This window comes from Furipterus horrens, unplaced genomic scaffold (assembly GCF_987537825.1).
Source record: "Furipterus horrens unplaced genomic scaffold, mFurHor1.1.pri manual_scaffold_2, whole genome shotgun sequence".
Taxonomy (NCBI): Eukaryota; Metazoa; Chordata; class Mammalia; order Chiroptera; family Furipteridae; genus Furipterus; species Furipterus horrens.
Genome location: NW_028327172.1, coordinates 87,982,617 through 88,235,483, shown reverse-complemented (window position 1 = coordinate 88,235,483; position 252,867 = coordinate 87,982,617). Strand labels below are relative to the sequence as shown.

Below are 252,867 nucleotides of genomic sequence, written 5' to 3'. Positions count from 1 at the left end.
TAGGGCTTAGGCCATTCCTGTTCCTTTCTCCTTAAAAACCGCACCCTTTCTCTCCTCTCTCAGGTTTCGTGGGGCAGGGATTGATATGCAGGGGTGCAGAAGCATATGTTTTGGAAGAGAGGTAAGGTAGAGAAAAAGCAGTGTCTGGATAGGAAGAAAAAAACATATTTCTTAGGCCCAGGACATCTGTGGAAACTGTGAAAATCCTCCAACCTCTCTTTCTTCATGTGTAAAGTGGGTGTATCTGTCTCCCACGTTGTGGCAGGATTAAATGGGATAATATAGGTAAACATGCAGGAAGGTGAGTGATGAGACTTCCCAAATTGGTCCAGAATCTCCAGGAACATTTGTGTGAGTTGGTGGGGGAGGTATTACTAGTGATGCTATGCTATGGTCCCTGGATCCCAGGTGCCAAACTCTCTAGCTTTGTCAACACTGTTGACTGCTGAATTTCCCTGGTGAGGAAAGGAAAGGCAGCTGAGTGTGTTGGGGTGGGGCAGATGATGGCTCTTTGGAGAAAGAGCCAGTTACAGCCTAGTTGCCCATCCAGCTGCCTCTGGAGTTTGGTTAGAGTCCCAAGACTATTGTTTCCCATAATTGTTCAGCTGACATCCCAATGCAGTTGGGAGGACATTGGGAGATGTGCAAGGAGAGCTCCTTGTAATCATAATGAAGTAGATAATGATGATAATAGCTAGCATTTGCTGAATGGTTGCTCTGTGCCAGATGCTGTGCTAAACACCTGATGTGTACTGTCTTCTATGAGGACAAAGTAAGCATTGTTGTTACTGCTATCTTATGGATGAAGAAACAAAGGCCCAAGGAAATAAAATAAGCTTCCCTCAAACTACACAGCTATACTAAGTACTGACATTGGGCTTTAAATCCTGGCTGTCCGGTTTTAAAAGCTGCTTTTCAAAATCAGGTGGGATCCATCTATCTGTGACCTCATAGGCTCTGCCACCTGGGTCTGTGGATCTTTCTGTTCTCCACTGGGCCTCTGATGTGGGAGGGGCGGGGTGGGTCAACTTCCCAGAGAAGGCTGGGCACATCCCTCAGAGGGTCCCATGACCAGAGGCTTAGACCAAACAGTTTCCAGGAGCTGGGACTAGTGCACTATGAGTGGGAGGAGACCCCCTGGCACCTCCTCCACCCTTGTCTCAAGGGGATGGTTTCTGGAAGGCTCTCCTATGCCATGACAAGCTGTCACCCAGGACACCTCCATGTCTCATTGATGTGTGTGGGTGGCTCTGAGAGGCACACACCACTCATTCTCTGCCTACTCTATACCAGTCTATGCTTCCTGTTCCTTGGAAGTCTACCACCTAGCCCAGGCAGCAAGCTCCATACTGTCTTACAATGGGCCCACTCAGAAAGCATGGGGGACCATGCTCTGGAGACAATCAGCCTGGACTGTCCAGGCAGGAGGCTTTATCAGATGAATCCTCCAAGAAGGGGAGGCCATAGCCTGGTCATTTGTCCTCCACAGCTTTTATCCTGCCTGCAGGACAGAAGGAAATAACAAGATGTCTCCTTTTTCAAGCCCTGAGTTCTTCACTTTTCATACAGGGAGGGTGCAGGAATCTTCTTTGAATAATTCTGTCTAATTATACCATGTTGTAGTGGGGAGAGCACTGAAATTGGAGTAGAAGTACCTGGAGGTACAAATTCCAGCTCTACCACTTAAATAGCTATGTGATTTTGGACAAGCCAACCTCTGTTTCTTCATGTGTAAAATGGGTGTATCTATCTCCCATGTTGTTGCAGAATTAAATAGGATGACACAGGTAAATGTACGGGGCAATGTTATTGGCATCTTGTGATCTCTCAATAACTGTTTAATTTGCAGCAAGAGGGGAAAATCCTTTATCTCCATATCCCTGTATGAACAAATGATATAGGAGAGGAAAATTTGGATAAACTTTCAGGTCTTAAGACATTTGCCATTTCTCTGCATAAACTTTCCTCTTTATCTTATTATAGTAGTGGGCTGATCTTCCATGGAGGCGGCATGGGCAGATGAACATCTCTGTTGGTGGTTTCATTAGCTTTGCTGAGTTGAGCTCACCCTGGTCTCTCTTTGTCACTGATGGGCCCAGAATGGCTACCTGGCCCTGGCCCTGCTCTGGTGCTGTCTGACTGCATAGTCAATGGAGCTGACATTCAGGGCTGTGAGGGGGCACACATTCTCATCCCCATGGACACCTCAATCCAAAACCATGTAGCTCCTGCCCCATCACATCAATGAATCATCATGTTGCCAAGTCTGGTGGACACTCTTTAGTCCTCATCTTACCGGAACTTTCTGCAGCATTTAACTGTTGAGTACTGTCTACTTTGTGAAATTGCCATGGCTTCTTTGGCTTCAGCTTCTCTCAGTTCTCCTTCTGGTCCTCTGGCTTGTCCTCCTGTCTCCTACAAGCTCCGTACATGGTGTTCCCTGGGAGACCATCCCCAGCTCTCTTTTCATGGTAAATGCTCACTCGGGATTATCTCATCCATTCCTGGGTTTCCAACTAACATCTGTGGAGCCAGCAGGAATTTGCTCCATATCACTAAGGTACAAGAAATGCCACCTTTCTTTTCAAAAGCAGATTAAGATCTGAACAACTACAGCAGCCTGGCTAGAAAACATCTCTCATCATGTTCTCCCCCAGGACATGCAGCTTTGGGAGAACCTGCCCGTTGCTGTCCAGGCTGGGTGTGCAGCCTTCACAGGCACCCTCAGAGGATTTTACAGGCAAAGGGAATAGCTAATATACCTACTGTTCTCAGAACCCCTCATCTCAGAAATTCACTCTCTCTGGGTCAGGCTCAGTCTTCTCCTCTCTTCAACCCCCAAAGCCCTTCTTGCTCAGGCCTGTCTCTCTTATGAACATTACACAGAGGGCTATAAATTCTCTTTTGGAACAAAGTGCTTTCTTCCTGATGAGATCATGATAGAAACCAAGATGAGCATAGATATCAGTAATCATGTACAGATTCTCATGTAACCTAATTTTTCATTCCTCTAGAATAAATTACTATAGGTGGAATTGTTGGTCAGATGGTAATCATATGTTTAACTATAAGAAACTACTGGCAGGTTGTTTTCAGAGGGATGTATTGTACCAATTTGCATTTCCACCAACAATATAAGAGTTCCAGTTACTCCACACTCTCACCTGTAATTAGCAATTTTTATTGTAGCCATTCTAATAGATGAGTAGTAGTATTTCACTGTGGTACTAATGTGCATTTCTCTCATGAATGGACATTAGTCTTTTTTTAAAAGACTTTATTTATTTATTTTAAGTATATTTTATTAATTATACTATTACAGTTGTCCCAATTTCCCCCTTTGCCCCCCTCTGCCCTGTACTCCCCTTCCCTCCAGCAATCACTTCCCCCCAAATTAGTTCATGACCATGACTAATACATATAAGTTTTTTGACTTCACCCTTACCTATACTATTCTTACCATCTCCCTGTCTATTTTGTTCTTTCCAATTATGCTTCTTGATCCCCGAACCATTTCCCCCTTTCTACCTCTTCCTCCTCACTGCTGATAACCCTCCAAATGATCTCCATACCTATGCTTCTGTTCCTATTCTGGTTTTCTTAGTTTGTTTTTGTTTTTATTTTTTAGATTCAGTTGTTGATAGTTGTGAGCTTGTTGTCATTTTAATATTCATAATTTTGATCTTCTTCTTTCTCTTAAATAAGTCCCTTTAACATTTTGTATAATAATGAGTTGATGATGATGAACTCCTTTGGCTTTACCTTGTCTGGGGAGCACTTTATCTGCCCTTCCATTCTAAATGATAACTTTGCTGGATAGAGTAATCTTGGTTACAGGTCCTTGCTTTTCATCACTTTGAATACTTCTTGCCAGTCCCTTCTTGCCTGCAACGTTTCTTTTGAGAAATCAGCTGGCTGTCTTATGGGAACTCCTTTGTAGGTAACTCTCTCTAATTTTTTCTTGCTGCTTTTAAGATTCTCTCTTTATCTTTAGCCTTTGGCATTTTAATTATGATGCGTCTTGGTGCAGTCCTCTTTGGGTCCATTGTGTTTAGGACTCTCTGTGCTTCCTGGACTTGTATGTCTATTTTCTTCATCAAAGTGGGGAAGTTTTCTTTCAGTATTTTTTCAAATAAGTTTTCAATTTCTTGCTCTTCCTCTTGCCTTCTGGCATCCCTATAATTCAGATGTTGACTCTTTTGGAGATGTCCCAGAGTCTTCTTAAAATCTCCTCACTTTTTTGGATTCTTCTTTCTTCATTTTGTTCTGGTTGAATGCTTATTTCTTCTTTATGTTCCAGATCATTGATTTGAATCCCTGCTTTTCTCCCCACCACTGTCAGTCCCCTGTATATTTTTCTTTATTTTACTTTGTATAACCTTCTCATTTTCCTTTATTTTGTGGCTGTACTCAATCATTTCTCTAATCATCCTTATTACCAGTGTTTTAAACTCTGCATCTGATAGGTTGACTATTTCCTTTTCATTTCGTTCTTTTTCTGGAGTTTTGATTTGTTCTTTCATTTGGGCTATACTTCCCTGTCTCAACTTGGCAGCCTTCCTGTATTTGCCTCTGTGTATTAGGTAGAGCTACCACACCTATTACATTGTAAGGGGCAGAACCTTAGGTATTCGTCATGCGGTTGACCCGTTTCAACGTTTTGTGAGACTGTATGTGGGGGAGGGATCAGAGAGGGAACAATGCTGCTTGCTCAGCACTTGCCCTATTTCCATTTACTTCACCCACTTCCTGTATGTGACTGGCACCCCTCTAGCTGTTGCCCTGGGGATGGTTCCCAGATTAGGTGAGTTTGCCTACATTCTAGGACTGTGGGGGCCCTCTAAACAGACTCTTCTGAGAGACGGGCAGTTTTTTCTGCCACCCCACCCCCTAACCCCCCCGCTCTGGTTTTCACAGCCAGAAGCTATGAGGCTTTATTTTCCCGGTGCTGGTACCATGAGCTGTGAGGTCTGGCCTGGGAATGGAATAACTCCCCACGTGTCCCTCAAGGCTTTTATAATGTGGGACTGCTCATTCCACCAGCTAAGGCCACTGCCTTGCCACTGCCGCCACCATTCCACATTCTCTTCACCCTGGCTCTCTGGCTCTGCCTTTCCTACCCATCTAGATGAACACTTACCCTTTAATTCTTTGGTCATTGCGCTTCCATACAGTTAGAGTTTCTGGGAGTTCTGGTTATTTTCTTTGTTTTAAGGTAGTTGTAATCCTTCATGGTTGTGCAAGGAAGGCATGGCCACCTATGCCTCCATCTTGACTGGAAGTAATCTTTTTTTTTTTTAATCTTGACCCAAGGACATGCTAGAGAGAGGGGAAGGGATGGAGAAAGAGAGGGAGGGAACATAGATCAGTTGCCTGCGCCCTGACTGGGACTGCTCTTCTATGTGTCCTGGGGATGAATCCACAACCTAAGCATATGTCCCAACCAGGAATGGAACCTACAAACTTTCAGTTCATGGAACAATGCCCAAGCAACTGAGCCACATTAACCAGGGCATGTACGTCTTTGTTGGATATGTGATTTGTAAATATTTTCTCCCCATGTGGCTTATCTTTTTATTCTCTTAATTTTGTCCTTATGGAGAAAAAAATTTTAATTTGACAAATTCCAATATATCACTTGTTCCTTTTTGAATTGTGCTAAGAACTCTTTGCCAAATCCAAGCTCATGAAGATTTTCTCTTAAGAAATATATTGTTTTATGTTTTACATTAGGACCTATGATCCATTTTGAGTTAATTTTTAGGTACTCTTGAGGTAGAGATTGAAGTTCATTTTTTGTTTGTTTTTAAATGGATGCCCAGTTGTTCCAGCACCATTTGCTGAAGAGACTGTACTTTCCCATTTGTGTGGGCATATTTCTTAGCTCTTCATGTTGTCCCATTGATCTATGTGTCTATCATTTCACCATGCCACCCTGCTTTTTACTATAGCTTTATATAGGTATTAAAGGTGGGTAGGCTGAATCCTCCAAATTCATTATTTTATTTTTTTTCCATCACCATTTATCCCCCATACCCTCTTTCACCTCCGCTCCCCCTCCCAATTACCACACTGTTGTCTCTGTCCACAGTTCTTTCTCTCTCTCTCTTTTTTGCTCAATCTCTTCATCTCCCACCCCCAGAGCTGTCAGACTGCTCTCTTATTTTTCTATTCTAGTTTGTTACATTTCCATATAAGTTTCAGGACCAGGTTGTCTCTATCTACAAAGAATCCTGTTGGAATTTTAAGATTGCATTAAATCTATAATCAATTTAGAGAGTTAACGTGTCAACTATTGAGTCTTCCAAACCATGAATACAGTATATCTCTCCAGTTCTTTTTTAGTTTTTCCTTGATTCTTTGAAATCTAGCATTTCATCATACTGAAATGTACTTATTTCATTATAACTAAGTACTTAACTATGTTAACATAAATGCTATTTTTATTAAAATAACTATATTCTTCAAAACCAAATAAGAAGAGTGGCATTGTTTTACATTTTTGCAAATCTCTTTAATGTTTGGCTTAATAAAATAGCTAGATTCTCATACTTGTTTCAGTATGCAATCTGTTATGATATGTTGTTTTAGTTGAAATATATGAAAAAAATTTAGTTTCACACAGATACAGAACTGGAAAGTGGAAGATTATTTTAATAGTCTTTTCAGATCATTGTGGAAACTTTTCTTTGATACTACACTCAAACTTGACTAGTTATAGTTTCTTAAAGGTTAGTTTCAAAGCCAGGCAGGTGTGGCTCAGTGCAGGTTAGTTTCAATGTGGAATCTGGAACTTGTCAATAAATTTTTTGTACTTGGTCACACTGAAATCTCCTGGTCTCTGTTGAAGTCTAAATGGGTCCTTTACCATGTCTAATTTTGTAACATCATGTATTTGGAAATATTGGTTCTAGGTTATGAACATCTTCCAAATTTTGACAACTTCATTATATTAGACCAAAACCAATATGTATTAATATCACTGCTGACCTCATCAGAAAAGTCTTTAAGGATTTAACTGTCAAGCTCATGGTGAAGGATGCAAATTTCTCAAAATTCTAATTTTTAGTTGAAAGTTTAAGTTCTATCATTAGCAATAAATATTGTCAGATGTTTTCCTTGAGGTAACAGCTCATTTTATTTTTTATTTTAGAAAAAAATCATTGCCAGCTATTGAGTCTGGATAATCATAGTTTGTCAATATTCATTCAACTAAATATGGTGTTTCATGAAAAGAAAAGTGGCTCGTTTAGCTTGTGGCTCAAAAATACAAACTCTTTTCACCTAGAAAACCTTAGTATTTTATTGTAGTATGCAGCAGAAGTGCTATGTGCATACTTTTCACTTCACCCTGAAAATTAAAACACATATATTCAGGACTGATTTATTATTAATAAAATAATACTTTTTAATAATGAATAATTTCTACTGTTTCACCAAGGGTGTTCTTAAGTAAAACTAGCAACTGTGTGGTGGTTAAGGACACAATGATAATGAGTCTAATTTGGTGCAATTGCCTTGATTCATATTAAGGAAAAAGCAGTTTTGTCCACTTTTGCTTTTGTACCTGCAATGTTAACAAAGTAAAAAAGGCAAATTACATCATAGCATTATTATTTTAAAAGTTTTGACCTTGCTGATCCCCTGAAAATGTCTCGAGCAGACCCAGGGATTCTCATTCCACATTTTGAGGACTGCTGCATTAGCCCACACAACAAGACAAAAGGGAATCTGCATGTATTGATGTGGGATGGGAACTTCCTGTAAATTCTATTGAAACCCTACCTTTATCTTACCCTCATTGACCACTCTCAGGAAAAAGTGAACAATCTCTCATCTTAAAGAGGTCTAAGGCTAGTCCGCTTTATGCAATGATGTTGGCCTTGTTGAAGAAAAGGGATGTTAATTTAATTGCAGTTTAATGAAATTAGTGGTTAGAAGAAAGAAGAGTGATTGAAATTTTTCATCAATTAACTTCTTGGCTTGATGAACCTCAAGTGACTATACTAATTCCAGTCAGAAACACTTCAATTATTCTGCCCATGATTGGGGAAGCATAACTGATGCCTTCAATATCCCAAATGAGGTTTGAGTGGGGCCTGCTTTGTGGTTGGGACTAGAGATCAGGAACCCATCAGGTTCTTCTCTGATAATCCCTCTAACTGGACTAATAGATCACTCAAATTTGGTTGAATTCTACAAATTGTACGAGTACTTACAAGTGCTGAGGATGGTATTAAATGCTGGAGCATGGGTAGACACTGGGGTGAAGGACACATATCTGTGGATAATTTATCATGATGTTCCCTCCTTGGCCCTTTCTACTCTGGCCTCTTATTTTAAGCTTCTTCTTTTTCTTCTTCTTCCTCTTCTTCCTCTTCTTCCTCTTCTTCTTCTTCTTCTTCTTTAGTAATTTTGTAAGTTAACTCTCATACAGGAGCATTAAAAAAATCCAAACAATCCTGGAAACCATAAAAATAATATAAAGGATACCATGTGTTTGGGCTAAGCACTGTGCTATAAACTCTCCACATCATAAATACTGTATGTCGCTTAATCTCTCAATGACATCTGAAGCACATACTCTTGCAAAGAAGACAGTAAAAATCATTTTAAATCCCACCACCCAGAAATAAATATTATTATCATTTTGGTAAATTCTAGAACTCCCTATGCATCCAAAGAGAGAGGTCTATAATACAAGTATGATCAATTGCTACAAATTATTTGTATCTCGATTTCTTTTTCTCAATGATATGAGGTAAACACCTTCCCCAAGGGGATGAATATTACCATTTTCTTTAATAGTTATAGAATATTTCATTGTATAGATGTATCGATTTACTCTATCTGTAAGTGGACATCTAAAAGTAGGGTAGCTAGTTTCCAGACCTTTAGGATATGAACACTGCTTCGTGAATTTCTTTGTGCTTGCTCATTCTGAAGCAATGATCTCCTAAAGGTCAGTTACTGTAAGTAGGGTTGTTTACATTTTTATCCAACTCTACTTTCAGAAGAGTTGAATTAACTTCTACTTTTCTAACAGTGTCCAAGAATGCCAGAGGCAGACAAAAAAAAGCACATGTGAAAGTGTTCTTTTCTGAATACCATACACTAAAACAAAACTGCCATAAGTGCATGAAGACAATTTATAATAAAATATGACCACACATAACTATGCTCTGCTCTGTTCTGGGTATGATGGTCTGGGTAACAGGGGAATCAGGGAAAGCTTTCTTGAAAAAGAGAAGGGCAAGGACACATTAACTAGATTAAGAGTAGGATGAAGCATGTTTGAGACAGAATTTTTTGCTCTTATTTTGCCATCAGTGGGAACCATCTTGCTAGGAGAATCTACTGCTATTCCCCACCTGTTTTTCCTCCTGAGGCAGGAACATGGCTTGAAAAATGCAAAGACTGGAGATGCTGGATCCCAAAGAATGAGGGGTAGAAGGGGGCAAGAGGATGCTGAAGTGAGGCAGGATGTTGTGTCTGGTCACATATGTCTGAGCATGTACCTGCATTTGAGCACATGTCTGAAACTCTAAGTGCTATAAGTTGATGTGCTAGTACTTTGTTTCTCAAAGTGTGGTCCCCTGACCAGGGCATCAACATCTTTTGGGGGTGAGCCTAGCATCTATTTTAACAATTCCATGGTTGTAGTGTGTCTAAATGCACCTGTGTTGCTCCAGGCTTTGGCATATTTGACTTACAGATGGAGATTTGCATCTAGGAATCCTCAAGGCAGAAAGATCACTCCATCTTTCCTGACTTTGTCCTCTCAGAGCACTGCCAACTCTAGGTCAGGCACTCTGTGACTCTTAACAGATATTAAATCATGACTATAATGGTGATAGTCAGATTTGTCTCCAGCTGAGCTCCTATTTCTACCAGTCCCTGGGTAGAGCTGCCACAAGTCACCCTACTTTAATCACAGACAGAAATATAATCTCACCAATGCACAAAGAGGGAAGTTCACAATGGGAGGGTAAGAGAAATGGCCTATTCAGAATGGAAAAACACCTCTCTGCACTTCCCCTAAACAGATTGCTGGGATACAGTAAAGAACTTCCTGTCTATCCTGGCTAATGGTGCTAAGTGTGCAGAGAGAGAAAGAGAAAACAGGGGTGGGTGCCAGGGCCATAGCCCCAAACCCCACGCAGGGCATGGGTGAGGTTGGCTGGTGGCTGTGGAGGTTGTCCTTGCATCACAGGATCATGCATGATGGGAATCCCCTGGAGCAGGATCTCCTCATGGGAAGAAGGGGCCCAGATGCAGAATACCTGCAAGCCCTGAGCCAAGGTTGCATCTTCACCAAACAGAACTCCAAACAAGTAAGTACCTCTTTTGCACCCAGATTTGAGTCCTGGTTCTGCTACTTATCAACTGAGCAACTTTGGGAAAGTGCTTCAATTCTTTCAGGCTCGGTTACCTTGTCTCTGAAATAGGGATAATAATAGGATCTACAGCACAGAGCTGTGGTGCAAGTTGAAAGAGGTGGCTTACATGAACTCATTAGCACTGTGCCAGGCAGATGGTAAATGCTCAGAGTTTCTCTTGTGTTCATGGTATGTTCCTAAAGCCTCTCCTCACCAGAGAATTGTACCAAGTTCTGTTGCTCTATCTCCTGAGCCTGCTTAATGAGTTAAATCGAATTGATCAGGTCCCCCAGACATGGGGCAAGACCAATGGTGCTCTCACCCCTGCTGGAGCACTCCCTCTCCTAGCAATTCACAGTTGCATACAGGTCAGAAGCAGTGGGTGTGTTCTTCCAGCCCCATGAGTGCTGCTGTCTTGCATCTTTGTATCACTATGACTTTTGTCACGGGGATCTGCTACAGGGTGGGTTTCACCATAAAAAGAGTCACAAGAAAGTTGGGATAAGTAATACCTAGCATTCAAGGCTGTTGTGTCAGAAGGGGTGCTACACACCTAGTTCTGTTCCTGGTACATGAAAGACACATAATAGATGACAGTTAAAAATGAAATTTTACCTTGGGGCTGGTGAGAGTGGATTTAATTAGTGTAGAAAAGTTAAGAAATGAATATTTGTTGAGCAATTGCTATTGCCAGGCACTGTGGCAAGTATTTTTCATGTGTTATCTCAATCAGTCCTCACAACAACCCTGTGTAACAGAGAGTATTATTAATACCATCTGCACAAACAAGGAAACTGATGCCCAGAGAAGTTGGGTGACTTGTTCAAGACCAACAGTATTGGATTCTAATTAGTGACTTTTGGGGACCCCTGACCTTCAGAGATCCCCTGGTGTTGCGGGTGAAATGAAGACTTCACAGGCAGCTTGTGCTAGAGGGAAGAATGCGGGCAAATGTCAGAGACAAAGGCCTCGACTGCCTTCCTCCAAGGTCTTACTGAGTGCAGTAAACTTAAGGGCATATCACATGCACGTAAAGCTCATCAACCAATGTTAAACAGTGCCGATTAGAGAAAACACATATTGTTCAGGGATAACAATTGAAGGAACATTGAGATCTCCCTCAGCTCAGGGTGTGTTGGACACAAAGACTTCAGATGGCCATAAAATAGGGAAGGTGAGTTCATTTTGAGTTAAAGTTAAAACCTCTACTGCTGGTATGATAAAGCGATCAAGCGAGGTAAAAGAACAGGGCAAGCTTCAAAGGACATAAAGCATTTTCTCATGGCCCGATTCCCACCGGGGCCCACTGGCTATAGCATCGAGGCACATATGCACCCAGCTTTCCCAGTTTTCCAGTCAGGTCTTACAGGCTTCGTTTCTTTCACCTGACCTATGCGGGGCTCCAAGTCTCGACACTTCCCCAGGGGGACCCCAACAAGTGATTATCTATGTTTATTCTAGCTCCCTCCTCCTACCTTCCCAAAGAAACTATTTTTGGTATAGAAACTGCAGACAGCATTGTTATCTCTCAACTGAGCAACAATTATTTGCCAAGGAAATCAATTTGCCAACTTTGCTCATTTTTCCTACTCTTGCCACAGGGAGTTCTTCCCTCTACCTGGTCTTGACCTTTCCAACTACAAGCAAAACCCCTTCTGTCTTGTTTAGTCCTCAGCTAAAGGTAGCTGATAACATTTACAGTGTCTGCCCCATGTACAGTGATCCTTAGGAAAGAATGGGAAACTAAAAATAAACTCAGTTGGGTGGGGTATCTGATCTAATGATGGGGGTACTGGACTTTGAGGGGAGACAGGGACTGAGAGTGGACTCCTGGTGCCATGCTCAGAAGCCCTCCACCTTACTAATTCAGTTCCTGGGTCTGGCCCTCTCCCAGTCTCCTGTCAGCTTTCTAAGCACAGTAGGGCCAGGGGTGGGGACTTGGGAAGTCTGTGTCATAGGCCCTTCCACTTGGGCACCAGCCAGTCCTCTCTCCCCTCTGCTGGTGGAAGAACCAGATAAGAAAAGTGAACTCTAAATGGAAAATTCTAATTCCCTGCTCCTTCCCAGCAAGGTTTTCTAAAACTACCAACTATATCAGCCTGTACCTTGAGTACATCACACTCCAAACTCCGCACCCCCACTCCAAGCCCCTGTCCTCCTCTTTCAAAGGCCGTTTCCAGGAAGATGCTCTTGATTAGTCCATCTCTTGTTCTGATCCTTCTCTTACCTTGAATGCTTTTGCTATTTTCAGCTAAATTGGCTTATTAATAATCAATACTCACAAGTACTCAGCTTAGTTAATGTTTTTAAATATTTTTCATGCATTTAGAAAATTGTGTGTTTTTTCACTCCTCAGTTAGGAGACAGAAATTCCGAGAAATGGATGGGGCAGGTGAGAGAGGACTAGTTCATTTCTCAGAAGACCTCATTCTGGTCTTGACTGGACACTCATGGGCTATGTGACTTTGAGCCAGTCAATACCCCTCTCTGGGCCTTTGGCTCTCAGTTTGCAAAATGTTCTCAAGATTTCGTTCAGCTCAAATACTCCATGGCTCTGTTTCCTTTGACTTTCTTCACCGTGTCTGTGTCACACAGAATCTCTTACATTCTGTTTCTTCCAAGATTCTGCCTTTCTGAGGCTGTCTCATCTCTTTGACTGTGTGTGTCCTTGCATCTGAGACTCGCTGTATGGTCCAAGACCTCAGACCCACTGCATCTGAGAGTCACAAATAAAGCAGTCAGTGGGAGTAGTCAGCAGGAGACTGGATGCTATTTCTCAACTTCAGGGAGGGACTGTTAAAATGCTGGTGCCCAGGTTCCATCTCTGGAGAATCTGGTTCATTGGCCTGGGGTGGGGCTCAGTCACCTTGTTTTAGTCATTTATTCTTGCAAAACAAAATACTTCCAAACTTCATGTGTAAAACATCATCGTTTTATTTACTCATGATCTGAGAAGCAGGAATTTAGGCAGGGCCCTGCTGAGTAGTTTGTGCTCAGGGTCACCCAAGGGGCTTCCTTCAGTTGGGAGCTCAGCTGGGATGGGAACACCCAAGGTGGCTTCAGGATTCGCCCCATGTGGTCTCTCTCCAGCAGCGTCCTCTGACTTACAAAGCAACTGGTTTCCAAGAGGTGACACTGTAAACATCGAAGGCAAAAGTCGCAGACCTCTTAAGGCGCGGCCTAGAAAGTTATTCCGTGATAGTTCTGCCTCTTTATTACTCAAAATAAGTTCACAGAACCAGCCCAGACTAAAGGGAGAGCAAGTAGATTCCACCTCTCAGTGGGAAGAGTGGTCAAGTGTCACTGCAGGAGAGCCCATGGGATGGGAGATATTACTGACGCCACCTTTGTAAATACAATGTACCATAATTTAAAAACAGACTTTAGATGAGTGTGCTGTGCCCAAGATCTGTGAACTGTGTCTCAGGAAAACTGCTTCCCATCTCTCCCTATCTCCTTCTCGTCAGATACGGCACACATCAGACTGCCTTGGTGCGCTGATATGGAGGTTTAATTAATATGTATTGGTTTTTTCCATCAATATCATTCCTATCTTTTGCACTCAGCAAATACCAATTATATACCAATTAAATTGGCAAGTGGGGGAAAGGGGAGAAGAGAGTTAAAAACATAAACAGGACATCCTTCCTGTCTTTAAGTCATTCATCATTTAAGCCTAAACAATTTAAGTAGTTGATCCCCTGGGCTAAATCAATGCATCCCTTCTCCTGATTCTGAAGCAGAAAGTCGTGAGTTAAACTTAAGAAGACAATTAAGTTTAACAATGTGCCAGGAAGTGGTTTTATTCCAAGAACTATATAAATGTTTACTCTTAGAGTGAGTGGCCAGAATGGTGGGAGCTTTATACCCATCAGCTCCCACCAGCCACATCTAAGTTGTGATACAAACCCTGAAAATTGAAAATCAATAGAGATAATGCTTTAAATGGTGAACATCAACTATGCCTCTGGTTTGAGAGGCAATGACATGAACGGCATTATCACAGAGATGACTGAATCCCAGGAGGGCTGAGCGGAATGGGGAAGTCAAAGGACTTAAGGGTCTGTGATCAACAGACAAGTGAGGCAGGGCCTCTATGGCCACAATGATCTGCAGACCTGCCCAGCACCCTTCTTGGGTGCCCACTATCATCAGAATTGAGCATCCTTCTCAAGAAAGACCAAGCACAGACCCAGGATGGCAGACCTCTGGCTGCTGCTGTGCCCTCCTTGGGAGAAATGCGAATTTGTCTGCAGGCTTCGAGTTTTCCCTGTAGGGAAGTTTCTCTCCTCTTGTGACAGTCTGCAGGCTTCACATGACTTCCTGATAAAGAAATTTAATAATTTCCTTTTTACTGTTTTCTTAAACTGCAGCTCAGGCTTTGAGGTGGGGGTGTTGAGTACGCAAAAGAGAATAAATGGGTTCAAATCAGTCTTACTGGCCTTGTAAGCATGACTGCATTAGTGGGTTATTATCTACCTGCAAAGCCAGTTTATAGACTGAATGGAGGTGCCTCCTGGGTCTCTACAATTCTTTGTGGCTCAAATACTCAGCTACAGCCTCTGTTCTGAGCCTGATCCAATGGGTTAGAAAAAACTGTATGACGATAAACAGGTGACTCTCTCCATGAATGCTGGCTCCAGGCACTCAGGGAGGGGTAGGGAGTTCAGACGCCTGCTAATGCCAACAGACTGCCAACTTCTCTGAGCACCAGGAAAGCAGAAACACGAAGCTATACTGGTCTTGTCTAGGGAGCCATTATGTATTGAATTTCCAATGTCATTATCTCTAAAGGGCAACATTGCTTGGTTTTCTCGCATTAGCATTCACTGGGAAAAGACAAATGTGTGCACATTTCCAGAATGGAAAGGCTCGGGGGAGGAGGTGTCATGTGCTCCAATTTGGATAACCAACAGCTTTGGAAGATGTGAGCTCCTAATTACAGATCAGCACCTTGAGGTGACAGTTCACAGTTTAAGTTATTCAGGCAGCAACTGGTTTTCCAAACTAATGGGACTGGTGTGGATTTTTTTCACTTAAAAATAAATCACATCCATGCTTTGTCATGCCTTGTTTCCTGACATATGTTAAAATCTACCTGTGGGAATATAGGGTGAGATTTTATTTCACACTCTCCCACTATGACTTCCTTTGCTTTCTTCCCTCCCCCCAAATCAATACCTTGATATAAAGGTAGCTAAGGAAAGGAACCATATATGACACACCCCAAGAAGAGAGATGGTAGTGTTTGTGTTCTCAGTATGCTGGCATGTGTCAGATGTGTGCTAATGGGGCTATACGTGGCAAGTAGAGGTCTTCTAGAAGGCAGGGGCAAGGCTTTCTCAAGAGGAAAAACTGTCCTCCCAGGGGTACCACCTCCCTTATATCAGGTAGGATTGTGCTAACTGCATGGAAGAGATAACCAGCTATTGTAAATGTTACGTAACAGGAGCTGAATTTTCTCATAAAACAAGAACTCTGGGATGAAACCATTCCAATGTTGTTGATGGTTTCTTGTCCTACCATCCTTAGTAGGAGGCTTCTTACTTCATGGTTGCAAGATGGCTGCTTCACGTCCAGGCATCACATCCATGTTTCTGAGAAAAAAAGAAAAGAATGAGAAGGAGGAGAGAGAGGAAAAGAAAGAGGACAAAGGAAAAGGGCAAATAGCCCTTTCTTAGAATTATGTGTCTTTCTTAGAATTCTTACTCAGTATAATTCTGTTCCCAACTCCTTGGTCAGAACTGGATCATATGGATACCTCTAGTTGCAAAGAACTCTGGAAAATCAGTAGTTTAAACTGTAAACATTGAAGTTCAGTTATAAAACAGTTCTTATAGAAAGGAAAAGGAAGAGAATGAGTCTTGTCTAGGGAACCAAAAGTGTCAGCCATCCTACGCAGTCCCTACAGCTCTACACATAGTCAGAGACATTCTGCTTTTCAACCCCCAATGTCAGTGTCAGGGTTCCCTGCTCTTCCTCTCAGAGAGTCTTGCCTAGGAGACCTGTGAGACTCACCACCTGTTTTCTTCTTTCTTTGGCCTCACTAGCACAAGTTATTTCACCTATGCATCTTGGTAAGAGAGAACAAAGCAAATGCATTTGACATGCACGGTTTAGGCCCAAGGTACCAGGGTTCAGACAACCAGGTCTGAAGACCCTTCAGTTAAGCTGAGAGATTGCTGACTGTACAGAGAGCAAGCAAGAAAGTGTTCCATATAAATCTGGAGAGGCTAGCTGGGGCGAGATCATGTCGGTCTTGTGAGCTGCAGTTATTATAGTTGGGTTACCAAGCAAGACCCTATGGTCTATAAATGCAGTAAGATGCTCAGCTAACCCCAAGGTGTTTCCATTCTATTAGGGCAGCACACACATGGGATTAGACATAAGAAAATTCAGATTCTGATATGTACAAAGACAGATGTAGAGACACAACACTGTTAATGATAGCATGGAAAAGATAGCTTCAGTTTCAATAAGGTGATATTTAAAGTTAGCTTTGCATAGTAGGTAGGATTCTCATAAGGTAGAGAAATGAGAGACAGGATATTTTAAGCAGAGAAAATTATCTGAGTAATAGTTTGGGGGCAGTGACTGGCCCTCGGATTGAGAGACAGTGTTTGCAAGGGTTGGGGTGCCCAGAGTGATGGGAAGGGGAGACCAGGTAAAGAATATCTCAGGAGATGAAGCAGAAAAGATAGTTGGGCTATAAAGCCTGAACATCATTTTAAGAAGTTGAGTTTTATGTCCATACTACCCAAAGCAATCTACAGATTCAATGCAATCCCTGTCAAAATACCAATGGTATGTTTTTTTCCATGAACTAGAAGAAATAATTCTAATATTTATATGGAACCACAAAAGACCCTTAGTAGCCATAACAATCTCGAGAAAAAAGAACAAACTTGAAGATATCACGATACCTGATATCAAACTACACTAGGAGGCTTTGTAATCAAAACAGCATGGTACTGCCATAAAACAGACACATAGCTCGATGGAGCAGAAGAGAGAGCCCAGAAATAAACCCCACGCCTATATGGTCGAGTAAACTATGACAAAGGAGTCAAGAATGTGCCACGAGGATAAAGACAGTGTCTTTAATAAATGGTGTTGAAAAAAAACTGGACAGATACATGCAGAAAAGTGAAACTAGATCACCTTCTTATACCTTATGCAAGAATAAACTCAAAATGGATTAAAGACTTAAATGTAAGATCTGAAACCATAAAACTCCTAAAAGAAAACAGAGGCAGTAAACTCTTTGACATCACTCTTAGTAATATTTTTTGGATATGTCTTCTGGAGCAAGGGAAACAAACAAAAAACAATGGGACTACATCAAACTAAAAAGTTTTGCACAACAAAGGAACCATCAACAAAACAAAAAAACAATCTACTAAATTGAAGAAGTTATTTGCCAATAATACATCTAATAAGGAGTTAATTACAAAATATAGAAGAAAGTTGCACAACTTAACACCAAAAAACTCCAAATAAAAAATGAGAAGCCCCTTCAAAGAGGACATACAGATGGCTAATAGACATATGAAAAGATGCTCAATGCCACTAATTATCATAGCAATGCAAGTTAAAACCACAGTGAAATATCACCTCATACCTGTCAGATGGCTACCATCAACAAATCAATGAACAAATGTTGGCAAGGATGTGGAGAAAAGGGAATCCTAATACACTTTTAGCAGGTTTGCAAATTGATGCAGCCACTATGAAAAACAGTACAGCGTTTCCTCAGAAAATTAAAAAACAGAACTACCATATGACCCAGCAATCCAACTTCTGGGTATTTATTTGAAGAAATCAAAAAGTTATATGCATCCCTACGTTCACTTGAGCATTATTTACAATAGCCAAGATATGGAATCAACCTAAGTGTCCATCAAAAGAAGATTGGATAAAGAAAAAGTGGTACATATAGACAATGGTATGGTATATTACTCAGCCATAAAAAAGAATGAAATCTTACCAATGTTCAACAGCACGGATGGACCTAGAGGGAAATGTCAGACAGAGAAAGGCAAAGACTATGTGATTTCACTTATATGTGGAATCTAAAAAACAAAATCAGTGGACAAATAAAACAGAAACACACTCATAGCTATAAAGAATGAACTGATGGTTGCCAGAAGGGAGAGGGATTGGGGAGGTAAAAAAGGGAAAGAGATCAAGAAGTACAAATTGGCAATTAAAAAATAGTCACAGGGATGTAAAGTACAACATAGAAAATATAGTCAATAATATTGTAATAACTATGTGTGGTGTCAGGTGGGTACTAGAATTATTGAGGGAATCACCATGTAAGTTATTTAAGTGTCTAACTACTATGCTATCAGAGAAGGAAAACTCTGACTCCAAAAAACCTCCGCTGCCTTGCGGCATACCTCTTCAGGGGAAAGGCTAAGGGAGTAAACCCCGACAGAAAATCCGGAGCCGGAGTCCCTAAGGCGGTTCGACGTTGTAGTCAACACCGGCAACTCCTGCGGCGCACCTGAAGCCAAGCTGTATTGACTCCGTCTTTCCCTTGGGCCCTTCAGCTGCGAAGAGAGGGGGGGTCTGCTGCATGGGCAACAGCAGACCCTCCATATCACCCTGCCCAGGCTCTGTAGCTTCAGCTTCACTGGAGAGGACACTCCAGCGTCATCACAAGATGTCGATTCAACACGGGAGGAGACAGATACCGTGTCACTCCCGAGTCGGACTGCACAGCCATTCTCGGCGGTGCAGATAGACTCTTAAGAAGCTACACCATCGTCTCTCGAGACGGACGGCTGCCGACGACGACTATGCTATACACTTGAAACTAATATAATGTTGAATGTCAACTGCAGCTGAAAAAAAAATTAAATTTAAAGAAAACTTACATTTTAACATCTCTGGCTAATTCAAAGTTCTAATATAGACAAAAGTTATAAGGGATGATTCGATGTAACCCATGATTTTGAAGGAGCAATTTATACCTGAAGAGTTTATGATATAAATAATTTTGTATTTTAATTTTTTTTTAAGTTGGATTTTAACTACTAGTAACTAGGGAGCCACTGAAGGTTTGAACCATATCTGTGTTTTGGAAAATAACTCCATCAAACAAGAGTTAATAGCCTGGGGGTGGGGAGACAGAGTCAGTCAGCAGCAGGAGGCTGGTCCCACAGAGGCCTGACCTAGAACCGTAGCAGTCGGAGAGGAGCTAGGAAGAGTAAATGGGTTGGGACAGTGCCATTTATGAATTGAGGAAGACATGGTGGGTCAGAAGATGAATTCAGTGTGAGTAGCTCTGATTCCCCCAGGGCTTCTTTGGCTGGATGTCTGAGGTGATGACCAGGATGGAGACTGTGGGGTCACCAGCCCTCAGTGAGGCACAGAACCATGGTTGTGGATAGGATTGTTCATGAGTCACATAAAGCAGAGTAACACAAGCCTGACAGAGCAACTTAGTGTTTTTTCTGAATTTTATTTTTCAATTACAGTTGACACTGAACACTATTTTATATTAGTTTCAGATGTAAAGCACAGTGGCGAGACAACGATATAACTTACAGTGATTCCCGCCATCCACCCATACTTCAGTACCCACGTGCATCATACAATTATTAGAATATTGTTGGCTTTATTCCCTATGCTGTACTTCATATCCCCATGACTATTCTGTAACCTCCAATTTGTACTTATTAATCCCTTCTCTTTTTTCACTTATCCTCTAATCCTCACCCCTTCTGGCAACCATCAGTTTGTTCTCTACCTATGAGTCTATTTTTGTATTGTTTGTTCATTGATTTCATTCTTGAGATTCCACATATAAGTGAAACCACATGGTATTTGTCTTTTTCTGCCTGACTTATTTCACTCTAGTCCATCCATGTTGTCACAAATAGTAAGATTTCGTTTTTATGGCTGAGTAGTACTCCATTGTGTAAATGTATCACAGCTTTTTTATCCACTCATCTATTGATGGGCACTTGGGCTGTTTCCAGATCTTGGCTATCGTAAATAACACTGCAATGAACATAGGGGTGCGTATATCCTGTCAAATTAGGGTTTTGTATTTCTTTGGATACATATCAGAAGTGGAATCACTGGATCATAAGGCAGTTCCATTTTTAATTTTCTAAGGTATCTCCATACTGCTTTCCACAGTGGCTGCACCAATCTGCATTTCTACCAACAGTGCAAAAGGGTTCTCTTTTCTCCACATCCTTACCAACATTGCTTATAGATTTATTGATAGCTGTTCTGACAGGTGTGTGATTTTAATTTGCATTTCTCTGATGATTAGTGACATTGAGCATCTTTTCATGTGCCTATTGGCCATCTGTGTCCTCTTTGGAGAAGTATCTATTCAGGCCCTCTGCCTGTTTTTCTAATTGGATTGTTTTTTTTTTTGGTGTTGAATTATATGAATTCCTTATAAATTTTGTATATTAACCCCTTATCTGATGTAGCACTGGCAAATATCTTCTCCCATTTAGTAGGTTATATTTTTGTTTGGTTGATTGTTTCCTTCGCTGTGCAAACCCTTTTTAGTTTGATGTATTTCCATTTGTTTACTTATTTATTTTTGTTTCCCTTGCCTGAGGAGATATATCAGAAAAAATATTGCTAAGAGAAATCTCAGCATTTACTGCCTGTGTTTTCTTTTAGTTTTCTGGTTTTGAGTCTTACATTTAAGTCTTTAATCCATTTTTAGTTTATTCTTGCATATAGTATAAGAAGGTGGTCTAGTTTCATTTTTCATATTTTTTGCATGTATCTGCCCAATTTTTCCAACACCATTTATTGAAGACACTGTCTTTATCCCACTGCACGTTGTTCTCTGGCACAGATACTCAAGGGAGAAGCCAGAAGAGGGTGAGAAAGGACAGTTAGGGAGGGAGGAAGGGATCAGGATCAAGGAGTGGTTTGGAAGTGAGCAAGCTCTTCTTGCCAAGGAGTTAGGAAATAATGTTGTCCCAGGGGGCTGGGGGCTTAGCATTTGGCTGGGGTGTGGGATGGGGAGAATTCCCACCCCCATTTTTTAGTTCTTGTGTTTGGACAAGTAATACAATAGTAAAATAGACACAAGTCGAGAATTCACAGAATAAAAACAATTTAACATGTACTTGCAGAAGAATCACAATATGATGCTCAGATCGTAAAATGAGGTGCAAAGAAATGACAGAACCAGGCAATGTTTTATACTTTTTAGACAAAGAAACAAATAAATTGTGAAAAATTTAGAGGACAAAGAAAGTTAGTGCTCATTGGAAAGGAATCTAAGTCAAGTTTGGATGTTCCTCAGTGAGGAATCTGAGCGAAGTTTGGACTTGGGTAGTAAATTAGTAAAGGTATCAATAGGCTTCTTTACACAAGATTTCCACTCTGGATTTGTCTAACTCTTGTGATAACTCTCAGCCCTCAGGAGCAGGGAGGGCACCTACTACATGGGAGATTCCTCTCCTGCTTTTCATAGAACAGAGAAGTCAGTTTTCTTCTTGCACCACAGTTTCTCAAGTAACTTTAATTCCAAATAATTAATATGTCATTGTGGGATATCTTGGGGGTAGCCTTCCCTGAACCTTGAGAGTGGGCAGGATCTGCTCTGGCTTTTCACTCTGCACCCCAAGAAGAAATGGCAACTCAGAAGCTTCCTTAGTCCATCTTAGAGGATTACCAACTAGAAAGGACAGGAGTCTTCCTTCCGAGACTCCTCGTCTTGCCCCTTTAATATTCCCTGTGGCTGGGTGACCCGGGCATTGACACAATGAAGTGCTGTTTTGTGCCACAGTATAAGGGAGCTGGGGCAAGCGCTATCCAGAAGGGGTTTTAGCTGCACAGTTGTAAGTTACCTAGTCAGTCTGAGCACATGCTTTGCAGCTTGAAGCAGTCAGCCTTTTATGCTCCCAAAAGCTATGTTGTCCTCCCAAATCCTAGGTCTCCCATGGCTCCAATTCTGGGAGTGGGGCAGAGGAGGAGTATTTCAGAAATGGTTTCTTACCCTACTTCCTCCGTGGCTGTGCACCCCTGCCCCATCTCTCTCTCTCTCTTTGCTCCTCAGGCATCTAGGGAAGCAGGGATCTCTGCAGTTGGGATTCAGGCCCATTCCTTAACTTCACATTAGCACTACCCTCCTCACAGCCCCTGACACTATTAATGAGTCTATTTGATAAGTATCTCACCTATTAGCATGTCTTTCCTTTCAGCACTGTACCCCAGAGCTTGGCCCAGAGGTCAGTGAGGAGTAGCTCCTTGTATCAGTACATGTGTGGTACAAATGGAGCAGTTGGTGACCTTTTGTTACCCACGCCCATATGTTTCACAGGGTAGGGACCAGATGTGTTTCTTCTCCCACTAGAAGAGACATGACTCTCTCTAGAAGAAGCTTATGTGTGTTTTCCCAAACTACTTCAGCAGTGCCCCTGGATGGATTAGGAAAAAACACGATTTGAGAGGCAAATCATTGCCCTTTCTTGTGAATGTTGCTTCTGATATCCATCTGCTGCCTATCGCTGTTCAGCAGTGTCAGACACGGGCACCTGGGAAGTAAAGCGGCCAAACACCTTGGAATTTTCTGATAGGAAAGGGGTTGGAGTTCTGACCCCTGGCCTTTTCTTCCCCTAAAAGGCTTGCAAATCCTCGATTTGATGTGTCCTTGCCAGTAGAAACTTAAAAAAGCAACACAAAGAGTTAGCCAACAGGCAGCATTCAAGGGCATCTGGGAGAGATTAACCTACTTGCCCAAGGACCCAGGCCTAGCAAGTGGCATGGTTGGATCTCTCTCACCTAGAGCAAATTGTAACCAAGTTGTCAGCTTATAGAGGAAATGACAGGGATACAAAGATTACTCAGTCTATGAAAAGTCACACAGATCAGAGCCATCCTCCCCAGGGCTTCACGGTCTCAGTAGCCATTTATGGCTTCCAAATCTGTGTAAAGTTTTCTTGGATTTATGTATATTTCCTGCCTTGAGGTTTTGAGACCTGACCATTTATTCAAACAATTAAGTCATCTAAGATTCCACCTGTAAGGGGCCTCAGGATGATCTAGTCCATCTCCTTCATCGTGCAAATGAGAAACTGGAGGCCCAGGGCTGCGGTGTTAGAGGTAGGGCTGGAACTCTTTCTAGCAGTACCCATTCTCCCAGGGTTTGGGGTCTGTGGCGAAGTCCCTGGTGCCCCGCCCAGGCTTGGACACTGCAGCCTCTCTCAGGAGCCACCCCTCATCCTGTTGGCCCCATCTGGCTCAGGTTGGGCAGTCTCATGGCAGGCATCATGGTCTCCTGGCTCCCAACTGAGTGGCCAGCCCTTGCTGTGTTCTGTGGTTTCTGCCAGTGCCTGGCCTCTTCCCTTTCTATAAGCCTGCTTTTCTTGGTCACAACCGCTTCACTGAGCACTCACTGCAAACGCTAGGCTAAGCCTCCCAGGTCAGTGGTTTCAGAGACGTTTTCTCATGTACTCTAGATCAAGTCACAGGTTAAGTTGTGTAGAACTAGGATATAAATCTTCAAATGCAGTTTTCCATCTTGACTTTGGATCCTGAGGAGTGGGCTGAGGAGGGAGGAGTACTATGACCTGGCAGGGCCGGGATGGGAGGTCTTGGAAAGGGGGCTCTGGGCAGCAAATCTGTGGTTGGGGTTGAGCACCCCATCCCCAGCACCACACCTGGCTCTACCTGAAATGACAGCTGACAACTACAACTACAACCAGAGCTGACTGGCGTGCGCCACGACACAGCTATTCATGCACATGAATGGTGCACATTTGGTGCACATCCCCCTTAACTGCCAAAGCTCCAATTAACGTGGGCTGCTGTGTCTGGCGCTGGGTTATTTTATCTGATTTTTCCGGTCACCTCAGCTTTCTAGTTCAGAGTGACACTCGCTCTGTCATTGTGTTTGTCTCTCTCTCTTCCCACCCTCACCAGAGGAAAATCAAAGGCGGCTTCGTGGCAAACCCGCGCTGGCCCGCCCCGCGCGGCAGGCTCCTGTTGCTTCTTGGAGGTGGCCGCCCCGTGAAAGCATCCCTTCCTGCCGGTGGGCGAGGCGGCGAGCCGGGCGCGGGAGGGCAGCGCGGGGCCAGGGCGGGAGGGGTCTGCTTGGCCACCACCCACAAGCCGGCGGAAGGCGACTGGGCGGCGGCGGTCCCCTGGGCAGCGCGCGGAGCCCCGCCCACCGCTCCCACCCCCGCAGGACGAGCCTCGCCCCTGGCGGAGGGGAGGCGGGAAAACAGAGAAAGCCTCTCCCGCCATCGCGCGCCAGGCCCTTCACTTCTAGCTCCTCCGGACTCCGCGCGTCGCCCCGGGATCCGCTCGGAGTGAGCCGCGCTGTGTAGGTAAGCGGCCTCGGAAGTGACAAAGTTGGGTTCTTCTTCCAGGAGGGAGAGGCTCGGGTGGGGATGGATCGCGGGCGCCGGGGAGCTGCCGGGTTGGTTTGTTTCGTGGGTGTCAGCCGTCTTTCTGGACACCTGCCCCTTGGGCAGTGGAAACCGGGTTGGGATGCAAAAAAGGAGGTTGGCATCGAGAGGGGAGAGGGACCTCTGAGGGTAGGCAGGCCGTGGCGGTGGGATAAAGCTGGTGGCTGGAAGATCGCTTGCTGCCCCCTGGAGCTTGGGGCTCTGGTTTTTAGGAGAAGGGGAAAAGGCTGCACCACCCTATACCCAGGGGGAGTCTTCCCTTTGCTACTTGGAAGCTGCTGACACTGGAGCAGAGAGTGAGAAGGTGACTGCTTTGAGTGTGGACACACGAGCAATACAAAATGGAACGTGCTGTTTTGGGGAGTGGCAGGCCTGTCGGGGGATGTAAAGGGCTGGGGTTCCAAGGCATGGGGATTCATGAGAACGTCTGCATCAATTTTTTCTTCTCCTTATGTATACAGAACCGATTTCTTCTAGTGGGCCCTGATTCCTAACCCCCACCCCCATCCCCCCATTCCTTTTTTTCCTCCTGCCCAGCCCCTTTCCTGGAAGGGCTGACCCTGGCAGAACCTCCCCCATTGTGTCACGCTGAGCTTCTGTGGAGAGTTGGAAGAGCAGCCCGCAGCTTCTGGCGCTTACTTCTGGCTCTTACAAGTGGTGGCTGATAGAGAAAGCACCGAAGGGTGGGGCAGGGAGCAGCTGTGCTGGAGAAATGGGCCTGCCCAGACCCCTGCTACCAACCTCCAGATGTGAACGGCTGAAGCTGCTGAGGCATCTTCCCACCCATGTGGCCTCTGTCTCCACTTCCTTTGTCTCCTTGGCTGGTGCTTTCTGGCTGGGCTGGATTTCCAGTTTCGAGATGGATTAGTGGGCAGTCGGTTCCGGTGAATGGACCCCCACTTTGAAGGCCTAGTGCCCTCATATTGTGTATATGTGGATGTGTATATCTGTTTCTGCAACTTAGCCTTTTGCATGTGACCTCCCTAGTGCCTGGTAGTTGCCATGGAAACTCCTTTTTAATTCTCAGCCTCCCTCCTTTTCCTGCTCATTCCTCACCTCCATATCTCCTCCCCTCCCCCCAACATGGCTGCCTAGACACTGGTTATCCGGCTTCTCTGGGAGGGGACCCTGCATAGCTGTCTCCCACCCAAACTGACATGGCCACTCATCTCCCCACACTATGTATCACAAACACACCCAAACACATACATACATACCATACTACACACACACACCACCACTTATATACATATATCACATCACATACACACCAAATACACCATACATAGACCTCACTACAACACACTGCCCACAATGCTACCCATACACCCTGCCATCACATCGTGCATGGTCACACACACACACACACACACACACACACACACACACGGTACTTCTGTATAGATCTCAGCTGGAATAACGGGCCTTTCCTGCCTTATCAGCTCTATGCCAAAGCATATAGGGGAAGGCCTAGAAGGAAACATTTCCCCAGGAACCCTGAGAAGAAGATAAAGAGAAATGCACTTCGAGATCCCCAAGGGGAGATCCTCCCCTTGGTGCTAGACTCCAGAGGTGGGTCTCAGATCAGAGTTTAAATCTCTTCACTGTTGCATTCCCCATGTTCTGCTCCTGAGTAAACCTGAGGCTCCTGGACCATCCTAGAAGTCTCTGCTCAAAGCCAGCCCACCTACATCCCCCATAAATCAGAGCACATGCTTCCCTGCCCCACAGCCCTGTTGTATTTAGGTGTCTGCCATCTGGATGGCAGGCAGACTATGCCAGGCAGCTCCAGGACTTACTGTCTAACAAATCACTCACCAGCTTCTGCCAGAGTGCTCCGGAGGAAATAAAGCAGTCATGACAGCCCCATCCCCAGGAGGCAGAGAGCCTATAACGTACAGGCTATGTATGTCTGGAGCCACAGACCCAGGTTCTACTCCAGGCTCTGCCCCAAGGGTAAGTGCATTTATTACACAGATACTCTTGGATGCAAACTGGGTTTTGGTGAAAACCAGAAATGACTTAGACTGATCTGAAGTGACTGAAAGTCTCCGAGGTTTTAAAGATCTATTTGCATATCTGTCTATTTCCATGTCTGTCAATATTGCCTTCTTTTGGGGGGTGGAGGTGGGGGAGTAGATTACATGATTTCCAAGGCATTTCTTCCTCTAAAATTTTGTAGATTCTGTGATCTGAAAGAGATCCCTTTTCTCTCTAGATGCCTAAACATCATTATATCATAAAACAGGGTGGCAGCTGAGCTGAGCAGGAAAGGGGCTTCCCCGTACACCTAGTAGGAAAGGAGGCACCCAAGAAACTGAGACCAAGTTTTGTTCTCTTGGGCTGTGGGAGCCAGCCCCTCCTAGACACTGGTCTACTTGGTTTTTTCTGCTAGGATGAAAACTGGGGCTGGGTGGAGTCTTGAAAGAAGTGTCCTCTGGAAACGATGAGATCCAGGGCCATCCTTTCTTTGGTGGGCCTGTGAAATTCTCTGGAGGGGGAGCCTTTTGTCAGCTCGAGAGTGGGACAGGAAGAGCTGATCAGTTCTCTCTGCTCCTGATGAGAAACAGTATATTATCAGCTCAGACAAGTTTGGAGCCAATTTGTCAGTATCTTTGCTCTTGAACAGGAGGGAGGAAGGGACAACTTGACCTGGGAAAATATGAAGTCAGCTTGGAGTCTGCTAGAAAGATATGCAAGGGAGCACAGGGCCCAGGAAGAGGGCCGGGGCTCTGGAAGCGTGGCTTCTCCTGCTCAAAATCTTATCTGGGGTGGAGGGGACCATGGATGAGGGAGGGTCTAGTTGGAATGACAGTGACCCCTCCACACAGCTGAAGGGCAAAGACAGACCTGAGAAGAGACCTGAGGCCGAGATCTTAGATGCATTCTTAACATCATTTTAACAAATGTTAATTGAGTTCCTCTGATATGCCAGGCTCTGTGGACTTCTCAGGGCCCACAGAGCTGTGAGATGATGGTTTCTCATTGACCAGAGCCCTCTGCCTCAGACCAATTGATTTGTCATGTCCCTTCCTCTCTCCCCCTGCTTACCTGACCCCACCTCCCATCAGGAAGCCTCTGCAACCTTCTTCTTCAACAAGAAGGCCCCCGACACTCACATGCACACTCACACTTCATACACTTCCCCTTTTAAACATGTACATAATCTAGCAGCCCTAACGCATAGACAGGCACATGCTCACAGGTTCTCAAACATCCTCTCCTCACCAAGCTGCAGTCTGTCGCCCAGACCATTGCGATGGACTTCTTTTCTATTTGCTCCATCCCAGTCCATTTTCCCACTGATCTGCTGATCAGGTCCAGTTATGTGAGACCTCCTGTGGTTCTCCATGGCCTCTTAATAAGGACAGGTGCCTGGCACTGGCACTCAAGGCTCTCTGGAACCTGCCTGCAGCTACTTCTCTGATCATCATCCCATGTCTGTATTTCCTCCCCTCTGCCTGTGTTCAGGACCTATCTGGAATAAGCTCTCTCATGCCAGCCTGCTGACTACGGGGTGGTAGCCTTCGGAGACACACACACTTGGGCTCTAATTTGGGTTCTTATGCTTAACTTTTCTAAGCCTCGGTTTTCTTATCTATCAAATGAGCGTGAGGGTTGAGCAGGGTAAGCTAAATGAAATGCTTCATGTGCCCAGCACATAGCAAACACTCAGTAGACATTAGCTGATATGATAATAATGATAGCAGCAGTAACATTATCAGAGTGACATTTTGTTGTTATTACATCATCCTTCGAGGCACTTCTCAACTGCTCATCCTTTCAAATAGCTTTTTCTAATTCCTGGGAAACAGACATGGTTTCCTAATTCCCTGTACCACTGGATGCTCTACAGTCCACTGTACTTTCATTTTAGCTACTTATGTCCATGCCTTCTCCCTTCCACCCCCACTTACCTCTTCAACAACAAAGTCAACGTATCCCCTAGACAATGCCTGGCTTGGTGTCGGACACTGGAGAAAACCAGTGAGCATCTGTGAGCTGAGCATAGGCAAGAAAAAGTCCTCACCCACCAGGAGGTGTTGAAAGCCCACTTGTCCTTCAAAGCTGTCTTCTGCCTGTCACTCATACCCAGGTGTAAACCACACATTCCTGAGGTGTAGATTCCTTCATTCCCATACCTGGTTCCTTTGGTAGAGTCTAAAACTAAGAATTTGACTCCATCTTAGGTCTGGGATGATGCTTAAGGACTGAAGTCAATGGAGGGAGCTGATTCATCATAGCATTTTGGTGATTGGGATTTGACTGAGATCTAGAGAGCAGACGAAAGTGGGGGGTGGGAGGTGCCACTGAGAAAGTTTTAAAATTCCTTAGAAATTCGATACAGATCCTTAGGTGGTTCTGAGTTGAGACTGGATTATGACTTAAAGGGATAATGATGCTGAAGCACCCATTCAGTCAATCATCAACATTTATTGAGCAGCTACTCTGCTAAGTTCTGGAGATTCAGACATGCCTAGAATGTAGCTGTGCCCCTAAGAAGTTCATAGTCTGATGGGAGAGACACACACACTAGTGATGATGGCAGTATGTGGAAGGAGGTGTGGGCCTTGGTTCTGTAGGAATAGGGGAAATGAGGGCATGTGTCAGGAAGGAGGGGACAGTGTGTTTTCTGAAGCAGAGATAAACAAGATTGCTCCATGCATGCATGCACCTACCCTCACCACCCAGAGGTAGGACAGATTTTTAAGTATGCAGGCCCTAAGGGTCAGGATTTATCCCTATGCCACACCAACCCCCAAACAAGGCAATGTGAGCATATTGCAAAGTACTGTATTCTTCAGGCTCAAACACAGAGGTCTGAGCTGTGATTTCAAGGAGGTGGATTGTTGGGCAGAGGTTGTATAAGGGGCCGGCTAAGTCGCCAGGTTACTGTGGTGTGGCTGTGGATGGGGTTAGTGGGCTTGGCCCCTGAGCCTCTGGCCTGGCATCAGCACCGAATTTCTGTTTCTGCCACTGGGACTGCTTGTCTGGCCTCTCTTGAATGGTCCTTTGTTAGCAGATGTGTGGAGGAGGTGATCCCATCACTGGCCTCACTTGCTCATGCCTGTGGGCCCTGGCTTGGGGCTTCTGTGCAACGCTGCCTGCCAACCAGACTCCCCTCAAGGACAGGGCCTGGGCCCCTGTGCTTGCTTCTGACTCATTCTGGGCCTATGCTGAAGTCGGCCTCACAGCATTGCGCTTGCTCCTGCCTCTGAAGGTTATTATGGGAAGCCCACGGGATAATGGCTGAGATGTCAGCAGTGATGGCGGGGTGGCAGCAAGGCATTGTGCCCACTCTAGCTTGAGGTCTCCAGAGAGACTTCTAGAAACCAGGCTTGTGTTTGTGATTTGTAAATTCTGTGTTTTCTTTTCTGAGAAAGGGGACTTATTTTCACGGTCAGTTATTTTCTTCCCCTGACTATGTTTCTTTTCCTGAGAAGTCATCTCATATTAAAGGTAAAGGTGCCTCCTGGTTAAAATAATAAGTCCTCTGCTATGTAACAAAGGAGTTTTGTCCCTCCCACTTCCCCTGGGCAGCCAAGCCTGGGTGGGTTCTGGGCTCTAGAGAAACAGCTTTGAGTCATGGGGACCTGTTGGCTCAGGGTGCCCCCTTTATGGGGGAAGAGTAGTGGGACAGGCCCAGCTGTGGGACAGGCCCCAGTGGGTGGTGTCAAGCAGTGAAGATCTGGACCAGAGGCTCCCTGCCCTGCTCCCTTGCTGTCTAGCAGCCGTCGGGAGAGTATGGGGAATTCGGTGAAGGGTCCAGCACTGTGAGTCCCTTAGCCTGCTGAATGTCACTGCCCTCTACTCTCTCCTCGGTCTCAGGCTTTTTGAGTCCTGTTGGCTCATCAACCCCTCTCTAGAACTTTGTAGGGAGGCCAGTCATTTTAAGTGAGGCTATTAAACAGAATAATTGAGGTTCAATTGTTTATTTGATGGGCCTTTAAAATGGAAATCTAGGGAACTGGTTGCATTTCCTCTGGAGGGCAAAGATTCATTTGTGACCTGTGTTTGGAACCAAAGCACTTGTTTTAAAAGGCAGCTTTAAAAGCCTTTACTGGCTTTGGCTCTGTGCTTCTGAACCACAGAAGCATCAGGCACTGTGAGCAGGGCACAGGGCTTCATACTGCATTCCAGGAAGGTTAGGGGATTGTTTTTGTTTTTAACTGAATTTAAAATTTTTAACTATTTTTAATAGCCTTTTAAAAAACAATTTTAGATTTACAAGTAATTGAGCAGATAGTACAGGGGTCCAATATACCCCCACCACAGTTTCCCCTATTATTAATATCTTACATAAGTGTTACAAATGTTGACCTAAAAATATATAAGGTCAAACAGGCTTTTATTTGAGATCCAAAAGAATAGCTATTTGGGAAACACTGATTCAGACAGAAAACCAGGGTTCCAATTAGGGGTGAAGTCAAGGTTTTTTATAAGAATAAGAGGGAACAGAAGGAAGGACTTTCTGTAGGGGCAGATAAGCTAGTTATTCTTTAGGCTATACCCGGTGATGCTAATCCTAAAGAATGTCTTTAATTTTCAATCTGGTAGTCAGAATGTCTGCTTTCCTGTTCGCTTTGCAAACAGTTGTTTGGAAACAATGCTGCTTTGGCCCAGTGGGAGGGTTACGTTGCCCAGTCTAAACATTCCAAAGGTCTGAGGAGTAAGAGGATGTGCAAGGCAGTTCCTCTCAGGTGGCAGCTCTGACTCCATTTGGAAGTGGCTTCATTTGTATTATCTTTCACACAGATAATGAATGAATACTGACACATTATTATTAACTAAAGTCCAAAGTTTATTCTCATTTCCTTAGTTTTTACCTAATGTCCCTTTTCTGTTCCAGGATCCCATCTAGGCTACCACATTGATCACAGTTGCCATGTCCCCTTAGGTTCCTCCTGGCTGTAATAGTTTCTCAGACTGGTGCTTTTTTAAAAAAAATTTTCAGTTTTGAGGAGGACTGGTCAGATGAAGTGTAAGGTACCTCATTTGGGACTTGTCTGATGTGTTTCTTGTGATTAGACTGGGCTGACGGGTTTGGGGGACGACGATCTCAAAGGCAAAGTGCGGTTTTTGTCACCTCACACCAAGAGAACTATTAGCGGGATTCATAATTGTTGCGTTGCAGATCTGGGCTTTCAGTCCCTTTCAGTGCCTCCTCCAGCATGATTCCAGGATCTGGTGATGGGAGCTGTGCTCTTTCCAGTCCCTGAGGCAAGCCTATCAGTCTGTTAACAAGCACTCACTGGGTTCGACCGGTTTGACCGTAAGCTCCATGAAGCAGGGACTGTGCAATTGGAGCACCCTCAGTGATGAGCCAAATTTCTGGACAACAGTAGGCCATTAATAAATAGTTGTTAATTTGGTTACTGGAAAGATAATGGTGCCTTTTTTCCAAAATTATACCTTGTTCTAAAATGTCCCTCTTTCTCCACCTAAATGCAGGCAGATTTCAGTTGTTTGGAAAGCAATCTGATTAAAATAATTTAGGCCAAGATATAAATGATTGTTAGCTTTGGAAGTATTTACCTTGTAAAAGAAGCATTTGGTGAAATTAAAAAATCTCTCCTTGGGAGAATATGTGGGTATGGATATATTTTCGAGTAGGGGTTGTCTTTATTTCGATTCTACACCCTAATCTAATTCTGAGCCACACCAGAGGAAAAGGGGATCGGCATCCTGCCAGCCCATCCAGAAAGGCTGCCAGTTGCTAAATGAATAGTTCTGTTGGCATCCCCTGTCGGCTGAGTTCCAGTGGACAGATCACCTACAACTGACCTGGGACACTGTCCGGCTCCTAGCATAAATGCACTGATGTTCTGCTGTGCAGAGAGCAGCAGGAAACCCAGCAGCTGCTGTGAGGTGGGCAGAGGTGGAGGAGACAGACAAGAGCACCTGCTGATGCTGAGGCTCAGCTGGGAGTGATGGGGCAGAATTGTGAGGAGCTGGGGTCCAGCAGTGGCTGATGGATAGGCCTGCCGAGGGGCTCCAGGGTCCCAGTCTTACCCTAACATCAGTTATAGTGACAGAGCAGAGTTGCGCAAGAAACTGGGAAAGGAAAAACATGTCATAGTGCATGCTAAAGTTCAACAGAGCTATTTAACTTTACATGGATTATTCTCACCCTGGTTTCTCTTCGCTGGCCTGGGTAAGAGCACTCCCATCCAAAGAGGCCAACTTGGTCTTGAGTCAGGTTAGCATTTTCATCTCTCTTAATTCCCACACATTGCCACACTTGCCAGGGAGGCAGCAAGAAAGAGTGGAAAGAGCATAGCATTTGATCCCTGTAGAATTAAGAGCTGATGCCAGCCATTCCGTTATTAGCTATGGGACCCTGGGCGAGTAACATAACTCTGAACTTCACATTTTCTAATCTGTGGAATGGCAATGATACCCATCATCATCCCCTTGTGGTGACACAGGCTATTTTTTTGAGGCAGGAGAAGGCTGTGGCTGGGGAGCCTTTTGAGTCTGTCAGGCCCTCTTTGCTTGTCTGCCATGGGCCTTGCTCCTCTCAGGCCCATGTCAGGAGAACAGGGACCTTCCTGTGGTTAGAGAACAAATAAAGGAAGAAGGAAGAGAGAGGAGGGGACTGGGGCCCTTTTCTTGCTCAGTTTTTTGTTTCGCTTTCCTATTTCCCAAGAGAAGGTAGACATTGAAGGGGAAAGCTGATGAAAGAGTTGGGGGATGATGGCAGTAAGAATATCAACAGTTGATGCTTAAAGAGCGTTGCTGTTTGCTAGGTGCAGTGCTCAGTCCTGACTTGGTAACCCTTTTCATTGCAAACTACAGAAACTGAACTCCATCTAGTTTAGTCAAGACAGGGGTTCTCCATTCACAGAGACAAGCAGCAGGGTGGACAGTGCAGTGCTGGTTTGGGACAGAAAGGCTAGGAGCACACCCAGGCAGGACTCTGTTCCTGTCCCTTCTCCTAGTTTCCCTCCTGTCAGTTCTCCCTCCGCTGCTGACCTACTTTTCCCCTTCCCCACATTTCACAGTTGGGCTACTTTCACCCTTTCTCCCTTGGTTCCAACGTGACAGCCCCTGGGGAACACTGAATCTCATACTCATTCCTTCCAGCTGCAAGGGAGGGGCTGCCAATCACAGTAGACTTACAGGGTTGGAGTGGGAAAGAGCCATCTCCCCTCCAAAAGAAGATACCCTTCTTAGAAGGAATGGGTATGGGCAGAGAATAATTGCCCATGCACAAAGGCTATTTCATGTAATCCTTACAGCTCCTGAAGTGCACATTATTATTCCCATCTTACTGTTTCAGAAGGAAAGGGTCTGGGAAGTAGAATAACTTGCTCAAGTACACAAAGCCACTCAGTGTAGAGGCAGGATAGCAAAGTGGTTCAGAGGAAGGACTCTGGAACTAGATTGCTTGGGTTCTAATCTAGGCTCTGCCACTTTCTCTGGTTCTGGGACTCTAGGCAAGTTTCTTAACCTTCCTGGTCTCAGTTTCTCCATGTGTAAAATGGGAATGATCATAATCATAGCCGCTTCCTAGAACTGCTATAAGGATTAAATGTACTTGACATGAATGTCTAATAAATGTTAGGTATTGTTATCACAGTGCTTTACAGGTTACAAAGAACCTTCCAATATATTATCTCATTTGACCTTCATAATAACCTTTATAATAGGAACATAGGGGAATGGATTGGCTAATCCCCCACAGCCCCCACCCTGTGCTCTCACTAACCAACCCCCACCCCAATCAGCTGTACAATTCTGTAATCAGTTAAAACAAACAAACAAATCGCCCGTCTGAGTAAACAGCTCTCTATCCAACAAGGAAATATATTTTCTCTCTGGCTGAGCTGGCAGTCACTGTGTATTCTGCTATCTTTCATAGATATGTGTGAAACTAGAGATGGGGGGTGGGGCTTGGTGGGTAAGAGTTCGCCCCAAGGCTGGTGCCCCTTTCACCGTGGTCCTCTTTGCAGAGCTGATCTGACTTGCTTGAGTACCTGAGCCCTGCAGCCTCAGCCCACTGGACTGGTGCAGGAATAAGAAAAAGGTGGCAGTGACCTGGGAGGTGAGCCCCCTGGGGAGCCACAGTGCAGGTGTCTCATCATGGCCCTCCTCTGGGATGAGGGGCCCAGGGTCTGGAATTAGGAGCTCACAGCAGGAAGACTACCCTTCCTTTACCAGCAGGGAGGCAAACTGAGCTGGGCTAAAGTTTGGAATCCATCTTTTACTCACCAGGTGACCTCTGTTTGCCTCAGTTTCTTTCCCTGTAAAATGGGTTTGAATGGCAACATATACTTCATAGGTTATTTTTAAGGATTGAATGAGCATAAATATTCAAAGTATGAAGAATACTGCCTTACCTGTATTGTTTGTTGTGATAATTATTATTTCCTCAAATATCCAACCCAGACCCCTAGACTGGGTCCATATGTAGGCTTTCCATCTTAGACTTTTCACTTCCTCTCATTTATTTCCATGCAATCCATAGAAGGACTCCTATGCTTCAGGCCGACCTTTACCCACCTACCCACACCTTCAAACTCCCAATCTTCAGCAGCTTGCTTATTCCCACTGACAAACTCACTGTTTATACCATCTAGAGGACTCACCAGTCTTTCCTGCACTTTCTCTTTCAGACTCCAGTCAAGGGTGCTGCCCTAGAAAGTATGCAGTGTGAGTGGGGCTGGGCTTTGTGTTGCTCCAAGGAGCTCCAGACAATCATCCCTCCTCAGAAGGTTGATTGTCTCTAGCCTTTGGTTCCAGAGTACCTGCCTTGTGTGCATGGACCAGGGGTCGGGGGCACACTGACCTGGGGGACATTTTAGCTCTATGAGGAAAGGGAGTTCCGAGCAGCCTTCCAGAAGGGGCCAAAGGTGAAGAAGAATCCACCCTTCATTTTACAAAAACAAATGAAACTTGATCATGGCTCTGGGTCACTGTGACTGGGGAACGTCAAGGTCAAAGTGTTTAAGGGCACAAATTTGGGGGTTTGAGGTCACAGTGTGGTCTTTAACTATTCCCAGGCCATTGTCACATGGAAAATGAGGTGAAGGGAGAACACCTCCCATCACTGAAAGCAGCTCTGATACAGAGAAGGAGGGAGGAGTACCTGGCTTAGCCGGAAAGGACCCCAGAAAGCTGCCTGTGGAGCTCTTGCAGACACAGAGCTGTCAAGTAGATAATGACAGTCCTTTTGTTCTTTTCTTTTTACTCTGGTACATAAAACCCCAAGAGAACTGTGGGCCAAAGGATCTAAGATGGAAAGCAGGGAAGTGCTGAGCAGTTTAGAGAGGAAGGTATGGCTGTGTGTGAGTGCCAAGAATGCCTGGGTGCCCCAGTGCAGATAGGGGTCAGGAAGTCATTGGGGGCTGGAAGGGGTGCCAGTGAATATCAAGAACATTGCAGCCATTACAGCACTCAGGCATTATGTCTAAATTCTCATGAAAGTAAGACACCTTCCAAAGCCACAGGCTGGGCATTATCTGCTGGTCTGTGTTGACCGCTTTCCTAAGCTCCAATCATTAGCAGATGTAGTAGAGAACTGATGGTACCACTCAGACTGTACATGTGCTGCTTTCATCAAATACAAGGCTGTGGGGGCCAGTCCCTGTCTCCACACAGACCTTGCTTAACACAATTAGATCAGTCTACCCTCCTCTTTTCCTCCCAAACAATAAGACTAACATCTTAGTAATATAAAGACTCCATCTCTTTCCCAGTACATCAGGACAATTTGTCCATGATAATTTTGAGTCCTGGGCCTTCTCTGTTTTCAGTCCTTAGCTTGGCCTTAGACTGTTCAGATCTCTGTTAAGAGTAGCTGTCACCTGCACCACACTCACTCACACAGCACAGCCAGGATAATCAGCCTTTCTGATCATCCCCTTGCCGCCTCTTGAGAGTGAGGACCTTTTTAGACATAATTTCACCACTGCCCCCTGACATCTTCAAACAAAGGTGGTTTTCTAATGGAGAGCCAAAGGAACCTGTCAAGTACTTCTCTCTTGCTGCTTCTCATTGCCCTGGTCACCTTCATTTCTGTAGGTGCCTTGCTGGGCTGTCCAAGTACTCAGGCATGGCTCAGCCTTCCCTGCTGCGCCTCCTACTTTGGCCTGTCCACCTCCCAATCTTAGCATAGCACAGCGAGTGGACAGGGGTTGGAGGCATGAGTCCTGAGCCTGGCTCTGCACCTGACTAACTGGCTACATCATTTCACTGTTGGGGCCTCAGTTTCCTTGAGTAGAAAGTAAGAGCTTTCATCTCAGTCATTCTAATGCTGGTATTCTGAGATTCTAAATCCATCTGGCAAACCGTATATCTTGGTTATATACTGTTTATACACAATGGGATTTTCTTTTCACCAGCTTCTTTTGGCAAAGATTTGGATACATCATAAGCTAAGTCATGCCCCCTGGCATATGATAATAGTCTAAGGTAACCAGAAAACCTAAATAATGGGGATCAGGCATTCTGTGACCCCATAAAAGGGTCAAAAGGTCACTTTGGGCATGTCCTGTCTGTAGTGAGGGACCTCATCTTTATTTGGGAATCCTGCCAGGATCTAGGCGTTGGTGAGCCCCCTGGGTGTGTTTTCAGTGGGCTGACCCAGAAGGGAAGCAAGCAGGTGGATGCAAGGGAGGTGGGGTAAGGCTTTGCGGGCTGAGGAATGGAGGAATAAGGGCAAGATTATGAAGTTCCACTGTAATTTGAATCCTTTGCATTTTAAAAGGGTGGTTGTATCTGAATTATTTTTCACAATAGAACTGGGTATTCTCATCTACCTCACTGCTCCATGGAATCAAAAATAATATAGCATGTTGCTATATCATCAACTAGTAGCTCCTCTTTCCAAGGAGCTTTTATCCAGCAATTATGTGAAATTATATGACTCAGTATGGAAAGATAATTGCCAGAGAAACTCTTCTGATTGCTTTCTCCTGCACATGCAGAAAGCAACCGCGCCAAAGGTAGGAAGATCAGGGAGGAAAATTAACATGGAAGCGCTGCTGCCACCCTAAATCTCAGCAGTTTACCAATGTAGAAATGAACGAGAACATGCGAAGTATAAGAAAAGTGGGAACGGAATTCTTTCTCATAAGTTAATATGGAGGAAGCAAAATGTCTCTGGTCCCATTTTCCAGAAGGGGTCCGTGGTCTAAATGCTTCAAGAGTTGGTAAGTGGCAGAGTGAGGAGGCTCCCGAGCCTGCCCAAGGAAGCCAGGTCCTTAGGCATCCCAGGCAGGAGTCCTGGGTCTCAGAATGAGGGCCTTCCCCCAACATGGACATTGAGAGGAATATAATGTCCCTGAACCCTCTCTCCCAGCTCCACTTAAATCTACTTTGCTTTCCCCTCTCCCCAAAATCTCTGCCTCCTCTCTTTCTTCTGAAAATGAGATTTATCAGTTCTATCATTTCTTAACCGGACCATTTGCCCTCCCCAGGCAGCCCAGCTTCCTTTTTGGGGAGAAAGGAATGTGTGGTAACTCGGAAGGGCTGTGTAGGAGGGAGTGGAGGCCTAGATAGAGTTTCTTGGTGCAGCAGTGAGAGAAAGGAATTTTATGTTCCTTCAGAGGCTCTGTACTTGGCCACTTGACTCAGGGCCAATGCCAGTGGTACCAATGACATTTTAACAAATGGGTATAGTGGTCAAGGGGCACTGTGAGGAGGCCTGTGCTGAGGTGTGGCTGGTGTAGCCCAGGTCTGGGAAGCTTCTTGAAGGAGCAGGGAGTTGGTTGCTTTCCAAATCTATAACAATATTTTTTTTCAGCACACCGTAACTTGATCAGAAATGTTTTCTTTAGAATACAAAGACAGGTCTTTATTCTTTAACATGGCATTTGAGATCCTCCATAATCTGACTCCAACTCTCTTATCAGAATTCTCACCACCCACCCCCTCATGGTTTACTCAACTGGACTATTTATTCACTGTTTTGGAAGAAATGGCAAATACTTGGCAGACTGCTGTCACAACCCCATCTTGTGTTATGCAGACACCACCAATGAGTGAAGGCCCTTTCTCCTGCTGGACTTCATTCAGAAGTCTAAGGAAATCAATTTAGGCAGCCACTGTTGAATGAGATGCCTAGAGGTTCAACTTGAACTGAACTTGAACTGAACACTTCTGTAACCCCCTACTTTCCATTTTCCCTTCTTGCTGCCTTTCCTCATGCTGTTTTCTTTGTAAAATGCCTTTCCTTTTCTCTCTTTGTACCCCTTTTCATCAAAGTCCCATCCTACTTTCAAGGTTTGGCTGAAATGTCAACTCCTCCATGGAGCGTACCAGGTTCCCTGTTGCAATCCCTGCTCCCACTTCCCTTGCCCTGATGGACTCTCCTTGCATGTTGTCTCTATTGCTTGTGAAGCTCTCTTCATATTTGCTGATATATCAGAGCCCTTTGCTTCTAAAACCCTGCCTTTCCTTGGAAACTGAGGCTTTATCTGGTGCTCTTGTTGATCCCTTGCAGAACCCAAAATAGTATGGCGCTTTCTAGGAATTCAGAATGAGTGTGGGATTGACTTAAACCTGAGCATCTATGGAGGTGATTGGAGTGGGGGGAGTTGAGGAGAAGGCACAGCACGGACTAATGGCCTGGAGCCCTTGACATGTGTCTTCTCTACTGCCAGGAGCAGCCCTACTCACCTGATAGCCCCTCTCCCAGCCAGACCTGTCAAGGAACCACTGTGGGAAGCCTGGTGTATTTGTCCTTCCTTCTGTCACCTCAGATCCATCAGTTTGTTTTTCAACTTTTTTATGCATTCCTTGATTGATTTTTGTGTGAGCCCTGACCAGGGATTGAACCTACAGCCTTGGCATATTGGAACAATGCCTGGCTACCTGGCCAGGGCCAAGAGTGAGTTTTATATAACATAACACCATCATGTGAGTGACAGCCCAATATCTTTGCCATATTCTTTTAATTAGGAGCAAGTCCCAGCTCCTGCTCCCATCAAGGGAAGGGGATTACAACCAAAGGCTTGAATACTAGAAGGATGGAATTATTGGGGATCACCTTACAGTCTGTCCTTCACAAGGGCGAAATGAAAATATATTCAGATAAACAACAACTGAGGTTATAACCAATAGATCTTCATTAAATAAAATTCTAAAAGATGCTCTTTGGGAATAAAGAACCTGGCTTGAAGGCTGAGATTCAAAAAGGATTGCGAACAGTTTATAGATATATGTATTTGTTATCTATTGCTGCATAACAAATTACCCCCAAACCCAATGGCTTACAACAACATACATTATTACCTCCCAAAGTTTCTGAGGGTCTGGAGTCAGGGAGCTGGGTGGTTCTGTTCAGGGTCTTCAATGAGACAGCAGTCAGGCTGTCAGCCAAGGTGGCAACCATGTGAGTGACAGGATCTGCTCCGACGCTCACTGATATACTTTGGGACAGGCCTTATTTTCTAGCGGTCTTTGTTAGTCATACAGGCTAACCCCCGTGAAAGGATTACACAAGGCACCTGGTGTGTAAATACCAGGAGGTATTAAGGAGTTTCTTGTAGGCCAGCTACTACATCTGTATAATAATAGCATATATATCAGGAAGGGGGTGATTTGTATTTTTCAGTCTTTGGTAAATTGAATATGAAGTTCAGGCTGCAGAGTACCACAGACTGGGTGGCTTATAAACAACAGAAATTTATTTTTCACAGTTCAAGGGGCTGGAAGTCCAAGATCAGAATACCATCGGATTCAGTGTTCAACGAAGTTCTATTTACCAGTTCCTAGACAGTTGTATTCTTGTTGAACCCTCATATGGTGGAAGGGGCTAGAGAGCTCTCTGAAATGTCTTTTATAAGAGTACTAATTCCAATCCTGAGGGCTCCACCCTCATGGCATAATCAGCTCCCAAAGGCTCCACCTCCTAAAGACCATCACACTGAAGATTAGGTTTCAACATGTGAATTTTGGAGGACAGCAACATTTAGTCCAGAGCAGATATATGCAGTAAAATTCCAAAAGCAAACACTAAAACACCAGAAATAGCTTGTGTAATTTCTCAGTCAGTAGAGGGAGAAAGTGAATAAGAAAAGAATAAGAGAGAAAGAAATACAAAAAAAGTAAGGGGAAAATAGTAGAAATCAGACCAAATACATCATCACAATAAAGTTGACTAGGCTTAACAGTAGAGATTATCAAGTTAAAAAAAAATTTTTTTAATCTAGCTCTTTGCTATTTATAAGATACACAAAATGCATAAGGACACAAAAAAGCAGAAAATAAAGTAGAATTTAAAATAGAAAGGATCACTATATAATCCTAAGAGACCCAACTCAGGACAATACAGGGCTGGCAAAAGTAGGTTTACAGTTACATTGTGACATTCATTAGAGTAATAAACCTATTGTAATAATCATAACCTGCATGTCTTTTTTCATATGAACAACTGTAAACTTAATTTTGCCAATGTCATATAACAATTTTAAACTTTCTGCTAGAATATTGTAAGAAACAGGGATATATTTATAAATCCTTTCTCATAGTGTAGATTTTAAAGCACCTATCTTGATTTTTTGATAGATCAAAAAATAAGAGAGAAATATATTAAAATTTAACAGTTGATAATTATGATATAATGGCATATAGTACTTTCTTCCCAACAATGAGGGAATTCACAATCATTAAATACATTAAATATAATTTTTAAAATAACTAAATCATAAAGTCTCAATAAATTTCAAGGTGTCTATATTCTACAGACCATGTTGTATGACCACAGTGAACTTAAGTTAGAAATCAATAAGCAAAGTAAATTGAAAGTCACTATACATTTGGACATTTTAAAAACACTCTTCTTAACAATTCATGGGTCAAGTAAGAGATTATAATGCCAGTTTAAAGTACTAAGAACTAAATTATCACACACAAAAAAACACATTTCAAAACTTCTATGTTGGAGTGAAAATGACACTTTAGAGCAGTGGTTCTCAACCTTCCTAATGCCACGACCCTTTAATACAGTTCCTCATGTTGTGGTGACCCCCAACCATAAAATTATTTTCGTTGCTACTTCATAACTGTAATTTTGCTACTGTTATGAATCATAATGTAAATATCTGATATGCAGGATGTATTTTCATTGTTACAAATTGAACATAATTAAAGCATAGTGATAAATCACAAAAACAATATGTAATTATATGTGTGTTTTCTGATGGTCTTAGGTGACCCTTGTGAAAGGGTCGTTCAACCCCCAAAGGGGTTGCGACCCACAGGTTGACAACTGCTGCTTTAGAGAGTTATAATCTTAAATGATTATATTAGAAAGTAAGAAAGGTTAAATATTAATGAATTAGATATCCAACATAAGAAGATAAATATAAATAAAGAAAAAGAGAATAAACCTAAGAATGTATAAGAAGAGAATAAGAAAGATTTAAAACACACTTTATAGAAGAATAACAAAATCAAGAGTTGTTTCTTTGAAAAGTTGAATAAAATAGTTAAACCTCTGATGAGGTTGATTGAGAAAAAAGAGTATTCATACATAAATAATGTTAAGAATGTTAAAAAGGATGTAACTACAAATCCAACAGAAATGAAAATGATAAGAAAACACTATAAACAACTTTTTGGCAATAAATTTGAAAGCAAAAAAGGGCAAATTCCTATAAAAATTAAAAGTCAATGTATTTAAGAAGATATAGAAATTTGAAGTGCCATAGCAATTAATAGTTTAAAATCCACAGAGAAAATACCAAGCCTAGATGGACTTTACTGGTTAGTTCTAGTAACCATTAAAAGAACAGATTATCCCAATCTTCTGTAAACTTCCAGGGACTAGCAAGAAAGGAAATACTTACTCTGTGATGCCAGTACTACCGTGATGCCAAAACCAAGCAAAATGAATACAGTATAGTAAAATTTGCTGCCCAATCTTACTCAAGCACATGGATGCAAAAATCCTTAAAAAAAAAATTATCAAACCAAATCCATCAGTTTATTAAAGAGATAATACATTGGTTGCATACCAGAAATGAAAGGATGATTTAATATTAGATGATTCATACAATGTACATGTAATCTATTTTATTGATAGATTAAAGGAGAAAATAAAACAGAAATATCTTGGAAAACCAGGATTAGAGGGGAACTTTTAAAACATTAGAAGAATGAGACTTCCGGCCAAGATGGAGGTTTAGGTAGACATGCTTCGCCTCCTTGCACAACCACAGAAGGATGACGACTACCTCAAAACAAAAAACAACCAGAACCTCCAGAAAGTCAGACTGTATAAAAGTCTGACAACCAAGGATTTAAAGAAGTCATATTCATCCAGATGGGTAGGAGACGTGAAGACAGGGAGCCTGGGCAGAGAGGATGCAGTGTGGTGGAAGTGAGATCGCAGTGGCAAGGCAGTGGCTGTGGCTGGTGGATCAAGCTGGTGGATAAAAGCCAGGAGGGACACCTGGAGAGAGATCCCAGTCCCAGGCTAGACCACACAGCTCAGAGTTCCAGCACTGAGGAAAAAAAGCCTCATAGCTTCTGGCTGTGAAAACTAGTGGGGGTTGGGGCAGAGGAAGAAACTGCCTGTCTCTCAGAAGAGTCCAGTTAGAGGGCCCCCACAATCCTAGACTGTATGCAAAACCATCCGCTCTGGGAACCATCCCCAGAGCAATGGCTAGAGAGGTGCCAGTCGCATATGGGAAGCGGGTGAAGTGACTGGAAATGGGGCAAGTGCCAAGTAAGCAGCATTGTTTCCTCTCTGATCCCTCCCCCACATACAGCCCCACAAAGTGGTGAAACAGGTCAACCCCACTGACGAATACCTAAGGCTCTGCCCTTTACAATGTAATTGGTGCGGTGGCTCTACCTAATACACAGAGGCAAATACAGAAAGGCTATCAAGTTGAGGCAGGGAAGTATGGCCCAAATAAAAGAACAAATCAAAACTCCAGAAAAAGAACTAAGTGAAAAGGAGATAGCCAAGCTACTGGATATAGAGTTCAAAACACTGGTAATAAGGATGCTCAGAAAAATGATTGAGTACAGCCACAAAATAAAGGAAGACAAGAAGGTTATATAAAGTGAAATGAAGAAAAATATATAAGGGACCAACAGTGATGGGGAAAGAAGCCAGGATCAATGATTTGGAACATAAAAAAGAAATAAGCATTCAACGAGAACAAAATGAAGAAACAATTCAAAAAAATGAGGAGAGTTTAAGACTCTGGGACACCTCCAAAAGTGCCAACATCCAAATCATAGGGGTGCCAGAAGAAGAGAATGAGCAAGAAATTGAAAACTTATTTGAAAAAATAACGAAAGAAAAACTTCCCCAATTTGGAAAAGGAAACAGACATACAAGTCCAGGAAGCACAGAGTCCCAGACAAGTTAGATCCAAACAGGACCACACCAAGACACATCATAATTAAAATGCCAAAGGCTAGAGATAAAGAGAAAATCTTGAAAACAGCAAGAGAAAAGCAGAGAGTTACCTACGAAGGAGTATCCATTAGACTATCAGCTGGTTTCTCAAAAGAAACTTTGCAGGCAAGAAGTATTCAAAGTGATGAAAAGCAAGGACCTTGATGAAAAGCAAGGACCTGCAACCAAGAGTACTCTGTCCAGCAAAGCTATCATTTAGAATGGAAGGGCAGGGTAAAGCTAAAAAAGTTCACCGTCACCAAGCTCTTACTATATGAAGTGTTAAAGGGTCTTATTTAAGAAAAGGAAGATCAAAATTAGGAACATTAAAATGACAACAAACTCACAACTATCAACAACTGAATCTAAAAAACAAACAAACAAGCAAACAAACTAAGCAAACAACTAGAATAGGAACAGAACAATAGATGTGAAGATCATATGGAGGGTTATCAGCGAGGAGGGGGAAGGGGGGAAATGGGGGGAAAGGTACAGGGATTAAGGGGCATAATTAGTAGGAACAAAATAGAAGGATATTAAGAATAGTAAAGGAAATGGGAAGTCAAAGAACTTACCTGCATAACCCATGGACATGAACTATGGAGAGGGATTGCTGGAGAGAAGGGGGGGACAGGGTGGAGGAGGGCAAAGGGGGAAAAATTGGGACAACTGTAATAGCATAATCAATAAAATATACTTAAAACAAAATACTAGAAGAACACTTCAAAATCAGTCATTTCCTTTTTATGGCTGAATAATATTCCACTCTATATGTGGAAAAATATATATATATATACACATATCACATTTTATTTCCTTATTCTCACCACACATACATAAGGTAAATATATGAGGTGATGGAGGTGTTAACTAACTGTATTGTGGTAGTTATTTTACAATATATGCATGTATCAAATCTTGTTGTACGTGGTAAACTTACACAATGTTGTTTGTCATATCTCAGTGAAGCTGGGAAAAATAAAAAATACACAGAAAATAAAATACAATCAGTAATAAGACCATATGTGTTAGTGTGTGTGTATGTGTATCTCTGTGTGTCTATTATCAGTGCATCTGTTCTACATTTCACTGGAATTCCTAGCAGTGACTAAGATAAGAAATAGAAATAAACAGTGTAAGAACCGGAAAAGAAGAAACAATACTGTATTGTTTACAGATGATATATCTACAGAGAACTTCCAAAGGGATCTAAAGGTAAATTATTAGAAATAATAAGAGACTTTAACAAGATTATTGGATTTAAGATCAATATATACAAATATTGCTTTTCTCTATACCAGCAAAAATTAGAAAACGATCAGAAGGCAGCGTTTAAAATAGCAATAAAAATTATAAGGACCTAAGGATACATAATAGAAGGTGGAGGAGACCTATGTAAAAGTGTTTATAAAACTTTATTAAAGGACATTGAAAAGCACCTATCCAAGTGAAAAGACTTATTTTTAGATAGGCGATTCAAGGTAAGAAAAATGTCAGTTCCCCCAAGTTGTTCTACAGATAGATCCATTATAATTCCAATGAAAATCCCAACAGTTTTAGATGTCTTTGACAAGCTGATTCTAAAATTTATATGTAAGAGCAAATGACCAAGACTAGTGAAGACATCCCTGAAAGGTGGAAGAGGAAGAGAGGAGAAAAAGAAAAGGGAAGCTTCTGTACCACACGGGAAGATTTCTTTAAAGGTGCAGTAATTGAGACACTGTGATTCTGATGCAGGTATAGACAACTGACCAAAGAGAAGTCCAGAACCCCTCATCTAAAAAGAAACCAGATAAATGAAACAAGTGGCTTGTGCATCATGAAGAAAGGGGGAGAGGGGTCCACAAATGGTGATAAGACAACTGGTTATCGGTATGAAAAAAAGCAGAAGTTAGATGCCCACCTCTCATCTTACACAAACATCAGTGCTGGGTGGAATAAACATTTAAATGTAAGAGGCAAAGCTTTAAAGTTTTTAGAAGAAAATTCTTTTTCTGACTCAGGATGACAAAAAATATCTTGACACAAGTATCATTGCACTTAATTACACTAGGATTATGAAATTCTATTCATTGAAAGACTTAAAAAGTGAAAAGACAAGCTATTAATTGAGATATCTGTCATACTTAATGACAAATAAGAATAAGAAATGAGCTGCTGTGATTCAGTGGATTGAGTGTCAGTGTGTGAACCAAGTGTTGCTGGTTCGATTCCCAGTCAGGGCACATGACTAGGTTGCACATCAGGTCCCCAGATTGGGGCGCGAGTGAGAGGCAACCACACAGTGATGTTTCTCTCGCTCTCTCCTTTCCCCTCTCTCTAAAAATATAAAATAAACAAATAAATAAATTATTTAAAAAAAAGAAATTAACAAAATGTCAACCCATTTGAAAATGGAACAAAAGCCATGAAAGATATCACTGAAGAAGAAACAGGAATGGTATGAAGCCCAACTTCATACTAAAATAAAATCAATACCATCTTTTATACCCCTAGATTGGTAGAAATTATACAGTCTAATAATATCAACTATTACTAAGTATGTAGAGTAATAAGAACAGTCTTATGCAGCTGGTGGGATGTTAAAATGAGGATGATTACTTAGGAAAACAATTCGAGATTATTTTGTAAAGTTGACAGTCTGCATATTGTGCTACCCAATGACTTCACCCCTAGGCCTGTCTGTAGAACATATTTCTCAAACTGATGAAAGTGACCCATTAATGGGCCTAGCTATTTAAAATAAAAGGTAGAATAGAAAGTATCAGAGGACATCATTCATTTTAAGGTTAAGTATTTTGTGATGTTGTTTCTGGTATTCATGAATATACATTTTTACTGGGTTCCCGTGTAAGAAGTATTTCTTATGAGAGTGGTAGTCAAGATTTGAGCATTGGTGCTTTTGGAACTCTTACATGTGCACAACATGCCCAGATGTGTTCACAACTGCATTATTTATAAAGGCACAAAACTGAGGGAGTGGGGAGAAGCCCCCTGACAGGAAAAGGGACCAATACATGATAATTTGCTGGCATAACAGAATACTACACAACATTGAAAATAAATGGATTATGGTTACAGGTAATAATATGGATGGATCTTAGGAAAATAGTATGGAACAAAATAAAACCAGTCACAGAAAACTGAAAAAAAATATGACATCATAATTATAAGCTCAAAACCCCACTAAACCATATCTTATTTTCTAAAATTTATTTTATTGATTATATTGTTACAATAATTCCAATTTTCTCCCCTTACTCCCCTCCACCCAGCATCTCCCTCCCCCAGCAATACCCCCCAAGTCCATACCCATGGTTCGTACATACAAGCTTTCCCACTTCACCCTTTCATATATTCTTCTTCTTCTCTTTTTTTTTTTTTAGCAAATATGTGATTAATTAATTATTTGAACAATAAAAAATAATCCCTCCCTCTCAGATATTAAGACCCTTTGTAATCTTATAAAGGACAATGGGCAAAAGTCTCAAGCTCCTCTAGCTGCTTCAAGCTGGACATGGTCATCGTCCCACCTACCCTTGGGTCCAGAAATCCCTAATAAGAGTGGGGGTGTGGAGGAGATGGTGAGCTTCTCACATGGGGAAGGATTGTGCAGACTCCAGGTCAGTTGGCTGTCTCCGGACAACGGCATGCTTGCTTTAACAGGCTGGCATCCTTGTTGTATTCTGGGGGCAACAGATTTGGCAACAGGGTTAAAAGACATCATTCAATTCATAACCACTAGATGACAAAAGGCAGGGATTAATTTTTCAAGGTTCCACATTAGGGGAAGAAAAAAAAAGAAAAGAAAGAAAAAAAGGGCTTCTTTGGAGGAAGGTGTGCTAGGCACATCTCACCTGTCCAAAACCCTTTTGCCCATTATACTTAGTTTGGGCTGAGGGAAATAGTTTATGTGTCCCCCCTCTCAGACCTCTGGGCCCTTTCTGTCCAAGCCATCAGGATAGAAAACAAACCAGTTTTAAAGTGAAGCCCACAGACCACCCCATTCTTCACCAACCCAGCCATTTAGTTCAGCCAAACCGTTGAGTCTCAGGAGGCAGCACTGCAGAGAGGATTAAGGGAGGCTTATACGTACAAACAATCACTCAGGTAATGCGGTCATAGGCTTATGCCCTTTGAAAACAGAAAACATGTTAATTTATGTAACATAACCCACAAACAAGTCTCTAAATCTGTAAGACTGTCTTATTGGAAAGACATCCAGTTGCAAGGCACTTGACATTCTTCTTGCCTGCAACTTAAATATCTTTGATGATATCACAGACACGGTTTAACTTTCAAGTGAAACCATATTTTAAATGAAAAGAAACTTTTAAGACAGTTAGCTGCACTACTTTATAGTCTACCACTGAGCATTGTGATTTTCCTTGAATAATGATTTTTCTCCCTAAGATTACCCTCCTTGTCATTAAAGGGACTACATTAAGTCCATTTTTAATTTATCCTGTTCATTTGTATAAACACAACAAGAGCAGCAAATGATCACTTATGATCTTTAGTTCTGCTTTGCTGGAACTTATGCAAGGAACATTTAGGGTGACCTTCAGTCTGCTCTTCAGGGCACAGAAGCTGGGCCACATACCTGGCATTCAGCCTTGCCTGTACACACCTGTCTTTTCCAAGTCTTTCTGGTTTTTCATTGTGCCTTAAGGTCTCTTCTAGCCATCTTTCAGGAAAACAACCTTCGTTCCTTCCCTGGAAAGATTGCTGTGGACCGCACAGCCAACCATGGTACCAGGCCTTTTATCTCGCAGGCTTTTATTACCTTCGAAAGTCATTCCCAGTTCCTCAGGGCTTTTTGGTAACAACCTGAGTCCAAGTATGTTTCCTTTAGGCTTGACATTCCAGTCAAAGACTTGGTAAAAAAAAAATACCCTCTATTAACCACTGCTCTTATTAGTTTTATGCAAAGAAATTTATGTCATTACTTCTTTAGAATGCCAAACTCTGGAGGGATCAGATAGGGAGAAAAATATACAGTGTGAAGGAAAATCTTTGTCCTTCTAATATTCACTGAACTGGCATTTCCATTCTTCATATTTTCATTTTTCCCCCACTAAAAATTTTTTTGTTTTTCCATTACAGTTGTCCCATTTTTTCCCCCTCTTGCTTCCCTGCACCCTGCCCCTCCCTTCCCCCACATTCAGTCCCCACTCAGTTGCCCATGTCCGTGAGTCATTTATACATGTTCTTTGACTAGACCCTTCCCCTTCTTACCCTCTTCTCTCCCTCATGCCTCCTCCCTTGTTACTGTTAGTCTGCTTCTTGTTTACATACCTCTGGTTCAATTTTGCTCATTTGTTTGTGTTGTTCATTAGTTTCCTGTAATAGGTGATAGCATAAGGTATTTTTCTTTCATTGCCTGGCTTATTTCGCTAAGCATAATTCTCTCTAGTTCCATCCATGTTGTTGCAAATGGTAGAAGTTCCTTCTTTCTTTCTGCTACATAATACTCCATTGTGTAAATGTACCACAGTTTTTTGATCCACTCATCTACAGATGGGCACTTAGGTTGTTTCCAGCACTTGGCTATTGTAAATAGTGCTGCTATGAACATTGGAGTGCATAGGTTCTTTTAAATTGGTATTTCAGGGTTTTTCTAATATAATCCTAGCAATGGAATTGCTGGTTCAAAAGGCAGTTCCATTTTTAGCTTTTTGAGGAAATTCCAAACTGTTTTCCATACTGGCTGCACCAGTCTGCATTCCCACCAGCAATGCACCAGGGTTCCCATTTCTCCGCATCCTCTCCAGCACAAGTTGTTTGTTGATTTGTTGATAATGGCTATTCTGACTGGTGTTAGGCGGTATCTCATTGTGGTTTTTATTTGCATCTCTCTGATGGCTAGTGATGTTGAGCATTCTTTCATATGTCTATGGGCCCTCTGTATGTCCTCTTTGGAGAAGTGTTTGTTCAGGTCCTTTGCCCATTTTTTAATTGGGTTGTCTGTCTTCTTGGTTTTCAGTCGTATGAGTTCTTTATATATTTTGGAGATCAATCCCTTGTCTGAGATGTCATCGATGAATATATTTTCCGATGTGGTTGGTTTCCTTTTCATCTTGCTGATGTTTTTTTTAGCTGCGCAGAAACTTTTTAGTTTAATGTAGTCCCATTTGATTATTCTTTCCTTTATTTCCCTTGCCTTAGGAGATATATCAGTGAAAATGTTGCTACGTGGGATATCTGAAATTTTCCTGCCTATTTTTTCCTCTAGGACTTTTATGGTGTCACGGCTTACATTTAAGTCTTCGATCCATTTTGACTTTATTCTGGTGTATGGTGTGAGCTGGTGGTCTAGTTTCATTTTTTTGCATGTCCCTGTCCAGTTCTCCCAACACCATTTGTTGAAGACGTTCTTTTCACTCCCATTTGATGTTCCTTCCCCCTTTGTCAAATATTAGTTTACTATATGAACCTGGGTTTATTTCTGGGCTCTCTATTCTGTTCCATTGATCTATATGTCTGTTTTTATGCCAGTACCAGACTGTTTTGATTACCGTGGCCTTGTAGTATAGTTTGATATCAGGTATTGTGATTCCTCCTACTGTGTTCTTCTTCCTCAAGATTGCTGTGGCTATTTGGGCTCTTTTTTGGTTCCATATAAATTTTTGAACTATTTCTTCTAGATCTGTGAAAAATGTCATTGGTATTTCAATAGGGATTGCATTGAATCTATAAATTGCTTTGGGTAGTATGGACATTTTAATGATGTTGATTCTTCCCATCCATGAGCATGGTATATGCTTCCATTTATTTGTATCTTCTTTAATTTCTTTCTTTAGTGTTATGTAGTTTTCTGAGTACAGGTCTTTTACCTCCTTGGTTAAGTTTATTCCTAGGTACTTTATTTTTCTTGTTGCTATGGTAAATGGGATTTTTCTTTCAGTTTCTATCTCTGAGTTTTTATTGTTGGTGTACAGAAATGCCTTCGATTTCTTAATATTGACTTTGTATCCTGCTATTTTGCCGAATTCACTTATTAGGTTGAGTAGAGTTTTTGTGGAGTCTATAGGGTTTTCTATGTACACTATCATGTCATCTGCAAATAATGACAGTTTTACTTCCTCTTTACCAATTTGGATGCCTTTTATTTCTCTTTCTTGTCTGATTGCTGTGGCTAGAACTTCCAAGACTATGTTGAATAGGAGTGGAGAGAGCGGACATCCTTGTCTTGTTCCTGATCTCAGGGGGAATGCTCTCAGTTTTTGCCCATTGAGTATGATGTTGGCTTCAGGTTTCTCGTATATGGCCTTTGTTATGTTGAGGTATGCTCCCTCTATTCCCATTTTGCTGAGAGTTTTCATCATAAATGGGTATTGTACTTTATCAAATGCTTTTTCATCATCCATTGATATGATCATGTGGTTTTTGTCTTTCATTTTGTTTATATGGTGTATTACGTTTATTGATTTGCGAATATTAAACCATCCTTGCATCGCTGGGATGAATCCCACTTGATCGTGGTGTATGATCTTTCTAATGTGTTGCTGGGTCCGGCTTGCCAATATTTTGTTGAGGATTTTAGCATCTATGTTCATCAGCGATATTGGCCTGTAGTTTTCTTTCTTTGTTGTGTCTTGACCTGGTTTTGGAATTAGGGTTATACTGGCTTCATCGAACGAGTTTGGGAGTCTTTCCTCTTCTTGGATCTTTTGGAATAGTCTGAGGAGGATAGGAGTTAGTTCTTTCCTAAATGTTTTGTAGAATTCACTTGTGAAGCCATCCGGTCCAGGGCTTTTGTGTGCTGGGAGTTTTTTGATTACTACTTCAATTTCACTAGCTGTTATTGGTCATTCAGACTTTCTGCTTCTTCTTGATTCAGTTTGGGAAGACTATAGGTTTCCAGGAATTTGTCCATTTCCTCTAGGTTGTCAAATTTCTTGCCATACAGTTGTTCGTAATAATTTCTTATAATCCTTTGTATTTCTGTGGTATCAGTTGTGATTTCTCCTCTTTTGTTTCTGATTTTATTTATTTGGGTCCTCTCTCTTTTTTTCTTGATGAGCCTGGTTAAAGGCTTGTCAATTTTTTTTACGTTTTCAAAGAACCAGCTCCTACTTTTGTTGATCTTTTGAATTGTTAGTTTAGTCTCTATGTCATTTAATTGTGCTCTGATTTTGATGATTTCCTTCCTTCTACTTGATCTGTGCTTTGCTTGTTGTTCTTCCTCTAGTTTTTGTAGCCATAGGGTTAAATTTTTTATTAGAGATTCTTCTAGCTTTTTTAGGTATACCTGTATTGCTATGCACTTTCCTCTCAGGACTGCTTTTGCTGTGTCCCATAGGTTTTGGGTTGTTGTGTGTTCATTATCTTCAGTTTCCAGAAACTTTTTGATTCCTTCCTTGATTTCATTGTTAACCCATTCATTATTTAATAGCATGTTATTCATTCTCTATGAGTTTGAATGTTTTTGAGTTTTTTCCTTGAGATTGATTTCCAATTTTAAGCCATTGTGATCTGAGAAGATGCTTGATATAATTTCAATTTTCTTGAATTTGTTGAGGCTTGTTTTGTGTCTTACCATGTGGTCTATCTTTGAAAATGTTCCATGTGCACTTGAGAAGAATGTATATTTTGCTTCTTTGGGGTGAAAACTTCTATATATATTGAGTAAGTCCATTTGTTCTCGAGTGTTGTTCAGTGCCTCAATATCTTTGGTGTTTCTTTGCTTCGAAGATCTGTCCATTGTTGACAATGGGGTGTTAAAGTCCCCTACTATGAGTGTGTTGCTGTCTATATCTTTCTTGGAGTCTTTCAAAATTTTCCTTATATATTTGGGTGCTCCTAAGTTGGGTGCATATGTATTTATAAGGGTTATATCTTCTTGATGTACTTTTCCCTTAAGTATTATGAAATGCCCTTCTTTGTTTTTATGGCCCTTGCTGTGAAATCTGTTTTGTCTGATATAAGTATTGCTGCCCCAGCTTTTTTTTTTCATGTCCATTTGCTTGAAATACTTTTTTCCATCCCTTTACTTTCAATCTGTGTAGATCTTTTGTTCTAAGGTGGGTCTCTTGTAGACAGCATATATGTGGGTCATTCTTTCTAATCCATTCAGCTAGCCTATGTCTTTTAATTTAAGCATTTAATCCATTTATATTTAAGGTTATTACCGATAAGTACTTATTCATTGTCATTTTTCCCCTTTGTACTCGTGTTCTTCTCTGTCTTTCTCTTTCTTTATCTTCTTAAAGCAGACCCTTTAGCATCTCTTGCAATGCTGGTTTGGTGGAGATGTATTTTTTTAGCCTTCTTTTGTCTTGAAAGCTCCTTATTTCACCTTCCATTTTGAATGAGAGCTTTGCTGGGTAGAGTATTCTAGGTTGTAGGCCTTTTTTTTCATTGCTTGGAATATTTTTTCCATTCCATTTTGTCTTGTAGTGTTTCTGCTGAGAAATCTGATGATAGCCTTATTGGAGCTCCCTTGTATGTTATGAGTTGTTTCTCTCTTGCTGCTTTTAGGATTCTCTCTTTGTCTTTCAATGTTGCCGTTTTAATTATGATGTGTCTTGAAGTGGGCCTGTTGGGGTTCATCTTCATTGGGACCCTCTGTGCCTCCTGGATTTGTGTGACTCTTTCTCTCCTCATGTGAGGGAAGTTTTCTGTCATTAGTTTTTCAAAGAGGTTTTCTATCCCTTGCTCTTCTTCTCCTTCTGGAATTCCTATGATACGGATATTATTACGTTTCATGTTGTCCTGCAGCTATCTTAGAGCCTCTTCAGTCTTGTTCAGTCTTTTTTCATTTTGTTGCACTGTCTGGGAGTTTTTGTCTTCGTTGTCCTCCAGCTCGCTGATCTGATCTTCTGCTTCCTCTAGCCTGCTTTTAATTCCTTCTACTGTGTTCTTCAATTCAGAGATTGTATTCTTCGTTTCCTCCTGGCTCTTATTGATAGCTTCTATGTTCTTTTTCATGCTGGTGTAATTCTCAGTAAGTTCCTTGTAATTTTTTCTGGAGTTCCCTTTAGTTTCCCTGGAGTTCTTTGTAGTTTCCACTGACCTTATTGAGTTTCTCCATAATCCATGTTTTGAATTCCATATCTGATATTTTGCTCCCCTCTATTTCATGTAGCACTCTCTCTGGGGATTCTACCTTTCCTTTTGATGGGGGGTTGTTTCTCTGTCTCCCCATTTTTGTGACTCCTATTGTTTGTTGGTGCTTCTTAGAATGATTTGCACTATCCTGGATCTGCCTCTGGTAGCGTCTGATCCTGTACCAGTCTGGCCCTAGGCAGCCTGTTGGAGACTTCCAGGGATCTACTGCCTTTGTCTGTCTTCTTTAGTTGTTAATCTATTCGATCCATGATTAGCCCTCAGGCTTAAGGACCGTGGGTGTGGCAGCTTAATTCCTGTAGGCAGGGCTTTTATTTCCCCTCAGGCTGATGCCAATTGGAGGGGAATGATCTGCCTGCTGTACTGGGGCTGAGTCAGCACTGGCTGGTCCTGGGAGTAGGTTAGTGTAGCTTCCACTTACTCCTACACCATCTTGGATCTCCGTCTGTGTTGTCCTTGATGTTATTTGTTTAATCTGTCTGGTTGTATTTTAGCTACTCTTTGGTGGGTCTTTTTTTCTGGTTAGTTGATTGAGAGTCACTCTGCCCACCTTGTCTTGAGATCTTTTGTGGAGGTGCTGCTAAAATGTAATCACACAACCCAGGCAAGAAACCCACACCCTCCAATATCTCCCCCAACTACAATCTCACTATAGGTTGCAAATGAGCCCATATTAATATACTTGTGGAGATATTGAGACTCTTATTTCATAGGAGAAACAGATAGGAGTTGTTTTAAATGAAGGAAGGGTAATTTTTGAGAGAGAAGTTGATAGAGTAATAATATTAGTAATTGGGATCAAGGCTATGTAAGACAGCAATTAACATTAACACTGTATGTTTGAAAAGGAGGAGAGGGTTACAGTGTGTAGTGAGAAAGTGGAAGTGTACAGTGTTAGGATTATATAATAGGTATATGCTATATGTTTAGTGTGGAAGGAAGGATAGACACAACAGACATCCAGGCAGACAGACAGCCAAAAATTGAAGCAGAGGGTTGAGGGGGTTAGAAGGTAGGAAACAGATTGAGAAAGAATTTTTCAAGAATAAAAATACAGAGTAGAAAATAGCAAGACAGGAAGGGAGAGAGGAAAGAGAGAGAGAAAGAGAGGAGAAGGGTAGGAAAGAGAACGAAAGAATAAGGGGAAGGAGAAGAGAGGGGACTGGATTAAAATTTAATAAATATATATTATTAAAAAATTAGAAGATTAAAACGATATATAATAGCAAGATAGAGAGAATAGAGAGAGAGAGGAATAAGAGATGGGAAAGGGAAGCAAGAATAATTGAATGGAGAGGGGGCAGGGGGCAAAATAAAGAAAAATATTAATAAAATTAAAAGTACTTAGAAAGAAAAGGGAAGAAAGAAGAGGACGAGGGAGGGAAAGAACATGAGGGAGGGAAGGAAATCGAGAGTAAGAAGAGATATTAGGGAGGGAAAAATTGAAATTGAAGAGCTGACAAAAGATAGGATGAAGGAGAGAAATACAAGAGAGAGAGAAAGGAGAGGGGGGATGGGGAGGAAAGAGAGAATGGGTAAGAAGGGGAGGGTGAAGGGGGAGGGGAATAGATTAGAATTTAAATATTAAAAGATTAGAATATAAAGTGGAATAGGGAGAAAGAAAGAAACAGAATATTTATAGAGAGAGAAGGAAAATAAGGGAAAGAGAAGAAAGAAAAACGAATGGAGACTGAAGGGGGACAAAATAAAGAAAGAAATTTAATAAAATTGAAAGTGCTAAGCGCGGAGGAAGGAAAGAGAAAGAAAGGAAACAGGGAGGATGAGGATAAGGGGGAGGGAAGGGGATTAGAAGAAGGGAATATGAAGGAAAGGGAGAGAACTTAAAATTAAAAAATTAACAAAGAATAGGATGAAGGGGAGACATGCTAAAGGGAGAGAAGGGAGGGAAGAGGAGGGGAGAAAAGGAGAGAGAATAAGAAAGGATGGGAGGGGCAGTAAGAGAGAGTGAGAAATAAAAGAATGAGAGGATTTTAACTCAATTCAACTTTTAGGCACAGTCTCTGGGTATTTTTTGGTTTGTTTGTTTTTTGTTTTTCCTTCCTTCCTTCCTGGGTCTGCCCGTATTCAAAGTTCCATGGGTTTCAAATCTTTTCTGGTTGGTTGGCTGGCTGTGGGAAGGTCCTGCTTGATTCTGATGTTGCTAGTCTTTTATTCGTGGGCCTACCACCGCTCTGCTGTGAGCTGCGTTTAGTTGTCCCCTCCTGTATCACCCTCAGCCCTCCTCAGGCTTGTCCAGCTACTCCTTCCCGCCATTGGTCCAGCCTGCGCCTGCCAGCAATCTCCACCCTGCCTCCATTCGTGTCTCTATTCCCGAGCTACAGCTTCTGCTCGCTTCCCTCTCTATAGGCCTGCGCGCTCTATCTCCCTCCCCGTCCCAGCAGTGTCCCTTTGTTCTGCAGGATTCCAGTGTGGTCGGTCAGCGCAGCGCTCTCCTACCCAGGAGCTCTCCACCAGTCTGGAGCTCCGCAGCAGCCTTTCCCCGCGAGCCCTTCTCCCAGTCCTAAAACCGTCTCCACTCCCGACCCACAGCCTCTGCTCACTTCCCTACTTACACGTCCTGTGTGCCCTATTTCTCTCCTAGCCCCAAACCCGCCCTTTGTTCTGTGGGATTCTAGCGCAACCGCTCAAAGCACCGGGGGCATGCACTGCTCTCTTGCTCAGGAGCTCTCCCCGGTCCGGAGTTCTGCAGCCGCTTTTCTGTGCGGCCTGTCTCCTTGCCCCCAAACTGTCCCTTTCTTCTGTAGGGCCCTAGCTCTAGTGCTGTGCACGCCCGGAATGCCGAGCTTTCGGTCGGAAGTTGCAGCTGAGGAGGTTTCCCTCTAGACTCAGATCACACAGTTTCTCCCAGTCCTGGTTGTTCACTGTTCTCCCACTCCTCTGGCTTTTTCGGCCGAATGCTCTCCCTAACTCCCTACAAGACTTCACTTATCGGTGTGCCCCTAGCAGGGGGAGCCTCCAAGCAGCTCTCGGTTATTGAGCCCTCGGGCGTGGTACTGCAGACGCACCAGGTCCCTGAATGACTCAGCCTGCAGTGCGTGGTAAATCCCTCTGGCCCCCTCCACGCTGCTCCCACGCTCTCCTCCGTGTTCACGCTATCGGAGATCCACACTCACTCAGTCACTCCTCTCCGCATTCGTTCCTGAAGTCTCTCCTTAACAGTAGTGAGCTGAGAACATTGCCCCTACTCTGCCGCCATCTTCCCAAGTCTCCAACCATATCTTATTTAGATACATTTTTAAAAGAATAGCAGGATGGATATTCATACAGTGGAAACTTACTTAGCCACAAAAAGGAATGAAGTACTGACACATGCTATAGCATGGATGAAATTTGAAAATATGCTAAGTGAAAGAAATCAGATGCGAAAGGCCACATATATTATGATTTGTTATATGAAATGTCCAGAATAGGTAAATCCCTAGAGACAAAGTAGACTAGGGTTGTCAGGGGCTGGGGGGAAGGGAAAATGGGAGTCACTGATAATGGTTACAGATTTTCTTTTGGGGATGATGAAAATATTCGAGAATTGAAGGTGCTTGTACAATTTTGTGAATACACTAAAAGCCATTGAATTATACACTTTCAAATAATGAATTGTATGGTATGTGATTTCTTAATGTTAAACTTTTTGAAGAGAGCAAAGGAATGATTAAAAATATGTTCAGGATACTTTTTACCTCTGGCAGTAGAGCCAGGGGATAGGACAGAGGGAAAGCTAGGTAAGTGCAGCAGTATTTGTCAAGTTCTACTTCTTAAATTACTTGTTTATGGATGTTTATCTTATTACTATGCTTTATTGTGTGTGTAGTATATATTTTCATACATATAAAATAGGTAAAGTTTTAAAGAAATGCAATTATTAAATGAGGTAGCATTAAAAGCAAAAGTGCCTTTTGACAAACACTTCTTGAATGAGTCTGAGGTCTGTGCCTCTGGATGCAGCTGTCCTGCCCTCTGCTGGCTGCGAGGGGAAGGGCAGCTGGGTGCTGCTGGCTTGGGCTGTGGAGGTAATAAGGCGAGATCCCTCAGAACAAGCAGGGCCCTGGCCACTAGGCAGATGTCCAGGAGGTCAGGCCACTGCCAGTTTCACCCCACATGGAAAACAGCAGTCTCAGACTTTCCTGGTTGGGGTTTTAACCCACTTTTCCTCTTTGGCTTCCACCACACTCCTTTAAGCCTAGGAATGAGCTGTGTGTAACTCCACTGAAATCTCCCCCTGGGAGGGACTGAGTAGCCCTGTCTTCTGCTTTTATCCAGATGGCTTATCCTGGGGTGACTGACCCCAGAGACCTGAGGCTCTTGATATGAGCTCATGAGCACAAGTCTCGGTTGTCTTCTGGGGAAGGAGAGGCCGGGGAACTAATGCTCAGAAAACCAGTCTCCACACCCCCGTTGTTTAATCAAACCACCTTTCTGGAAGATTGTGAACTGAAGCCTGTGGGAAGAGTTGGCTTGGGCAAGTTAGAGGTGAAAGTGAGAGGGGTAACGTAGGGAGCGCTGTCAGCATTTCCGGGTTTCCCATATAGAGTTCGAGAAACTGCCATCCTGCACCCTACCTGGCTGGCCAGACTAGAGCCAGCATGGGTTTGCCTGCACCATTTAATCTAATAGGAGGAAGAACTTCCAACAATGGGTCTTGGCTGTGCGGAGCCAGGCCAGGAAGTCCCAGGCATCTTAATGAACTAGAGATGGCCATAGAAGGGTGGCCTGGAGAGGAGGTCACCGATGAGCTATCTCCAGAGCCATCAGAGCTTATGGCTTTGGCACTAGAGAGGCAGGTGCAGAGGAATTACTGAGCTGAGTTAGGATCTAGGTTCTGTTGCTCACTACCGTGAATGCATTTTAACTCTTTAAGCTCAGGTTCTTCATCAGCAAAAGGGGTGGGTCACCCTGCCTACTAATTGTATTGGTTCAATTGTAGTAATTGAATTAATGCAAGCAGAGCACTTTGTAAGAGTCAGATAAATGTCAGCTGCTTCTGCTATGTTGTTTGAACCCTCCCCATGTGGACAACGCTCAGAGGAGAGCTGGGAACTTGACTGGGCGCTCCTGGTCAGGCTGAGGGCTGGAGTGAGGATTCTCCTATCCAGGGATTTGTTTTTCCTTCCTCTGTCCCCAGAAGCCATGGAGCTGGTGCTGATCTTTCTGTGCAGCCTGCTGGCCCCCACCATCCTGGCCAGTGGTAAGTATGCCGTAGGACCTGGCTCTGACAGGACAGCAGCCATGGCCTTTTCTCCTGGCCCTTTGGGACTCTAGGGTTGAGGCTCTCAGATTCTACATGTCTGATCAGCCCCCTGCCTCCACTTTAGCAGAAAATGTCCTGAAAGGTGGCAGCTATTCACAGACCTTATCTAGCCTGCCTACCCCTCTCCACAGGTTCTGGCAGGGTCTGCTTTTAAGCCTCCAGTTCACCAGCCTCCTGCAGACTTTTGGCCAGAACTTTGAGAGCCAGACCTGCACATCAGTCCTTAGACTGACCATGTGTAGGTCACGTGTTTTTTCTTACTCTCAGTTTCCTCATCAGTAACAGGGGAAATAGACCCTGCCTTTTGGGGATGACGTGAATAAGAAGGGACCTTAAAAGTATGTGGCTGTGCTGTGAACACGGATTCCTACTGGGGCTCTGAGCTGCACCTGCCCTGTGCTAGCAGGCAGCCTTGCCCCTCGTGCTTCTCCAGGCTCCTCCGTTTAATAGACCCTGCCTCCCAGGACCTCCTTTGTGGAGGGAAGGGCTGTGGGGCAAGGTATGATATTTGGGAACCAGGATGTGGAGTGGTCCTCCTCTTGACCAGGCTTGTTTATTTTTGTAGCAGCTGAGCAGGAAAAAGAAAAGGACCCTTTTCATTATGGTGAGTGGTGACAGAAACCCTGGGTGGGGCAGGGGGAGCACAGCCCATTTTCAGGGGAGGGATAGGCATGCTCTCCCTGGCCTTTCCTCTTCTCCCATCTCTCACCCTGTTCCTTTGGCAGATTACCAGACCCTGAGGATCGGGGGATTGGTGTTTGCTGTGGTCCTCTTCTCTGTCGGGATCCTCCTTATCCTGAGTAAGTTTGTTTGTTCACCCTGTCAGAGCAATGTCTGCTGCCAAGCAAGTGAAGAGCAGTGTAAAAGCCTGGGTGCTCCCTCTCCTGGAGAGGGAAAGAGCCTGTCTGTTCTCCCTGTTATCTTTAGGACCTAATATAGTGCAGGGCACATAATAGGTGCTCAGCAAAACAGTGAAGCATGAACAAAATAAATACTCAGTGAAAACAAGCACAGGTAAGAAGAAGGGGCAGGGTGGCCCTCCTGGTGCTGTGTCCAGCAGGTTGCAAGTAGGGAGTCACAGGACATAGGACACAGAGGCTGTCCTTAGTGTGCTCTGAGGGATGTGCCCCTGTCTGTGTATGTTCTCCCTTATAAGCCTGGTCTGCATGGAGTCCTCTGCACTTGCTCGCTTGGGCAGCTTGGCTGTGTAGCCATCCCAGGTGCTGTTGAACCTGGGCCTCAGAAGAACCCTCCTTTCAACTGAGGATTGCCACCCACATACAGCTGTGCAAGCTGTGCCCCACCCAGGTGTAGGGGATGCTGTTTACTGGGTCCCACAGCCTGCACCAACTCACACGGTAGCCCTCCTGTGACCAAGCCAGGAGCATGACCTTGAGTTCAAGCCAAGAGGATGACCTTGGGTGGTTTCTTTGACTTTCAGGTCGCAGATGCAAGTGTAGCTTCAGTCAGAAGCCACGGTAAGGATGCCATCCATGGTTGTGGACATTGGGGAGATAAGAGGGGATAGGAAGGGAGGCTCCCTGTATGTGACCCAGATGAGTATTTTAGATTCTTGTCTCAGAAACAGGCCATGTGCATTGAGGGTAGGGCAGAAGTTTTGAGGATGGTCAGGCAGACTTTGATGGTTAGCGTATCATCTCTTCTGATGAGTATGGGGGATAGGAGGTGGGCGAGAGGGTGCTAGGTCCTTGTCTGCAGGCCCTTGAGATATTTGGGGTCGGGAGGGGGAAGGCAGAGTGTCTCAGGGCCTCTCTTGAGCTCCATCTCCTCTCTTTAGGATCTGTGACACTGTCCCTGCTTGTCACCTTTTCATGAGGCTCTCTGATCTGAGTAGAAGCTTGGTCTCCCTTTCATTCACTTTTCTATTTCAACATCAAAGGCACACCCCATTAGTCCACTACAATAACCAAGGTAGCTCTGGACATCAGAACAATAAAGTCTGTGGCAGGGCACAACTCAAGGCCCGAGAAGGCCCTAGATCACCCTTCCCAGTACTTAGGGCTGGGGCTGACACTGAAGGGTTCCTGCAAGCTTTCCCGGCTCTGCCGCCTTCTCCCTCATCCCTGAGCCCCATGGAAAGTCTGGAGTCTTCAGAAGACTCAAGGTCCCCCTGCTCCAGAAAGGAGAATGGTGATGCTCTCTGGGCTTGCGCTGGATGCCTCTGATGGAAGGGGTTCTGCCTTGTCTTCTTGCAGGGTTCCAGGGGATGAGGAGGCCCAAGCAGAGAACCTCATCACTGCCATTGGTAACTATCGTGGCCCCTGCCCATGTCTCCTCATCTCCACCACACAGGCCCCTGTGCATGACGTTTCTGCCTAGTGTCAGGCATGATACAAAGTGTGTCATAGACCCCATCTCATTTCATGTACATACAGCCCCATGAGGCAGGCATCACTATCCAGTTTTACAGCTGAGGGACTCAAAAGTTAAGGAATGTGCCAAGTTCCTATGGCCATCAAGTAGCAGGGCAACAATTTGCACCCCAGTCACTGTGACTCAAAATCCTACACAACCCTGGCTGGTGTGGCTCAGTGAATTGAGCACCAGCTTGTGAACCAAAGGGTCACTGGTTCGATTCTCAGTCAGGGCACATGCCTGGGTTGTGGGCCAGGTCCCAGCTGGGGGTGTGCGAGAGGCATCCGATCGATGTATCTCTTGCACATCGACATTTCTCTCCCTCTTTCACCCTCCCTTCCCCTCTCTCTAAAGTTAAATAAATAAAATTTTACCCAAAAAATCCCACATGAGTCACCTCTTGCTCTGCGGGTCAAGCTCCCCCGAAGTCAGGCACAGGCATGGCTGCTGCAGGGCGCCCCTCTGGGGTGAGGGCCATTCACTGTAACCTCTTCTGCTTTACTCTCCAGCGACAGAGCCCCAGAAAGCGGAGAACTGAAGTGCGGCCCTCAGGAGGGAAGGTAAGCTGCTCTGTGCCTGCATCTTCCTCTCTCACCATCACTTTTCTTTTACTGGGGAAGAATCGGGCTAGCTTTTGCAATGGGCACAGCTTTTATTATGAGCTGTGCTCTGAGGAGCCTTGTGTCTTGAAAAGGATGATGAGACAGATGGACACAGTCCTGTGGGTGATGAATAGGGTGTCACCCTAGCTGCACTGTGGGCATGACATGGGAGGGAATTAGTGAAATACTTCTAATATCAGGGCAACATGAAGATACTGGCTTTTAGGCATGACTCAGCAAGTTCCTTAGGGCCACTTTTTAAAATTAACAATTTATGAAACTTTCCAACCCTACACAGGAATCAGGAGATTAGTATATGACACCCCACCTTCCTCCATGTCCCCACATACCAGGGTTGTCAGTTCTCAGCCTTCAGGATCACTGCTTATATATAGTGTCTTTTTCCATTGTTCATTGTAGAGACAAGGGAAATACAATAATAACTGTTCAGTGCTTTGCCAGTTTCAAAATGCTGTCACACACGAACTCTCTGGAGCCTGCCTGGACAGGCGGCACTTACCCCATTCTGTAGATGGAGAACTACAGTCAGAGAGCATAGCCTTACAGATGAGGAGTGACAAACTGGAACCTGGATTCAGGCCTTTGCAGTTTGGCGTCGTTTTCACCACACCCCTCTACTCCTGCCTCCCTTGCTTTATGACATACATACCCTGGAAAAGACTGGGCCCAGGAATCAGTCTTCTGTCCGCTTTCTTTTAGGATAAGGCGTATACCATTATCCTAAACTGTAAGTTAAAATAGACTTCTGTCTGTCCAGTGCCTGACACACCAGCTTTCTCTCATCGCAATGACACGGTGTGCTTCTGTAGCATTCGAATTCTCTCCTAAGTGCTTTTAGATCTTCTTAAAGCCCTGTGGGTGTCAGGAGGGCACAGCAGGGCTCACAACATCCATCTCCTTGATGGGGCTCCAGAGACTGATTCCTGAACTGAGGTGGCTGTGGGAGCCAGTCTTGGAGGCGGATCAGGGCTCAAGGAAGGGAGCCAGGGAGCCTGGAGATAGCAGTTTCTCTCTCTCTCTCTCTCTCTCTCTCTCTCTCTTTTGACTAGGACTTCCTCAGAAACCTGTTCTCCTAGGTCTCCAGACTGTGACCAACTATTGAGGGTGTCCTCTGATAGAGGCTCTGGGTTTAACACTTTCCTTTCCATGTCAACCCAGTTCTGGACCTCCAAAGGGACCCTTCCCCTGAGGTCCACCCCTCCTGTGCCTTCATCTCCTTGTCTTGAATCTCAGGCTGTCCTACTGGCTTCACCAGAACAGGGCACTTACAATGGGTTTCAGTGAAATAAAGGCCAGGAGATAAGCAGCTAAAGATTTCTGAAAGGAGCCAGAGCTGTTGTTGTTGTTGTTTTGGGCTTTTGTTTTGTTTTGTTTTGTTAATTTAAATTTTCCCCCTTTCCCTGGTCCGGTGTGGCTCAGTTAGTTGGGCATCATTCCAAAAAACAAAAGGTCGCTGATGCCTGGGTTGCAGGTTTGGTCCCCAGTCAGGGCATGTATGGAAGGCTGCCCATCAATGTTTCTCTGTCACGTCGATGTTTCTCTCCCTCTTTCTCCCTCCCTTTGCCTCTTTCTAAAATCAAACATTAAATTAAATTAAACTCTCTCCCTCTTCAGCCTCCAGAACCTGAAGGCAGCTGCTTGAACCTTTAGATGCAAATGTTGATGCTTAAGAAGACTGGCCACTTCGGCAGCAGATCTCTCTCCAGGAGAAGTCGAGAACTTGTGTGTCCTCTGCCCTGCCCCATCCCCTGGCGCCAGTCCTCACCTAGTGCCCCAACTAACACCGCCTTCCCAGCTGCAGCCTGTGGGCTTGCCCACCTCCTGTGATGTATCTGTGTGTGCGTGTGTGTGACAACTGTGGTCTTCGTGCCTGCTTATCTGTGGCTGATGTTTAGTGAACCTGGACTCACTTTCCTGGGCCGGAGCTGAGCCATGTTACCATCAGCTCCTCCCTGCTCCTCTGTGGCGCCCTCTCCCCTCCTGCTCCCGGGAGTCTGTTTTTCCTCTGAGAAACCATTCCCTTCTCTTGATTTAGGGGTGGGTACAGGGCTGGGGCCCTGGTGGGAGTCTCCACTCATCTTGGGACTTGGGACGGTTTATATCACCTTCATGACCATTCTTCATGGCCCATCTCCACTCCTTTTGCAAGGACCTTGCTTCCATAGTTCATCTTGGAAAGTAGTCTGTTCTGAGGGTGTCTTAGCAATTGGAGGTTAACAGCAAGGAGCTGGTGAGCCCAGCTACACCTTCAAGCTGGTGTTGCCCCTTTCCTGGTCATTTTTCCCCTAGGACTTCCCTCATGGAGCTACCATCTACCCTGGCAATTGCAGAGTGGGAGGGAAGCCAGGCCCAGATTTTGTCGTCTGCCCCTGGGGAATATGCCCCTTGCATATCCTCTCAGCAATAACCCCTTGGGCTCTGGATCCCTACCCCCTCTCCTACTTTCCCTGCTCCCAAGAATATGGTCTATAGCCCAGCTAGTCTGGACTCAGACTCCCATTCTTGAGTTGGGTCTCTGGCAGGCGATGCATTCTGGTAGGGCAGCATCCTGGGGTTGGGTAGCCAAGAGAACAGGGGTCCTTTGCTTCTCTGTCCGTGCCCATTGGTCAGGCATCAATGATGGCTGCTGTGCCCTTCTCTCCTCCTGTCACTGCTCAGAGTGGTGTGTGCAGTCGCTCTGCTCTGTTGTGGGTTAGAGACCAGACAGGGCTCCTCCCAGAAAGAGGCCAAAGGTCATAAAGAAAGTGGAAAGTCGAACCAGACCCTGCCCCTCCCATCCATCCTGTTATCCTGGAAACTAACTTAACATGTGCCAGGATTACTGTCTGTGCTGTGATCTATCCTCTCAACAACAGCAAGGAATAAAATGCAATTTGTTTCCTAGTGGCTCTGAGGTACATTCCTTTCTGTGAAAGAACTCTAATATTTGAAGAGTCAGAGGGACTCTGTCCTTGGTCAGAGGGAGGAAGTGAGGGCTACAGAGAGTGCTAAGTGGTGCTTATTTGTTCCAACTGCTTTAATGCTTAGTCCCCACACCCCATGCCACTTATCCTCCCTCCCCTTCCTCTGTCCTCCTTCACCAAGACCCCTCTTCTAACCCTTCCCACCGCCTGCTCCACCCACTCCTAATTCCCCCACCTCTTCCTCCACCTGTCAGTGGGCCCAGGACCTGTACCTTATGCCTGTCTTGGAGAGAAGGGAGTCACAGTGGCTTGACTGTAATGAAAGGTTCTAACCTCCCCCTTTCGTCAATTTTGGGTTTACTACCTAAGGATTTGACAAAGAGTAGTAGAGGTGGTCACTTGGGTTATGATCCAAGCCCTTTGTCTTTCTACCAATCCAAATACCTCCTCCTCTGTGAAGCCCTCTTGGACTTCAGATAAAATGAGTCCCTTCTTTTCTGTCTCTGGTCACACTGGTTCCTGCTTTTATCTTCACATTTAATACACCGTAACTTGGATCCAAACTGTAGAGGCCAGGCAGATAATATCCATTTGTGAATCGGCTGTAATGATCTAATAGGTGGGGATAGGGCCTTGGGGCCACCTAGAATATCTTTCCAAAGACATTCCCATTCAGTATTATAAAAAGCACTGCTGTCCAAGTAACATAGCTGCAGGACAACTCCCTTTGGAGGTCACTGCTGTGTGGCCCCCATCTCTTATGTGTCTTCATTGTGAGACACACTTTCTAGAGCACAAGAACTATGTCTTATTCTAACATAAGAATGCCTGGAACATATTAGGGACTCAAACAATATTCATAGAGTTTGTCCAGATTTTGTGAGTTCTTTAGAGCTGCAGAATTGCAAGTCACGGGTCCTGAGGGACTAGGGGGCGGGGATGGGAGGGCGGCATCCAGCAACTCCTGCCCACCTCCACCCCCCCCACCCCCCGACTCCTGTGCTGCCTGCCCTACTTCTGTGCCTGCTTCTACCTTCAGTCCCCCAGGTCTTTGAAAGACTGAGGCTCATAGTCGAAATTAAGCTCAACATTGTCAACCCAGTCATCACTGTGCTTAAGAAAGCCTAGTCATGCTTAAACTTTGTAAATAAGCTAATGACCACCATCCATGGAGCACTCATGGGTCAGAGGATTTACAGGTCTTGCTGCAACTTCACAGTATGACCAGATAAAGTTTCTTAGAGGTCCCACGGCCACAAAAGACTGGGTATCTCCCCATATTCATTATTAAAAACAAGACACTAACTATAAAAATAAGTGTAAGGAAGTCCAATAGGGGGTTCTGATTTTTCTCTAACAACAGTTGTGTTAATAAGAGGGAATGAGAGTTCGCCTATGTAGCACATGTACAAAATGGTTATCCCTATTTTGCCAGACTCCAACCAACCACTTATGTCTCCTGGCAATCCACCATTATCTCCAAGGTAGGTAGGATATTCACATTTAACAGATTCTCTGATAAATTTCTGACTCATCTAGGGTACACAGTCTCTGTCTCCAAAGTTCAGCATAGCACGCCAAGTCGCCTGGCTTCCTTCTCCAGGGGAAGGCTGGTGTCCAGACCAAGGGGAGGGTCATCTGCACTGGAGAGACCACATCTGGAGCCTGGAGGTTCCTCCCAGGCATAAACTAGCTAGACTGTTCTGGGGGGCCTCTTGCAGGAGGTGAGTGGTTTGGAAACAGCACATAAAGAACAAAGATACTGTAAAAAAGTAACAATGATAATGACAATAATAATAAATGAATGCAGCTAACATTTATCAAGTACTTACTGTGTGCCAAACACTGGGCTGAGGACTTCACATGTATCAACTCATTCAGAACTCACAACCTTATGTGAAGGCTTGGTGAAACTTGCTTGAGTTTATACCAAACACTGGGCTGAGGACTTCACATGTATCAACTCATTCAGAACTCACAACCTTATGTGAAGGCTTGGTGAGACTTGCTTGAGTTTATACTTCTGGTGGCAAAGCCAAGGTCCAGCCCATGCCTGTCCAGCTCCAGCCCAGTGCCACTCTGCACTGCAGAGGAAAGAAGGTAGGCCCATCAGGTGGACATGGGAGGCCGACAGAACTTGACCTCATGTGAGGGAGTCCTTAGTTCCCACAGGTGTTATGACCCATACTGGAGTGAGTCGCCCCTTGACTGGAAGCGTTTGAGCTGTAGGAAAATGACCAGCTGGTGGGATCCTCTAGGCAAGACACACTCAGAACCTGTCCAGGGTGACCTGAGTGTCCAAGCCTGGATTGGGACAGCCCCCACACACACCCTCCACCAGTGGGTGAGCCTTCTCCCTCTCTGGTCTAGCACTGCAGGACCAGGGAAAAAGAATCCAGAATCCATGCATGGATTGCTGCTTAATGCATGTCTTCCTTCTGTGTAGGGCCAAGTCTGCCATTAAGCCTTTAGACACATGACTTACATCTGTAATTTGGTTGGATATAGGCAATGTAACTTGGTTGAATAGGAAAGCTGCCAAGCAGTGCCATTTACCAGAAGGGAATGCTCAGTCTCCTGGTCTCAGACTGTGACCTCGGGTGTCCTGCACATTTCACCTCCCGATGACTCCCCACACCTCTTATGAATTCCACTCCGAAGATTTTGAAGTTATTTGCATGGAGGTGTTTGTGTTACTTAATACCACATAAAAATAGGTCAATCTGCTTTCTGGGCCCCAAAACTGTGGCCTCCCTACCACTGGTTTTGTGCAGGTTGTGGGTTGGAACTTGTCAAATTGTTCTTGAAAGAGTCAGAGGCAGAATGCAAGCAGCAGGCAGCAGGGAGGGTGGGGTGGGTGAGAGAGAGGGATGCCTGGGTGAAGCACAGCTCAAGGTCACCTGGCTCCTCCCCTTCCTCTGCAGGGAAGGCCTGCCCTCCTGGGTTCACTCCCAGGCAGGGTGGCTGAGTAGAGCTGGTGTGGAAGGGCTGTCCAGCTCTGTCTAGTTCGCCCCACCTTGTGGAGTGGGGAGGCAGGGAAAGAGAAAGAGAGAAAGTAGGTCAGGTGTGTTTGCCTGAACCAGGGGAGGAGCTTTGGAAATATCTGTCTCCGGGCCACAAAGAGGAAGAATGGTCACTTCTCACTATTAGTGTGATTCATTGCTGTCAGCTGAACTCCAGGGGGGCAGAATCAGCCAGCTCAAGCCAACTGGCTGTTGATTTTATGGGGCCAACAGCAGCCCCATGCCCAGTTGCATAATAATAGTGGGGCACCTGCCAAGGCAGTGATGGCAGAGCAGGTGAGGCTGCAATAGATATTCTGAAGGTCTTGTGGTGGTAGGGGCTGTTGGGTGATGGGCCCCCTGCATCAGCCAGGCTTGGAGGCTGCCTGGTGGAGCAGGAGGAGACTCAGGACATTTTCATTCTCTTGTGTTCCCCAATTCTCGCTAGCTATGTGAGCTTGAGCAGACTCCAGCATCTCGGTCAGTTTCCTTCTCTTCAAAATGAAGCCCTTCCTAGCCATAGGGTAAGCTGGCCCACTTAAGCCTCAGTTTCCTCACCTAGACAATGGGTCCATCCATACCTTCCCTGTTACCTCACAAGGTCAAAGTAGAAAATTCTACATGTAAATATTATGTTGTTAATATTTATATTATAATCCATTTCTTCATCTTCTCTCTTTGCTAGCAGGGTTCCCCTTTCGTCTCACACCAGGGTTTAAGTTTTGACTTATCCATGTACTACTGCAGTTTCCTCCCCTGTAAAATGGGTGTCACAAAACCTGCTTACCTGAGTCGTTGGGAGGAACAAAGCAGATCAAGGAAGCTCTTGGGAACTGTTGAGAACCATGAAATGGATGGATTTGTTACTGAGTGAGGAGAGCTGGGCACCAGACAGTGAAGACATAGACATTTAACAGACATCATGATCTGAGTCCTCACAGAGTCCAGGATAGGCTTAACAATCTGTGGAATAAATGACAAAGATAGCTATAAAGCCAGGTACAAGCCTTTTGGGCCATATCAGGTCATGGAGGAAAGGAAGAAACAGCAAGGGGTGGGGCTGCTGCTGTAGGCCTTTCTGGAGGTGGAGGCAAGCCTGCAGCTATAGATGGAGAGAAACAACCTCTGTTCTAGTTTCAGCCCAGACGTGAGTTCTGAGAAAAGTCAAGAACACATTTCTCTCCAGGGTATATTCACTGTGGGAGAGGTGGGTCAAACAGGTTTGCCCTTGTCCACCCGCTGTAGAAACAGAAGAAAACGTTCCCATCCCATGCCTGCTCAGGGAGCAGAAAGGCCTCAGTAACCTTGACTCAGAGTACATTGCCCTTTGGCAGCTTCCAGGACCTGTGTGCCCCATGACACGGCCTTCTTGAAGTGAGCACTTAAGGAATGGACCCTGCAGGACCCACCTCCTACCAGGCCCGCCTTATAAGCCCCCAGCGACCCTGGCACCTGTGGCCACAGCAGGAAACAGGAGCCAGCGCTCCCCGGGGTTCAGGACCTCTGGGCAGCACAGATGGGGCCTGGGAGCCCCCCTACCAGTGACCACATGTGCCGTGCAGCTGAGGACCGACCCAAACCAGGAATCGGGGCTTTCTAGGGGCTTCCCAGTTGCAAGCCATCAGCACAAAGATTGACTGGGACCTGGAATCCAAGGCGTGTGCTCTGCTGTGCAGCCCCTAGACATGCAGGCTGGAGGAGCTGGAAATTTGCATCTTGGGGAGGCTGGTCGTGAGGGCCTCTGCCTCATTGCCTGAGCGCCAGGCAAACAGCTCAGCTGATGTTATTGCATGTTATCTCCCTACCCCACTGAGCCAACAGTGACCACCCAGATTGCTGCCCTGAGACTGAAGAGTCAGGGGAGACTGAGGCGTGGCAACTGAGGACACTGTCCATGAGGCATGGCAGTGTTAGAAGAGGAAGTTGGGGCCACCTCTCCACCTCTCTCAAAGATCTTCCTGCTTTTGGGGTCTTTGGGGGGAACAGCAGAGTGTGGCTACATGGCTCTCTTTGACTTAAGCCTAGAACAATCAAACAAAGGGATGGAGTTGAGGGAAATTTTGCCTGCTCTGTAGCGTTTCTGGGATGGCACAGTAGTGCTCCCACTCCATTTGGCCCCATATCCTAGAAAAGTCTGGAAGAACTAGAAGTGCGGCCAGACACCAGCAGGGAACAGTTGTGTCGCGTGGCTGTCTGGGGAGGAAAGGAAGGTTGGGGATGCCAGGCAGGTGGCTGGCTGGTAGAGATCATGCCGAGGGTCAGGGACGGGAAGGTGCTCTGGGACCTTGCTTTAAAGATCACCCCGGCAGGAGACTGAGCTCAGGGAAGGGATTATGGTGGGTGTCATTGTTCCTGGAAGGCCAGCTCAGGGTGAGGATAAAGAAGTTGGCACTTATTAGGACCTTCTTTGGCCAGGCTTTTTATCTGCATCATCTCAAGTCCTACAGCAACTCTGCAAGGTAGGTGGTATCATTTCATTTTATAGATAAGAGAAGAAGACCCAGAGACGTGACCTTTCCAGGACCAATTAGTCTGTAGTGAAGAGTCCGGATACAAAGGGATTTAACCATGGGTGTGTCTGGCCTCAGCATGCAAAACTCATGGGAGGAGAGGCTCTTTTGGGCTAGTCTCCAGGGAATCATGGGCCGAGGCTTAAAGGCACCAGGACCTCCCTGGAGGAGAGGGGAGTTTCTCTGAGAGAAGGTTTCTTATCCCCTATGTCTGCCAGGACCTGATTACCTCAATCAGCTGGGGGACAAGGGAGAAGCCTGAGAAAGGACCTGGGTGTGAGTGAGGTGAAAGGAGTGGAAGCTGCTGGACTCTTAATGCCCGGGCTTCCCCAGGAAGGCCAAAGGCAGACTTCCGCAAAAAGTGGCACAGGACTTCTGGCGAAGCCCTGGTGAGAGGGGGTGGCATGAGGAGAGGGGAAGGGATGGGGAGCCGTCAGCAGATTCTGAACACTCACTTCTCTCTGAGGGAGCAAACTAGGTCTTGCTGCCTATGATAGGGCAGGTAACTTCATGGGAAGAGGCTGCGTTAGGGAAGTTCTGGATCTGCCTGTGCCGGTGGGGAAATTATTTTACCCTTGGGATTTATGCACTCATTTAACAAAATTCGGGGATCACCAAGTGTCTGGCACCATTCTAGGCACTGGGAATCTAGGAATAAACACAAGAAACAAAATTTCTTGTTCTCCTGGAGCTTGAATTTTAGTCAGAAGAGGAAAACAACTTATGAGATATAATAAGTGCCACTGAAAAGAAATAAAGCTAAGAAGGAATTTGAAATGTTGCAGAGTGAGGGTGAAAATTACAGCCTCGGATGCCAGGAGGGTCTTTTGTATCAGTCTATGAAGGAAGACCCAAGCCAAGTTGGCCATGCAGCCCTCTGTAGGAAGAGTGTCCACACAGAGGCAATAGCCAGTGCCAAGGCCTGAGGCGGAGTGTGCCTGGAGGGTCAGAGGACCACCAAGGAGAACAGCACGGCTGGAGTGCATTAGAAGAGGTCACAGAAGTTGGAGGCAAGGTCATCAAGGTCATTGAGGCTGGATTAAGAAGGGCTTTATAAAACACAGAAAGGGACTTGGGTTTAATCTCTGAGCCCTAGGAGAGTTTGAGCAGGAAAGTGAGCCCTTGGTAAAGTGAGGGAGTTGGGTGAGAGAACCTTGGAGTTTCTGTTCAGTCAGTCAGTCTAGGACACAAGGTCTCCTTTTAAGATTCAGCTGTCTTCCTTCACAGCATTAAGGTCAGGCAGGGAACATAGAGAGTGTATGTGTGTGCATGTGTGTGGCAGGGGAGGGTTCTGGCTGAGATATCCACTTTTCTAAACCACTGACGTGTTTGGACCAGGTAACCTCTAAAGTACCATCCAACCCCAAGATTTACGAATCTCTTGAAGTGCCCAGCTTGGGAAATTTCTGCTCGGTAGCCTTGACTTTCTGTGTGAACAGCTTTCTTCGTTTTTGAACACGTCACAAGGCCTGGTTATGTGAGTGACTACCCCTGGATGGATTTGCCCCTGTCTCACAGGGTGGTGGGGTAAGTAGCAAGGAGCCAGGAGTCAGGGCTGCCCAGCCAGGGCCCCAGGACAGATCTCAGCCCAGCCAGATCAAGGCTCTACAGTCACCTGGTCCCCATTTCCACAAGATTTCCAGGCTGCACTCTGGGGCACCATTAGCCAACCCCTCCGGGGAGGAAGTATAACTGAGGCGGGACAGAGAAGTGAGTTGTCACTGCTTTTCAGTGTCTGTGCTGGAATGGATGAACAGGGAGACCCACAGAGATGCTGGTCACAGCCTTGCTCTGGGCTGTCAGAGGCCTCAGCAGCCAGAGAGCAGGGATGAGGCTGAGCCAGGGCAGGGAGTCTCTGCCATTCCTGCTCTGGGAGATGAGCCCTGCACACCTGCCCTGTGTCTAAGAGTGCTGTCTTCTGACCATTCCCCTCTGGCACAGACCAGAAGTCCTCAGTGGCCTCCAGGCGGGCTGCTGAGCTGTGCACCTGACATTGCAGCATGTAGTGTCACTGGAGGCTAAGTGAGGGCCCCGTTGAGGAAGGACAGTGTGTCACGGGGAGCAGCACCAAACCCACTCCTCAGCTCTGCCCTGCTGCAGAGATGACACCAGAGGCTGCAGCTGATGCCTCTGGAAAAGCATCCCACCACACCCAGGGCAGCTTCCAAGGGGCGGGTGTTCACTCTCAGGGGACTCCCAGCTACAGAATTAATCCCTGGGACAGGAAACATCTGGGCAAAGGCCTAACTGGCCTGGAGGAATGAGGTGCAGCTAAATAAAGGCTAAGGGGGACCCGCAAATGTCCCTGACAGTCTCCCTCAGTCACCAGCAGTCCAGGGCTTGAGCAGAGAGCAGGGACTATGGTGCTGCTGGCTCCAGCCTCAGCCTGTGCCCTCCTGGGTTCTGGTAACCTTGGCAGACACCCTGGGCTGCCTGAAGGGTGATGGATGTGGCACCTCTCCTTTGGGGGAGGGGAGTCCGTGTAGAGGCTGCAGTTTGCTTTGCAGTACCTAACAGCTTCCCCCTTCCTCAGGTGCCTCCTCCCACGTGGATCCCTGGCCTCAGCCCGCCCAGGCAGGCTGGCACAAGGTGAGGGCTCCCTTGCCAGTCCCTCCTCCCTGCCTTTGTCTCTTCTTTCCTGTGGGTTTGGCTAAGGTGTGCAGGGAGGGAGTGCCACTCTTTCCACCCAGGCCCTCAGCAACAGGCACCTCAGGACTCTCTTCCACTGGGACACAGCCAGCAGTTCCTGCCATGGACAGGTGGTACCTGGGTGAGTCCCCTAAGCCCCATCCCTCTCACCTTCTCAGACTCTGACACAGGTTTCCACCACATTACTTTCAAGTGCATCCACTAGCCCCCAGAAATGCAGGAGGGGCAGGATTTCTAAACAAGGTCATCTCAGTATGGAGTACGGGGCACACTGTAGTCCATGCTCTGAGCATCTCTCTGAGCTACCAGCGCTGGCAAGACAACTTGTCCAACAGCCTCCTTTTCTTTCTCTCTGTCCATTCATCTGTCCATCTGCAGGAACTCTGAAACCAGACTGGTGGGTTCAAATCTTGGTTTCTCCACTTCCTAGCTGTCTGACTTCTGGCAAATTATTTCAGTTCTTTGTGCCTCAGTTTCTTCATTTAAAACAGGGGGGTGGTAATAATACCTTTCTTATCTCATAGAATTGTGATGATTAAATGACTTAATTTTTTTAAAGTGACTAAAAGAGTGCCTTGCACATGGAGTTCAAAAATGTAATCTCAACTTACTTTCCATATTCCTCTTTTTGCCTATTATCATCTATCTATCCATCTGTCGATTCATCCATCCATCTATCTTCCCTCCTATGTTATATCCCTTTTTATTCTGGGAAGACTCCATGGTGGCTTACAAGGACAGACAAAATACACTGAGATGCCAAAAGGATGCATGATAGGGGACCCAGTGCCTGTATGAAGAGCAGCAGGAGCTTCAGGAGCACAGCCTTGGTGCCTGAATTTCTAGCCCTGGCTTTGTCACTAACTGGGTGCTTCAGACAAGTCCTTGAAACTCCCTGACCTCAGTCTTTCTGGTGTACCCAGTAAGGATCATGGCAATGCCCTGGCCACCTCAGGGTCATTTTGGGGAGCAAAGGATCAGCCTCAGTTTTTTTTTAATGTGTAGAAGGAGCAAGCCTGGATCAGTGGGACAGTATACGCAGAGTGTATCAGTTGGTCAACCACTACTAAACTAGCTCTGTTGTAAAATGCTCGTGAATATTCACTTGGTCCTGAAAGCAGCAGACAACTGAGGCGGTCCTATCTCCTGGTCTGCGGGGCTGTGATATTCTCTCTTTCCGTCTCACTCTCGTTGGAGGGTGGGTGGCTTTTCTGTGTCCAACAGCTAGGATTCAACAGAAAGTTAATAATGCCTATTATTTCTCCAGTTGACACAAATATCACAGTAACAGTGATGACAATATGTCCCAGGCCCCGTGCCATGCTCACAACTGCCCTGTGAGGTGGGCAGCAGTCCCACTTCGCAGATGAGGAGATGGAGGCACAGAGAACATGAGTCACTTGACAGATACCATATACTTAGCAAGTGTAGGAGCCAAGAACTAAACTCACACCGTGACCCTTCCCATTGCTCAAGGAGAAATAATACATGGATTCATTCCCTTTGGAAAGACTAACCAAACTTCAGTGGACATGACCACTGGCCTTGGCATTATTGAGCACCAGCTTTATTTATTTATTTATTTGTTTGTTTGTTTGTTTATTTTGGAAGCCATTTGAATTGACTAGAGCTCACTCAGGAATCTGAGTACTTACAGAGTACCCAGCACCATGGTCCCTGAGGTAAATGAGGCTGACGGTGGAGCAAAGAGGTGGTGTCAGAAGTATGGAAAAGCACCTGACTCCTACAGCCAAAGGCCTGGTTGTTAGTCTCCACCCTGTCCCTCACTGGCTGTGTGACTTTGGGCCAGAGCCCTGCCCTCTCTGTGTCCCAGACTCCTCGGCTGTAAAATGAGGACTAAAACAAAGCTCAAGGAAATAACAGTGAGGGAAATGTTTTGTAAATCATAAAAGCACTTTCTCTCTCTCTATGGTAAGGCTTGGCCCCTTCTTGAAAGAGACTCCAGTGCAACACTGGAAACTGGCACATAAGCAACTAGAGAGCCATGCTGACTGGGGTGGGCTCTTGGTGGTTGTGAAAGGGAAGTGCCAGGGGCGCCAGGGAGAGAGCTTTTCTGACTGAGGGGTTGACTGCGGTATGCTGCTCAGGGATGAAGACAATAACGGAGGAAAGGCAGCAGAGGCCTGAAAATGACTTCCCATGGAGGGCTCCGGGTGGGCCGTGAGGTGAGAGGACCAGCCCAGGGAAGCCTTGCATACCAGGTAAAAACACCAGCTGAAACAGTGATCTCCACATTGGTTGGTGAGGTGGACAGTGGCTAGGGTTGGGGCCTCCATGGTACCCTGACATTGTCCCTTGGTTATGCATACGCTGGACATAATTTGCATTGCCCATTGCCCCAGCCGTGGTTTCTGCAGCAGTGGAAGAACACCACAGCCGACCATCCCTGGCCCTCCTCTTTGGAAATTTCCTTTGGAAGAGTTTGGAAACTCAGCCAGCTCCTGCCTGCCCCCGCCTGCTGGAGCACCTCCTCATGCCTCAGCTGGAGCCCCTCTGTCCACATCAGGGCTTTTCTTGTGACCAGGGTAAATATTAGCTGGCACTGTTAATGTTTAATGCCCCCACCTCATCCCTGGCCACCCCACGGCCCGGCGCTCTCCCTGAAGCAGAGGCAGCAGGAAGAAGGCAGCAGAATCAAGCCCAGTTTATCAGGGAAATGGCAGGGTTGTCGATGGACAATGGTGAGTATGTGTGAATATGTGTGAAACAGGTGGCTTTTGCTTGGACTACCTTTGGAAGGGTGAGCTGGATTGCCTGCTATCTCATGGCACCTCTGTCTTCCAGAGTACAAAGCACCTCTCCCTCACCCTGGGCCAGTCTCCTGTTTAAGAATATTTGCTTTTAAAAGAGGATCCTGACTTAACTCCAAAGAAATGTAGCTTGGATGGGAGAACTACGGGACTGGGACTGGGGGATGAGCTTCTACGTTGACTTTCTGGCATGAGCCTGTCCTGGTTCACTGTATCTTTTTAGGCTATCTAAACTCACAGCAGGAGGCAGATGAGGGTCAGGCTGGGGAGGCAGCAAGCCATTCTGGTCAGACTTTTCAGGCTGTCTTTGAGGTGAGAGCCCCCAAATAAAGGGCACACTCCCTGAAGGATTCTTGTAATGGAGGGTAATTCAAGCCTGGTAGCCAACCTGGGTCTTCACTGACTGTGGTGGACTTTGAGCCAGATCCAGAACAGATGAGGGCTTGGGGTGGGGGAGGGGCGGGCTCGTCAAAGGACTCGAGATGAGGTGGTCAGGGAGGAGCCGACATCCTGGTGTGGTGAGCAATCCATGAGTCTAGTCATGGTTCTGATACTAATTCCCCATGTGACCTTGAATGAGACCTGAACTGAGACAACTTTTAAGGCCTTCTGTGTGGGGACAGGCACCTGGGCCCCCATAGCTTCTCCTTGGTCTCCAGTGTTCAGGCCCAGGCCGACTCCTCCTACTCTGTTCGCTTTTGGCCCAGGGAGCTCACTGCCGGGACAGCTGGGCTCACCAGGCCCTGCAGCCTCTCGCTGCCTAGTACACAGTTCAGCACAGCCTGGGCGGTGCCAACTTGCACATGCCCTCGACCTTGGGCATTGCTTCCCTAGTGCCAAGAAGGGGCTCAAACAGCAGGAAAGAGGGGGCACTGCCAGTTGTGGCAGGAGAGCTCTGGCCAGGCTGCCATCCAGCTTCCCAAGTGCTCACTCAGTTTAGAGGGTCGGAGGGCAGAGCTGAAACAGCTGCTGGCTGCTGAGCAGTTTGTGGGTGGGAAAAGCCCAGGAGGCAAGGACTGACGAGGTGACTTGGTTCTGAAACGTATCCTATGTTTCAACTATCTCAGAGGCAGCACAGCAAAAGGGTTAAGTACCTAGATTCTTAACAACCCATTTCCTGGGTTCAAATCCCAGCTGTATTCTTTACTAGTTGTGTAAGTGTAAGTGAGTTACTTAACCTTCTCATGATTATATTGGAATAATATTAATGCCTCCCAGGGTTGTTATGATGGTGAAACAAGCTAACGCTTTGTTAGCCTTAGCCTGGCACATGGTAAGCACTAGATATTAATGTTTTGTAAATAAATCTGCTTCCTCCAGAGGATAGTCATGTAGGAGAGAAGCATCTAGAAACCTGGTTCAAGACCAGTTCTGCCTCCAACTTTCCTTGGAATTTTGGACAAGTCTCCAAACTGAGCTTCAGTTTCCTCCTTCTTCTATTCTTCCATTCATCCATCTCATAAATATTTGCTAAGCCCCTTGCTTTCTTGGTCTTCTCCTACTTTTGTATAAATCAAGGAGAGGAACAAATTGACCTCTCCCAGAATTGCCAGAGGCCCCAGAGGCAGCATGGCTCCCTGCTTTGGATGCTTAGTATTTGGTCCCAGGTTGACTGTGTGTGAGGCAGCCTAGGGCAGATGCCCCTACTGGCAGTGGCGTTTGCAGACCACTAGCCTCCTCTTCTAGGGGTCTCTCTTCACCAGCCTACCCTTGCCCATTTGGACCCTGGGGCGGGATCACTGGGACAAGAAGGACAGAGTTCTATTGTTTCTGTGGCTCGAACACTCCACCATGTGTGACTTGCCTTTTACCTTGTCTTTGGCTCTCTCTTCAGGTGGCAGCCCCAAGGGAGATATGGACCCATTCCACTATGGTAAGCCTGGTGGGCCCCTCTTCATACTTTCCTGAGCCTACCCCCCGGCTCTCCCAGACTTGGTTATGTGTCCCCCCCCATCTTCCCCAGTTACTGTGGGGCCACTGTCAGTGTGGGCTAGGGGAAGGAGTGCCTGGATAACCCATTCTACCTCCTTGCCCTCTGTTTCTTCAGACTATGAGACTGTTCGCAATGCGGGCCTGATCTTTGCTGCTCTGGCCTTCGTGGTGGGGCTCATCATCATCCTCAGTAAGTGGGGCTAGCTTCATGTTGGAAAGGGTGGTGCTGGATGGGGGCACATCTCTTCTCAAAACTGTTGAGCCCACTGGCTTCCCAGATGGAGGTGGGGAGAGCCCTCTCGCCCACTCTCCAGACCCTGGAAGTGAGGAGTGAGTCTCTCTGCTCTACTCCCTTCCCTTGTGCCAGTGTGGGAACTGAGGGACACCCTGATGGAGAGGGCATCTTGGGACATCTCCTTGGTCCTTGAACCGCACAGAGGAATTCCATCTTTCTCAAGTGCACCCTCTAGTGGACCTAGGAGGAGCTGCCAAGGTGGGGGGTTGGCTACTTTTGACCCTGGGAAGCTCCAGTGTAAATGGAGTCAGGTAAGAGGGTAAACTAACCTCTACTAGACACTCCACATCCTCAGACCCAGCACTTTCTTGGCTTGAGCTACATCCAGCCCATTTAATCATCTCAGCAACACTGGGGGATGACCGTGACTGTCACCATTTTCCAGGTGAAAAGTTAAGCCCACGCTAAGAGGTGCATCAAATTGCCCACGGTTCCACAGCCAATCAGAAGCAGAGTTGGTTAAGCTGGACCAAGGGTATTGACCCTGCACCAATGCACCACCTGCTGCTAGAAAGCAAGTGTAACTGAGAGCCAGAGTCTTAGGCCCCACTGCTACTTTACATGGAACCCCAACTCCCTGAGCCATGCTTTGTTCATCTGTTAAGTAGGGATGATCTCACTTGGATCTTGAGGTTAAAGCTAGCATGCAAACATATGCGGCCAAGAAAACACTTCGAAGGATCCAGCATAGGCGTGGTGTGTTCTGCGGGACATCCCCCAGCCCCGGTGGGCACACCACAGAAGCTTAATGAATACTTATTGACTTGTTTTGGTGAAACCAGAAGAAAAATATACAGAAATACAATGAGTGAAAAGAAGGCACAGAATGTAGCCAGTATACTCTTGTGTTTTGGGACTCTAACACATCCATGGTCAATGCCACTCCATCTAGAGGGTGTTGTCTGTAGACATGGCCGGTTCCCCCAGGTTCTCCTGGAAGCTCCTTGAGGGCAGCAGTGTGCATACAGGTGCAGTGGCAGATGGGCCAGAGCAGCAATCTTGGACTTACTGCCATCCATCTCCAAGAGTGTATTAAGTAGCTGTTCTGTGTCCAGCACAGTGCTGAGAGCACCATGACAACCTGAGCCTAGCCACTGCTCTCATGTGCTCACAGGCCACTTAGGACCCACTGCAGAGAATCTTTATGGACCAGGTGACTGACTGACTGACTGACTGCCTTGGGCTCAACCCAGCTCTATATAAAGAGAGACACAGTCAGCTGTGGCCTCTAAGCCATACTCCAGGAACTCGGTGTGGTGCTGGGAGGGAGGAGGTAGGGAAGACTACACAGCTGAGTCCTTCATGGAAGACAGGGTCTCCTTGGAAGTGAGAGGCCAATGGAAACTGACCTCTTTTCTCACTTCAAGGCAAAAGACTCCGCTGCGGGAGCAAAAAGAAGCATCGGTGAGTGCCTGCCTCGGGTAATGGGTGGAGGTGGCTTGGGGTGAGGGAAGGAGGGACAGGCTGAGAATTTTGGTCTCTGAAACCTGTTAAGAAGGACCCCCAATTTCAGGAATCTTAGACTTACTACCTTTCCTATTGACCTCTTATCTGTCTTTTTTCCTTCCCCCGTCTCAGGTTGGTCGGTGAAGATGAGCTGTAATGACAGGTACATTTGGGAGAGTCAGGTGAGGGGGCAGCCAGGGAGGACTGTGGAGGAATAAGAAAGAGCTTGGGACTGGGCCGGGAAGAATTTTACGGTCCTCCATTCCTCAGCCAGGCAGACTGTTACCCATCATGTGTTTTTAAATGATGGCCAAGTGCCTGGCATGGCTTTGTGGCCAAGGGGAGCTGCAGAGGTATCCCAGAGAAAGGTAAGATAAATAAGAAATGAAATGAAAATCCCCACCTCTGGCCCCTCACAGCCCAAACCTGCCTTTGTCTTTTCAGAGTCAGCTGTGGAACCATGGCACCAGGGACAGTTGAGAAACCTTCCCTGAGCTGCAGACCTTTGTGCCAGCACTGCCCGGCCTTCAGGCTGAAGGAGGTGCCAGACTTCATGTGACCCCTGGATGGGCATCGCCTCCTCACACCTCATGTTCCTAATAATAAAGTTGACTTCAGAGATGGCTCCTTCCCTGGCCTGCCTCCCACCCTCCTCTGTCCTGTAACTGCCATGACTCACCTGTCCAAGTTGAGTACGATACAGCCTGGTCTCTTTTGCTTTTCGAGTAATTGCTCAGGTGTCCATGTCCTATTAAAGCAAGTACATCTGTCCTTGCCCCTGGGTTACCAACAGCCCCGGACAGAAGACTCAGCCTGTCTTCCAAATGCCGGGCAGAGAGAAATCCAAGAGTCCAAATGTCACAGGTTCAAAGCCATTGGGTCTGTTGGGTACTGCTTGGATATCTGTCCAGGCTCTGGGTGCCACTGCTGGAGTCACCCTGCTGGAAGTTTCTGCAGACAAGCCTGGGATGCCAAAAGTGTAGCAGTTCGTGGATACATTATGTGGTCTGCCATCTCCCCATGTACACCAATATGCCAAGATGGGTGATTTGGGGGGCCGGGTGCAGGCCTCAGCACAGGCTCTCTCCCAACCTGCCTACTGACCCTGGTGCTAAGCTCGGGTCACCCCCTTTCTACTCTTGGGGCTAGGGGACCTCATCTAGACCTACTCTCATTCCTGTTCTGGGTGCTGGCTTGGCTAATCCCAGGGCTAGGGCCCTTGTTACCATTTCCTGCTGTCCCTATTCATCTGGCAGGCCTCTGCCCAGGACAACTTCAGCTTGAGATGGCATCAGGCTGGCCCTCCTACTAATGCCTGTGGCCCCTTGCAGTACAGCACGCTTCCCTGAGGCAGTTCTCCCCTCCCCTTCCTTACAGAGGCTGTATGGGATGGTGGGATCGTGGCACCACCTAGTGTTCACTTTGCACATTTGGGTCTGCAGGCGTCCGTGGGAGAGGAAGGGAGAACTGGCCAGGGGACCCAAGACCGCAGCATGTTAGCAAAGTTTACAATGAACAGGGTATGTTCAGGGAACAGGGACAGGGTAAGCCATTCTGCTTGAGAACTGAGCTCTTTGTCTTACTCCACTGTCCCCCAGGTCCTGAAGACCATCAACCCTCACAGAATCACAGAAGGCTTGAGCACAGAAAGTCCTTAAGAGAGAGAAACAGACTGTCCTCACTTTTCAGAATTTGCTCTGAACGTGGGCTTATTCACCACTGACAAACAAAATGTGATGGGCCAACCCCTAAATAGAACTGAGTATTCGTATATATGGGATGAGCACACGCTTGAGATCCATGGCAGTGGGAGGCATGAACAAGAATGGGGCAAGTCCACCGGGGGCCTTTGGGACCTCCTGAAGCTTCTTGGATATAGCAACAATGCAAACAGGAAATGGGGGTACTCCAGGCCCGTGGCTCACTTGTGTAAAGTAAGAGCAGTGGAGAGAAGAATGTTTTATATACAAGGGGGGACCAAAACAAAAAACAAAACAAAACAAACCCGGAATTTATTTATAAAAAATTATTTATTTATTTTTACATGTTTCAACTTCAGTCACCTTCAAGGTACTCTCCATTTGATGTAATACACCTATCAGAATGTTTTTTTCCACTGCTCAAAATAGTTTTTGATCTTGTCAATTTTGATGTCTTTTAGTGCTTCTGCCGTTTTTTGTTTCACCTCTTACACATCTGCAAATGTTTTCCTTTGAGTACTTTCTCACCTGGGGAAACAAACAAAAAAGTCTCTCAGGGCGAGATCAGGTGAGTAGGGAGGGTGGGACACAGGGATCATCCCATTGTTGGTTGAAAACTGCTGAACACTCAGCATGATGTGGGCAGGTGTGCTCATAAGTCACTCATCATAAAATGGACAAATGCATTCAAAGAGTCTTAAAAATCTTCCCTGAAGCTGAATGCAGCCTCTCATAACACCAGCTGGCACTCTGATACAGATGGGTTCCCAGAGCACTCACCTAACTGGGGAAGCCTATACTACAAAGGGCCTGCCCTCCAGAAGATAATTCCAGTTTTTGGGGGGAGTCCTTCATACAGGCTCTGAGTCTGCCAGCTCAGAGGGGGGGTTTCAGCTGCTATGGAGGTAAAATGGTCTTGGATGAGTCACTTTCCCTCTCTGTCCCTGCTGCAAGCCCTTGGTCCCATGAAACGTGAGGCTTCATCGGGTACCAGGTTTTCTACACAGAGAACCTAGGGTATTGTTCAAACTGCCAAACACCCAGCATCCCCTACAGACATATTGAATATCAGTCTTGGGGGGGCTCGTTCAAGCTGATGCTAAACAAGCTTCCAGGTGACTCTGGAAATCATCCAGTGCTGGGATCCATGGATCCCAGCGGCATTTTGACGTCTGTGACCTGTTCCTGGTCTGGGCTCTTCTCACTTTCCTTCCCTTTTCATGAAAGTCTCATGGACTGGGAGCTACTGAACTTCCCTTTCACTTTGGTATTTTTCACAATTCATATACAAACTACATCACAAAGAACACCCAAGCCTAAGAAGTTATTGGGTAAATTACACTTAATCACAATAGCAACAAAAATAGCCTTAGCCTGAGAGTGTGCAATTCCCATTATTACCACCAGAGAGAGCATGTGTCTTACCAGGAATCTTTTCAAACCAGTCTTGCCAAGGGCGGGGGTGAGGTGGGGGCATCCCTTGCAATGGTGGGGGGAGGGAGGGGCTCTGCCAGGAGGACTGGTTCCTGGGCAAACCCTGAGCCCTTCTCATTCCACATGCACACCCTCAGGTGCACAACACCCCACTCGGGGGCAATGCTTGGCTGTGGTGGTCTTGAGGCCTCACTTGCTCTGGAAAGCAGAGACCACTGTGCTCTGCATACCTGTCCCAGTGCTCAGGGAACCATGAAGTCTCTAACCCCATAGCTTGAGTTAATCAACATCATAATCAGAACCTGAGAGGGACAGGGACATTAGGTAGGGACGTTTGTGTGGTGGCCAGGGAAGGAGGCTGGCTACCTGAGCAATACTTCTCACCCCGAGCTGCAGTGATCCAGACTTCATTGATGGGACGTTGATGGTTTTTAAGCCTCCTCAGGTGGACTTAATGTGGAGCTAGAGTTGAAAGCCACTGACCTAGCAGGTGAGCACGGCCCAGGGTGGGATGTGAGGTGAGCGGCAGACAGTGGGAACAGGTGTGGAGTGGAGACTCAGAGGGCTGCAGGAAAACATGACCAGCTTCATAGTCTGGAGCAAGGGGCAGGCAGCTCCACCCTGCCCCCACAGCATCTTACCACAGCTCCCTCTAAGCTTGAGAGAGTGTTTTCTGGACACCAAAGGCACTTGCTGGCCTTGCACTCTAGAGCCACGGGGTCTTCCTCTGAGGCTGCTCAACTCTGGCCTTTCCTCACAGCATCTATGCATAGGAGGAGCAGGGCACGAGATCCAGGGTGGGGCAGGTGTATTATCTGGTGAGCCCATCGGCTCCACACCCCTGTTCACTGCCCAGTCTCTCCCACCTCTGCCTTCCTCTGCCTTTCAGGAGTTTGGGACCTTAGGAGAGACCCCCCCCCACCCCAAGCAATCTCAAATTCTCCCCAGCTGAGCAAGGAGGAGGCACCCCCAAAACATATCTGAGCATCTCCACTGGTCCTACTGCTGTCAAAGGGAGTGGGCTCCCTGGCAGAGAGGTGGCGGGTGGAGTGGGGGCTATGCTGAAGAGGGGCCCAGGGCACAGGAGCTTATTGAGTCTCCCCCAGACCCCCTTTCTGCCCCTCCTCACTCCTGGGTAGCGGCTGCTGCTGGAGAGATTAATCACCTCCCTCCTGACCTGAGGCCCCAGGCAGATGAGCTCTGAACTGCATGCAATCCAGCAGGGCCTCTGGGGCAGCAGTGACCTAGTCCTTGCCAGGCCAAAGGAGATGAGAGGCAAATGCCATGGCCACCCAGCCCAGTCCTATTGTCATGGTGAGTCCCTCACTGGGCCTCGGATCCAGGGCCATGGCAGCCTCTATCAAGGGCCTTGGGAAAGCAGGGCTGCGCCAGGAGCTGGGCTGTGAGAGCCAGGGCACAGCAACCCAGCCTTTGAAGAAACCCAGGCTCAGTCTCTTTCCCAGACTCTGGTGGCAGAAGGAGCCTCCCAGACTGTAGACCCTTTATGTTGTTTGCAGTTGAGTGACAGAGGGTTTGGGAAGAAATTCTACTTAAAATTGGGAATCTTGGTGCCCAGGGCTTCGACCTGACAGACACTAGAGGGGTTAGAAAGGTGGCAAGAAGAGACCAGGGTGAGGGGTTCTTCTCCAGTTATGGATGGGTCTCATGCCTGAAAGGCCCTGGAACAGGCTGTATTAGGTGGCAGCTCCCCAGCCTCGGATTTGGCAGCTAATCTCTGGCCTGCTGCACTGCCTGCTCTGACCTGGGTGACCAACTGCTGTCCCACCCCAACCTGGAGGGTGTCAGGCACTCCTGGCTGCTGTTTCACTTTAGATCTGTAAACTTGGTTCCCTTTCCAAGAACTCTCACTGTCACTTCCCCTGAAGGGCTTCCTTGTTGTCACCAAGAGGAATTACCCAGGTAAGCACAGCCAGGGGAAGGGTAGAAAAGGGGGGAGTTCCAAACTGGGGCAGTAATTCATGACCCCAGAATGTCATGGGCAGCTCAGCACAACCGGCGCTGAAGAAAATGGAAATTGAGCCTCCGTGCCAGTTTTGCCCTTAGTCTCCCTGTGACCTTGAGAAGTCCATAGTCTATGAATCTCTGGACTTGGCTTTGGGAACACAAGACAAATATTCCAGGTGTTGGCTTCAAAGTCAAGGGGCTCAGGGAAGAGGTGAGTGGGAGCTGCTATTAATTCCTTGTTTCCTCCTGCCCCCAGGAGAGCTGGGCTCAGGGCAAGCTGGTGTGCATGCTTTTGGGCACACACACACACACCACAAATACATTCTAGCCTCCTCTTAGTAGTTAAAACAGAGACACTTTGCCAAGTGATGAAAGCAGACAAAAAGACACACTTGACAAAGCAGAGGAGATGAGGCTGGCTTGGCCCACAGCCAGGAGCATGTTGAATTCTCTCTGCTCTTTGTTTCCTGAAAGGCCTATCAATCAGTAACAGAGTCATACCAAACCCAGCCTGCACAGCATCCTCTGCTCTGAGGTTTCATGTTCATGGACCATATGCTCCCCATGAAGTTAATAAAATCATCAGGGGGTGGACTCAGCCCTTAGGTGCCTGTCCAGAGCATGAGTGGGATGGGCCCAGCTGGGACTCCACTGCTCCTGAACCATCCCCAACCTTGGGCGGGGGAGCAATCTCCCTGATTCTGACCATCTCTTTCTGTCTTTCTGCCCTCTACCTGCCAGCTACATAGGGACAGGAGTTGTGTGTGAGTTTCCCCCTAATCCCCAGTTCTGAGCCCATTCCTGGCACATAGTACCCGCTTCATAAATGTTTGTTGACCAAGTAGACAGCTAGACAAATGAGTGATTACCTACATCTGGACTCAATGCCTCTTGCTCCCCAAGGGGCATGGAGGGGTCTTGGTACTACATTCTTGGCAGGTAGGTGGCTGGGGTTGTGGGGTGCATGTTCACTTGGGATTGGGCCTTGGGGGCCAGTCCAGTGACAGCCAACATCTCTTCCTTGGCATCACAGTTAAGATCACAAGTATGGAACTAGCAGGCCCGGATCTGAGCCCTGGCTTGGCAATTATGCACTGTGGTCCTGCAAGCAAGTTCCCCCCTAAGACTCAGTTTCCTCAAATGGAGAAACAGTTTCTAATGGAGGTTCCGTGTTGTGGACCAGCCCTCCATAACCAATGGCTGTTGTGATGAATGTCTCCAAAGCTCTTTCACTGCTAACACTTCATACAGTCCCTTTCCCTGGACCCCTCCAGGCAACCCAATCCTTTCCTTAATACTTTTGTGTTTCAAAAGTTCTGTCCAGGGCATTCTTCTCAGGACACTGTTCAGGAACAGCTCAGAGGCAGAGGGCCCCTGAGTCTACCTTCAGGCTGGCCAGGTCCCAGCAAGAGGCTGGCACAACCACAGGACCCAGCCCCAGACACGGCTTAGCACCATCTGAGCCATGACGTGACTCAGCCTGGTCTATCCTTGAAGGCGTCACAAGCCCTGAGCCATCTGCCACTTCAGTGGTGGGCTCCCCAGTTCCCTTGAGACCAGCAGAAGGAAGGTGGTCTATGGCTACTGTGCTGGGAGTAGGGAGTTTGTGAAAAACGTGTCTTGATTATAAGGTTCCCCTTTGTGTGCATTTTGTGTGTGAGAGTGTGTATATTTGTGAGTGTGTAGGTATATATGGGCATGTGTATGGGTGCCCTCACGCATATGTGTTACTACTGCTGTTGGAACTTGGGAGGAGTTAAAAAGAAGCAGAGAGGGACTAAACAGAGGGTGAAAGAAGGTGACGGCAGCATCTGGAGACCTGGGTAATGGTCTGACTCCATCCTGCCTCCTTGCAGGCCCCTCTCTGGACCCTGAGTCCCTCAGCTGAGATCAGAAGACATTGTTTGTCCCCTCTGATAGTTCTGAGGGACTGACATGGACACAGCTGGGGCAGGGAGTTAGTGTGGTGTGACAAGTCCACGTCATGGCTCGGATGGTGCTACAGAGTGTCTGGGGCTGGGTCCTGTGGTAGTGCCAGCCTCTTGCTGAGACCTGGCCAGCCTGAGGGTAGACTCAGGCACCCTCTGCCTTGAGGCCCTCCCCTAACAGTTCCTAAAGGTCAGGGCCGCTATGGAAGAGAATATGAGCTGTGTCGTGCAGCACGGAAGCCAGCAGCATCCATCCTGTCCCATCCTGTGGCATTAGGGGGAGGCAGGTCACCAGAATTCCTGTGCAGACACCTGGGAGCAGAGGTGTGGCAGGGGATGGTGAAGACTACCAGCAGTGGGAAGGCCGCTGAATGTCCCTCTAGGAAGCAGAGCCACATCTCAGGGGCCAGGCAGAATGCGTGTGGGTGTAGGGGAGGTGGGCTCTTGTGCTTTCTAAACTGCCAGCTCCAGAGAGTGTAGATGTAGTTGTTCCAGGCCACGTGAGTAACCTTCATCAATGAGCCACTTCTCCAAATGAGGCAGGAGTGTTCATCATCCTGAGGTCCCTGGACAAACTCCTTCTGTCATCTCTCCCCAAACTGGAGGCAATCCCTGACAATTTGGGAAGACTCGATTTCTTCTAGATCTGATATGTTTCCTCTTCTCAAAACCGTGCAGTAAAAAGGGCATGCAGCAAGAATAGTGCCGTAGAGGAGGTGCTGGGAGGGCAGGGACAGACCTGGAGTTCAAGCTTGGCTCTACCACTGACTAGCTGGGCAGCACTGGGGAAGTCCCTTAGTGTCTCTGAGCCTCAGTTTCCTCATCTAAAATGGGAATTTAAAAGATTAAATGAGATCATGTGTGTAAACAAAACACATAAGCCATAAAATGCTACAAAAATGCAAAGTGCGTTTTAACTGAGGGGTGAAGCAATATCAACCAAGGTTTTCACTGGGTTAGGTGATTTCATGCTTTCTCAGTCACTCATTCAGCAAAATATCTGTTGAATGTTTGAATATCAAGTATGTGCCAGGCACTGTGTTAGGTGCTTTGACAAGCTTAAGTGGACATTGTTTATGAAACTATAGAACATAAAGTCATAGATCATCCAGTTTAGTGTTTCCCAAATGCCAATCCTAAGACCTGAGAAATGTAGAGTACAGGTTCCTGATTCCATAGCCTGGAATTTCCCCTTTTCTCTGTCTTTATCTCTTTCTCTATCTCCCTGTCCCTGCGAGCATGGGTGTACCGTTGTGGTTGGGCTGGGGAGCCATTGATCTAGTTTAGCCCCTCACCAAACAGTGGAATCTGAGTCCCAGAGAGGCAAGACTCTCAGAGAACAGCATATTACCTGCCGGGGCTTTGGGAGCACCTGCACTTTTGACACTTTTCCAGAGGAACAAGGACAGCTGGTCTCAGATCTCTTCTCAAACGATTGGCCTCTGAAGCTGTGTCTCAGCAGAGCCCCAGATCATGGAAGCAGAACCTTGAGGTGATTTGTCATTTAGTGGGTGCATAACCTTTAGCAAATCACTTGTTTCTTGTAGCTTCGATTTCCTAATTTCTAAAGTGGGGGTATTGATGCCTGTCTCACTGTGGGGCTTTCATGTTAAACAGTTAAACAGTTAAACAGTTCCACTATTTAACTCTGGAGAGAGCGAGACCCAAGACTGACTTTTCTAAGGAGAAATCCCACAAGCTGAACTTCCTTTCACTTCCCCCAAGTCCCATTGGATCCAATGTGGAGGGTAATTCTCTCAATAAGTAGTCTCCACCTTTACTCGCAAGGTTTCCAGTGCTAGCCTCTGGGGACACCTGCTGACCATGGAAGGTACTGCATCCTCCTTCAGCCAAGTCGACAGAGAAAACTTGCTCATCTCCTAGGACTTCCGCAGCCACACTGCCAGGTACTTGTTATGCTCCCATGTTACAGACAAAGAAAGTGAGACATGACTCTTCCAGTTCATGAGAAGAACAGTGAATCTCTGACTCCAGGTGCTTCCGCTCTGTCTCCTCCATACCTCTTGCTCTTAGACTGGATGGAGTAGAAAGCCGTTCCCTCCTAGGCAGAGAAGAGCATCCTAAATCATCCTGAACTAGGAACTGGGACAAAGACATGGCCATGGTTGGGGCTTGGGTTCAGGTTGATCAAGAAAGACTTGTTAGAGAAACAAAATGGCGGAGGAGTAAGTGGAAGCTACACTAACCTCCTCCCAGAACTAGTCTGGATTTACAACTTAATTTTGGAGAAATCACCTGGAATAACCAACCGAACACTGGCTGGAGAGAAGTCTTATAACCACGGAGAGACAGAAAAGGCCGCTACATCACAACGTGACCAGTAGGGAGTGCGGAGACCCGGAAGGGCTGGCTGGGCTCACACGGGTGGCAGCTGAAGGGACTGAGAAACAGCTCAGCAACCGGGGATTCCCCCTGAGAAGGGCAGGGTCTAAACCTCCAGCTGAGCTTCCCAGCCTACAGCAACAGAGTGGAAATAAAATAGTATCTAGCTGAGAAAAGCGAAAAGCCACAAGGTTTCTTGCTAGCCGGAGAGAAACAGCTGGAGAAAAAGAGCCCTTAAGCGGATCACATATGAAAATATTTTGCCCCCACTTACCCTGGGCTCAGGCAGAGGAAAGGTAGAGAGGACTGGAGACGCTTGGGGAGAGTTTGGTGTGGTGGCTTTGAGGGGAGAGCTGGGGAAGCGGCCGGCCGGGTCCCAGTGCTGACTCATCCCCACCCTGCAGAAATACCATTCCCCTCCAAGTGGCGTCAGCCTGAGGGGAAGCAAAAGCCCTGCCTAAAGAAATTAAGCTGCCACACCCTCAGTCCTTAAGCCTGATGGCTAATCACAGATAGAATAGATTAACAACTAAAGAAGACAGACAAAGGCAGTAGATCCCTGGAGTCTCCAACAGGCTGCCTAGGCCCAGACTGGTACAGGATCTGATGCCACCAGGGACAGATCCAAGAAGAGCAGATCATTCTAAGAAGCACCAACAAACAATAGGAGTCACAAAAGTGGGGAGACAGAGAAACAACCCCCTATCAAAAGGAAAGGTAGAATCCCCAGGAAGAGTGCTAAGTGAAATAGAGGGGAGCAACTATCAGATATGGAAATCAAAACATGGATTATGGAGAAGCTCAATGAGCTCAGCGGAAACTACAAAGAACTCCAGGGAAACTACAAGGAACTCCAGAAAAATTACAAGGAACTTACTGAGAATTACACCAGCATGAAAAAGGCCATGGAAGCTATCAATAAGAGCCAGGAGGAAATGAAAAATACGATCTCTGAATTGAAGAACACAGTAGAAGGAATTAAAAGCAGACTAGAGAAAGCAGAAGATCGGATCAGCGAGCTGGAAGACAATGTAAACAAAAACTCCCAGACAGTGCAACAAAATGAAAAAAGACTGAACAAGACTGAAGAGGCTCTAAGACAGCTGCAGGACAACATGAAACGTAATAATATCCATATCATAGGAATTCCAGAAGGAGAAGAAGAAGAGCAAGGGATAGAAAACCTCTTTGAAAAACTAATGACAGAAAACTTCCCTAACATGAGAAGAGAAAGAGTCACACAAGTCCAGGAAGCACAGAGGGTCCCAATGAAGATGAACCCCAACAGGCCCACTTCAAGACACATCATAATTAAAATGGCAACATTGAAAGACAGAGAGAGAATCCTAAAAGCAGCAAGAGAGAAACAACTCATAACATACAAGGGAGCTCCAATAAGGCTATCATCATATTTCTCAGCAGAAACACTACAAGCCAGAAGGGAATGGCAAAAAATATTCCAACCAATGAAAAAAAAGGCCTACACCAAGAATACTCTACCCAGCAAGACTCTCATTCAAAATGGAAGGTGAAATAAGGAGTTTCCAAGACAAAAGAAGGCTAAAAGAATACATCTCCACCAAACAAGCATTGCAAGAGATGCTAAAGGGTCTGCTTTAAGAACATGAAGAAACAGAGAGAGACAGAGAGGAACACGAGTACAAAGGGGGAAAATGACAATGAATAAGTACTGAGAGAAAGAAGGAACTTCTACCATTTGCAACAACATGGTTGGAACTAGAGAGAATTATGCTTAGCGAAATAAGCCAGGCAACGAACGAAAAATACCTTATGCTATCACCTATTACAGGACACTAATGAACAACACAAACAAATGAGCAAAATTGAACTAGAGGTATATAAACAAGGAATAAACTAACAGTAACAAAGGGGGAGATGGGCAGGAGAGAAGGGGGTAAGAAAAGAAAGGGTCCAGTCAAAGAACCTTTATAAATGACACATGGACATGGACAACTGAGTGGGGACTGAATGTGAGTGGGGGGGGCAGGGTGCAGGGAAGCAAGAGGGGAGAAAAAGTGGGACAACTGTAATGGAAAAAAAAATTTTTAGTGGGGGAAAAATGAAAATATAAAGAATAGAAATGCAAATTCAGTGAATATTAGAAGGACAAGGATTTTCCTTCACACTGTATATTTTTCTCCCTATCTGATCCCTCCAGAGTTTGGCATTCTAAAGAAGTAAGTAATGACATAAGTTTCTTTGCATAAAACTAATAAGTCCAGTTGTTAATAGAGGGTTTTTTTTTTTTTTTAACTAAGACTTTGACTGGGATGTCATGCCTAAAGGAGACATGCTTGGGCTTTGGTTGTTACCAAAAAGCCCTGAGAAACTGGGATTGACTTTCAAAGGTAATAAAAGTCCACGAGATAAAAGGCCTAGTACCTTGGTTGGATGTGTGGTCCATGGCAATCTTTCCAGGGAAGGAATGAAGGTTGTTTTCCTAAAAGATGGCTAGAAGGGACCTTAAGGCACAATGGAAAACCAGAAGGACTTGGAAAAGACAGGTGTTTACAGGCAGGGCTGAATGGTGGGTATGTGGTTCTGCTTCTGTGCCTTGAAGTGCAGACTGAAGGTCACCCTAAACGTTCCTTGCATAAGTTCCAGCAAAGCAGAACTAAAGATCATAGGTGATCATTTTCTTCTCTTGTTGTGTTTATGCAAATGAACAGGATAAATTAAAAATGGACTTAATGTAGTCCCTTTAATGACAAGGAGGGTAATCTTAGGGAGAAAAATCGCGATTCAAGGAAAATCACAATGCTCAGTGGTAGACTATAAAGTAGAGCAGCTAACCATCTTTAAAGTTTATCTTCATTTAAAATTTGTTTTCATTTGAAAGTTAAACTATGTCTGTGGCATTATCAAAGATGTTTAATTTACAGGCAAGAAGAATGTCAAATCCCTTGCAACCGGATGTCTTTCTGATAAGACAGTCCTACAGATTTAGAGACTTGTATGTGGGTTATGTTACATAAATTAACATGTGTTTTCTGTTTTCAAAGTGCATAAGCCTACGATCTCATTGCCTGAGTGATTGTCTGTACATATAGGCCTCATTTAATCCTGTCATTAAAAGTAATCTTGTGATTTTAGAGGACGTAGATAGTTGTTAAGTATATAGTCAGTAGTTTTTCTTCAAGTGCCTTCGCTTTACTTCTAATTTTTTTACTACCCAGTGTAGAGGTTTCCTTTTTCTTTTCCAATTATGTTTGACATTTGGTATTTTATTAGTTTTAGGTGTCCCAGCATAGTGTTAGACAATCATATATACTTTACAAAGTGTTGCCCCTGTATTTTAAGTACCCCCCTGGAAACATACACAGTTCTTACAATGTTACTATTTCCTATTCTGTTATCTGTTAAAGAAGTTTTGGGTTGTGATGATGAACAAATTGATAGTCAAGTAGTATTTGGGGGCCCAGATACTGGCTACATGTTTCCCATGCAGTAAGCATATTGTTCTATAACTCATTTTGATTTTGTTCAGCTAATTTCTTGAAGTAATTTTTATTAATCAGCAGTCCTGGGCCTAAAGTTACCCACAATTTATATTTTGAGTCAAAATGGTAGCTTCCCCATAATTGTAGGTACTCCTCACCAACCTGTTTACCAGTGTTTGTTTGAGAGTTCAGACTGTAAAACACAGCATTTTAATTCGTTTAACAGTGTGATAATATAGAGAAATTATTCTTCCTGTCATTGTTCAGCTCAAGTCATTTTTAATTCTTAATTGCCATTTGTATTATTTCATTTTCTTTTTTTCCAGTTCCTTGGATTATTAGTATTTTTGTAACTGGTTTCTTAAGAGCTCATATGACTAAAATGTTAACCATTTCTCATGCATTACAAATGAAATACCATATTTTTGTTATTTTGCTGTGCTGTTTTATTTTTGGTTGTAAGAACTTGTGTATTGAAATATAATCATTTCTGTTTAAAAAAAAAGAAAGAAAGACTTGTTATCCTTGTGGCAATAACCCCACCAGGCAGATGATCACTACAGTACATCTAGTTTTCCCCATCTCCAGAGGAGCTAGACTGATGACAGGGACTTCAGTTGCAGCAAGACACTCTGAGGAGGCTCAGAGAGGCCCTCTGTGCAGGCTGTAAGGTGAGAACTTCTGGAAGTGAGCTAAATGCATCTGTGCCCTGAGGGCATGGTTTTGGTGGGGGGGGCAACCTAAAGTCCAGCATATGCATAGGGAGTGTACCTGGTTTAAGCTGGGTCTCAGTCGATAAGGCATAAAGTATAGTGATTGAGAATGAGGTTTCAGCCTTATCTTTTAGAGATGCACGCAAAACAATCTACAGATGAAATTATATAATGCATGAGATTTGCTCCCTCAAAAATCCTTGGTGGTGGGAAGTGGGGGGAGTATGGGGACAGAGATAAAACAAGATTGGCCATGAGTCAACAATTGTTGCAGATAGAGGATGGGTGCATGGCAATTCTTTATACTATTTTCTCTGCTGTGGGTATGTATGAGATTGCCCATATTAAAAACTTTCTAAAAATGTGACAGCATAAACACCACCGCCACCACCAATGGTAATAAAAAGAAGGAAGACAGTGCCCAGCTCAGAGTCTGAGTATCTAATGCTTACTAGCTGTGTGAGTCGGACAAATTCTTTAATTTTTCTGTGTCTCAGTTTCATTCTTTGTAAAGAAGCAACAATAATGATACTGGCCTTATAGTTTTATTTCGAGAGGTAACTGATATTCTGCATCTAAGGTACTCAGCATGTTTCTGGGCCCATAGCAGGTGCTCAGTTATAATCATTATTATTAGGAGTTCATGGCTCCATTATAATTTGCTCCCCCCCAAAAGGGCTGCTTTGGCTGATTCAGACAAACAATTGGACAATTCAGTTCAGCTGCAAGATTCTAACCACTGAAACTCGGAAGATGCAGCCCTGAGTAGCCTCCGGTGGGTGTGTCATTATCTCAGATGGGTAGGTGCATACCACAGAGCCAGACTGTCCTGAAACCCAGCAGGAGTCCCTTCTCCCCTCTGCTCTGCTTATGTAAGCCCACTCATATCCTGCTTTGGTTTTCTCTGACCGCACCTTTCTTGGAGCTTAAGCAGCTCTATTCCCTGACTCATGGAATCTCAGTCATAGGTGAGAGCTTAAGTCATCTTACTATACCTGCCATTGTCACTTCATTCGATAGATACTTACAGAGGGCCTGCAATGGGCCTGACTGCTGAGGACAGAGTGATGACAGGGCATAACCCGCCAGCGGGCCAGAGACAGAGGATGACACCACCTGGGACACATATGCCACAGGATGGAGAGCAAGGCTGTAAGCCATGCCACTGACTCAAGGCCCTGTGGCCTGGAAGTCCTTTGCTTGGCCACCATTCCCTCCTCGGTGACAAGATGCCTATGGTAGATTCTCTTCAGGCCCCTCCCCGCTCTGACCTCTTCACTAGGCATAGGGGCCTTTCTCTGCTGTTTCCCCGAATGTCTCCCCCCTTTCCCCCACCGCTAAGCACAGGCCCCCAGGGCAGGGACTCTGATATAAAGTTTCTGGAAATGCTGGTTGCTCCTTGCCCAGGAGCTAGGCACAAACTTGCTGAAAGATAGAAAAACTGGCAACGTGTAGTTTCTCTGAGTTTTGCTGGGCAGTGGCCAGCAAAAGGATGAGTTTTTAGACCAGGAAAGCTGGGACACAGATCCTCAAATACTTCACGGTGCCTGCCACGTGGAGGTTTAGGATGCACATTAACATCTAAAGGCTCTGGAAAGTCCTGCAGTGAAAGAAACCTACTTATCTTTGGTTATTACAGTGCTTTTTAAACCCATTAGACCATAACTTAGCTTTTGCCTATCACCTATTTCCTTCTCATGAAACATGGGAAATGCAGTATTAGATCTTTTTGCATTTCAGCTAGTTCATTTAAAACAAAGTCAAGTTTGACAGAGATATTAAGCTTTCGGTTCCACTGTGACCTAAAATTGGGACTTCCTGCTCCTCATACCTATGTTCTCAGCTGAGGTCTGCCACCTTCACTGGGACCAAGCTAGGACCTCAGAGGCTGTACAGTATCCCCCAAATGTGTAAGTGCTGCCATTGGACCCAGGCAGTTTCTCTCCCAGCCTTCAATAACTGACATGACGTGTGTAACCACATTCTCTCCCCCGGTAATCTTCCACAGGAGTGCAGGGCTGAGAGGCCTGCTCAGCATTGGCCACAGGAAAGAGGCCCAGCTTTGTTGGTATGTCAGTCCCTAAGGACTGATAACTTAAGAGACCAGATACCTCTCAAGGGTGTAGGAAACAAGGAAATAGTGACTCCCAAATCAGTAGAAAATCAGTAATAACAAAGGGCAAATGTAATTAAAGGGTCTCCGAGAAGGGAGTTGACAGCGTTAGCATATTTGCAAATCACAATAGGGGCATTTAGATGATCCCGTTAGATTGTAACTCCAGAGTAACCAGTAATGGAGAAAGGGGGAAGAAGGAGAGGGGAGGGGGAGGAATCGAGTTAGGGTGGGGAAGCTAATCTCTTTGCTTTAGGGTGGGGGAGCTAATCAATTTCACTTTAGGGTGGGGCACTTTACTATAAAACCAGCTTTCTTTGTCTACTTCCCGCACACATTTCTCCTGGCTGAGGGTGTACCTGACTCTGCAGACTCATGAATAAATGCCTCACTTTGCTGCTCAAGTTCTGTGTCCCGGTTTTTATTGTGAGCGTTTCTCACAAGGGGAGTTAGTTCTTGTCCTTGTGTTACAGAAACAGGGGTGTCCAAAAATCCCCAGAGTTTGCTGCTGGGGAATGGGGAGAAGTAAGCAGCTTTCCAAATGCTTCCACATGCCTGAGGCTGGTGGCTACTGTCTTTCTTATGCAAATGGATTTAATGCATCCAAAGCCTCAGGCAGATGGGAGGAGTCTTGAACCAGGGGACAGTATGGAGAAAGCACACAGAGCCTACGTAAGGACCTGTGAATGGTCAGAACTGTTTGCAACGCCCACTGCGTCAGATGACACAGTCAGGGATATATAAGCAGCTGCAGACATTTTAGCTGAGACTCTCTCTCAAGCTCTCGTTCAGGCTCTGGCTCTCACTGGCACTCTGAGACTCTCTCTCAGACTCTCTCTGGCTCTCGCTCGTGCTCTCACTCTGAGACTCTCTCAGACACTCGCTCTCTGACTCGGGTCTCTCAAGCTCTCGTTCGGGCTCTGGCTCTCACTGGCACTCTGGCTCTTGCTCTGGCGCTCTGACTCGGGCTCTCACTCTAGCTCTCGGGCTCTCTCGCTCTCGCTCTCTCGTGTGCTCCCTCCATGTGGCTTGGTGAAGGGGCCTTCTCCATGTGGCTTGGAGAAGGGGTCTCCAGGCTGCTTTAAGAGGCTCTCGCCATGCGGTTTTGAGGAGGAGAGGAGATCTGCACAGTTTGCAGGAAGAAGACAGTTTGCAAGGAGGCTGAGAATCCAGGTGGTTCTGCATTGAGAGCTGGAGGGCACCACAGCACAGAAAGGACCTCCCCAATCAGATTGAGTGATTGGCAGCTGCTGGTAAAGCTGAACTGTGTTTGGAAAGTAGGGAAACGGTTTCTCTAACTTTCCTAAAACTAGCCTGGTTTGGAAGGGGGGAGGCAAGGATATGTGTTTGTGGGTATTTTCAAGAGCATAAGACTTAACAACAGAAATCTGCAAATAACTAAATCTATATAACTGTTAAATAAACGATTCTTTTTCTTTTCACCAAACTCTGGTATTGAGAGTTATAATTTTGGCGGCGGGCAATCGGGCCCCTAACTAAAGAGCCCATGGGTTTGTTTTCAACTGGAGCAGCCCAGGGGTTCTGTAACACTTGGGGCTGCTCAGCTCTCATCTGGAGTGTTGGGTCCATTCTGTTTCTAAGAAAGTTGCTGCTGAAATTGAATTTGTGCAAAAAGGGAAACCAGCAGAGTGAAGGGTCTGGAAATTGTCAGAAGAGGCATTGAAAAAACTAGAATGTTCAGCCTGGCAAATGGAAGGTTTAGGGGCCTGTGGCGGCTGTTTCAAATACTGAAAAAACTGTCATTTGGCAGAGATTGAACACATCCTCTGAACTCCACAGGGCCAGGGTAGATTGGGTTTAATTAAAAAAAAAAAAGAATATGTGCATGATCACGGACAGTAAAATTACTATGAACTTCAGAGTGGGTTGGGAGCCCCTTGTCTCTGGAAGCATTTAACCATAGGCTGTGTTCGCATATGGGTAAAAGATGGGGTGGTGCACTGGCCAAGTTGGGCTGATAACTCCCACTGTCTCCACACCTTGTTTACCTTCACTGTACCAATCAGCATTCCACTCCACTCTACAGCCCCCTGGCTCTGTGACTTGGACTTTCAGCAGGGGGACATTTCCTACTCAGAGTGGCTGGAGGGGCTTCCTGGCTGGCGTCTTGCACGACTCCTGGGCTTTGAGGGGTGTCTCAATCTTCCATGCTGGTGGCCCCCATCACAGTGGCAGGAGGGGCATTATCCTACAGACAGAATGTAGAGGGGATTAGGACAGTACTAACCCATCTTCCAGCCCTGAGATCCTCCAATGTGTGGACTGACAGACAGGTCAGGCCTTGGGGAAATGTCCACATTTTCTAGAAGGAGGACTCTCAAAATGCACCTCAAGGCCATTACCATAGGCCCAGGCATTGACTTCCTTTTCATTCTGTGGACTCTCTTAAGGGAACTGTGGCATTTTTAAGTGCCTTTTGTGTGTATAGCACTGTACAATATATGAATTATAAATTGACTTACATCGCTGAGGTCAAGGTTGTGGTAGGAAGAGCCCTGGGCCCAAATCCAGAAAACCTGGTTCTGGGCCCAGCTCAGCCACCCTGTGGGAGCTGAGGCAAGTTTCTGAGGTCAACTCAGTTTTTGTAGAACCTGAAGCTTAAACCATTTGGAGGGACCTCTTTAAGGACAACAGTACAAAATTATGAATCCATTAGATGCAAACATGATTATTTAGAACAATAAAAAGAAGTTCTAATAAATTATAAATCTTGAAAAAACTGACAAAACCCACAAGTATCACAAATTTTGGACAAATAACATAATGTTTGTGTTAATAAACCACTGAACCACCTCTATAATTTTTTTACATTACTTTTGCTCACAATTTTACACAGACTAGCATCTGGCTGCTTACATTTTGCATCTGAGTTTTCCTCCACTGCACACATACCGCAGGTATCTCAGGCCATGACAATGTTGCAATACAACTTCTGATCCTGCAACATATGCAGCAAAGCCAAGAGAGCTGGCCCAGAGGGTGATAGTGTTCACACCTAGCCATTCCCGAGCTGGGATGGCTGTACAATAGTGTCTGTGAACCCATAAGTCTATCTCACCAATCCCAGGTGGAATGCAGCTGTCACTCACTCTGGAGGATCCTGAGTCAGGGCACCAAATGCATGCCAGACCCAAGAGAGTGTAAAAGGGGAACAATCACAATGAATTTCAGTTAAACTATAGTACTCTACCAAATTACTGCTAATACCTGAGCATGTGAACACACAACTGGGGCCCCACAGGTTCCTAAAGCTGAAGCTGTACTAGCTTCGTGGTAGATCTGCCTCTGTGTGCATCACAAACTTCTCTGAGCTTCAGTTTCTTCATCTGTATAACAAGCAAAACAAATTCTGGCCCAAACTGTCTATTTTTGGTGAGGATCAGAAATGAAAGAAAACATGAAGCCTTTGGATCCTGACAGCCTTGTGTGACGATGACAATGATGAAGGTGATGGTGGTGCCAGCTGAGCAGGTATCTGCCAAGACTTGGCTTTGGAGTTAGTTGCTCCTGCAGGCTCCTAGGACCTGTCAAGTGCTCAACCTTCCCGGCCAGAAACTAATGTGAGAACTGCAAAGTTTAAAGCTTCGATTTTGGTTAAAGGACAACCCTCTGGAAGGCATGACCCATGAAGTTGTAATAAGGTATTTGCAGCCCTCTGAGAAAGAGCTCATCCAGTCATTAAGTCAACATTCACTGAGTGACCCTAGTGCAAAGATGACCAGGCTAGGCTCTACAGGTACAAATTGAAAGCGTTAGGAGTTGAGTCAGATGTATGTGTAAGTAACCACAGTGCAGGACAAAGGGATGAGAGCCCAGACCAAGCTGATGTGTAGGGCAGGCAGAGCCCAGAAGAAGGCTTCTGGGCTGGTCTGGCAAGACTGTGGTGCCTGCCCAGCCCTGCTGCATGGGAAGACTTATACAGGGAGAGAAGGGGCACTGGGCACTTGAGAAAAAAGTGAGGAAGATTTCCAGATGGAAGATACACACAAGTTGATGAGCATATTTGTGTCTCATGGGTCAGAGGATTGCAGGAGAACTTGGGAAGCCAGCAAAGTTAGATCCCACTCATGGAATTTCTTCTTTCTTTCTTAGTTCAGATTCCCTCCACCTGCCCCCACACTAGAGAGAATTGCAACAGTGAGCTTCAGCTCCACAGAATTCGGACTTCACGGAACCTCTCTGGCTTGGTTTCTCAGCAAGTTTCAGAGTTGTGAGCTGAAGGAGAACAGTAGGGGAGAGGCCATAGTTACTGAGGGACCTCCAGCCTTCCTAACCAACCCTCCTGAGAAGTGGCCTAAACAAGGGCAACAGGACCCTAGAGAGACCAGCCATTGCGGAGGAGCCTCAGGGACTTGAGCCCTTTGTTCCAGTGAGCTTAGAACCATGATGTTATAATCCAAAATGCTGAGAGGATAAACGGTGAAATGTGGCTAGATATTCGCCAAGCTAAGCATATAGAATTTTGGTTTAAGGAGTGCTTCAGTAATTTAGCGATATGTATTTGTTTTTAGATAGTCATCATAGTCTATGAATTGCAGTGATTCATCCGTTGTCTAGAAGCTGGAAGTATTTTAGATACATGTGCGTATATCTGAAGCAAAACTTTTATTTTGTGTGTGTGTGTTTTGTGTCTGTTTGCTTCTAGGTACCTGGGCATGAAAACTCGTATTTGTTTCTTTGCATGCAATAGAGACCATGCATATGTTTGTGGGGACATACACATACACATACCTTTACATGGGGTAGGTCATGTGTGTATGTGTTTGTGCTCACCTCATTTCCAGTGTTAGGAAGGGATCTTGGTTATTATTCTAGCTCAATCTTCTCATTTTACTGGTGAGGAAACTGAGGCCCAGAAAAGTAAAGTGACTTGTCCAAGATCACCAGTTGACTGAGGTGGCAAAGGTGAGACTAGAACCCAGGATTTCTAATTTGTTGTCCAGGACTCTTTCTAAAACATTAAAATAAATTACAAGTTGGAAAAAAGGGCAGGAACATTCTTTTTTTTTTTTTTCTCCTCAATCAAGGTCAGTCCTGGATTAGCTATATAACCCTAATGTTTTTACATTGACCTTGTTCAGTATTGATTTCTTTTATGAAAATTATATTTATATAAAGTTGTTATAGAATTTCAGAGCACATATAGAAGGCTTTGTTAAAATAATCATGTGCCTTTGTTTTTGAAGAAAAGTATCCAAAATATATAAGCTGTTGTTTGAGTTAAATAACAAAAACATCTGTTGTTTCTTACGATGGCTCTAGTCCTAATATAACATGACAAACTAATACCCCCAAGTATCCATGATTAACCTGAATTGAAGAAGGTTGACCTCCCAGAGCCTTCATATTACTGTTTCAGCTAGCATTGATAACACATACACATGCACACACACCAGCTACATCATCAACCAACATTCTGATGCAACAAAATACTGAAATTAACCAGTTTTTAAATAGATGGTAGGTCCCTACTAGAAATAAATCCCAGAAATTTGAGACTTTTTAAAAATAATGTTAAGCCCTGACCAGGTGGCTCTATTGGTTGGAGTGTTGTCTGTATACCAAAAGAGAATTTGGGTTTGGGTTCAGTCTCTGGTTGGGTGTGTTCGGGAGGCAACTGATTGATATTTCTCCCTCATATCAATGTTTCTCTCTCTCCCTTCCTCTCTCTCTAAGATCAAGAAACATATCCTTGGGGGAGGATGTTAAAAAATAATAATGTTAAGACATGTGCATAGGTGTTAATGCAGAATTTCTGGATTGTATTCAAACTGCATGTGAGAGCAGGTGTGCTGTCATTAAGTGTTTCTGTTTTCCTGTACACAGGAGGGTTTGCCTGGCAACTGTATTTGTTCTCACTTTGGTGTGCATGCATTTGTGTGTGGGTGTGAGGGCTTCTATCCAATTTGAGACTGTAAAGGAATTGCCTCTTTTATCAAAATAAAAAATAGCCCCTCCCAAATGTCAGCTGTGGGAAGGGAGCATCAGGGGTCAGGGTGGACACAAGCCAAACAAATTCACTCTCTTACCCCGAGGTTCACTTTCCCCTTGCTAGGATTCCTGCTGACTTTGTCAAGCTAACTTTCTCAGTAAACTCCACTTAAGGGGGAGTTCCAAACACATATAAACCAGAATGTCATTTTCAAAAATATTTCCCTTAAATACTAAGGAGGGGAAAAAACCTAGGAAATGGAAAATACAAAAAACATAAGGACGATCCATTTTCAGGTCCTTCCCTTGCTGGCCATCTTCCAGTGCTCTTCCAGCCTCAAGTGCATCTTTTTTCTGTGTTTCTGCAGCTCTTGAATGGATTGCCAACTCCTTAGCTCTGACTTTGTTGCAGCATGGAGTGTAACATTTCCTTAACAGAGTCACGCCGCCCCGGACCCCTGCCACCCTCCCACAGGTCAGGTCCCCTGAGCTAAGCCAGGAACATTAGCAATATATTCACCTGGGCTTACAATGTGCCAGCCCCTGGGCTTGTCTTATTTAATCCTCACAACAGGTCTTGAGGTAGATGCTGAGGCTGTCCCTACTTTACAGTCAAGGGAACTGGGGCTTGGTACACATAAATTTCCCAAGGGTGCACAGCTAGTCAGTGGCAGAGTTGGGCTGAGATCTGAGTTCTGCCTGACTCTAAAGCCACACTCTTAACCATGGCATTATAAAGGCTCCCTGTACTAGAGAGAGTCCCCGAGTCTGCTCTCTCCACCTGCCCACCCCCTGTTCCCACATACAAGCCTCCTCTGTAGGGACAGCCAGACTCTAATCCCTAACACCATGAATGACCTAGCCTTCAGGTAACTCTTGACCCTTTACACAGAGTGTGTGGTCCCTTAAAGACCCCCAGTTATAACCAGCATAACAGGGACACTGAGGTTGTAAGAGGCACTTTAGGTAAATGGAAAAAAAGAGACTCTTCCTCTTTCTTTCCAGAATGTGGGGCAGGAGCAACGGTGCTGATGCTCCTGGGCTCACTCAACTTCAACACAGCCCCCTCCCAGCAAACAGTAGCCCCTTTCAGCCTGTCTGACATAGCAGTTTATTTTAGGCATGGCCTGATCAGGTGCTCTAGGTCAACAGGCTTAGTTTTAAATAATCGAATTCAACCATCTCTTTTAGAAGGGAAGCAGCATGAGGGAAGAATGAGCCCAGGAGGCTGGGGGTGCTGAGGGGAGGGAGTTAGGCTGGGCTCTGTCACTGCTCCCAAGGCTGAGGACAGATCCATGGCTTCCTCACTCTGGGCCTCGGTTTTTTTCATATGTAAAGCAGAAGGTTGGGTTGAGTTATCTCAAACAACTGTTGCACTCTGTTGACAGAGGACAAAACAGCTAGTGAAAAAGCATCCACTTTAGAGTGGTTTTAGAGAATCGTAAGGCAGAGGCATCACAATGTAAAGCAAGCAGCTCTGCCCTGGAGCCAGGAGAGCTGAGTTCTAGTCTTGCTTGTGATACAAATGGGGGTGCTGAACAAGCTAAGCCTCAACTTTCTCACCTGTTTTAAAAGGGGGTGATAAAGCTTCAAAAGATCTGGTGAAGACTACAGAGACCAATTGTAGGTGGGAACCCTTTATACTCTTAATATGTTATACAAAAAAGAAAATGCACCGGGCACTTCCTCAAAAAGTTAAAAATAGAATTACCACATGATCCAGCAATTTCACCTCTAGGTACCCAAAAGAATTGGAAGTAGGATCTCAAAGAAAGAAATATTTATACATTCATGCTCATAGCAGCATTATTCACAACAACCAAAAAGTGGAAGTTTCTATTCACAAATGAATAGATACACAAAATGTGGTCTATACATACAATAGAATATTATTCAGCCATGAAAAGGAATGAAATTCTGACATATGCTACAACATAGATGACCCTTGAAGACATTATGCTATGTGAAATAAGACACCAAAGGACAAATATCATATGATTCCATGTATATTATGAGGTACCTAGAATAGGCAAATTCATAGAGAAAGAGAAATAAATGAGAGGTTACCCCAGGGAAGAACAAGGAGTTACTGTTTAATGAGCACAGAGTTTCTGTTTGGATGATGAAAAGTTCCGGAAATAAATAGTGGTGATGGTGGCACAACATAGTAAATGTATTAAATACCACTGGAAAACAGTTAAATGATGAATTATATATATATGTCCCTGGCTGGTTTGGCTCAGTGGATTGAGCGTCGGCCTGTGAGCTAAGTGTCGCTGGTTCGATCTTCCAGTCAGGGCACATCAGAGAAGGAAAACTCTGACTTCAAAAAACCTCCGCTGCCTTGCGGCATACCTCTTCAGGGGAAAGGCTAAGGGAGTAAACCCCGACAGAAAATCCGGAGCCGGAGTCCCTAAGGCGGTTTGACGTTGTAGTCAACACCAGCAACTCCTGCGGCGCACCTGAAGCCAAGCTGTATTGACTCCGTCTTTCCCTTGGACCCTTCAGCTGCGAAGAGAGGTGGGGGGGGTCTGCTGCATGGGCAACAGCAGACCCTCCATATCACCCTGCCCAGGCTCTGTAGCTTCAGCTTCACTGGGGAGGACACTCCAGCGTCATCGCAAGATGTCGATTCAACACGGGAGGAGACAGATACCGTGTCACTCCCGAGTCGGACTGCACAGCCATTCTCGGCGGTGCAGATAGACTCTTAAGAAGCTACACCATCGTCTCTCTCGAGACGGACGGCTGCCGACGATATATATAAACATTTTTTAAAAAGTAAATGACCATTTAAAAAATTTTAGTTAAAATCTCTTGTGATATCTTGGCAAAACCTGGGAATGAGGAGTCTTAGTTCTCTGATCTGATCTTGGGCAAGACATTTGGGGAAATAAACTTTCTTCCTCTGTCATGTAGAGCTAAACAACACCCTCTCTACCTTCCTGCCTCCTTCATACTCCCCTCTCCTCGCACACATCAGAGAACTGTGTAAAAAGTGTGCCAGCCCAGGGCCCAGGGCATATAATCAATGTGGCCTCCATTACGCTTTATGAGAGAAGGTTCCGTCCTGACTTATTCCCTTCTCAGGGTTACTGTGGATCCCTTCTCTGGATCCTGCTTAAGCCCTTATTTTGGAACTACAACATAAGGAGGACTTTTCAACCATAGCAATCTTTTCACAGCTGACCTGGCTCATCCAGCCTTTTGTCCCCAGTGTCTACCCCAGTGTCTGGTACTCAGCAGGTACCCAACATTTATTTTGTAATTGAGATGATACCCTCACTTGAACCCTATTCAATTTTACACCAACTCCATAGAGATTGGTATAAGGAAGGAGCCAATTTTTGTTTGGTGAGAAAGTTGGGGGCTGGGAAAGGATAGGTCATGAAGATACAGGAGAAAGATACAAGAGTTACAGCAGACATTGGACTATTTATTTATTTAAAATTTTTCCAGTTTCAAAGGAATTTATTATTATATACACAGTTAAGGAATAGATGATACATTTCCATCAATTAGAAACTGATTCTGTAATAAAATAGATTTTAAATTAGGTGCATGTCATTATTAAATGCTAAGGAAATCTTAGCCCTTGTCTGCCTTAAAGCAATCTTTATTTGCTGTAATTATTGCTGTGCAGTCACTGCTTTCTGTTAATTTCTCAAATAATTTGGATGATCCTGTCTTCCTCTTGGTGGTCCACAGGAGGAAGATCCAGGAGTTACAGCAGACATTGAACTATGTGTTGCAGATAAAGTCTAAATAGTCCCTATGAGCCAGGTGCTGAGAAAAATTCCAACAGAGTACTGGGGGAGTCCGGGCTCAGCTGGGACCCCGCAGGAGGCCGACTGCAGAAGTAAGGAGGGGCTGTAAGGACATGCAGCTCTGAGCTTTGAGGTGAGAGCACTAACGGGCACCAAAGGGCTTTAGCCTGGATTTTACTGAGAGCATCCATACTCCCCCACCTAAGGGTGTAAACTGAGTCCGAAAGAGGCAGGAAGCATTGGCCTCAGCTGACTGGGCCAGGAGATACGGGGCATCCTTGGCACGAGCATGGCGGGCTCTTGGCACACGTATGGCACGCTTGTATGCGACCACAGGCTCTGAGCCGGTGGGTGACAGGAACCCTTTGCCTCTCAGACCGCGAACCCCGATCAGGGTCGTAAGGCCGGGGTCCCTCCCCGCCTCCGTGCCTGGGCTTGTGGGGCTGGGTGCTTCCTGGGCTCGTGTCTGGCGCGGCGCTCGGCACCGCGGGTGCCGCGGGGGGAGTGGGGGGCGGGGGCGGGGAGAACGGCCGCCTAGCCCAGCCCCGCAGATGACTGGAGCCAGGGAGCTGAGGAGGGAGGAGCCGCCGCCGAGCGCTCGGCTGAGGAGCAGACCGAGCGGGCACTGAGTGCGGGCGGCTGCGAGCGCGCTGAGCGGGGGACAGGCGCTGCCGCACGGCCGGCCACAGGACCACCTCCCGGAGAATAGGGCCTCTTTATGGCATGTGGCTGGTAACTTTCCTCCTGCTCCTGGACTCTTTACACAAAGGTGAGGCCCGCGCTGACCGCGGGGCAGGGGAGGCGGGGGCCGGGGGCGCGTGGCTGACAGCCGGGCGGGGTGCCTGGCGGGCTCCAGATGTCCGGGGCACCGACCCCGGCGCCTGGCCCTGGGTAGGTCGCAGCGGGGACAAGGCCAGCACCCCGCGAGGCGCCCGGTGAGAGTCCGCTCAGGAGCGCTCCGCTAGTCACCCCGCTCCTGCCGTTTTGGTGTCGAGGCGGTGGTGCGGGAGCCCCTCATCTCCGGTTCTTTGCCGGGCCGCAGTTCTGCCCCCAGACCCCTCCCCCTGCGGCATGGTGGCGCTGGGACCCCGGGGTGTTCCCCGAGTCGAGGGGTCCTCAGACCGTGAGTGTCCACATGGGAGTGAGTCCTCGCTTGATCTGGCCTCGGACCCCGCGGCTTACTCCTGCCGCCGTGCGCCCCTCTGCCGCCCCGGACACCCTGCACCTCACCGAAAGGCGCTTGTTCGAGCCTTGGCTGGACGAAGGGCGGGGAGAGCTGCGGGCCCTCGGATAGCAAGTTTGTTCTCCAGACTCAGGTCGCCTTTCCCCAGCCCCACCTCACCCCCTGCCCCCGCACTAGCCCAGGTTTCGCGGCTCCGCCTTAGCTACTTCAAGCGGCGTTGCCTCAAGGTGCAAGGTTCTCCACTTCGGCATCTAGTCAGCCGGACACGGGGACATATCTTCGGTCAGGAGTGGGGGTGGGGGGCGTGTCGCTTTCCTCAGAGAGAGAGAGCGTTGCTAGGGGTGGGTCCTGGTGTCCGGCATGTCCAGACCTGCTGCTGGGGCGCTGCGCACCTGATAACTCGAAGTGACCGGGACTGGGAGTTAGACTGGGGCAGAAATTTCCGACCAGAGTACCTGGGCACGAAGTCGCGACCAGGCCGTCCCTGGCGGTCGTGCTTCCAGGCTGTGGCAGAGGACGTACCCCGGGGCGCGCAGATGGCGGGAGAGGAGGCGGCAAACTCCGCGCCCTTGCGCGGTAAAGCACACACTCAGCGTTCCCAGTTCAGCCCTCTAACTTTTCTCCTTGGCGCCCTGGGGGCGGTTTGTCCCCTCTTTGCCTAGGTGGCGGCCTGGGACGAGCTGCAACTCTTGACCCCTAGGCGATAAGGGAAGGGCAATCAGCAAAGGGGTGGTGTTCGCGAAGGGGTTCGTTCAGTCCATCAGTGTCGACGCCCCGGGGGGTCTGGGGTCGGCAACCTGCTGGAGCTGACCGCAGTATCCCCTGGCTTTGGAGGGAGGAGAGTAACCCTTATTTTATTTGTCGATATCGCCCGGTCAAAGCCAGACTGAAGACCAAGATATTGCTGGGATTTACCACAGCTGGTGAGCTGTGAGGGGTGAGTTTCTCAGACTCAGTGGGGCCATGGGTGACACACCAAGTCTGGAATAGGTTGGTTAACCCCTTGCCCCCTGCACAGCACCCTCTCATCCTACTTTAGGGCATCAAGAAGGCTGCCTAGCATTAACGTTCCCCCCACACCCCTCAACACACAGCCCAGTCTCCCTCTCTCCAGGCTCTTCCTGCCTCCCTCCGCCCCCGCAGACTGGCTTGGCTTGCAGCTTTAATTACATTAATATTAAAAATACATAAGGTGAGGAGCGGCAGCTTTCTCTCTCACTAGTTCTCTCTCCACCCCCAACCCCTTTTCCATTTTGTCTGGTGAGAAAGCACAGGCCAGAGCTGCCGCCACACAGTTGCTCAGCTTTGTCCTCAACCTCCTCCCACACCCTCTTTCTGGAGACCTCTTCCAGAGCAACGCATTCCCCAGGAGTGGAGGTCCCCGTGGCAAAACCTGAAGGACTCTCCCCTCCCCCTCCCAGAAGCTGGGCATTAATAAATGAAGCTCAAGTTATTTGATAGGGAGGGAGCAGATGGAGGTGGGGGTGGAGAAAGGCCCAGAAGGCAACAGGAGAGCCTGAGGGGCAAAAGCCTTTCTAACTTGAGAAGAAAGTTGCCACTGTGGGTAGGTTGTTGGTAAGTTGGAGGTGCCAGGTGAGGCGGCACCTAAGTGACCTTTTGGTCTGCAGAGCCCCAGCGCTTCTGCCATTCAGCCGCTCCAGCGTCTGTGTTGGGCTCCAAGGCGACTTGCCAGACAGGGCTTTCTTTTCCTTAGCGCCTTAATTGTGTATTAGGTGCCAGGTTGGTCCCTGGGGCCTGTTCTGCTTGGGGTGGCCTGGTGCGGGGGTGGGGTGGGGTGGCAGAGGCAGCTGGAGGAAGATGTGATGTGATGAGAGCAGGGAAGGTGGGGTTTGGTGTATTTTTCTCTCCCGTTTCCAGTCACCCCCACAGCACCAAGGAAAATGTAAATGTGAATGTTCAAGCCTGTTACAGAAAACAATATCCTCCTGCAATAATTTGTACGTCCATCTGTGAGGAGCGGGAGGAGGCAGAGAGAGAGGAGGAGAAAACAAGATGAGATGGCTCATCCTCTGGATGGAATTTAGCAGTTATTGAATGTGTTTTAAGCTTCTGTTATTTCCATTCCTCTTGAAATACCTTTTTTTTTTTTTTTTTTTATGAAGACTGAGCTCAGACCGATCCCCCAGAACTGAATTGGGAAGGTGTTTTAATCATTGGTTATCACGTCTCCAATAACTGCCTTATTATTGCCAAAACAAACCCAGGTTTGGGCAGCCAGATGAACCCCAGTGAGGCTCTCTCCGTTGTTACATCCAGCGTGCCAGCATCTGTGTTGCCTGCATTTGCATTTTTACTGTGTAAAAGAACAAGCTTCCCTGGCAGTAAAATTCCTGTTTTCTAAAAGCCGAAATAATGGGTTGCATTGATTTTTTTCATTTCCTACCCCAGTCTCTCAAATAGGGACTTGTGGGTCTACTCTTTTGAGAACACAAAATTAAAAGGTTCGTCAAACCATTAAGAAAATCACTAATATTCTGTTCAGTGTCTCATTAAAAGGGCAGTGGGGAGAATGGGTTTTAAATCTTTAAAGGGCAAACACAACTTAGGGGAAGCAGGTGAAGGACCAGTAAGCATTGGGGTGGGGCAGGTGGGCAGAGAGGCTCTGATTGCTAGAATTACATGAGAGAGAATGGAACTGCCGTGATGCTCAACAAACCTCCCATATGCTTCATATTTCTGGGCATCAGAGTCAGCTGCCTTTAATATACTTCTGCAGCAGAATGGGGACCTCAGTTAGAAACAAAAACCAAGTGAGCAGTTGACCCAAAGGCAGCACTTAAGTTGGGCAGATCCCAGGAGAAGCTGGAGAGGCTTATTTTTTCTTAGATTGACAAATGGGGAGGAGGTAGGCAAGCAAACATGGGTTTGGCTCAGTGATGTTTTGCTAAAGAAGCAAGCCCCCAAACAGATAGACTGGGAGCTCCCAGATAAGGGTCTGCCCAGAGCATCTCATGGGCTCTTGGCCTTTGGCAATGGGGTGTAGACCTCGAGCCCCCCTTACCTTTTCCATGTCTTCAGGAATTCCATCTTTGTGAGTTGCTTGGTCCCCTGCTGGCCCTGGTGAAGGAAGATTTTATTTGTGGATTAGTTGAAGGGAAGGTGGATATTCAGATATTTGGAGGGGGGTAGGTACGGCTGCCAGACTGGGAGATTCTTCTCTCCCACATGATCTCGGAGGAGGTGTTTCTTGAGGATATTTGAAGCAATCAAGTGGAAGAGCCCCTAGCTCCTGAAGTGTTTTGTCAGCCCCTAGCTTGGTATATTCTGGTCAGCACCCAGGTACCTGAATGGGGTGAGCCATAGGCAGAAGCCCAAGGACAGGCCCTAGATTTGCATATAATTTACATTCAGATTTGCATGCTCACCTAGCCAGGCCAAGAGCTTCATCCCCAGTGAGCCTCAGTAGCAGCCAGGCAGTGACTTTTTCCTTGCAAGGAATGTGGATGAGGCAGGAACAGGGAGAAGGACTGGTATTTTTGGTAGGGTGTCTCTCTTGCCTTGGAGTTTTAGGCCTGCAGGGACTCATACTGAGTCCTTCACCTGGCTGGGCAGCCAGGGAGCTTGCTGTTGGGGTGGGATGTGTGGTAATGGACAGAGACACCAAAAAGGCTGACCAAACTTGGGGTGTGGGTTGTCCCTCTTACGCTGTAGGAAGAAGAGGGCTCAGCAGCTGCGGGAATAGGGCTAACATGAACCTGTTGGTGCTTAGGTCTGTGATCAGTAGATAGAGAAGCAGCCACTGATGGGAAGGGGGTATGAAGTGAGGCAACATGTTCTTTTACCCTCCTGGTTTGTCAGTGTCCAGCTTGGGAGGGAAGTGTAGCCTCTGAGAGACTAGGGGAAGAGCCTACTGTTGAGCCCACTCCAGTTGTGTGGCATCCCAGTGGGGGCAGTGGGAAGGCAGGCACTGTGGTCACAGAGAGAAGGGTGTATAAAGAGTTGGGAGTACATAGTGCTTAAGGGGCACACATTTCAGGGCAGCTGGAGTGGTCCTTCCCAGAGTTCCCACTGGGATGCCTGCAGTGGGCATGTGGCCTCAGAAATGGTTTTGTCTGCATTTGTGGGGCCCTGAGTAAACCCCACAAGGCAGGGGCAGCTCCAAGGCCTCCCAGAGCGTTTTCCCACACATCTTATGATCCAGGAGCCCACAGAGGTTCCCAAGGATGTGGGGTGGAGCCTTAGGGACTGGCTGGAGATAGAGAGAGGGAGGGCCAGCAGCAAAGCTCAAGCTCCCTCCCACCAGTTTTTTCAACCAGAGTATTTTACATATTGGAGTTGTGAAGAAAAACATAAAAAATGATTGGAATTTTCTGGTGCGGTGGCAATTGGAGTCAAGACAAACTCTTCATTCACATCTTGGCTCTGCATTTGCTTGATACATATATAACTTTGGGACCCTCTGAACCTCACTTTCTCTAGCCATGAAATGGGATTAAAGGAGATAATGCATATAAAGTAGACAGCAGAGTTGGTGCTCAATAAACATTAGACCTCTTCATTTTTTATGAACTGCTCCCACCTTCTCTCCCCAACCTCCACCAACTAGATCATCAGATCTTGTCTCAAACAGTTGTATTGATGAGCCACGGTTTTGGCCAAGTCTACTGGCTTAGACTTCGTACCAACAAGAAAGACTGAAAAGTGACCAGGGCAGGGGACACCTGGCTGGGTATCCTGCAGGACTCTTCCTCAGCAAGAGAGCTGAGGTCATGCAGGCACCTGGGTGTCCCTGGGGAACACAGCACACTCCCTTTCCTCATTATGGCTGGGGGTAACAGTGGAAAAGGCAAGGGCAGAGGTTGGCTCCAGACTGGGATTTGAGGGTGAGGCAAAAGCCAGTCCCTTACCTGCCAAAAGAAAGCTAGAATTGGTTGTTAAATCTCTACCATGATTTGATAGTGTAAGAATGATCTGGATCTAATGCCATAAAACCTATGTAAATGGGCCACACAGGGTGCACCCACCATACTTTGTAGCTGGATGGCTTTCTGTGTCTCTCCTTGCTAGGATGAGACTCACTTTTTTGGGGTAGTTTTGTATGTAGAGAACACCCTTGAAGCCCATGACCTTGGATGTCCCTAGACCACTCCACCCTCCATGACCCAGTCAGCAATAGAGAAGCAGCATAAGACCCAGAGGTCAAGTGCTGCCCATGGCAGATTGTGGCCTGTGGGTTCTGTGAGTGTGGGGGAGGCTGTGGGCACAACAGCCTGTGTGCCCTGTTTAACAGATGGTTGTCCAGTGCTGGTTTAGCATGAACAGTATTAGCCTTGAGAACCACCCCTGCCATCCAGCTGCTACTCCCCTCATCCATTCAGCCATCCTATAGCACCTCCCTGTGCCCTTGCTCTACATGATGCTTGCACTGACAGTTTCTGAGATCACCATCTTCATTAAGAACAGAGTTATTCAAATGCCAGTTGCATATCCATTAAACTATGTGTTTTTATGTGTGTGTGTGTGTGTATGTGAATCAGAAACAGCATTGTCCATGGACCTAGAAAATGAAGCTCAGTCTGTTTAATTTAGGCATGTTACCTAACAGTTTATGTACCTCTATTTCTTTGTAAAATGGGCAAATCATCCCTGCCCTAGCTGTCCCATAGAGTGGTTGTTATTGCATGTGTGCAAGAAGGATGAGGGGCATACATTGCATATCATGTGACAAAACTTTGTAAACTAAACAATGGAACATATAAACACACATGTAAAAACCATATCAAAAATTAATTCCAGCCTTATAAATGCTCTGCTGAAACATGGGGAATAATTACTGTCATTTCATCATACCAGGAAAAATGAAGGTCTCACAGCTGTGTGTGGCTATCCCTTCCTTTCTGGGCCCCCCACATATAAAGAATTTTCTTAGTTTTTTCTTTTCATTAACATGGGAACAGCTGATGAAGCACATCCAGGCTGGCAACAGGCTACTTGGAGCAGCCTTGGTGGATTCCTCTGTGGCCCCAGTGCCCAGTGGGATTGGAAGAGCCTCCCTCATCTCCCTTCCTGGGTCCTCAGATGCAAGTTTCTCCATAGTCCCCTGGAACCCATCCATAGGGGTGATTCTTCCTGCAGAGAATCCACAGTCTTATGGGGAGATCAGTAGGCTCTGGATCCTACCTTGTGTGACTCCCTCTGAGGTGAAAGCTATTACTAGAGTCTAAGTCCTGAGAACCCTGCTGAGTCAGGGCCATGGACACACTGCTGTGGTGTCCTTCCACAGCCATTGGGGTCTGCATGTGAGAGACAGAAGACTTGCTTTGGAGTGACTGCCGTTGGTAAGTCTTCCGGGTTGGAAGGCACCTTTAAGGATGTGGTGGCCATTCCCTAATCAGACACCTGAGCCTCTCTACAGCGTTCCCAGCAGCAGTGGTTCTCCCAGCAGTGGTTCTCCAGCCTTCCATCCACAGGAGGCGCCTTCCTTTCAGGGCAGCTCACTCCTGGTCATATAGCTCTGGCTGTCACAGACTTATCTTCGAGTCAGCCAAACCCTGTCTTGGTCTTGTGCCTTCTGCTCGCTGGTCCTGGTTCCACCTTTGAGGCCGGCCGCATGGCTGTAGGTGAATCCCTTTGCCACTTGATAACCATTTGACCACTTACACAAATGTGCTGTCTGTCTGAGGCCTCTCCTCTAGGCACCCAGCACCCTGGTTCCTCTAATGCTCCTGTATAGCTGTCGTTTCATTTCTGCATGCTGCTTCTCCATCCCTCGGTTGCTGGTTCTGAAAGTGGAGTGGCCAGGATTGAAAGTGGAGACAGGACACTGGCTAGCTGTGTACCTGGGGGTGAATTGCTCTATCTCTCTAGGCCTCTCTCTCCATCTGTAAATGGAGGAGATTGGATAACATAATCTTTTAAGTCCCTCAAGCATTAACAATCTAAATCTAGGAATCTCTGGGGACAACTGTGCTGTCTGAGCCAACTCCCTAGAAAGACCTTTCTGGCCAGAAGGGGCCTTCCTTTGACAGGCCCTGTCTAGAAGGGACTAGAAGATTATAGTCTCTGACTGTCAGCTGTTGCTCATAATTTCTGTGGAGCCAATGGTGAGGGGCCTTTTAGGTTGAAGAATGAGTGATCTTCACTGGGTTTTGTAGGTTTCTGGTTGCTGGTTACAGGAACTGTTTGTGCTAATCTTAGGGGGAAAAAAGGAAAGAAAGAAAAGAAGCGTGTTTGTGATGGATAGAGGTGGAGCATTTGGACACTGAAGCAGTGCTTCTCATTGGGGTGGGGCCACCTCTCTAGGGTTATTTGAAAATTGGGGGGCGGGGTAGTATTTTGGTATTTAATGACTAGAGTAGGAAGCTACCAGTATTTAGCTGGGGGAGGTGGGGTGATGTACTAGGGATGAAATGTTTGATGTCTGGGACAGTCAAATAAGTCAGAATTCTCATACCCCAAACTGCCGTCCCTTGTCAGAGAACCCCCTTGTGGTATATTCACACCCTGGAGTCCAAGTCTAGAATGCAGTGTGCCCACTGAGAAATGAGCCAATAGTAAGGGATGCCTGGGTTGGAAATGCAGCTCTGCCCCCTCTAGCTGTGCAACCCTAGGAAATTACTTGACCCCTCTGAGATCCTGTTTTCTTATCTGTAAAACGTGGTCTTGTGCGATAGCTACATTACAGGGGTTGTCATAAGGACTGAATGCACTGTAATGCAAGTAAAGGACTTCTCACAGTGCCTGGCACAAAATAAGTGCTAAAAAGAAATGGTGGGCATGGCCATGGCAAAAATAGTGGTAACGCAGATAGTGGCACACCAGATTTGGGGGGAGGCCACAGACAGAAGGCATGGGGCTCAGTCCCTGCTGCTCCATCTTGTCCCAGGGAGAATATCAACTCTGATGGCCTATAAATGCTCTGATGCTGTTTGGGGAGACTTGTCCTTCTCCTTCCCAGGGTCTAGACTCAGATTGTCTCCAAGGTTCAAACACACAACAGGAGGGTTTCTGATGCTGTAACCGGACCCTGACTCGTTTGTCTGACTTTTGGATGGATGTAGTGGTTGAGCTGTGGTCCCGCTGGTTGATCCTCTCTGGACCCAGTTTTATCAACTGTGGGATGAGAACAATCAGAGTGAAGACAAATAATATACAGAGTGGGGCAAAAAGTAGGTTTATAGTTATTATGGAAAATAATGTGATAATTAATAAATAATATAAGAATAATCTCTGAGTTTTCTGTACCCACAGCTGTAAACCTAACTTTTGTCCACCACTGTATCTGGGACAAAAGCCTTTGTGTGGAAATGCAGTGGAGTAATCAACCTTGCAGATTAATCTAGGACACCTCACCAGGCCACATCTGCACAAAAAACTGTGTGAGGCCTAGATGTAGCTATTGCACTGTTTTGTTGCTGTTGATTCTACTGCAATTATTTTGTTAACTTGATTACCAAGTTAAGTTAATGTGGTGCTAATGTCCTCTTAGCCAAGCCCATGAGAACTGTCTACTGTTGGGAAAGGTGATACTGAAGTCCAATATGGCAAATCTATTTTTTTCTAAGGAGTGTTGCTCTGAGTGTAGACAGAGGACCACCTGAATCAGAAATAGCTTCCTGACCCTGACAGACTTGGTGAATCTGTTTTTCTGGTGGATCTGCATTTTAAAACAAGCTTTCCAGGTGACTCTTATACACTAATGTTTGAGAACTACTGTCTTAAGTTGTTGTTATTGTAGGTGAAAGGTAAATATTTGTTGTGGGATATTTATTTCACAAATACTTACTGCTTGCCTGCTATAATAATAATACTTATAACAGCAAAAAACATGTAGGTGGTACCAGGCACTTACTTACACCAGAAACCATCATATATACACCAGTCATCTAACCTGACAACCTTGACATAGATGCAGTCATCCCCATTTTATAGGTGGGGAAACTATGGCACAGAGCAGTAGAGTTAATCCTGCCTGAGGTTACACAGCTTGTAAGAGGCAGTGCAGGGATTCAAACATGGGAAGGCTGGCACCGGAGTCAGAGTGGTTAACCATTGTGCTAAGTGCCCAATGCTATACTAGGCCAAGGGGACAGAGTGGTGACCCAGAAAGGGAATTCACAGCCCTGCAGGGGAGCGCTGACCACTTCTTCTGCCACCCTGCTCCCCTGAAGACCCAGTGCTTCCTCCCATCCATGCTTGCTGTGTCCAGGCACCAGTACCTCTTTCATGCGCTTGCCTGCCTGGGGTGAGGGTTGTTACAGGGGCCCCAGCACTGGCAGATGCTCCTGGGTGAAAAGTTCAGTGAATGAGATGAGTAAATATTGTAAAGGAAGAAAACAAAATGACTCAACTCTTCCTGTGGAGGTGGTGAGGTATTAATATTTCAGTCCCCTTGGGTTGTCATTTATAATGATTAGAAATGATTACATGGGGATAATTCAGTGCACACACCTATGAGGAAGCCTCAGTTGGCCAGACACCCTTATCCCATGGGTGTTGAATACATGGGTGTCCAGTTTCCTTTGACGAACTAATCCCAATGGCCAGACGCAGAGGGAGGGAGTTGTTGCAATGGATATTTAGGTTTCAGTGGTGACCCTGAGGGTACCCCAAATGCCTGGGGGTGATTTCTGGTTTAAAAATATTGCTGTGCTATTTATTTCTACACTTCTAATCTCCTAGCGATTTGGAGCCTATTTTATGAAACACAGCATTGGGTGGTGCTCAGTGTTAAACGGCTGAGAAGATTAACTGGGTTTAAGTCTAGGCTTCTCTCACATCACAACCAAACCCATAACTCCCATTTTCTATTAAAATTCCACATCCCTTTTTGACCTAAAGAAACTTTGCTGTTGATATGAATGTCTCTTTACTTATTGAAATGTTTTCCCCTCCTTGTCGTTCTCTCTAAATACACCTGATTCTATGTGCAGAGGAAAGAAAGAGCTGGAAGGATGGCCGGGATTTAAGGGGAAATGTAATGTCAGGCTGCCTTTGCTCCAAGAAATCATCCAAAGAACTAGATATTTATACTGGGTTTATTGAGCAAAGGGAGGAGAAAAAAAAAAAAAGCGTGTTAAAGTTAAAAGAAAAACTCCCAAACTTAAAAAGGTATAATAACAACAGCAAAGTAAGACAAAAAAAGAAATGGAACTCCCAATTCATTTTAAGAACCTATTAGAATTCCCTGCTTATGTTCTTCCACGTGCTGTCGCCACACCTTTTCTGGACACACATTTAGGTTAGGGTGAGTTTACCCATCAACACATTAAACAGGTTATTTACAGCTCCCTGTTTTTCCCCAGTCAATATGTCGTGTTCAGTCCATCTACATTTCTTTTGGGAACGAGCAAAGTCCAATTTCTTACGGGAGAAGTTGGGACCTAGGTTAATTTGCATACAGTTTATTTGCATATGTCAAAAGTCAGGGGGCGGGGCCCAGCCGCCAGCACGTTTTGACAATGAAATAACAGGAGGCGTAGGCAGCACAGATGCCCCGAAGGAACTGGGCTGGAGGGAGGAGCCTTTGGGACAAGACGAGCACAGCCGCAGCAGAAGCCACACTCCCGTTTTTCACACTGACTGGACCGCCATGTTCTGACAAGTACGAGTTTCCTGTTCAAGGACTGGTTTTCCAAATTAAGACTTACTTCCAGAGAAGTGAAGGAGAAACCTCATCAGGCCCCAAACTTTGAACCCTTCAGCATTGTGACAGAAAATACTCAGGCTTGGGAGCCAGACAGACCTTGGGTAAATGTTGGCTCTATCTCTGTCTAGCTGTGCCATCTTGGAGAATTTCTCCCCAGAAGCCTCCTTTTCCTCATCTGTAAATGAGGCTAACAGGGCCTACTTGGTACCTTTGTGTGAGGATTAAATGAGAAAATGCCTTTGAAGCACACAAACCTCAGTGCCTGCCATACAGTAGGTGTTCAACCAGTCCTAGCCTCCTTTCTTTGGAGAACTCTGTACCATTAGCCAGGTCAATAAGCCTTCAGGGGAATGGGTGTGTAGCCAAAACGAAGTTAGGCCTAGGGCTACAAGACCTTGAATGATCTCAGTAACGCCTCTCCTGGTGCAAGCCTCCCCACTGCCTTCCGCCACTGAGGGTCAATCCGCTGTTTTTGCTTTTTCTCCCCAGCCCCACCCAGTGCTCCCCCAAACATGCCACATCCATACCCGTCACTGAGCCATTGTTCAGGCGGGCCTTTCTCTAGGAGGGCCCTCCTTCGTTCAGATCCTCCATCAGGCTCAGCTCAAGCTCCACCCCCACCTCCCATTCCCTAAGCTTTTCTCTGGCTGCTGAGAAACTTACCTTCCCCTCCCAGTGGCTCTTCCTGTCTGTGTCAGTACTCCCTCCTTCCCACACACTGCCCTGAGCTGTGGGTTAACCCTTTCCTGTGCTCCGTCTCCTTTATAAGCTCCTAGCAGGTGGCCATTTTCCCGTCTTTGATGTCTTCCACCATACCTGGGGGCCTGCTGAGCACATGGCTGGCGCTCCTTATCTCTTGAAGAAACAAGTCCTTCCTGGTCCCTGGGTCAGAAAGGACCCAGGGGGAGGGGAGAACTGAAGCTTTGGGAGAAGGCTGAGGTGAAGTGGGGGTGGGAAAGGTTTGGAGTTCTGCGGCTGCAGAGGGGAGCTGTGCCCTGGTTGCCCTCTGCAGTAAGCTTGGGAACCCTGGACCCTGGGGGGATTGTGGAGACAGGAATAGCAGCCCTATACCTCATATTCACATATCCCAATTATGGGGAGCCAAGTACTTTCATACTCTGTTTTACCTGGGGGTAAGGTAAGATGATGCAACCCTCCCTCTTTTGACTTTGAGACTCAGAAAGGGTAATTGGTCTTGCCTAAGGTCACACTGTTACCAAGCAAAGTGGCACTCGTTCAAGTGGAGCCTTGGTGTACGACCCAACAATTAGTGTTGAGGAAAACAGGTCTTTATTTACAATATTCCAAGCTGGGGGCGGGGGTGGGGGAGACTGTAAGCAGTCCTTCTCAGCGCCTTGTTCTCCCATGAGACCCAGTATGTCCCTTGCTCCCCAAAAGGCTATAAGCCCAGAACCAAACCCAATAGTTCCCCACCCCGTTAGCTCTCTCCTTCAGGATCTGGGGTATATTGTCATTCAGCCTCCATATAATAGTCCAGAAAAGCATGTGCTGTGTTACAATGGACTATGGTGAAGTCCAGGAAAGGCACAAAGCCTAAGAGAGTGTCCTCTCCATCAGTGTTCCCAGTAGCTCCCATCCATCTGTGCCTGGTTAGGTAGGTCCCACCCATGTCGCAGTGTTCTCCATGCTCTTAATCCAGAACCACATGGTACCGCCTTACATACCTGACCTCATGGCCAGCTGGTGGGGTTCACCTGCAGTCTTTGAAACCACCTGACCCAGCACGCAAAATGGCTCTCTCCTTTCCTTCTGCCTGGCTCCTTCAGGAAAAGGCTTGGCTATATCCTTGTCATTGATATGCAAAATATCTTAAACAGTATCATCTGCCCTCCTACTGACCCTAGCTACCAGCCTGCTATAGATATGCAAAGTACCTTAAAAGCTGTATTATTTACTTCTCGCATCCCCAAAACCATGGGCAGTGGGGACTTTTGGAGACCCCTGTTACATTAGCCCAGGTTGCAGGGCCAAACCCTGACTACAGACTACAGAGCTACTTCTCACATGGCTGCTACAACCTGCTGCTCCATCATGCTCCTCTAATGTGCTCCTTCCATCATGCTGCTTCTCATGGCAGACAGCGGGGCCCTTCTTCATCCTTTCGAACAGTGTGGGCCCTTTCTGCATGCCTCCCTCTAATTTTAAATGCTGACCCAGAGCCCCATACCTCATTGTTATGAAAAGTATCTTAAGCTGTACCCAGCACAGCTTCCTTTCAGGAAAGGTTGGGGCTATCACCTTGTCATTGATATGCAAAGTAGATGTCTTAAATGTACCTTTTACCTGGGCTGTAGTACAGCTATTTTCTAGCTACCAGCCTGCCTTAGATATGCAAAGTACCCCCAAAACTGTATTATCTTCTTCCCCCATCCCCAAAACCATGGGCTGTGGGGAGTTTGGGGAGGGCTGCTGCCCTGTTATAGCACAGCAGGCCAGGGGTGCGCCCCAGGAGGGAAGTAGCTCTGTCAGACTCCTCCCAGGGCTCCATCTGTTGTACCACACTTTCCTGCTCCTCTCAAAGCTTGCTGAGGCTTGGTCACTGCTCTGAAGTCTCAAGCAGGAGACAGAAGGAGGCAAAGCCCCAGCACAGAGGTCACACCAGACTCAGTGGTGCCCTTGGGCCCTTGCTACTCCCCTTCCTTGGTGTGGTGACTGCACGTGCCCATTACTACTGCAGCCACTCACCTGGTGTCTTTATACCAGTCTTTATCTTGGCATGTTGCAAGGACTTAAGGTGGTCAGTGCCTCAGTTTCCCCTTTATGGATTTGTTTACTCCTTTCACATGGCAGGTGGGGTGAGGCTAAATTAATGTTTATGGAAGAGCTTCTGCATTTTGGGCTGACAAGTGCCTCCTGATGGTAAAATATGAATCCGACGTAAGTGCAGAATGCTATTGTTTTACACCTGCGGGTGATGTTTCTTGATGGCAATGCTCTGTCAGAGACATAAGCAGAAATGAATGGTTAATCTAATCCTCCCCAACTTCCCAGATTCAGAAGATAGCAGTTCACATCCCAGGTGGGAGGTATATGAGGCTGCTCTCCTTTTGCTATAAATCTGCCCTTTCATGAGCCCTGACAGGTGGCTGGGCAATCCCAGCCAATTCATCAATTAAATCTACTTATTTGTAGTTGCTGAGGATCCTATGTCTGTGGCTCTGGCAAGATCTGAGGCCCTGAGTGCAGGAGGGCTGCTGTCTCTGGTCCGTGCTCCTGGTTGGAGGCGGGGGCTGGGGGGAGGCCTGGGAAAGAGGCTGTCTCAACAGGCAGGGAGGTGGAACAGACTTCCAGTCAGGACAGAATGTGTGTTTGGGGTGGGGTGGGATGGAGAGGAGAATCCAGCATGGGTTTTGTGCTTTGATCTGGCTTCAGAGTGGCACATACAATATAGAGCAGTTCCATCCCCAGGCTCTGAAAGTGAGGCCCAGTGGGTTCTGGTCCCAGATATGACACTTACACTCTGTTACTTTGGTAAATTAGTTACCTTTGTCTTAATTTCCTTGTCTATAAAATGGAAATATAATAGTAATATCCCCTAGAAAGTCATGCAGATGTGAAATCTGTGGTGGCTATTATTACTGCTGGTGATATAATCGTTACTGGGGCTATATCATACTTATCCTTAATTATGTTTTCTTTTTCTTTTTTGTTTCCTTTTTTTAACTCTTAAAAAATTTTAAATTTTTATTGTGATTTTTTTTCCCATTACCATTCAGTCCCCTTATACCTTTCCTCTTACCCTGTATCTTGTATCAGACAATTCCTGAATTCCTCTTCATCAGGAGTCTTTCTGAGGTTCCTAAGTCCATTTGTCAGGCACAGGATAGAGTCCTTCTGTTTTTTTGATGGATTTTGGCTCCCAATATCCATAAAGCTGCCATAGTGAGGGTGTCTGATTAACTAGGTTGTCTCAAGAAGCAGCCAGGACCCCAGGCTAAGTATTGTCTGAAATGTCAAGTCTGACAAAGGCCCCTCCAGGAGGGGTGTGTGTGTGTGTGTGTGTGTGTGTGTGTATAGTTGTATTAATTCTGTTTCTGGCCAGTTGAATATAGAAGTTGGAGACCAGTGGTATTTAAGGGAGGTGCGAGTCCCCTCTGTATTACTGTGGTGGTTACAATGATCTAATGGTTAAGAACTCAGACTCTGGGCTCAAGATTGCCTGCATCTGCATCCCAGAGCCCCCACTTACTGTTTGTGTGGTTTTGAGTAAATTGCTTTTATCTCTCAGTGCTTTAGTTGCCTCATCTTTAATCTGAGATAATAATAATGTCTATTTCATAAGGTTGTTGATAGGATTAAAAGAGGACATAGAAGTAAAGTGTTTACAGCAGTGCCTGGCACCTAGAAGATGCTTATGAAATATTTGTTGAATGAATCTTGATAAGGAAGTCTTTCAGAAGGTGAGCAGGCTTGGGGAAGGGGAACCTGGTAAATGTGGATCCTAAGAGAAGCTTTCCTAAGTCTCAGTTTGCTTATCAGTGAAATGGTGTCATTTCACAAGCTTGGAGAACACTCCAGTCACTGCGAGTTGGGCATCCTCTGAGCTTCTGAGGGTCTCCAGGTGGGCCGTTTTCCACCGGGACTGTCAGAGGGGAGACAGAGTGAAGAGGAGGTTAGGAAGGAGATGTTGCTCCTCCTCCCCAGAAATCCTTCAGCTGCTAAGGGTGTTGGGCCTGGTGGGCACAGCAAATGCCTTTGCTGCTGAGAGGATGCCCCTGACACTTCAGCAAGCAGCCCACGAATCTGTTTTCCACCACTGCTGCTAATGGCTTCATCACACTTTTTATGAGATGATGTGAATTGCTCTGACCAATGAGGCTTAATGGCCTCCCTCAACAAACTGCCTGGTATATTCTTCTCCCTGGAGGCTCAGCTCAGAGTTAAGCCAAGAATATTAATACAGTCCAGATTCAGGCCGTCCCCCTCCCCATAAATTGTGGAAATTGAGGTCAAGTTGGGTCCCTCTCAATGTTCTTTAAACAAGCAGCAGAGTGGTTTGTTTGCTCCTTGATCTTCCTGGTGGAGAGGGAGCGGCTTCCAGTGGGAGTCCTGGGAGCAGGCTCTCCTTTCCTCTGAATTTGCTGCTATTTGTTGAGAGGTGGCTCCTTAGTAGGAAGGGAGGTCCTTTGCTGAGATGAGGGTTGCAGACGGCTGTCCTCCCTGTGAGGTGGCCCCGCCGTTGTCAGGTAGCAGCAATCGTGTGAGTATGTTCTCTGTGTGACTGAGTGTTGCGATGACAACATGTCAGAGACGCATGGAGTCTTGCAGCCTTGTCCATCCTCTCCCCATTTTACAAGCTAAGGAAAAGGCAATCAGAGTGGGGAAGGGAGTTCCACAGTCATGTGAGGGCCAGGTTTAGAACCAGGGTGGGTCTCTTGCTCCCTGAGTTCAAATTTATCCACCCACAGTACCACTGGTCCTCATCAGCCCTCTGGGGCTATGCATTTTCGAAATTGACCTCCAGAGGTGGAAGACCTTGAGAGTCAAGGTCTCCTGGAGTGTTCTATCTTCCAGGCCACATTCCTACTTCCTTTAGCCAGTCAGCCCTCTTAGGACATGGTCTTAGATCTCTTACCTTTCAGCTATGGTGTGATAGAAAATGCACTAAGATCCTCTTTAGGAACAATGGCTTCAAATTTCAATTCTGTGGCTTATTAGCTGTGTCATCTCAGGCAAATCACATAACTATTCTCAGCCTATAAAAGAAAATAGTTTAAAAAAGAAGAGGAAGAAATGGTGACATCTCCTCTCAGGATTGTACAGATGAACTGAGGTATTGAGGTGTGAGCCTGCCTATGTAAAGTAGCTGCTCAATAAATAATGGCTTCAAACCCTTCAACATAGCAGAGTGGCGTCCACCTCTCTCCATGGACTAGGCTTGTCATGGAAAATGAGATGTTTTAACTTTTGCCATTCCTGTGTCAGACTGGAAGATCCTGTAGGGCAGGAACTGCCTCATACTCAACTTTTGCCAGTGCCTGGTGTATAGTCAGCACTCAGCAAGTGCATATTGAATGGCTGGTGCTTGACTGTTATATGTGTGGGCTTTTGCATGTCTCCTGGCCCTTGAGGGTGTTATTAGAGAGCCACTAACGAAGCCTCTCCCCTCGCCTCCCCCGCAGCCCGCCCTGATGATGTCGGCACCAGCCTCTACTTTGTAAATGACTCCTTGCAGCAGGTGACCTTTTCCAGCTCCGTGGGGGTGGTTGTGCCCTGCCCGGCTGCAGGCTCCCCCAGCGCAGCCCTTCGATGGTACCTCGCCACCGGGGACGACATCTATGATGTGCCGCACATCCGGCACGTCCATGCCAATGGGACACTGCAGCTCTACCCCTTCTCCCCCTCCGCCTTCAATAGCTTTATCCACGACAATGACTACTTCTGCACAGCGGAAAATGCTGCCGGCAAGATCCGGAGCCCCAACATCCGTGTCAAAGCAGGTACAGGAACTATGGCCTGCTCCCCTGCTGGGGAACTCAGTCTGAAGGGCCGGTATGGGGACGGGCAGCATCCATCATTCTGAAGATATGGGCGTAGCATTCTAGCACGAGGGGCAAGGGGAGATTTGGGTACAGTCAGGCCCTCAAGGAGAGTTTTGTTCTTCGGAATCTTATCTCTGCCACTTCCTGTGTGTCTTTAGGCTGAGAACACACCTTTCTGAGTCTCAGTTTCCTCATCTGCAAAGGTTATACCAGTTTATCACCACATGTGGTCATTAAATGAGATAGCACTCATTTAAATTAAGTGCTCATTTCAGTGCTTGACTCATGGGAAACATTGAGTTTCTTTCTTTAAAAAAAAAAACAACCCTTTTTATTGAAATAGAATATATAGAAAAGAGCATTTATTATACATATAGCAGCCTGATGAATTTTCACAAAGTTTAAGATATACCAGTTCAAGATATACAGTATCAGTAGCTCAGAAGACCCCCTTATGCCTTTTCTATCACCATTCCATAGGGGAAACTGCAGTACTGACTTCTAACACTGTTGATGTAAATGGATCCCTACAGTATGTATTCTCCTGAATCTTTTGCTCACTATCATGTTTGTGGGATTGACCCCTACTGCTTTGTGTAGGTGAAGGTCGTTCATTCTTTGCTGTACAGTCTTCTGTGGTTTGACTGTACTGCACTATATCCATTCCATTGCTTATGGACATTCGAGTACAATATATCTCATCAGAACAGGCATTTAGGTGAAATTCATGATGAAGAACTTAGCAATGAAGGAGTTTGGTCTTTGGAAGAGTTAATGGAGTCGAGAAAGTGAGAGGTTCTGAGATGGTCTCTTTAAAGAAAACAGAAAACCCATTTCTCTGAGTTAGGTCTGGAGGCACAGAATGACTTAGCTCAGCTACTCTTAACTAGGGTGTCATGCTATGCTGGCGTGTCATCGTCAGTTGTGAGGTGTGCTCAAACAGTAAAAAAGCACTGAAGTGCGGGAAATGGTTTTCTTAGGAGCACTTTTTGGGTGGGAGAGGACAGATAGCATTCCAACCAGCCTGCTGCAGTGACACCAGGCCTGAGATCCACCATCTTTCCTGGCAGAGGAAAGTGAGCTCTGGAGAAGGCCCCCTAAGCCATATGCCTAGTGACAGATCCTGCAGGATCTCTGACTCCCTGGGTCTTTCTGATTCAGAAGTGCCTCTCATGAGAACAAGGTTCCAAGTAGCTGGGGACCCGTGTTTATAGGGAATGAGAAGGGGTAGCAGTTCTTAATCAAAGAGCTGATTTTCTTCCGTTTTGTTTGGGGGGAGAGAATGAGCTCTTCGAACCCCAGGCCATGCTCAGAGTATCACCCCTGGGGCTTCCCAGCCAATCGCTTTTCAGGAGCAGGTCCTCTGCTCTGTTCCTCTAGTAATACCAGGTGTCTGGCTGGGAGCACTAAGGCCAGGATTTGGAGCCCAATTTCGGCCTCCGCAAGCTAAAAGGAAGTGATTTACTTTTCCTATTACATACCCTTCATTGGGTTAGGATGCAGTATTTACAATAATTCTATAAAGTGTTTCTTACAAATGAGGGGACTGTGACAAAGAAGGGTTAAGACAGTTCACCAAGGGTAGGTGGCCAGATGTAGCTATAGTGGCACAACATTGTTGCCGTGCCTTCCTTCCACGTGCCAGGCCTTATACATGCTGCCATTATTATTATTATTACTTCCTTTACCAAATGAGGAAGCTGAGGCTCCTAGAGGTTAACTAGTTCTTGCCCAGGACACACAGCTACTCAAAGGCAGAGGAGGCAGATCCTGCTTGTCTAATACTGTTAACCACTGGCCTCTGCTGGTTCCCTTGACCTGTCCTGGGTGGTATGCACCCAAACCGCAGCCCTGTCCCCTCCTCTCCTCTGCTTCCCTCCAGAGTCAGCTTCTCTTAGTCTCCTCTGTGTGTTCCCCACATCCACAGCAGTGCCATGCCCAGACCCACAGAAGAGTGGGCCATAGTCCCACAAAGCCCAGTTGGCAGTGCCTCCCTCCACTCCTCTCTCTTCCACCTTAACTGTATCTCTTCCCATTACAGCCACAAAACAGAGATGGGAAAGAATGAAGGCTGGGGGGAGGGCCGGGGAGGGCTGGCCCTACTGGAAACACAACCAATTAAGAGGTTCTTGATGGAGGCAAAGGGGCTGCAGGTGCATAGCCAGAGGGGCTACTGGGCCCGCAAGTGTCACCCTGGCAACCCTGGCAGAGAGAGCAGGAGGGCACACTGCCCAGGTGCCTGCTGAGGGACAAGGTCGGTAGGCAGTCGGGCTCTGGAGACTCCAGTTCTGCTTGGCAGAGGAGGGGTGGTAGAATGGAGTGAACCCTTGGTGGAGGCCAAACAGAGGAGGACAAGCCAGGCCCCTCAGGCCCACCCCTAAGGCTGGGCTAGCCCACCCACAGGACCTGACACGTAGAGTGGTGGCAGGTAACAGCACCCCACAAACCAACCCTGGGACTCAGGTGGTGGTCTTCATTGCACTGAGGGGAAAGAGATGCTTCTGAAGGCAGGAGAAAGTCTAGAGTTCAGGTGTAGGCAGTGTCAGGAGTGGGCAGAAAGCCAGGAAGCTTTGTTTTGGAGGATCTTGGAGATTGTCCGTGTCTCTGCATTCTGCATTTTCAGAAACAAAGATATAAATACTCTCTCAAGTAAAACCACCAAACCCTCCAGTTCTTCTTCTATACTCCATTTTCCCAAACTGCTTTTCACATTGAGTGGCACAAAAATCTGTTGTTAGATCATGTGTCAGTTTTTATTTTGGCAATCTGTGGTCACTGTGCCCAAGACTCTTGCCACCCTGGGCCCAGGGATAATGTAGAAAATCAAGTTTGATTTCCTTAGATGAATTCTAACCCATTGCCTTGTTACTCACACATGCCTTTGTTGAGTATGATCACACTTCACGGTCAGGTGCTTCCCTCTGGTCCCTCCAATTTCATACAGTTCGTTACTACTCATTGAACTTGGAAAGGTTAGAAGCTGAATTTATGATCTTGTGAAGGAAGGCTGGCTATTTCAGAGGGAGAGTGGGCTGCTCAGCAGAGTGGGAGTAAGACCATGGCAGGTACTTCGGGGCTGGGTAAGTGGGAGGTGGGGGAAGAGGTGATGGAGGCTGAGGCCTTGGGGTGCTGAGGGGGTTGAACTGGCTTTCTTGGGCACCTCGCCATGCCACAGTCAAGCCTTGTGATACTGTTCTCTTCCCTGCTCCTCATCTCTCTGCAGTTTTCAGGGAACCCTACACCGTCCGGGTGGAGGATCAAAGGTCAATGCGTGGAAACATGGCTGTCTTCAAGTGCCTCATCCCCTCTTCAGTGCAGGAATATGTTAGCGTTGTGTCCTGGGAGAAGGATACCATCTCCATCATCCCAGGTAAGAAAGAACTGGGACCCATGGCCATACCACCCTGAATGCTCCCAATCTCATCTGATGGAAGCTAAGCAGGGTTGGGCCTGGTTAGGTCTTGGATGGGAGAAAAAACTGCAGGGCCACAGCAGGCAGGGGGCCTGGGGTGGGGAAGCAAGAAAGCAGAGGTGCTGAGTTGGTCATGTGGAGCTCACCAAGATCTTGAGGTCAGTTCCGGTGAGCAGTTTGTTACTGTTCTGGTGATGCTTCGGCAGAAAAAAGTGTCCTTGGTCTCAGGTCGGTACATCTCTGTGTGGCCTGGTGAAAACCCATGGCCAGCAGCCTGTGCTGGGTGTGTAAAGCTCCCATTAGACACTCACCAAAGGAGTGGGGTCCCCCTCCTTCCTACCCCTGAGTCTTTTCTTGCCTTTGCCCTTACGGATTGGAGTTAAGGTTGGAAGCACCTCATTCGTGAATGGTTGTGGGGAGAGGAGGATAAGATGCTGGTTTGTGGGCCGTGTTTGTGATCAATTTTTTGCAGGATGATATGGGACTACTTTTCCTGAGTTAGCTAAAGACTCCATCAGAATTCTAGCTGGCTCACTCCTTGCCTGCACTGGGAGAAGAGGTTAATCATGTTGTAGGTTCACCTTGTCGGAGCTGCTGTGATTGTGAGCCCTTCATTATTGGTCCCTTTTCCCTATTCAGGGTTGTCCTTCAACAGGAAAACAGGTCTAGAAATCCCAAGAGGACCTCAAGTCCTCAAAATGCTTCCAGGCCTCCAGTTGTAAAACTGTGGTTTCCCCCTCTTCCACTTGTTCCAGCATCTCTCCCTTCATCCTGGCACATTGCAGAGGCTTTCCTGCCTTTTCATCCTTTCTCTACCAATGACCTTGGTTTTTCTTTCTGCCAAATGGAGGAACTTGACCTGACGCTCTCTGAGTGCCCCTTCCACATTGATGTCCCATCACTAGTCATGTGAAATGATTCTAGTTGCTCCAGGTTTTCAGGTTAGTTGGGAAAGACAGGCTTCTCTGCATGGAGCCTGTAAAGCAAGGCTTCTTAATCCTGTGGTGCACTCGAAGCCACAGTGAGCTCTTTATTTATTTATTTTCAAGTTTCAAGAATCCATTAATCAGTGTAAACCCCCACACAATACAGCAGCATGTGTATACGGTGAGCTCTTTTCAATCCTGCAGTGTGTGGGGCCAGCCCCCAGCCAGAGCGCCGTCTCTAGGAGTAGAGCGCTGGGCCCCAGCAGTTGTGAAGCTCTGGGAGCTCCAGTGTATAGCTGGAACTAATGCCTGGTCACATTTACAGCTAATGTGGCAGGAAGCTTTTTGAGACATTAATTTGTGTTTTGCTCTTGGCACTTCTTCCTTCTCTTACTTCCAAGCAGATGGCCAGACCATTATATCTCCTGGCCTCAGAACTTGTAGTGGGGCAGGAATCCGAAGCTACTTGAAGACAGCTGCTCCTCCTGCCTTTTGTAAAACCACAGTGAACAAGAAAGGTTAGGATGGATACTCTGGCTGGGGAGGAGGGCCTCGCCTCTAAAAGCAACAAATACATAGGAGATACATGAATACCACAGAGAGGGATGGTGCTATAGGAAGTTGTCGAACCTCACTGGGGTGACTGTGTGTGGCTCCATGTGGTCTAGGACTAAGAGGCTGGTGTTCTTGTGTCCAGATGAGGCATGAGGTGCACAACTCAAGACCCAAAGGGATAGTGCAGACAGGGACAATGGACTGGTGATGGCCAGAGAGTCCCTAGACACTGCCACCTCTATGTGGGAAACCTCAGTGATGGAGACTGAATGTCCTATCTGTCCAACAAAATAAGGTTGAAAGTGATTCAAAGAATATACAGAACTGTGGTATCTCTTATACACTTGGGTTTATGGACTAAGAGTTATAGTCATTAAAATAATAAGAAGGAGAAGGAGAGAAGAAGGTGAGGAGGGGAAGAGAGGGGGAGAAGGAATTTTGAGTGCTTTCTAGATGCCAGGCACTGAGTTAAGAAACTTTTCATGTATGATCTCATTTTATCCTTACAAAATGTCCTTAAGTGTATTTTCCCCACTCTACTTCATGAAAGAAGGAACTGAGGCTCAAAGAAGTAAAGTAACCTTCTGGGTCACAGTCTAGGAGAGTGGCAGGGCTTGAACTCAGGTCAGTTTTCTCACCCTGCCTCCTAGCACCTGCACCAATGTATCCATGAAAGGGTTACAACAGAGGCTTCTCTGCTGCAGGCAATGAGGCCCTTGGCCTCTGGAAGGGGAAAGAAAATCAATGTTGGTTTTTAGGGAAGGCTTTTAGGAACGGAGTTGAGTGCAATGATTAAAAGCCTAGATATCTAGGACTAGACTGCCTGGGCTTCAAACTCACTCCGTTGCTTACCAACTGGGCAAGTTATTTACCCCCTTGGAGCCTCAACTTCCCCAACTATAATAAAATGAGGATGATGATGAACTACCTTTAGAGCTTGATTAAGAATGAAACGAATTCATATGTGTAAGATGACACACTGAGAATGGGCTGTCGCTGTGAGGATTATTAGGTGCAGGAGAGTGTTCCCATCTGTGCTGCTGTTTCCTGTTGCGGAGTGTGTATTTTTATGTCATAGGGTCTATGTTCTGCACTAGACAGGCTTCCCAAGGATGGGAACTAGATTGTTTTCATGCATATTCTCTGGCTTCTAGCATGCCCCCTAGTACACTCAGGGCAAATGCTCACTAAATGTTCAGCGAATGCCTAGTTGCGTGGTAGGGAGTTTCGAAGGAATATGGGAACAGTGTGGACAGAGGAGTTGAAATAACAATGGGTGGTGGGCATGGGGTAGGAAGGAGCCCAGCTCAAAGAGGAGAGAAGGAAGGTTAACTTGGCTCCTGTGCTTAGGAACTGGAGGCAGTGAGCTTCCCCAGGTTCTTCAGGGCTGCCTTTCATGTCAGTACTGGGCTGGTGGCCCCAAAGGGCATAATTATCAGGGAAGTTGGCTTGGTGCTAATCTGCAGGGCTCTGTTCATCTTTGGTTTTGCAGAATCCATTTCATTCTTTTAGTTTTGGAGAATCTTCCTCTTCTGCCTAGCCCTCCAGCCCCATCCATTATCATTCTAGATCGCTCCATAGTTACAGTTTAGATCTCTGGACAGACTGCCTAAAGCACATGAATTCAATTAACACCCTCTCAGAGGAATCCATGAGAACCAGAGAGAACAGAGTTTTGCTTTGGCCAGGCTCTGTAGCTGAGGGGGTAGAACTTGGGCCCAGTGTTGGATACTTTAGCTTTGGAAATGCAAATTCTTTATTCTTTTTTTTTTTCCATAAAATAGGATTCTCTGCCATCCATAATCACACTGTACCAAGTGTGTGCCTGATTGTGTTGTCTGTGAGGTTGGAAGGCAGCCACAATGAGGGGGAGAGCTAATGATTAGGTTGCCTTGAGGTTAAGGAAGGACCTGGGCCCTGGTCACGCCCCTTCCCAAGGCTTCTGGAGCAGGAAGAATGATGTTGACTCTGAACTCTGGATCAGCAAGGCTGGGCTCAGTTTCTTTACCAAGCACAGGGCCAGGAGGAGCAGGTGCTAGAGAGCAGAAGGAGGGACAGAAGCTGATGTGGTCCAATCAGGCTCCAGGAGTCAGTCATCTCCTTTGGAAGAGAAAGTGCTGTGGGGAGGGCTGGGTACAGGCCGCTGTGAATGAAGGGCCTGCCCTTCAGTGGTTTTCTCTGAAAGGCTTTGGAAGGAATTAGAGGCTTGGGGCCTGAACAAGCTCTGTGAGTTGGGAATTTGCTCACAGATTAGCCTTCCCAACTGCCCACAATTGGGAGGCGCAGGCAAGCTTCAGGAGCTGGCCACTGAAACTAAGCCGTTTTTTGGCTGTGCTTTTCTCAGGGGTTGTAGAGGCTGGAGAGACAGCCCCAAAGTGCTCTCTTTCTCCAGAGCTACTTAACACACCTGCCCCTTTCTGCCCCCCCTTTCCCCTCCCCCAAGCTGGTCATCTTCCTTCTATCAGGCTATTTAAAGATGTGTGGGTAAAAGCACAGAGCCTTTCACCTGTGATCGGGCAGAGTCCTACCCCTTCGTTCTCTCCCGTGGACTTGGTCTTGAGGTGAACTGGCTCTTCTGAGCAGGTGGCATGGGGTTAGTAGGGCAAAAGGCTGTGCACGAACATAAAATTTATGCCTCCCATGAAGCCAAGATGTTTAATTTCCCAACTGCATGATCACCATTACAATGCAAGTTATGGGATATAAAGATAAATCCAGCCCTGTTTCTAAAAGCTTTTAATTTCCACCAGACCTGAGTATATCAATGCTCCTCCTATGGGAGTTTCCTGGTATGCTCTTCACCAGCATCCTGACTGGCTGTCTTGGCCCCAGCGGGAAGTTTTGGACACAGCTCAAGTGCAGGCCAGATGTATTTGCTGTCGTTCTGGAAGACAAGCTGGATCAGCCCCCTTGTCTATGCGAATGGGGCTCTTGAATGCAGGGTTGTCATCATGCCTTGGCCAGGCTGGGCACACTGTATGTTGGGGAGGGGAGGAGCAGGCACAATGAAGAATCTGGCCAGAGAGGTCTTTTCTGAAAAGTGGGCAGTGCTCCCTGACCACAGCCCACCTGTGCCCAAGCTGAGAGTCTATGAACCCACCACCCTTCTTCTACCTCTCTCATTTTCCCCAGGGTTCCAGATTGTTCATGGGTTTTTGTACCTCTTTTCATTTGATCCTGTTGTCTCCTCTGACTGGACTGCACCAGTTCCTGCTCTCCTATGGATACCCTATTCCTCTTTTGCTTTTTAAACTTAGTTCACATGCACCCTCTTCCATGAGGCCTTACGTAACCCGAGGCAGAACTTCTCACTCCTCTGATTTTATTCCTGGAGCACTTACTTCATTCTGTCTTACGTCATAGGCGATGTTTCTGTCTGTCTGCTGCAGGAGGGAGTAACCCTTGTCCTTTACATCTCTTTTTCCCCAGGGTCTTCATAGCACCCGCCACAGCATAACAACAACAACAAGATTAATGATAATCTATCATGTATTGAGACCTTTCTTGTGTTAGGCATTTTATATATATTTTATCTCTAATTTTCACAATAACTCTTTAACAGAGATAACATTTTTTTTGTTTTTTGTTTTTTTCTTGGTTTCTTCTGATCCCCTAATTTTATAAATGAGGACAGTGAGACCCAGGAAGTTAAGCAACTTACCCAAGGCTGCACAGCTAGGAAGCAGCCTGGATTTGAGCTGGGGTCCTCTGGGTGGCGCCACTTCCTGCTGCCTCTCCAGAGCAGGCTCTTCATTAAGAATGGACTGTCCTTGGGTTCCAACATAGGAGGAGGGCCTGTCCCTGTCTCCTGCACTTGCCTGAGGACAGATATGTGTCACCAGCCCTTGCACTGACCTCTGGCTGTGTGTGTGGTGATTAGAGGTTTTGGCTTTTCTGAAGGGCAGCCGATCTCTCTGTAGCTGAAAGATCAGTGGACAAAGCACTCATTCTAACAAGAAGGCTTATTGAGTGCTGGCTCTGTTTTTGGCCCAGTGGAAGATACGGAGCTGATCCTGATCTGGAAATTTAGGAATGAGGCCATGTTTTTAGCTCGATGAGCAAGGATGGAGGGTCTCAACGTTATAAACAATCAAATATGATCTGGGTTTACTTTGGAAAACAGATTCAACTTGTTTCTTTCATTTTGCTCAGGCTGTCTCTAAGGCTACTTTGGATCCCAGGAGTTTACACCAGCGTGGAGGAGGGATAGCAGAGGAGACAGAGATGCGTAGGGCTACGCATCCAGTTTGGACACATGTGGGCTACAAGGGAATGGAGTCACAGACTGTCAGAACTTGAAGGGCCTAGAGCCCATTATCCCAGCCACCTCATTACTGATGAAGAAACCCAGGCCACAACCAATGCTCACTCATGCCTCCTTTGCCCTTCTCTCCTGCTCATTCTCAGGGCGCGTTACTGTGACTACTCATGGGGTGCTTCTCTTTTACTACCAGACTTTTTCCCTCTTTATCTAAAATCTACCTATCTTTCAAAGTCTGATTCAAATACTACTTTTTCCATGATGTCTTTCCCAATTTCTGCTAAGAATGGATTTACAAATCACCCAGACTAACCTCCTATGGAATCCTTTTCTGAACTCCCTCAGGACTTTATCAGTTCCTTGCACAAACACTGGTCATACTTTGTCCTGTAATATTTTAAGATCTGTGCTATTCCCACTACCAGAATGTGTAATCATCAAGAACAAGGTCTGTATTTTATTCAGACCCCTCTCCCCTCCAGTGCTAATAAGATGATTAACGATGATGACAAAATGCCAATCTCTTCCCAACTGGACTGTCATGTGGCAAGAAGGCAGGACGGAGGCCTGCCTGAGGTCAGAGAGAAATTTGGTGGTACTACAAGAGTTAGGCTTGGTGGTCCCTGGTCTCCATTACACCGAGCTGCTTCAGAGCTGTCCAGAAGGAGACCACTTCTGTGGGTTCCTCCTGTGTGACACTCTATTGTTGAGATGCAAAACTGGGGCTCTCTGCTCTCACCTATTTAGAGGCATGGGAAAAATGGGCTAAGATGGTCAGCCTTTGCTAATATGAAATAGATGATATGCTTAAGGCAATTTAACAAATGGGGTTTGGGCCCCTGCTGGGCACTAGGCACATTGTCAGGCCTTGCAGAGGAATCCAACTTGACCATGACCTACTTCTTCCCTTCAGTAGTCCTTATCTAGGGCTTACAGTACCTTCCAGTGAAGAAGGTGCTACAACAGAGGCTGGGATTCTTCCTGATAGCAGCAGCTCAGTGGGGCTCATGAATGGGGTGGAGGCCTGCATTCAGGCCTTGGAACACATTCCCAGGCCAAAGATGCAGAAACAGCATTGAGGCAGAGGTGACAACAGAGGCAAAGGCAAGCAGTCCAGGAGAGAGTGGGTGGTCTGGGGACATGGCTGGAGGGTAAGTAGAAGTGGGGAGAGAAGTCTGAAAAGAATGCAGGACAACTAACTCAGGAAGGTCCTATCTGGTTCCAGGAAAAAAAGAAAACAACATCATAATAATGACACTTACTCAGTTGCCAGGCTCTGTTCTAAGCATTTTATATGTTTAGTTCATTTAATCTTCAGATCAATTTGAAGGTGAGGGGACTGTTATTCCCTATTTTACAGATGAAAAGACAGAGGCACATTTTATTAACCAATGTCACCCCGGTAAATTTAATAAAAAAGAAAAAAACACTGAGGCACAAAGAAGCTAAGTGAATTGCCTAAGGTTAGTAAGTGGTAGTCCCACAATTTAAACTTTTGCATTCAGACTCCATTACTTGTGCTCCAAAACATTACATTATATTACCTCACAAAAAATTAATATACATAATATATGTATATATACATTAATATACATTATACACACACACACACACACACACACACACACACACACACACATATATATATATATATACATACTGCAAATTGACCAGAAAAGAAAACAATACAAAACTGGATGACATATATGAGCGGACAATTTCCAGAAGCGGTAGTGGGATGTGGCAGAAAGAGCACCCTAAGCAAGTCACTTTCAAAGCCTGAATTTATTCACCTATGAAATGGGGACAATGAAATCTGTTACACATGGAATCCTTTAGATGAAAATCAAGCCTCTGGAGAGACTTGAACTCTCAGATGGAAGACTGGCCTCAACACAGCAGGGAAATTGCCCACCCAGCTTCATGTCGTTGCCCAACCTTGGGCTGTGCTACCGTGGGTGCTGGACTGGAAACAGAACACAGGTTGGCCAGCGTGCAGCCATGCAAAGCAGCAGTCCACTGGGATCATGGATTAGAGAATGGCTCCCCTTGCACGTGATCTTGTGAAAGCCATAGCAGCAGAGGCTAGAGTGGTGATCACGATGATATTTCTAATTCCAAAAGGCCATGATACTATCTGGGCCGAACGAGGGAAACAAAATGGCTAAGATACAGTATTATCAATCTCTGTGTTCTCTCGTGCCTTGCTTGCATGGTTCCTGATCCAAATTATGTTCAGGTACAGAATGAAGGCATGTAGTTTGGTACCAACACAGAGAAGATCAACTCTACAAAATACTTGGGTCTAATCTGTTCAAAGTGCTCAAACCCTGGTTCATTAATAAGTAATTGCACTAGACAGTTTATACAGTGTTTTTACATTATCTCATTCACTCCTCATAGTAACCCGTAGGACCTTCCCCATTTTACAGACAAGGAAACACATGCAGTAAGGTTCAGTGACTTGTGCAGTTAGCAGAGAAGCGGAAGGGGAGGAAATAAACATGGATTAAAACAAATGTGTATGCAGGGTTCTGTGGCATTACCTGCATGTTATCTCCTTTAATCCTCTTTTTGACCCTGTGAGGGAGACATGCTATCCACACTCTTATGTGTAAAGGAAATGTGATTCCGAGGGGCCAAACAGTTTGCTCCCAGTCACACAGCCCTTCAGTGGGCTTGGACCCAGAGCTTTTGTCTCCAAAGTCCAATCTCTTTCCTTGTAACACACTTCTGTGACTCCAGTCTGAGGACTTACCCAAGGACCCAGGACAACTGCTATTTTTCTCACTAAGGCACTTGTAGCTGGCCCTTAATTTTGTTTTTGTTGTTGTTGTCTGTTTATTGTTTGCTTTTATGGGGAAGGGGGTGTCAGATTCAGATAGCCTTGTTTTCTTTCTTGGGGTGCAGAGAGAAAATCCTACTTTCTAATGCCTTAAAACAGTTTGTAGGTTAGAGATTACAAGGAAGCATTGAGAATAGCAAAGGAGTTCTCTTCCTAGTCAGATGGGTTAAATTGAAATAATAATTATAGTTATAATAATGGTTAGTAAGGAAATAAATGATCAGTCATTGAGCTCTTATGCAAGAAGTGTTTTTCACAAGTCATTTCATTCAATCTTCACAAGTGTTCTATGTAGTGGGTGGTATTATCTCCATTTTGTAGATGAGGAGCCTGAGGCACAGGGAAGTCCAGTCACCTGCCCAAGGCCATAGTGTGGCGGAGTGGGATCTGAGTCCAGAACAGTGTGATTTCAGTTCTTAGAGATTACTTGAGCCACCTCTCAAATTGTGCCCTGCTGCGTGTGTCATCTTCCATTTGTATGGTGCTCTCTGGTTTATAAAGCCAGTTCACTGGTATCATTTTATTTAATCCAACCCTATCTGTGGGAGACACATTCTTAACCTCATTTCACAGACAGGGAAACCAAGGCTTGGGTGGTTGAGGGGTCTGCCCAAGGCCATGAAGCCAGGGAAGGGTAGATCAGAACTCTGGTTTGATGCCAGTGCCCCAGGAATTCCTGAGTCCCCACCTGGAGCACATTCCTGCAGCTCCCAGGACCCCTTCCAATCTCCTGGCAGCAGGCTGCTGTGCATTTGTCCACCATTTGGTTGGTTCCAGACCCATCAGATGCAGCTCCTCAGTCAAGCAGAAATGTGTGTGTTCACAGGTGCCTCTGGCAGTGTGTGCATGTGTTGCACTTGCTTTTCCATTTAGTTGATAGCAGGCACCACATTTCCTAAGCACCCACTGGGTGAATTTCAGCAGATATAAGACAGTTGCGGGCAAGCAAGGACTGTGCCCGGGGATCACGCTGTGGCAGTGGACACGGAACAAGTGGCATTGTTTGGTTAAGTCGGCACCTCTGTAAGTTACCCTGAAATCAGAGTGGAATTCTTTATAGAAGGTTATCTTACACATAAATCATCATTAGACTACCTCTTTTTTGTTTAATGCCTACCTAACTGAGCTGTAGTCTAAAAATGTGTGTTTAGTGAAGTCAAGGGTTGCAGTGAAATTATAGGGTTTTCAAAAACCCATTTGCTTTGCTGGTGTTCACATCAGAATCAATCTTGCCTTTAGTTCTCAATCTCATTGCAAACATGCAGTACTGCTTGCAGAATTCTGGCATTTAATGTAGGGTAACATTTATTCAGAAGAAGCCAACGGTGCTCACAGAATGGTAAAGCTATGTATAGATGGCACTTCCTGCCAAGCCTGTGATTTTGAACTCTGTTGCATATCAATGAGACGTCACTGCCAGAGCTGGAGTCATGCTGGGTACAAGGCTGGGGTTCCAAGCAGAGGCCTGCACTAGGTGGCAGTGGGAAGGGAGCCTACATTTGTAATGCCACAAGTCTCACTGCGTCAACACATAGTAGGCACTCAGACGATGGCTATTAATTGCCTGGATGGACTCTTTAAAAGAAGGTGACTGACCTTTGACTAGACTGTAGAGAGGATGGATTAAAATGAAGAGAAGGGTGCAGTTCTGTGGCTGCTAGAATAAAGCCTTCATTTGCTCCTGTTATGCCCTAAATAAGTAGGGCTTGCTTGACGCCCTTCTGTGATGGAAAAGCTGTGTAGCAAAACTAAAGGAAATGGACTCTGGCCTCAGAGAGACTTGGGTTCAAATCCTGGCCCTACTTCTTACCTGCCATATGACTATTTAAGTTCTTTAAGCTTTCTGAACTTCAATTTCCTAAGATGAGAGGATTAGAAAATATGTACTTTTTCTATATAGGGAAAACCTTTTCCATGTTATCTTATATTTTTCTATATAGACCTTTTTTCTATAAATAGATACTCTTCATGTAGGTTTTAGTTTTTCCTATTGCTGAACAGACACATGCTACAGGATTAGTCATCTTGTCCTTATGACTAGAAAGGTCTCCATTTGGAGTGAATTTTTAGGAGTGAGCATTCAGGTGTGCACATCCATGTGTGAGCATCTAGGTGTAAGTATAAGGAGTGAGTAACCAGCTTTTAACATCATGATATGAAGCATCCAGGAGTGAACATACAGAACTGAACATTCAGGTATGAGCATCCAGGTGTGAACTTCCCGGTGTGAGCATCCAGGAGTGAGCATCCATGTGTGAGCATCTAGGTATGAACATTCAGGAGTGAGCATCCAGCTGTAACATCTGGTGTGAAATATCAAGGAGTGAACATTCAGGTGTGAGCATCCAGAAGTGTGCATCTAGGAGTGGGCATTCAGATGTGAGCATTCTGGAGTGAGCATCTAGGAGTGTGAATCCAGGAGGGACTATTCAGCAGTGAACATCATGGTGTGAGCACATCCAGGAGTGAACGTTTGAGCATGTAGGTATAAGCATTAGGTGTGAGCATATGGGAATGTGAACTTGGCTGTTATTACACTGGGGTAATTTGGACTTTAGGACTGAGGGCATAAGGTAGGATGATGAGAAAACCCTTGTGTTGAGACAGAGCAGGATAAGCTCTGCTATCCCACAGGGCTGAAACCCGCTTCCTAACATCATGACTTTGGCCTGTGTATGCTACCAGGCATCTTGCTGTGTATGGAATCCTCAGGAACTTGGGCATACATTTTGTTGGTTGCCAAGTCCACCTGTACAGTGACTGCTAAGCCAGTTGGAACCAGAAACAGCCCTCTGCATTCCAGTACAGAGGGCTGTAGGGGCACAGGGGCACTAAGGCCTCAGAATTGGAAGTGTTTTCCTCTCACACCTAGAGATCTCCTCCCTCTGCTTGAGGGTCAGAACAGATCTGAATACTCATATCTTTAGGGATATGGACACTGCCAGAGTTCCGGAGTTAGCTGAGAAGCAGACTATAGAATGGGGAACAGAAACCTGTGACAGTGAGTGGCAGCAGGGCTGGATGTGGGGGGCAGCGGAGGAGTGTGGGCTCTGAGTTCAGCTTCTGCTTGTGCCCTGGAATCAGCCAGGTAGCAGCTGACCTTGGTCTTCTATGTGGTGGTCTGGTTGGCTCTCAGATCTTGTGAGGCAGAAGAAAAGGAAAGGGCTCGTATCTAGAATATTCAAGAGCCTGCTAGTACTGACGCAGGCCTAGGGAAGCAGTTGTGCAGAGCCTGATGGGCAGTTGTGTATACATACCCTCAAGGCCAGCACCCAAAGATCCATCGGGCTAGAGCTGGCAATGCCATAGTCTGTCGATGACATCTCCTGGATCTATCTAAATGGCTATGTTGGCATAAGCAACATTCGGTTGGTTGAATTTTCAGTTCATTATTTAATTTAGCAGATTTTTTTTGAGCACTTCCTGTGCACAAGATGCTGTGTTATATAAACAGTGATTCCCAAGGGTCTTTGCTTGAGGACATCAAGGGATTTGGAAAAATTCTTCTTCCTACACACCAAAGAAACTCATTTGAAGGAAAACGTGTGTGTGTGTGTGTGTGTGTGTGTGTGTGTGTGTGAATAATATGTATTGTGTAATTTGTACATTCTGAGCATGCACATATACAAGGTCTGTCCAGAAAGTATTCACCCACATAATATGAAAAACAGAGACATTTATTGAAGAAGATACAAGATAAAAGAAACATTGTACGTAGGACAATGATGCCTCGGTCCCTTTCAAAGTAGGCACCTTGGTACCTTACACAGTTCTCCCAATCATCTGCTGCCCCAATGTATTTTTTTGAATTTCACTGATGGTCTGAAATCTCTTCCCTTTCTAAGGTGATTTTAGTTTTGGAAAAGCCAGAAGTCACAGGGTGCCAAATCTGGGCTGCAGGGGAGCTGAGTTATCTGGGTGATGCGATGTTTCACAAAAAACTCTGCGCGAGATGTGATCCATGAGCAGGCATGTTGTTGTGATGAAGCTGCCAATCACCAGTTGCCCAGAGCTGTGGCTTTCTGAATCATCTGAATAGATTCCATGGAAGAATGTTCCACCTTAATGCAAAATTTGTTGCAAATTCGTTGCTCCACTCGCTCAGTCATTTTGAATGTGATGGCCACACAGTGCTCATGCTCACTCAGTGGCGTCTGCTGCCCACACTGACTTCTACAGTGAAGTTGTCATTGTTTACACATACATATTCTAGTCCATTCTCATTGGCTGCCAGGTTACATCAATGTTGTGCAAACCGTTCTCGTTACATAACAATGGTTGTACTTTTTCTGGACAGACCTTGTATATATTCACACTCATAGTTTTTGCCTTTGGAAAGCAGAGAGAGACTCACCTGTGTAGACTCTCAGAAGCACCTGGGGAAGAGACTCAAGGCAGCAGATGCCTGGCCTATTGTGTGTGGGCAGGTGCAGCGCCATGGGAGCATCCAGCTCTAGGGTGTGTCTGGTAAGTGTTCAGGTGTTGGCCTTCTTTCCTAAACGGAGAGGACAGTTTGTCTTTCCCCTCTTCATCTTTTGGGTCAGAATGTGGGGGGCCTTGGATCAGTCACTATTTAATGATGCCTGTTTGGTGTTGGAAGGATGGGTAGAGGCGTGGAAGATGTGGGGGACATTAACAGGTAAGATGACATGGGATGCAGTTGATCCCAACATGAGGCAGAGCGTGATGAGGGCACAGGAGAGGCGCAGGCTCTGGTGGCGCAGGGGCGGGGCACCCCATCTTCTGTGATTAGAGCAGGCTCACTTTAAGAAGTGGCGTTTCCTGTGGGTCCAGGAAAGCAGTTCGTTTTAGCAGGCTGAGCTCCTGCAGGGGGGAACCTTCCAGACCCACCAGCCCTTGACTTTAGAATCACCTGGGGAGCTTTTATAAATACTACTGTCCAAGACCAACCCCAAACAATTATCCAGGATCCTTGGGTATAAGACCCAGGCACCTGTATTTGTGAAAGGCTCCTAGGTGAGCAGCTGTTGTTGCAAACCCCTGTTATGCATACAGGAGGCCACAATGGTAAAACCTTGGTGCGCTGAGAGCAAAGACTGAGTTCTTGGGGGAAACAGCCTCATTTGCCTGGAACTCAGGATACATTTCGGGGTAGAGGGCGGTGATTGAGACTGCACTGAGCTATGTGTAATTAAGGGCAATGGGGAGCCATTGAAGTTTTTGAATGGAGAATAATCTGGAAGGACTTTAGGGAGTTTGTCTTCAATGATTAAAGATGTTACCAGAAACCTGGAGATCATCCCTGCTCAACCTCCTGGAACCCAGCTTGCCCTTGACTTCCCAGGAATGATCACTGGGCATCCTTCACGCAGGTGGGTTACAGACAGCCCACACTGCCATCGTTTTCCTGTCCCTTCCCCAGGTTGCTGTCCATACCCAGGGCTCCAGTAAGGCAAATGTGGGAGCTTGCTGGAGAGGCCTGTGCAAGGAAGGACCCCACCATGGCATACCCAAAGTTTAAGCAGTATGGAGATCTAAGGCAAACTGTACAGTCCCTTTTTCTTTATGATACCAGTGAGTTAAATTTGTACTGCGCTCTTACAGTTTACAATTCAGTTTATATAGATTATACTTTGACTCCCATAACAACTGTGTGTAGCATGGAACAGTTACCCCCATTTGGAGATGAGCAAACAGAGGCTCAATGACTTCATTCTACTTCCTCTCTAATTCCTCCTATATCAAGAGAAGGAAACCTTCATGACAGCAGGGAGGGAGCACCACGGGCCACCATTTGTTCTGCTACTGGACTGTGGGCCAGACACTATGCCAGGCACTAGCACAGATGTGGCCTCACATTTTATAGATGGAGTACCATGTTTTCTCATGGATCATGATGAATGGGAAAATGCTTAGCCTCACCAGCAGTTACACAACTGGATAGATAAAGTTCTTGCAGGTCTGTTTCATGAGCTTACCTTGTTTGATCTCATTTTATTTTCATGACAGATGGTATTATGCCCATTTTCAAATGAGGAAACTGAGGCACAGAGAAACACCTTGCCCGAGGCCAGTAGTGGAGTCAGAGTGAGCAATGAGGCCATGCTGTGCGGGCCTGCTTGTTGCAGGGCACTGGTGCTGCTCCTGCTTGTTGTGAGGGGTCTTGGGAAGGGTAAGAATAAAACACATAGCACTTGCCATGTGCTAGGCACTGTATGAACTGCTGTATACAAACCAACTTATTAGTTCTCCCAACATCATGATAAGTAAGGTAGGTAGAATTATCATCCCCATTTTAGAGGTGAAGAAAATAAAGCACAGAGAGGTGAAGGAACTCAAGGCTACACTGCTAGTGAGAGATGGAATGGGAACTCAATCACAGAGACCACTCTTCACCTCTAGGCCATAATATCTGGGTCTCCTGGTTTCCAGATGCAGGGTCTTTCACTGGACTGGGCTAGCAGGAAGAAGGGAATACCACAAAAGTCGGGCCTCCATCTGGGCTTCGGGTGTGGGGATCCAAGTCCTCAGTCTGGACTTGGCCAAGTGTGAGACCCCAGCTGAAGGCTAGGTGTCCAGGTGTGAGGCCTATATTTAGAGGCCAGGCGTCCAGCTGTGACCTCTTTAAGCACCTCTCTGCTCTCTGCATCTACCCTCTCTCCTTTGGATCATCTAATAGTCACCAGTTTCCCCTGAGTGTGGTAAAGATCAGGCTAGAACAGTGGGGAGGGAGCCTAGGGATTCCAGTTCCAGTTCTGTCACTAAATTATTTTTTGCCCTCTCTCTGGATATCAGTTCCCTCATCTGTAAGCAAAGGAGCTGAAACAGATGACCTCATAGATCTCTTCCAGTTTGGTTCAGTTTAACACACACCACTGAGCCCCATGTGCCCTTCACCATATATGTCCTCCTGGGGAGACAGACATGTTAAGAAAGGAACTCCAATACATGTATTTCATGAAGAAACCCTTGCATGTGTGCATAACAGGAAATGTCACAGCAGCCATGTTTGTGATAGCGAAAAATTGGAGAGCAATATGGATAAATTAAATGTTATATTCCTACAATGAAATGCTATACTGCAGGGGAAATGCATGAGCCAGAGCTTTACAAATCATCCTGGACCCGTCATGAAAAATGTTGAATGGAAAAAAGCAACTTGCAGAAGGATGCGTACATTATGGTACCATTTGTATAAAGTTTGAAAACATGGAAAACAGTAGCCTGTATTGTTTCTGGATACATACATATGTAGCAAAAGTATAAAACATGCATGAGAGTGATAAACACCATATTTAGAGCAGTGCTTACCTCTGAGGAAGGAGGCAATGTGCTCACTCAGGGAAATACAACTGTTTTCAGAATGTCTTATGGCTTAAAATGTTTCTTCTGTAAAAGATCTGAAGAAAACACAGCCAAAATATGCAGGGCTATTTAAATTTTTTTTTTTTCCTTTTATATATACATGATATATTTCATTAGAAAAGCACCCATTTCAACACCATTGGCAAAATGCTGGGAGAGAAGTGAGGTTACAGTTTGGGTCCCTCTGTGAGAGTCTAGGGTTGGTGAACATGAGATTCAGGGGCTGATCCTGGAGGGGGTGTTGGTGGAGTTGGGGAGGGGCCAGTGCACATACCTACAACTCATCTATTCCCTCCTGCCCCAGGCCACCTCCGGCAGGGCTCAAAGCTGAAAGTGATGTCTCTCTAAGAGATGTATCCACCTCAGGATTCCATTGTACTCTGTTTTCTGGTTTAATGAGAGTCTGAAGACTCAGTATGAGGCCACTGAAAATGAAGATACTGGAGTGTCTATCGAACTGTGAGGCTGCCTTGCCATGAGAAGAGCTGGGAACCAAGGAGCGTTCTGGGGCAATCAATGGGTCAGTGTCAGAGGCCCGGTGGGTAGGGACAAGTGACTTGGGAATAAGATGAAAGGCCCAGATAATTAGCCCCTTTGAGGGCTTTACTCACAATTCTAACTCAAATTACAAGAGAGGGCTGAGATTCCCAGCCAACAGGGAAACCTGAGAGAGAAAGGTGACCTCCCAGTGCTCCTGGGGCAGGATCCGACCTGGAAACTTGGCGAACAGAGGGTGCGCTGGGCAGAGCATGGGCAGGGATCCCCTGTGCTGCCTTCTTACTTGGCTCTTAGAACACCTTGTTTTATTGCAATTTATCCTGAAACAGTGAAATCCCCTGTAGTACTCTTCCTCTATTTTCCCCTGACCCCTTACATACCCAAGTTCCCAGGTGACACATGCAGGTGGTACAGTTGGTTTGTCAGGGTTGGAAGGGGCTTTGGAAATCACGGTGCCCAGGCCCTTGCTCATGTCACAGATGCCTTGCCTGGGCCTGGGACCCCAGCCTCAAGAAGCATCCTACTATAGGGTGAGGGAGGCTGTGTCTTTCTCAACAGAGTGGATGTGTGTTGAGACCACCTCAGGTCAGGAAGTGTCATCAGAGTTTACAAAGAACACAGAGTTAGGTAGTGTGGGTATCGGTGGGTGTGTGCAGGACAATTTGTGTCTTTTTCATCATAAAGAAGCATAAGCAGACATGTTCCTGGAAAGCGAGGTATCAAACCTCATCTTCATTGGAGGAGCACTCTGTTTAGGGAAACCTTGAGGCGATGTTGGCAAGCATGGGGAGAGCTGGGCACACTCCCACACTGCTGATGCGACTAGATGCTGGTCCGACCTTTCTCGGAAGCAGTTTGGCAATGGGTAACTGGAGCCCCAAATATGTCCATAGTCTTTGGTCTCTAGCCTTAAGAAGAAACCCAAGTGGCAAGAAGAATTTTTGTTAACTGCAATGTTATTTACAACAGTGAAAAAAATTTCGTAAAATTCTAAATATCTAATAATAGGGAAATAATTACATAATTAATGGTACAATAATACAATGAAATATTCCAATACATTTTTAATTACGTGAGAAAATATCATGATATGACATTAAGTGAAAAATACAGTTTATATATAGTAGGATCCCAGTTGGTTAAAATATACATATACATGTACATACTCGTATATCATAGATGAACATCTTGTAGGAAATACTTCAAGGTTATTAGTGACTGCTGTGGCTATCTCTGAGTAATTAGATTAGGAAAGTTTCTATTTTCTTTTTTATAGTTTTCTATATTTTGTGAGTATGTGCTGAGGATATTAAAAATGAAGTGGTTTTGGAATGGAAAAACCATATTTAAGTGTACATACCTTGCAAAGTAGCTGCTGCTTCTGCTTTTTTAGGGAATTCCTCTTTTATGAAGTTCCTTCTTATATTGGACTAAAATCTGCCTTCCTGAAATTCATCCCTTAGGCCTTCCTTCTGCCCCCTGCCCACTCCCAAACTTCCACAGAATAAGTTTCCTTCTTTCCCCACAGCATCTCTTGGTTGCCTGAAGATGTCTCTCATCCACTCTTGTCCTGCCAGCTCAACCCTGGCTAAAGAAACCCATTTCTGCAGCAGTCCCTTCTATGATCTATGATCTGATCTGGTCTCATTATGGGGGCCGCCTCTGGTCATGCTCCAGTTTGTCAATGTCTTTCTCAAATCCCAGGCCTGCAGTGAGTTTTCTGCACTGCAGATGCAAGAACAGAGGGGTCAGTGAGACTCGCCACCTCCTTGATTGGCACATACTATTTCCACCAGGACAGCCTGGGACCAGCTTTCTCATCAGCCACCTTGTGGCATCAGCTCCTTCTGAGCTGGCTGACTCTCGGTGGCTCTGGACCTGCATTTCTCAACTTCCTTATTTGTAAAATAAGATTAATAATATTTATCTATAATCCAGATATCAATAGGATGGCCTTGCATCTTTTTTTTTTTTAAAGTATATTTTATTGATTATGTTTTTACAGTAGTTCCAATTTTTTCCCCTTTACTCCCCTCCACCCAGTATCTCCCTCCCCCAGCATCCCCACCCAAGTCCATACCCATGGTTCGTAAAAAATAACTATCCCTCCCTCTCAGATATTAAGACCCTTTGTAATCTTGTAAAGGACAATGGGCTAAGGTCTCAAGCTCCTCTAGCTGCTTCAAGCTGGACATGGTCGTCGTCCTACCTACCCTTGGGTCCAGAAATCCCTAATAATAGTGGGGGTGTGGAGGGGAGGGTGGCCTTCCCACATGGGGAAGGATTGTGCAGACTCCAGGTCAGTTGGCTGTCTCCGGACAACGGCGTGCTTGGTTTAGCAGGCTGGCATCCTTGTTGTGTTCTGGGGGCAACAGATTTGGCAAAAAGGGTTAAAAAGCATCATTCAATCCATAACTACTAGGTGACAAAAGGCAGGGATTAATTTTTCAATGTTCGGCCTTGCCTCTTAAACGCTATAAAAAATTGCCTTCGATCGTAATTCCACATCCTCAGAAATGTCCTGTGTCCTTTTTAAGAGCTCTGCAAGTTCCAGGGAAGGTTTCTGCTCTCACAGCCGTCTCTGGCTCTGGCTTCCTAGCTCTGCCGAATTCTGTTTCTTTGCTCTGTTTTAGGATTCTTTATTTTTGTCTGATGCCAACCAAATATGGCCTCAGCCTCCTTCCTAATTTGGTAAACATATCACCCTCACATAGGTCTGTCTATATCTTGCAGAGCTTCCTGGGGCTTTTGTGAGACAGATGACACAGACCATGGAAGGGCTTCTCTGTCCCTTAGGAGTCCACCGGGCACTCACAATGTTGAGTGGCCTTCTTCCCTGCCCCAACTCTGAACGGCGGTGGCCAGTCCCATTTCTGAGAGGAGGTCAGTGCCACTTTTCTTTTTCCCAATTCCCAAATTAACCTTCTCAACAGGGAAAACTCAGAGGGTCATTCGGATCTTCATACAGTTTCAGGGTGTTGCCGTGTAGTAAGTGAGAAAACCTGTGTTCCTGTCTCCTCCCCTCCTCTTGCTTTACCCAAGGGCATGGCTGTCCTGCTCCCAGGACAAAGGACCTTTCCTCAGGGTGGTAGAGGGTATAACAGAGACCCTACACACACTGGTGGCTGTGGTTTTGGTGGCATGGGTGCAGCTGCAATGTCTGGTCTAAACGATGGGTAGGGGAACAGGCTGCAGGGTTGCCCCCCTCACTCTGTGTCCAGTGGCTCCTTTGTTCCAATGACATCAGCCCCAATCCTTAGATCGTTCCCCCAAGCCGTGCATGTTGTTGGAGAAAATTTATAATCTGACTTTATGACTCAATGAGAAGAAAATGTCAGAATTTCTTAAGACGTTTAGAAAACAAAACCAAGAACCCTTTAAAATGGCTCATTTTGCATTTGACTTGATGGCAATTTCCTTATAGTGCAGAGGAGAGATTGTCTGCTTGTCATTCCTGAGTAAGTGGAAGTCTTCCAGAAAGATGTGCTGGTGTAAGGAGAGAGTAAGCATGCAGATGCAGGGGTCAGGGATTGGTCTGGGCAATCACCTACCTGTCAAAACTTCCTCATCTGAAAAGTGAACATATTAATGGAAGTTATTTTTTTCAGTAGCACTATTTCCTTGGCCGTCCCTCACCTCAGCCAGGAGTTCAGACCAGCTGCTAATGTTTCCCTGGGGAATCGTCTCCTTCTTTTAGGAAAGGTTTTCCTTAAATCCTCTCTTCTGTCATAAGTTAGCATTTACATAATTCATCTTTTCTATCCCTGGTCTTATGATTGTTGTATATTTCTTTACAAGCCCTGGACAAACCTTTTGGGGGCTCCACAGAGAAAGAGGAATTAAATTCAAGTGCTACCCAGTGACTTAACAAGAGAAATCACTGAAGGCTTTTGAAGTATTGTTTCCTTGGACAACAGACCTGAGACTTTGATGCCCTAAGGCAGTGCTTCTTCACTTCTCAGGGCAGGCAGAACAAATGTAATATTGATTTGGCATTTGGGGGCAAAAGGGGGAGGTTGCCTACAATAGGGGTACTGACTCCCATTGAGGGTGGGGGTATCTCCCTGGCCCAGGCCCTGCCCTGACTCAGGATGAGGGACCTCTGAGCATGGGTTGCTCATTTATGGAGTCAGGAGGAGACTGTGGGGACCATAATAGGTAGATAGGAAGTAGGAAGTTATATGTAGGTGGGTGAGGAGTCAGTTTGGAAGCTGTGATTTTCTTTGGGTGAGAAAGTGTCATGACACTTCAGAGTTGCCCAGGTTGCTTCTGCAGCCTCTTCTCTTTTTCTCCCTTCTCTGTCTCCACATAACTCCTCCCGAAGGGACTTTAATTATAAAGTCGTTGTTTCAAGAATAGCTAAAAGAGGGTGAGCCAGTTAGCTGTCACCATCAGCTTTCAAATCCTTCTTTCTGCTGCAGGTGAAGAAGGATCCAGCATGGCCTGTGGTCCTTCCTTCACTTTCTCTCTGTGAAGAAGTGTGTGTGTGTGTGTGTGTGTGTGTGCGCGCGCGCGCACACACACGCATGCATGCATGCACACACCCATCTATTGTCTCCCCCCAACTCATTCTTGCTGTACCCTCTCAATCTGGGCCCTGGGCTCTGGTCCGCAGTACAGTCGTAGTGCACGTGACAGTCAGGGGAAGCTTCCCTTCTCAATGAGAACTTTTGACATGAAGGTGGGGAAGATCAAGGAGCAATGGCTGTTGAGGGGAAAGGGTGACAGAGACAGAGTGACGGGCCGTGAGTTGAATTAATTCCTCGGTGTCGGATTTAATGAAGGGCTGCCTCTGTGCTGACTCAGAAAGGCACATCATGGAGCGATCAGTGCTGGATACAAGCACAGCTCCAATTAAGAGTTTCTGCATCTCACGGGGCGGGGTGCCTTTGAATATCTAGACTCAGGGGGCTTTCTGTCCCCTCTCCCTTCCAGGCTTATACAGCCCTCATCCAAAAGTCAGCGATATTTCTCCCCTTAAAGGGAAGAGACTCCAGGATCTTTTTTTAGCTGCCACATCCCTCCCTGGTGGCCCTATCTTCTGCCATTTCCCTTAATTGTCCTTAGGTAAGGCCCAAACCACTCTTTTCAAACAATGCTTATTTTACCTGGTCTCCAGGGAATGAAGAATCAGAGGATAAGCACTATAGGGAACCTTGGAGGTAATCTAGTCTGGAGTCACATAATTAGTAACAGAGCTAAGACTAGAACCAGCTCTAGATCAATCGCCCTGGCCTCCTCTCTCTGTTCTAGTAGCATGCAGGATGAGTGACAGCTGCATTTCAAAGCCCTGATAAGTCACAGGTCTCAGTCACCAATTCAAGGTGATTCTCACAACCATTGCTGAATCATGGCAACTGAGCCAAGTATCACACTTGACAATCCACAAAAGTATACCTACATCATCTCATGTCATTCTTGTGTTGAAGGCCAGGGAGATACTCTTACCCTTGGGTTTGAATCCTAACTCAGCCACTAACAAATACATGGCCATGTGCAACTTCTAGTGCTTAATTTCTCAAAGCCTTCTCTTCCCATTTGAAAATTGAGAAGAATAACAGTTACCATATAAGTTCATAACAGAATAGACTCTCATTTTATAAATGAAAAATAAGGCTCTGAGATTAAGTAACATGCACGAAAACATAGTGCTGACAAATGGCAAAGAGAACTGGAACACAGTCTTCTCACTCCCAGGCCTGTGCTGGTTTGCTAAAATGATGTTGCCAGTCCTCCTCTTCTCCTCCTTCTTCCTCTCCCCCTCTTCCCCTCCTCCTCCTCCTTTTTCTTCCTCTTCTTTTTCTTTTACTTCTTCCTCTTCCTCCTTCTCTTCTTGATCATCATCATCATTATCATCATCTTAGCTACCATTAATGGAGACTTTACTCTGTGCCAAGCACTGTGCTAAGTGCTTTATAGATTTCATACCATTTAAACCTGACAACAACCCTGAGAGGTGGGTTTTAAATTTACTCTCATTTTACATTCGAGGAAACAGAGGCTTTAGAGAGGTCACATTGCTCAAGGTGGAGAGCAACTAAGTGGCTTCTGCAGGATTCACAGCCAGGTCTCCTTGACTCCCATGCCCATGCAGTTATTCACTGTGTTCCCACCACTCCCGCCACCATCCTGGGGTCACAGCTCCCCTGGGTTAGTTGTGGACCAAGTGACGGAAGAGGTTTTGAGACCCAGTCTCACTGGCTCCCAGCATTGAGTGTCATGAGTTAGGCTCTGTCCTGGGCCAGGGGGATGGACGCTGCTCAGCGCCCCGGTGTCTTTGCTTTAGTGCAGGGCCTTTATGCTAACTCCGCCCCTGAAATTAAGATTCGCATTGTTTCCCAAGAGTGACAGAAATAGATTTCTTCTCCCTCATCTTCAGAGTGGGAAATTGAGGCCCAGAGATAGATAGTACTTAGCAGGTTCACACAGAGCCTCTAGCAACCCTGCATTTCCCCAGACCACTCTGCTGAATGTGCCCCAGTCCCTACAAACACCCAAAAAGAGACATTCTCTGGCTAATACTCACAGAAGTCCTCTTTGTCCCAGTGACCTTCTTGAGGCCCATTTCATCAATGTGTGCTTGGCATGGAGGGGTCTGGGTTAGGTCCCTTGGGAGATCCAGGGCGCTCTCCCCCCCACCCCTCCTAACTCACTGTGGGGCAAAAGGCTGCCATGAGTGTTAAGCGTCAACTCGTATGTATCTTAACACCCCCCCCCCCTTTTCAATCAGTGAACTCCTAATGAGACACTGGCATGAGCCACTGGCTATTTACGCAAATGGTTGTCCTACCCTGTATGTTCAGGCTGACAGAGATTTCCCCTTTTTGCTCAGCTGTGGCTTTAGTAATGAGTTGCTCTCAGCTTTCAGAGGCATGATTTCAGTTCCCAGAGGCTTTGGTAAAAGAAGCCTCCTGGAGTCAGAGCTCAGAGTTCCTATCTTTCCTACCCTGGAATTGGGACTTTGATAGAAATGAGAAGGCTGGCGCTAGGGAAGGAGATGCTGCCTTCTGGAATATAATCTGGATCATTTAAGTGACACATACACAGAAGATGTTTGTGAACTGGTAGTGTTAAATAACAATTAGGTCAATAATACCCTTTATGAAAAACCTTTTAGTAAATTATATCCATTGATAATTAGCCCCTTTGAGAATCTCAGACTGGGGAAGCTCTAATGGAAAGTGGATCCAGATGCGCTGGGAATTGAGTCTTTTCTTTTCCAGGAAAACCTCTTCCCTTGCTCAGTTCTACTTGGGAAGGTCAGTGCACTGCCCTGGGTCAATTTCTGCAACACGTTTCCTTGACCTTGAACAAGGGCACTGTCATCCCCCTCCCCCAGCCCCCGCCTCCATTTATCTCCCCAGATGGCTGAGAAAGCTGTGAGTTGAGGACATGCTGCTGGCTCTGTGGCTTAGGGCACAGCTTGGTACCAAATGCCTCTCTTTTTAAAAGACAAGTGCTTTCTGCTTGTTCAAGGCTTCTCGAAGAGGTGGTGCCTTCTCTTGCCTATCTTCCTGCCCAAGCCCAGAGATGATGCCCAGGCATGTTATAGAGAGAAGTAGCTCGAGAGGGGTTAGAAACTGTCTGAAATAATTCCATCGTTCCCTGGAGACTTGGCGTGAATTTTATCTAATCACCATGGCAACAGATTAAAAAAAAAGAAAAAAGGTGTGAGCGTATCGCCTTTGCTGTGATAATTCAGATTTATATATTCAGATCAGATTGGAGTTGGAGATTTTTTTTTTTTTTTAAGGGAGCAGATGCAGCAGAAGGTGTGACTACAAATAATGTAGCACAAATGTTTGATGATCCTGCCCTTTAAGAAGTGAAACGCAGCTTCCTGCAGTTTTTCCAGAATATAATTATTTCATCAAACCCATTGCAATGAGGACTCATTACAGGCCTGGATAATGCAGAGTCACGTCGTGCCCATGACACGCCTGCACACACACAAACACACACAAATGTGCGTGCACGGGCAGCCCCAGCTGCACCCTCAGCCTCTGGCCTCCCCCGAACAGAAACCTTGGAAAGCCCCTACAAGCATGAGGCCTCAGCAAGGGCCTGAGAAGGCTGCGATAGAAGGGCGCAGGAGGGACAGTTCTGACTCCACGCTGGAGGGAAGATATTCCCAGCTGGTGCAGGCTGGCGGGACTCCCTCCCCTGCCTTCCTGCCCACGTGAGCCTACCGCCATTCCATGGAGCATAAGCCTTAGAGGGCTGGGGCTGGGGTAGGTGTCCTGTTGTATAGTCTCAGTCCAACCTGGGTGATTAGTTCAGACATTTTCATGAATCATGGTATTCTGCTCATTTTCTCAAGGTACTGTCTGATCTGACCTAGTCTCCTGACCCCCAGGCCAGGGATTTCTCTACTAGCGACTTCACTTCGGGATTAGAATTAACAGAGAGGCCTACACTTTGTTTTCTTTTATCCCTGCCTCGCTCACCTCAGAGAAGACAGGCATGCATGCACTGGCCCGTATGCTTGGCAAAGGAAGCCCTTTATCAGTGTTATTGGGCGTTATCTACCCTTGTCTGCCCAAAAGTCCATGTGCCTACAGGTACTACGTGTGAGTATTGGACAATTTCTCTAGGTCTTGGTCTCAAGCCATTGGAAATTCCCATTGTAGCCACCTTCATAATTTATTGTCCATGGTGGAGACTAAGAGCACTCCTCCCATTCTGTTAGAACGACGGCACAGTCCCCCTAAGCTGCCCCTATCCTGGGCCAGGAAAAACACAGTGTCTTTACCTGCCCAGACCAGCCCTTCTCAGTTCCACCCAATGCCAAGTAAGGGCAGTGCCAGGGTATTCAGCACGAGGGTAGGGGATGGGTAGGAGACAAAGCCCCTAAGCACATAGAGGACTTGAGTATGGGTACCCTCAGTGCTTCCCCCACTTTTTGTTGAAGGATAAGGCCACTGTTGTTCTCTCTCTTCTACCCCAGATGCCTCTGCACCAGCATCTCCCAAATGAGAAACCCAGGCCCAAAAAGATCTCCTGCCTTGTTGTAGGCAAAGCCCGAACAAGATCACAGGGCCTTCAACTTCTAAACTATTGCTCACCAGTGCCTCTTCTCAACCACATCAAATGTCAAACAGTGGCTTAACACAGGCTTGTCAATCTGCATGTCCATGTTCCCTGCTTGGGGTCCCCACTGGCCTGGGTGTCTGCTATTGCAAGGACCAGCAGAGCTCAAGTTGGCACAGACCTGGGGTTGTCTGTTCTGATGCCTCCCATTCATCAGTCCTTGAGATTTAGCCTCTACTCTCCCTGTCAGTGGTCAGGGAGTTCCTTCCACCCTCTGCCTCTGGTACACGAACTTCATGCCTGGGCAGAGCTCCCAACAGACCTGCAATTCCCCTGATTCAACCTAGCCTCCCTGAGTTCCAGGCCGTTAGGACACCCCACCAACAGGTTGTGGCCATCTGTGTCTGGCCTCAGCATTTTACCAAGAAGGGTCCAGGTTGCCCACTGCCTCCTCCCCAGCAGATCGACTGGCTGCGAAGGCTAAGGTCTTCAGCCTCACAGTGCTGTTCTCTGCTGCCCTCTCAGCAGAGTGCTTGTAAAGTTTGTTTGTTTGTTTGTTTGTTTGTTTGTTTGTTTTTCCCAGTAACTTGCCTGGTCCAGGCTAAAAGATATGGAGTTATAGAGATGTGGGGAAAGTCCCAAGCCCCCAGTGTACCCCATTCCTCACTCCTGTGAGGAAATAAAGCTTCTTCTCAAAGGACAGCTCCTTCCTCCGTGTGCACAATGCCCTGTGAATGGGGAGAGGCAGGCAGCAGATTATTTGTGTTTGATGTGTAATTTATTTACATGGGAAGGCACAGCTCCACAGCAGCCTCTGTTTTCTAGCATGTTTCCAGGCCCTCATCCTGACTCATACCCCACCTGTCCCCCATGAGACCAGAGAACCAGGTTGTAGGGGGCTAGAGGAGAAACCTGTGACTTGGGGCCTAATTCTTTCTTATTCTGTATCCCTGGGCTATAATCCTCTCTGGGATTGGGTGTGTTCCTTCCACACAGGAGAAGGCTGAGGAAGCCTACAGAACCCCTTCCTCAGAGCCCAGCAGGGCCTCATGAGACATGTGTAAGCCTGAGTCCTAGGCATAGGAACCCATAGCGGACTAGAGCCTCATCTGACCAGCTGGGCCTCGGAAGTGGTGCCCCGAGAATTTGCTGCCTATAACACCCCTGCCTCTCCTACTGTTACTCCAGTAGTTAGCCTGTCCTGATTGGGATGGACAAGGAAGGGGTAAATGTCACAGACTCTTGTCTGCCTCCTTGGATAGTTGGCTCTCCCTGAGTTGGGGTGAGGGGCCATTCAAGCCCAGGCTTGCACACATCATACCAGGCTAGGCTGCACACCACGTGACCAGCCTGGAGGCCCAGACTTTCTCTCCTGCAATCTATATCTTCCCAGTCAGCCTCGGGCAGGAAGGGCCTGGCCCTGCACTCTGCACTGGCCAGAACTTGTGCTTTGTTCCCGAGCCTCTTTCTGGAGCATGTCGATGGCTGGTGACCACGGAGGGTCAGATCTTAGGAAAAAACTGATGGACCTGGACTGTATGGCTGGAGATAGGGAGATTCGAGGGTAACATGATTCCTGCCTTTTTTTCCAACGTCTGTGGTGCCGTCGGAGGGAGGGGAGTGCAGGCCTTCTTCCCCTGTAGAGGAGGCGCCCAGAGGCAGATCAAGCCAGTGGGCAGAAATTATGGGGAGGACGGAGGCAGGTCCATATTAATATGACTTTTCTAACAATTAAATAGGTCAAGCAGTGGCCGGAACTCCCTCATGAGGCAGTGAGCTCACCATTCTTGAGTGTGTCTAAAGCAGGACCAGAGGGTAATGAGAACATTAGTTACAGTTTATGGAGGAATACCTACTAGTGCCAGGTGTTAGTACTCTGTGTTCACTTTCTCATGACCTGCAGTCTAAGTATTATTGCTCAGGAGACAGGATGCTCAGAGAGGTTAGGTATTCTGCCCAGTATCACACAACTTATACACAGCAGAGCAGGTCTGTCCTGCCCAGCCTGTGCTTTTCCTGGCATATTATGGGGCTTATGGAAGGGAAACCTTTTGTGTGAGGGAAGGAGGCACTCAGATGACCTCTAAGATCCTTTTCCTTACTAAAGACTTGGCGGCTTACTCTAAGGAAGAGGTGGATGGTCAGGCATGTATTTCAGGAAGATATCTCTGACAGCAGTGGGGAGGATGGCTTGGATCTTGGGAGACTGGCCCCTTTATTGAGGGATCCCAGCACTTCCACTTCCATAGGTACCACTGAGCTTCCTTTGGCCTCCCAAGTCCCATGACGGCAAGAAGCACAGACAGGTTGCTGCACAGCCCTCTCCCAAGGCACTGCCCCTCATCCACACAGCCAGCTGGTGACAGTCCATGTACCAGGCCCAGGGCCCAGCTGCTGGACCTCTGCTCTGCTTCCAAGTGTTCATGTCTGAGGTACCTAACACATTTGCAAAATGCTGGATTATAATAATAAAAATTCATTTACATCACCGTTACCATGGGCCAGGAACTGTTCTAAGCACTTTTCATATATCAATTCATTTAATGCTCAAAATAACCTTATGAGGAAGGTGCTATTGTTATCCCCACTTTGCAGAGGAAGACATTGAAGCACAGAGAAATAAGGGACTTGCCCAAAGTCACACACTAGTAAGTGATACAACTGGAATTTGAAACTAGGCAGTCTAGTTCAGACTCTCCCTGCTTAGCTAGTATAGCAAAATGAAGCAGAAGATAAGTGATGTAAGGCCTAGCCTCTCTTAAGGAGAGAAGGGTGCTAGATATCTGTCTCACATGGGAAACATGAGAAAAAATCCCACTGCCCCTAGTCCTTTGAGCAGGGAGTGAAAGGGATGCAGGAGCAGAGAAGGCTTCTTCTGGTCAGTGCTGATCCACCTCCATGTGAAGGACAGGGTGGCAGAGTTACTGTCCCCCAACCTACCCATCTTGGCTTTAATGGGAGGAGACCTCCCTCGGGCCAGGGCAGCCTGTTTTCCCCTTGGTAGCATGCCCTGTTTTTTTTTTTTTTTGTTGTTGTTGTTGTTTGTTTGTTTTCATTTTCTGACTTTTTAATGAAGTATAACATGCGAATTTGTACAAAATGAACATAACCATGTGGCCACCCCTGGATCACCTCCCCCGCACCCCAGAAGACTCCCTTGTATCCCTCTAGTTCCCCTCACCTGCCCCTCAAGGTGATCATTTTCCTGATGCCTGCCACTGTAGATTAGTGTTGTCTGATCGTGAACGTCTTATAAGTGGGAGCATGTGGCATGGCCTCTAATGCCTGGCCCCTTCTACTCAACATACGTCCGTGAGGTTCACCCCAAGGTTGTGGCTATCGTCCTGGTCTTTAGCCACTACTGCCGTCAGGCAGCTCCTCGTCCAGGCCCACCTTTATGTCCTCTGATCTAGCCAGCCCCCCAGGCAGGCTGAAGCTGCTGCAGGCCCTGTTCATCTCAGAGCTGACTTGCTTCCTTTTTGTGGCTTCTTTCACTTTCGCCTTTTGTTTTGAGATTCTCATCTCCTTCTCAGAACCAAACCCAGGCCTTGTTTGAGTCTTCCCTTCTCTGCCTCTGGCTCAGGTCTGAATGGGATGCACTGTGGACTTTGCCCCCTGGGGCTCTGGTTACCAGAGTGACCAATGGCTGGGGCTACTTGGAGAGTGGAGCAAACACCCACCAGCCACAGGCCTGGCAGGGTGCAAAGGAGGACTAAGGGATTGAAGGTCCCTTCCAGCCTAGAAATCCCAGGAATCCAAGTTTCTTTGTAAAGACTTTTTCTGCAGGAAGTGAAAAGGAAAGATGCTAATGTGTATCCTTGAGGATTCACCTGGCCTCCCTGGGGCTTGTCAGAAATGCAGACTCTCAGGCCCTATCTGCCCTACAGGGTCAGAGTCTGCATTTAACAGGATGTGTTGCTTCAGTACATTAAGGTTTGAGAGGCCCTACCTCACTCAGTACACCAAGGTGGCCAAGAACTTGGACTCTGCAGCCAGACTCTCTGGGTTTGAATCCTGGCTCAGTCACAATGTGACCGTAGGCAAGTTACTTAAACTCTCTGAGCTTCATGTATAAAATAAGAATAATCATAGTACTTATATCACAGGGTTGTTGTGAGGTTTCAGTGAGATGATCCATGTGAAATACCTGGCACATGTAAGCAGTGACTACTGTCTACTGCTCGGTGCCAGGCACTGGGTGAGGTGCTGGCCATACCTCATCTCCTCTGACTCTCACAGCAGCCCTGAGGGTAAGGGTGTAATGTGATTAGGCCCATTTTACAGATCAAGGAACTCGTTTTTCAGATGAAGAAACTGAGGCTGATGAGCTAACTAGTTCCGGGAGACAGAAGGAACCAAGTGTGAAAGAAGAGTTCTCCTTCTGCATGGGGTAGAGGTCTGGGAATGTAATATCCGCAGGTCCCAAACAGGCTGCTGAAGTGTTTATGGGTATTAAATTCTGTCAGTTAATCACTAAGGATTGATTGTTCAGGATAAACACAAGATGTTTCTCTCCCTGCAAGCTCTAAATTAAATAAGAAAGCAGAAGGCAAAAGCCTTTTGGAGAGTAAGTGAGAAGATGCTCAGAATGACCTAGGCTTCAGGAAGGTCCTGCTGCACAGGGAGCTCGGCCCGGGGCCAAGCAGGTGGTGATGCCGGACAGGAGGGGACAAGGTGGCCCAGAGGTGGTAGACTCTCAACACCTTGCATCTCAGGGAACTGGCAGGCAGATGGGACGAGGAACAGCTGGCTCCCTGGGGAGTTTGGGAGGAAGAGGGCCCTGGCTACACACATGTGGATAGAGGTTTCCATAATGGAGGGTTATCAGGGAGGCTTGGGGTGCAGTTGATCACACCTTGGCTCTTACGTATGTGCAGCCAAGTTGTCTCTATGGCCCTAAACAGGACTGACCCTGGTCTTGGAATCTAGTCAGCCTGTTCTCCTCCCAGGCCTCCGCTTCTGCGCCTGGCTATCTTGCAACCCCCCTCTGCCTTCTGCTCTTTCCCACCAGCTTCTCCAGGGTCTGCTCCTCGGCTGTGCCACATAAAGGCATGTTGTAATTGCCCATTTACTTACCTCCCCTGCTGACTGAGGGGAGTGCCTTGGGTACAAGAAACCATGTCTCATTTTTTCTCAGTATTCCCTCATCCTAGCACAGGGCTTGGCACAAAGAAGATTGTCAGTATGTGTTAGGCAGGTGGATGGCTGGATGGATAGATGGAAGAAAGAGTGGAATGAGCATTTCCTTAGATGCACTTTCAGAAGGGACACTCTGGAGACACAGGGAGACCACCTGAGATCATAGCATCACGAGTTACCCAGTTCCCCTAGTGTTTATCACTGTTTCTGACATGGGTCCCTGGGTGTGCCAAGGCTGGATGCTAGATAGCCCATTCTCGGAGATAGGATTAGCCTTCTTCCCCACCCCCAATGGTCTTCTCCTCCAGATATTTTTCTCTGACCCAAATATATTTACTCTTTTCAGTCAGGATTGGTGCTGAGGGGTAAACTGGCCCAAACGCACACACATTTGTTAGTGAATGGAGTCATGGGGAACTCGGTGTGTGTGCAGTGCAAGGGACCTGGAGGCTGACCACCCCAGGTCCCTGCCTTGCCTCCCTGAAGGAAGCCACCCATGTGGTCCCAGGCATACTCTGTCCAGTCACCTCCACTCCCTCCAGGGTCAGGGTGTCACCAGATGGATTTGATCTTGTCATTTTTCAGAGCACTTGAGATTCTCTTGTTAGTGAACAACCAGGCTTGAGGTGGGGCCGCAGGACGGCCTCAGTGCCTCCATTGTCCCCAGTGGGTCTCTGGCACAAGCTACGTCCTTGGCTCTGCTGTTGAGTCAGCTGCATGCCCTGTCCTCACTGGACTGGGAGTCAGGAGCTCGAGTTCGAATGCAAGCTTTCCCTCAAATGTAACGTATGAGCTCAGGTTAAGTCATCTTGTTGGGTTTTACATTTCCTCACCCATAAGTCCCTGAGGCTCTGCTAGATTTGAAGCTTCTAGAAGTGAGACCAGTGTAAGAGAGTGTGCTGTCATATAAAAGAGGGCCAGATCGCCCCCCTGAGACCCATGGTCAGGGAGCTGAAGCCCAGGAGAGATGATGCCTCCTGTTGTTTCTTCCAGGTAACCTCTCAGCACCGTGGAAGCATGATCATGACTGCCAGTAGGGACAGAATCTCATGGACACCAGGGTACACTTTGCCTTCTCCTTCTTATCTTCCTTACCAGAAAGGAGATACCAAAGCCAGGCTGGGTGTTGCCTGGGGTGCAGAGCTGGTGTCGAGCGACATCCAGCATCCCTGGTGCAACCCTCAGGATGCAGACGGCACTCCGGGCCTCCCGGTGATGCTGAGCGGTCCAAGACCAGAGTCCAGAGACCTGCAGCCTCAGGGAGGAGGGAAGCTGGACATGCTTGTACATGAAGAGCACTGTGCTGTGTGGAGGAGCCTGAAGAAGTGGGGGTAATAGGTGGTTGGGGTTCTACCTCCCCTAATTATTGTGTGTTCCTAGGGAAGCCTCGAGTATCTTTGAGGCTCAGTTTCCTCAACTGTCAATGGGGATAAAACACTTTATTCATTCAGCTGATATGATCTGTTGTGTTAGAAAACTCCCAAATCTCAGCCTGTTAACACAATAAAGTTTATTTCTTGCTCATGGAGAATCCAGTAGGCAGTGGGGTCTGCTCCATGCAGTCATCCAGGGATCCTGACTAAGGATCCGCTGTATGTAAGGTTCCACTATCTCAAGCTTGCACAGATGTCACCATCCAGAGGTGGGTGACAGGAGAGAGAGGACATGGAGGACCAAGTGGGAGGTGTTGGTAGTCCAGGCCTGGGCTTGGCATTCCTCACTTCCACACATGCCCCGTAGGTCAGAACTCAGCCCCACACCCCACCAAGATGTAAGGAAGTCTGGGAAACAGTCCCTGGATGGGCAGCTGCTTCCCAGCAACAGCTCCATACCATGAGGGCTGGGGGGTAGGCATGAGCAGCACACTCTCTGCCAAAAGCACGAACCTCAGGATGGTTGTGAATATTATCAATAAGAGCACAAAGAGAAAGCACTGGCACATAGCAGGTGCAGGGTAACCATTCTCCTCCCTTCTCTTCTCAAACAAGGAAAGCCCCTTCACTGCCTGACATCTCCATTTGAATCAAAAGGGACATGGGGGAGTCTGCAGTTGCCCAAGCACTTGGTCTTGGGCAGGCTGAGCCAGACTCAGCTGGCAGTTCCTCCCGACTGAGCCCAGCTGTGGCTCCTCATGGGCACATGCTCTGGGAGATGTGAGTATGCCATCAGCAAAACCATGCCCCTGGGATTAGCAGGCATGAGTCAGGGAGGCTCGGGACAGGGTGGCCATGGTGAGGGCTTGCTGATTTCTAAGACCGGGCTTGCTCCTTCTCAAAATGTGTAAGGTTGCTGGAATCAAGGGAAGGAAGGAAATGTGTCAGGAGGAGTGAGTTTTTGCCATGCTACCTGGTCAAGGTGCAGCCGGACAGAGGTTTTCAGCATCAGTAATGAAGTGCACTGATGGAGACTGGAGTTGAAGATGGGGAGGGACTAGAAATGGAGTCCTGCTGGCCCCCAAGTAAAAACTCTCTGTGGTAGAAAGGGCAACACATCCTAGTTTGCTCAGGACTCTTTTGGTTTTAGGACTCAAAGTCCCATGTCCCAGGCATCGCCCCCTCACCCCAGTCTCAGACAAACTGGGATAGTTGGTTACCCTAGTGTTAGAAGTAGAAAGAATGGGAACTTTGGAGTTAAGACAAAGTTTAAGTTCTGGTACTGGCATTTACTGGCTGCCCAACCTATGGCAAGTTCTGTATGCTCTCTAAGCCTCAGTTTCCTCATCAGTAAGTTGGGGTTAATGGTGCCCATGGCACCGAGCCATTTCCGTGACTAAGTAAAATCACATGTGTGAGGAGCCTGGTCCTCGCCTGCTATGGGGAAATGATCCAGCCTCCACCTGGCTCTTTCCCGTGACCAGGCAGCTCTATCTCTTGAGGCAGCCTGTTGTCTCTTTGCCTGGATCTGGTTGTTAAAAACACCCACCTCAGGGATTTCATCTGTACTGGTCCACATGACAATGATGGTTGTGTGCCCAGCTATATGAACAGATGGATCGGTGTGGAGACTGAGATGTGCCCCCTCCAAGGGGGCTGGTGCTGGGTCTATGGTGAGGAGCTCTAGAAATACAACTAGCTGGCTATGGGTGGGTGACAATGCTGGGTCCACCTCCTCTTTCTGGTTCTGGGCAGTTTCAGTTCTGCCCATTGCTGCCACCATGTGAGACCATCAGCATGGCCACCACAAATGGCTGTGCAGGACATCTATCTCCAGGGGCACTGCTTCCTCTGAGCTATGCAGTGCACAACCCCGATGAACACGCACAGTGTCCCATACACACTGGTCGTCTAGTGAGTAACAGAGGTTGACTTCAGTGGCAGGGCTCACAGCTGTGCCCACTGGGAGCAACCAGCCACACCCTGCTCCCAGGCACTCCCTATCAATATGTAGTCTTTCTGGGATTAAAGTCTTTTTTACCTGTTTTATCTCATTATCTGTCTCTATGTCCTAGGTCAGTGTTCTCAAACTTGTATTCGCGTCTGAATCAGCTGGAGGGCTTGTAAAAACCTCCTTGCTGGATCCCACCCCCAGAGTTTCTGGCTCAGCTGGTCTGGAATGAGGACCAAGAATTTGCATTCCTAGTAATATCTCAGTTAATGCTGGTGCTGCTGGTCCAAGACCACCTTTAGGAGCCATTTTCTAGGTTAATCTTTCCTCATAACCTGTGCAATGGGGGACAGGAGACCATTGGCTAGGTCGCTTCTCTGCCTCTTATTACTGACATCAGTTTAGGTATGTTTTCTCACCTCTCTGATATTTTCTTTATCAATTAGGAGTGGAAACACCTGCTATTAGTACCTTGGGGCATCATTTAGAGGATCAGGTTAGACATAGTGTGTTCCAGTGCTATAGGTATTTGATAACTGTATAGTTTTGGTTATAGCTGGTCATTTCTCTTTTGGGCTGCAGTGTGCTTGCTGTCTTCTGGTGGACTCTCCTGGCCTTCTCCTTTTAGGGCATAACAGCACACCTCTTCATTTCTTATTCTAAAGAGTACCAAGATGTGGGGAGAGAGACTGTTGCAGAACAACTTCTGGCTGGATACCTGGTAGCCATCAAAGTCAGCCGTCCCAAAACAGAGACTAGGCTATAACAGTGCAAACTGCACTGTGGCTCCAATCATCACAACTGTGGGGTTGCTGGCAGGTCACTCAAGGTAGTCTAGGAGAGGCCTGTGCTCACCTCCTTCCCTGGGCACCACAAAAATCCTGGCAGAGCAAGAAGGAAATGCCCGAGCAACCCAACCAAGGCTTTGGCCCTGGAGGGGGTGTAAGACCAATATTTCTAATGAATATTTTTCATATTCATATATTTGTGAATATGAAGCATGGATATGTAAATTTTTATCCCTATTTTTATGAACATTTGAGCTCTGAGCAGTGCACATGGACTAAATGTGCCCTGAAACCTGTGTGCACAGACACACGAAGTGTGGTTAACACTGACATCATATGATAACGCTGGCATCAGCCAGAGGGGTCTAGCTGATGTCAGCATCTAAGGGGAGACTTGAGAAGCAGTCAGCTAATTACTGCTAGACCCACAAAATTCTTTGTAGAGAGGAAATGACCTAGAATGCAAAATAGGTTTCATTTGTTTGGGAAACTGGGAAGATTCTAGCATGAAAAGTACCGAGAAAGTAGGAATCACTGGGGTGTTGGAAGAAGGTTCGAAAGGAGTTCAGAGTGTGTGGCTGGAGGAGGAATGAATAGATGCCATTTGAAATGGTCGTGTTCTAGACCAATGCATAAAGTGTGTCTGTATAGAGACATACCGCACAGTCATTCACCAGTAAACATCTATCTATCAAGTAACCTTTGTTGCCCAGGCCTCAGGCAGCCATCGTCTTTCACCCATGCAACCTGCAATTGCTTCCTAACTGACTTCAGTGCCTCCAGTTCCTTTCCACCTCTAACGAAAATAGAGGTCTGATCATGCCACTGCCTGCTTTAAACCTCTCATGGCTTCTCACTCTTTGTAATAAATATCTACACCCGCTAGACTTCTACTCCCTGGAGCCTGCTGGCCATCTCCCACCTCTGGCTTTCCTCTAGTCGTTCCCATTGCCCGAGTCATCCTTCTACACATGGGAAGCTCAAGTAATCCGTCACAAACTCCTCTTTGTGTCTCTCAGTGAAGCCTTCCCAGGGTCCGGCAAATGAACCCATAATGATTGTTGGACGATAAGATGCCACTGATTCTGAGCTAAACTACCACGTTTTTAGTAATAATAAACACCACCTGAAATGTATCCATCAATTGTGCCATGTATCCCAGACTCAGGAACTTCGCTTTGGACCAGCATGCCCCTTGGAATGGAAGTTTTCTGCTGCCAGGCCCATAGCCCCGTGTTTTAGCCACACAGAGCGTTAACCTATAATCCACTTTGGGTGTGCTGAATCACATAGTACTTGGCACATAGTGGGCACTCAGTCTGTACTCACTAGCCAAGTGACTGACCAAACTATGGGGACATAAAATGAATCAGACACAGAACTTGGCCTTTGTTCACTACACTCAAACTGTAAACGCTGAAAGACCTTTCTACATCTATTCTTTCTTTTTCATCATAGCATTACCGGAAAGAATTAAAGTAACTGAAAGTGATTTTTTTCCTAACTTGTAGCTAGGAGAGTTGAGGCACAGGAAAGTTTAAAGCAACTCACCCAAAGCCAAGAATAGTTCCAGCCCCTGATTCACAAGACAGGGAGTATCCATTCAGCTGGACAGTTTTGCCCTCTTAACAGTAGGTGCTAAAGAACCCACAGGTCTCTGACAGGAGCCTGATAATCATGGACAGTGGTTTGTTGGGCACCTACTGTGTGCCATGGACTTGACATACATGATCTCATCTACCTCTCCCAACAGCTCTACAAGCTTGGTCTTAGCGCTCCCATTTCCCAGATCAGGAACCCAAAGTGGAAGGATGAGAAGTAACCTTGTTACAGAACCTCTGGGCTGCTCCAATTGAAAACAAACCCACAGGCTCTTTAGTTAGGGGCCCGATTGCCCGCCGCCAAAATTATAACTCTCAATACCAGAGTTTGGTGAGAAGAAAAAGAATTGTTTATTTAAGAGTTATATAGATTTAGTTATTTGCGGATTTCTGTTGTTAAGTCTTATGCTCTTTAAAACACCCACAAACACATATCCTTGCCTCCCCCCCTTCCAAACCAGGCTAGTTTTAGGAAAGTCAGAGAAACCGTTTCCCTACTTTCCAAACACAGTTCAGCTTTACCAGCAGCTGCCAATCATTCAATCTGATTGGGGAGGTCCTTTCTGTGCTGTGGTGCCCTCCAGCTCTCAATGCAGAACCACCTGGATTCTCAGCCTCCTTGCAAACTGCCTTCTTCCTGCAAACCGCGTGGATCTCCTCTCCTTCTCAAAACTGCATGGCAAGAGCCTCTTAAAGCGGCCTGGAGACCCCTTCTCCAAGCCACATGGAGAAGGCCCCTTACCAAGCCACGTGGAAGGGGCGCGCGCGCAAGAGAGAGAGAGAGAGAGAGAGAGAGAGCGAGAGAGAGCGAGACCCCGAGAGTGCGAGAGGGAGAGAGAGAGAGCGCGCGAGCCAGAGCGAGAGCACCAGAGAGCGAGAGCGAGAGTGCGTGAGTGCGCCAGAGAGAGTCAGAGCGCCAGAGCCAGAGCGCGAGTGAGAGCCCGAGTCAGAGAGCGAGAGTCTCAGAGAGAGAGCACGAGCGAGAGCCAGAGAGAGAGTCTGAGCGCCAGAGCCAGAGCGAGAGCGAGAGCGGGAGTGAGAGCCCGAGTCAGAGAGCGAGAGAGTGAGCTAAAATGTCTGCAGCTGCTTATATATCCCTGACTGCGTCATCTGACGCAGTGGGCGTTGCAAACAGTTCTGACCATTCACAGACCCTTAGGTAGGCTCTGTGTGCTTTCCATACCGTCCCCTGGTTCAAGACTCCTCCCATCTGCCTGAGGCTTTGGATGCATTAAATCCATTTGCATAAGAAAGACACTAGCCACCAGCCTCAGGCATGTGGAGGCATTCCAAAAGCTGCTTCCTTCTCCCCATCCCCCAGCTGCAAGCTCTGGGGATTTTTGGACTCCCCTGTTTCTGTAACAACCTGCCCATACTTAAAACAGCTTATAAGTGGGGGGCTGTGAATCCAAACCTGAATGACCCCATTCTTCATGGTCCTTCCACTCTACCATATTACAGATGCCGTCTGCCAAAGCCATTTTCTCCCCAGTAAAATGTGAAGGTGGAGCCAATGGTCCTATGATAAGAAATATTCCCAAGGAGCTTTTGGAAGTGTGGGAATGGAGGGAAAGTAAGGGAAGTAGGGTGAGGGGGTGGGAGCTCTAGAGCCTAGCACAGTGAAGGACTGACACCACCAAAATGGTACCGCACCCCATGGCAGGCAGCCAGCCTCCAGGATGACCCCTAACCACCCTCCCCTCCTTGTATCCACACCCTCGTGTCATGCCGTCTCACATAATACCATTTGGTCTGTGTGGCCAATAGCATATGACAGAAGTGATGAGGTCACTTCCAAGGTGAGATAAAAGATTACGACTTTTGTCTTGGTCTTGTGCCCTTGGGTCACTGGCTCTGGGGGAAAGCCAGCCCTGAGATTGTGAGCAGACATAAGGAGATGCCCAGATGGCAAGGGACTGAAGCTGTTAGCCAGCAAGCCAGAAGAAATCAAGTCCTGATGCAAGCATGTGACCTCTCCAGGCCCAGTTGAGCCTGAAGGTGACTGCAGCCATGGCCAACAGCTATACAAGATCATGAGAAACCCTGAGCCAGAGCCACCTAGCTCGGCTAGTACCGATTCCTTACCCTTGGGAAATGTGTGAGCTCGCAGTTGATAGTGTTTTTAAGCTGCTCAGTCTGAGAGTCATTTGTTATGCAGCAGTTGGTAACTAATAAACCTCCATGAAGAGACACTGCCAGTCGGATTTCTGGGAGAGCTCTGAGGAGCCCCAAAGATGGGGCTGAGTCCTGAGAAGCAGTCATTATGTTACTGTAGAAATGGCAGTCCCTGTTTGTTCACAGCAGGGACTGTGGCTCTGGGTGTTTGCCTTTGCTGGCTGGGCTCTGGGCCCCTGGCTCCTCCATCAGCTTGGGGAGAATGTACCCATTTGTCTACAGCTCTCCAAGAGCCCCAGAGTTGGGGGCAAGCTGGGGCGCAAGAACAGCCTGGCCCTGTCTCCTCAGTGGTAACAGTGATGGGGCCCTGTGGGCACAGCTCTGCACCTTGCACAGTCTCTGCTTTATTACAGCCTCACTTGTTTTTCAAAACCTCTTCTATTTTGTGTGAGGAGACAAATGTGAGGGCCTTGCAGCTTACACAGGCTGCTATTCTGAGAAAGAAAAAAAAAGATATTTGTGTTCCCCTCCCTTTCTACGGAGGTCCAGCCTTCTTCTTGCTTTATTTTTTCACATGCTTTTTAAAAGAGTGATTGTTCCCCTCTTGGACACACACATATACACATACATGCAGCCTCTACTCTCCAGGGGCGGGTATCTTGAATCTGCCTTTTTAACCTATGTGAACTTTGAGGAAATGTTGCCTCTTCTCCAAGCTCCAGCTTTCTCCTCTGTAAAATGAGGATAGTCACACATGCCCTGTGCGGTTTGGAATAAGCCAATGAGTGCACAAGTCCTTTGTAAACTCTCGTCGTGGCTCTGCTTCTGGTGTTCTTGTGACCTGGGAGCAGCACTTTGCCTCCCTGGACAGAGTTCTCCCTGTCTTTTTTCTTTCCTCCTGACACCCTGATAGTCCATCTCCTCAGCCTCTACCTCCCCTTGGTTGCAAGGCCAAGCCCACCGTGTGGATTGAGGGAAGGCAGTGAGTGCACCCCCCCCCCCACACGCTGTATAACCTGGGGTCCCCATTTAGTAGCCCCAAGGCCTGGGGCTTTCTCCTGCAAAGGTGAGCAACCACCAGAGAAGCAAAACAGCAGCTCCACCTCTGGAGTTCCTGGTGCTGGCTTTGCTGAATATGGCATGTCTGAGTCCTTCTCCTCAGCTCCAGCCCTGCTTCCTAAGCCCCCTACCCCCAGGAATCATTTACTAAACAAATATTTACAGAACAAAAACAGTCATGTTTCTGCCCCACGGAGCTTACAGAGAGAACAGGAAGTAGACAGTAAGGGAACACAAGTTCTGTGGGAGAAGAGGTCATGGGAGAGGGCAGGGGTGGAAGGTGGTGGCGTCACAGAAGACTTCTCTAAGGCACTGCCAGTGAAGCAGAGGGCTTGGCCAGGCAGAGGTGGGGGGACCTGAGGTGGCCCAAGGCCTCTGAGAGCTTGGTGCTGGCTAGACATGGGCAAGCCCAGGCCAGGGGCGGGAGCTCGGGGGGTGAGCAACCACGGTGAAGTGGGAAGAGAGGCATGCAGGAGCTTCCTGGGGTCCTCACAGGCATTCCAGAGCCTGTGGGTGGCTCCATCTGGCCTTTTTCTCTCCCCACCTTTTCCACCACTGAGCTCCCCATTTCTTAAGAGGTGTTGCTTGCTAGGAAAGACACCCCCACTTCCAAGGGACAAGTAAATCAGGTGCCAGCCTGTGCCTTTTCAGGATGTCCCAACAGCTGCAGTGAATGGTGGAGCAGTGAATTTGGGAGGTGGGAGAAGGGGGTGATCGAGGAGGTGATTTTTCCAACTGATCCCCCCAAACAAGACTCATTTGTGCATGCAGTTGGCTCCAGAACTCAGAGGCATAGAAGGTCTCTCTTCCAACACCTCTTCCCTAACCCTGACCCCACCTGCATATTTCCTTCCATGGTTCCATGGCGACATGACTGTGGGATCTGGGCAACAGTCACTGACAGGTTTCATTGTAATCCTCCTGCCCCACCCTGAGTCTGAAGGGCTGAAGCAGCAATTCACAGGGAGCAGGGACCCATAGAGACTGAGCCCCATCACTCAGCCTGCACTCACTGAGCCCTGCCTGGTGCCAGGGTTTCTAAGTGTGGACATGCAGGGCCAGATCTCTCTGCTTCTTTTACCATCATTTGCAATTTGTAGAGAGCCTGCTACGTGCTAAGCACTGCACAGGGCCTAAATGAGGAGCATTTTTAAGCACTTTCAAAGGGAGTCTCTCAGCATAGAGCCAGATAAGAGCTGACTGTTCTGGTTTCCTGGGCTTTGGAGGGCCATGGAACCCCTCTACCCACCCCAACCCCTACCCATGTTGAGTTTCCCAGGGGCCAGGCCTAAGGCAGCCTCTTCCAACTCAGCTGCTCCCACTCAGCTACCCCACCATGGCTGCCACTGTGCAGGGTCGGGCTGTCCCTGTGTCTTCTGCTCCTCCTTCCTGCCTCTACCATGTGCCACAGACCCTTTATGTCGTCCTCTCTTGCCAGTTCACCCCCGTGATGATATTCCTATTTAAAAATAAATCGCTGCAATCTTTAGTTGTAGACTAAATAATAACTTCATTTTATTTAAATGTGACTCTTGAAAGCTCTGGGAACAATTAGTAGAAAACATAGGGCACTGCTGGCTGCATGTTTTGAAGCATATAAATTTTTAATATTATTATTATACCGATATTTGCAGGATCTGGAAAAAGAACGTATGCCCTTCCTCCCGTGTTAGTCATGTACAATTTACATACACTAATAACAATAATAATGATAATAATAATAGCTCCTGGCTTTCCTGGATTTCATGTGGGGCTCCCAAGGAAGCTGGGCAGTCGCCGTGTACTTTCCAGAAGGAGAGAGACGAGCAGCCCCGGCTGCCACCTGCAGGCCTCGGGAAGTGACCAATGCCCTGGCCCTTCCCGTCTGGGTGCTGGGTTTGATATGGGCCCGGAGCTGACTTTCCATGTGTGGTCTGAGAAGTACTGGCTGGTTAGGTTGTCTACCTCACTGTGTTTAAAGTTCCACCATTCATTCAACAGTCAGTGTAAGAGCTGGATGGGGCCTTAAAGGTCATTTAAGTTCCCCCTCTTATAATGGAGGAAACTGGGGCCAGAGAAATGATCCGTCCCCTTGTGTCACAAAGCTTGTTAATAAAAGAACCAAAAAGAAGACTTCATGTGTGAAATAGGAGAGTAGGGCTCTTAAGATCAGGGAGACCTAGATCTGAATTTCTGCTCTGCACATCACTATCAGTGTGATCCTGGGCATGTTTCTACACCTGGAAAAATTAGAAATAATGATACCTACCTATTCTGAGGAATAAAGAATATAATATATGTGAAGGTGCCAAGCACAGTGTGTGCCCACAGTAGATGCTCAATCGGTGTTAGTCTTATTTACAAAGCCCTTCAGTCTTCAAGGTTCTACTAATTATATGCAAATACCACTGGGAAGAGTAATCCCTCTAACATTGGGGCTAGGTGACACTGGAGGAGAAAATGGTCACTGAGCATGGAGGGTATCTGCTAAGAAGAAGGTAAAGGAACAGAAAGAGGAGGACACCCGCTGGCCTTGTGTGGACCCTGCTGAGACACCCTCTTCTACCCTCTGTCCTTGATGCTTTTTTCTTCTTCCCTGTTGTGTGTCCCAGCTGGGTCTGGGAAGTACAGGTGGAAAATAGCCTATTGGCCTGTTCAATCCACACTACTAAGCAGCTATTGTGTGCCAGACACTCTAGACCCTGAAGCTACAAAGACAAGCCAGACATGGCTTCTGCCCACAAGGAACCTAAAGGCTGCGGTGAAAGAAGACAGTGAATTGTATGTGTCATGGTGTTAAATGACAGGCAGAGTACTTTCAAGGAGGTAGGGAGCCTGAGGAAGCATGGATGAGAAAATCGCCCAGCCTCTGGGGCTCAGGGAGGCCACTTGGTGAAGCCACACCTGAGAAGGGTGTGTGAGAGTTGGATAAAGGATGTTTACAGGGAGAAGGGGCAGCTTGGGTGTGTGGACAACCTCAGTGGTTCAGAATTATGGCCTTGTGTGCTGTGAGGCTGACAGTGGGAGACAAGGCTGGCCAAGTAAGCAGGGACCTCCATATTGTTTTCCAATGTCCGTGTTAGAGACCTTGGGCCACAGGAAGGCAATACCTACCATGCTCTGAAATCACAGCTCAGGGGGACTGCGGTTCTTCTTATTGGACTTGGTTTGCTGAGATGGATCTAGAAGCCTCTCTCTGATTAACTACCTCCCCAGGGAAGGATAGGGTAGGCAATTTTTTTTTTAATGGGAGTTTTATTGAGATAAAGTCACATAGTATACAATTCACAATTTACAGTTGTAAAATGTATATTTAAATGGCTTCCAGTACATTCACAAAGTTGTGCAAAATTCACCACAATCCATTTTAGAACAGTTTCATCACCCTTGAAAAAAAAAACCCACACCCATTAGCAGGCATTCTCCATCCCTCCTCCCACCCACACCCTGACCTAGGCAAACACTAATCTGTGTCTGTATAGATTTTCTTATTCTGGATGTTTCATATAAATGGAATCATACAATATGTGGCCTTTTGTGTCTGTCTTTTTTCACTGAGCATAATGGTTTCCACTTTCATCTATGTTGTAGCATGAATCCACATTTCATTTATCCATCTATCCTTTGATGGACATTTGATTTGTTTCCACTCTTTGGCTGTTATGGAAAATGCTGCTGTGGACTTTTGTATGCAAGTTTTCACATGGCCATATTTTATTATTTCTCTTGGTAGAGACCTAGAAGTAAAATTGCCGGGAAATATGGTAATTCTATATTTAATCTCTTGAGGAACTGTCAGTCTTTTCTAAAGTGGCTGCACCATTTTACATTCCCAGCAGCAATGTATGAGGGTGCTGATTTCTTCACATCCTTCCCAGCTCTTATTATCCATCTTTTTTATTTATTATAGCTGTGTTTGTATCCTATTGCTGCTGTAACAAATTGCTACAGACTTAGTGACTTAACACAAATTTATTATCTTACAGCTCTGGAGGACAGAGTCTGAAATGGGTCTCATGGGGCTAAAATCAAGGTCTCAGCAGGGCTGTGTTCTTTCTGGAGGCTCTAGGGGAGGGAGAATCTATTTCCTTGCCTTTCCAGCTTCTAGAGACTGCCCATATTCCTTGGTTCATGCCCCCACCGCCCCTCCCCACCCCCCCCCCTGGCTTCAAAGCCCCAATTGCCTCCCTGCGACCTCTGCTTCTGTTGCCACATGTTCTCTGCCTCTGGCCCTCCTGCTTCTCTTTCACTTAAATGGGCCCTTGTGATAACGGCAGGCCCTCCTGGATAATGCAGAATCTCCAGCCCCATCTCAAGGTCCTCGAGTTCACTGTAACTGCAATGTTCCTTTTGCTATGTAGGGGAACATATTCACAGGCCCAGAGGATTAGGAGGGTGGATGTCTTTGGATGGCCATTGTTTTGTCTTCCACACAGCCACCCTGTGGGTGTCAAGTAGTGTCTCATTGTGGTTTTGATTTCTATGTTCCTTGTGGCTAACGATGTCAGACATTTTTTCATGTGCTTTTTGGCCATTTGTATATCTTCTTTGAAGTAATGTCTATTCAGATACTTTGCCTGTTACTTAGGTTGTCTTTTTATTATAAGAATTCTTTATATATTCTAGATACAAGTCACTTAACAGTATATGATTTACAAATATTTTCTCACATTTTGTTGTCTTTTCTCTTTCTTCCTGGTGCCCTATGAAGTGGAAAACATTTTAATTTTGATGAAATAAGATTTATCTATTTTTTTCTTTTGTTGCTTGTGCTTTTGGCATCATATCTATGAAACCATTGTCTAATCTGAGGTCACAAAGATTTACTTGTGTGCTTTCTTCTAAGGGTTTTATGTTTTTAGCTCTTACATGTAGATCTTTGATCCATTTTAAGTTAATTTTTGCATATGGTATGAGGAAGGGGTTCGACTTTATTCTTTTGCATGTGGATATCCTGTTTTCCCAGCACCATTTTTTGAAAAGACTATTTTTTCCCCACTGAATGATGTTGGCACTCTCGTCAAAAATCAACTGACCCTAATTGTGAGAATTTATCTCTGGACCGTCATTTCCATTCCATTAATCTAAAAGTCTGCTCTTATGCCAGTACCACACTATATTTATTAGTGTAGCTTTACAGTAAGTTTCAAAATTGGGCAATATGAATCCTTTGGTATTCTTCTTTTTAAAAAATTACTTATTTATTTAGAGAGAGAGGAAAGGAGGGAGAAAGCAAGGGAGAGAAACATCGATTGGTTGCCTCTCACAGGGACTAAACCTGCAACCTACGCAAATGTCCTACCTGGGAATCAAACCAGTGACTTTTTCTTTTGTGGGATGACGCCCAACCAGCTGAGCCACACCAGGCAGGGTACTTTGTTCTTCCTTTTAAAGGTTGTCCTGCCTATATTGGGTCCCTTGCAATTCTTTGTTAATTTTAGGATCGGCTCAGCAATTTCTACAAAGAAGCCAGCTGGGATTCTGATGGGGATTTTGTTGAATCTGTAGATCAATTTGGAGGCTATTGCCACCTTAACAATAACAAGTCTTTCAGTCTGTGAACATGAGATGTCTTTCTATTTATTTAGGTCTTCTTTAAGTACTTTGAATAATGCTATGTCGTTTTCAGAGTATACGCTTGGCACCTATTTTGTTCAATTTATTTCTATTTTATTCTTTTTAATGTTATTTTAAATGGAATTATTTCTTAATTTCATTTTTGGATTGTTCATTGTAAGTGTATAGAAATACAACTGATTTTTGTGTGTCGATAGCATTTTCTGAAACTTACTTAATCCATTTTTTGTTCTAATAATTTTTAGTGAATTCTTTGGGATTTTCTATGTATAGAATCATGCCATCTGCAAATAGAGAAAAGATAGTTTTAGTTCTTCCTTTCCAATCAAATGCCTTTTATCTTTTATTTCATGGTTTTGCCTGATTGCCCTGGCTAGAACTCTACAATGTTGATAGAAGTAATGAGGGGCCATCCTTGTTTTATTTCTGATCTTAGGGGGAGAGCATATGTTTTTTCACCATTGAATATAATATTAACTGTAGGGTTATGGTTAGGTCCCTTTATCACACTGAGGAAGTTTTCTTCATTCCTAGTTTGTTGAGTGCTTTTATCATGAAGGGGTATTGAATTTTGTTAAATGTTTTTCCCGTGTCTATTGAGTTGATCATGTGGTTTTTATTCTTTATCCTATTGAGGTGGTATATTGCATTAATTGATTTTTCAGTGTGAAATCAAACTTGTATTCCTGGGATAAACTCTACTTGGTCATGATATATAATCTTTTCTTATGTGTTTTTGGATTCAGTTTTCCAGTATTAAGTAACTGTTCTGATGTCAGGATCCCTTGGTGGCAATAAATCACTGCTCCTCCTTCCCATGCCATCCTACAAAGTTAATTGCAAGAGTACTCCTTACTTATCTTGCCATCATCTTTTCCACATTAAGCCATGGACTGTCAGCTGATGACAATGGAAATGATAATCACCTGAGCCCACATCTTTGTGCTTGGCTCAGATATCATCTTGGGCAGAAAGCCTTCTCCAACCTTGCTGAACTCATCTATTAGTTCTAATAATTTTTAAAAGATTCCGTAGGATGTTCTATATACAGAATTATGTCATCTGCAAATAGAGAGAAGGTAGTTTTACTTCTGCCTTTCCAATCTGGATGCTTCCTCATCTCCCCTGTGCTCCCACCCTTCTTCATTCTTTGCACATAATGTTGTAGCCATAGCCACTTCCTCCTATGGCTGGCTATTTAAATGTTTGCCTCTCGTGCTAGGATGCCAGCTCCTCAAGGACTGGGGTCATTATCCTATTTGCCTGGCAAATTCTCAGTAACTGTTTCTTAAAAGACTTGTGTCCCAAGAAACTGTCTAGGAAGACAAGAGATTGGAAACCCTTAGAAATGGTTCAGTATCTTGGTATAGTATAAATGGTTTTTTAACATTTTTTAAAGCAGTAAAATGTTGATGTCAGATGGAATCTTACATAGAACCCTGACATTTAAAACACAAAGAGACAGCTGCTTCAGTTGAAGCAAGGGTAGAATTCCTGAGAGAGAGAGAGAGAGAGAGAGAGTTACCCAACAGTTGTGTAAGGCAGGCAGACCAAGGTTTTGAATCTCTACATTGAGCAACTTAGCCAAGGTAGCATATGGCTTGTTGGGACTCAACTGGATAGGGCTCCTTCCTGGCTCTCTCAGCTCTTACCCTGTGCTCTCTTCATGCTGCCCTGTCACCACTCACTCCGGCTCCCCACCTGCACTCAGGAGCTGGTTACACCACAGCACTGGAAGCCCTAGCAGGCTTTAGAAAATGACTGGCCAGAAAGGGTCCATCAGCAATAGTGTAGGCTACAGTGATGCAATGAGGACAGAGCATGACTCAGGAGTCAGCAAAATGACAGCAAACCAAAGATGCCAGCAGTGGGGAGACCAGAAGAGGAGGAGACCACCGTATATGGAGACAGCTGAGCCCATGGTGGACCATAATCTCTGGCCTCAAACTGTTTTAAGACCTCCAGGAAGTACCCGACCCCCTGAGCAGTGGGCATGAAGGTTGACTTTGAAAGACAAGACTGTGATTCTGACTTCCTTTGCTAGAAGCACTCCAACTTTTGGGGGTGCCTTTGTGTTGTCCAGAGATGACTTCCTTTCAAATCAGCATCTTCACAGAGTCAGAGATAAAATAGTGAAATAGATCCTATGTGATGGAAGGAGGCCAGGATGAGCTTCTCCAAGCAGGCCAAGTGCTGCTTCTCACATAGGCCATAGTTAGACATGAATGAAGGGACTCCTGATCCCTGCCAATGTTCACCTGGCTGCACTCCCTCACCTCACTGGGCTTTGGTATTATACAATTAGAGTTTCATTCCTTTGACTTAAGAATTTGTCCCACGTTAAAAGGCCAATACTTCAAGAGAAGTAATGTGCTAAGCTCTGCAGTATACCCAGATCAGAATGAGTGAATCCATCCTTTCTGGAGAGAGGGTTTTGCTTGAGTAAGTGGTGAGTATGGGTACTGGCAGATAAGGAGAGAAAGAAGGTGCTAGGATCACTGTTGGCTCCTGGACAGTGACCCATTGGTTCCCTGAGGCTTGTCTGTAACCTATGGTTCCTCTTAATTTTACAATATTTCAGAGCATTAATGTGGTCTTGATGACTGGAATGGGGGAAGATATAGAATTTTTATCATCAACAATTATAAAGGTGAATCTAGGTTCAAATCCCAGCTCATCTACTATTAGCTGTGTGATTTTGGGTAAATTATTTAACTTCTCTGTCTCTATCCTTAATTTATAAAGTTGGGGGTAACAATAGAACCGACTTAAAAGAGTTTGTTAGAATTAAATGAATCAATGAATGTAAAAGGTGTGGAACTATCTGGCACATAGTGCAGTCCCAAAGAATGTCAACTATCATCATTATTAATAAGAGCCAGCATTGGTTGAATGATGTCAAGCTAAATGTCACTTTGGGTACAATATGCCATGTTGTTGCCTTGGTTGCTACTCTAAGGTCTTCTGTTCCTACAGGTCATTTGTGTTGGTCCAGTTCCCTTGTAAGGCCAGATGCCCCCACATCTTAGGTCCAAGGTCATGGTGTCATTATTCCCCAAAGCTATCCCAATGTTAGTCATTGAGCAGGTCACCAGCCCTGCTGCCCATTTCCTTGATTGTGAGTCCTCCTTTAGAGCCCTTGGGGTCCTGTCCTGAAATCTAACTTTCTGCGGTGCCTCCTTACCTTACTCAACAAATGGCTTTACCGTCAGACCTTACAGAGAGAGAGAGAGAGAGAGAGAGAGAGAGAGTGTTGCAGTCTTGGTCCCTTCCCAGTAGGCCCGTCGGCTCCTCATATTCATGGCCCCAACTTCCCAAGGTCTCTATGCCTGGGGAGGGATAGTCTTTCTAAAACAGAGAAAATAAACTGATGTACCCTTTGCTTGGGTCAGGAGCTTCCCAGTGGTCTTATCCTTATATAAATAAATATAAACATACAACATGAAATAACTATAAACAAGTCACCCAAGTGATTGTGTCTATACTAACAACAACAACAACTGCCCCACGATAATGTCCCTCTGCTTCTCTCCCCCACAGAAGAATCTGGCTTAATGATTCAAATGCCACCTCATAAAGCATCCATTTGCATACACAACCTCATTTAAGCTTTACAGCAGTGGGTATGATTACCCTTTTAACAGATAGGAAACTGAGTGTCAAAAAAGCCAAGTAGTTTTCCTAGGCTTTTGGCCCCAGAGCCAATGCTCTTGATGCTCACACTATTCTACAACCCGCAGGGTGTAGCCTTTAAGGCTGCAGTCCCCTCTGGAGCAGCACATCCAGAGAGCGTGGCCAGCCTTGTCACATGAACTCTGATGAGGACATCAGGCACAGGTCTAGGTTTCTTCTGTTCCTTCAGCATGGGCCCAAGGGCGAGGACAGGGAAGGCATGGGGCTGGTGAGCCAGGTTCAGCAGAGCAGCCATGGCGACATGAGGCATGGCTGGAATGCGTTAGGGGGCGGAGACTGAGGCTATTGAAGCCCTGAGGGCTGCGACGGCCTCCAGGTGATACCTGCTATCTGCTACCTGCTGCCAGCTACCCCCACTTACTTCTGTTGCCTTAACCCTGGCCTGTTCCCTCTGCAGAAACTCCCAGAGTCCCCGACACTGCACCTCCCACCCCGTAAAGCTGGGGGCTGGGGCCAGCCCAGTCTCTAGGAGGGTCTTCCCCACTTCTGCAGACCTCTCTAGCAGGAGGGATGTGCTTTTCAGCTCAGCTGCAGTTGATCAGAGCGGACAATATGTTTTCACTCTGGTGTGTTCAACGGTGCAGATCGGACAGGGAGCGGAAACGGGAAAGATAAGTGGGAAATAAATCACCCAACTTGATTTAGTCATAATAGTAAGGAGAGGGTGATTGCCCAGCCTCGATCAGTGCTCTGGGGGCAAGAGGAGGGGCTTCCTCTGCTTCACACCATGCTTCTGAGCTCCCTGCAGGAGATGCTGCTGGGTCAGCTATGGGTCAGCTGGCTATCCTGTGTGCCTTCTGTGTTTGCAGGGAGCTTCAAGGTACAGCAGACTGCTCTTTGTGCTACTCTGTCCCGCCCACCCCCGAGGGGCAGATAAAGGGAATACAGCAGTGTAGAGGGCCCCCAGCCCACTTCCTACTCCTGGAGACCCCTGCCCAGCTGTGCCTGGAGAAGCCTCTCTGCCCACTGAAGTTCTCAGTTGGGATCTTCAGCATTGGTGGGAGCACAGGGGCAATGTTGGTGGAATCTGATTCCTCCTATTTTTAGTGCTACCCAGAAAACATCTTAGCCTTCCCTTTTCCAGGCAAAACTGGGCCCAACTTTGCCGGTCTGGTCTTTGAGGGTGTCCAGAGAAGGAGGAGCCCCAGGGTCTGTCTGCCTCTCCATGCCCCCCACAAACCCCCAATTGCAGTGTCTCACCCCTTGGAGTGAGCCCAGTTCTAACCTGGAGCCCTCCCACTGCATTCCTAGGCCATTTCCTTTCTGCCTGTGTGAGCTGGTGGATGGTGGCTGCAGCCTTCCAGGAAGACAGGCTCTGTGTTCCCCCATGTTCCCCTGCACAGGGCTCCTGGCGCAGGCCCTGGGGAAGTGCATTGTCGTGGGGCTGCTGAGTAGGGCCCTGAGCGTTGGGCGGCTGGGCATTAGGGAGAAGACAGCTTAAGTGATGCAGGAATATCTATTCCAATTCACTAAGGGATATCTGCTCTGGCAAGTTATAAAATACCATTTCCACCGAGGCTCTAGAATTACTTACAGGAGCCACAATGAAACCAGACAACCTTTCAATCAAGCTGCCTGTTGTTCCCGCTTCAAGGCTGGTGAAATAAATACTGAGCAAATAAAGTTAGTCGGCATCTGAGCATTTTAATGAATCAAGAGCAGCAGGAGGACATGGGGAGTGGGGAGCTGTGCACCTTCGAAGCGGGCAGAGTGAATGAGGCCCGTGTGACAGCTCCAGACTTGTCCCTCCTACCTCCCACCCTCACCTCCCACAGCCCCACCCCAGCCTCTCTTCCTGGTGGAGCTTCTTCAGGCTTCCTTCCCACTCTGTTCCTGTCTCCTACAGTGCCCGGCAGAGATGCCTGTCAATGACTTAACAGACCCAGGGGACCAAGTGACCTGCCCCATGGCCTCAGCAGGGTATGTCCAGTTTCTGAGAGAGTCACATCCTCCACAGACTGGAAGGAGCCTTGGAGCTAGCTTATTGCTCTCAGGAAGGCTAAACCTCAGATGAGGTGAGATGTGAGGGGGAAAAAATGATGTTAAGGCCTTAAGAAGAAACTTTTAAAGTAGCTTTTGTAGCAAGACTGAGAAGATTCAGGTTTGTTAATGGGTGCGGATGGTATAATGTTCATGGGAGTTCGAGGGCAGGCAGCAGAGCCAAGCTCTGTTTGAAACAAGGGTGGTTGGATCGGGATGGGAGGACCTGGTCTGTGAGATGTGAGCCCAAGGTGGCAGAGATCTGAGGCGGTCACCTGGTGGGTGCTGAGAAGAGACGCTGCAGAGAGGATGCTAAGTCACTGAAGGCCACTCTGAGGACGGCACGGAACTGGAGATAGGGCTGTAAGGGAAGAAAGGCAAATGTTGTTTTGCTTTTTAAGGCAAAGGCCGAGGATGCTGCACATGCCCCACCGGTAAGTTCAACACCAGCCCCAGGAGGCTTCTAGCACACGTAGGACCGATGACTGTGGCCACAAAGGAAAGTGAGAGGTGATCATCAAGAGTCAGGATGGAGCCACTGGACACTTTCATCCCAGACAAGCAGCCTTTTCTTTTGTGAAATACTGGTAGGGCAGAAGAATGTTTTGAGCATAGGATGAGGATTTTAGCACAGCATTTATCATTATCTTCCATGGCATTCCAGTGGACACTGGGAGACTTGTATTGTAACCTTTAAGGAGCATTTGTAACAGGCCAAAGAACAAGAGGGAGTGACTGCTGAAAGGCCGGAGATCAGTCTGGAGAAGTTCTCAGGACATGGGGATCACCTGTTCTTTCCAAGATGTGTTATCAGTGACTTTGGTGAAGATGTAGAAGACATACTAATAGGATTTGTGAACGACTTAATGCTACAGGGGACAATAAATACCTCATATAGTAGTAATAAGAAAAATTATAACTAATACTCTGTCACACTTAGCTTGTGCCGGGCTCTGTTCTAAACACATTACATGTGCTCGCATTTAATTTTTTCAGCATCACAATGAGATAGGTATTATCATTATTCCCATTTTATAGACAAGTAAACTGAGGACAAAGAACTACAGGTAAACAGTCGTAGAGCCGGGGTTTCGTGCCAAGCCATCTGACCTCAGAGCCTGTGCTCTTAACTCCTTGCTATGAAAGAAACATGACACAAAGCAATTTCAAAGGAATAGAATTATGGGCAGGATGTGAGACGAAATCTAAAAGGAATACACTGGGAATTACTGTTTCTGGACTCAACGGGCATTGAGACAGGATGGCATATGAGACTTGTCACTAGCATATCTGACAACACCAAGGGGTTTGGTTGGCTACATCTCAACCTGTATCACAGGGTGATGAGGTTCCCAAGAGAGCTCCAGGGTAGTGACAGCCTGGTCAGTCCATAGCTGTGGACTCCAGGCTCCTGATTTTTAAAGGGCATGGACAAAATGAATCAGGCCCTGGCTGAAAGAAGGGGTAAGTAGAGTGGAGTCAAGAACCTCTGACTGTAATAGCTGACTAAATAATGTATCAGCCACTGAGGGACATTTGAAATAACTGAAGACAAGTTGGGAGAGGGGTGATTATTATCCCTGGACCCCTGGAGGGCTGCCATATCAGCAGGGGTGGGACTGACTGCATCTCTGAAGCAAGGACCCAGGGTCAGATGTACAGGGAGGCACACTTCACTTGAGCTCAGTGCAAAAAATCACTTTCTAGCTCTATAGGCTCTTTCACTTTGGGCCAGTGACCAGAGCACTGTTTGGAGAAATAATATCTAACTTGCTTAGCATAATGGTGGCGATTACTGTGATTATGATGACTGAGATTAGCATGTGAATCCAGAACCTACCTCTTCTCAAGTCCTTTCACTTTTGAGTCTCAGTTTCCCCATCTGTAAAATGGGGGTCATTAAGACTGCTTGGATAATTGTTGAGGATGAAAATTAAAGGAGATTGCCTCTGTGAGGCCCTACTATAATGCCTAACCTATATAATAGGTGTCAGTAAATGTTCCCTCGGGGAATTCCTTGGAGGACAAAGGCTGTGCTCTGCCCCTGATGTAGTTTAGCTTAGCCTCAGGGCCCACTGCTAACTGTAATTGTAATAGCTATGTTTTAAGCTCCACTGTGTTTCAGGCACTGCGGCAAGCGTGTGGCAGGCATGCTCCTCCAGGGCTCACAGCACTCACTGGAGGCAGGTGAGGAAACTAGAATCCGGATGGCAGGAGGGCCCAGGTTTTAATCTAAGTCTGGCTGATTCGAGTGACTTAAACAACACTCTGACTCCTCTCTGGGACTCTGCAAATTATTTGGGACAGAGAAGTAGGAGACAAAAAGTAGTTCAAAGTATTTTCTGTGTGAAAGTATTTTCTGGAGCCCTGGAGAGGAGAGCTGGGCTCCACTGCTTCCCTCCCCTTCTAGCCCCACTTCGGGCTTCCCTCTCAACACTTTGTCCTGCTAATTCCGAGTCTGGACGGCTTGTGCACTCGATACTGTTCAGCCCTTATTAGAAGTTCCTGACAGCTTGTCTGGGGCCCTGTCAGGTTCTCTGGCTTGCCTTGCACCAATAAGCAAAGAGGAAAATTGCTATCTGCTCCATACCTGGACGCCTGATGTCACTGTGAGCGACATGTGCAGGCAGCAGGCACCCACTGGCGGCTCCCGTCGTAGGGCCTAATATAATGGAAGGGCATGCCTGTGCTGACTTGGCACCAGAGTGTGGGTGGCCATGGGCTCTGTCCCTCCAGGGTCCACCTAGGGCTCCAGTGCCTGGGCAGGAAGGGACTTGATTGAGCCTTGGAGGGGTTGGAGGGCAGACCACTGGGACTTTCATATCTAGTTTCAAGTCCTTCTGTCTTGGAAATTCCACCTATGTTAAGGGACAGAATGCCACCGAGCATAGTCAGCTCTTTTTCTAGTGACCCATTTCAGGAACAGGTAGGCATGATAGAAGGTAGGATTGGACCTCGTATTTATTCAGTGGCAGGAAATGACATAGCTGAGGCCTAAACCCCTGGACCTTCTGCCTGCTAAGTAGCTGCCTCCAAGAGTTCCTTGAGAGTTAAGCAGTTAAGACACGAGTTAATGGAACTAAACCACCTGGGTTCAAATCTCTGCTCTGCCATCAATAAGCTGTGTGACCCTGGCCCTCTGGATTTGATCATCTATAAAATGGAAGTAATAACAGAGTTTTTAGGATTAAATAAAGCTTTTAGTGCATGATTCCTATTAGTACTTTACATGTCAGCTAGTGTGTGTGTGTATATATATATGTATATATATATATTTTTTTTACAAGTTTCTAACTATAGCAATATAGTAAAGTGGTTTGAATTCCAGCTACACTGCACATTAACTTTGTGATCTTGGGCAAGAAATCTAACTGTAACCCTGAAGGTTTTCTTTCTAAAAATGAGTATAATAACAGTATCCATCTCCTAGGGTTATTATGAATATTAACAGAGATTACATATATAAAACACTTAGCACACTGACTAGAACAGGAGTCAGTAAACTGTAGCCCATGGGCCAAATCAGGCCCATCACCTGTTTCGTAAATAAACTTTTATTTGAACACTGCCACTCTCTTTCCCTGTAAGTATTATCTATGTTCCTTTTGGGCTACAAGGGCAGAGTTGAATATGACCCACAAAGCTGAGAATATTTATTATCTGGCTTTTAATAGAAAAAGTTTGCTGAGCCTTGACCTAAGACATAGTATGTGCTCATGAAACGCTAGTTGTTATTATCAAGTAACTGTAATTGTAATCCCCACAGTGCTTCATAGAAAAGACTGAAACCAAGCTTGCATAACAGGTAGCGTCTAAGAGAAGGTATTGGGAATTTTTAAAATGTTCGAATGTTTATCTTGTTTGCATTTATTTTTAGAAAGGAAAACTGGGAGTAGTATTTGGCATAGCCATACACCTTCCCTCTGAGCCACATTTTTTCTGTTTTTAGGGATATCAGTAATTTGGGAGCCACTGGATTAGTCAGTTGATCCCACTGATGAATGCTATCAATGAGAAAACTTTCATTCCCCACTGTCCCCCACCCCTTGCCCCAAGATAGCCCTTCACTGGATTTCAAATATCCACAGTTGCCTGAATTTCTGGACAAAGGCCTCTGCAGCTGTGCTTAGAACTGAATTTGTGGTCCTTTTTACACACATCCTCCCAAGCTAAATTGGGCACATGAAGGGTCCTGGGAGCTACCTCCGCAGAGTCCTTCAGGCAGGAGAATCCTGTCCATTTACAGCAGCTGGACAGCCAGCCCTGCAGTCTCCATGCTGTGCTGGTGGGGTGAGGGGAGGCGGGCCACGTTGGGAGAGGCTGGAACAGGCATCCGTGAGGCCCCGCTGACTTTGCATACAGCCAGGTTGTTATCACTCAATTTTTAAGCTGTGTTCTGGACACTGCTCTACCTGCCAGGGACGTGCAGCCGTTAAAATATTAATGTCTGGCATGTGGCAAACATTTAAAATATGCTGAGACATGAGAGCTATTGAGCTGGGCCTTGTTGATACACTGCCTCACCTGAGGATTGTTTGCTATGTGACTATCAAGGATTCCTCCCTAAAGCTGGAAGGGACGCAGACACTTCTCTCCTTGCCTCTCATTTCCTCCTCTGCAGAGGGTGTTCGTTCCCTGCCCCAGCAGTGCCTCCCAGGGAAGTTCTTTGAGAATAAGCCAAATAAGTGTGTTTTAGTACTAGTTGCCAGGAGGCACGTGAAAGAGCTGTTTTCAAACTATTGTCAAAAATCCCTACGGGGCGTAAGGGGGCATGCTCTGAGACCAGCTCTGGGCCAGTCAGTGAGGAAGGGGCTGTGGACACAGCCTTTGCCCACCAGCCAGGAACTTATAGTTTACAAGGGAGCTGATACTGTCCATCAATGCCTGGCACATACAACGAGCAGGGCAGGCAAGGCGCCCAGATGGGCCCCAACCCCCTCCCCTGCCTATAGCAGTCATCACTGGTTGAATAGGACAGTCTTTTTTGCTGAGCTCCCAAGCAGCTTCACGCATCTTATCCATGCAGGAAGCCACCTCCAGTCAGTTGGAACCAGCCTGAGATGAAACCAATTTGTTGTCCTCAGTGGAGGAAATGATGAGTGATACCGGAGAAGTTCTGATGAAGAGCTGAGGGGGCCCCAATGGGGGACACAGCCCTTCCAGATGGGGGTGGGTGGGATGGAACATGGGTGTGGGGTAAGAACGGTGCCGGCGGAGGGTGCAGTATGGGCAAAGACTGGAAGGCAGGAACAGCAGGGCAAGCACAGGAGCAGCAGGCAGCCCAGCTTCGCCCGCTCTCCCAGGAAGCTGAGCTAACCTGATCAACCATCCCAGTGCTGGGTTCAAGGCTGACTCTCATCTCAGGCTCCCCCAAGGAGGGCTTCTTTAGTGGACAGAAACCTCAGGATTCCTCTCCTTGCTCTAGGAGTGAATCTCCATCCCAAAATAAACATAAAGCAACTGCCAGAAACCTGGTTTCAGGCATGTCTTGCTTGGATGGGGGTATCTAGCATCTCCAAGCATCTAGCCAAGAGTTGGCAGACTTATTCTATAATGGATCAGAGTTAGTGTTTTAGACTTTGGGAGCTATCAGGTCTCTTATAACTACACAACTCTGCCTTGTACAGCAAAAGCAGCTGTAGACAATACGTGAACAAGTAATCATGGCTGTGTTCCAAAAACCTCTATCGATGGACACTGAAATTTGAATTTCATGTAATCTTTATGTGTCATAAAATATTATTCTCTTGATATTTTTCCCCAAGCATTTCAACCACGTAAAAACCATTCTTAGCTCTCAGGTTGCACAAACCAGGCAGTGGGCCAAGCTTGATCGGTCCAACTCCTGATCTAGTTGGGTCGTTGTGTCTCAAACTGGGTTGGCCCTTCTGACTTCTAGTCCTGCTGGGCTGCTCTACCCACTCTTGCTTGGTGAACTCACTCGGTTTTACAGAACTCGTGGCCCTGATGTGGTCACTGTCTGTCTCAGAGAGATTAGGAAGGTGGGAGTAGAGTTGGCCAGGTCAGGCTTTTAAAAGGCAAAAGCCAAAGCCAAAGCCAAATTTGAGAATAGTTCTGCAAGCTGCCTCTGCTCTTTCCTGAGACTGCAGTGATCAGAGGGTCACAGATGAGGCGATTGAGGACCAGAGAGGGGAAGTGATATTTGCTTAAGGTTGCTCAGCTGGCGAATAGCACAGTTGTGATGAGGACCCTGCCCTCCAACTCTAGATGCCTTCCACTCTACATGAGATCAAAGATCCTCCCAGTTAAGAATCAGGAAGTGCCCACCCCTGGCCTTTGCTGCCAGTGTTGCTCATGCCCACTGCTGCTGCATCTCTCCTCTTGAGAAGAGAAGGACATAACCAACAGGAGGAAAGGAAGAATAAAACATGATAAATTGCTGCTAATGTTGATGGGTGACTGAGATAAAGGCTTGATTGTTTGGCTGCATAAATCAACACCAGAGCTGGATGGGACATAAAGCAATAATTTAAATCTATTTTCAGGGTCTTGTGGGCTGAGTGACTGACCAGGAATTGATGTCTGAGGATGGAATAATAGATGGGGGAGGGTTATACATGGTTAAAGCACACCAAGTGGATGTCTCTGTACTCCCCCAGGCTTATCACCAGCCCAATGGGTGAGGCTCCAGGCAGGGCCATAACTCCTGCCCCTACTTTATGAAGAGATTCCGAAAATAATCTACCTCCCTGTACGTCCTCCCACCCATAGACAGCCTCTGCCCCTCCTCTTAGCTCCATCCTCATCACACTTCATGGAGGAAATACTTACCTGTTAGGCTTCATGCTGGGCAGAGAGGATTCAAAGATACACAGGATAAAATTAATGTCACCAGATCATAAGTTCAATGCAGTCAAAGACTATGGCTCTCTAGTTCATCAACATGTCCCTAGTGTCTAGGATAGTGCCTGGTACGTAGTAGGTGCTCAATATATTTGTTGCTAATAAAAGAATGACCAAGTCAAAATTAAAGTCTCAGTGAGTGAAGTACATTAACTGCTATAAAGGGAATGGACTGTGGCAGGGGTGCACGGGGAGCAGAGAAGAGATGAGGATGAGCTTATTTCTGGGAGATCTCCTCAGGGTTAGGAAAGCCGAAGAGGAGGTGAAACCTGAACTGATTCTTGAGATAGGAATAGAGTTGATCAAGAGAACAGGAGGGGAGAGAAAATTCCAGGAGGAGGGAATAGTGCCTGCAAAGGCCTGACCAGTAAGTAGTATTGTTGCTTCAAAAACCAAAGAGCATTGTGATCCCAAGGAAAGGTGATTTGCATGAATGGGTTATGGTTTCCAATTTCAATTCATATTTTTCTACACTGCTTTTTCTTCTTCCTGTTGCGGTCTTTTAGTTTGTGATGATGGGGGGCGGGGCGGTGGATGGAGTGGACACATTTATATGCAAGCATAGTGTAACAGACACTTGGAATGGCCAGGGGCCCAGGGTTCTAGTGCTAGCTGTGTCATTATGTGGCTCCATGGCCTTGGGCAAATCTCTTTGAACCCTTCTTGTTCTTCCTTTCCTCCTGTGGCAAATGGCAGGATGGAAAGAGTTCCAATAAGATGACATTCCAGGCTCCTGCTGATGCTTTAAACCATTACAGGGCAAGCGCCACCTGCTGAAGCCGGGATGCTCTTTCAGCCCCTAACCAAAGGTTAGGCACTTAGTGATTTTAGGGCAATGGGTTACTTTAGGGCAGATTTCCCTTTTAGAAAAAGGACAAAGGTGACGTTCCTCAGGAAATACTAGAGCTTTAGATGGTCTCTAGTATTTATTCAAACTGTAGTAACAATCAGGGCAAAACAAATACAGGTAACAGTGTGTGCCATGCACCAGGTAGCCTAAGCACCTTGCATACATTGACTCAGTTAATCCCAACAACAACCCCAGGGTAGGTGCTGTTATCCCCATTTCACCCCTGCAAAAAAATGGGAACCCAAAGAGATGGACTAACTTGCCCAACACTGTCAGTAAGTGATAAAGCCAGGATTTGGACCCAAGAGGCTGAGCTGCCAAACGGTGCTGTGGTCATTGTGCTAACCTGCTCAGTGCTGATCCATGGGTGACAGCAGAGCCAGGTGCAAAGCTGAGTGGCCTAAGAGGTGGTTCCAGGACTTCCCCAGCAGCAGTCTTGGGTGTGGGATAATTCCACCTCCACTTCCACCCCCACCTCTACTTCCCCACAGCCATGGGCTGTTGGTCCTATGAAGTGTTGAGATGGATAGGCTCCATGGAACCTGTCAAGGCCCAACAAAGGGACACATCTGAACCTGTGATAGAGGTCATAAATTTTTATGTTCATATGTTTGCTTTGTTTGGTGTAATTAATGGATCTATTAAGCTTAATCAAGCTCTGACCTCTTTTATAACTATTGTTAAATCAGCTCAAATAGCTCTGGGAGGGGAGCAGATATTGTTTTTCCAGTCTCCCTGGGGAGAGAATAGTCATTCCAAGGAGTGATGTCTCAGAAACAAGGTATGGGGCTAGGGGTGGGAGGAGGCCAGCATGGGTCCCCTGGGGACTGACTGCTTAGGGACAAGATCAGAAACCATCCACAGGGCGTTGGAAATGGAGGGGAAGAAGCCATGGAAAACCAAATCAGGGAGCCTCGTTATGTGCGACTCACTCACTGACAATTATCCATGTTTCTGTGGGCCCTAGTGGTTGGGGCTGGTGGTTTGCTGCAGTAAAAGGAGACAGAACGGAGAAAACAACAGAATCTCACATCCTTAATCTCTTCATCCTAAAAATGGCTTCCTGAGGCATGAACACACTCCACACAGCCCCCCATAAATGGAGCTGGGCATAGGAGGGGCAAGGGGAGGAATTGGAGGCCTGGAGCCACAGCACGGAGTTGCCCCTCCTTCCTTTCCCATCTCTGCTCTCTCTGGTTTGGTGAGCAGAGTGACTGAGTGTTTCTGAGCAGGGCTGAAGGCTTGCACGTTCTCAGCCATAAGGAGTGAATCCTCAGGATACCATTGAGGATGCTGTTGGCCTGCGTGCCTTTAGTAATAAGAAAAAAGAAACTAACAAAATACATTCCCATTATTAAAATGCAGAAGCAGATAAAGAGCAGCTCCTCTGTAATTACCAAAAATTCTTATTTCCATAAGAAATCAGCACTTCATAAATGTTCCAACCTGAGCCTTTCTCTCCAGGGAAATGGAATTTCTGTGAATATAGAAATTTGGTAATTGCCCCTGAAACCCTGCTTTTCTGTGTTAATGAATAGCAAGAGCTTGCTTGTGCTTATAGCTCCACATGAACAGTTCCCTTCCCCACCACTGGGCCAGTGAGCACCCGCTCCTTCCCTCCCCACCCCACCCCGCCCCCACCATCTACCCACGTTAAACTCAAACCCTCAGGGTCTGGGTTTCAGAAGGAGTGGTTTCTTCTCCTGGGGAAGAAGGCAGCAGGAGAGGGCCTGCCAATCAGGAGCCCTAATCTGCATTTTCCCAGTTGCATTTGTATTCTTCCTTACTACGGACATGCATTTTTCTTTCAGTGCAACGCACTTAAAAACAAAATAAATGCACTATTAGATTAAAAATGTACAGCATTATATAACTTATAATGCCGTGGTAGATTTTAAATCTCTAAAAGCATATGCATTGAAGCAATTTTCTAAACTAATGCAGCAAGAGGTCCACAAAGGCGCTGCAACATTTGATGATAGTTGCCATCTTCAGTGAGGATAATGATGTTAACAAATGTAATGGGAGTAATGAGTGGAGATTCAAAAAGCTGTTTTTGTTTAATTTTTTTGTAATGCAAATTTAGTTTGGGAATAAAAGAGGGGGTTATGGGGGGGAAAACACTCTTATTTGAAATGAATCTTAATCCTAGCTGATGATAGGCCAGTTGTAAACCCAAGTGGCTTCATTATGGAATTAAACAATCCGGAGACACAATTATTAAGGTGATGGGAGGAAATTGGAAAAAAAAGGGGGGCGCCGAAGAATTGAATCTTCTTTCTTGAGCTTGGAGTTGCAGATGTTTGAGTCAGGAAGCTTTGGTATGTCATGCATGTTGTCCCTGGAGTTATCTGCACCAGGGACTTGGAGATCTGCCCTTGGTGGGCAGAGGAGGGGGGACTTCTAAACCTGGTTTAGAAACAGCTGGGGCCCTGAGAAAGGGGTGGCAAGAAAGGTAAGTGCGCTGGACCTTCACCCAGGCCAGGTGGCTGTGGGAGCCCCAGAGTTATTTTACTAGCCTCTCCACTCATTCCATTCAGGGAGCTCAGTAAGCGATATGCCCCTCAGTTTTTCTCTTCTGTAAGGTGGAAGCAGTGAGCTCTCAGAGTGAGCTCGTTTTGAGTGGTGGTGTTCACAGCTTAAATTCCTCAAAAAAGAAGGGATGAAACAGCAAAGCAGCCATAACTTCTCCAAACCCCAGTTTCCTTTGGCCTTGGCTGGGCTCAGCCTGCTCCAGGAAGAAGTCATAACCATGACGGGAGCACAAAGGAAAAAGCCTGTTCAAGAATGCCATCCTGGAGGGTGCCTCTGGGATCACTCAGCAGTGCACTCAGTTTTCTTGGTTTTCTCTGGAGCCCGTGGGAGCAGCAAAGCTTGAACCACCTAGTGGTACCTGCCTATCTCAGGTGGACAGAGAACAGCCCTCACTGGGTATAGCTACGTGACCTTTAAGTGGTCCAATTCCAGTCATGCCATGTGGCTTAGAGCTCAATAAGTTCTCTCTTGTAGCTGTGTTTCATTTCCCCGATTAGAATGTCAGCTTGCAGAGGGCAGGGACACTACTGTATCTGTGGTATTGTCCCTGGGGGCCCAGCCAGATGCCGAGCTTGGCAGACACCACCTAAGCGTTACCATGTGCAGAGGTCTCTGTCTGTGACATTGTTCTGAGAGCTTTACATAGCGCATTTCATTTAATACTAACAACAGCCTATGAGCTGGGCACTGTAATCATCCCCATTTCACAGGGGAACCCTGGGGCAGGTTGTTAAGTCACACAATCACACAGTTGTAAGGGGCTGAGCAGGACTCAGCATCAGGAGTCTACTTCCTGGGTTCTAGTCTGTAAGGATCATGTTGGATTCATTGGGAGGTTGCTCAAGTTGATGGGGGAGGTCTTTGCCCAGGGTGTGTCAGATCTCACTGCCCACCTCCAGGAAGCCATCAATGAAGGATAGCCCACTCCAAGAAAGGCAGCCTGCTACTGGCTAAAGGAAGTTTCTTTCTCCCTCTCTCTCTTTTTTTTTTTTTGGAGGGAGGGGGTTGTAAAGTTATTTTTAGGAAGAATATCATAAAATGATATGATTTTGAGAGGTTGCACAGGAGTGGGGAATATGTCTTACAGTTACTAGTATCCCAGTTTACAGCTCTAATTAATCTGAAATTGCAACATAGATTTTTATGATTAGCAGGGCCATCTCAGTGAGCAGAGAAGGAACCTTTAACAATGATCCCAAGATGAATCTGGGCGATGAAATATTCATGCAATTAACAAGGCAGTGTTAAAAGGAAGTAAAGTCAAATACAAATCTCAGGCCATCAGAACAATAATCTGTCAACAGGACAAGGCCTTTCTGGACTTGTGCCTTGCAGAGGGGATAGCCATCCTTGCCGGGCAGGACTACTCTGAGGCTGGGTCAAACCCTGTGATTTATTCTATGTATGTTTTACCAGCGAGGCCCAGTCTGAGGGTAGGGGCACTGAACTGGCTCCTTGCTTTTTGCTCCTTTGGTCTGGATCTGCCCCATTGTCCTGTCACCCTCAGGTGCTGGGCTCCTCAGGGACCTGGGCCTGGACCAGCTCCTAGGGGTCTCATCTTTCTCACAACTGCTGCTGAGGCTGATGGATCAGGAAACTTACCTGCTGTCCTGACGATGCTGATCTGTTGGCTTCTTTCTTATGACCACCCCAAAGCCAGTGAGCCAAGAAGGGAGAAGCTGTGCTTATGTAACCATCTCCCGCTCCATGATATTTACTGAAATAAACAACCACTTAAATCAGCTAATTTTATGGACTGAATATTTGTCCCCTCTGCCACCAAATTTATATGTTGAAGCCCTAATCCCCCTACCTCTGGGTGACTGTATTTGGAGATGGGACTTTTGAGGAAGTAATTAAAGTTAAATGAGGTCACAAGGGTGAGGGCTTCAACTAACTGGATTAGTGTCCTTATAAAAGAGGCACCATGTGAGCACACAGCAAGAAGGCAGCCAGACAGTGAGCCTTCTGGCACCTTGATATTGGACTTCCAGTCTCCAGAACTGTGACAAAATATATTTCTGAGATTAAAGCCACCCAGACTATGGTATTTTGGGATGGCAACTCTAGTAGACTAAGACACCTACCATCTTGTTAAATGGACTGCTAGACCACAAATTGATATTAGGCTATATCTGAAGTCCTTTAGTGTTGTACCAAGTTTGACATAAGTGAAACACATTATTTTAGTTTATCCCTGAATGAAAAGTCTATGAGGAGGGTATTATCAGTATCATCATTTCACAATGAGAAACCTGAAGCTTCGAGAGTTTAAATTTCTTGCCCAAGTAAAGCCTAATGAGTGCAATCGAGGGAGGTTCTCCAAGTCTGACAGGCCATGATTCTGGGATAAGACTCCAATTTGGATGAAATCAGGATGATTTACTCAGTAGAATGTAACAGGAGCCCACCCCCACCCCCGACCTTGTACTCTGCTGTGTATCTGGGTCCATGGAGTGGGAAGGAAGAGCAAGCCTGGGGATAGGTACAGAGGGGTATGGTCCTAGGAAGGCACCTCTGAACCTGATCAGGGCCCAAGTAGCCTTGGGCCCTGATACAACAGTACAGTTCCACCTGTGTGCAATGTGCCAGCTCTGACATGTACCCTGCCTATGTCTCCAGGATGCCTGAGAACACCTACTTTCAGGACAGTGTGTGTACCTTCTGAAAATGAAAACATCAGGAGTGCCTTACACACAAAGGGCTCTGTATCAGTTCCTCGAAAGCAAAATATTAGCCATGAACATTTCTTGAGGGCTTACTATGTGCCAAGCTGTATGTATTTACTATTTCATGTGACTCACACAAAAGTTAGGTATTCCTATTATGCCTGCTTTATGAAAAAGGAAACTAAGGCTTAGTTAGTAGGACACTTGCCCAAAGTCAAACAGAATTAATTGATTTGGGAAGGACTAATTAATTTAATTCAGGAACGTTGGTAACTGAGATAGTTTGAGATTCAACATCAAGCCACTTTATAGCAGGGCTTTGTCAGTGGTGAGTTTCTTTTCACTACCAGCAGAAGGGAGACATTCCCCTGCTGGGGATGGGGGTGATGTGACAGAGCTGAAGCTTTGGATGTTGGGGTACATAATTAGCGTGGAAAAGACTGTCACCCTGCCCTGTGAAGTAGGAAGTGCAGGACACACAGAGGGAGGCAGTATGTATTGGAAGTGGTTCATGCTGCTCACCATTGCCCCAACCCAGCCTGCGTCTTCGCCCCTTGGTAAATCTACACTCAGGGTCCAGACTCTCCTTGAATCTTTCAGGGATGGAGAGGGTGCCCACTCCAATTCCCCAAGACTAGAAAGGTAACCTCATACTACTGCTTTAGAAGCATCTGGTCTTCCTGTCTTTAGGCAGCACAGATGTTTACCTTCACTAGCATTTTGGCATGTCTGCAAGTGGGCCCAGTGTGTTGGCTTGGAAAGACATTTGGAAGCTTGGCTTGGAAGGCAGTCCCTTTGGTAGGAGAATAGAGGAACAGAGAGGTGAGGAGAACCTCCAAGATCATTCACTATCTTCTCTTTTCCTTTTCTCTGGGAGCCAGGAGACTGAGTCCACCATTTTACTACCCTTCATAGGTGGGCAGGGATGTGATTGTCCCTGCGTAGTGTGCTCTGTCACAGGTGTGTCTACTCGACCACTTCCACACACCTGCTGGGCTGAGGGGCAAGTGTCAGGGACTTCAAGCATCAGCTCCCATAAAGTACAGACTTTACAGGTAACTCAAATCCCCTTCAGTCACCACCAGAAGTCCAGCCAAAGCCAAGCCTGATGATATGCTGGAGCAAGAAGAGAACTAGATTCTGTCTGTATCTATGCACAAGTGCACAGATGCACATGTTAATCTGGGCCTATTTGCAATGTTATGTCTTTACATATGAGTTGGTCACAGAGGCATGCATCTGTAGAGAGTTGGACCACTGGCCTCCTGATATTTCTTTAGAAGCCTTTGATCTACCTCTTCCTTGCAGAGGAGAGAACAAAGGTCTAAAGGTCACTCTGCGGTTCACGAACTCCTTGAGGTTATATGTACCTTGATTCTAGGTCGGTAGTTCTATGAAGACTGCAAGAATCTGCACTTTAAGTAAGGGCCCCAGGTGGTATTTATAATTGAGTAAGTTCGGAAAAACTGAATTAAGGGACTCACCCAAGATATCAGTGGCAGAAGTGGGACTAGACACTAGGCCTCCTGCTGCTGCTCATGCTACACAGGTGTGTGAAGATGAGGGCGTTTGCTTGGACACAGGAGTGTTTGCACAGATGTGTCTGCTTCCGTGGATGGCTGCCCCCCTCCTGGCCTGCAGTCCACTAGGAAGAGTCAGTCTGGCCCAGACACGTGTGATGAAGGGATTCAGCGTACAGAGGGTCCTCCCATTCATACCTCTGCCTTCCAGCCCTTAATCCTGCTAGATTCTCTGGACTAAACACTGAACTCTGGTTACTTTCCTCTCTGTGAATAGGCTAGTGTAACAGAACCCCTGGGCTGCTCCGATTGAAACAGAACCCACAGGCCATTTAGTTAGGGGTCCGATTGCCTGCCGCCAGAACTACAACTCTCAGTACTAGAGTTTGGTGAAAAGAAAAAAGAACTGTTTATTTAACAGTTAAATCAATTTAGATTATTTGTGGATTTTTGCTGTTGAGTCTAATTTTCTTCAAAATACCCACGAATACATAGTTCTGCCTCCCCATACCAAACCAGGCCAGGCTTAGAAAAGTCGGAAACACCATTTCCCTACTTCCTAGGCACAGTTCAGCTTTACCAGTAGCTGCCAATCACTCAGTTCTGATTGGGGGGGTCCTTTCTGCGCTGTGGTGCCCTCCAGCTCTCAATGCAGAACCGCCTGGATTCTCAGCCTCCTTGTAAACTGCCTTCTTCCTGCAAACCACGTGGATCTCCTCTCCTTCTCAAAACTGCATGGCAAGAGCCTCTTAAAGCGGCCTGGAGACCCCTTCTCCAAGCCACATGGAGAAGGCCCCTTCACCAAGCCACGTGGAAGGGGCGCGCGCGCAAGGGAGAAAGAGAGAGAGAGAGAGAGAGAGAGAGAGAGCGAGACCCCCAGAGTGCGAGAGCGAGAGAGAGAGCGCGCGAGCCAGAGCGAGAGCGCCAGAGAGCGAGAGCGAGAGTGCGTGAGCGCGCCAGAGAGAGTCAGAGCGCCAGAGCCAGAGCGAGAGCCCGAGTGAGAGCCTGAGTCAGAGAGCGAGCGAGTCCCAGCTAAAATATCCGCAGCTGCTGTATATCCCTGACTGTGTCCTCTGATGCAGTGGGTGTTGCAGCCAGTTCTGACCATTCACAGAACCCTACGCAGGCTGTGTAGGCTCCTTCCACACCATCCCACAGTTCAAGACTCCTCCCATCTTCTTGGGCCTTGGAAGTATCAAAGCCATTTTGCATAACAAAGACACTAGCAACTAGCCCCAGGCATGCAAAGGCATCTTAAAAGCTGCTTCCTTTTCCCCATCCCCCAGCTGCAAACTCTGGGGTTTGTTTTTGGACACCCCTGTTTCTGTAACACTAGCACTGAGTCATGGGAAAGTTAGAAGTTGTTAGAAATAGTAAAAACTGAAACCAAGGAAGCTGAGATGCAAGATTTATTAAGAGGAACCTGCCAGGCTGTCTCAAAGGAGAGAACAGCAGCTGTTGTACAGGCTGACAAGGTTTTAAAGGGAGGGATAGGGAATAACTGGAACAGGGTATTGGGGCACCTAGTGATTGGTTGGGCCTGGGGGTAACGGCGGGAACAATGGATTGAGTCTGGAGGTAACGAGGGGAACAATGGGTTGGGTTTGTGGGTAATGGCGGGCACAATGGTGGGAACAACGAGGCACTGGGTGATTTATTGGGCATGTTGCTGGGGAAAAGAATAGAATAAGGGAGTAAAAAGTTTTCTACCCCCTACTGGTGTTTTGCAAGATTTGAGGAACTTTTCACTGGACTCCTCAATAGTCATTGTTTGTGGTTTTTACTTCCTGCTAATCAACTTATTGGGTGGGGGGTTTTGAGGCTCTTACTGAACCTAAGAGAAGTGATTTGAACTCTGATCTCTGCAGGAAGGCTCAAGTTTTCCCCAGTATAAAATAGGAAAGGCTGATTTGAAATTAACCTACCAACCAAATCAAAACCTAGGCAAGACCCACTAGCAGAGCCTGCTCACGTAAATTAGAAGGAAAAGGTAAGCCTGCTGGAAAGGGCTACTGTGAGGGGTAATTCCTCCTGCCCGTAAGTAGCAGGAGGAAGTTTGGATGTGTATGACAAGATTGGGTGTTCAATGGTTCTTTGAGGTACTTTTTCATTCTTATAATTTCCAAAAATAAAGCTCGTTGGGCCAATAACCCTCACTTTTTCCACTGTATTGAATTAAACAGAGGAATGGGCATACATTTGAAGTCACTCTGCCTACTCAAGTTTACTAACAGAAGTTGGGGTCCAGTCTCACTTATAAGCACAACTCTTCTGTGCCAGGCAGGGCACTAGGAATGTCACCCTTCAACATATATACTCTAGCTCCATGGTCCACATGAGAAAACTGAGGTTCAGAGAGGTTAAGCACTAGCCTAAGTTCCCACTTCTGCCCTAGCCTGTGTCCCAGCTCCCCAACTGTTGACTGTGTGGGAATTTGGTCACTACTAAACTTCACTACTAAAGAGAGAAAAATGTTCTGAGAGTTAGGAGGTGAGTGGGAGTAATAAGAAGACATTTACTTGTTTGATATTATTTAGTTATATCTCTTCTTAGAGGCAAGTGGATGTACAAGAGATGTAAGTGAGGAGTTCTGGACCTTTATCGGGCTCCCTCTGAGCCTCAATTTTTACATCCCTAACTGGAGATCATTTCAGACCACTGTATGGTGGTTTTGAGCCTTGAGGAAATCACTTGTTTATCATGGACAGTACCTGCTGAACAGAACATCTTAATCATGGTTAAGATGGTGGGGGTGAGAAGAAGAGGGATTTTTATTAGACGAAAAAAAATATTTTTCCTTCATGTCTCTAGAGGGCGGAAATCTCTTGTTTTTGACAAAATAAAAAATTATCATAAAATAAAAATAATATTCATACTTAGAGTTAATTGGCTTTGGACTAAGATTGTCCAAGACAAATTTAGACTCCCAGGTTTATTTCCCTGCCACCCAGCACTCACCTGGCTTCCATAGCCATCCGAGTGTTCTCTGAGAGTGCAAACTCATTTTAGTAACAGCTTAAGCAAAATAAAATTAGAAACGTTATTCTGCTGGGGGTGGGGGGAGGGAATCACATATTGCCAGTCAAGAGCAAACGCACACTATTTTTAGAATAAGCACTGTAGGGGGTTATCTCATTCCCCACCCCTGCCCACCCCAAGACTTCCCTCCCCTGGCGTGTATACATCCAGGCGGTGCACAGGCAAACCTCGACAGCCCTCTGCTCAACTCACTGCCTTCGCCACCCACCTCAGGCACCCCAGGGAAATGGAAACACTTCGCAATGTTCCTCTGAATGAAGAGCTCTCTATTAGTCACCACCAGCCTGGCTGGGCCCCCAGTGCATAGTGCCATCCCTACTCTGAGGTGGTACCAAAATAAATGGCTTTTGAGGCACCACGGGGAAATATGCTGAAACTCACATACAATTAAAATAGTTATTAATACATGCGCTGTTTCTGGGGTGTGGGAGTGCGTGACATCTACCTTTTCTCTCTGGCTGAAGAGAAACAAGAGAACATAGATTTTCATCTCTGGGGCTCCCAGCTCAGTCACCAGAGGAAGGTGAGGTGTAAGCCCCTCTTCCCTGCAGCTCGTGGCCTCCCCGCCAATCTGCCTGGCTTGGTCCATGATGTCTGGGCTGGAGCGCTGGAAGTTTTTAACCATAAGATTTTCCCAGACTTCAGTTTTGCTATCTGTCTAAAAATATTTTTAAGTGTGTGCGCACAGTATGGGAGAGAGTGAAGGTAGGTATGGGAGCCCAGGAAAATGAAAGGAACAAACAGACCAGAAGATGCTCTGACCACATTTGGGGTTGCAGAAAGAAAAAGGAACAAATGTGAGGGCACTTTAAGCTTTTCAGGGAATCAGTCTGAAGAATGATAATTTAGTCCTTATCTTTTTTTTTTTGTTGTTGTTGTTGTAAATTTTATCATTATCTTGCCTGTTTGCTTCAAGTCAGTCTATTTCTCCTCCCTCTCTCCCCCACTTCATTCTTCCTTCCTTTTTCACACTTTGTTTTTTTCTCTCTCTTCCTCTTATTTTCTCCTTTCTTCATAGGAGTTAGGTCAGGAGCTCTAGAGTCCATTGTGTGATCCTAAGCAAGTTATTTTACCTCTATAAACTATGAAATGGGCACCATAATACTTGTGATAATTAACCTAGATAATACAAGGGAAGAAGTTAGCACAGGGCTCTCAGCACAGGGCATGTGCTCTGTTATGCAGGGAAGGATGATACTTGTAATTATTAGGACCATCATCATCATTGTCATTTCTTCTTCCTCCCAACGTTTATTGGGACTGCCACCAGATATGAGATTCTAGGACAGTCCCTGTCCTCAGGGCACCCAGTTTTATCAGGTGATGTGCTTGTTTCCATTTCCACTCAGCTGCCTTTAGAGAGATAAGATTCTGGGTGGAGTGAGGCCGACAACTAAAGGAGAATCTCTGATTTCCAGGTATTGGAGAGGGTCAGGAGCAAAGCATCGATTTATATTTTGTTTTGATGATAGCATAGCTAATGGGCTTAAAATCCATTTGTCACTTGGGAACCGAGGTTTCCTGGGACGAGAAAACTAGCAACTCCAGGAACAGAGTTGGTTTCAATGTCAATATTTGTCACACACAATGAGTAAACAGTCTCCTAGTTCAGAATCCAGTATCTGGGAAGAAAGATGGTGGTGGGCAGCAGCCATAACACAGAGCAAGCAGCTCTCTAAATAGCAAACAAATTCCACTGGGATGAAGAACAAGAAATACCTTTCCAGTTTCCCCTTGGAGTGTTAAGTGGGTGGTGCAGGCAGCCTGGATAATCCCGAGATGAAATGGCCCTGGGGTAATTGAGAGATGGGGGCCTGAGCCACCAGCAATATTCCTTCTAAATCACTGGTTTGCATAATGGAGTTGCGAATAGCCTAAAATCCTCTGCAGGCACCCATCTCCTTCCCCACTGCTCGCTGGTTCCCCACTGGCTGCTGAACCCCATGTACGTCCCTTTACCTGCATCTTTTGGGGAGAGCCACAACTACACTCACGTTTTGGGAGGAACTGCACATTTGCTCTGCTAATTAAAAGAAACCTCCAGATTTGAATTTACCAAGTAGAAAAATTATGAGGTAGTTATTTGCATTCTAGAAAGTCTTCTATTTTACAGTGAGGATTAACTGTAAGAACCCTTTAACTAGCAGCTTCCACTTGATCATTTTGGGTTAGAGTTATATCTGACAGAGGCTTTGGGGGAAGACTCATAAAATTAAAGAATTAGAACCACTGTTGATGTCTTAACAGTTGGAAATGAAGATTAAGCACCTCTGATATTATAATGAGCTCAATGGGAAATACTGTTTGATTCATAAAAACTTGATAATTACAGAATTTTTACAAAGCTGCATTAAACATTCATTCATTCATTCATTCATTCATACAATATATTGAACATCTACTGTATGCCAGGAAATGTGAGATGAATAAGACATAGTCTTTTTGTTTTTAAAGGGCATTTCAAGGAACAATAAATCTACATTAATTGTGTGGATTGGGAATTGCTGTTAGGAGGGTAAGCAGTAAACACAGAGGACTCACAGAGGAGGATCTGAATCAGAACGGAGGGGAGCAGTCAGGGAAGGCTTCCTGGAGCAAGAACAGCTCAAGCTGTGGAGGTGCTTGCTAGACAAAGAAGAGGGGAAAGGGCTCTCCTGGCAGAGGGAGCATCCCACAGGAAGACAGCCTGTTCTAGGGGACTCCAGCGGGCAGTGTATGTAGGGTGTGGGTGTGGGTGTGGGAAGATAAGGTTAAGAAGGAGTGCAGATGCTATCCAAAGTCATGAAGGGTTTTCTGTGTCTAACTGCAGAGTCTTAATTTTTCCTAAAAGCAGTGGGGGCTGTTAAACTATTTCAAGTGAGGGAATGATCCTAATTGCATTTTGGGAAGATCATTCTGGCAGCTGCAAGGAAGTGGGAAGCCAGACAGGAGAGAGGCAAGGGCCTGACTGGGGTGTCAGGAGAAAGACCAGATAAGATGGCTGAATCCATGGCGTGTGTAACTGAGGGTGTGCACAGAAGGAGGATAGCTGTCTAAAGGACAGCAGGACAATAATCATAGCCACCATGCGTTCTTTCCCCTGCACAGCACTTTGCTGTTTGTCCACCATACATTTGGTGTGGGGTGAATGGCCTGGCAGTGATGAGGCTGGGTGTCAGTGGTGACAACCCAGGACATCCAGGCCATGAGGCCTGAGGGTAGGAGTGTGAAGACGGTGAGCCTGGAAATGAAGCCACACAACCAGGAATCAGTAGGTGGCCGCAGGACAGGTAGAGGGACTGTGCCCAAATAGCAGCGTGGGCTCCTAAGGTGGCGTTTTTTTGTTAGAAGATACAGAAATAACCATTTGGAAGTGGGAATGGGATGGAGAAGCAGGCTTCTCCCACCTCTTACTGGTTTTGCTGAGGGGATTATTTTATAGCCCCCTCCATGACCCTTCCCTGGACTGCAACCGGCTCGTCCTCCTCTGGAAAAGGTGGCCTCATCTCCCACCTGCCACCAGATTCATCTTATCCTGAGTTCAGTGACAGATATTGAACCACTTCTCAGAAGTGTTAATTGGGATTTTTAATTGACTATAAGCAGGTCATCAAAGCTTGTTTGTCTTTGGCAGTTGTTTACTCTCCAGGGGACAGTCCCACCCCGAGTGGTGTCATCACTCAGCAAGCACGTGTTCCCCTAACCTCTAATTGCTTCTCTTGTTTTAGTTTTGCCTCATTTAAAAAGAAAAGAAAAGAAAGCAAACTCTGTTCTGTGATCAGAAGGCAGTGAACACTGAATGGCTCCATTCCTAGTGGCAATCTGGTGCTGCTGCAGTGTTGTTAGAACGTTTTAGAAAGGGATGCTCAGCCTCTGCCTGGGTGGGTGGGAGCCCCTGACCCATGTTACAGCTTCTTCTCCCAGCACTGCACATGGCACTGCCCACGTGGAGGCTAATGTGGCATAGATCCACCTCTGTCACAGTTTGCCACTGCAACTGGCAGGTCTGCTCCCTACTCCTCCACACTGCTCTGTGTTCCTTAGATATGTCCTAGGAATCTAGTTTGTCATGATTGAGGTATTAGTTATTGGTACTGCAAAGTAGGTCAACCAACTGCTAGTCAGCCTCACACATTGTATTTCAGATCTAATTCTGGCCTTGTGCTCTGAGCTGCTACTTCTCTGAGCTTGGGTTGGAATTAACCGGTACATCCAGGGAGTCATAAGGGGCTGGGGAGCAAGGGCATTGTAGTCATCCAGGGAGCTCTAGATGAAAGTTTTACTGGCATGAAAAAGAATAGGAAGTAGGGTGGTCTAATCCAATGGAAAGAACCCCATAGCTATAGGCAACTTCCTCAACCTCTCTGGGCTTCAATTTAGCAAGACGGTCTCTACCCAGCAAAGAAAATGAAATGAGATGTTAGGCTTGAAAGATTTGGGGAAATTTTGGAGCAGTATTGCAATGAATAAACTCATTCATTCTTCAAATACCTATTGAGCAGGTATCAGGCACAGTTCCATATGGCCAGGCTTCTGAGCCATCTTTTGCTCAACTCATGAACTCCCAGAAAGAAAAGAATGCCCTTAAGCATGGGGTGTCATTATTAAGTGCCCTCTTGCCCACCAAAAAATGAACATGTTGGTCAGTGCTTGCCTTTGTGCCATGCTGCTAGTTACTAACCCCTTCCTGTCTATGAACTTGAGCTGCTTTTGTTTTGATTACCACTCAGCTTCTAGAAGTGAGGTCAATCACAGAAGGCAAGTGGCCTTTATTGGAAAGCTTGGTGGGGTGTGGGTATGTGTGTGTAGTGGGGTGGGGGTGGTATTTAGATATCTGATATCTTTTGTGTCAGTCTGGGTCCTCCAAGAAGCAAATGCCAGAAAGAATCACATGTGCAGCTGACTTATTGAGAGAAAGTTCTGTGGAGTTCAAAGAGGACAGGGAGCATGTCCTGATGCAGGTGTGACACCTGTGACAGGAGAAAGGGAAGGAAGGGGGTGGATTGGTCAGGAAGGGCTCACACTGTAGTGTGGCTCAGAGGAAGTCTCAGCCAGGCCACCAGCAGGTAGTCCTGCTCTGGGCGGGGATGCCACTGCTCTCTAGCCTGTACTGGGCTCCATGGCTGGTTGGGAGCAGCCTAGATAGAGCCTGGTCTTGGCATGGCAGCTCTACTGGGTGTCGAAGGGGCAGCGACTGAAGGTGGGTGGCCAGCCACGTTCTTCAAAAGGTTTCTCTCACAAAGAGAGGTCTAACTAAGCAGGCTACTCCTATGGCTTCCACATCGTGTTTTCTCTATCCACTCCCCCTGGTTTCTGGCATCTCCTCCCACCCTTGTGCTCTTGGGGTGGCCTCATGAAGCCAAAAGCTCCCATCCACTTGCCTGGACCTGAGCCCATCTCTACCTTCCTCTTCCCATTTGAAACAGAGCCTGTGTTCCCAGTCTCTTCCCTGTATAATAGCCCTCCACACTCTGCTCCCCTAGGTGAGGGCTGTCCCCCAAGCCTGCCTCATGGCCCCTTGGCTAGCACCTGCCCTTGTTTGCTCAGATGCTCACTGCCTGATCCCCGCTTCTCATCACCAGTAGATTCCACCTTCTGTCAGGAGCTGCCTGTCCAGTGATCCTGTTCTTGATGGATGGCCAGGTAGCTATGCAGGTTAAGGAATCCAAGCTAGAGTGTTGAGTCATAGTGACTTGATGAATTACCTCTCTGGGTCACATTTACACATTGACAGAGCTTTTCAGTGCCTTAGCCCAGTAAGTGTGGTGTTATGCATAAATGTTCTGTGCTTGGCAAACCTAGTAAGATGGGGCTGGGCAGAGGAATTCCTTTGGCTCCCTCAGAGCCCTGCCAATGAGCTCTCCTGGGGATATAGGTGGATGGAGGTACAGAGGGCAGAGGGTCAGAGCTTTTTAAAACATCATGGTTTAAAACAACCCAATTCAAAAATTGGTTAAATAGATATTTCTCCAAAGGGTATATAAAAAATGGTCAATAAGTACATGAAAAGGTAGTCAACATCACTAATCATTAAGGAAATGCAAGTCAAAACCACAATGAGGTACCACTTCACACCTATTAGGATGATGACTATCATAAACATCAAATAACAACTGTTGACAAGGATGTGGAGAAATTGGAACCCTATGCACTGTTGTTGGGAATGTAAAATGATGCAACCTCTATGGAGAACAATGAGTAGTACCTCAAAAATTAAACATATTATTACCACATGATTCACCAATTCCACTTTTACCCAAAAGAATTGAAACCTAGGTCCCAAAAAGATATTTGTACACCCAAGTTTATAGCAGCATTATTCACAATAGGCAAAAGATGAAAGCAATCCAAGCATCCATTGACGGGTGAACAGGTAAACAAAATGTGATCAATATATATAAAATGGAATATTATCCAGCAGTAAAAAGGAAGGAAACTCTGATAAATGCTGCAACATGGATGAACCTTGAGGCCATTATACTGAAATAAGCCAGTCACAAAAGGACACATTTTTGTATGATTCCAGTTATATCAGGTTCCTAGAGTAGTCGGATTCATAGAGACAGAAAATAGGATGGGAGTTGCCAAGAGCCAAGAGGAGGGAGAAATGGAATTTGCTTAGTGGATATGGAGTTTCAGTTTGGGAAAATGAAAGTGTTATAGAGATGGATGGTGGAAATGGCTGCATAACAATACTACTAAGCTATGCACTTAAAATAATTAAGATGGTACATATTATGTTTTTTGTATTTTATCACAATAATACTAAATTGGGGGGAAAGAGTTATGGTTTACTATAAGAGAAGAGACAAATAAATAGATTGACCCCAGGTTTGCCTAAGAATCTCTACTTTGCATATTCCTATTGGGACACGCTGAACAAGGCAGGACCAAAGTCCTGAACATAGGTTGGAAACCAGGAGGGGCTGCCAAAGGGGCCCCTGCAGAAGAGAAGCAACGTGAGGGCAGGCAGCTAAGTGCAGGGGGCTGAGCACAGAAGCCAGAGCCATCCAAATTGGGGTTTGAGCTCAGTGCTGCCAACTCAGTGCTGTGTGACTTGGGGCAAGTGATCTACCCTCACTGAGCCTTTGTTTCCTTACCAATAAAATGGGGTGACAATGTTAACAACACTGGAAAAGTTGTGAAGCTAAAAACAATGTCTGTGTTGTGCATAAGTAGGTTTCTAGCAAATAGAAGGCCCCTGTTAAATGTTAGCCCCTGTATTCATCCCTGAAGTTTCTGTGGAAGAGGTGGGGTTTCCTGGCTCTTTAAATGCCAGCAGCTGCCTCAGATGACAAGGCAGGCTGTACTACTATTGATGGGCGAACGTGCAAGATGTCTTTTTCTATCGTGTCAAGCAGGAATTTAACATGATGGAAGTGAGCTGAATAGCGACTGTTAAGCCTGTGGCGACAACTGTGGGAGATTAGCATTTCTGGCCCCCATGTGAGTCCAGATAGCACTGAAAGGACAGTGATAAGTGTCTGGGAGCCTCTGCTCTGTGCTGGCCACTGTGTTCAGCACGAGGCAGCACAGACAGGAGCTGAGTGCTGCCCGGCTACTACTATAGGTCAGGCAGCGAGGCAGGTGGGAGATGGAGATGCTGACAGCCCAGGCTGAGGGGCTCCAGGGAACATACATGCAGCCCCTCCTGGGAAGATAGTGTAACATTGATGGGTGACCCAAACCAAAACTGGCAGAACTCCCTAACTTCTAGTTTTCCTTAGTAAATAATCTTCAAATAACACATTATAAATATATGGTGTCGAGCCTGAGCTGTGCCCATGGAAATTCTTTTCTTTAAACTCCCACTTCATTTTTCTCAACCTCATTCCAAGTCTCTTCCTCCTGTCAATACTTCAGGCCATCTATGCCCCCTCAGTAAAAACACTGAAAAAGGATACTCCAAAAAAACTGAAAAGACAAAGCCCACCAGGTGTGGACCAGCCCAGTTCTCCTGCCTGTCATCTCCGAAGCAGCCTCTCTCTGTCTGAGAACGGAAGCTGTCAGACCCTGAGCTAGGTTTCTTACATCCACCTCCCCGCATCACCTAGGACTTTCCTTTATCGTTAGAGATCTCTTTTTCTCCTTTCCATCCTCACTTACTTTCTCTTTTTCTTCAGCTTTCAGCCATGCTTTAAAACTGCCATAAGTTTTTGTTTGTTTGTTTGTTTAATTTGGTCTTCTTTTTCAAGCTGTGCCCCTATTACCCCTTTCACTAAACCTCCAAATTTCCAAGATAGTTCCTAACAGTTATTGAGCATCTACTATATGATCTAAGCATTTTACTTATATTATCATATTTAATCCTAACAACAACCTACAAAGTAGGTCTTGTTATTATCCCCATTTTATAGTTGAAGAAACTGAGGCTTACTGAATTAATCACTTGCCCAGTATACCGTGGTTGGTAAGTAATGGAATCAAGATTTAAACCCAGCTTCATATTACTGGTAGGTACAAAATAAACTGGGGTATGTTAAGAATAGTATAGGAAATGGAGAAGCCAAAGAACTTACATGCATGACCAATGGACATGAACTAAGGGAGGAGGGGTATTGCTGGAGGGAAGGGAGGTACCGGGCAGAGGGGGGCAAAGGGGAAAAAATTGGGACAACTGTAATAGCATAATCAATAAAATATACTTAAAAAAATAAACCCAGCTTCATCACAACTACCTAGTCTTCCAACCATGAAAAAAGTCTCTCAGTTGCCCTCAACAACTCCTCCAGTGCTGCTTCTTGTGGTCATCATCCTCTAGATCTCTCTGTATCCCCACCAACACTGCAGTGTGTGAAATTTGCTCCTTTGGGTTCCAGGACACCACTTTCTTCTGACTCCTCTCTGCACAGTTGCCTGAGTGGTCTTTAGTAGGTCTTCTTTCTCTGCCCACCCCAGGCTCTGTCTTTAGCCCTCTTGTCTTGTTCTCTATGTGCTCTCTGGGTGAGTTAATGCACTCTTGATTTTAACCATCCCCTAGACAGTAATGACTTCAAAATATTTTTCTGCAGCCCCTTCTATGAACTCATGACCTCCTTCACTTCATATCTTTCCTTGTACCTTTCTTCCTGCGATTGGTTAGCAAAGCCATCTGCCCACTCTTTAAGCTAGAAATCATGCCTTCCTCTCATCCCTAACCCTAATGGGTAACCAAATCCTCTTGAGTCTACCTTTATTTCTGTAGTCACTGCTCTGGTTTAGGACCTTGTAATATTTCCCTTGATCTTTTATTGTATTGCTTTGGGTATCTTCCCCTTTAATCTATCCTCTAAACAGCTGGCAGGTATCTTTATAAAGCCGAGGCTATCACTCTACTCTCAACATTCCCTGCCTTCCAGTTATCTAGAAGCTGAAGTTCAAGTCCTTACAGGCATGCAAGGCCACCTACAACTTGGCTCCAGCATGCCTTCGGCCTCATCTTCCACATCATGCCTCCCCTGCCACTAATCTGCACCAGGCGTCATTCCTACTAGCTAGTCACGAGTCCCGTGGAGTGAACTGTGCGTTCGCACCTGCCTCACAGATCAGGCAGTTTGAGATCTAGCTGTTCCATGATGCTTTTCTCAACCAATGGGTGGCTCTCTGTTCTTCATACTCAGTTCAAATCCCCAACACTGCACTTCCCACACCATATTATGGTAAGTTGTGCAAGTGTATGTGTCCTGGCTAGATGGGACAGGGCCCTAGATTTTCTCTGCTGTGTCTTCCCAGGGCCCAGAACTGCCAAGAAAGAGGATGGCATGGGGTGTAGCGTGTTTTAGATGCTATAAATGTTAGTCTTCCTTCATTTTGAGACATAAACAGAATAGATGCCAGGAGACTATAGATGGAAAATATATTGTAATTTTCAAAAAAGTGGAAAATTATAGAAACTAAAAATGACAGGGGGAGGGAAGGCCTACCCTCCATGCTACACCACACTGCATTTAGAAAAGAACATGCGGATATTAGGAACCAGCTTGTTGTGTTCACTGAAAAGAAGTCATGTCAAAAAAATGCATCTTCTGTTTGCATAAGGACACTGGACTGGCAGGAGAAGAGAACATCATAGCCACAGGATATCTTGACTTGAATAAGGCTTTTGACAAAGTCTCTCACTGTGCCCTTGTGGGCAAGGTTGTGAAACATGGTTGCAGGATAGTCGTTGATCCGTTAAAGTGTTGCTCTAGAAGAGAACTCGGGGCCATCAAGATAACCCTCTCACATTGTAGGTGAGAAACACAGATTAGTAGTATAGCATAGCAGGGCCTGTGGTCTACTTGTCTTGGCCTGTGCTAACGCAGGCTTTTCCTAGAGTCCCTTGGTCTGTAGCCCACTGAGCAATCGTAACCAAAGGGAACTTTCTACCTGGCAGGAAAGCTGTCAAATGGTGTGCTGTAGGGCTTGAACCTTGACCTTGGCCATTCGGTAATTTATCAAGCTTTGAAGTTAGACCCAGAAGGCATGTTTTTCAAATAAGAAATGATGCAGATGCAGAAGGGGTAATTGATTTGTGGGACTCCTGAATCGGGATCCAAAATGCCTTCCAGGCTGGAATCATGGACTGAAAGAAAAGAGAGGAAGCTTAACAGGAATAAATGGAAAGTCTTGCATTGAGGTTTCCAAAAACTCATTTTTATAACTACAGGCTGGGGAAAATTTGACTTGATGTAGATTCAGATAGTAAAGGCCTATGTGTTTGAGTTGCTAATAGAGATCGTTGGCTGCTAAAACAGCCATAGCCTAGTGCTGAAGACTATTCTTGCTCTGAATTAATAAAAGTTAGATGCCAGAGCTGAGGGTGTGATGCTTCTAGTGGAAACTGTGTTGGTCAGACTACATCAGAGCCGAGGCTCCATTTCTTAGCACTACGTTTTCGGAGGGACTTCGGAAAAACTGAGCATGTTGGAGGCAGAAGGCCCTCAGATGGCAGTGAGTCCAGAAATCCTGTCCAATAAGGAGCACTTGGGAAAATGAGAGCCCACACTTAACCTGGATAAAATACTAAAGATGGTTGTGATGGAGCAGGGGACGCAGACTGGCTCCGTGGCTTCCCGAGGGCAGAACTTGGGAGCTGTGGTCCAGCGGGCTTGGGCTTAGTGCAGGGGAACCATTTCACTAGGGTCTCCCCATCCAGCAAAACCTCCAGGCAAATCAGGAGCTCCGCATCACTGGAAGTGTGCATGTAGGACCTGAATGACCCCAATGAGGAAAGCAGGGGGAGTCACTCTTGGGGAAAAGGTTGATTTAGGCAATCATTCCAATTATTAACTGCCATAATTCTATGACCTTGCATACATTTACAAAACCTTTCTCAGCCCAGTGCCATTCTTCAAACTAAGTGGTAGTTTTAGTTTAAAATCCCAACTAACACCTAGTCACACAGCACCTACTCTGGACAGTCTTATCCTACATGTCTTTTGTTTTCTAAGGCTGAAAAAAATTAGTTTATTAGATGACTTAGAAATACGGGAAGAAAACAATGTTTATTGTAAACTAAGTATAATTCATGTTCTAGGCAAACTACACAATTTATGTCATAATGTTATCCTTATATTGATCCTTTTTTATTTTTTAAAAAAACCACTTTATTGAGGTATGACTGACATACAAAAGGCTGTACACATTTAATGTATAGGACTTAATGCGCTGTATGGTGAATGTATCATCACAATCTAGTGCATAAGCATATCCATCCCCTCTGTAAATTTGCTCCCCTGTCTCTTAGGAGGAGAGAAATACAAAAGAAAAGGCCTACACCCTTCTGTGTCTCAGACAATGCCAAGTGAGACGGTGGGGGCAGGGGCGTAACGAAGCACACACGGTGTCACCTCTGCTTTCAGTCACAGTAAGCAGGAATTAGACAAAAGGGGCTGATTTAGCAAAGTGAAGAGAAGGCTGGGAACAGGGAGCGGGAGGTGCCAGCAGGGGGTAAGAGGAGGAGGAGGAGCAAGGCTGCAGGCAGCAGGCAGCAGGGGGAGGGCCTGGCTAAGGGAGCTGTGCTCGAAGACTGGGTCATTCGGAACATGGCCTTAGGGAAAGGAAACCACACACGTCCCTCTGCAGCGCGGCATAAAGACCTCACGTTCCCTTAGGCCCAGTTCTCCAGCTGAAATAGACTTATTTATTTTTAATAGAGCCTATTTGAGATAGTTGTGTTTTCAAAGGCTGATATACACATAAGTACTTTTTACTCTCACAGGTTAAGCAAAAAATCCTTTCGTGGCAGAAATGCTGAATGGGGGTTGGGTGGAGGGAGGGACCCCGCAGCCCACTGGAGCCTTTACTCCCTCACTCTTACCTCCAGAAGCCAGCCCGAAGCACCAAGGAAAGGGTGGAGGGGGAGAGAGGAGGACAGGCCTTTCCCCAGCCCTCCCCTGTTCCTTTTTCTGAACATGCAGTGTCGATGTAGTCATGGTTTTTAAACAACTTACACACATTTGTTGTCCAAGATAAAATGTTATTAAGATTAAATGCCGTGCAGGGAACAGAATCCGACTTCCCATTGTCATATTTCAGGTCTGGTGACTGATTGCCTTTCGGTAGCCCCAGCTCCTAAGCAGGGAAACAGCATTATTATCATTAATAAGCCCATAATGGGGAAGAGAAATTATAAACATTTCTGCAACAAGCGGCCCTCCAATGTTAATATTTTATGAGCACACAGAGAAGCCAGCAACTGAATGTAAATGGCAGAACTATACGTCACTGTAATGTAAACACTCATGATTGGGTTGAGTTGGTGGGAGGGGGGAGGCTGGTGGCAATGGGCTGAGGGTAGCACCCAGGGCACTGGGTGGATCCCCAAAGTCAGAAAGTCAGTAGCCCAGTGGTCCTGGCACCAGTCTCATCTCTCTGGCTGCTGTGTTTTCAGGGAGGCCCATGTCCCCCACACTCTATTCATCACCCTCTGGCACTGGGTCACTTTAGATTTCACTTACTCAGGGGATAGACAGTTAAGGGACTGTATTTCACTTCTTGGGGCTTTCAAGTCTGTTCATACGTGTGTCTCTTCCTCTTCATGTAGTACACGCATCCGGAGGACAGAAATCCTCTCTTCTATTCTTTTTGGCATCACCAAGCACACAATACATGTGTTGCAGAACCCTAGGGGGATTTTTTTTTTTTTTTTTTTTTTTTGCTGGCTCTTTTGTTTTGGGATTTTAGCCATGAAACCCTTGGTTCAAACACACTATTTTATGAGGACCTGATGAACAAGAGAGCTGCTCTGACAGAAGCAGAGGTGGGGGCCCAGAACCTGCCCCACTGGCAAGCCCCCTTCCTTGCTTAGGGAGGCACTTCTGTGGAGCACAGTGTTAGAACTACTGAAAGATTCCCCCTCTGTTTCCAGATGACAAAACTGGGATCCAGAAGGGAGATGTGACCTTTCTGTCCCAGGGATTAGAACCCAGGCCCGCTGTCTTCCAGAGAAGTATGCAACATGGTCAAGAAGGGGAAGCTGGGTTTTCTCCAGCTCTGCTGTTAACAGGCTGGTGGCTTTGGATGAAGCTCACTGTCTCTCTGAACTTTACTTTCCTCTTTGTTAAATGAATGGAGACAATTAGGTGAGTGCTAACAGTCCTTCCAGGTCTAAAATCTAAGCCATGTTCAGTCCTCAAGGAAACTGCATTGTCCACTGCAGTATCCAATGCAAGAGGTGTTGAAAGGCCACAAGGGGCCACTTGGAAACCCTTAGATGCCTCCACACCTGGAAAGGCCTTTAGTCACTTTCCAAGACGCCTGAGTTCTGCCCTTGGGCGTAAAGCTCCTGGGGCAAGGACCTTGGTGGGGATTTCCCCCATTGCTGTGTTTGCCTACGGCAGCGGGCTCAGCCCAGAACTTGAACTGACTGACCTTGAGCACAGGAACCACATACAGTAGGTGTGCAGTAAAATCCATTGCACGTACGAATGGTTAGAGTAATGAGTTGCTCGATAAATTAGTTGATGAACTGAAACAATTCTCTCTTCAGCTTTATCTTTTTTCGATATCATCTGTGGCTTTTGAAAACTATTGAGTGCCTCATATGAGCTGGCACCATGCTAATGACATGAAGAAAAAACAAGAACACCTCTGGCTGGAACCCTGTCTCTTTAGCTTTTCTTTCCCTCCTCCTCCGCCTCCTTGGTTTTCCCTTTCCCTCTGCTCCTATTCATTATTTCTCTCTGCAGGTATGTTATTATTGATCTTGGCAAAGAGTTTCAGGTGTTTGTCTGAGTAACATTATGCAGAATTAAGTTCCAGGGTAATTTCTGATGCAAATACCTATCCTCCAGGAGAATGTGAATTAAGGCCTGCTGGTCTCAGCTCAACCAAGACAGCTGCATTTGAATCCAAGTCTCCAGCAGTCAAGGACGCTCCAAGGGTGTGTGGGACACCCTCCAGCTCCTCCTTGGGAGGCCCAGGACATGGGGACAGGGCTCCCAGGGCCAGAGAGAGCCTTGAGCAGTCATCTTGTTCACCTCCCATGTCTCATCTGAGCATCCCGGAAAGCTGAGGATCTTGGCCCTGACCTCCACCCTCTCCTTCATAGCATATTCTATAACCAGCTGGCAGGACATTTTTCTTTGTAGCTAACCCAATCTTTCTTGCTATGTGCATTCTTTAGATGCATGCTTTCAAATTTCAGTGTGCCTGCAAATCCCCTGGTGATCTTCTTTTAAAAACCATATTCTGGGGCAGGGCCTGAGACTCTGCATTCTAACCAGCCCCTGGGTGATCTGGGTGATACTGTTCTGCTGAGTACAGTTCAAGTAGCCAGGCTTCAGAAAAGGTAAAGGGATGAAAAGAGAAAGAGAGAGAGGAGAGAGAGAGAGAGAGGGAGGGAGGGAGAGGGAAAGAGAGAGCAAAAGAAAAAGAAAGGAAGAAAGGAAAAAGGAAGAAAGAAAGGAAGGAAGGAAGGAAGGAAAGAAGGAAGGAAGGAAGGAAGGAAGGAAGGAAGAGACACCTCAGACACAGACAACAGTATGGTGATTACCAGAGGGAAAGGGAGGTGGGGGAGGTAGATGAGGCTCTAGGGGGGATAAATGGTGATGGAAGGAGACTTATAGAATTGTACACCTGAAACCTATATAATTTTATTAACCAATGTCACCCCCATCAATTCAATAAGTTAAAAAAATTAAAAAGAGAAAAAGAAAAGAGTTGAGCAAAAAGTATACAGAGAAGTTAAAACAAACATAGAAACAAAAAAAAATAAATAGCCCTGCTTAACTGAGTTTATTTGTATGGTCCCTTGAACATTCTGTCTCTGCAGAAACTACTCTGTCTTGAGTCCTTAGCCAGCGCGGGTCCCACTGTCCTCTGCAGCGGCATAGGGACACAATGCCTCTAGTTGTGCAGGGGTTAAAGCCCGTGGCTGCCTGGCATAGAGGGGAGGCTCTGCGCCTGCCAGGTGACCTGCTGAAACAGAAGCCCCTGGCAGGAGGGACAAGAGCTGTGACTCTGCCACCTCTGGGGCTGTTCGGGAAGAAGAGATCATGCTGCTCCGGAATCAGTTTCTTCTGGAGGACTAGTTCCCTCTGTGCCTGGTGGCCAGCTGCTGAAAAGGGTCCTCTGCCGGGGAGTCTGGAGGGTGTCAGTAGGGAACCAGCCCTCACCTGGGCAGGCTGGCCTTGGTTTAAAAGGGAAAAAAAGACTATTTGTGTAACTTGGGGTATCATTCAGCAGTTTAATAAATTGAAGAAGATGGTGTTGATTAGGTTGTACATTTATTTAGGGCTTTTATTGTTTTTGAGGTTTTTTCCCACAGCTTCTCTTCATAGCCGAAGGCAGGTAAGAAAGGGTTTATTGTTTCCACACTGCAGATACAAAGCATAGAAGGGTTCAGTACTTGCCCCAGGTCACATGGGCTGTCCATCACCTGACTCCTGGCTCTGTGTTCTTCCTGCTGCCCTTAAAGGTGATGCTGCAGATGCGCAAGGGGAGGAGGCAGGGGGGCGAGTAGCTCTTTGCTGTGCTTGGCTGATCTTGGGCTGAGGAGATGGGCAGGAAGCCACTCCCACTCCCCCCTTTCCCAAATGTTGTCCTGCTGAGACACTCAGGACCCTTGTCAGGGAAAGCAGGCCTGGCCTGGGCACAGGTCAGCTCAGGAATCACAGTTTCCACCCTCTCCCTGCCTGGACATGAGAGGGGATTGGGGGCCACTGGGACACCCCCCCACCCCCCCACCGCAAGTGTCATCCTCAGTGGTTCATGGGCACGGTCAGCTGTGCTCTTCCTGCTTCACCGCTTGGGGTTGGCACCCAGCAGCAGTTTTTGTTTTTTAATAATTTATTTGTTTGTTTGTTTGTTTTATTATTAAAGAGAGGGGAAAGGAGAAAGAGAGGGAGAGAAACATCACTGTGTGGTTGCCTCTCACTCGCGCCCCCAACTGGGGACCTGACGTGCACCCTAGTCATATGCCCTGACTGGGAATCAAACCAGCGACACTTGGCTCACAGGCCAACGCTCAATCCGCTGAGCCACAGCAACCAGGGCCTCAGCAGCAGTTTTATGCCTCGAATTCTGAGTCATTGTCTTCCCAGACGCCATTCGTTTTCCCCCTATTGTTGCTGCTGAGAATTCTCCCTCCCTTTCTCCCAGCACTGGCCTCTCTTCCCCCAGGGGAGTCTCCAAATGAGCTGTCAAGGAGAAGAAGAACGGGTCAGCCTATGCTTGTTCTGGGCCTGCAGGAGGAGCCACTTGGGTTCCATCTCAGGGCTGCTCTGAGACCCCCTTGTGACTTGGATCACGTGGCCTGCCTAGCCAACTGTTGTCAGATCCAAGGTCCAGGCCACTCAACCATCTTTCTCCTGAGGTCACTGGGGACCTTTGTGTGGGATCACTACATACCTGGCATGCACAAGCTTCCCTTAACAGTTTTGTTCAGAATTCCGATTCCTTCCCTTAACAGCCTAGAGAGACCATTCTTCTAAGGTTTGATTCCTCAATTTTCAAATAAATGGTAAAGTTAACCCCCCAGAGCTTGAGGGAGTATTCAGTGTACTATACACTGTTATGGACACTGTAGATGCTCAGTAAATCATTACAGAACAAAGGACTACAGAAGAATTGAGATTTTAAAATGCAGATGGGTCCCCAAATCCAGTCATTGACTTCTCCTTCCTCCTTGAATTCCTTTAACTGTGAACACTGGTTTCCCCTATCCCTCTGGCCTCTTCTCTCTGCCTCTTTTCTCTCCACCTCCTACACATCGTCCCGCACATCCAGTCCTTGGCCTTCTTCTCACTGGTCCACATTCTGCATGACTACTTGCACACGCTACTTCAGCCTCTGGAGGGATGGGGTTAGTAAGAGACTGTCCACAGCCAGCACATCCCTCACACAGTCATTGATTCACAAAATGGAAGACACATTTAATGTATCACAATTTACTTTCCCACTCTGTGCCAGAATCACTCATACTTGGCCAAAGTATAAAGACCTTTTGCAAAGACTGAGCTAAATATATGTTGCTTTTTATCATCACCATATGCATGTCATCAACAGTAGGTTAGAGAGGGTATGGTCCATGAGCTTCACCCTTTGGCAGGGTGGTCCTTGCCTCTGTGGTCATATTTCAGATCCCCTGGGGTTTTGGTGAGCACTTCATTTCTTTCTCCCACCCCTAGGTCTGTGCCTGCCTCTTACTGAAAACTCTGGGTTCTCTTGATACTCAAGTGCCCTGGAAAGGATACTGAAGGGTTGGCGGTCATTTACACCTGGATTTGACTGAATTTGCTACAACCAGTGGGAAGAGAACTGTCCTCAGGAAAGAGACATCAGGTTCCAGATGGGTTCATAATAGGGACTCCTCAGAGCAGGGCAAGGACGCAAGGTGGGGAGGCTGATGGAACAGTGACAGCTCTGGACTAGGTGTTTTGCTCTTGTCTCTGCCAGTGCCATGATCAGAACCAGGTACCTCTCATGTAAAAGGAAGGGTCCAACACAGTCACACTCTGTGGCATGCTCTGTAATGCACTCACATCTGAGGCAGAGGGGGTGTGAACACCATCACTGTGCCTCTGCCAGCATGCAGGGTCAGGACAGCGCTGAAATTGCCCCCAGTTCCTGAACTCTGAGCCAAGGGGTGACCCAGGCAAGCCCAGCATCCTCTGCTCTCTGCCTTCCTCCAGACTGCTTTGCAAAGTCAGTCTCAGTTCTGTCTGCCTTGCAGGTCTTTGGCCAGGAGCTGGGGTTGGGAGGGAGCCTGGGACCTCAATTTTGCGCCTTGGCTTCTCTACCCAATAGCCCTGTCCCAACAAGCTACTGCTCCGTGGGTGCAGCCTGGGACTGCACAAGGACCAGGAGGACAGGTGCAGCTGCAGATAGAGAACTACCAGTGGGAAGCTCCCTCCCAGGCTCAGGGAAGGAGGTGATGGCACATTTTAGGGCCCAGGCCCTCCCCAGGTCCTTCTTTCCAAAAGTCCACTTTAATTGAGGTGCCCATGGGAGGTCATCATACCACCAGTGGCAATCATCATCTCTCTTCACAATATCAGGACTGTACAACCTATAACTTAACTCCTCACACCCTTGCAAGCCAAGCAGGGCAGGTTTGCAGTTAAGGAAAGTTTCAAAGAGGTGAGTTTGTGGCCCCAAGTCACCCAGTGATCAGAGTGTTTTCTACCTCCTCTTGGGGAGCTCAGAGCTTACAACAGGGGTAGAAAGCATAGCTTTAGGCTTTTCCAGAACGTCCGTAGATACCCTTTCAAAAGCCTTATACCCTTAGCCAGTAGGCCTTGATTCCTACCACAGACCCTATTAGCTGGAGGCATTGGGGGCTCAAGGTTGCCTCTGATCATGTCTGCCTCATCCCTCTGCCTGAGCCCCATTTTGCATGTTCTACCAATGACCCTAGTGTCCATGCACATGCTGACCTGACCAGAAAAGGTGGGGAAGGAAGTGGGGTGATGAAAATAGCACCTGCCTGAGAACAAAGAGGCCTAGATTCTAGCTCTGGCTGTTAATTTTCTGTGTGACCTTGGATAAGTCACACAACCTCTCTGAGCTTCACTTTCCTCATCATAAAAGGAAAGGGCCTGACTAGAAGATCTCTAAAATTCTTTCTAGTTCCAAAATTCCGACTCCTACAATTTCCCCCACAACTATGTTGTCCACTCTATGATCCAATGCCAGCTCACACTGAAAGGCCTGAAGGAGGCTGTCTGGAGATCCCTAGATGCCTCCCTTTTGACAGAGGACCTTTGCTACTGCTAAGTTATGCAGGACGGGCTCAGAGCACTGGCTGGATGGCCTGATCTCCACTATAGCTTACCTTGGCTTCTTCATGAGAAGACTTTGGAGTCTCCTTCCCCCTGAAGAATTACAGTTAGGCAAGCAAATACCATTAGCTAAAGTTCTGAGTACCAGCAAGCCCCAGAGATATGAGAAGAAAGGGGCTAGGCTCCACTCAACACCAGTTTGCTATTTGTTCTCAAGCACACACACAAATGCCCTTCAGTTTTACAGCACTAAAAGTGTCTAACATTTAACAATACATTTTAAATTATACAGACACAGCTTATGAGCACAGAAAAACTAGCGCAAAGACAGAATGGATCACCTCCTTCCAGCTCCATCCTCAGTGCCCCACCCCAACCTGCTCCTTGTTAACTCTAAGTCTCCGTATATAATTTAGTGAAGTGGTTTTGATATGCTGCCATCTTCACTTCACACACCCCCTTTCTCTTTTTTTGGTTAATGAAATGTGTGAACAGTTTGTTCCCAACTAAAAACAAGCACTGATGTTCTCATACCTTCCCGCAGGTTCCGAAGGAGGCAGTGGCTGGCAGTGGGGGAGGCCACAGGTGGGAGGGGAGGCGGGGAGGAAAAAGGAAACTGGAAAGATCAGTTCTAAACTTCATGTGTGATCCGTTCCTCTTCTATTCTCCCCTTCCGCAAACCCTGCCGTGGTCCTTTTGATCCGTGCATGGGCATAGGGACTTGGGGAGGCACCCTTCAGAAGTGAACCAGCACACCCATGGGTGAGAAGAAGGGATTGATGCTTGGGATGGCCTTAAGAGGAGGAAGACACCTGGTAGTAAAGTCTATTCCTTGGTCTCTGTGTGCAGGGAGGGAAGGCAATATACGGATAAGGAAATGACTGTGGTCTGGTGTGAGGATGCCAGCAGCACGTGTATGTCTGTGTGTGTTTGTGTCCACCCTTTGGTGCCCAGTCTCAGTGCTGGGACATCAGGGGAGGTAGTGGGCAGAAGACAGCCGGCTGTGTAATAAAATGATAGTCGCTAACATGTGTCTGATTCCTCATGTACACCAGGAGTTTTCAGTGTAGTGCTCACTCTCACTTAATATATGGGGAAGCTGCAACTTAGAGAGGCCAAGTAACTTGCCCCAAGTCACACACTTTTAAGCGGTGGATCCAGAATATGAATCCAGGCATTTTGGCCCAGAGTCTACACAGTTAACTGCCATGTCTTATGGGAAAGGGCCTGCAGGCCGAGTGCCTCTCATTCCTCCCTGTCTGCTGCGAGGCCATGGGTGAGCTGGTCACTCACCTCTCTGAGCTTCCATTTCCTTACTGGGTTATTAGGAGACTCAAAAATAGAAATGTGTCAAGGTACTTTGTGAGCTTGGAAGTAATGTTGATAAACACCTGGGTTATTGAGCTCAGGCGTTCATTTCCACGCCCCGCAGGGACCAGCATACTTGACGCACGCTTTACACAGAGCGGGTCTGCACTCTCAGCCTTTGCAACTTAGAAGCATACGGTTCAGTTTACCACTGACCTTCTGGAATGATCCAGGGCTGGGTGCCCTGGATGTCCTCCGTGCAATATTCTTGGACTTTCCCATGTAGGCATTCCCTCATTTCATACCTTATCCTTCATTTCATCATATTGCATGATATTGCAGGTGACTTTGTAAGCTGCCTCTAACTCATATTAGAGCAGAGTGAGATACAAGCAAATAAACATAGTGGGTGTTCAATAGGTACTTCTTGGACTGATGGAATGAAGGAATAACTAAGGGAGAATGAGTGAATGGATCCGTGAGTGGACCAGCCAGGAAGGCAGCACACGCTCTCCAGAAGGACCGAGGGACACTGTGACATGGTGGAAAGTGGGCAAATCTGGCTTTGATTTCTGTATCAGCCATTTGATAACAACAGGATCTTGGACAAGTCACCTGCTCTCATTGGGCCTCAGTTTCCTCATCTGTAGAATAGGGGCAGGGCAGTTGGTAGAAAAGCACAGAAGCCTTCTCAGGGCACCTCTCTCCCCTCTTTCTTCCCTCATGGCAGCTCCAGCCAAGCTTTGGACTTCATACTCTTCCCTGGGAGTATCACATAGCTATCTCTGTCACCCCTAGTCTCAGGGACATGAGTCAAATTCCTTCCAGAACTCTGCAGTGTGTGGTGACTTTAGGTCCAAAGAGCTGCAGAGTGGGCTCAGGTTGCGGGTGCATTCTTCTCATTGCCCCCATGGGTAAGGAAGACACTAAAATATTCTCTACCAGCCATCTCTCTCTTGGAAGAAACCTTACACAGCCTTGATATAGAGGCGGGAGGTGGGCCTCAGGTCAGGGTCCTGCAGAGAAGGGTCTGCCACCTCTTTAAAATGTAGGAGTCCTTTTTACCTGTTGTTCTCAGGGTCTGGCTTCAACTGGTATTCAAATCCACATTGAAAAGTCCCACTTAACCTCCATCATGGATGGGACACAAGAGAGGAGGCACTTGTGCCGGATCTTGAAGAAGGATCAATAGGAACTCAGCAACGTGAGATGGGCAGGGGGCGGGGAGGCATTTTTGGGCGATGGAGGGGATGGTTCATATGAGAGAATCTTTGGGTTCAGGTTCATGGCTGGAGCAGGTGGGAAAGAAAGCAGGGCAGTTGGGGGGGTGCTTACAAAAGTCATGGGAGACAGGACTGGAAAGGTCGAGAAGGGCAGATAAGGGTGGCAACCCTTCTCTTGGATGTTTCTCAGTCCACCATTGCTAGCATTTGAGGGGGGAAGTTCTCTAGCACTCAGGCACCCACCTTTGTAACAACCAAAAACACCCGCAATTTCCAATACCACTTAAGGGAGGAGGGTGTCACTCTGGTTGAGAACCACTCTGCAGGTGATGAGAGGCCACTGAAGAAGCGGGGATGACAGATGGAGCCTGTGCTTCAGAAAGCTCGCCGTGAAGCCGAGTGGGGGTGGCAGACAGGCTGGACACATGCTGCCAGTTAGGAGCTTAAATAATCATATTAATTTGTGGTGATATTAACAGGAGAGGCTCCTGTGAGCCAGAGAGTTTTTTTATGGGTGTTTGCAATTCTGCCCAGTGCCTTAGGAGGGATTCCCAAGGAGGCAGTGAAAAAAAAAAAAAAAAAAAAAAAATCCCTAGGATTAATTTATTAAATTAATTAAAGAAACTGTATCCACTAACAACATCCTCACATGGGTTTTCTGTTTTCTTTTTAAATGGAGCTAGGGAAAGTTGCTAGCACTAGGAGAGGCGGGGTGGGGCTGGGAGAGGCAGTGGAGGGGAAAGCAGGCTCCAATCAGCCATCACAACTCTGCAAATTAAAAATGGAAATACAATAAAGGCCCAGCATGTTGAGAGACCTTTTTTCCAACTTGAAATTCTGCCACTCATCCAGAGGGGCCTGTCTTGTAATAGCCTGCAAAGGGGAAGGGCTGCTTGCTTTCCTGGGTTCTTTGGGACTTCACTGCCCTGTGCACAAGCTGGGGGACCCTTCATTTTGGGGGTAGCCTCTGTCCCCAAAGCAATGCTTCCCAAACTTTAGAGCACACAGGAGTCACCCAGGGTGCTTGTTAGAAATACAAGTTCAGATTCCTTTGGCTCAGGAGGAGCCAGGTGATGCTGACACTGCTGGTCCAAGGGCCACAGTTTCCGAGTGGCAAGACCTGAAAGCCTTGCTGGCCCTGGGCCATCCCTTTGCAGAGGGATTGCTGGGCTTTGGTAAAGTCTGGAGGGAGCGGGAGGGTGTGAGGGGGGGTGGTCTGAATCTGTGTGGGGTTTTTGTGGCTAGTCTGGAAAACAGAACATGAGAAAATAGAAGAGAGGGTAAGGAGAGCAGAGCCCCTTCCATATCACTCAGCTCTGGGATAGTACCTCCTCCCCAACTTTCTCAATAACTTGCTGCCCCAGAGGTTTCATTATCCTCACCACAGTGCTCCCAGATCTGGCCAGTCCCTGAGGAGGAATAAAATCTCATGGCCAGAAAGATCTCCCTGTGTCTCTTTTCACCGAAGCTGCAGGCCCCATCCACACTTCTGGGGACAGGGTTGCCTGAGCTCTCAGACCCTCCCAGGTGCCTGGTGTGATCCTTCCCTGGCCAAGCAGGAGGGTTTGAGAGGCATGGCCGCAGTGATGCTTGGAGGACAGCCCTGGTGATCTCCCTGGGGGACCCAGGCATATTGACCTCAGCCGGCAGACGGCCAGCAAGGCAGGGATCAAAAGAATGATGGAAGGCAGTGCTGAGATCTGCCTTTGTAGGGACCACAGCCCAGGTGAGTCTGAGCAGTACCCAGAACATCCTTCCCAACCCTGGATCTCCTCTTCCCTGCTTGGTGAGGAGAGCTTTCTAGATCCCTGGAAAGGCCCCTGCAGCTCTCCAAGCCCCCTCTCCTGTCCTTTCTCCTCTCTGGCCTGGCTGGGATCTGAGGTGACCTTATATAAATGGATGGGATTCCCTGTGCAGGTAATGCTGTGGGGCTCTGGGCCCACCAGGCGGGAGTTTGGAAGGCCTGGTTCTGGTTCTTGCTAGCAATGTGGTCTGGGGACAGGTCACTTCGATTGCCTGGGCTTCAGAATCCATTTGCATAATAGTTAAAAACATCCTTACCCCATTTTAGCTCAGGGAAACAGTAGGGGAAAGAAAGCTGGGTGGCAGGGCTGGGCTGGAACTCCAGAGCCCACGTGGTTGGGTACCTACCCTCAGCTTCAAGAAGGTGTCATCAAATAAGGGAGGCCCAGGCGATCACTTGAGGTGCTGGAAGTGAGGGAGTGGGCATCCAACCAGTGCGAGTTCTCGTGGGTGACGACCTGTTCATGTGTGGGGACTATGAGATGACTTGTGGGCCTCACTGTTCCCTGCATGGCTGCCTTGTGCAGGGAAGGGTCTCTGAGGGGCTGGTCTTCATGGTGGGCACACAACACCCATTCTCACAGGGGAAGTGTGCTGCCCTTGGTTTCCCCATTTGAAGAATGAAATGTACCTGGTGAATTTGTAGGCACCTGCAGCGGTTCTGGAATTCAGGGCTCCTGCAGGAGTGGGTGAATGACATTAAAATAGGCTTCAGGCCCCTTCTCTGCTGTGCACAATATCTCAGGTAATCCTGCAGCATATCTGCTCTCTAACTGTGTAGTATTAAGTACTCTAGTTATTCCCCAACTCAAAACCCTCTAATGGCCCCCCTCTCATTCCTTGTCTGCAGGACTCTGGCCCTGCTGTGACTCTGACCTGATTGTCTCCTACCACTCCGCTACCCCCACCCCAGGCCCAGCAGCCTCTGGCTGTGCCCCAGACATGCTGCTCTTTCTGGCCTCAGGCCTTTCCACTCGTTGCTCCCCTTCCCGGGCCACCCTTCCACCAGATAGATAACCATGGGCCTCTCCCTTGCCACCTTCAGGACTGTCTGAAATATTGGGAGTTACTAGAAATGTCTTCCCTGACCCTCCATAAAATAACAGCTCTTCATGCACACACTTGTCCTGCTTAGCACTTACGCTGCCATCATACTTAACACTGTCCGACAAAGCATTTACATGTCCATTCATTGTTTGCCCTCTCTCTCCTGGATTGTAAGGCCCAAGGAGGCAGAGACTTGGTCCATTTTCTTTATTGCTAGATCTTCAGGGCCTAAAACATTTCCCGCACATAGTAGGTGCTCAATGAATTTGTGTTCATGAGTCTCAATCAGAGCCTCAGTCTCTCATCTATCAAGGCTTCTCTTCTCCTCCCCCCACCCCTCAAGGCTGGGCCTCAACAAGGTGGGGTGACTTACAAGGAGGAATGAGGGGTGATCTATTTTTGCACACCCCTGGCTTCACTGAGGAAGGATGAGAAGAAAGAGCAAAAGGGTCATTTCCTTCGCTACTGCTAATGTAGCTTGCTCTTGATGGACAAGAACCCTCTCCATGGATGGCTGGGTGAGGTCTTGGAGGCAGCTCTCTGGGACCATTAGCACCACACTGCTTCCGATGCAGGCTGTGACCTTTTGGCTGATGTCTCCTGAGTCCCTGCTAGCACCTGCTCTAGGACACAGCACAAGGCCACAGCAGACAGTCCTCAGGAGCAGTTTCCTGTAAAAGAGATCTCTCAGAGGGGCAGTACAGTATGGTGGGTGAGAACAGGGCTCGGGCCCTGGGCAGCTTGGGTTCTTATAGCAGCCCTCACACTCAGTAGTTTAGTGACCTGAGGCAAGTCTCTTCACCTCTCTGAGCCTCATTTACCTTATCTATAAAATGGGGTTAATAATAGTATTTTTTCAGTGTGATGTCTAAATCAGATGACATATGTGAAGTCCTGAAAACTCAGCCTGGCGCATAAAAGTGCTCAGTAAAAGTTAGCCGTGGCTTTCATCCCTTCTGCTCTCCGTGATATCTACTTGCCCCTCAGTAGGAATAAGCCCCACGTGCTCCCACTGCAGCCCTCCAGAACCCTCTCTGCTGCCTCTGCCCACCGGCCAGGGTCAGTGCCCAGGTTGGAGCCAGTAGTGGGCTCAAGGCCCCAGGACCAGGCCCCCCAGGCCTTCGCCAGCCCCTCCTGAAGAGTGGAGGTCCTTGTCCTTATGAGTCTTAGCTTTGGGCTTCACAAGAAATTTTGAGACCATGGGAAATGTCCTGCTTTACATCCTATTATAATAAAGTTAGGATGTCAGGGCAGAAAGGAGACTTAATGATCTCTTGGTTCAAACCTTTGTGTAGATGTGGAGAACTCTAGACCCAGGAAGATGAAATGATTGACCCCAGTCCACCACTAATCCACCCTGCTTCTTGAGGGGAATGGCGCAGTCCTGTTGCTACAAATGACTCTCTTATACCAGAGTCTCAGGGCCAGCCCCAGCCCTGAGGAATGAACACCTGGCAGGGACTGACAGTAGGCTGGGCAGTGCCCATGCCCACCCATGTGCTTCTGTCTCCCAGTGACTGCGGCCCTGGACCTGTTGCAGCCTGTGGTTCTGAGTGCTTCCCCATGCATGGCCAAATATGGCCCTTCCTGCCACCTGCCCTGTAAAGGGAAGCTCTCAGCCCTGCTGCTGGTTTGGGATGATGTCTGCTGGGTCCTGCCAGATAGCTCTGGGCCGGCTGTGAGGGAGGCTGATGGGGGCCAGCAGGAGGGGTAGAGTGGAAGGACCGCTCTTAGGGAAACCCTTGAGCCCTTTTGGGGAAGGCGGTCATTGGTTTTAAGGGGCAGGTTTCTGGCCTGCTCTGGGGACAAGAGGATACAGGCCAGAAGGAGAGACCCAGATGCCTCCCGGCTATTCAGAAGGGCTTGTGTTCGAAAGGCGGAGTCAGATACTGACTGACAGAAGGGCTTTCCTAACCCCATCTGCACTCTTTCCTGGCCCCTTTTGTGAAGAGAAAGGAGCAATCTGGAGCTGTCAGAGCCATGCCCACTGCCTTTCATCTTTGCCTTTGCCTCCACCTCCTTCCCCACCTTTGATTTATAAAAGCTACACTACCGAACGTTGTTGCTTTCTTCTCTCTTCCTCCCGTATGATTGCTTTTACTGGGTAATCAAAGCTAGCAATGATTTTTTTTCCACGCCAATTTGTGGTACTACTGCCAGCCCTTTAATTGACTCTCTTCTCTATTTTATCGTTTCAATCATAATGAACGTTTTATGAGAGAATCTGGTGAGTTTAGAACCCGTTAGCAGGATCGCAGCTGGAAAGCCCTGTTACCCCTCTACTCCCTGGTCTCTCTCCTATGCCCAACCCCCAACTCATAAAAAGCTGTCCCTGGAGTGGGGATCATTCAGTATGCAGACATGAGAGTGAACCATCCGATGTGGTTTGCATTTTACAGGAGGAGATATTGATAAGATGGAGGCTGAAGTGGCCAGCAGAACCTGCAGGTTACTATAGGGGCTGCTGGTGGATGAGGGAGAGGAGCACATGTCAACTGCTGACCTATAGACCAAACGAGAAGTGATGCCCAAGGTGCTCTGGGGTTGGCTCTGCCAGGGAGCAAGGGGGGAATGGCAATTAGAACACCACCAGTCCCACAGCCAGGTTCATCCTTACAGTGATCACACTGTGGGCAGGTTTCTTTCCACAGCCCCCCTGCGGACTGGGAGCCAGGCTGAGAGTAGAAGGCCCCTGCTCAGCCACACATGGGAAGTTTAACCCTGATATTAGTGGTATATTTGAAAGTGTCTGGAGCCATGGTGTGGTGTGTGTGTGTGTGTGTGTGTGTGTGTGTGTGTGTGTGTGTGTGTGTGTATTGAAAGCAGAACTGTAAGGAGATAGACTATGTGTGTGTATAATTATAAAAGCTACCACCCAGACACTTCTAAATCAGTCACATATAGCATCTCATTAAATCTGCATGAGAACCTTGTGGGGTAGTGGCTATTACTGTCTTCGTTTTGTAAATGGAAACCTGAGGCACAGAGTGGGCAATAACTTACCCAAAGTCACACAGCTAGGCAATGACACAGCCAGGATTTGAGCCCAGGCAACTGGCTCTAGTATCTGTTTTTTTATCTACTCCACTATCTGATTGACAAGATACTTGCACGCTCCACAGATCTACACACATATCATCTCCTATGGAAATGAGTATCCCTATAAGGCAAGCAGCTGGAGCAGATTTACCCCATTTTACAAATGAGGTAAACACAGGCTCAGAGAGATCATCTGATTTTCCCAGCCACACAGCAGATAGAAGCAGTGAGACTCAGAGCACACAGCAGGGGATATTTAAAGTGCCATTTCTTTGAGGGCTGCATGGGGATACTCTTTCTCTTCTACCACTTATTTGGCCCTCCGTAAGTGTAAGATCCCACATTCAGTTCATACAGAAGAAAGGGGATGTGGCTGGGTAGTGCTTGGAGAACTGGGGAGCTTGGATCTGCAGTGGGACATCTTTGGTGGGGTAACATGCAGGGGTGCTACCTTGTGAATATCCCATTAACATGCAAGCAAGGGCTTAGCAGGTGGATGCATGGCACAGTGAGGACACAGGGTATGTGCCATTGGAGGGCCCCCATCTGTTAAGAGGATCATGGGTGGTCCATCTGGTCCATCAAAAATGCCTCTACTTAGAACCCCCTTATCTTGTCATAAAATGGAAGTACTGCTTCAGCTTCCCCTCCACAAGACCAAAATATCCTGCTTCTGAGAGTGTTGAACCCCAATGTCAATCTAAGAGCCCTTGTCCCTGGAGACATACCTGGCTGGAAAGCCTTGGAAAAGAGCCCAGCTCTGTGCCGGGTACTATCCACAGCACATGCCAAGCACACACATGGCCATGAGTCAGGAGTGAATGGAATGGACTGGCATCCACATGAAAATATGTTAGGTAAAACACAGGGGGCCCAGACAGGTATTGACAAAATAAATTCCTCTGAATTTAAGCGCTGATCTCACTTCCTCCTGAGAAGACTCCTCTATTCAGGGCTTATAAGTTGTGGGGATTGAGGGAAACTCACCACATGGGTGAGAGTCAAGGAAAGGTGGGTGTCTGAGGGAAGAAAGTGGAGTATTTCCATCTAATTGAATCTGTTCCTTGCCACTGTCCTCACAATCCAGGTCTAGCCTGCACATGTGCACGAAAACAAGGCGATAAATAAATGGCCATGCCAAGTTCCAGGGCAGTCTACAAGCTTGGGGAATGAATTGATGTTCTCCCCAGGAAGATGTCAAGATGAAGTGTAATAGTTAATAAAGGCTGATTGTGCACACACAGCTGGGGCCAGCAAACAGAGCGAGCGGAGGCCGGCCTGGAGGCTCATCCTATTCCCAAACAGCCCTCCCCACAGTGGTGATCACAGGCTGATTAAATCAGACTTCTCCACAGCGGATCCAATTAGGGGGATGCAAGAGGCTTGGACGTTACCAGTGACTGCACAGAGCATGTCAAGAAATCCTTAATTCTCTCCAGTTTGCTTTCCTTGGCACAGGGTAGTGGGGTAGTGGTTGGGGGATGAGGGTAGGACTCCAGAGGAAAGTAGAGCATCGGACCATCAGCACTTGGGATAAGTCCCCATGGAAATCACTCTCAAGCATTATAGCAAGAAAGGAAGAGGAGGAGGCAAAATTGCTGCCGTGGAGACCTGACCAGCTTCTAGCTGAAGAAGCCCACACACGGGATGGCTCAGGAAAGTGCTTAACATAAACAGCAGCACCAGCACAGGTCTTACAAAAGTAGAGGATAATTCAGAAATCATTGATATTGGGCTTTAGAATGTATTGATTTTCCTCCAAGAAGATTTACCTACCTAATTCTACTTGGCTTAAGCAAGTAATAAAAATACGTTTGCGTTTCTTGATTACATTTAGACTGGCAGCAAGGGGCAGGGAGTCTCCAAATCCTGGTGGCTGGGTAGAGGAAGGTACTTTGGGTTTGCAACTTGTCTGCAGAGAGCTGTGAAAATGGACAATGAAAACTGACTGGCAGATAGACAAACAGTGGTCCCGAGAGGCTAGACCCAGTCAGGTTGTCTCGAGAGGCTGCCTGGAGGAGTTCTCTAACTTTGGAAACAAGTACAGAAACTTACAGCCTATCCAAATGTTTCCCCTTCCATTTCCCACCTCCAGATGAAGGTAAACAAACAGCATTTGTCTCCTTAACTCACAGAAAAGGCTACCCATTCTGCAGGAGTGATTGCCTTTTAGTTTGTTGTATCACACCTCAGGTCTTTGAATCAATTCAGCAAGTCTGCCAAGCCCATAGTGATGCTCAATGTAAGGGCCACAGGAGCAGCATCAGGCAGCATCCTGAATGATAAAAGGCATGTACTGTGTAAGAGAAGAAGACCCTTTGACAACGAGAGCAGAACATGTGCATCCATGTGAGTTGTCTGCTACTGTGATCAGCCTGGATGCTGTGGGCCTGTTCTGAAGTTGCTGTAGTTGCTTCTCCAGGAGCTAGTTCATGCACATGTTGAATTTCCTGCATGATAGAAAATCCTCATCCTCAGAGCATTTTTCCTTCCAACTTTGCCAGAAGAAGGACATTGATGTGTAAGGCGTCTCCTCGAACCTCTATGTATTAATGGATAAGCCATGCGTTTGGGGTGAGGGAAAAACGGCCACTTGGAAATCTAGTGAGTGCTCCTAAGGGAAAAGCTACTGGCAAAGCCTCGGTGATGTTGCTATTGTACCCCAAACTCTACAACGGGGACTTCCTGTAACAGAACCCCTGGGCTGCTCCGATTGAAACAGAACCCACGGGCTGTTTAGTTAGGGACCCGATTGCCCACTGCCAGAATTATAACTCTGAATACCAGAGTTTGGTGAAAAGAAAAAGAATTGTTTATTTACACATAGTCCTGCCTCCCCCTCCCAGACCTGGCCAGTCTTAGGAAAGTCAGAAACACCGTTTCCCTACTTCCGAGGCACAGTTCAGCTTTACCAGTAGCTGCCAATCACTCAGTTCTGATTGGGGAGGTCCTTTCTGTGCTGTGGTGCCCTCCAGCTCTCAATGCAGGACCGCCTTGATTCTCAGCCTCCTTGTAAACGGTCTCAGCCTCCTTGTAAACTGCCTTCTTCCTGTAAACTGCGCGGATCTCCTCTCCTTCTCAAAGCAGCCTGGCAAGAGCTTTTTCTTTAAGCAGCCTGGAGACCCCTTCTCCAAGCCACATGGAGGAAGCCCACAAGAGCCAGAGTGAGGGCGTGAGGGCCAGAGAGAGCATGAGAGAGGGAGCCTCCTAGAGCCAGAGCCAGCCCAAAATGTCCGCACCTGCTTCTCTCTTCCTCCCTGCTTCCTCTCTCCCCCTGCGTCCTCTCACGCAGTGGGTGTTGCAAACCGTCCTGACCATTCACAGAACCCTACGTAGGCTCTGTAGGCTCCTTCCGTACCAGCCCACAGTCCAAGATCCCTCCCATCTTCCTGAGTCTTGGAGGTAAAGCGGATCTTTGCAACAAAGTTTCCAGCCACTAGCTCCAGGCATGCAAGGGCATCCTGAAAGCTGCTTCCTGCTCCCTATCTCCCAGCGGCAAACTCTGGAGTTTGTTTTTGGACTCCCCTGTTTCTGTAACATACCTGCCTCTTTCCCTAAAGGGCACTGGGCCAGGAGGCAGGAGGCCAGGAGTCAGTCACCCTGTGTGTCACCCAGTAGTCAAGTCCTTCAGCCTCTGGGAGCCCTGGATCCCCCATCTCCAAACTGAAGGAGTCAGACTGGATGTTACCCTACTTTTCTTTTGACTTGAAAGACCTGCCATGCTGCTAGATAAACCCACCTGCCCCCGGTGCCCCTCCCTCTGACTTTCTAAAACTGTGGCCACAGGGCTTCTATTTTAATTTCCTTTTATGTTCCAGGATCTGAGCCTTGCTTTTGACTGACTGTAGGTGTAATAGAATTTGTATTTTCTCAAAATTTAATTACTAGCAGTAAATGATCAATCAATCCATTGATTAACTCTTTATTGATTCCCCCTGACATGGCTCTGAGACAGTGAGGCTGCAATTGGAACACAACCCTTTGGTAATTGGCTTATCCTGCCAGGCGCACAGCCTCTGTGAAAAGGCATTTGGGTCTTGGTAAATGACTTTTTATCTAAGTATTTATTTCTCAAATACCCGGGCTGCTGTTGGGAGATATTTATCGTGTGCACTGGGCTTAGCAGGTAAGCCCTGAGAGGTAAACAAGACTCTGCATGGCCACCTGACATCCAGTGCACGAGATTCAGGCCCTTAAACCAAAGGTCCAGGATAAGTCATTTCACCTCAGCGCACCTCTGGTAGCCACTGTGTAAAAAGAAACTGTGGGCCTCTGCAGTTTCTAAGGGCTCAAAGTCTTACCTTTGATTCTAACTCTCTGCTTCACAAACAGTCCAGCTTAAAGAGATGATAATTTGCATATCAAACACTGCCGCAGGCTCAGGTTGCCCAGGTGCTTCCCTCTCAGGGTAGATGTGGATGGGTTGGTGCTCTGAAGTGTTAGCGTTAAGTGCATTCCCTCTGCTTGGCACAGGACACAGGAAACTGGCCTTGAGGTTTCCAGATATGCACCACTGGGTGTGTGCAGCGAGCTCTCAGTTAGCTCTCAGTTATCCACGTGGAGAGGAGCATGGGGAAAGGAATCCCAGTCTGACTTCCTCGGCCACCCAGGCCTCTGGACTTCTCCCTTTCTGTCAAGTTATTGGATGTCCAGGAAGGCAAATTTCACTGTCAACATCAGGAAAATGACACTAGGAGACAGATCTGTGCTTTCCCTCCCTGTGCCTCTACAAAACCTTAATGGATTCTAAAGTCAAGAAGAAAGGACCTTCGGAATATCTGTTGGTTTTCAACATCAGAGGAGGGCATAAAAATAACTAGAACACACTGGAAGTAGGAACAAAATGTCACCCAAACACAGTTGCGAAGCTCTTGTCCTGTCCCAGGGAGTGCGCTCGTGCCTCAAGGACGAGTTGCTGCCTCTCCCTGGACGAGCATGCTGGCCTCTGACGGGGGTCCCGTCCACACTCATTGCAGTCAGAACCTCCTTGTGCAGTTTGAATCTGAGTCTGTCCCTTGTTTACAAATCTTTATTCAAGGGGTTTCCAAGCTCCAGAATCAACTCCCAGCTTCCTGCCATGACAAACAGGGCCTGTCCTCATCCAGCCAAGGTGCCGTGTGCCTCCTGCCCACTCACCTTTCTGCAATGCACTCAGCAGGTATTCAGTATCTACTGGAGTGAATAAATTAATGAATGAGTAGGTGTGGTTTTGAACAATAAGAAGTTGAGGCACAGAGAGCATAATTAACATTATGGGGAGGTGACTTCTTAAGTTTTTTCTTCCTTCCTGAAGGCTGGCGAAGGTCCCTGCAGACCAGGAGTCAGAAAGGTTCTCTTCTTTAAAGAGGGTCCATCACAGGCTTGGCCAGGCCATCAGACTGAGCATGATATTTCCAGTGTTAAATCCAGACGTCACACTGGAGCCCAAAGGCCCCCCTGGTCTGGTCCTTGTCACTCTCTGACCCCATCTCATGCCACAGCCCCCTTGCTCATTGAGCTAAAGCCACACTGATCTCCTAGTTTCTCAGACAAACCAGAGATTTTTATAGACACAACCACCCCCGTGTCCTGAGCCTTTGCATGCGCTGTTCTCTCTGCCTGGAAAGCTGTTCCCTACATGCTTCACATTTGGCTCTATCTGATCCTTCAGGTCCCAGTGTAAATGTCATCTTCCTCAGTAAACGTGCTTTTCTGATTTATCTAAAGTAGCCCTTGTCCATTGTTGTCCATCTTCACTCCCTCGCTGGTTCTGCCCTAACACTCTGTCATTTGCTGCTATGGTTTTTATCTGGTGTGCCTGACGAGGCTAAAGCCCCCTTTGCACTAGGACCGTGTCTGTCAGTCTGTCTTGGGCACTGGTGTTTCCCCAGGGTCCAGAACAGTGCTTGACACTGAACAGTTGTTGAGTGAACAAATGCGCCAACATAGAAGGCTTGGACTGGGAGAAACCACGTCTGCCCAGGCCTGCCTCCATCTCTCAGACTCACTCAGCCCAGGCCGATGGGGACCCTAAAGGTCTCCCAAGGCTAGATGCCACAGCCAGCCATGGGAGGCAGAGCCTTCTCAGAGCCAGCCCCAGGGCCCTGCCCCCACCATCTGACCACCCTGGTGCCTTCCTTGGCCTGTGTTGCCAGAGCCATTGAAGCTGCCCTTCAGTGGAAGACTTGTCTTTGAGGGCTGCTCTCCCCAGCGGGGAGCCCTTTGGCTTTCTGCTTTTATGTGGGGAATTTTTCCTGCTGGATTGACTGTAATTGTTGGATTTGCATTTGGTACACCTGCAGCAAGAGGCCCTGGGGGCACCTAAGCCTTTGGGAATCAATAAGAATAAACAAATATATTCATAGGAGGGGGACCTGGAGAGGAAGGGCGGCTTGTAAAGAAGGAACAAAACTATTCAGAGTGCCAGGCTTACCCAGCAGCAGCAGAGGACCCGTTCCCCTCCCCCCTCTCCGCCCCCCACCAGACTGACACCAACCTCTGTGCCAAAGTACCCGCCTTCTATTACCACAGTGAAACTGAGATTGTAATTTCAGTGCTAGCTTGAATGGATTCATTTTTTAAATTAACTCCAGCATTGGGATTTTAGGCAAATTGGCTATTATTGGAGCTGCACTCCTCTCCTCTCCTCTCCACTCCCCAAACTTGGAAGTGGCCAGAACAACATGAGGGAGATGGCACTGAAGGCAGAGGTGGCTGGTGTGAACCAGGTGACCCTGCAGTCAGATGGAAGCCAGGACCAGAGCAAGGGAGAGAGGGCAAAGCATATTCTGCCCGGACTCGGTGCTGCTTGGGGACTGCGCAGGTGCCTTCCTAGGCGCCCCAGCCAGTGTCCCACAATTAGAAGGGGATCTGGCCAGCCCTGCAGATACCCACTGGGCTCTAGTATCATGAGGCAGGAAATAATCAATGGTACGTTGCGTTCTACAGTTTACAAGGTGCCTTTACACGCCCTCTTGTGTAAGCCAGTTCTTGCTCAGAGCTTGCACCAGACTCCCAAGATGGCAGCCACTCTGGCCTGAGCTTATCCCATGGGATCTGTAGACTGCAAAGTACCCTGCAGAGAGGTGTGAGGCATAAAGTCGCTACCAAGGCCAGATATCATGTTCTTAGCCAACCTTTGTGGGCCTGTTTCCTCATCTAAATCATTAGTTCCCATGAGGACAGCTATCTTATTCAGCACTATATTTCTTCTGCCAAACCTGGTATGCAGTAGACAGTTATGTATTTTTTATCCTCACTCGAGGATATTTCCATTGATTTTAGAGAGAAGAAGGGAGAGAAAGAGAGAGAAACATTGATATGAGAGAGATGCCTCCTGTATGCACCCTGACTGAAGCTAGGTATATACTCTGACTGGGAATTGAACCCTCAACCTTTTGGTGTACGGGATGACGCTCCAACCAACTGAGCCACTGGCCAGGGCTAAAAATATCTTAAAAGGAATGAATAAATGAAAGAAAGAAAATTCGGATAATAGTAAGTACCTGCTAGGGTTGTAATAGGAATAAATGAGATGATATGAGCACATAATAAATGCCAAAGGTGCTTGGTTATATAGTTCTCATGGAGGTTAACTTAACTGCTCTAACATCAGACACCTAGTGAGTCATAGATCTTATGGCGCTAGGTCTCAATATCCCTTCTTCTCCAGTGAAGGAATTATAAAAATGAATATGATTTTGGTGTGTTTGGACACAGGGTTGCTCCAAGACAGGAAGAAGGGCTGGAAAACACATGAGTAGGAAGCAGCGTCCCTCCTGCATTATGGAGGATGACGGCAAAGGAAGAAAAGGGTGCCTGGCCTGGGGTTCCTAGGTTACTGAGCACCCTGCAGCAGCTGTTGACAGACATTGCTCTGAACGTACCTAGCTGCTGGCTCAGCTAAGGTGAAGCCAGGATGAATGGGGATGAGGAACTTCGCTGTCATGGGTCCATGCACTGATTCTTTCAAAGGGAGCTAGAGGCCTTCAAGAATGTCGAGTCTCCCTTACTGCACTGTGTATTCTCATTAGCATGCACACTGGGCTAGTGGGAAACAAGTCTACAAACCTGTGAGTACTCATAAGGCTTGCCAACCAAAAATTTAATGTTTATTAGAGGTTAAACAGTGTGTGAGGTACTACTTTTTAATTGAGATGAAATTCCCTTAAAGTGCTGAGTACTTTTTATACATGCCCTTATGGCTCCAAAACAGCAATTCAGGGTAGGTGTGGATATACCTATTTCTGCTGAAGGAAAAACTGAGTCTCAGAGAGATTATGTTACTTTCCCCAAGTCACACAACAGGGAGATGTCATAAGAGGCACTGGAACATAGATTTGTCTGAATCCAAAGTCCATACCTTTTCTATCATGCAAGTTATAAATGTATATATTTATATAAATTGTGGAATAAATTTAAATACCTGCTCATAAAACCTGTCACCAGCCAGTATGTCCTTGAGCACAGCCCCTCGTGGGCCCAGGCCTTTGGCTCCCTGCAAGCCTCAGCTTGCAGCCCCCTTAGCTGTTTGCCTATAGAGAAGCCACCGTTCCTCTCCGTAGCCTGAGTCTTGGTCCCTCCCTCCGTCCATCTGCTCTCCCTGCATCCTGCAGCTACACTTTCTCTTCCCGGGCCCTGGCCCTCTGTCCTACAGTTTCCTCCTGGCTGCCCTGAGCTGCAGCATTTTCCGGAATGCACTGTTGTGTATCAAATGTTTGGTGTTTGCCACTTCACTGTACTTATTACAGCTCAGTGAAAACACTTGTGCTTTTTGGAAGAGCAGGGGGGGAATAGATAAATGTTTTAGTCATACAATAAATAGTGTAGTGTGGAAAGATGTTCAGAAAACAGTGTTCTGGGTTTTGCCAGGAGGTATGTTTCCTTCCTTCCTTCCCTCCTTCCTTCCCTCCTTCCTTCCCTCCTTCCTTCCTTCCTTCCTTCCTTTCTTCCCTTCCTCCACAGCCCCTCTTTATTCAGCTCAATACAGAACACCTCCCACCAGGGATCAGAGGAAAACAGCTCTGTTCCAAGAGAAGGGGGAGATTAAACTGTTGAAACTAAACAAATCAGTCCCTGTAGAGAAATGGCAGAGGGGAGGGGACAGCCTTGTTGGGCTGGCCCTTGACAGTGATTTGGGGACTGAAAGAGAGAGAGCTTTCTGGAAGAGTCTGGATTTTATCCATTCTGAAAGGGAGTGGGAGAGGAGTGGAAACACCATGGACAGGAAGAACTCCCTGGAAAAGGAGGGTTGGGATGAGTCTAGCCCCTTTTTCTCTCAGTCCAGCCATGGAGCGAGCTCCCAGGAAAGGCTGGCCAGGTCCTGCTTGTGCAATTTGAACAAAAAGGCAAAGGCACTGATGGGGGACAGCTCCAAGGTATAGGGTCCTGGCAGCCAAGCTGGATAGCCAAAAGCAGTGGAACCAGAGGCAGAGCCCAGATCATGGTAGAGGTGCAAGCCACAGTCTAAACCCCTGTAGGACAGTGGGAGCAAATTATTGGGAAGGTAAGCGACAAGATCAGGTGCACCAAGAAGCTGAGCAAACTCTCAGGACCGAGTCTGTGAGGTGACAAGGGCATGGGAAACCAGCTTTTTAGTGTTATCAAAAGTATTGTTCAGGAATGGATCTTATGATGAAAGATGCCTCATTTTTCCAGCTACTCTGGGCCTCAGAGTTTCCTTGGGTTTAACCAGATGAGACAGAGGCCTCTTCCATCTCTAGGCAAGTGCATATGGAAAGTCAAAGGCAATGGTACCACTGATGGGCCTGACGTCAGGGAACCAGATGAACCCTTGGCTTTTTATTTGTAGGTCCACAATTTTTACAGTGTGATCTGGCAAGCCCAAGCATAGGAATCATCTGGAGCTGAAATTAAAATGCAGATTTCTTGTCCCCATTCCAAACCTACTGAATCTGAATTTTGGGTGTGGCGCAAGAATCTGTACTTTAAATAAGCACTCTGGGTGACTCCTAGTTACGCGAATTTTGATAACCCCTGTTAGGAGCTACAATTTTTACCTATGGTTGGAAAGAGGTTTCCTAGAGAAGGTCTCTACTACCTACTTGAAAGCTGATTTCCCTGTGTAATTTAATATTATCCACTTGATGATCTAAAAACATTGATTGAGCTTCTGCTGTGAGCAAGGTGTGTGCCAGGGGCTGGTGCCTGGAGTCACAGATACAGAGAGTTTTAGGGTGGAGGGGACCTCAAAGCTTATCTGGCAGGCAGAGAGAGCCTCTTTTATGGCTTCCTTGATGATTGGTCATCCATGAACTCTCTGCTCTGTGACACCTCACAAAGTCCATGGGTGGCTGGCTTGTAGGTCCCACTTCAGCATCCAGGCACATGGGCCAAGTCTCCCGTCTTATACGTGACAGCCCTTCAGAGTTTGAAGCTGGCTGTTATGTTCCCTTAAAGTCTCTTTTCCAAATGGGTAGCTACCACTTCCATGGAAGGAAGGGTTTGTCCAGATCTCATCTTTCTGCTTTCCCTTTTTGGTGTACTTAAGTTTGTGACTGTCCTCCTTAAAGAGTGTCCACCTTACTCCTAGAAATATGTTGACCAGCAGAAGGGGGACTGAGAGACACTCTCTTCCCCTTTTCTGGACACAGACCAGCCTTTGCCTTGGAAAGCGGCCTTTAGAGGAGGGAGGCTGGTTCCCACTATAACAGGTTTTGGGGATAAAAGGACTTCTGAAAAAGGCAAGAAACAAGTGTATACAGACCACTCCAAGCCTTCCCTGCTCCCAGTGCTGAGTCTCACTTGCTCAGAGCTCATGTAGCAGTATCTGGCCTTCAAGGAACCATCTGCCTGGCTTCAGCCAGCAGGTGGGTCGCAACCCTAGCCATATTGGAAGGCACTAACTCTCTGGTTTGACTCCTGCCACTCTTCTTCATAGGCCTAGTCTCCGTGACTCCATTAGTTACCATCTGACATCCCTAGCTCTTGCCCTCCACCAAAGCAGTGCCAGGATAAAGATACTCATTACCAGGGAAGGGAAAAAGGGAGAAAACTACCCATTGATGAAGAAAAGCCACTGTGGGGACCATGCCCTGATCATCTTCTGTGACCTTGGCCTTGAGGAGGGGATGTAGGAAAGATGTAGGAAGACCAGGTGGCAGGCGAGGAAAATGATTTGAGCAGTGGCATTTGGTACTGATTGGAAGGGAGAGAGTCTGGGGCTGGGGAGGCTTCATTATAATAATTGTATCCCTCCCCTCTAGTTACGACCTTGCAGAATATAACTTGATGTTTGTAATGAGCCGTAATTAGACAACCACCAAAAGTTGTGGTAAGTAGAATGAATGCAAAACCCAGGCAGCAACAGTATTCTCTGTTGGTGTGCACCTGCTGTCTTCTCACTTTCCTCCTCCCTTGTGACGGAAGCCCAGGGGAAGGCCTTCCATTGCCAGGTCCACCTCTGTGGCTGCTCCGTGATTATGCGGCCAGGGCTTGTGGCCCTCTGAGGTGCCGCTCTCCTCTCTGGTTCCCAGCCCTGGGATTTCCTCCTGCCATTTGGGTCAAGTCCTGAAATCATCATCCCTGACAAGGTGGAGTACAACTCTAGGATTCTGGGTCCCAAGGAGGAGAGTCCAGGGGCTGGGCCCCCACAGCACCCCTCTTCCCTGGCAGATTGGGAGGACTGATGCCCAAGATAGCACAGCTAGGAAGCAATTGATAATGTAACATATCACCTCTTCAGCACGGTTTGCCTAGAACAAAAGCACAATCCCTAACTCAAAGGGACTCTTAATGAAAGAATTTTGTATTAAAAATATATGTATAATATGTATTATAAATGTGTAATGTAATGGGATAGGAAGATATTTGGGGGCAAGGGGTCTTTCTCAAAATTAAGCCACAAAACTGCTTCTAGATACAGTTCACTAGAATACATCTATCTCCTCTCATGCAAGTGTTCCATGGGCATGAGGTGCCCTAACAGAATCCCACACGGCCAACATGTACAGGCACCTGTGTAATGCTAATAATGGTGAATGGTGCCCTGATCTCTCTTGCCAGCTGGGCCCCAGGGATGGAGCAAGTTTGAATGTTTACAACATTTACATTTTAATTAAGTTCCTTTTTGGACTCTCCAGAGTTTCCATGAATCTATTAGTACCTGCTACTGCCTCCCTTTTATGGCAAAATTATTTCAGAGGATGGAACCTATACTAAGGCTTTGCTGCTGCAGCTTATCAAATGAGTCCTCATAGAGACTCAATGAGCAGGGAAGGAACTCAGAGATTACCGGAGCCATCCTGCCAGATGAGGAAACAGGCCTGGAGGGGAGGATCATTTGCCTGAGGACACATGGACTCTGGCAGACCTGGGCCCTCAGTTCAGGCAGGCTCTTCTCAGTGCTTTAACATTAGATCAGGATACCGGCTCCTTTCAAAGCAGAGGAATTGGGGAGGGCCAGGCTCTTGGTAGTTTCAGTCTTCTGTTCCTGTCTTATGGCTTTTTTCTGTGGGACTGGTGTCCTGGAAGGGGACTCAGAGAGCCTACTTCGGTAGTTAAGCCATTTCTGTAGCCTGCGTCAAGAAGGAGAAATAGAGGGGAGAGAGTAAGAAACAGGGAAGGATGAAAGGAAAAGAGAGAAGTGGTTCTGGGTGTGATAAGGACAGGGTGTGGGGCAGCAGACGAGGTGCTGGGCACTTCAGGGAGCTCAGGAGCTGAGGTGCTGTGGCCAGATCAGTCCTGAACCACCCCACGGAGTCAAGCCCTCGCTGCCTCCCCAGGCAGTGCCTAGGGAAGCTAGCAAGGTCCACAGACTGGTGCCTTTGGACCTCAGAGGGGCCTGTGGTTAACAGTGCAAATGTCTTGGCCAGGGGCTAGATCAGCCAAGGTGTTTTGGAAGACACTCTCATTCCACTAAAGAGGCAGGAAACCAGATTTCTGGTCTCAACTTCTTTATCACCTAGGTGGCCTTGATCAAGGCCCCTAACCTCTGTGGCCTTGGTTTTTTTCTTGTTGCTAAATGAGAATATCATTATTGGCTTTATATTCTGTGGTAAGGCTTATATTAGATACACGTGAAAATGCCCCATAAACTAGAAAGCACCATAATAACATCTAAGTGCTGGGTGCAGTGGTCACTGTCAGGGAACCTCTCCTGTTACATTTACCTCTGATGCCAGGGAACATCATTTAGGCAGAGAGAGAAACAGTCTTTCAAATTCTACCTTAACTCCCAACTGCTTACCCCTCCAGGAACTCTGAAAGAGCAGCTGTGCGTCCCCAGACTAGGAGGGGCAGGGGACCTATTCCGTGAGTAGGCTGCCTGGGAGTCAGAAAGGAACCGTGGGGCAGTGAGGGAGAAGGCACTTATTTGCACTCTTAATTCTAGGGTAGTGTGTCTCTAAGTCAGAACTGCCCCCAGTCTGCACGTAGGACTGGCTAGAGAAGCAAAAGGTCTGATCTTCACCAGATGGCCCAGGAATGCCCAGTTAGCTAATTTTTGCTCAAACAACACAAGTAAGAAGTGTCTGGACACTGGGATGCTGGGGGGAAAGTGCAGGTTGTTTCATGGGGTTAATTTGCAGCTAAGCAAACCAGTTTGCCTAAGGAGAGTCTTCCACACTTGAAATGTGTTTATCCTCATCTTGGCCTATTACTTGCCTCTTCTTCTGCCTGAATGAATTGTCTAGGGGCCAACTCCAGCTTTTGTCACTCTTATGAGATTTTAACCCTTTGTTGGTTCAGGTCATTGCTGTAGACGCACTCTTGGGTGGGGTGTTAGCTTTTCATGAGCCCAGCCAGAAAGAATATGCTCTTCGAAAAGATAACACTCTGCCAGTGTTCACTGTAAGACCTCAGCCAATCTCAGATCTCATTCTGAAGAGACAGGTTTCGGTTCTTGCTCTCCCAGTAAACTGGCAATGTGACTTTGGGCAAGTCATAATCTTTCTGGGCTTCAGTTTGGCAACCTGTAAAATGAGGAAGTTGAATTTCATTGCCCTGAAAAGGTGGACCAGGAAAATGTCTTTGACCATCAAAACATAAGATAGAGGTGGCACCCCATCACCTGGGTGTGTACTGCCAAACCACTCAAGCTAAGACCATCTGACACTGTGCCTAAGATGAACATGTAGCAGAAGCTCCAAAGACCTTAGGGCTACAGACGGGGCACCACGGTGACTCCTGTTTATGCTTCAATTTGGGTCCTAAGAGAGGTTTGCATTCCATTCTGTGCTTGTTGTAAAGGTAGCCTCCCAGATCCACAGTCCTGTTACACCTTTGTTGCCAGTTAGCAGGCAGTTGCATTGTGGAAAGGCCATTGTTCTCACGTCGTGGGCTCATCGGCCTCCGTGCCAGCTGGCATTCTGTGAGCAGCCCAGCTCCAGGCCCAGCACTGGATGGTGCTGCTGGCAAAGGGCAGCCCTGGGCTTCTTGTGTGGCACCAGCGCACATCCTAAAATCACTCACTCCTTGACAGTCCAGGAGCAGAACACCTTTCCCAGAAGGCTTATTTTTGCAGAAGAAGAGCATGGCAGACTAGTTATTGATCACAATTCCAGAATCTCAGGGTTAAAAGAGGGCCTTAAAAGGTCACTAATTTACCCCTTTCTTAATGCTAATATCTCCCTCTGTAATCCAGGTGCCCTTTTTTTTTTTATTTAAGATTTTATTTATTTATTCTTAGAGAGAGGGGACAGGAGGGAGAAAGATGTAAGAATAGAACATCGACTGGTTGCCTCCCACATGCCCTCATCCAGGCACCAGGCTGACCAGGAATCGAACCAGCAACCTTCTGGTTTGTGGGACGATGCCCAACCCACTGAGCCACACAAGTCAGGACCAGCTGCCATTTATAACGTGCGTCCTACCAGCTTTCCAAAAGGAGTTGGGTTTGTTGAGGTTACAAATGAAGTTGGAAAAGGAGATCCCTATAGATAAAAGGATGGGATGTAGAGGAGATAGTTTTGCCAGGGATTTAGGTTTAGATGGTTATGACACTGAACATTAAATTCAACTTGGAGCTTTTTTTGACAGCAAAAGCAAAAATGGAAATACGATTGTTATATGGGTGTCTGACAAAAGGACTCTGGCAGGAGAGACACTCTTTCCTCTGGTACTGAATTTTAAAGCAGGTCACATCCATCTACTGGCCAGGAAAGGTGACCCTAGCCAGAGGCGGATTTAACAGCGGGTGCACCGGGCGTGTGCCCTGGGCCCCGACTTCTGAAGGGCCCTGCAAAACCCCAACTTTACACTTTTTTTTAATGACACCAAGTTTAGTTTCATATGTGCAATTTTAATTACACACAAGATTACAATCAGCAATAAAACTTGATAGTATGTTTATATTTGCTTATTTTCATTATTTCATTACTATGCTGCATAGGCCCCACGTGGCTGTGCTACCGCTCATCGGAGCAATAGAATCATATTTGCTACTCTGTACTTACAAAGATTCTCCAGCAGTGCACACTTACAATATACGCAAATACGCAGGGATGTAAATTAGTTTATGGATATGTACTTGTTTCATTTACCGTTTTAAAAATAGTTTTCTGTGCATATAAATAAATATTCAGGTAAGTTGAAATTATATTAAAATAAAATTAATTCCTATTGTTGAAATTATATTAAGATAAATTAATTCCTGTCGTTACATGAGCGCCTGGATTTTTGTAGTTTATGAATAATTTTTGAATTTTAATTAATCATTAATTTATTGCACTATAATGAAACATTTCTTCTCTAATATTTTAATAATTCAGACTTAAATTTTATATATATTTTTTCATTGGCAGCTAGAAAAATGAAAAGACATCAAAAGTTTGTGATTATTATTATGCTATTATGAATATTATACATATATTCCAACTTTATTGGAAATAAAACCTTAATAGTACATAATATTTTTTATTTATTTAAAAATATGGTTAACATGTATTTTTATTTTCCCTGTCTCTCTCTCTTTTTTTTAAGAGGTCTAATATTTTCTTCTGCCCCTGGGGCCTCAACTGACCTTAATCCACCTCTGACCCTAGTAGTTATGAGTTTCTGTTTCCCTTTTCTTACTTCAATGCCCTTATGTTCTGAGAGAGTCTATACAACTTCTCAGGGCTTTCTCGGATTGGTTCACTTTTCTGTTTCTTCTTTCAGGATCCCACTGAGTTGTATGTGGGCCTGAGGTCCTGGGGAGCAAGTTCCCCTTTGGAAATCCCACGGGCTTTTGAGCGTCTGGAAGGAAAGTGCTTGACTTGGGCTGTCGATGTCGATGGACAGGCAGGGCACGGGCATTGCCTGCAAGGCTGGTGTGACATGTGGTGCTTCTGTCACTGTGCGTCTTGCAGCCCACATAGACCCACTTGTTTCTAGCTGCTGTGAAGTACCCTTATGTGATACAACAACTCAGCTCGTCTTTATTTTTCTTCTCTAAGAGCAATGGGTACATTTATGGTTCTCCATATAATTAGTCAATAGCTACCAGATGGTATCACACTGGCATCTCCTAGAAAGTTTCCAGATCCTCAGGGCGGCCCAGAGACATTTGAGGACCATGTATGTGTACCTACCACCATGTGGCACTGTGCTGGACATAGTCTGAGCACCATTGCTAGACTTTACGTCTGTGTTCTTCAGAGTCTGTGTAGTATGGTGATTATGACCACAGACTCTAGAGTCAGACTACATATGGTTGAGATCCCAGAATTCCCACCAACTTGATTTTATGTCCTGGGGCACATTTCTTAACCCCTCTGAGCCTTAATTATTTCATCTATAAAAGGGGAATAATAGTAATGTCTATCCTACTGGGTAGTTGAGAAGGATAAATATAGATAGGTAGATAGATAGATAGACAGACATAGAGATATTTAGACATTTAGAACAGTTGTCCTTAATACATAGTAAATGTCATATCAGTATTTACTATTACTCTCATCCTCAGAATATCTCAGTGGTGTAGACGTATTTCCATTTTACAGATTATGAAACTGAGGCTCCTAGAGCTAAGTTCCTTGTCAAAGACAACAATACTATTAAGTGGTGAAGCTAGCATTGGGATCTGATTCCGCCTTACTCTAGACCTTGAATCCCAGTTCTGATGAACGTGAGCCGTCAACCCCTTGTTCCACTTTTTGAGACAGTAGGTGGACCATTTCCCGTGTCACAGTCATGCTGCACACTGCCAGCTCTGCACCAGAGCACTGACCAGGGGCTGCTTCTCATGGGGTGGGGCAAGGCATGGTGGTCTCAGAAGCTGTGACACAGGGAACTGAGGGGTAGTGCTAAGGCCAGGCTCCTCCTGTACCCAGGTTTGCCTTTCAGCCTAAGCCCTTCAAAACATGCATCCTTTCCCCCAGTGTCCCACAGGGACTAGGGCAGTTGGTAAGATTGCCCTCTACAGAGCAACGGTTTTCAGGATGCTTAGGTGCCCATGGGCTCTCTGGCCCCTGGCAGAAGGCCTGAAGGGGCTAGAGTATGGGTTAGATTTTTCCACCAACTTTGCTTTAGATAGACCCAGTTAAAAATCCTACCTCTGCCGTTTACTAGTTGTGTGACCTTGGGCAATATACTTCTCTGAGCCTCACTTTCCTCATCTATAAAATAAGATGATAATATGTACCTCATAATGTCGTTTTAAGTATTGAACCATAATACCTGTAAAGTCTATGCCCATAATAAAAGGGAAGCTATTTATTATTGTTGCTGTTTTTATCTGTAGTATGATTATTATCATTATATCCTGCTGCCTCCAGAATTCAAAACCTTGAAATAGCTAGCCCTCTTCTGCCTATACCTACTCGCATCCTGAACTTGGGCATACCCAGATCCCATGACACAGAGGCCTTGACTGTTGCCTGCATGTGTGGGTCCCCCTGCACATGGATCCCAGTATCAAGGTATGAAGATGGCAGCTGGGGCTGCAGGCCTGAGTGTGTGCTGGAGCCTTACCCAGGAGTGGCTGCAAGGCTCGTGGCAATGGCTCAACCTTGGGCTGTTCACTCAGAGTTTGGAAAGGGAAATGTGCTGGCAGCTGCTACAGTACCTGGACACCTGGCAATGGGGTTGGGAGGCAAACATAGGAGAAAGGTTTTCTGTTTTGAGGAGGTTGTTGCATCTGATCCCATATTTTACAACCTCAAGTAGAGGTGAGGAGAAATGCCATTCCAGGTGGCCTCACCACGGCACCTGAGTAAAGCTTTGCCTTCTCTTGTAGCTGTTTCTGTGTCGTCTCCGTGCCCTCTGTGCCACAGAGAAATATTTGGGGGAGGGGGGTCCTGGTCAAGAACAGGACCATCCTAGCTATGTTCCTGATGGATCTACAAGGTTCCCTGCAACTTAACATTTTGCGAGACTCAGAGCCCATGACTGAAGAAGGCTGCAGCTTCCTGGAGCAGTGACATCTCAACAGTAAATCTTGCCCATTGGAATGCCTCTGCTCCTGTTCTACTTGCCAACATCCTTCCATTCCCCGGTTCCTCCCAACGCTCCTCAAAGGCAGGCAATGGTCTCCCCTGTCTCGTGCTTGGGCCGCAGGTTCAGAGAAGGAAGTGCCTTGTCCAATGACACAGAGCAACTGGAGGTGTATCCAGATGTCACCTGCATCTCCCAATGCCAGTTCAATGTTTCTCTCTTTTATTTTTTATAACAGGTTGATTGAGATATAATTCATATACTACACACTTCACCCATTTAAAGTGTACAATGCAGAGGTTTTTAGTCCATTCACCAATAGGTGCAACTATCACTGCAATTTTAGAACATTTTCATCACCTCAAGAGAGAAGCCCTGCCCTTTACATAGCACCCCCAATTACTCCCCAGTCTCCCCTAAGCCTTAGGCAACCATCAGTCTGCTTTTTGTCTCTATAGGTTTGTCTATTTTGGACATTTCATATAAATGGAATTCCATAGTATGTAGTCTTTCGTGTCCTTTCACTTAGCATAATGTTTTCAGTGCTCATCCGTGTTGCAGCATGGATCAGTACTTCATTCCTTTTTATTGCTGAATAATATTCCTTTATATGGCATGCCACATTTTACTTGCCCATTTATCAATTAATGAATATTTGGGTTGTTTCCACATTTTGGCTATTATGAGTAATGCTGCTATAAACATTCATGTACAAGTTTTTATGCGGACATACGTTTTTACTTCTCTTGGGTATATGCCTAGAAGTAGAATTGCTAGGTCATATGGTAATTCTTTTTCTTTTATTTTAATTTTATTGTTGTTCTATTACAGCTGTCCCAATCTTTCCCTCGTCGCTCTCCCCTGCCACGCCCACAGTCAATCTCCACCCTGTTGTCCATGTCCACGTCCATGTTTAACCACTTGAGGAACCACCAGGCTGTTTGTCAAGGCCTCTGCGCCATTTTACGTTCCCATGGGCAGTGTGTGAGGGTTCCAGGTTCTCCACATCATCAGCAACATTGATACTGTGTTAAGCCCTGGCCTAGCTTCTGAGCAAGCAAGGGGCTCTCTGAGGAGGTAGGGATGAATGAGACCAGGCCAGTTTAGTTTAAATGGCAGGAGAGTGAGCTGGGAAGAGAGGGGTTAGAAGTCCCTCTGGAGAGCTCAGTGTCTAGCCTTCCAGGGGTCATCCTGGTATCAGGCTTGACCAAAGATCAGTACTGGCCTCCACTGTAGACCATCTGAAGTGTTGAAGCCAGGACATTGGATCCACTTAGTGGCTTGGAGAGAAAAATCACAAGGAAGGCGACTGTAGATTTATGTGCGGCTGATGGTGACTTTGGGATCACAGGTTCTATGTGCATGCCAACCACTTCCTTCCCAGACAGGCCTGGCTGGGACCCTGGGTGCCTGAGTGAGAGGGAAAAGCCCTGCTGTAGTTCAGGTAACTCAAACGTCTCAAGAATGACAGGGAGCTTGCTGGCTGTCGCGGGTAGTGCAGAGGTCGGGGTGGGAATGGCGTGTACTAATTTCATTCACATCTTCTCTCATCACCATTTGGATGCCAGGGTCATAGTTCCCCAAAGTTAAGCAAAGTATATGTTAAACGCTGAAGAACCTAGGAATAGGCTATCCTGGAGAGAGAAATAAAAACCATGTTGCACTGAGAAAAAGGCAGGGCATCATGGAGGGAGGATCTGACCCCAAGCGCTCCGGGCCTGTGAGAAGACCATGCGGGCCAGTCGTTAACTTCAGTGGGGGCCCAGAGGAGGGTGACGAGAAAGCAACCGGCCTCCCCCAGCCCTGCCCAGCACATATGGTTGTAAACATGACTTGGCATTTTTTTCACTAGTCTCTGTCCTTCGTCTGCTAATCCAGATGCTCCCAAGGGGACAAACAAGGGTCCTGTGGCATTTTGAAACTGAGTGTGTAGGGTTGAGACTCCCATGGATCACTGTCTCCCCATCACCCTGGGTGAGACAAGAGCTCAGTATGGATGCCATGAGTGTGAGCATGTCACCTTGAAAGGGAAGCATATAGGAGCCAGAGGGGAATATTATAGGCTTCTTCAGCCACCCCTCAGTCACAGATGGTGAGAGGCAGGCTGCAGAGGACACGGCAACAGTGGGACAGAAACTTGGGAGGAGCGAGCAAGTGTCACCTGCTTTATCTCCTGGTTCTTCTGGTGCACAGCTGCCTTCTCAGGCATTGGGGTGGCAACCTCATGGCAGCCTGGTCACCTTGCCATGGCTCAGGTGACCTCCAGTAACTGAGAGGAAGACCTGGGGACTAGAACAGGGACTAATTTCACCAAGGCTATGTCTCCAAAAAGGAGACACTGCAGAGGCCAAGTAGCGGTGTCGAGTAGGGACCTTCCCTGCTGGAGGCCTCCCAAGGCTGCTGGATCCACACACATGGGCCAAGGCTTTGCTTTCAGCCTGCAGTCTGAGAACTCTGGTGAGGAAGGTGCTACAAGGAGGCGCCCTGGCCAAAGGCCTTGCTGGCTTAGAGGAAGCACTGGCTCTGAAGCCAGAGAGAGGTGTGCCTGGGCGAGCCGCGGAACTCGGATTCCTGAATCACAGATGATGGCTCCACAATGCCTGTGGTGTGGGCAGTGACACCCTGGTCTCTCTGGGCTGCGTGTGTGGCTACAAAACCAGATAACATTATGAAAATACTTTGAAACTCTGAAGGACAACAATTTTGTTTACTGTTTTCAATTATAGTTGACATTCAATATTAGTTTGTATTTGTTTCAGGTGTACAACATAGTGGTTAGACAATCGCACTTTACAAAGTAATCCTCGATATTTCCAGTACCCACCTGGCACCATACATAGTTATTACTTTATTACTGACTATATTTCCTATGCTATACTTTACATTCCTGTGATTATTTTGCAACTACTAATTTGTATTTCTTAATCCCGTTACTGTTTTCACCCAATGCCCCAACCACCCCTCCTATTTGGCAATCATTAGTCTGTTCTCTGCATTAGTCTGTTTCCATTTTGTTTGTTCACTTGTTTTGCTTTAGATTCCACATGTAAGTGAGATCATATGGTATTAGTCTTTCTCTGACTGACTTGTTTCACTTAGCACACTACCCTGTAGGCCTACCCATGCTGTCACAAAGGGTAAGAGTTCCTTCTTTTCTATGGCCAAGTAATAATATTCCATTGTATGTGTGCACTACAGTTTTTAATCCGCTCACCAAAGGGTAACAAGTTTTTATGGATCTAATAATTTTTTTCTTTGCCAGAGATGCAGCTCAGGGCTCAGATAGCTGAGTGTCGGTGAGCACTGAAGTGGGGAGGACAGGGTCCATGGGACAGAAGTGCCACTGCTGCAGCTCCCACCAGGGTGGCCTCTATGGTCTCATTATCCATTTCTCTTCCTTGTCCTTGCCTGGGCTGAAGCCAGGGCAATGGGACACTTGTCCAGCAGCTGTGAACAGAGCCAGCAGCTCTGACAGATTGTAAGAGCAAGGCACTCTGGACGGAGGCTTTGGTCAGAATGTGGCCTTGGTCTATGCCCTATACTTGTGGGAAATGGCCCACAAACCAGGCCATTTTTATATGCCCAATGGTCAAGGGTCCTCTACCCTCTGCCTACCCAGCAGAAACATTCTTGCTTTCTCTCTCACTGCTTGGACTTTCCTGGAGCCCATCTGGGCTGTTCTGAGAATGCACTCAGATTCTGGAACTGCATGTTGCCCTTGGGCTTGAGCCCCAGATCATGGTCACAGTGAGAAGCTGGACAATTAGCTGCTGAGTCCTGAACATCCCTTAGCCATTCCTGAAAATCTTGCTCATCCTAGCAAGCCACCCACCTGGAATCCCAAGCCCCACCATACACACACATACACTTTCAACAGGATATTCAGACTGGCTCTGAAAACAGCCTCTGATTCATGGCTCAGCATCATGCCCTTCCTTCAAATGTGTTCAGACTGTCAGAGCTGAGTGTGTTCTGGGGTTTTTACTCAATAGTCCTACCTACAGAAGCAGAGGAGGTAGGTTCTTCAAGAACTACAGCTGCTTCTCTCCAGTTCATACACTCATTCATTCATTCACTAGCACTTATTATGCATATTCTGAATTCCACAACTAAGCCCTGTGAGCCTGCAAAAAAGACACAGGTCCTGTCACAGCCACCCATACTAGGCCAAGTAGTATTCACAGGTTCTCCAGCCCAAGGACTCCCAAACATGGCAGTGGCTCAGAATCACCTGGGGGTGTTTGAAAACAGATTCCTGGGTCCCACCCTGGAGGAGCAGACTCAAAAGGGCCTGGGAATCTATGCTTCCTGAAAGTTCCCAGATGGGGCCAGTGAGGAGCCATATCCAGGGACCACTGATGTATTCATAGTTAGTTCAGTCCCTCATTTCACAAATAAGGAAACTGATGCCCAACAAGGATTTATTAAGTTGCCCAATTAGTGGCATGGCCAGGCACCAATCCCAAGTCAGCACCCCTTCCAGGATGCCCTGCCAACCACAGGGAGGATAGCATGAACCAAACAAGGGGCTCTGATGAGGAACCACCATCTAAAAAGGCTTCTCAGGAGGCAGTGCCTCGGAGGCTGTGTTTCAGATCTGCAGAGATGGGACAGAGGGCTGTGCAGACCCCGGGAGCCCCGGTGGCAGCCAGGCTAATGCCTCGGAGCTCACTGTTGTCACGTGTTGTTCTCCATCCACACTCATTAAGGCTGAGCCTCTGAACTTCCCTTTCCCCGCCTTGGCCTGGCTCTCAGGGACAGACACTCACCTTCCCCGGGCTACCAAGCATTTGGTTTTGCAGAGATTTCACCCCCTGTCCCTGGAGGAGGCCACCTGGGAGTCTGGGACACCTGGGTTGCCCAAACCTGGAAGGAATAGAGAGGAAGTCGAGACACTTATTGAGCAGCTACCAGGAGGGAGTCTGCATCAGGCCTCTAGCTGTATTATTTCTCACTCCACACAGCATGGAACGAGGTACCACCAAGTGTCCCCATCTTGCAGAGAAACCCATTGTCTGCCTGACCCCAGAGCCTCACCCCTTCCCTCTCTAGAGCCCAAGGTTCCCACTTTCCAGAGTCCTTCCTTCTCTTCTCTGCTCATACTGATTTCTTCTGACACGCAAAGAATTGGACTCAGCCCCTGAGTAATTTGAGGCAGGTGAACTGTGTATAAGCAAGGCCTGCTTTCCTTTTGGTTGTCTTCACAAAGGGCTTTGGTGCTCAGGAAACAGCTGCTGTCTCACCCTTCAGCCTGCCCCTGCAGGAGGCCCAGGAGCACCCCTCACACCCCCGCTCCCAGCCTTCCCCTGGATTTCCGGAGTGGAAGTAATTGACCCCAGGGACAAACAGCTGGGCAGCAAAACCAGTCTTCCTGCTTTCCAGGTCACTGCAGCTCCCCCTGGCAGGAGTGTGAGTTTGTGGAGATGGGCACCGATGGTGCTGGGGGTGGCGAAGAGGTGAAGGGGGTTGGGGCTGGGGCCCTGGCTGGTCACTTGTGGTGTGGGCTGGGCAGAGCCTCCACGCAGGGCAGCTCCTGGCCGCAGCACGTGCGTTAGTGCACCTCCATGAGTTTGTGCATGTACTACTGGATGGGAGCCCCAGTGGGCAGGCCACAGGGACCCCGTGCTACCATGGGGGACAGGAAAAGGTCTGAGTAGAGTCCTGATCATAAAAGGCTCCTTGAGTATCAAAAGGCTCCCTTGCTTCCCATCTTCTGTTCTCCTGGATTCCCTCAGTCTTTCTCACTCCAGCCCTTCCACTTGATCTTTGCTTTCTACTGACCAATGATTCTTCTCTCATCTCACTGCCCTTTTTCCATTCCTTTTTCTCTCTGCTCCCATTCCTACCCCCACGTCTCCTCCCTCTGCCTCTCTCCCCGTCTCCCTTTATCCCTCTGTCCCTCACTCTCACCCTCTCTCCCTCATCCCCTCTCCCGCTCTTCCCCCTTCTGTCTCTCCCTCTCTCCTTCTCTCTCTCCCCCTTCTCTCCCTTTGCCCCTTTCCCTTTCTCTTTCTCTCCCTCCCCCTCTCCCCCTCTCTTCCCCCCTTCACGCTTTGATTTTACCTACACTCTGCCTCTCTCTCAGTCATCAGCACCATGCTCATGCTCAAGTAACCTAAAAGCCTGGTGTGGTGCCAGTTTGCTTGCTCCCACTGTCCCTCTTCCTTGTGGCTCATACCTAAGTATGGAGCCTTCAGCTGCCCTCTGACCCTGAGAAACCCCCTCCTGAGAAGGCCAGAGCAAATGGTGGCCCCCCCTGAGCTGCTTGCTGTCCCTGTGGCCTGGCCCATAAACTTTGATTGTCAAGGGACTTGAGAGCTGAGTGAGCTGTCCATACCTCATGCAAGCGGGGCGTGGACCCTTCCCAGATTATCTTGACACTGACCACCTGGCTCATTCGCCTGAGTCCATTCAAGTGTTTACTAAGCACCTACTAGACATCCAGCCCTTTCCTGGGAAGTGGAGGGGAGGGCAAAGGGACAGGGAGTGCTCAGTGCACCGTCATTCCCATCTCTGTGCCTGTGCTGAAGTCACTTGGGCTCTGCCTCAGGTGACCTCTCCATCTCCAGCTGAGCAGGCTCAAGAGGAGGCATGGAGTTATGATACAGTATAAAACATGCTAGGAAAGGGAGCTGTGAATTGCAACCCACCTGTGTCATTGGCAAGCTACCTGACATTGGGCAAGGCACATTGCCCCTCTGGGTCTTGTTTTGCTTTCTAACACAAGAGGATTAGACAGGATAACTTTGAGGAACCTGAATAGCCACAAAATGCTAAGCGGTGGCTGCTCTGCTAAAGTGAAACTCATCTTACTATGAGAGTCATAGCTGAAATTTGACCTTTTTTGATTCATTTCTTTGGCTCTTACGTGCTTTCTTCTCTAGGAGACCACTTAACTGCAAATATTTTTGGAATGGTTAATACCAGTGGTGTTCTGGCAAACAGTTAACAACCAGCTCTCAGAGAGAGTGGAGGCCCCAATTTGTAGTGTTTGCAGATTGATTTTCATGGCATAAATACTCCTACCATGGCCAGTTGTGAGCTACCAATGTGATGTCACTGAATGTGAAGTTGGGAAGAAGGTACAGTTGGCTCTCTGAACTGGTATTAGCTGCTCCAGCACACTCGGTTAACTATCTGCTAATGTACGTAGTTGTCGGCAGCCGTCCGTCTCGAGAGACGATGGTGTAGCTTCTTAAGAGTCTATCTGCACCGCCGAGAATGGTTGTGCAGTCCGACTCGGGAGTGACACGGTATCTGTCTCCTCCCGTGTTGAATCGACATCTTGCGATGACGCTGGAGTGTCCTCTCCAGTGAAGCTGAAGCTACAAAGCCTGGGCAGGGTGATATGGAGGGTCTGCTGTTGCCCATGCAGCAGACCCCCCCTCTCTTCGCAGCTGAAGGATCCAAGGGAAAGACGGAGTCAATACAGCTTGGCTTCAGGTGCGTCGCAGGAGTTGCCGGTGTTGACTACAACATCAAACCGCCTTAGGGACTCCGGCTCCGGATTTTCTGTTGGGGTTTACTCCCTTAGCCTTTCCCCTGAAGAGGTATGCCGCAAGGCAGCGGAGGTTTTCTGGAGTCAGAGTTTTCCTTCTCTGATGTGCCCTGACTGGAAGATCGAACCAGCGACACTTAGCTCGCAGGCCGACGCTCAATCCACTGAGCCAAAGCAGCCTTATCACCCCTGGAATAAAACCCAGGCCTGTGATGGTCACGTCCCACCCACCCAGAGAGCAGGGACCTCCTGCCGCAGGGGCCCGCCCCTTAGGCCTCTGCACTGCATCTAAAGCACCTCCATGCTCCAGCGGGGGCCAGAGGGAGGCCAGAGAGGACCCAGGGTAGAGACCTGAAGAGGCCCTTGTCCCCTGCAGGAGCTCATGTCTCTCGGGGACAGAGGCAGAGCACGTCCTTCCCAGGCTGAGAGCCGGTGCCCACACCCTCACAAGGCACAGTCTGCTGTGGGAGCAGGTCTGAGCGGGAGTAAAACATCCTTGCTCCTGAGATGAGGCCGGCGCCAAAAGTGCAAACAAACCTGCAAACGCTCCCTCCGTTTGCTAAAGGCGTTCATCAGACGGCAGCCTTGACTGCCTACCGTGCGCTCGGCACCCTTCTGAGACCGCACTAAACCCCCCAGAAAGATTATGTTGGTAGCCAAAGGCAAGTTTACAGTATTAGTATTGTATTCTTGTTTGTTATTGTATTATTTTCCATACGAACAGCTGTAAACGTACTTTTGCCCACCGCATTTTTAAAAGGGCAGAATTTCCACTTTAAGCCCCGTGGAGAGGCCAGACATCAGGTCGGGCTTATAACCGTGATCCTAATAACACCCATTTCTCGAGGTTTTGCTGAATAGGTACACTTAGTAATCAGCAAGTAATAAAAGTACAATTAATATCCCCACTGAACGGTGAGGCAACTGAGGCTCAGAGAGGCGGAGCAACCTTTTCAGGGTTGCACAGCTTGGAAAGGACGGAGCTGGGATTTGAACCCTCAGTGACCTGCCTTCAAACACTCCTCCCGCCCAGACGAGAGTGCACCTCTGAACAAGAAGCGATGTCATTGGAAAACCAGAGATGAGCTGACCAGTCAGATTAGTCAAAAGTCAGTTGTCCTGTTCCCCAGCTATGGCTTAAAGAAGTGACCAAAACCAACAGCAACCCTTTGGGCCCTGAAGAGTTTCCCTCTCAGTCATCTGGCAGTAAGAGAAGTAGCCGGTAGCAAAATAAGAGTGGTATTTTAGGTCACCGTTGCATGGAACTGAAGCGTTGTTCGTTGGCCTTTTACTTACCCATTGATTTCCTTGCGCGATAACGCAGGGGCTGGCGCCTCCCTGTGTAAAGGGCCACAAAGGAAGTACTTCCAGCTTCGAGGGCCGTACAGTCTCTGCCGCAACCACTCGGCCTCCCGGAGCGGCGGGAACAGCACGGACGGCATGAGGCTGGGGGCTGTGCTCCCAGCACACTAGCAGACCAGTCGGTTCCCACCACGACGCAGCGAGGAGCAAACCCTTCCACGTCTTCCTCATCCGAAAATAACCTGTGGGATTGATTGCCGGGGGCACGGCAAGGGCTGCTGTGTGAGTTTCCGGTGGCCGCTGTCCCAGATCACCATGAACTCAGCGGCTTCAGAGAACACAAGTCCACGACCTCCCAGTGATGCAGAAGTCCTGCCCAGCCCCATGCAGACCTACCGAGCCATAGCCAAGGGCTGGGTGTCCCTTCTGGAGGCTGCAGGGAGGCAGAACGTCATCCTGGCCTTTCCCAGGGTCTGCAGGCTGCCTGCATGGCTTGGCTCCTGGCCCCTTCCTCCATCTTCAAAGTCAGCAGCCCAGCGCCTCCCAGAGTCTCTGACTCGCCCTCCTGCCCCTCCTTTACGGGCCCTTCTGTTTCCCTTGGGCTCCCAGAGAATCCAGGATGCTAAATAAAAGCTACAAGTTAATAGCTGGGAGCACAGCCTGCAAGAAGGGGACAGAGAAATGTACCAGGGTGGGGGTGGGGAGAGAAGAGAGGAACTCCAGGCAGGACAGGGGACCTGGCAGAGCCCACCCAAGATTGCACTTCCCACTCATGTCTCCTTTTTTATTTGGCTCCTCTTTCATCCTCAGACTTTCTGGGTCGGGGTTCATCTTGAAAACTTGGGAGAAAGCATTTCCCTGGGATTCCACTTTTCCAGAGAGTCTGGGGAATCTGTATAATTCCCCTCCCCTGCAATCAAACCAGACCACAGTCACCAAGACTGGTTTTCCAACAAAAAATGAGGACCCATGTTCTGAGAGATCTTTTCCCCCTCTGATTTTGAATGTATTTAAATGAAGTCTTCCAGGGTCTAAAAATTAAATCCTGGTTATATATTTCATGAAATGCCTATATTGAAAAGAATAAAAAAATTTTACATTTGAAAGGAGCTATAAAAATTCAGCTAACCATATAGCAGCTAACACCATATTTCAAAATAGAAAACACTCAAGTTATTAGGATTTGTTAATCCTAGGTAGTGGTACAGATGTTGGTTATATAATTCTTTATGCTCTTCTGTACACTTGAATATTTCATAATAAAAAAAGAAAAAGAAATGGTTCAAGAAATCAAGAAGCTTGCTTCCCCTATTTCTGGTCCCAATTCTCCCTGGAATTTCTCTCCTCACCAATTAATCCCAGGGAGGGAGAAAGTCAGCCTCAGTTGTCCTGGGTCCTCAGATTAAGGAACACTGAGAGGACACCAGGCAAGCAAAGCCCTTTGTCTCTGTAAGGCTCATTGTCCTCACCCATCAAATGGGAGAAGAGAGTTTCCAGAGCCTCTGAGGCCCTTTGAAGTCCTTCAGGGCTTCATCCAACTGTCCCCAAACCTTCCCAGGGCCAGGAGAGCCCTGCAGGCCTCTGTGGAAAATGTTTCCCTTCCACGCTCCAATGGGAACCACCAGGTGGAGGGCTCTCTCTCGAGCTGTGTCCCTGTCTGGGAGCCCTGGGCTGGACTGAGCCAGGACGGCCTATGCTGAGGAAAACATGGTCCCATACTTGGGCTCTTAGACCCCTTCTGTGACTCTGAGGCAGCACCATGGGAAATGGGTACAGCATGGGTGTATTTGCTCTTCACTGCACTGTTGGAGATGTGGCCTGCTGGGTGGGCTCTGTCCTTGGCCAGCCAGCCCGATTAATATCCTGTGGTCACCCCACCATGATCTCTCACTGGCTGTTTGTAGGTGTAACTCACTGCACTAGAACTGGGGCGCCCCTTCAGCTCTGTAGAGAAACATATGTAGAGGGGGCCCCTGCCCCAGAGGTTAAGATGCAGGCTGCACAGCTTCTCCATGACAGCTACAAATAGGCTCTTGAGCGTATTTAATAAAGCCCTGGAAGGAGTCCTGGTCGCCTCGCCTCTGCTGGGGAAAGTGATGGATGCCTTCAGTGGAGAGAGGAAAGAAAAGTTTCTCAATGAACTCAATGTAGGGAAGGAGAGTGGTCTGGAGGGAGTTTGGGGGCACAAGCACAGGCATGTTGTGACCCCGCCTAGAGCTGGAAGCCCCTCAGAGCGGTTAGAACAAGCGCCTCCATGGGTCCAGCCTTGACCATGGTTCTCAAGACAAGTGAGCACAGCAGGCCCTGAATAATCTCTTCTCCACTTGGACCTTAGTTCCTGGGCTTTCAGTTGAGGGTTGGAGTGGACAGCCTCTGGCACTTTCAGATTCTAAAGCACTCCCTTGTGTACAAGAGGCTTTGCATCTTGTACCTGGAAACTTGCAAGACTTGGGAGGTATAGCTGCCAAGAGTTTCTCTCGGTAGAGAGAGAAGATGCAAGTCCAGGGGTCAGACAGACCTGGGAGACCATGCGCCCAGCCAGGGCCTGTCTGTGCAGGCTCCTGTGAGGAGCTGTGACCCACCGAAGAGGAAAGCGCTTGGGGTGAGAAGTGAGGGAACCAGGCAGGTGTCCAGCCAGTCTCTACTCCTACCTTAATTTCACAGCTCAGGGGAGCCTTTCCAGGCTCCCCACCTGGACAGACTCAAATGTCACATTTCACTCTTGTCACCTTCCCGCCCTCTGCCTCTGGGTGGGTCTCACTACTTTCCAAACCTCTTTCCTCACCTGTGGAATGCAAATAATTACCCCCCAGGGCAGTGGCATGTGGGGGCACTCTGAGCCTGGTGGCAAGAGATCAATGTAAGCCTGACAGGGTATGTGAATGATCA

At 46.8% G+C, this 252,867-nt stretch overlaps 3 protein-coding genes across 7 annotated transcripts; all 3 read left to right on the top strand.

The window, feature by feature from the left end:
• Positions 1–24,530: 24,530 nt before the first annotated feature.
• On the top strand, positions 24,531–65,366 carry FXYD6 (FXYD domain containing ion transport regulator 6). 2 transcript variants are annotated; one of them, XM_090266010.1, is made up of 8 exons: positions 24,531–24,700; positions 59,356–59,418; positions 60,050–60,085; positions 60,207–60,281; positions 60,923–60,959; positions 61,698–61,747; positions 62,367–62,417; positions 64,095–65,366. In XM_090266010.1, the coding sequence occupies exons 2-7, from the start codon at positions 59,361–59,363 to the stop codon at positions 62,393–62,395; spliced, it is 285 nt and encodes a 94-aa protein (XP_090122136.1). In that variant the 5' UTR covers positions 24,531–24,700; positions 59,356–59,360; the 3' UTR covers positions 62,396–62,417; positions 64,095–65,366. The 2 variants fall into 2 exon arrangements, with proteins under 2 accessions (XP_090122136.1, XP_090122135.1); XM_090266009.1 differs by having other exon boundaries at positions 24,534–24,700; positions 60,047–60,085.
• Positions 65,367–72,367: 7,001 nt separating this feature from the next.
• FXYD2 (FXYD domain containing ion transport regulator 2) lies at positions 72,368–80,619 on the top strand. Of its 4 annotated transcripts, none has more exons than XM_090266005.1 (8): positions 72,368–72,422; positions 73,429–73,484; positions 75,923–76,090; positions 78,150–78,188; positions 78,363–78,437; positions 79,910–79,946; positions 80,121–80,151; positions 80,433–80,619. In XM_090266005.1, exons 1-7 carry the CDS (start codon positions 72,391–72,393, stop codon positions 80,143–80,145), a joined length of 432 nt encoding a protein of 143 aa, XP_090122131.1. In that variant the 5' UTR covers positions 72,368–72,390; the 3' UTR covers positions 80,146–80,151; positions 80,433–80,619. The 4 variants fall into 4 exon arrangements, with proteins under 4 accessions (XP_090122131.1, XP_090122130.1, XP_090122132.1 ...); XM_090266004.1 differs by having other exon boundaries at positions 75,908–76,090; XM_090266006.1 differs by lacking the exons at positions 72,368–72,422; positions 73,429–73,484 and adding an exon at positions 73,488–73,665 and having other exon boundaries at positions 75,908–76,090.
• Positions 80,620–106,034: 25,415 nt separating this feature from the next.
• On the top strand, positions 106,035–250,149 carry LOC150018996 (cell adhesion molecule DSCAML1-like). The gene is made up of 4 exons (XM_090267349.1): positions 106,035–106,133; positions 123,300–123,617; positions 126,883–127,029; positions 250,025–250,149. The coding sequence occupies exons 1-4, from the start codon at positions 106,088–106,090 to the stop codon at positions 250,147–250,149; spliced, it is 636 nt and encodes a 211-aa protein (XP_090123475.1). The 5' UTR covers positions 106,035–106,087.
• The last annotated feature ends 2,718 nt before the right edge of the window (positions 250,150–252,867 follow it).

Coding starts and splice junctions, on each gene's coding strand:
- FXYD2 (XM_090266004.1), top strand. CDS start 72,391: ATGGATTTGCCCCTGTCTCACAGGGTGGTGGG. Junction 72,423..73,428: donor CTGTCTCACAGGGTGGTGGG/GTAAGTAGCAAG, acceptor CCCCTTCCTCAG/GTGCCTCCTCCCACGTGGAT. Junction 73,485..75,907: donor CCCAGGCAGGCTGGCACAAG/GTGAGGGCTCCC, acceptor CCATTGCCCCAG/CCGTGGTTTCTGCAGCAGTG.
- FXYD6 (XM_090266009.1), top strand. CDS start 59,361: ATGGAGCTGGTGCTGATCTTTCTGTGCAGCCTGCTGGCCCCCACCATC. Junction 59,419..60,046: donor CCCCACCATCCTGGCCAGTG/GTAAGTATGCCG, acceptor TTATTTTTGTAG/CAGCTGAGCAGGAAAAAGAA. Junction 60,086..60,206: donor AAAGGACCCTTTTCATTATG/GTGAGTGGTGAC, acceptor TTCCTTTGGCAG/ATTACCAGACCCTGAGGATC.
- LOC150018996 (XM_090267349.1), top strand. CDS start 106,088: ATGTGGCTGGTAACTTTCCTCCTGCTCCTGGACTCTTTACACAAAG. Junction 106,134..123,299: donor CCTGGACTCTTTACACAAAG/GTGAGGCCCGCG, acceptor CCTCCCCCGCAG/CCCGCCCTGATGATGTCGGC. Junction 127,030..250,024: donor TACCATCTCCATCATCCCAG/GTAAGAAAGAAC, acceptor CCCTGTGTAAAG/GGCCACAAAGGAAGTACTTC.